Source organism: Sus scrofa, chromosome 13 (assembly GCF_054392235.1).
Source record: "Sus scrofa isolate SSC_HxYL_T2T_F1_AM1 chromosome 13, Sscrofa_HxYL_maternal_Yorkshire_Landrace_v2.0, whole genome shotgun sequence".
NCBI lineage: Eukaryota > Metazoa > Chordata > Mammalia > Artiodactyla > Suidae > Sus > Sus scrofa.
Genome location: NC_139395.1, coordinates 118,451,012 through 118,739,369, shown reverse-complemented (window position 1 = coordinate 118,739,369; position 288,358 = coordinate 118,451,012). Strand labels below are relative to the sequence as shown.

The 288,358-nt window shown below is 34.9% G+C and overlaps 1 non-coding gene and 1 pseudogene across 1 annotated transcript; one reads left to right on the top strand and one right to left on the bottom strand.

Annotated features, from left to right (window-relative positions):
- Positions 1-79,411: 79,411 nt before the first annotated feature.
- Positions 79,412-79,810, top strand: LOC100623702 (small ribosomal subunit protein eS12 pseudogene; annotated as a pseudogene).
- Positions 79,811-274,086: 194,276 nt separating this feature from the next.
- LOC146397572 (small nucleolar RNA SNORA76) lies at positions 274,087-274,231 on the bottom strand. The gene has a single exon (XR_014825403.1). It is a non-coding gene; the product is annotated as a small nucleolar RNA SNORA76 (small nucleolar RNA).
- Between the last annotated feature and the right edge of the window lie 14,127 nt (positions 274,232-288,358).

Sequence of the window (288,358 nt, the reverse complement as noted above, 5' to 3'; positions counted from 1 at the left end):
ATTGATATTCTTTGCTACCAGGAGATTATAACACCATCTTTTACTTCTTAGGTTTCTAAATATCGTAATATACATTTAGTTTTTCAAAACTGCTCCATGAGTGCATATTGCTTTTTCTTGATTACAACTGGGACAAATTACAACTAGTTGAGTAATGATTCTATATTCATGACTCTGAAATTAGGACAGCCTAACTTCCTTTGCAATGGCAAACTGAGAGGAAAAAAATAATTGCTCAGTCATTACACATTTTAAATAACATAAAACATCTATTTTTAAGAGCCAAGCAATAGTGAATGTCTGAAAGATATACACAAATATTATTTTTATAATTACAAAAATTTATTCATTCATCAGAGTTCTTTCCCCACTGTATTTTCATAGGACTTCAACCAATGCAAACACATATATATCACTAATCCATTTGCTTCTTTATGAACTCACTTATTTGTGTGTTTATCTCTTCTGATAACTTAGTAGCTTAAAGCCAGGTGCCATGTGTTATTTATCTTTGCAGTGTGCCTAAAATAGTTGAAGGTACATAATAAGAATTCAAGTATTATTTCTGAAACAAGTGGTAATTATCTAGGCAAACAAAATTGCAGCTAGGTAAAGTTTCAAACATAAAATCTGTTTCCATGATGCAGATAAGTTTCATACAAAGATGTAAAAGAACCTCTCGAACAGTTGAGTAGGTGGAGGAGAGCATGGTAATGTTTAGAACCAGAGAGAGTGAAATAGGAGAGTTACATTATGGCTTATCTTTCATAGTTTCCTTGAAATTTTTTCACTTCAATTACTACTGGTAAGCTTTTACACACATATAAGGATTAAAAAAAAAATAACTAGGCGTTCCCTTCAGTGGCTCAGCGGTAATGAACCTGACTAGTATTGATGAGGATGTGGGTTTGATCCCTGGCCTCACTCAGTGGGTTAAGGATCCAGCGTTGCCGTGATCTGTGGTGTGGGTCACTGACAAGGCTCAGATCCCGCATTGCTATGGCTGTGGCATAGGCCAGCAACTGCAGCTCCAATTTGACCCCTGGCCTGGGAACTTCCATATACCATGGGTGCAGCCCTAAAAAGACAAAATAATAATAACAGTGATAAAATTAAATTAAATTAAATGTGAAAAATTTTCAGCATTTTAGTTAAGCTAAAACTTAAATATTTCTAAAACTTCTATTTTGGGCTAAATCTATGATGATTGTCCAATTAAACAAAATGTTTATTATTACATTGAAACCACTCTTCATACTCAATTATTCAGAATTTTTTTTTTTTTGGTCATAAAAGTATCTGTTATGTTGATAAGTATTTAAACATTTAAAATATCTCCTAAGTTAAGCAGACAATGCCTACAAAGATGCTTTGGAAATTTGGGGGTAAGAGTTGATTTAAAAAAATTTTAACAGTTCTTGAGCAGTGGCAAAAAACTAATCATGATATTATCCTCATATGTTGGCATATTGATCACTCTAATCTAGAAGTAAAAATATTTCTTATAAAATTGATGTTAGAAAGTCCATATTTTCATTAGAAAATATTAGCACTTCAATTATAGAGCAATACACTGAAATAAGTGCATTAGATTATGTTTAAAGCACATTGAAGGCTTAATTTTTTGTTTACTGATTGAAAGTTTAAAGTCTGTGCATTTCTGTGTAGTAGTTAAAAGCAAAGGTTCTGGAGAGAACATGCCACTGCTTAAAAGTAGTTTTCACCATGTCTTAGCTCTATGAATTGAGTTCATTTAACCTCTGATCCATACATTTTTTTTGTCTTTAAAGGTGGGAAATATTAATCCCACATGATTGTTATAAGAATTAAGTGGAATATTTCTAAAAGGGGTTATATAGTCATACAGCATTTTCTTAAATATGGTTCCTGTTTTGTAACTCTTACATCTTATATTCTCTGGCTGTTCTGTTCTATGTAAAATGTCAATATTTCTAACTCCAGTTGCAAAAACACTAATAAATATTCGTTTGCTTAATTAAAAGTTAAAAATGATAAAAATAATTTCAGAATAAAAATATTTTAAAATAATAAAATCAGTAAGAATAGAGAGTAAGAACTAAAAAAAATCAAGTGAATTTAATATTTTCTTGTACTAGATATGTTACATACAAAGTAGACAATGCAATATATTGGTCACACGTTTTGAAAGCTGAGATTTTTTTTTTAAAGGGGTGACATAAATGTAACTGAGCAGGCAACTCTAAACACTATGGCTAGAGGGAGAAGAAAAGAGTTGATATGATCGGAATATAGTTGCTTGAATGAGGAAACACACATGTCCACAGGTGCTGGGAGTACTGCTCTGTGGATGCCTAAAGGGACATGGCACAGTGATCCTGGAAGTGGCCATGGAAGCTGAGAGTTCTCAGATGCTTAGGGATGTTTACCAGAGCTGGAAAACAGAAACAAGTATCTACTTGCCTCTTTTGTTTCAATCTTCCCCTAATGCTTCCCACTGGAAGAATCTAATTTAAGAAACTAAGTAGAAACAGACCTGGAAAATGTAGTTGTCACATTTTCATCCCTATCACAGAACAGATTGGAAAAGAGTGTTCTGGAGCAGAAATAGATTAATAACTAACACATAGTTTCCATTATTTGAGGGGAAGAAAAGGCAATAATTAGCCTCCAGCTTAACTAAGAGGAGAAAATGAGAAGAAATAAATTCTAAAAAGTTGTATGTAAACAATAACAAATACAATGGGAATAGAGAGTAAGAGCATGAGGAGTTCAAGTAAACATCACCTTCCTTAAGCAAACACTTTCACAGGAACAGGGGAAATTAGCTAATTATTCAGGAAATTTAAAAAGAAATCACAACGTCAAATTGGCTTAGTCCAGAACTAAGGAAACTTGAAAGACAAACAGGAAGGATCCTAAATCAGGAAATCAGGGCAAGTCACAAAGGGGGGAATATAAGGAAAAAGTACACATGCACAGGGAAGGCCACTGGAGAGCGGTGCATATAAAAACTATGGTGCAGCTTGGGAGGCTCATTAACAGCAATGAAAATCATCTTTCAATGGTGTGAAGTGCAGCGGTTGTCCAGGAAGAATGTTTCATCTCATGAAACAAATAGTAATACAGGCACATTAATTTAAGTATATGTGCCTGTATTACTCTTTGTCTTTTTAAATGAAATGATAGCCATACTTTTAGCCATTTGCAGATTTCAATGAGGAGCAGGCTTCCTTTTTTTAGGGCCTCACCCACTGCGTGTGGAGGATCACAGGGCTAGGGGTCGAAACAGAGCTGTAGCCACTGCCCTGGGCCACAGCCTCAGTAACGAGGGATACGAGCCATGTCTGCAACCTACACTACAGCTCACAGCAACACCGGATTCTTAACCCACTGAACAAGGCCAGGGATCAAACCCTCATCTTCATGGATACTAGTTGGATTCATTAACCACTGAGCAACAATGGGAACTTGAGGACTTCTATCTAGAAGAATGAAGATGTAGAGTCAAGAAAACATTAAAAAGTACAAAACCTTTGGAGTGTTCAAAGTTAGTACTTAATGTCATGCATCACAGAACTTATGTATAATCAACAGGTGTTATTGCAAAGTAATTAACTATTACGTAGTTCCTTGTAGAGCAGCAGAAGTTGCTTAAGATTATTCAAACTTGAAAACAGGGAAATCATGATTTTGGAAAATACAGAGCTTTCATTTTAATTTTTGGGAAGTATCTGGAAAAATGCAAGGAACCAAAAAGCAGAGCTATTATTCAGTTAAAAATGAATGAACATGTAAGAATATAATTTTAATTTGCTGTATTTTAAATAAAGTGGTGAACTTAACAAATAAAAAGTAGACATAGTAAGGTAGTTATAACTCACACATTTAACCCAAACTACTAGGATTCACATTTAGTACCTGCCCTAACTACTTGAATGAACTTGATTACCTAACATCTCTATCTCTCAGTTTATCAATCTTTTGTCTCCAAACCAGAGACCCTGGAAAACTGGTGGTTTAATTCTAGTCTGAATCCAAAAGTCTGAGAACCAGGAAAGCCAATAGTATAAGTTCATGTTCTAGTGCAGGAAACTACTGTCACGGCTCAATTAGTCAGGCAGAGAGAGTGAATTCTCCCTTCTTTTTGTTCTATTCAGGGCCTCAATGAATTGAATGAAGTCCACCCTCCAAGGTCAAGGAGGATTGTCTGCTTTATGCAGCCTACTGATTCAACTGCTAATCTTATACAGAAACACCCTCATACAGACATACACAAAAATAATGTTTTAGCAAGTATCTGGGCATCCCATGCCCCATCAAGTTGACACATAGAATTAACGATCACACAGGTGTTGTGCCAGGTAAAATATCATTGCTAAGTCAGATTAATAACAGCTATGTACATAATAAAGGACCATTGACCTAGAAAATACATTCATTTCTAGTCCCATCAAGCAAGACATTCAGAAAAGAGTTCACATCCACCTGGAATGAATAAAAGTGTTCTTTTACTGTTTTGCATAGGCATATGTTAACACTGCTACTCTTGGTCTTGATATAGTCTGAAGAGGTCTGGACCATCTGGAAAACCTGCAGATTACCATATTATTTCACTGTTATTGTCATTGCTTTAATTGGACAGTATGAACAAGAAGAGGATGGGAGATAAATTCCACAGAGGATTCAAGGACCTGCCACTAAAATTTGTAGAGGACCTGTGCTCAGGGACATGCCAGGGCATCCCCTCCAAAATAAGAGACAAAGTTTTTCATTTTGTATTCCATACTACAAAAGGGGAAACATGATGTTTTGCAGGACTTTTAAGTTTCTGGAGGCAACATGTTAATGCTCCAGTCAATATATCAGGCAAAGTCACCCCTTTCCTCAGTTCAGGTCTCAGTTCAATCTTCCTAAGACCTCCACTAGTCTCACTTTGTGTTGCTCTACTGGTCACAATGTCATCAATTCATCAGTATGAAATTCTATGAAATGTCAAATGAGTCTGGATCTCTGGACTATATTATGAGAGAAAGTGAAAGATACACTTTTCTGATACGGATATAAAAAGAACTCTTTTGCCAAATCCATAACTACATACAGTTGCACCTAACAGTATGAAAATCTGCGCTAGCAAAAACAACACATTTGGCACGGTGGCTATCCCTGTAGTTTAGTTGAATTTATGTAGTCTACTATCATCATTCAGCATCCTGGTTTTTGCAGGGACCAGAATCAAAAATTAAATTGAGATATGATGGAGATCATTACTCTGCATTCTAAATGTGGCAGTAATTTCTGCCATTTCCTCCATGATATGACATGTTTCTAATTTAGTATTTTGGAAAGGGTGGAATATAGAGAAATTTTGGAGGCTTTACTTGACCTTTTTTACTATAGCAGTTCTTACCCTGCTATATACAGGTTTAAAATGAGTTTAGTGCCCACTAGCACATAAGTCTATTCCAATTATAAATTCAGTGTCTGGGCTATGACCACTGTGTCTGTTCATAAATCCAGTGTACATGCTGTGAGCTAGATCCAGGCCAAGACTAGTCATTATTTGTCCCTAGTACATCCCCATATAACATAGGGTCATAGTGGCACTTCTTATATCCAGATTTGACAACTTTGATTCTGTGTCCAATAGTCCTTGGCATATTTGAGTATTCCCTTCTCCCCAGGGTGCTTAAGTAAATGGCTGTGTGTCCCCATGGCATGCATCATGAGTCTTATTACCAAGTAGATCTGCTTTGTTATTGCAATATCTTTCCTCCTGGGAACATATCTCTTGTTCAGTAGATGAGTTCTACATAAGAAAATAGGCTCATACTCAGAAAATGAGAAAGCACTAGGGCTATTTATTGGGTTAAGCCTTATGATCATCCTTCTTTGACTTTTGATGATACAAATTGATATATCCTTGTTATCACCCTATTTGTCCCTATATATGCTGTAGTTTATAACTATTTGTCAGATCACCTTGATTGTCTTTCCAAACTTGTCATGTATTTCAAAGACTTCACTCACATGGCTTTGAAAATTGTATTGCCATCAGTCATTTATTTTTTCAGATTCCTATTATTCCTAATGCTGTTAGTGAGCCCAGTCCAGTAACAGCATCTCCTACATAAACCCTGGCCTTCAGAGGGGCCCTGACTTACTTATTAGTGATGCCGGTGCCTCTTTCTTATTGCTTTGGTAATGATGTGTCCTCCAGGAACTCTGTGGGAATGTGCTCATCTGGGGGTTTATCTGGCCTCACATATTAGATCCAATCTAATATGACCACTTTTCAGTGCCTTGTAATCCATTCTGGCATAATTTTCCTTTGTAATTCTGACATTTTACCTCACTTACATTTGGCACTTGCTTTTTTGCCTGCTTCTAGGAACCTTCACAGAAGCATATTCAAATAATCTCTCAGACTTTTGGCCAGGGTCTTAAATCTTGTATCCTTATTTTTTTCATAATTTATGTTCTGGCTTCTATATTCTAGCACCCTCAGAACCAGGAATATGTGTACCTCCCATGGCCCAACAGTGCATGTTGAGGGCCTTATAGTCCCTTTTCTCTCGCCAAGTTCAGTTGCCTCTGCCTTGTTTTGTTTTGTCATAACCAGAGTTTTTGACATAATACTCATGAAGGAGGATGAAGGAAGATTATGAGGAGGAGCCCGATGCTTTCAGGGGAGAGTTCTCTTCATTGTCCATTGATAGAGAGTAGACTTAGACAGTTACGGGAATCCAAGTTATCACATTTTGGAAGTATGCATCCAGTTGTTCACCTGCTGTGATTCAGGATTCTGTTCTTCTCAACTAGGGCCCTGATTTTAGCAAGACAGCCCTGCTTTGATTATATACTCAACCATCTTTGAGCTCGACTACTCTTAAAATAGACTCTAAGTTCTGATCCTCTCTTTTCTTTGCTTGCTGGATGCAGACGATAAGAACCTCTTTATGTAAGACTAAGGGAGGACTCCTATATTTCACCATTCATTTTCAATGACCATTTTACTGTTCACTCTCATCTTTTTTTTTTTTTTTATTCCTTTCCATAAACTTCAACTGAGCTTATCAATAGTCACACAAATCTACTGTCCCTATTGTGTTATTTACATTTCCCCCCTGCCCTGTAATTCCCTAAATCCCAATATACTACATGACCTAAGTGCAATCCTTTCCTCCAGGCATGACACCTCAGCTTACCAACAGTGAAAAGTTTAACAACTGTCTTTTTAATGACAGGAGTTGTCTGTGCTCTAGCTACTACTAGTTATGTCATCCCCGTGACAGAGCTGTGCAGTGAACAGTGCCAAAATCCCATTTCAGCACTTGTTTCTCTGACCATTTCCGATACCAGGATGAGTTTTATGAGAAGCATACAGGACCTTTTGAACCTAGATAGGAAGAAGATGATCAGTCCTTATGATATGATTTTTCATTTGGTCATGGTCTAGGATTCCCTTGGGAGATCAAGTCAGTTTTTCTCTGTTGAGGTAATTCCAAAAGAAATCAGATCACTGAGGGCAATCTTTCAGCAACCCTACAAGCAGCTGAAAAGGAACATCAGGGCAGTGACTCACTGTGTCCACTGCAAATAGTAATTAAAAAGATCTTTGGATTTAACCTTACATAATCAATCAACTGAGACTGTATTAAGATTATAAAACACAATACAAATATTTTAAGCTTTGAAAAATGAAATGATAAAGATATCAAGAGAGGTTGGAAACCAGAAGAGGAGGCAAAGGGTGGCAAAACCTGTAAGATCTTGTACTCCTAACTTCCATGAGTTAGAGTAGATATGACTGCATAAAAATGTGGAAAATTAAATTTTGACAATGAACATAATAAAAAAATAACATAATTATACAAATGAAAAAGAAGAAGAAAGTTGAATGGAAGTTTTGTAAGTAAGTTAAATTGTCATTTTTTGGAACAGTTTATCTGTGCATATGTTGCCTTAGGTGATAAGGCAAAATAGAGTCATCAGCATATTATTTGGAGTTATGAAAACAACCAATATGTACACTTAAAATAGAAGCTTTTAAAAGAATTAGTTTTTGAAGAGTGATTGAAAGTGGAGCCTGGTAGGGCAGGAGATCTGTTCTTTTCATACTTTCCATTGCAACTATCTTGCCTGCATTTTTAAAATAGTGTACATCAGAGTTCCTGTCATGGCTCAGTGGAAATCAAATCCGACCAGTATCCATGAGGATGCAGGTTTGATCCCTGGCGTTGCTCAGTAGATTGGGGATCTGGCATTGGCGTGAGCTGTGGTGTAGTTTGCAGATGTGACTTGGGTCCCACATTGCTGTGGCTGTGGTGTAGGTCAGTAGCTGTAGCTCTAATTTGATCCCTAGCCTGGGAACTTCCATATGCAGTGGGTGTGGCCCTACAAAGACAAAAACAAACAAACAAAAAACCATGATTAACAAAAAAATAAAAATAAAATAGAAATTGTCCATCAAATGATGAATGGTTAAAGAATATGTGGTCTATATACACCACAGCTTCTTAATATTCGCACACACACAGGAATATTATTCAGCTATAAGAAAGAGGGAAATCCTGACTTTTGAAACTATAGGGATGCACCTTGAGGGTATTATGCTAAAGGAAATATGTCAGATGGACAAAGACATATACTGTATACTATCACTTATAATAATAATACTTATTACATATTATATTTATATTATATATAATCTAAATATAGCATATTTATATAATAATAATGTCATGCTAGGTATTTGGACACTGCTGATGTAGAAAATCTTAATAACTCTCATCATTAAAAGAAATGATCATTATGTGATGTGACTGGTGTTACCTAAGTCTGTACTAGTAGTCATTATGTGATATAAAGGTGCATTTAATCAACAAATTGTGCTTCTTAAACTTACACAAAGTTATATGTCAATTATAGCTCAAGCTCAAAAAGGAAAGCAATGTATTAATATATAAATTAAAAATGAAGCAAACTTATCAAAAGTGATGAAAGAAATTGAAGATGATACAAAGAGAGAGAAAGATATTCCATGTTCATGGATTGGAAGAATCAATATTGTTAAAATGTATGTACTAATCAAAGACATCTATAGATTTAATGCAATCCATATCAAAATACTCATGACATCTTTCACAGAACTAGAACAAATAATCCCAAAGCTTATATAGAACCACAAAAGAGCCCAAATAGACAAAGCAACCCTGATAAAAAAAGAACAAAGCTGGAAGTATACTCCCTGACCTCAGGCTATACTACAAAGGAACAGTGCTCAAAACAGTATGGTACTGGCACAAAAACAGACATATAGATCAACTAAACAGAAAAGAGAGCCCAGAAGTAAACCCATACACTTATGGTCAATTAAACCATGACAAAAGAGCCAAGGATATACAATGGAGAAAAATCTCTTCAGTAAATGGTTCTGGGAAAACCAGACAGCTACATGTAAAAGAATGAAATTAGAACTTTTTCTCACACCTTATACAAAATTAAATTTGAAATGGGTTAGAGACCTAAATGTAAGACCGGAAACCCTAAAATTCCTAGAAGAAAACATAAGCATAACACTCTTTGACATAAATTGTAGCTATATTTACATAGCACTGTATTCTAAGGCAAAAGAGGTAAGAGCAAAATTAAACAGATAAGACCTAATCAAACTCAAAAGCTTTTTCATGGAAAAGAAAATCATTGACAAGATAAATAGACAACCAAATAAGTGGGAGGAATTATTTGCAAATGATATGACTGATAAGAGGTTAACATCTAAAATATATAAAGAGCTCACAAAACTCAAACGACCCAACTGAAAAACTGGCAGAAGAATCAAATGGACATTTTTCTAAAGAAAAAATAAAAGTGGCCAAAAGGGACATAAAAAGATGTTCAATATCCTTAATCATCAGAGAAATGCAAATTGAAACCATGAGTTATCTCCTCACACTTGCTAGAATGTCTATCATCAAAAAGACTACAAATAACAAATTTTGGCAAGGTTGTGGAGAAAGGGAATCCTAATACACTATTAGTGGGAATGTAAATTTGTGCAGCCTCTATGGAAAGCAGTATGGAGTTTCCTCAAAAGACTAAAAATAGAACTACCATATGATTCATTAATTCCACCCCTGGGTATACATTCAAAGAAAATAAAATCACTACTTCAAAGATACATGCATCCCAATGTTCATAGAAAAATTATTTACCCTAGCCAAAATATGGAAGAAACTCAAGTGTTCATGAATAGATGAATGGATAAAGCTGTGATATATATATATATATATATACACAATAGAATATTGCCATATGAAAGAATGAAATTTTGACATTTGCAATAACATGAACGGTACTGTGCTTACTGAAGGCAGAGTAAGAAAAATACTCTATGTTATCATTTATATGTGGAATTAAAAAAAGGAAGAAAAATAACAAAACAAACAGATTCACTAGATGTAAAACCAGTAGTTAACCATGGAGAGAGGGAAGGCGAGAAGGGAGAATATAGAGGTAGGAGATAAAGACATACAAACTACTATATATAAAATTTAAAAAGCTGTAATGATATAGCACAGGGAAATACAGCCAAAATTATATGATAACTTTAAATAGAATATAGTCTCTAAAAATAGTGAATCATTATGTTATACCTGAAATTAATGTAATATTGAAAATCAACTATACTTAAATTATTTAATTAACAGATTCTTTTTTAAATAAAATATTTGCAGTGATATAAAATGACTTTTTAAGGATCTAGTGATGTTTAACATTGTTATATGCTATGAGGAATCAGGTTAACATACAAAGTTCATTTTTACTTAAATCCTCTGTTGAATAGGCAATCTCAAGGTTAAGAAGTGAATCAGGAAAAATATATACATGAAATCACAAAGTGTATGGTGGACATGCCATAGATTGCTTAATGATTTTTTTCAGCCCGCGCTTGAATTCTACACTCTTCCTCATGTACTTCACTATGCATCTCAGCTCTTATTTTCCTCACTCCTTTTCTTTAGAGAGGTTTAAAATTACATGTACTCTCCTGAGTTAAGTAAGCAGTTTCTGAGTGGAATGCCTCTTTTCATGTGAAAAGAATGTCACAGGTCAGAGAACTTGTCACCTGAATCCTCATCAATGAAAAATATACATAAATGTAAACATTTGGGGGGAAAAATTTAATATCCTCTGTGGTAGGAGTCTATCTTTGTAGAGTTAATAGCTTTATGATAGTTAAGTATCTGAGTTTTAACTTTTGCTTCCTGAATTGTTGATTTTTTTCAACTATTGAACTTGAATTTCTTTTATAGAAATTTCAACAAATGATAATGTCACAAAGGACTTTCTACTCCATCTGAACTGCTGCTATGCAAATTGAAGACAAAATGCCATAAAGTTAGAAAAAGCATGCAGAAATGCTTCACAAATGCTTTGTGAATAAAATCCTTAATCTTAGTTACTAGCTGTACCATCTGTTTTCTAGCCAGGCATTTTTTCCTAAAAAAAAAAAAAAAAAAAAAAAAAGTACGTGATATGTATCCTTCTTATTAGAGAAGAAATCTAAAAAAGCCACATGAAGTAAGCAACTTCTTTTTTATTCTTTTAAGATTTTTATTTCCTTCTGGGAAAAACAGGGTAGAATGGTTTGAGGACAGTATACAAGTTGATATTTAAAAGTAAAATAAAGTAAAATAAAAGTGAACTTTGTAAGGGGCCAGAGAAACTGACTACCAATACACTTGTACAAGTTAACCGATCTTTCAAAAATAAGGAAAAATCATCAAACAAATCTGAGTTAAATTGTGGTGACACACATTACTTTTCTTGAAAAAGTCAATTTGCCCTGGGTATCAATGTTTAATTTAGATACTTCTCTGTTACATAGTGACATTGAAATAAAAGTTGGGAGTTCCCATGGCTCAGCAGTAATGAACCTGATTAGTATCTACAAGGACATGGGTTCAATCCCTGGCCTCACTCTGTGGGTTAAAGGATCTAGAGTTGCTTGGAGCTGTGGTGTAGGTTACAGATGTAGCTCAGCATACGCCAGCAGCCACAGCTCCAATTCAACCCCTAACCTGGGAATTTCCATATGCCACTGGTGCAGTCATAAAAAAAGACAAAATAATAATAATGATAATAATAATAATAATAATGAAAAGTCTTTTTCTTGTGAAGTGGATCATTGAACAATAATTTGTGTAATGACCCTTCCCTTTGCACCTTTAAATAGACACCCACATCTTTTTAACCAACTTCTTGCAGAAAACTGAGAGAGGAGCACTGGACTGGGTAGCAGAATGCCTTGCCAAGAAGTTGAATTAGCATGAAATGCAGTGAGAGTTACTCTATGAATTTCCTCTAGCAGAAGTTGCTGAGGTCTATCAAATTCAAATACAGTCCACATATACACTATGTGAACAGAAGTTTGGCACTTGTCATCAGCCTCTTAGATGGAGTAAAAATGAGCCACTGCAGCTACAAACCCACAGCACCCCCTGAGTGGAGCTGAGGGTGGAGACCAGGAGTGAGGTACTCTACTCTAGGAAAACTGGAAGAACAGAGCTTCAGATAGATATTTTCAGGAGAAGATTCTATGTTCCCAATTTGTGCATCTGCTCATATCTAGAAAAACACTAAAATCCTTCACGGTGATGTCTGCTCCTTGTGACTGGCAATAAACTTCAGGAGACCAGAAACAAACTTTCGTAAAATGTTGTGTGTGCATTGTAAGATGTGTGTGTGCTGCATGCACCTCCCCTTCACCTTCATCATACCCTGATATTCCCCCTCTTTTTCTGCTTGGGTGGTATTTCAACTACTTCTGTAGTTAAAGATAAAGAATGTCACAGTCATCTGTAAATGCAGTCACCTCCAGGGATGAGAGAGAGTGAGTCCTGCAGGCAGGGAAAACTCCAGATACTGGCTCTTATACCTGATGTCATATCAAAGGAATGGTTTCAGTGAGCCCAGGCTTCTTTTGTTCCTGCTCCCTGCCCTTTGTTGCAAAAACTATATATCTTAGCTCCTCCCTCACCACCCTAACAACATATAGTTTTTTGTTGCAAAAACTATATATCTTAGCTCCTCCCTCACCACCCTAACAGGTTTCTTGGGGCTACCAGAGAAGCTGTTTCCCAGGTTTTAGTCCTAATTTCACCCCAAATAAAATTTAACTATCAATTTTCAGGTTGTGGATATTTTTAGCTGACAACTATAATCAAAACATGACAAATCCATATTCTACATTGATTTTCTAAAAGTAGGTTGAGAACAGAATAGTATAGAATAGGATAAAATAAGGAAATAGAAATTCCAAAATAGTAAGAGTTCTGCAGCATCCTTCAAGATGACTGAATAGCTCCAAGATAGCTTGCAGTACAGCAGGAAAAAGAACTGAATGCTTTCATCATAATAACCATAAGTTTACCAAACCAATCCTAGATTCTTGAGGAATGCTATAGCTAAAAAAGTACTATATATTTCATGTGTTGTTAATATATTTCTTAGAAGACCAAAATATCATTGTCATCTCCAACATTGTGCTTTGTATCATATAAGAGAGGCACAATTTCTGGAGAATTTGGAAATTGTTGCATTTTATTATTTTTTAATTAGAATTGACTTACAATGTTGTGCCACTTTCTGCTGTAGAACAAAGTGATTCAGTCATACATATATATACACTATTTATATAAAATATATACACATATATTAGATAAACACATACATGCATCATTTTCCCTCATGGTCTATCACAGGAGATTGGATATAGTTCCCTGTGTTATACAGTAGGACCTCATTGCTTAATTCTAAATGTGATAGTTTGCATCTCTTAACCCCAAACTGCCAGTCCATCTCCCTCCCTCCCACCTACCCCTTGGCAACCACAAGTCTTCATGTTTTTGCGTCTGTTTGTGTTTTGCAGATTGGTTTATTTGTGCCCTATTTTAAATCCCATATATAAGTGATATCATATGGTATTCGTCCTTCTCTTTCTGACTTACTTCACTTAGTATGAGAATCTCTAGTTGCATCCATATTGCTGTGAATGGCATTATTTCATTCTTTTTTATGGCTGAGTAGCATTCCATTGTATATAACTGCAAGATCATCTTAATCCATTTGTTTGTCAATGGACATTTAGGTTGTTTCCACATCTTAGCTATTGTGAGTAGTGCTGCTATGAACATATGGGTTCATATATATTTGAAATTTAGTTTTCTGGATATGTGCTCAGGAATGAGAATACTGGATCACATGTTAGTTCGAGATTTAGTTTTCTGAGGAATCTCCATACTGTTCTTCATAGTGGTTGTACCAATTTACATTCCCACCAACACTGTAGGAATGTTCCTTTTTCTCCACACCCTCTCCAGCATTTGTTATTTGTAGACTTTTTAATGAGGGCCATTCTGACAGGTGTGAGATGATACCTCATTCATCTGAGCCACAGTTGTGAAAATGTTGAGCCTTTAACCACTAGGCTACCAGAGAACTCTGACAATCATATTTTATTTTTTTAATTTATTTTAATTTTTTAATTTTATTTATTATAGTTGATTTACAATGTTCTGTCAATTTCTGTTCTAAGCAAACTGATCCTGTTATTCCTCTTTGAACATTTTCCTCCATCATGTTCCATCAAAACTGACATGTGCTATACAGCAGAATCTCATTGCTTATACACTCAAAATGCAATAGTTTGCATCTACTAACCCCAAACTCTCAATCCATCCCACTCCCTCCCCCTTGGCAACCACAAGTCTGTCCTCCATGTCCATGATCTTTTTCTGTTTTGTAGATAGATCATTTGTGCCATATTTTAGACTCCACATCTAAGTGCTATCATATGGTGTCTTTCTCTTTCTGACTTTACTTAGTATGAGAGTCTAGTTCCATCCATGTTGCTGCAAATGGCATTATTTTTCCTTTTTTATGGCCGAGTAGTATTCCACTGTATATATGTACCACTTTTTCTTAATCCATTCATCTATCAATGGACATTTAGGTGTTTCCATGTCTTGGCTGCCGGGGCCAGCTCAGCAGGATGGGGCTGAAGAACAGGTGCTGTGGAACTTAAGGAAAAATAGTTAACATAAAACAAGACACAGAGGACATTTATCTTAAGTAAGGTGGGAGCCAGGGGACTCAAAGTCTCAGGGACCAAGAGCACTCTGCCTCAAGAAACCACACTGCTTTTATTCTGAGATCAAGTGAGGAGTGGCTATGGGTGGAGGATACAGGTTTTGTTTACTATTATATAAGTTCTTTTACTATTTAAAAAGCCACTTATGTGGTAAAGGGTTAAGCTCTTACTCTGACCTCTAGGCACATAACAGTTCTTAAGCTTAAGTCACTTATGCCTTTAGGTCTTTGCTCTTAAGCTTGTCATTTACCAGCACTGTGACTGTTTCTCCAAGAAGGAAGATGGGATAAAATAAGACAAGAAGATGGGATAAAGTAAAGAAGGGCAAGATGGAGTTTTCAAGGAAACATGTCTTGCAACACTTGGCTATCGGGAATAGCGCTGCAATGAACATAGCAGTGTGTGTATCTTCTTCAATGAAAGTTTTGTATGGATATATACCCAGGAGCGAGATTGCTGGGTAATACAGTAGTTCTATATATAGTTTTCTGAGGTATTTCCATACTGTTTTCCAATTTACATTCCCACCAACAATTAAGGAAGGTTCTTTTTTCTCCACATCCTCTCCAGCATTTGTTGTTTGTTGACTTGTTAATGATGGACACTCTAACTGGTATGAGGGGGTATCTCATTGTAGTTTTGATTTTCATTTGTAATAATTAGTCATGTTGAGCATTTGTTAATGTGCCTGCTCATGCCTGTTCATATGTATGTCTTTTTTGGAGAAATGTCTATTTAGGTCTTCTCCCCTTTTTTCGTTTTTTTTTTTTTTGTCTTTTTTTTTGTCTTTTTAGGGCCACGCCCATGGCATATGGAAGTTCCCAGGTTAGCGGTCTAATCAGAGCTGTAGCTGCCAGCCTACGCCAGAGCCATAGCATTGCCAGATCCAAGCCACATCTGTGACACACACCACAGCTCATGGCAATGCTGGACCCTTAACCCACTGAGCGAGGCCAGGGATCGAACCTGCAACATTCCTAGTAGGATTCATTTCCACTATGCCAGGATGGGAACTCCAATTGGGTTGTTTGTTTTATTGTTGTTGAGTTGTATGTGTTGTTTGTATATCTTGGAGATTAAACCTTTGTCAGTTGAGTCATTTGCAAAGATTATCTCCCATTCTGTGTGTTGTCTTTTCATTTTTTAAATGATTTCCTTTACTGTGCAGATGCTTTTGAGTGTAATTAGGTCCCATTGGTTTATTTGTGTTTTTATTTTCTGTATTATAGGAGGTTGGTCAAACAGATGTTGCTGTGATTTCTGTCAAAGAGTGTTCTGCCTATGTTTTTATCTAGAATTTTATAGCATCTAGCCTTACATGTAGGTATTTAATCCATTTTGAGTTTAGTTTTGTATATAGTGTTAGAAAATGTTCTAATTTCATTCTCTTACATGTGGTTGTCCAGTTTTCCCAGCACAATTTATTGAAGAGGTGATCTTTCCATCACTGTAGATTCTTTCCTCCTTGTCATAGATTAGTTGACTATAGGTGCTTGGGTTTATTTCTGAGCTTGCTATCCTGATCCATTAATCTGTATTTCTGTTTTTATGCCAGTACCATACTGTGTTGTTGGTTGTAGCTTTGTACTGGTGTCTGAAGTCAGGGAACCTGATTCCTTTAGTTCTGTTTTTTCTTTTCAATATTTCTTTGACTATTTAATGTATTTTGTGTTTCCATACAAATTTTAAAATATTTTGTTCTAAGATATTCCATGTTCCTTGGTTAGAAGAATTAATATCATAAAAATGGTCATACTGTCTAAAGAAAACTACAGATTCAAAGCAATCCCTATCAAATTACCTATAACATTTTTCACAGAACTAGAACAAACAATCCAAACATTTATATGGAACCATAAAAGACCCAGAATTGCCAAAGCAATCCTGAAGAACAAAAACAAAGAAGGAGGCATAACTCTCCCAGACTTCAGGCAATATTACAAAGCCACAGTAATCAATACAGTGTGGTCCTGGTACCAAAACAGACATACAGACCAATGGAACAGAATAGAGAACCTGGAAATAAACCCAGACACCTATGGTCAATTAATCTTTGACAAAGGAGGTAAGAATATAAAATGGGAAAAAAACAGTCTCTTCAGCAAGTGGTGCTGGGAAAACTGGGCAGCCACATGTAAATCAATGAAACTGGAACACACCTGCATACTATGCACAAAAATAAACTCAAATTGTCTTAAAGACTTAGGCATAAGACAAGACATCATCAAACTCCTAGAAGAGAACACAGGCAAAATATTCTCTGACATCAACCATACACATGTTTCCTTATGTCAGTCTCCCAGGGCAACAGAAATAAAAGCAATAATAAATCAATGGGACCTAATCAAACTGATAGGCTTTTGCACAGCAAAGGAAAGCATAAAAAAAAAAAAAAAGACAACCCACTTAGGGATAGGGGTGTGGCATTAGGTAAGCTGCCTTTTACCTACTTAGGCACTAGGAAGAATGTGCATCTGGCTGGGGAGAACCCAGCCAGCTTATTCATGTTCTCACCGTCCTAAATGTGCTTACACTTCATATGAGTCAAAGAATCCCAGAGAGCTAAGATTTTTCTAGATCTTAAGATTCATTCAGAGTTTTAACTCATCCCATAATAAGTCATGGGATAGCCACAGAATTCTGGATGGTAGAGAAATTGTGAAGTAGAGTGAACAGAGAAATTCAAAGTCAGCTCTCAAACTTTCTGGAATTTTTCATGCCTGTATTTCCTTTCCATGATTATATTTCCAACTATTTAGATTGGATCATAGTTATTTGAATATATTGACATCTTTAAAATACTTCATTCAAATTTGCTTTCAGCCTATAAATGCAAAGTGAGAATAATCGACTTTAAAATAGACTACTGATGTAGTCAAAATTGGTAAATGCTATTTTGTCTCAATGAAATGCAAATGCATTCTTAATCCTCTTTTTCTCTGTGTATCCATGCTATTATATTCTGCCTTGTCAATCATAAAGACAAAATTTTAAAAGAAGAAATAAAGAAGTAAGATGAAAATAACCTTGTTACTCATATTTTTATATAACTTTCAGCAAGTGAAACCCAACAGCATTGAAGTTCTCCTTAAAATGTAACTTGTCTTCAGAATTCACACAATAGAGAAAATTCTGTATTATACAGTGTTTTACTCTGACAATAGATTGGTAAGCAGTGTAAGTGATCCACTTTCACCAAGTCTCAACAATTTTTTTTTTAAGGCCACACCCACAGCATATGGAAAATCCTAGGCTAGGGGTCCAATAGGAGCTACAGCTGCCAGCCATAGACATAGCCACAGGATGGTGGATCAGAGCCATGTCTGTGACCTATACCACAGATCATGGCAATGCCAGATCACTGACCCATTGAGAAAGGCCATGGATTGAACCTGCAGCCTCACTGATATTAGTCAGATTCGTTTCACAACGGGAACTCCAACAAATATTTATCTCTAAAATACATATTTTTCTTTTTTCAAGTTTCTCAAAGTCTCAATACAAATTTTTCAAAATTCAGAGCTGTCTAACAACTTATAAGCATCACCTGATTTTATTCTTTCAGAAAATGTTTCAAAGATTATGATGAAATGTTTACTTTCCCCTTTAAAAACTTTGGGGTAGAATTGATAATGCATAATTATAATCACCTTTCATCTATACCTACGTTTATATTAGCAGTTTTCAAAGTATTAATCTATGCTTTAATATTTCATATTAATGGTATGCTAGTAGGTTGATGGGCAGTGTCCTCATTGCAAATGACGCACTATATATTAGAGGGTTTCTTTTTATGTCTATAGGTTGGTTGTCTTATGCTTTGTATAAATCACATATTATGAGCTCATTATTCCAAGTACCAAAAGCTACTTATTTAAAAATTTAATGTAACTACATTAGCTTCAGGATAATTTCTACTATTGATAACCCCATAAGAAAAACATAGTGGCCACTTTAGAAAATTGGATGCCATGTTAAAAGTTATAATGAATTATGATATTGCACATCACAGCATGACACACTGCTCTTTCTGCCTAAAATAAATAAAAAAGATGACTAAAAAAAACCAGTTAAAGATGCAACAAGTAGGGAAATTAAATAATGGCAACAACATTCAATAATTCAATAATGTGATAATACCAACGAATAGTTCATCTATGCAGTATTCCTGACAAGTAGTAGATTTGTAATCTGAAGACTTGAGTTTAGCTTTGCCTCTAGTATATGAAAAATTGATTTAAAAACTTTTAGAAAATTATTTTACAGATCTTGGAATTTTATTCTTCTCATGTTACATGGGGGAAGTAGAACAGAACAGACTTATATAGTTACATGAAAAATAAATAATAGAAAATACTAAGTCATCACAGTAATAAGATTCCATTTTATCAAAATGGAACCTGAATCATCTATCAGTGTTTTGCCACCATGATGTGAAGAGAATAGGGTACTACTCATTCATTCCCTAGGAGGGTACTCTCTAGTTGTTTTGTGTATTATTGCTCTCTCAGTTACATACGATTTCCATTTTACATAAGAGGAAACTGATAAGACACATTAAAAATTACACATTCAGGAAGAGGTGAATTTGTATTTGAAATCCAGTAATACTAAATCCAAACACATTTTTATTTTGTTACGCCATCTCCTATCTGCTTATCCTTATATTTTCTTAATAAGTAGGTGAGAAATTAAGTTAGGATAATATGGATAATATTAGACACTTATGATTTAACAGGTATACAATTAACATCATTTAGGCAATGCTTATAAAACCAGCAAATTTAGAGAAAACAAAATCAGCAAGATCAGCAGCCCAATTTCAACATAACCCTTCAGAAAATTTTCTAACATTTGATCAAATGAAGCACAATTGCTCTTAATTTGGATGTGGATACCTTTTTATAAAAAATAAAGATTCCTTTACTGATTATTTAATTCACAAGAAAGTCTCAAAGTAAAATGTTCTGCCATAGAAATTTTTTTCTTTGGAAATTACAATCTCATTGAAGTTATTAGCTATAACAAGTAAATTAGAAGTTTTAAGTTAATTGATTGTGAAGCTGACAGATACATAGATCTCAATTTTTCAAACTCCTCCATTTCCAGTAAATTATCATCTGTATGTATGTATATGTGTGTGTATAAGATAATACTCTTATCTGAATTGATTTTATTTTAGTTTTCTCTTTAATCCATGTTCCCTAATTCACATTCTTCAGTCACATTTGATGCTCCATAATGTCAGCAATAGGCACTTATTCTAATTTGTTTGATGTATGTCCTTAGATAATGACATGCCTTGGTAAAATACATAATGTTTACTTGTTTGTCTCAAATTTAAATTTATAACAATAATAGGAGATCCCTAGAGGTCTAGCAGTTAAGGTTGTCACTGATGTGGCATGGGTTTAATCCCTGGCCCAGAAACTTTCTAATGCAGCAACACAGCCACAAAATAAATAAATTTATAACAATAATAGGGTGCTACATGGCTCATCCGTTCTGTTTCCTACTTGGATTTAGCAAAACTCTTTTAATATTTATCTGTTGTTTTAAGTATATCTTATTTGTGGTTTCTAAATACATGGCATTTAAGAGAATTCTATACACAATATTTATCTATTACCCTAGACGTAAAGGTATGGGCTACTTCCAACTCTCGACTACCACAAATAAGTTCCATAAATAAATGTCCCATGGTTCCTTGTGGATATATTAGACAAACCAGAGAAATTTTCTAGTATATATAAAAATGGCATAGGATTGCTAGATTAAAAGGAAAACACACATTTAACTTGCTAAATACTGTCAGATTGCTTTTTAGAATGGATAATATTTCACGTTCATCTCCAAGTATTGTTTTACTATATATAACATTTGTGGAGATCAGCAGTCTTAGTTACCTGACATTTTGGAGGTTGCCTGTACAGAAACTGGTTTGTTCTGGGCCTGCCTTCACCCCAGTGGCAGAGGCTGGATCCAATTACAATTTCCCTTTGGATTCATGGCTCCCTCTCCACAACAGGAAGATCTGCCACATCCCATATGCTCTCATGATCTCCAGACATTTTCCAGTGTTTGATTTAAATCACTGTCACCTAATGTCAAGCACTGATCCCATAAAAAGAGACAGCAGTAGGAGATGCTATCCAGAGCATGCTGATCAGCATTAGATCAGGTGATAAGGAAATCAGAGAAATAAGTTCCTGCTACTGTTATGCATCTGATATTTAGCAAAAACCAAGCATTGCAGCTGATATTTACCCTCAGCCCAGAACACACAAGTAGCTGTTTTTAATACCTATAAAGTATTACTCCATTACCTGCTTGCAAATTATTTTCCTTGGATATAATCTCATTATAATCTGATTCTTATACTTTTTATACAACAAGATTTCTCTCTTTTATGCAATATTCTTTGTTTTTCTAAAATTTCATGGCAACATATAGATATTTAGAGTAGTCTTTTCACTAATGGTTTTGTTAAATTTCACCATAAGATGTCAAGGTATGACTTTTTTTTTATCCATACTATGCTGTACTCTATAATATACTTACAACAGATTTTTTTTATCTTTATTTTAGAAAATTATTCATTATTGTATTTTTAAACATTTCTTCTTTTCCAATTGTTTTCCTTTTCTTTTCCTTCTGGTAATACTATAAAATGGATTTTATCAGATATTAATATAGCCACTCCCGCATTTCATTTATTGTTTGTACAAAGTATATTTTCCATCCTTTTACTTTCAATTTTCTTATGTCTTTATATTTGAAATGAGATTCTTAAAAGCAGAATGTAGTGGATCATTTTATTTTTAAACAAATCTGCGAATTTATGTCTTCTGATGGGTATTTTTAGGACCATTTCCTTGTAGGTAATTATTAATACATTAACATGTGATTCTGCCACTTTATTATCAGATTTCTATTAGTTTCCTCAAGTTCTCATTCCTATTTTACTTTTATTATGTTTTTAAGTTTCTGGAATATTTTTCAGGATTATCTCAATTTATTTTTAGAGTTTATCTTCTTGTACAGATTTTATTGTGGTTACTTTGGGTGTTACAATATGCATACATGACTTAAAACAGTTTACTGGTAGCTCACTTCCAATGAAGAGTGGAATTCTCCCTTGTATTTAGTTTTCCTTTTTTTTCACTTTAAAATACCATGGTGTCATGCATCAGGTGATGCTGAAATTTGTGTTTCTATCACCAAATATGATTTATAAAACTCATGAAGAACAAAAAATCTATTATACATACCCATATTTCTGTTTTTTCTGTTCTTCCTTATTCCTAGCTGATATTCAAGGATTCCTTCTTTTATCATTTCTCTTCTATTTGAAAATTTCCTATAGCCATCTATAGGAAAGAGCTGGTGCTTTTTCAAAAGTTTCTTTTAGTTTTCCTTCAACAGAGAATTTAATTCTCCCTTATTTTCTAAAGGATAGTTTCACCAGATATAGATTCACAGTAGAGAGATTTTTTTTCTTTCTTTCAGTCCTTGAACAAGATCATTCCATAGTTTCATATGAGATATCTCTTGTCATTTGAATTGGTATTCCCTATAGGCAATGCATCATTTCTCTCTGGCTTCTTTGAAGGTTTTCTTTTTCTTTTGTTTTTAGTCTTGGAAAGTTTAACTATGATGTGTTTCTCTGTAGAGTTCTTTAGGTGTATCCTTTTGGGGTTTATTTGCTTCTTGGACCTATAGACTTTCATCTTTCACCAAATTTGGGAAGTTTTCAGCCATTATTTCTTTAAGTATTCTTTCAGCCCCTTACTTTTTTTTTTTCTCTTTCTAGGGTTCTGATGATTCAAATATTGGGTTTTTTTTTTTTTTTTTTTTATGTTGTTGTCCCGAGGTAATGTGTTCTAAAATCTATTTTCTCTCTATTGTTTATATTAGGAGAGTATATTTTTCTTCCTTCTAGATTGATAATTATATTATTTGTCATCTCTATCCTATTATTGAATCCATCTGGTGATTTTAAAAAAATCTGTTATTGTATTTTTAATTCTATTATTTCATTTTGGTTACTGATTATGACTTCCACTTGCATGAAGGTTTTCTGTATTTTCATTTGCTTCATGATAATTTGTAATTGATTATTGAAGCATTTTTATGATGACTTGTGGTCCTAATCAGGTAACTCCAAAATTAGATTCAACTTGATATTGGCATTAATCTTTTCTCATTAAGTTGTGATTTTCTTGGGTCTTTGTATGACACATAGTTTTGTATTGTATCAAGATATGTTGTTGATTGTTATAAGAAAATCCAGATCCAAAATAAATATATTAGTAGGCAGTCACCTATTTAGGTTTAGCCTACGGGTTTTGGTATATGTAGTGGATTGTAGTCTAAAGGCAGTTTAATTTTTAGAGCCTTTTCAGTGCAGTGTGGATCTGTTGGGGTTTTTTTCTAAAGCTGTGAGGATCCCACTGTTCCCTGCCAATGTTTTCCAAGGGGAAAGAAGAGGTTCCCCTGGACCAAGCCTCCGGTGTCTCTTGAGGAAGGGGGTAGTGTAATCTATACCAGTGTTCTTCCCCTGCCCTAGTGTCTGTGAACAGATAAGAGTTGAGATCCTGTGAGGACAAGAGGATTTGCAGACCAGGCTTTTATTGTAGCTGGGATTCTTTTTCAGTTCCATCAGCTTTCCCAGGTGTCCCTGGGTTGAGGACAAGGGTCAGTCTCATTAGGAGAGATGAAAAAGGTTTAGCAGGTGTGATCTCCTAAAAACCTGGATTTCTTTTGTTGGTTCTACCTGTCAGCTGAATGATACTGCAAAGGAGAGGGCCTTTCCTGGCTGTTTATTCATGGAAGAGCTCCTAATCATTCCTCCTTCCCAGTGGGGTCAGGTTTGCTTGATGATGCCATAGGAACCCTTTGGTAGAGAGGAACCCACCTACCTAGGTTGCCTGTTGTTGTTAGGATGAGGGTCCATAAATGCTGGGTTTGGGTGGCCTTCTTCCCTAGGCAAGACATCTCCAGAAGCCCTGCTGCTGAAGAATTCCCTCCAGTTCTGAGTCTAAAACTAAATCTCGAAGTTCCTGTTGTGGCATAGTGGTAATGAACCCAACTAGAATCCATGAAGATGCAGGTTCAATCTCTGGTCTCACTCAGTGGGCTGGGTATCCGGCATTGCTGTGAGCTATAGTATAGATTGCAGAAATGGCTCAGATCCCAAGTTGCTGTGATTGTGGTATAGGATAGCAGTTTCAGCTCTAATTCGACCCCTAGCCTGGGATCTTCCATATGCCACAGGTGCAGCCCTAAAGAGACAGAATAAAATAAAATAAAATAAAATAAAATAAAATAAAATAAAATAAAATAAAACAAAACTAACTTTTCTTTGGGGGTTCAAAATAAGTTCTCCTTCTTACTACATTCAAAGTGCTGCTTTGGTGGTCTCTTGCACCATCTCCTGGGTTTACAGTTGTCATTAGTGAGGAGAATCAGGAATGAATGGGTCTATGTTATGTTGTCTGTCGCAAGACATGTTTCTTTGAAAACTCCATCTTGTCCTTCTTTACTTTATCCCATCTTCTTGCCTTACTTTATCCCATCTTCCTGCTTGAAAAACAGTAAATGACTTAAGCTTAAGAACTGTTATGTGCCTAGAGGTCAGAGTAAAAGCTTAATCTTTTACTCCCAAAGTGGCTTTTAAAATAGTAAAATAACTTATATAATAGTAAACAAACCCTGTATCATCCACCCATAGCCACTCCTCACTTGATCTCATCTAAAGAGCACAATAAAAGCAGTGTGGTTTCTTGAGGCTGGGCTCTTGGTCCCTGAGACCTTGAGTCCCCCCGGTTCCCACCTTTACTTAAGATAAATGTCTCTGTGTCTTGTTTTATGTTAACTTTTTTCCTTAAGTTCCACAGCACCCATTCTTCAGCCCCATCCTGCTGAGCTGGCCCCGGCAGTTGTCCAAATCATATATCTCAGAGTGCTCTGCTTTAAAATAAAGAATTTCAAACAATCATGAGCTAGGATAACTTTTGCTTCCAACATACTTTGATATAAAATGAAAAGGTACTGGTTTTGAATGTTGACAATTTAGTGTTATTTTTATATAAGTAAGATACAAGCTGTCAGTGTGACAAGAAATAAAGAATAGAGGTGATTCATTTAAACATGGTCTATCCAAACACAGACATTAATCTCTGCTCACATCCAATACCCCACCAAGATGACTACAAAATAATACAATAACTTAAATCCATGAAGACAAAATAAATGGAAATGAGACCACAGGAGAAGAAAGGCTAATAGTAAAATTTTGGATGCTTAAAAGTTAACAGAGAAGTGACAAGCAATTCTAAAATGGAAGAAACCAGCTACTGCTTAAAACAGAAATGTGAGATACTAAAAGCAGAAAACTTTTTAAAACATTTCCCTAAAGAAACATAAAATTTCAGATACTAGCCTACATTCTGCACATCTAAGCTACAGCCTGTCACTCACCCTAACAGCAAGATTTTTCTCTCTGAAGAGGCAGAACTAAGCAAACACTGAATTTATAGACTCTCAAACATCTCAAGGATGGATATGAGGTGTCTGACTAAAAAGAGAGATTGCATAACACTCTGCATATAGAAAAATAAGGCTTTCAATGTTTTTGTCCTTTTTACCTTTCATCATTCTATCTTGTAGGCTTATACACTCTGAAAAAAGATTGACTTATTTTTTTCTAGGGACATTTAGAAGCACCACAGGAAGAAGCCAGTACCCTGCCATATCTTTTAATGAGAATCTTACTTTTGATTTTGACAACCTGTGTCCACTCACCAATGAGCCTGGTCACCTAAGGTGAATAGATATTTAATGAATATTTGTATTATGAAAGGCAGTAAGGCAATAAACACAAAGATGTTGATGTGGGAGCATCTAATAATTAGAAATTGGAAGGAGTAAATAGAGGTAATGTAAGTAACAGGAGAAAATTTAGATATACAGATACAAATATATAGATGAAATATAGATATGCATATATAAATATAAATTCCTCGGATAAAATATTGCAGGCATGAACAAAGCAAGACAACAAAAGCTTTCAGAAATTAACAGCTTAATATCTAGGCTAGGGAAAAAATGTTGATGAAATTAACTATAAATTTGGAGTTCCAGTGCTCAGAGGGTTAAGGATCCAGTGTTGTCACTGCAGCTGCTTGAGTTGCTGCTTTGGCATGGGTTTGATACCTGGCCCAGGAACTTCCACATGCTGCAGGAGTGGCCCAAAAACAAACAAACAAACAAAAAAGAAATTGACTGTAAAGTAAAATTATAAAATTAGAATATAAATAGAATGAAGAAAAGAAACAAATAAGACTATTAAAAATTAATCCAATAAATCTATAATTTATCAAATAAAAGTTATGGCAGAAAGTTGAGAAGAAAATTATCCAAAGTATGAGAAATGAAAAATTTTCAGAATTGAAGGACATCTGTTTCCATATTGTATTGAAAGAACCTACTTAGTATTATGCATGATGAATTAAAAAAGAAAAAGGAAAGAAATATTAGTGTGTCAGAGAAATAGAATCATAAAAGTCACCTATGAGAAAAAAAATGAACAAAAACAGAAAACAAGATTGCATATAGAGAAACAAAAATAAGACATCAAAAATAATAATACTTGGGAGTTTCTGTGTGACTCAGTGGTAACCAACCTAACTAGTATCCATGAGAATGCAAGTTTGATCCCTGGCCTTGCTCAGTGGGTTAGGGATCCAGCTTTGCCATGAGCCATGGTGTAGGTCGCAGACACAGCTCAGATCCCACATTGCTATGGCTGTGGTATAGGCCAGCAGCTGCAGCTCCAGTTCAGCCCCTAGCATGGGAACCTCTATATGCCACAGGTGCAGCCCTAAAAAGCAAATAATAATAATAATACTTTCTTGTAGACGAAGGAGTAATATCTTTAAAATACTGAGAAAAAAATATTTTTAAACAACAATCCTATGTCTAGAATATTATCAACAAATGTGTAATTTGAGTAAAACAATTTTAAACATACAAAATTTGATTAAATATTATTTTAAAATGTCCTTAGGTAGCTACTCAATGACATGATCCATAAACCCAAGGGAATAAATGCAAAAAGACAAGGACATGAGAACCAGGAAGGGGAAAAAAAAAATACAAAAATTATTTTAAAATATCAGATAATTTATGAAATTTCTCTTATTTCTACTATTTATTTCTATTTCACATTTGAAAAAATAAAGAGGAGTTCCCATCGTGGCACAGTGGTTAACGAATCCGACTAGGAACCATGAGGTTGCGGGTTTGGTCCCTGCCCTTGCTCAGTGGGTTGACGATCCGGCGTTGCCGTGAGCTGTGGTGTAGGTTGCAGACGCGGCTCGGATCCCGCGTTGCTGTGGCTCTGGCGTAGGCCAGTGGCTATGGCTCCGATTCGACCCCTAGCCTGGGAACCTCCATATGCCACGGGAGCGGCCCAAGAAATAGCAAAAAAAAAGACAGAAAAAAAAAAAAAAAAAAAAAGAAAGAAAAAATAAAGAAATCCCCAAGATGGTGATATGGAAAGCACCAAGTTGCCCTGTGGTCAGTAGTGAGGCAGGGAAAGCTGTCCATACTAGACTCAGTGAGTCCCTCTCTCAGAGGAATGTCTTCAAGTAAACAAAAAAGAGGAACTTCCACATAACCTGACATGTCTGAGGAAATAATTCAAGACAGTTACCAATAAAACTAAGCAAAAGGAAAATAAAGACAAAATAATTATCCCAGGGATATCAAAGTCATAAGAGAGTAAATGTAATCATATTATGGTACATGGCTTAGCTGTTTAATACTATTAACATATCACAATATAGAAAATAAATAATGTATTAAGAGCAATTGTGGTTTGTCTCTGTTGGGATGAAAGAAACTATATGTATATGTAATAGTGAAGAAAGCAAAATTTTTCATGTTTGATAGCGGGCACTCCATAGAAATTGTCCGAGTTTTTAAAAATTAAATAACAGCGGTATGTAAATATTATTTAGAAGTAGGAAGGTAGGAGTTCCCATTGTGGCACAGTAGAAACGAATCCGACTAGGAACCATGAGGTTGCAGGTTCGATACCCGGCCTAGCTCAGTGGGTCAAGGATCCAGCGTTGCTGTGAGCTGTGGTGTAGGTTGCAGACGTGGCTCGGATCCTGCGTTGCTGTGGCTCTGGCTTAGGCCAGCAGCTGTGGCTCCGATTAGGCCCTTAGCCTGGGAACTGCATATGCTGCGGGTACAGCCCTGAAAAAAAAAAAAAAAAAAAAAAAAGAAAGAAATATGAAGTTAAATGATATAGAGATGAAAAAGCTAAAATCATAAATGTAGTTACCTTCCTGGATTTAAAACTTTGGCATATATTGGGGAAGCTGGCAATTTACTAGTATATCATGATGTCTACTGAAAGGGAAAAAAAAAAAAAAAACACACAACCTAAAAACTGCCAGTTATGTTTTATTTGGGGACTTTATTAAGGAGTATATACCAGGGAACTGCCTCTCAGATAGCTATGAGGAACTGTTCTGAAAAGGTAAGGAAATATATATAGGAACTATTGCTTGTGGAGGAGGGGACAAAAAACATGTTGTCAGACATCAAAGATTACTGTTAATAACAACAAAAAAGGCAAAGATTTTAGTGCTTTTCTATAAATGGGGAGATGCAAGAAATCTGGACTCACTGAAATTATTCCTTTGATATGCATCTTAACCATACCTGCTGAGGAACATAGAGCCTAAGGAAATACCAAATCTTTTAAAGAGGATATGAGCAAATCTGCCCCACCTTTGCCCCTCAGGTAAACATTATCTTTATTATACTGGTTTGCAAACAAATCTTGCCTCTGCCCTGGATGGAGATTCCACATTTTTCAAGGTTGTTTTCTATATAATCATCAGCGAAAGATAGCTCAGAAGAAAAGCTGTCAATGCCTCTCTTCACCAGACATGCAGAAATGTGAGAGATCCATTCTCACAATGATGTTTACACTGAAATTACACTAATTTTTCTATAAAATACCATGACAAGGAGTTTGCTGTTTTATATGCATTTGCTAAGTAAGAAAGTGAAACTATAATTTTAAAAATCATGATACTCATAGGTATGCAGAAAAATATCTAGTGATTGTCACTGCAAAATATATTTTATAAGTAAATATTTCATTCAACAACACTGAATTTAATCACAAAATCTAACTTTTGCTATTTTCGATGTAGTCACAAATAGAAAAATGAATTCGCAATTTGTAAATAAGTTAGCTTTTTAAATAGCTCTAAAGTAAGAATAAAAATAAGAAAAGTTTCCATTTTCACTAAAGCAAAAAAAATTAAATGAGTTAGAAATCTTAATAAAATTATCGATGAACTGTAACTAACAAAGCAGTACAATCACACAAACCAAATTATTAAAGAATGATAAGGTGATCAATTGAATGTAATATTTTCTATGTACATTTTGAACTAACTTTTATGCATTCTATGTATTTTACAATGATTTTTTAAAAACACAATTTTAGCAGCAGCATGTTCTCCTTTTACTTTAGCTTGATCAATGCTTATTTTTTCACTTATGAGAAAACTAAGTTCCATATAAACAAGAGAGATATATAAACATATTATCATATTCACATCATATATTTTCAAAAGAGAACATGTCACACTTCTCTTTCTAAAAGATAATTTAACATTGTTTAATATTAAATTAATTACATGGACCAAAATGATTACATTGGATATAGTATCATTTATCTATACAATATATTTGTAATATTATAAAATATTTACAGTGATACCACAGTAAAATAGCTGAACATAATTTCCAGATGAAAAATATAATTACTAAAATTACAGTGCTTAGAAATATTTCATTGTTTATAATTCCTCATGGAGGCTTTCTAGTATCTTTTCTATGTAAATATTGAAGAAACTTCTCAGTGCTGCCACAGAAATGAATGTCTCCTCCAGTTTCATACCCAGTCCTATATGTGGCTAGTTAGATAAAAGATCTAGCAAGTTAACTTGACCCCTTATATCTCCCCTTTTAACCACCACCAAGGACAAATATCATATTTACTTCAATAGGCGTCAAAATAACTCACTGGAAATAGTCTTAGAGTTTGAAAACATGTTGGCTGCATGATCATCCTTCAACTGAGTGTAACAAACTCTTCTGTCAATAAGTATACTTTCATCTCAATGTCACAATATATGCCTCTTTGTTGAGGTCAACCGTTCTCTAAAAGATGCATACATTTTATCTCTATAAAAAAGAATGCCCATGACTTGATTGTTAAAGAAATAAGTGAGAGAGTTCCCAAATATTAGATGTTAAGCACTTCCCTTATTTTGTTCCATAAGTATTTCAGTCAATGGGAATATTCCACTTAAATTTGAAGTCTGTGTCATATTTGCAACAACAGTACCAACTACAAAAACTTAGGTGGGAAACAAAACTATCCCCATGATTACAAAATGTTGAATCTAACTTGTCATAGCTTTCGCATTTTTCTTTCTTCTCAGTAATACATTTAATTGAAAAGTAGAAGGAGACAGTTGGATACTTCAACATAATCTAATACAGCAAATTTTTTTTTTTTTTTTGTCTTTTTGATTTTTCTAGGGCCGCTCCCGCGGCATCTGGAGGTTCCCTGGCTAGGGGTCCAATCGGAGCTATAGCCACTAGCCTATGCCAGAGCCATAGCAATGAGGGATCTGAGCCATGTCTTCCACCTACACCACAGCTCACAGCAACGCCAGATCTTTAACCCACTGAGCAAGGCCAGGGATCGAACCCGCAACCTCATGGTTCCTAGTCGGATTCGTTAACCACTGCGCCATGATGGGAACTCTGAGCCAAATTTCAAAGTAACAAGATTTGTCTTTATATTTTCAGAAGATTCTAGCTTATTCTGCTTCTACTTACAGATATTCAGTAAAAACATCTGCTTTTCTAGATACTCCAAAGTGGACCCAAGATCAACCACATTGGCATCAGCTACATGCTATTTAAAAGCAGAATCTTAGATTCCACTCCAGACTTACCTCATCAAAATCTATATTTTAATAAATTCCTGGATGATTTATATGCATGTTATCGTTCGAGAGGAACTGATCTAGGACCAGGGAGCTGTCCTCCCTTGTCAATACCAAACCATAACCAATACTTTAAAACTTCAGTCCTAAAATGTACTGTTCAATGTTTGATGACATCTAGCAAATATAATCAGCAAATCTATACGTAAGCAGTGTCTATGGCTGCTTATGATCTTTATATTGTCGCTCTACAGAAAATTGTTTTGTTCTCATTTTTAAGTGCAGAATTCAAGAAATACAATGGTTTGCTCTAAATATCTTACTGTAGGGGATTTAAGGAAGTGTCTCCAATCAATAGAAACTTTTGTCTCCCTTGCAGTTAGAGGACTTTACAAAGATAATCTCAGAGTAGTTCATAGCCTGATTATAGAATCTTTATATTTTACTTATTTTTCTGTGCCTGCTTCCTATGACTAGAGATAACTGTATTGCATTTGCAGTGTAAAATTGTCCCTATGCTTGTTCTTCCCAGCAACTGCAATTTCTTGCTTTTTCATAGTTCCCAAGTGTATATACAGTATCCTGTGATGCAGATTATTCTTATTAGAATAAATAACATATCCACTCACTTAGCCTCAGTATGCCAGATATAGTGATAAATCTTACCGTCAAGGACCCCTGTGTCCATGATGTGATCTCAGAGAGCACACTTTCCCTTCAGAATCAAAGTTTTTAAAAACTTGCTTTAGTCTCATTCTCTCGTAAGGACTGTTTCATCTGTTCCAGCTAACACCAATTTCCTCCTCCTCCTTCCTCTTTACATTCCTGAATTTCTGACCTGTATTGTTGCACATTTGAAATGTCCCTGATAACACACATAGCAAAAACCACAGTCTCCCAGTTCCCTGAATTTGGAGCCACTGTTGTGATTCTTCTACGAACAGACATCCTGGTTTCTGTCTGAGCTGGAGCACGGTGAACAATCCAGGCTTCTCCTATTGCCATTCCATAGACTCTCTCAAAACCCCTCTGAGGACAGGAGTTTCACAAAACAGTTTGTTTTCTTAATCCCTTTTAGTCACTATTCTTATAAGTCACTATAGCTGGGTCAGTTTTGCCAGTCTTCACCCAAGTTTTTTTAGATTCCTTCTAGTGAAGTTAGTTTGGAATGAAGGTCACTATATACTTGAATTCATAGCAAATGAAACAAGTGAATGAATGAATGAATGAATGTGATGAGAAAGTAAAATTATGATGGAGTTATCACAGTTCAGGCATATAAAAAAATGGAGTCACTTTTTTTTCACTGTCCCTTAAAGTTATATTAATTTTGCCATGTCTTCGAAATACAGACAGCCTACGTTTGCCTGAGACTGCAACCTTGGCTCAGTTAGCAGAACATTTTTAAAAAATGAAAGAAAGAAAGAAAGAAAGAAAGATAGAAAGAAAGAAAACAGAAAAGAAAGGGAAAGAGGCCTTTTTAAACAAACTGCTAAAAAGACTCTTGCCCAAATAGCCTACTTTGAATTGCTTGTTAAGAACAAAGATCTTAAAGCCTTCTCTGCATATGATAAAAGACTTTAGCCAACTGAGGGAGTAATATAATTTATTCCCACTGTTACTTATAAACTAGTTAGCTTTATATTGTAACTTATTCATGACTAAAATTTTAAAAGGTGACAACTATGAGATCTCTGGTTGTGTCTCTGTATGTATATACATATATGTAAGTTATCGCTGGATGATATCGCCAAAACTGATTTTTAAAGAGCTCTATTTAATTGGCTTAAACAAATAAGAGCTTATATAAACTCTTAGGAATATAATAGAAACTAACCCAAGTGAATTTCAGGTTAATCTGATCTGGGAAAATATTTGGTATTAAAGCTATTAATTAATATTCACATATCTTTAGAGTTATCAATGAATGTGGAAAGTTGAAAAATATTTGTAAAAATTAAAGAGTTGGGGGATCTTTAGAATGAAATTTTAGGGGTGGTAAGGGCCAGATTAAATTAAAATGCATTTAATTAAATACATGAATTTTAATATCAAAAAACATAATAAACTGGCAAAGTTGGAGTTTGGGTTTCTCTCTTCTTTATTTATTTATTTTGCTTTTTAAGGACACACCTATGGCATATGGAGGGTCCCAGGCTAGGGGTCAAATCGGAGCTGCAGCTCCCTGCCTATGCACGTCACAGCCACAGTGACTGAGCTATATTTGTGACCTACATCACAGCTAATGGCAACACCAGACACTTAACCCCCTGGGGAAGGCCAGGGATCAAACCCGCATCCTCATGGATCTAGTCAATTTTGTTACCACTGAGCCTCAACTGGAACTCCTTGGATTTCTCTCTTTTAAAACTATTGGTCTGTCCTAGATAGTGAAAGACTATAAAGGATTTTTCTTTGCCTTTGAATAGTCTTTCTAAAAAGAAAAAAAAAAAAAAAGATTTTGTGTCCTGTCAAAGTGGTGAATTGTATTTTTTGGATATTTGATTACTTAAGTAAACCTAGTTCTCTCAAAATTAAAAGAGCTCAGTTTTGCTCAGGACTGCATAACCATCTATATTTGAAAAACTTAACTGTTATTTTAGTTAAATAAATAAAAAGTTTTCACAGTGACCTATTTGACTATGTGTTTTAAAAACTTTTTGCTATTATTGATAAATTTCTCCAAAATCAAACTCTAGGTAAAGGATTTCTGAGTTGGATCTAAGTTTGAGATATGTTCTCATTTCTTATAAAAGAGGGAATGTTAGTTAAACATATCTGATATGTCAAATTACAAGGGAAACTTTATCAAATAAGAAGTAACATTAAGCCTTCTTTATATTGTCTCTGCATAGGTGTGTGTTATAAGCATTCCAGAAATTGTATGATCTTCCTGGAAATCTTATATGCTCTGACATAAAATGTTAACTTGTCATCAAAATTTGAAGCTCACACTAAAGGGATAAACCTGGGTATTGGACTTTTACACAATGGCAACAACAACAGAATCAGTAAAGATTAAGTTTGGGAATTCTGTTGTGGCGCAGGGCACATTGGGTTAAGGATCTGGTGTTGCTGCAGCTTGGGTCACTGCTGTGCCTCAGGTTCAGCTCCTGGCTTGGGGAAAATTCCACGAGCCATGAGCATGGCCAAAAAAAAAAAAAAAAAAAAAAAAGATTAAGTATGGAAAAATCTGTACTAATTCTACAAAAAAAGAAGAGAGAAACAATACCCCTCATTGTCAGAGCTGCCATCCTGATGTCTTTGTAACATGGCAACAGTCTGCTACTTAGGAAAAAAAATTAAAATGGGTAAAAAATAACTGTAAATTAAACATTTGGGGCTATGAGACACCCAACATAGCACTTGTTTCTTCCTTGGTCTCTGGCGAGCGCCACTTTTCATTTGATGGGTTAATACTTTCCCTTGCTGCAAGGTTTATGCCCTCACAATGGCAAAGAAACTGTTGAAAATATGTCTCCCACTTGAGGTATACCTTCCACAATCTCTAGTAATCAAGGTACTTCACTGGGCAAATCAAATAAGCCTTAACAAAAACTTTCCAAACTTCTTGAAATTATCACTGTCCCTATCACCCTCAAAGATGAAATAAGGTTGATAGAACTAAAGGAAAAACTGGACACAAGCAGAACAAGAATCCATCACATGGGAATAAATGAACTAATAAATATGACTATAATTTTTTATAAATTTGTCTCAAATAGCACTTTAACAAAACTTTTCTGTTCTCCAGATACAAGGAAACTTTTAAAGACTTGCATCAATTTGGCCAATTATACCTTTGTAAACAGAATTAAGACTTTTATCATTTTCTCCTAATCATATCCCTCCAAAATTCAGAAACTCTCAAATTAAAACTGCCCCTTTCCTGAAGCCCATCATGCAGAAATTAAACTTAGATATAAACTTCTGAGAAATTGCCCCAATAAACCTGGCGCCTGTTGCTGTATGAGCCATTCAGAACGTCTACCTGAACACCTAATGACATCATTAGAGGCATTTCAAACTACAAAAGATGCTTTGTCTCTGACATCTAAAAACCATTTTAGATGATAACCTCTGGGCTCAAAAGCTAGTTTATAATTTTTGCCAATCATTAACATTTGGGTTTTTTGTTTGTTTGTTTCCATAAAAAAGTCTCTTGTTAAATACCTGATTGTTTGCGCCTTAGGCTTAGCTTTGGGAGCCCACCTGCATTACTGCCTCCTAAAATGAGATAAACAGTTTAACTTAAATGACCTGTTCTCAGAACTAAAAACTGATTCAAAGAAATGGAAAACTGTCATAACCCATCCTCTATCTGCACAGTCATCAGCTCAGCTTTTAATTTGTACAATCTCCAGAAATGTTTCAGGGACAGAACTGTTGTGGCCAGGGTAAACTGCCCTCAAAATGTGCCTCAGTAGCATATTGATTAAATTTAAGTTACTTAAGTAACAGTCAATGCAGATGGGAAACCCTGACCCTCATTTCTCTCTCCCTAAAAGCAGGACATAAATCTTCCAAATAAAAGGTACACTCTCCGCATCTGAAAGAAGGTCACTCTTATCACCATTGACAGGAAATTCAGGCCAGAAAGCCTGTATAAACAAACCTTATTATTTCTTTAATTTACTACCCAAGTCAAAACTCTAGATTTTTCACTAATTGAGCACCCAAAATCTAATTTTTCTGTCCTGCCAATTCCTCGCAAATTAGTTGTTTCTATGTCTGCACTGCCTGACAAGGGGGAACTTGCCATCACCATGGAAAATAATGTTGTTTTTACATAAGTAAATCTGGAAAGTGGTCCATAAGTCAGAAATATTCAAGGCTAATATTGCTATGTTTAAAAATATGTCTGAGAAATTTCTTGAGGCTGGACTTACCTATTTCATTCGTTGTCTTCTATAGAAAACTCCCTTTTGAGAACAGAACTAAAATTGTCATTTTATTCCTCTCTATTTGTTCACTATTCAGACTAACTAATTGTGTTATTTCAAGAATATTTAATGTAGGCTCTAATAGAATGATGATGAATTGAAGATTAAGACTTTACCTCATCGCTTGCCTTTGCATTCCCAGACAACTCAACCAGCTTTGGGATCTTGCTTGAGACATGACCTGCCCATTTGTAGTCGGAGAGAACACAATTTAAGTGTTTCTTGAATCTATATCTCCTCAGCCTCTGTCCTATCCTAACAAACCCCAAATAAGCACCTTTTACTTTTAATCAAGTCTTCATTTCTGAAATTTTGGTAACAAATGAATCCTATGTATAGGGTTGATACTATAGGCCATTTTTCTTGAAACTTTTATTATTGGCCTAGGGCTTTTCTATACTTATCTTTGAAGACCATTTTCTGGAAGCAAGTGTATCAGACTTAGGTGCATGGCATGGAGTTTTTGTCTCAGACATAGACACAGCAGAGGAAACAGTACTATCTGAAGATTTAGAGAAGTATTTCTTAAGGAGATGATTTCTGAAGTGAGTCTTGAAGTGTGATAATAAGTTTCTCTGGAAGAAAAAGGTAGTAAGAAAATAAGGAAATATCACCAGGAAAAGTAATGGGGCTTGAAAAATCATCACAGTGTTTGAAAGAAATATGTTTAGAATAATTTTCACTGCATGTTAAGAAAGGTGGAGAAAGTATGGCCTGAAGAGGAAATGTTTTGCATTCTCTTTATGTGAGGGTTTTTTTTTTTTTTTTTTTTTCCTCCTCATTTGTGGCCTATAGGCAAGTTACAGGAGAATTCTCTGGGAGAGATTTACTGTACATGAAGATGCTGAGACACACCTTTAAAGCTTCTTACACAGTGGCTCCAACTTTGGAAACTGAAAACAAAACAAAACAAACAAATTAAAGCAAAAATCCCTAAAATGACTTTTTGTATAACTAGGCTTGAAAACCATCTCCATGTGAAGGAGACTTATTTGAGGGGGTTTAAGGACATGAGTGATTTAGTCAAGTTGCTCTTTTAGATTAGTCACTGATATAACTATGATTGCTTCAAAGTAAAGAAGGGACAGTTTTCCACTTTTGAATTTTTTGTATGCCCTATTTATTTTGCTTACTATATATGCTACATAAATTTAAGAACTCCTATATATTTTGTTAATTGATTCTTTTGTCCTTAGTGTTTAGAAAAATAATGACACATTAGAAGTGGAAGTAAATGTAGCTAGTTCATATTGAATCATAATTAGGAAGAGCTCAAATAACAAGTAAAACACTTAGAAGCAGTCTACACCACAAAATATTAAGAGCTGCAAAGTTGCAGTCATGGCTCAGATCTGGCATTGCTGTGGCTGTGGTGTAGGCCGGCAGCTGTAGCTCCAATTCAGCCTCTAGTCTGGGAAACTTCATATGCCATGGGTGTGGCCGTAAAAAGAAAAAAAAAAAACAACTGCATTTTAAATGTAGTGTATAAGGGATACCTAAGCTTAAATGAAGAGGATTATACTCTCTAAGAATAATTTATTTAGCAAATGCCACTTGAAATACTCTTATTATTAAAACTAAAAAGTTTCAATGGTGTTCACAAAAGCACCCAAGTTATTTTTAGGTTCAGGCAGCCTTCAACATTCTTTCTTGAATCCTAAAATCTTTTGATAAAATAGAGGCAAATTTTGGTACTTTTGGTACTTTTCTTGCGTCAAATATGGAATTTTATTAACTTTGGGAAAGGTATATTTAGATCCTTCTACTCAAGCTTTTAACAGAAACTTTTTCCTATGATTTTTTTTATAATTTTTAAGTTATATATATGATGATTTATATACATATCTTACTTCCTATACTAGAGCCTACATCTCTTGCAAGCTAAGACTCAAATATCTAGAAAAGTATCCCGCAGACAATTGGTGTTCACTAACAATTGGTAGAAAGAATGAAATGAATGTAATACAATGATTTCTCTTATTCCATTGATAAATATTTACGCCTAGAGTTTGAGACCTATATTATGCTTAATGAACCATGTTTTACTTTCTTTAAACTGATAAAATGTATTAACCTTTCCTCTCATTTCATAAACCGGTACTTAATAGCACATTTCTGGCTTTGTAAACAGTAGGATTAGATTGTTATTTGAATGAGCTACAAGTTTTCTTGCACTAAACAAGAAAGCTTTGACTACATTTGTACTTCTCTGATTCACTCACACTCTGTAAATGCAATCTGGCAAGTAGTATTTTCCAGAATGATAAACAAATTGAGAATTCAGAAATCTATAAGCACACATTGATGCAAATGACACTTTTTCTTTTATCATTCATGTTAGTTTTAATTGTCAGAAAAGATACTCTAGGAATCTAGTTTGGCACTACAATAAATTTCCTCCTAATATCATTAACAGGGGGAAATATTTTGTCAGTATTGCATAGAAAAATACATGAATGTTTAGTTGTGCCTAGGGATAAATATACTGTTGGAATCTATTAATATTTTGCCCTTATTATAATTTGACCTATTTAAATATGTGTAAATGAAAATTTCCATAAGTGGTTTTTTATCTAATAATTTTTAAATTCTATGTGAAAATATAGTCCCATGCAGAAATAAATACATTAGAAATATAGCAGAGATAAAATGATGAGAATGCCTGTGTATGAACATATAATCTTACACTTAAATTTAAGCTATATTTAAATACAGTAACAGAAGAGTTATAAACACTTCTAATTGTGAACTTTGGCCCACAAATTAATGACGTCTTTTCTGTCTACTGTCCAAAAAAAATCTGTTCAGGTATTAACCAAGCTTGCGATGATACTGCATGTTGAAAAACTTTGAAAAGAAAAAAACTTGTCAGAAACATTTTGAACTATTTATAAATAGGATTTTAATATCTATAACTGTTAAGTTTTAGAAAGCCAACTTGCCCATTTTCTACATGCTGATTCATTAGTTAACGCATATTTATTGACTCCCTGATTGAATTCTTGCCATTTGTGAATTATGTGGCAATGCTAACAACATCTTAAACAGAATAAAACAGAAGAGTAACAGAGCTGGAAAGAAAGTGCATAAAGATCGAAATAAACTTTAAGCTGGTTTATGTAACATAGTGACAGATGACATCCAGTAGGCAACATTCCACAGCTCTCAAAAGATGCACTTTTGAATCAAGTAGTCTAGGGTTGAATTTCTAATTTGCTGTCTACTAGCTGTGTTGCATGTGACTATTCATATATCTGAGCCCTTTTATGAAAAATAATAAGAATCATATCACATTTCATAGTTCTAAAGTATAAACATCATATATTTGAGGATTTATTATGCACCAGGGAATATTCTGCATTATTTTATTGATTATGGTGAGGCAAGTCTTAGAAATAAAAATGGCTATGATTTTGCTGCTGCTGCTGATTTTTCTATAGAGGACAACCAGATTCAGTTTTGTTGTTGTTGTTATTATTGTTTTTGGTGTGTGTGTGGGTGTTCCAGATTCCAAGACAGGACTAAAAATACAAGTATTTTATTAAGGGAACCATGTGGGAGAGTAAATGGTAAGAAAATTTAGAGATGCTAGAAAAGCTGTCAGATAGCATGCAAATATGACCCCAAGGCGAGGAGATAGGCTGCCTTAGTGTCTAAGGAATCTAGGTCCTCTCATGGGCTCAGCGTCAAAGTCAGAGTAGTTCTAGTATGTTTTTCAGGAACAGGTCTGACTTAAGTGTCCCTTCCTATGTCCAGTCATTGAGAAAGAACTTAGGCAAAACCCTGGCCATGATGGATTTCAGAGTGCAGCAGTTGGGCTCTTGGTTAATTATGCTCCCTGTAGTTGGAGGTCTGAAGACTTATTTCCTATGGTGGCCCCACACTTAGAAGAGATGTGTTGAATGGATTCAAGTGGGGACATATTAACTACTCAGAGACTATTTAGTAGAGGCAAAAGGTGTCTATTCATGGGTTCCCTTTTACAAAGATCCCAGAAGAGTAGTGTACTCATTCATTTTAGGCTCAGTATTTAACCCATTTCTGTTTGAAGCAAGGTCTATCCTATTTGTAGTGTATTCACATTCTTTCTAAAGAGTCCTTTGGAGTTGTATAATATGTTTCGGTTTAGAAAAGGGGTTATATTATTTATCTTTCCTATTTGAACTCCATAGAACCTGCGAAGTTGATGGTAGACAGGACATCATTTGAGGAAACCAAGACTCAGTGAACATGTGGATGGGTAATTGGGTGTTTATAAGTAGAAAATCTAGGCCACCAGAGATTGACTTAACTCCAAGCCTGGTGGTATTTCAAGTGGCCAACTCTTATCTAGTGGCAATACTCCCAAAATTCAAAAGTATGGCAAAGGTTAGGTTTTAAAGATATCCTCAACAAGTTATATTGTCAGTTGAGCTAGTGATGGCAAAAAGGAGAGGGAAGGGTCGAAGAAAGTTTTCACATCCGCGTGACAGACAGGATAAGACCACAAATAAGATAAAAGTAAATAGTTCAGGGAGTTCCCATCATGGCACAGTGGAAACAAATCTGACTAGAAGCTATGAGGTTGCAGGTAAGATCCCTGGCCTCTCCCAGTGGGTTAAGGATCCAGCGTTGCAGTGAGCTGTGGTGCAGGTCGCAGACGAGGCTCAGATCTGGCGCGTTGGTGTGGCTGTGGCATAGGCCAGCAGCTACAGCTCCAATTAGATCCCTAGCCTGGGAACCTCCATATGCCACAGGTGTGGCCCTAAAAAGACAAAGGACTGGAAAAAAAAAAAAAGTACATAGTTCATATTGATGCCCTTCAGTGTGGTCTATTTGTAGACTCACTATTTAGAGGGAGATTATCTTGACACCTGCAAGAAGAAGCACATTTGTTATGGGAGCAAAATAGAGCAGGTTTACAGGTGAAGTCTCTTTCTAGGATTTCAGAGCTTGTTATTTCATTTTTGAAAATGAGGGTAACCAAACATAATATGTTCCCCTTGTTATACAAATGTATCATTTCAGCACACATGATGTCTGCTTTGAAAATCATAATAGCAATGTAGTACTCACAGTGGTACCAGACTCTTTTAGAAAATCAATCCTATAGGATATATAACCTTAGCTACAAGTTGATACATATTTATTTGCACATAATAAAAAGTAACTGGGAGTATGAATATCATTTAAAGCTTTTCTTATCCACTTCTATTTACTGTATGGAAACATACATATTTAGAATACAAAGAAGGGATTAGACACTATTTAAATCTACCTGAGATATTCAAGTAGGTCATAGTGTAGAGACTTTCTCATGACTGCTTTCAAGCTAGTAAGCAAATACAAGATTTTCAAATAAATGTGAATTTGGTTTCATATTTTCCACTATGGAAGCAACACTAGGAAAGCTAATTTGGGAAATTTTAAACTTTCTCTGGAGGTTTTGTAAATATGTTGTCCTGCTTTATTCTGAATTAAGTAAACTAAATAATAAAACACATAAACTCACACGTTGCCTAAGTCCATGGATTCTCTTTTCAGCTGTTGTGATTTTATTAATACATTATCAGTGTGATAGTGTATTTGTGATGATAAATTGTACTGTTACATAATTAGAGCAATTGTGTCCTAATGATAGGTTAATTCAGTAACCCAGTAGCAGGCAGAAGAAAATTATTTTAGAAATTCTGATTCTACATGATTATTTTTAAGTACATTGCATATAACATTTAAATCTGCTATACTATAATAGCTCAACCAAAATATGCTTTTATCCAAGCTTCCATTTTATAGTTGAGAATCATTCAGGGGTTTGGGGGAAAGGTGTAATTTAGTCCTGGTTTAACTATATTTCTTATTTTCTAAACTTGAATAATTATTCCGAAATTCAGTTTTCCCACTTGAAAAATAGAGGTAATAATAGTTATCTCCAGGCGTTATTATAAAGAAAAAAGTGGGTTTAGATGTTTGGGAGGATATGTAAAGAAAGATGCAAAAGCAAGATAAATTGGTACTTCTGGGTTATGTCATAGCTTTATATCTGGCTCTAGAACTTACCAGGTGTGTTACCTTGGGGAAATTTATTAAATTCACTGTGCCTCAGTTTCTTCATCTTTAAAAGAGTTAGTACTTGGGATGTTTATGTTAATTGATAAAACATTTATAAATTTCTTCGAATAATGCCTCTACAATATAAATGTCTGTTAAAAAAAATATTCTAAGTTTGTGACTCAATGTATCTTGGTCACTGTGATGGTTAATTTTATGTCTCAACTTGACTGGGCCATATGGATGCCCAGGTATTTGTTCAAACATTAAACTGGATATTTCCGTGAAGGTACTTTTGAATGAGTTTAGCATTTAAATCAATGGACAGACTGAAGCTAAGTGGGGTTAGCCTTATCCAATCAGTTGAAAACCTGCATAGAACAAAAAGCTGAACTTTATCTGAATAAGAGGGAGTTTCTCCTGCCTGACTACCTTAGTGCTAGAATATGTTTGTTTGCTTTTTTCCTGTCTTTGAACTTGAACTGAAACAGTGGCTCTTCCGGGGTCTTGAGCCTGCCAGCCTTCAGCCTGGATCTAAATCATCAGTTTTCCTGGGTCTCCATCTTGCCATCTGAAATCTTAGGACACATCAGCCTTCATAATTGCATGAGCCAATCCTTATACTCCCTCCTTCTATCTATCTATCATCTATTTATCTGTCTGACTGTCTACAAAAGGCCCTCCATAACTAGGAATTCTAAATCCAGGTTCAATCAATCATAGATTAGCAGATACATTACATTTCTGGATATGAAACTCCTGGATCAGAGGACCTACTGTACTATGTCATGTATCCATAGATTTCAGTACCTGTGGGGGCTCGTGAAATCAATCTTGTATATCTTATTGATTTTGTCACTCTGGAGAGCCCAAGGATACTCACAGATATGTCTTCAACACTGCAATTATAAAGATTTTGCTTCACATAAAATGTAGTATGTCTGTAAAAGTGGAAAAATGAACACAAAGCTAAGCTGAATATAAATGGTAACAAAGTATGTGTTAAAGTTACATTATATAATTATTACAGATCTTAGAATTTAAATTATCATTCTAAAATAAATGAACTGTACCTCTGTTATAGGAGCAAATAAATTATTTATTTAGTTAGTTATTTTTAATAGTTATTTCCCCAATACAATTTTTTTTCTACTGTACAGCATGGTGACCCAGTTACACATACATGTACACATTCTATTTTCACACATTAGCATGCTCCATCATAAGTGACTAGACATAGTTCCAAGGGCTGCACAGCAGGATCTCATTGCTAATCCATTCCAAAGACAATAGTTTGTATCTATTAACCCCCAGCTCCCCAACTACCCCACTCCCTCCCCCTCCCCCTCGGCAACCACAAGTCTATTCTCCAAGTCCATGATTTCCTTTTCTGTGGAAAGATTCATTTTTGCCTTATATTAGATTCCAGATATAAGTGATATCATATGGTATTTGTCTTTTTCTTTCTGACTTACTTCACTCAGTAGGAGAGTCTCTAGTTCTATCCATGTTGCTGCAAATGGCATTATTTTGTTCTTTTTTATGGCTGAGTAGTATTCCGTTGTATAGATGTATGTGTATATATATATATATATACCACATCTTCCTAATCCAATCATCTGTCAATGGACTTTTGTGTTTTTTGTCCATCAACTCATAGGAGCAAATAATTTAATAGCTCAAATTTATGTTTGTCATGGAATATCTGCATAGAATAAAATTTATATAATCTTCCTGCCATGTCTGCTTGAATTTTTATATCATATCTAGAGGAGGTCACATATATAATTATTAGGTAAATATTTCATTTTTGTAAATTACTAGTGATAATACAGTTGGGTTTGAGTGAATATTTTACTATGATGCTTCACATTTTAATAAATAAATGGATATTTGAGAGTTTCATAATTTCACTGCCAAATGGGAGTAATTTGGTCAGAAACAGAAAAATCTCATTAATGATACAGTAAGTTTCAACAGCAGCATTTCAGCTTGAGATTGCAGAAACAATTCCTAATAAAGTTGATTCTTATTATTTGTGGTTGTTACGTTCTATAAATTCTTCATTAACAATAGATTAGTGAATACTGAACCATGGCTCCTAGAGGAAATATAAGTTTATGTTCCTGTGATCCTCTGATCACAACATTTTGTCAATCAATCAATGCATACTTTGTTTTGTAAAATTTAAGGATCATTTATTCTAATTCTGTAAAAAATGTCAAAAATCATTTGCTAGGGATCACATTAAATCTATAGATTGCTTTGGGTAGTATGGCCGTTTTAACAATATTCTTACAACTCAAGAGCATGAGATTTTCTATTTCTTTGAATTATCTTCAGCTTATTTTGTGTTTTTTAGTTCTCAGCATATGTGTTTCACCTCTTTGGTCAGGTTTATTCTTATGTATTTTATTTTTTGATGTGATTTTAAAATGGTTTTTATTTGTGAATTGGCTACCTTCACAAAGATATATATAATAAAAATTACACTTACGACCCTGGATTTTAGAGTTTAAATTCCTCTACCACTATAGGAGGAAAAAAAAAGAAAAACAACAAACAAACAAAATCCATTACTGAGACAATAAGGGCAGTTTGAACAAAGAAACTTTGGAAACTTTGGCCATAGGATATTAAACAAACTGCAGAATCTTTGGGAAGGATAAATGGGCTCTATGCTGAGCTCCCAAGAATTTTTCACAAATCCATAGTGAATGAATGGGCCAAGCCTCCAATGCAACCACTTACCGATCCCTCCCAAATTGGTAAACTGTCAGTATAGCTGTTGGACTCAGAACCTGTTCACCTTAAGTAAAGCCCACATGTCTTGCCCTTCTCCCTGCTTAGTTCTAAATTTAAGTTTCACATTAATACATCTGATTGGTGGACTCTACATCATATCTAGCTCACATTATTTAGTCAGGTTTAAGAAGTACTTTAGGAATGTGTATGTATTTATATATATATGTATAACTGAGTCACTTTGATGTACAACAGAAATTGACAGACATTGTAAATTAACTATGATAAAAAATTTTTAAAAATAGGGAGTTCCAGTCGTGGTGCAGAGGAAACAAATCTGACTAGGAGCCATGAGGTTTAGGGTCCCTGCTCAGTGGGTTAAGGATCCGGCGTTGCCATGAGCTGTGGTGTAGGTCACAGACATGGCTTGGATCTGGCGTTGCTGTGGCTGTGGTGTAGGCTGGCAGCTACAGCTTTGATTAGACCCCTAGCGTGGGAACCTCCATATGCTGCGGGTTCAAAAGACAAAAGACAAAATAAATAAATTAATTAATTAATAAAAGGGCTACCTTCCCTGATATAAAGTACATACAAATGAAGAGGAAAGAAATCAGCAACCCAATAGAAAAATGGAAAAAGGAAACTGTTCACAGAAAAGAACATGCAAGGGGTTCCTAAAAATATGAAAAGATGCTCAATTTCACTCATATTAAAAGAAATAAATATTCAAACAAACAAAAAAAAAACACTTTCTTAGTAGACCAAATTCACCTTGAATAAAACCTTGCCTCTGTATCAGGTAATCTGACATTGAGCAGGACCCCAGCTTAGTGGCAGATGGATGCAAAAAGTTGGATGACAGCAGAGGATGATGCATCGAGTGGCAAAAGTAGGGGAGGTTGCCTTGGGGACCAGATTCCAAGGCCAGAACCCCAGGTCAAAAATCAAGGTCAAATGAAAGAAACTGGTATTGTATAGCAAAAGTTCTTGGTGATGTTTATAGAAATATAAGTCAATTAAGTAGTTATGAAAAATAGGGCAAAAAAAAAAAATGAAAAACACAACTCCTAGAAGGCAGTTGGGAAGATTTGAGGTTGAGCCTTTTTTTTTTTTAATTAAGGTATGGTTGGTTTACAGTATTTTTTCAGTTACTGTTGTACGGCATAGTGACCCACTATGTGCTATACAGTAGGGCCCCATGTAAACTGTAAATGCAGCAGTTTACATCCAGAAATCCCCAAACTCCCCATCCTCCCTGTTCCCCCCTGGCAACCCTGGGAACCACTAGTCTGCTCTCCTTGGCTGTGATCTGTTTCTGTTTTATAGGTCAGATTATTTGTGCCATAGTTTAGATTCCACAAATAAGTGATATAATATGGTAATTGTCTTTTTCTTTCTGGCTAACTTCACTTAGTATGAGAATCTCTAATGCCACTCATGTTGCGCAAATGGCATTAGTTTGTCTTTTTATGGCTGAGTAGTGTTCCCTTGTATACATGCACCACATCTTCTTAATCCATTCATCTGTCGATGGACATTTAGGTTGTTTCCATGTTTTGGTTATTGTGAATAACACTGGCATGAACATAGGGGTGCATGTATTGTTTGAATGAATGTTTTGTCTGGATATATGCCCAGGAGTGGGATTGTTGGATCATGTAGCAGTTCTATATTTAGCTTTCTGAAGTACCTCTCTTTGAATGTCTCTGATCTATGATATTCCTTGCTAGTAACCAGATTAAGCCCTGAGCCTGCAGGAGAAGATTAAATAACATCAGTTTCGGATATTGGAAATCTTTTTTTTTTTTTTTTTTTGGTCTTTTTAGGCCCTCAGCTTCAGCACATGGAGATTCCCAGGTCCCCAGCTCAAAACAGAGCTATACCTGCTGGCCTACACCACAGCCACAGCAACGCCAGATCAAAGCTGCGTCTGCAGCCTACACCACAGCTCATGGCAAACACCAGATCAAAGCCACGTCTGCAGCCTACACCACAGCTCATGGCAACACCAGATCCTTTACCCTCTGAGCAAGGCCAGGGATCAAACCTGCATCCTCATGGATACTAGTCAAATTTGTTTCCACTGAGTCACAATAGGAACTCTGGGATACTGGAAATTTTCAAGTAAAAGTGAGTGGAGCAAGAAACCCTGAAATACTTTGCAGCTTTTGACTTTTATGCCTCATCTATTTTTCTGTTTCTAAACAGAACTCTGTTCACTTTTATTTTGAAAATACGATGCTTGTAATATTTTCATTTTTAATGAGCAGATTCCATTATTAATAGTTCAGGCAAAACTTCTAAATTAATTACAATTATTCCACTTATGAAGAAATCAAAAGCTATTAACATCAGAGCATGTTTTATTTTCTTAAATCTTCAAGTAGAAACATTAAGAACCATGATGCTTCAAGTCAATTTTGCATTGTTTTTAATTTTCTAAAGTAGCAATAACTATTTCCTCCCTTGAAACTTGCTTTAGTTTTATGTATTAGACAGTAGCTAAAATATGGGACAAAAAAATCTTAGAAAGGAGCACTTAACTACTCTTAATTAGTAGCTAGTTTTAACTAGTGTTTACATTTGAAAGATTTTCAAATGAATCACTTTTTGTCACACGATGAAGCAACAAACATCTTTTTTTAACTAAATTTGTAACTTGATATTTAATGCTTTTTATTTCAAAGACGTAATACTTCATAGATCAAGAGTTCCATGAGAGTTCCTGCTGTGGCACACAAATAAGGATTTGGAGGTGACTTTGCTGCAGCTTTGGTGTAGGTTGCAGCTATGTCTTGGATTCATTCCCAGGCCTGGGAACTTGCATATGTTGTGGGTGTGGCAAACAAAAAAAAAAGACTTCCATGGATTCCAGAAACCAAGCACATTTAGATAAAAGTTTTCTTTGACCACAGGTCAGTCAGATGTGCATTTATTCAAAGGACTTAAGTTCAAAATTCTAATTAGTACCTTTTTACCCGTAATCTTTGTTAGCTGAATATGTTTACTCAGAACTTCCTACTTATTGAATCTACTCCGCTTTTCCATGTTCACAGCATTTGCTTTACTTTCTTTTGTCCATACTTCCTTGATTTACAGCATTGTACAAGCAAATGACTAATTGCTAAAGCCACATGGGCTTGTGATTCATGCAGCCCCACTCTCATCTGTTTAGAGTAAATTCTATTCAACTCACCAAGGGAAAATACTTTTGTGTTACTTGACAATTGGTATGAGAGCCCTTGTCTGTTATAAACTCAGGAAATATCCCTCCAGGAGTACATGCCTATTTGAGGAAAGAACAAACATAAAATAGCCAGCTATTTAAAAAAAAAAAAAAAATTAGCTCAAAGAGTTACAACTGTAGCCTTTAACATAAATGCCTTGAGCCTTTTACACTTGCTGTTTCCTCTGTCTAGAATTATCTGTTAGCTTATTTTCATGGCCAGTGTCCTTCTTGTTATTCAGTTATCACTAAAAAATATGCTTTCAGTTAGGGCTCTGAACCTATAATTTATATTTTAATGTCTGTGGTATTTTCTGCAGACCACTGAAATTATCTAATTCTTGCATTTATTTCTTCACATTTGTTCTTATCTCCCCACAGCTCTGTTCCACCAGAAGAACATAGATTTAACTTGTTTTGTTCACCAGTTTGCTAACTATTAAGAACAACACCTGGCACATAAGAGATACTTTATTTTTATTTATTGAATTTATATGAATAAGAGTATATTACTTAAACTGTTCGTGTTTCAATTTAAGGGACATGAACTTGAAAACAGTGATAAAGATAATGTCTCTATCACATGATGGTTGTAACACTTTAATGAGACATTTAATCTAGGAAATACTATTATTAATGAGGCTTGTGGCAGAGAAAATTGTCAAGTGAATGTTCTTAGGGCCCGTCCTAGAGCAGTGGCTTTTCGATGTGGTCATCCATAAACAATGCTCACTAACAGTATTTTTCAACAGGAGGGTGTCTGTGGGTTACCTGTATCAGAGTCACATGGACTACGTTTCTTCATCTCTGATAATTATTGAATCTCTGAGAATGGGATAAAAAACTCAGGTTTTGTTTTTTTTGTTTGTTTTTGCTTTTTCAGGCCATACTCACGGCATATGGAAGTTCCCAGGCATTTGGAGGTTCCCAGGCCTACACCATAGCCACAGCAATGCTAGATCCTTAACCCATTGATTGAGGCCAGGGATTGAACCCACAACCTCATGGTTACTAGTAGGATTGGTTTCCACTGTGCCATGACAGGAACTCCAGAAACTCTGTATTTTTAATTGAGATTTTTGGGCTATTTTTCCATAACTTAGAGTTTAATTATTGTCTCATATATCTTGATACCTGGACTAATGACTCTGTTAGGAATAAAATTCTTTTATAAAGAATTCAACTCTGTTAAATGGAAAAAAAAATAACCTCATAGATCATGAGCTTTGAGACTTGTACTTATTCATGTAACTTGTATATGTTCCTTCTCAGGTGGATGTAAAACCAGTTCTTTAAAAATGTTGAAATCTGTGAAAATTATTTACTTTGAAACTACTTTTTCTGAAACCTTTTCATTGCTTGTTTTTGCCTCAGGCAGCAAGCTCTTTCTCTGTCCAGACCTAGGATGATGTTTACCTTCTTTAAGGACCTTCCCTATTAATATAGAAAAAATAAATAAATAAATAAAAATCCTCTTGTCAGTCTTTCACACTTGACATTTTGAAAATTATTCTTTAAGAGAAAAGAGCATTAGTGAGTTAACATACACATTTATACCTTTACCACAAAGAATAAAATAAGGAAAAGAACTGCAATCACTAACACATTGATAGACAGATAATTCATTTTGCATAGGGGGCAGAAGTGTGGAGTTCTTACAAAATCAAATCAATACTAATCCTCAGGCAAATGAAATTCAACTGTGTTTGAGAGAATCTGTAGGGGATTTGATTTTGTCACGGGCATGGAAACATAGGTAAGGATTAGAGGGCATGTGATATAAATGGTGATGTGCTAAAAAGGAATAGCTGCTAGTGCTGAAGGCATCTGCTTCTTTTTCATATAAATTTTGTCACACAGGTAAAGTTTGTGCTGCTTCCTCCTCCCTAAAGCAGTAAAATTGGGCAGAGTTTTGGGAATATGTTTACCTTTTTTTCCTAGTTTAACAATATTACAGTACTATAATTCACAAACTACTTAAATTTCACATTTAGAACAAATCTCTAAGCTTCTTTTCTTACCCATTCTTTGGGGTGGGAATATCACTGAAATACTGAAATAGCATGAGTTTTATTAATAAAACCAATTTGTGATGGAGTTGTTACAATGCATTATTTCTTTGCTACCAGGGAGCCAGCCCCCTCCAGCTGAGACCTATTTGTGTTTTATAGATTTCACTGCTAATACTATTTTTAAGAAAAAAGTCAGTCAATAGGATTGTTACTTTCATTAATATCAGTATATAAATATAAATTGAATATATAACTATACTCAAAATTTTTATTTAATAAGACCTAGGTATGCAAATATTATACTTTGCAACTTTGTGTCATGTGCATCTTCTTGTATAATTGACCTGTGATGTGTCTGTTGCATAAAAATAATGTATATTATAATGAAAAAATTAATAATATTTGATATATGTAAGTACGACTTCATACTTTTTATAGTGCTCTACCACATATTCTTTAACCTAATTATTACAACACCTATGGGAGTTTAGTAAGGAGATGAATGATTTGCTATCAGGCAGTAGAGCCTTGTAATTCCAAATTTGGGTATTGCCGCCACCCCAGTGCATATGGTTCCTAATTGCTGGTTTTGAAATTTCACTTCTTTGGTAACATGTGGGTCATTTTTGCCAATGTTTCATATTCATGAAGAGTATTTTATTTTAATGCACACTGTTGACTAGGTAAGTTAGATAAGAGCTATAATGCTCTGATTTCTTTTTTCTATATAATGAAGGAGTTTTAAAATTTTTTTCCCCTGTGGTTTGTATATGCATAGTTTTAGTTTTTAAATATTATTCATCTTTCTTATTCTCTAAATTGAATATCTTCATGGCTGTTTGAATATAAGCTGTGCATTAATTTCAGTGATGAAATGATGGGCTAATCTCCTCTGGAATAATTGCCACATTATTAACATGTTATTTAGAAGCAAATTCTGGAATTACATATATGCTTATGCAATGTTTTTCAAAGGATTTCAAATTGTGTGACATAATTGTCATACTATGTTAAAATTTCATTATGAATTACATAATCAAAAATTATACTTTTTACACAGAAATGTGAGATTAACATAAATAAAGATTAAATTTAAGCTAAATCAGCCATTCGGATTCCTAGAAAATAGACTCAATAAATGCATTTTAAAAAATTTGTCTGCATAAATTAACCATCAATTTGGGGGCAATATTAAAAGAAAACAGTTTTCAATGGCTAATATTTAATACCATTCATATGAAGGGACTAAGATTTCATCAGCAAGTTGCAGCAAGAACTTGCTTTGCATTATTATCACTATTTGTGTGTGTATATATGTATCTATCGTTACTCAATATATTTCCTCCCCTACTAGAATATAACATACAAGAAATAAGGGGAATATATCAGCTTTATTCAGTGGGATATCCACAGTTTTTGAACAATGCCTGGGTTATATAGAAGCGTATAAATAGCTTTAAATAACTTTTCCATGAAAGATAGGCAAATCAGGACATCAAATTACTTAATGGAACTTGAGAAATTGTAAACATTTTTTGGAAAGGTAAATGAGTAAAATATTAAAACAATTTAAGACAAAAAGAGGAAGTTTTGAACAAATAATTCACAAAAGAAGAAATAACCAAAGTCAATGAAAAGATGGTCAGCATCCTTAGCCATCAAGAAAAATAAGTTAAAGGAACAATGAGATGCCAATAAACATCCACTAGAATGTCTAGGATTAAAATATTGATAACATTAAATATTGGCAAGAATTTTAAGCAAAACTGTTATATATGACTACTGGGGAGGTAAATTTGTAAAATCACTTTGGAAAATTGTTTGATGGTTTCTTAAAAAGTGAAACATACACTCAGGTTTTCAATACCTAAGAATTTACCTAAGGGAAATGATAACACAAGTCTATAACTCTACACGAATATTTGTACACAAATATCCTATAACCTTTGTGTTCATAATGGCCAGAAACTAGAAACAGCCCAAATGCCTATTAATAAGTGAATGGATAGACATATTGTGGTACATCCATAAAATGTAAATATATTAGGCAAGAAAATAAAAGAGCCTAGGATACATGCAAAAATACAGATGGATCACAATAGCTTTTAGCTAAGCAAAAGAAGCCAGACACAAAAGAGAGCATGTATAGGAAAGTCCACATATATGACTTTCCACATATAGGAAGGTCTAGAACAGACAAAATCTAATCTACAACGACAGAAACAAATTAGGGTTATGTGGTATCAGAAGTGGGGGAGAGTGATTGCAAAGGAACATACCTGAACATTTAAGGGTTATGAAAATGTTCTGATCTTGATTGTGGTTGTAGTTATACACACACCTGCATTTGTTAAAACACCTCAATCTGTAAGCAAAAATTGGCATTTTATTGCATGAAAATTATACCTGAACAAAGTAACTGTAAAAGTGAAAATCTCAGAATTCCCATCATGGCTCAGTGGTTAACGACCCAACAAGTATCCATGAGGGTGGGTGTTCAATCCCTGACCTCGTTCAGTGGGTTAAAGATCTGGTGTTGTCATGAACTGTGGTATAGGTTGCAGATGTGGCTCAGATCCAGCATTGCTGTGGCTTTGGTGTAGGCCAGCAGCTACAGGTTCGATTTGACCCCTAGCCTGGGAACGTCCGTATGCCGTGAGTGCGTGCGGCCCTTAAGAGAAACAAAACAAAGCAAAAACATGGAATTCCCTTAGTGGCTCAGTGGTTAACGACTCTGACTAGGAACCATGAATTGTATGTAGGTTTGATCCCTGGCCTCCCTCAGTGGGTTAAAGATCTGGTGTTGCTGTGAACTGTGGTGTAGGTCACAGATTTGGCCAAAATTTTGATAAAATAAAATTGATACTTTAAATTGTTTCAGAGATGCATTCAATTACATTTTTGAATACAATTTCTCTTCATTTTTAACCAAATTCTTCAGTATGAAATTTGTGGCAGATAACATTCACCAGATTATAGAAATGTAACAAGTTTAGCAATGATAATTACAAAAGTCATTACAAACCTAAGAAAGAATGTCTTGTATTTGGTATTATATTTTGTCAACATCAGGTATGTTAAAGAATGTGAAACTTAAGGCTGTTTCTTGTGATCTGTCATTCAAATGATCCATTTACACTTACATAACCACAATTATATTTCCTGTTACTTTAAACACTCTTTACAAATATTCTTTATGCAGTTATGTTAATGACCAGAGAGAACTAGATTCAAAGACACAAACACAATTGACTGAATCATTCTGAATCATTTGGGATGATTTTTTTTCTCATTGTTAATCTTACAGGGACTAATTTAGAGAAGAATTAGCCTTATATATTTTTGTATTTCAACTGTCAGGAATCCTCCCCCCCTTTGTTTTTGGGGATTTTTGTTTGTTTTTGGGGTTTTTTTTTTTTTTAGGGCTGCACCCATGGCATATGGAGGTTCCCAGACTAGGGGTCTAATTGCAGCTACAGCTGCAGGCCTATGCCACAGCCACAGCAACGCCAGATCTGAGCCATGTCTGTGACCTACACACAGCTCACAGTAATGCTGGATCTTTAACCCCTGAGTGAGGCCAGGGATTGAACCCACAACCTCATGGTTCATAGCCAGATTCATTTCTGTTGCACCACGATGGGAACTGCAGGAATTCCCCCTTTCTAAGAGGAAAATATATATTCTGTGATCAACTGTTTGTGTTACCTTTGCTTGTCTGCTTTTCAGAGTATATATTTGCTCAGATTTTCATTTAATAAATATTATTGAGCAATTTTATAAGTAATGGACAGATTAAAACTGAACTACAAAATTTGTTATGGCCACAACATATTCAGAGTTGCTACACCACAGCTCACAGAAACACCAGATCCCTAACCCACTGAGCGAAGCCAGGGATTGAACCCATATCTTCATGGATACTAGTCAGATTCATCTCCATTGTGCCACGATAGGAACTCTTGTCATTTTACTTTTAATTTTAAGTCTTAATCAATAAAATAAGAAATAGAATATAAATAAGCATAATTCTTTGGTGATAATAGCATTTATACCTACCAGTCACAAGTAAATAATACAAAATTTATTATAATTAATAAATACTATAGGATTGACTAAAGGTAGCTGCTTTCCTACCAGTGGTAATTATTTAATACTGGAGAATACACTGAAAAAATTCTTATTCATAAGTGCAATGGAAAGATAACATCTTATTTTTAAAAATTGCGAGGAATGTGTGTAGCCTATGAATAAAAAAACTTCTAAATATGAAGTGAAAAGCAAAAAACTTTTCCATGAATGGAAGTGGATAATCATATAAGGAAAAATACTATTAGGAACCTTATTATTATTAGTTTGACAATATTTTAAAAAATGATATTTATATATTTATATAGAAAACCTAAAGAATCTACATAAAAGCTGCTAGAACTGATTAATTTAGCATGGTAGCAGGATACAAGATTAACATACAGAAATCAGTTGCATTTCTTTACCCTAACAATGAAAAATCAGAAACAGAATTAAAAAAAAAAAACAAATAAAAACCCTTTTAAAATCACATCAAAAAAAAAAAAATACATTGGAATAAACCTGACCAAAGAGGTGGCACACTTATATGCTGAGAACTATAAAACACAAAATAAATTGAAGATAATTCAAAGAAATAGAAAATCTCATGCTCTCAGATTGTAAGAATTAATATTGTTAAAATGGCCATATTACCCAAAGCAATCTATAGATTTAATGTGGTCCCTAGAAAATAACTTACGATATTTTTTACAGAATTAAAATAAAAGATCCTAAAATTTATTTAGAATCATGAAAGACCCAGAATTGCTGAACCAATCCTGAAGAAAAAGAACAGAACCCTCTAGGATTTCAAACAATACTCCAAAGCTACAGTAATCAAACAGCATGGGGAGTTCCTGTTGGTGCAGCAGAAACGAATCTGACTAGGAACCATGAGCTCACAGTTTCTATCCCTGGCCTCACTCAGTGGGTTAAGGATCTGGCATTGCATGAGCTATGGTGCAGGTTGTGGACATGGCTCGGATCTGGTGTTGCTGTGGCTGTGGTGTAGGCTGGCTGCTGTTGCTCTGATTTGACTCCTAGCGTGGGAAACTCCACATGCCATGAGTGCGGCCCTAAAAAGTAAAAAACAAAACAAAACAAGATAAAAAACTAGCTTAGTATTGGCACAAAAACAGACATACAGATCAATGGAACAAAGTAGAGAGACCAGAAATAAACCCAGACACCAATGGTCAATTAACCTTCAACACAGGAGACAAGAATATACAATGGTAAAAAGACAGTTTCTTTAGCAAGTGTTGTTGGGAAAGCCAGACAGCTTCATGTAAATCAATGAAGTTAGAACAAACCCTCACATCATACACAAAAATAAATATAAAATGTCTTAAAGACTTAAATATAAGACATGACACCATAAAACTCCTAGAAGAGAATATAGGAAACATGTTCTCCAGCTTAAATTGTGCTAATATTTTCTTAGGTCAATCTCCCAAAGCTATAGAAATAAAAACAAAACTAAACACATGGTACCTAATCAAACTTAGAAGCTTTCTCACAGCAAAGGAAACCAGAAACAAAATGAAAAGACAACCTATGGACTAGGGGGAACACATGGTACCTAATCAAACTTAGAAGCTTTCTCACAGCAAAGGAAACCAGAAACAAAATGAAAAGACAACCTATGGACTAGGGGGAAATGTTTGCAAATAATGTGATGGACAAGGGATTAATCTCCAAAATATAAAAACAGTTCATAGAACTCAATAACAGCAACAATAACAGCAGCAGCAATAAAAACAACAACAACAACAAAACAACTCACTTAAAAAATGGGTAGATGACCTAAACAGACATTTCTCCAAAGAAGACGTACAGATGCCCAAAAGTTAAATGAAAAGATGTTCAACATTGCTAATATAGAGAAATTCAAATTAAAACTGTAATGAGGTACCACTTCACACCAGTCAGCACACCCATCATTACAAAGTCTACAAATAAAAAATGCTGGAGAAGGTGTGGAGAAAAGGAAACCCTCCTTGGTGGGAATGTAAATTGATAGAGCCATTTTGGAAAAGAGTATGGAAGTTTCTCAAAAATTAAAAATAGAGCAACTACATGATTCAGCAATTCCACTCCTGGGCATATGTCTAAACAAACCTATAATTTGAAAATATCCTTGCATCCCTGTATTCATAGTAGCACTATTTACTATAGACGAGACACAGAAATAACGTAAATGCTCATTAACAGATAAATGGATAGTGCACTGGGAGGAGCCTCATCACCTAAGTTTGTTTTCTAAGCATATTCTTTCTGGATTAACCTCATTTCTTCCAGAGGCAAATTCTTCCCTTATAATTTGTCGACTGTGAACTTCCTCTTCACCAGGGCCTGATGAAAAGACAGGCTTTTTTTTTTTTTTTTTTTTTTTTCCGCTTTTGATTTTTTGGGCCACACATGAGGCATATGGAGGTTTCAAGGCTAGGGATTGAATCAAAGCTACAGCCACCAGCCTGCGCCACAGCCACAGCAATTCAGGATCCAAGCCGAATCTGTGTCCTGCACCACAGCTCATGGCAATACCAGATCCTTAAACTGAGTGAAGCCAGGGATCGAACCCAAATTCTCATGGATCCTAGCAAAGTTTGTTAATTGCTGAGCCATGAAGGGAACTCCAAGATAGGCTTTCTGACAAGGAGACTCTAAGATAGTCCCTAGTGATCTTCATTTCCCAGTACCCACAATCCTGTGTAATCCCATACCCTTGAGTGTGAGCTGGCTAGTGACTTATTTCTAATGAATAGAAAAAAAAAGCAAATGTGATGGGTTGTTACTTTCATGTTTAGACAAATAAGATAGTGCCTTTCATCTTACTAGCAGACTCTCTCCCTTGCTGGATTTGGTGAAGAAAACTTGCCACATTGGAAGGGTCTATGTTACAGGACCTGAGGGTGGCCTCCAGCCAACACTTGTAAAAGAGCTGAGTCCCACAACCTGCAAGGAACTGAATTCTGTCAAAAACTACTTGGGGAAGCAAGTTCTTCCCTAGTTTGGTCTCCATGTGCCCATGAGCCATGGCTGACACCTTGAATGAAACCTTGTGAGATAAGCTGAAAAAGAGGATCTAGCCCAGAAACCTGAATTACAGAAACTTAGAGCTACTCAATGTGTTTTTAAGCCTCTATATCTGTGATAATATTCTATAGGGCAACAGATAAGAAATACCCGCTCTTATGTCACGATAATAAGACTTCTGTATTGTGATTTAGTATCTCTTACAATATGAAAATTGAAAATTTCTTTTGCATTCATGGTATTTTTCATCTTCTAAAATTATAAATTATTATATTTAAAAAGTGAATAAATAAATAAACATATAATGAGAGGGATTGTCTCAAGAATCCTCTTGGGGGAGATTGTGTCCAAGGAGAGAAGCAAAGTGCATTTGAAGTGATTCCTGGATTCCAGAAAAAAAGGCTTACAAGAAAAAAAAAGAAAAAAAGAAAAAAAAAAGAAAAGGAGAAGACAAAAGAGACAGTTATGAATGAAATGGCATTTCCTTATTAGATGTATATATGTATGCTATGAAAAACATTGTTTATATCAATATTGAAAATTGTTTTATGTGCCAACTTTTCTTGGTTATTAACTTATTTAATCCAAGTTAAATTTATTATATGGTATGTGTAGGGGATAATATATTTCTAAACTGTTTCTATATTTTAGTGGTACTTGTAGCGGTAACAATTACCTCACAGAGATATGTTGACAGGAATGAAAGGAAAGATTTTAAGGCAATGTCAGCAACTTCTAGATATCCATGTTTAACATTTAATATCAAACGGTGCAAGTGATGCTTTGTTCTCAAGCTCTATTTTCAACATTTTAAAAGTGACAAATTCAGACAATTTACCCTCTTAATTTATATTTAAGTTCAAACTATCTTCTAATGAATGAAATGAATTCTAGATCCACAAATTACATTAGTAGGTGATCTACTGATAGAGAACCAAGTTCAGCATATTAATTTATAAGGTTATCAGCAAGAAATTCTACAAATGGTCAACATTAATACTCACCCAGCTTATAGTAGCTATTGATAAATTATGGAAATGGTCATAACAATATGTAGAAAATCTATTTTTCTAATATTATAAATTTTCTTTGGGACTTCCGCCCATGCTTTGAAATGCTCGGGTCAATAAAAACAGTATAGATATCTTTTTTTTTTTCTTTTTATGGCCACACTGGTAGCATATGGAAGTGAAAGGCTAGGGGTGGAATTGGAGATGAAGCTGAAGCCTACACTACAGCCACAGCAACATGGGATCTAAGGTGCATCTGCAGCCTATGCTGAAGCTTGCAGCAATGTTGGATCTTTAACCCATGGAGCGAGGCCAGGGATTGAACCTGCATCCTCACAGAGACAATGTTGAGTCTTTAACCTGCTGAGCCACAGTGGGAACTCCCAGTGTACATATTTTTTTTTTGTCTTTTTTTTTGGGGGGCCACACCCACGGCATATGGAAGTTCCTGGGCTAGGGGTCAAATCGGAGCTGCAGCTGCCAACCCATGCGACAGCCACAGCAATGCCAGCTCTGAACCACATCTAAGACCTATACTGCAGCTCATTGGCAATGACAGATCTTTACCCTACTGAGCAAGGCCAGGGATTGAATTCACATCCTCATGGATAATAGTCAGGTTCATTACTGCTGAGCCACAATGGGAACTCCCCAGTATATGTATCTTGATGCTTATTTCACATCTTTCAAAATTTGAGATCAGAATGATTAGAACTCTTAAAAAACACAAAGAGTTTATTTTGTGGATCAAATACTCTTGTGAGAAACATTTCCCACAATAGTCATCCTACTGCAACATACAGTAACACTTGCTGTTTGCAATCTTTAATTTCACACATTAACATATATCATAAAACAGTTCTTGGTTCAGCCAATATATATATATATTTTTTCATAGCAAGATAACTGCAATGGAGAGAAGCTACTGTGCTCACTTACAATCTGGCACCAGCTTCTGTATCCGGCTAGCTACTCCAGAATGTTTTTCAGTCATTACATCTGTGCCATCAGGACAAACTCCTAAAAACACTTAAAACTCCAAGCAATATTTGTTGTCTACGTAATCCCTTATAATTGCATATAGATCAAAGGTACTTCTATTTGTTTGCAATGAAACTGGAAAAAAGAATACTTCTCTCATATCACCATCACATTTAAACTACTTCTGCTAAAGGATTCGCCATGTTAGCAACATCTTTGCTTTGACAAGTTTTTCTTACCATTAGCCACTACCTGAATACAGTAGATTCACCAAACATTCCAAAACAAAATTATTGATGAAGTTTAAAGTTTTCACTAATGTCTTTGAAATTGTGTGTATATGTATATATATGTACATACATTATATATTTTGTATAATATACATGATACATTACACATTATTATGTATTATAATGTCTTAGCAAACTGATATATAAATTACTGGAAGCCAGCAAAACACTTAAATTTATGGTTGAAATACTGAACATTTGCTCATCTGTTTCCATGTTTTCTCAAGATTCAATGTTCTTTCAATGAATTACTTTGGTTTTAATTTCATTTATGCTTTTTATGTAAATGTCACTTGAATTTTGATGGATTTTTTTCTTCTTTAGCCAGATCACTAATAGCACACTATAGTTGTAACACATACTATCAATTATGTCTAGAAAATGGTACTCAATAATGTGAATTCTTATTCCTGAATAAAAGTAGTTAAATACTTGGCCTTTATTTTTTTTAGAAGCATTTCCATCCTTAACATTTGTTCTAATAACGTTACTACATTCAACCTAGATATGTTTTTTCCTTGACCCAAAAAAGTTAAGTGAAACTAATTTAATAATATGTAAATTACAGTTAAAAAGAGAATATAAAATTAACTTTCTCAATTTAGCTAATAATGTCAAATTATAAAAAAATAAAATTTAAAGTTATAATTTCTGTTGCAGAAAAGCTATTTTTCAGGAAATGAAAAAGCAACAATTAATATCTGACAAGAGACTTATACCCAACTCACTATTAAGAATACAAATGATCATAATTTAAAAACGGGTGAAGGATGTAGGGAGTAATTTTACAGAAGGTATATGAATGAGCATAATCACCTAAAAATATGCTCTGCATATTTAGTGTTCAAGGAAATTCAAATTATAATTATAATAAGATAGCTATATATATCTACATAAAGGTTAAAATTAAAATGATGGACAATATCAAGTGTTTAAGAGAATGTGGAATAACAGGATTTCTAAAACATTGCTGGTAGAAGTATAAATGATTCAGCCACCTTAGAAAATAGTTTTGCAGTTTCCTACACACATTATGATATAAACAAGAAATTCATCTCTAGGTAATTACCCAAGTGAAATGAAAACATATGTTCACACAAAGACCTATAGTAACCCCAAATGGAAATACCAAAAATGTTATCAAGGAAGTGAATAAAAATGTTATGGGATATTCATAAAATGGAATATTATTTAGCAATATAAAGGACTATTGATATACACAAAAATATGAGGGAAGGTTAAAAATATGTTGAGTGAAAAAAGATAATTACAAAAGAATATGTACTGCTTGATTTGATTTATAACACATTCTAGAATAGGCAGAAATAACGCTTGATGAAATAAATCAAAATAATGGTTGCCTGGGGTCAGAAATGGTGAAAATGACAGCAAAGGATAAAAGGGAATTTGGTGGGGTGATAGAAATTTCCCATTGCTTATTTGGATGTTTCCACAAAAGCAAAAATTTGCCAAATTTCATTATTTATATACTTAGATTTATTTTGTTGTAATTTTTACTTAAAATTGATTTTAAAACAATATTTGATTAATAAACATTAGATTACTAAAATTAATTTAATTAAATAAAATTAATTTGATTTAAATTATTTTAAAATGGAAACTCTTAAAGGCAAATGGTTATTTTTATGATTTTGACAGAATTTGAAATTATAATAAACAAATTTTATGATGTAAAATTTTTTGGTTTTTTGTTTTTTTGTCCTTTTAGAGTCGTATCTGCGGCATAAGGAGGTTCCCAGGCTAAGGGTCTAATCAGAGCTGTTACTGCAGGCCTACGCCAGAGCCACAGCAACACCAGATCCAAGCCGCCTCTGTGAACTACACCACAGCTCACCACAACGTCGTATCTTTAACCCATTGAGTGAGGCCAGGGATCGAATCTGCAACCTCATGGTTACTGGTCAGATTCATTTCCGCTGTGCCATGACAGGAACTCCATGAGGTAGCATGTCGTAATGTGCTCCTATTGCTTATCTTGCATCATGTCCAACCTAGCACATTAGTTCACTAGTGCCTCAACACCCTGTCTGGTCTTCAGCCTGTTCCACTGATCACAAGCATGGATGCAACAACAATGTCAGATTGTTACAGAGTTTCCTTTAGGTGTGTTGCAGACTGGTAATAGTATTCAGGACATACTTGAGTAGGCTAGCCAGGAAAACAATTATCCATATCTGTATAACTAATAACTATTGCTTTAGATTTACTAGCAAGGTCATAGAAACCTCCCAAGGGGAAATCAATAAATAAAATTAAGATTATTTTGTTATTCATTAGACCAATGCCATGTTAATGCCATATATGCTAGTGTCTTTAGGAGCTACAAAGTGTATAACAAATATATAGATGTTATTTTAAAGACTGTCACTTATGGTACAATTATGCAGTTATTTAATCTATACACTGAATATTAGGTATAGATACAGGTATTAGGAACACCTGTAATAGTGTCTTTAGAAATCGCAGTGTTATGGACCTATCCACAACAAGGGGTCTGAAACCCAGGTTCCGTTTCCTACCTTTGAACTCTGCCAGTTCTCCAGGTTTTTTTTTTTAATTATTTCTTTATTAGAGTATAGCTGATTTACCATTCTGTGTCAATTTCTGTCAAAGTCATTTTTTTCAAGCTTCATTTTCATTTATAAAGGAGGATGATGTCATTGGCTTCAAAAATTATTTTAGCTTTAAAATTGTATAATTTATTAATAAAAGTGTTTTGAAATGCTCTTGAAAATGTACAATAGTAAAATGATTAAGTTCTTAACCTGGAGTGGCACACAAAGCTCTTAGGGATGTATTTCAAATTTAGAATATAAAAGAAAAGAACATATTTCTGGACTTTGCTCTGATTCCTTTGACCCTGCATACCTTCTCCCCCAATCCCATCTCTTTTTTTTGTTTATCCTTGCCTTGAGAACAGATTACACAGAAATTTACAAAGAAATCCTTTAGCCTCAGCGATGCTTTCTGATAGACCCTTAGATCAAGATCTTTAGATTCCGGATCCAATGTCACAAACATGCTTGTCTGAATTCTCCTTGACTGCAGACACCTTGAGTAAACTCTGAGACCGTGTGTTACCCACATCCCTTGAACTTACTCAAATGTTAGGACTGGAATTTTGTTGTGTTTCTTTTCTCCAGTGAATCTAATAGCTATGTTAGCTATTAGACCCTTTAAAACTGAGACTCTGTATCTCAGCCTTTTCAGCTATAGAAGGAATATTCTGTGTAAACTTGCTAGTCACTCTCCTAAGACCTATGAAATACTACATAGATGTCTACTAAAAATGCTGAAGTCTTTCCATTTACAGACATATATCACTAACCATGATACAGAACTTTTCTATCTAACCAGTCTCAGGATTCCTTATATCCCTGCCCTTTCTACCTCATTGAATCATGGTTTTGGTACTTTCTTATCAAGTTCTGTGTGATTGTGAAACTGCAGAAATCACTATTTACTGAACACTGTTCTAGGAACTAGGTAAGTCACTTCTTCCCAGTCACCCAAATTCGGCTGACTTTACCACAGACTTCTCCTCCCACAGCCTGGGCTGGCAGTCTAAAGTCTAGAACATTCAGGGACCAAGGGTGAAGCAGCATATGTATACCATTGGGAGAATCAGACACCATGCTCCTATAAAAGCTTTGCACTTCGTAAGTTTTTGGAATGGGGTTGGCAGGAGTTCATTTTTCAAAATTTCTTTACTTATATGTCAAGATCATCCAGGATGTGACTATTGAATCAGTTTCAAGGCCCCCAACAAGACTGGAATATTCTATAATGTTTTGGTATCTTGTTTTATTTAATATTTTATGTCTGAAATACTGGCTGAAAAGTCCAAAGCAATTAAATATATCACCCTAATGTTTATTAATCTACTTGCATTTGCCAGTGAGGTATTAAAATCATTTATTAGTAATGTTACACAAAAGTTATGTATAATTTGTATATGATGCCCTTGCAATAAAAACCTTTCTATGTTTTTAATTTTGATTTTTTAATATTTATTTTTGGGTAGTTTTCAGGGGAAAAAAAATCCCTAGCTCCTTTATCTGAAGACAAAAATTTAAATGCAATAGAAAATACATTTTGGACACCTCATTTGAGCATTCTAAAATTTAAAGATATTTACTGAAATTTAACTTTTGCTGCCAAATGCTTTTTTTTTCTTTTTTTGATGTTTTTAGGACCTCACTTGTGGCATATGGAAGTTCCTAGGCTAGGGTTTGGATCAGAGCTGCAGCTGCCAGCTTATGCCACAGCCATAGTAATGCAGATCTGAGCCAAGTTTGCAATCTACACCACAGCTCATGGCAATGCTGGATCCTTAGCCCACTGAGCAGGGTCAGGGATTGAACCTGCAACCTCAGGGATACTAGTTGGGTCATTACCACTAAGCCACAATGGGAACTCCCCAAAATAATTAATGTTTTCAACCGATTATGGGTGGGATTGCCAAGTAATATAAATGGTGAACTGAATTTGCTTTTCCTATTTTCATGTAAATTCCAAATCAGTATGCCCATTTGAAATAATGAGTTCTGAAGTATTAGCAGGAATTTAATATACTCCTAGGAAAGGTACTGGAAGTCACTAAGCTATGTATGTCATATGAATAAGTTTTGACTTTGTTATGTCTTTCCAATTATTATGTCAAATCTCCACATCAAAATTAATAGGGAAAGTATTTTTCAAGAAACCTCTAGTGAAAATCAGTAAGAGTAAGTCAGCCACATTGCATTCATTTATCCTTCTTGCCTTACCTTAAGTCACCGAATCAAGATGAAACTATCAGATCTCACTTGATCTAATTATGCAATGGTCTCATCAAGCCATCTGTACAGGCAATGGAGAGAGAAGAGTGCTTAGCTGGAAAATGAAGAATTCAAATGTGGAATCACAACACTGTGTATTGGAATGAGTTGTTGATCCGAGAGGCAGTTGGAACTGAGGAATGGCACACAGAGTGAAGCAGCAAGTCAGTGTTTTCAGCAATACAGGGAGTCAGTTGGAAGGATAGCAGTCCAAACTGACAGACAAAATTTCAATCTCTGGGTAGGGTTTCTAGGTTAGACTCAGAACTCAGGATGTCCCAAGTTCACATAGACAGATATGGAAGTAAAGACAGAGACACATAGAGTGGAATCCATTTTTAGGAGTTTTACTAGAAAATGGAAAATAAGCACAGAGATTACAAATAGGAACCCCTAAAAGAATGTGATGAGCCAGGCAAACATATACTGAAAAAAGTTTATCATAATTATTACATAATTACATTTTCAAGAAATTGGTGTAACAGGGTAGTAGATGAAAGGGTATAATAATCTGAACTCTGGTCAAATAAACTAGTGAAAATGAAATAAAAATAAATTTACTAAAATATATTTAGTTATATATACACCAAATATTTACAAATATTTTTAAAAATTTATGATAGTTGATTTACAATATTCTATCAATTTCTGCTCTACAACAGTGACCCAGTTATACATGTAAATGCATTATTTTTCTCATATTATCTTCCATCATATTCCATCACAAGTGATGGATATATTTCCCTGTGCTATATTGCAGGATCTCATTGCTTATCCACTCCAAATGCAATAGTTTTCATCTACTAATCCCAAACTCCCAGTCCTTCCCACTCCCTCCCCCTCCCCCTTGGCAACCACAAGTCTGTTCTCCATGTCCACCAGTTTGTGTCTTTTCTGTAGATAGGTTCATTTGTGCCATATATTAGATTCCAGATATAAGTGGTATCATATGATATTTGTCTTTATCTTTCTGACTTACTTCACTTAGTGTGAGATACTCTATTTCCATCTATGTTCCAGCAATCCCACTCCTGGGCATATATCTTGACAAAACTTTCACACAAAAACATACATGTACCCATATGTTCATTGTAGCACTATTCACAATAGCCAAGACATGGAAAAAAACCTAAATGTCTTATCGACAGATGAATGGATTAAGAAGTAGTAGTACATATACACAATGGACACTACTCAGCCATAAAAAAGAACAAAATAATGCCATTTACAAAAACTTGTTAACCCACAGATACCATAAACAAGTATGAAAAATTGTAGAAGTATAATTTTGCTAAAAAATGCTGTTTTTATCTACTTAGTAGAGTTTCTTCTTTTTATCAAATATTCAAGCCTATATAACCTGTATTATTGAACAAATGGTCTTCTTTTCCTTTTTTCTTTTTTCTTTTTAAGGCCACAATTTCAGCCTATGGAAGCTCCCTGACTAGGGTCAAATTGAGCTGCAGCTTCTGGAAAATGCCACAGTCACAGCAACACTAGATTTGAGCCACATCTGTGACCTATGCTGCAGTTTGCAGCAATGCCAGATCCTTAACCCAATTAGTAAGGCCAGGGATGAAACCTGAATCCTGACAGAGATGGGGTCATGTCCTTAATCCGCTGAGCCACAACAAGAACTCCTCTGAATGGACACTATATGGATTTCTAGACAGTGTAGATTAGAGGCCAAAAATATTAATCTACTAGCACTGTTGATGTTTTCTCCATCAAATTGTATCTTGATATAGATGTTGATATAACTTTCAAAGCCAGGCTTATATGCACCACAATCAAGCTGCTCACTAAATAGTCCCTTCATCAATTTGTCTATCAGTGAGGATGCTTTCAGTTGTAAGTAACATAATATATAAATAACTATGATGAAAGTCCTGAAGGATTAAATTTCAGTATTATGAGATGCTTTAATGGCCTAACCACAAGTTCCTCTCTTTACTCTGCTTCTGCAGACAAAGCCCCCTGGTCAAACATCCATCCTTACCAAATGGACCAAATTCATGTCTTGCTTTTCCCTGAGTAGCAGTTTTCAGCACCCTGCTTGTACTCAGATTATTCAAGCTAGCCAATCGCATATTCCTCGGGCACCAGAGGCACCATACCCTCCTGATAATATATAGCCTGTCTGCCTCCCTTAACAATGTTCTTGTAGCCCTGCATAGCATGTAATATCCATTTACCTAGGCTGTGATTATGTGGCTAATAAACCATTGTTGATCACTTATGTCCAGAGTGGTCCTATGATTAACCATCCCCCAAAACTCTAGGGTTGTAATCCTTCACACAGAAAAGGGATGAAGAGAAGGTGATCCAAACAGGCATTAATAGTGGCTCAAACAACAAACATTTAGATTTAGCCATTTGACATAACAAGACAGAGGAAGTTTTTTCATGGTTGTTTCATGGTCTTAACACAATGATTAATGACCTAAGCTCTTTCAAGCATTTTCAAGCATTCACTTTACTATGGATGTGTGAAAACCCTCATTTTACTTTTTTCCTTCCAAATTACTGTCTTTAAAGTAAGAAATTTTGTATTCAGGCTTGTTGCATCATTGCTGCTCCTGACATCATCATATTCTTTCATAATTAACTACATTATGTAGTAAAATGCAAATGGGCCAGACAGGGAAGGAATGATGTTTTTCTTGCACTTTATGTAACTCAGAAAGGCAAATTGTCTTATAATCAATTACAATCGCCACCTTAAAGAATGAGGTAAATGGAATTTTAGGACTCTTAAGTAGGCAACGAATAGGACCAATCAAAATTTAATTGCTTTAAACCTTTTGTCTTTCTACTAATTGTATGAATTTGGCTAACAATACAGACAATGATCTGGCTTGTAAAATATACATACTGAAAATTGTGGAGAAAAAATAATTTTCGGCATCATCAGGAGTAAAAGCCCTCTTCAACTTCATTTGCTTCATGTGCAAACACAAGAAAAATTCTATTTACCAAAATAACAAATATTTTTCCTCCAACCACTTTCTTTCCACTCCTATACCTCCTTATTATTAATTCCTAGCTGACAATTGATTATTTTTTAAATTTTTATTGGAATACAGTTAACTTACAATTTGTATAAGTTTTAGTGTACAGAAAAGTGAGTCAATTATATATATTGATGTTATGTAGTAGCTTCTGGTTAGTTATCTACTTTGTCCAGTAGTGTGTACATGTTATTTCAATCCTTACATTTCCTCTCTCCCCTCCATGGTTTCCTATGTGACAGCACTAAGCTTGGTTGTGAAAACTGTGAGTTTGTTTCTCTTTTATAAATAAGTTCATTTATATCAATTCTATTAGATTCCACATATAAGTGATATATGATATTTATCTTTTACCTATTTCACTCAGTATGATAATCTTTATGTCCAACCATGTTGCTGCAAAAGGCATTATTTCATTCATTTTAATGGCTAATATTTCATTATATATATGTATCATATCTTCTTTATCCATTACTCTGTTTATGGACATTTAGGTTGCTCTGATGTCTTGGCTATTGTAAATAGTGTTGCAATGAACATTGGGGTACATGTATCTTTCTGAATTATGGTTTTCTCCATATACATGCCAAGAAGTGGAACTGCTGTTATCATATGATAGTTACACAGCTTTTTGAGGTACCTCCATACTGTCCTCCATAGTTGTTGCACCAATTTGCATTCCCACCAACAGTGTAGGAGAGTTCCCTACTCTTCACACCCTCTCTAGTGTTTATAGTTTGTAGACTTTTTGATGATGGACATTCTGAGTGGTGTGAGGTGATAACTCATTGAAGTTTTTATTTGCTTTTCTCTAATAATTGTTGATTTTGAACATCTTTTCATCTGTTTTTTGGACATCTGTATGTCTTTGGAGATATAACCATTTAGATCCTCTGCCTTTTTTTTATTGAGTTGTATTTCTTTGATATAAAGCTGCATGAGACATCTGTATATTTTGGAAATTAATCCCTTGTCAGTTGCTTCATTTGTAATTATTTTCTAAAATTGTGTGGGTTATCTTTTTTTAATGGTTTGCTTTGATGTGCAAAAGCTTTTTAAAAAATATTTTTAGTTTTTTCCATTATAGTTGATTTACAGCACTCTGTCAATTTCTACTGTATGGCAAAGTGACCCAGTCACACCCATATATACATTACTTTTCTCAGATTAACTTCCATCATGTTCCATCATAAATGAATAGAAACAGTTCCCTGTGCTGTACAGCAGGATTTCATTGCTTATCCACTCCAAAAGCAATAATTTGCATCTGTTAAATCCACACTCCTAGTCCATCCCATTCCCTCCTCCTTCTCTTGGGCAACCTCAAGTCGTTCTCCAAGTCCATGAATTTCTTTTCTGTGGAAAGAAGGTTCATTTGTGCCATATATTAGATTCCAGGTATAAGTGATATCATATGGTATGTGTCTTTCTCTTTCTGACTTACTTCACTTAGTACGAGAGTCTCTAGTTCCATCCATGTTGTTGCAAATGGCATTATTTTGTTCTTTTTATGGCTGAGTAGTATTCCATCGTGTATATATACCACATCTTCTTAATCCATTCATCTGTTGATGGACATTTAGGTTGTTTCCATGTCATGGGTATTGTGAATAGTGCTGCAATGAACACATGGGTACATGTATCTTTTTCAATGAAAGATTTCTTCAGATATATGCTCAAGAGTGGGATTGCTGGGTCATATGAAAATTCTATATTTAGACTTCTGAAGTACCTCCATACTGTTTTCCATAGTGGTTGTATCAATTTACATTCCCATCAACAATGTAGAAGGGTACACTTTTCTCCACATCTCCTCCAGCATTTGTTATTTGTTGACTTGCTAATGATGGCCATTCTGACAGGTGTGTGGTGGTATCTCATAGTAGTTTTGATTTGCATTTCTTTAATAATTAGTGATGTTGGACATTTTTTCATGTGCCTCTTGGCCATCTGTATATCTTCTTTGGAGAAATGTCTATTCAGGTCTTTTGCCCATTTTCAATTGTGTTGGTTTTTTTGTGGTTGAGTTGGATAAATTGTTTGTATATTTTAGAGATTAAGCTCTTGTCAATTGCATCATTTGAAACTATTTTATCTCATTCCATAGGTTGTCTTTTTTTTATGTTTTCCTTTGATGTGCAAAAGCTTGTCAGTTTGATTAGGTCCTATTAGTTTATTTTTGCTTTTATTTCTGTTGCCTTGGGAATCTGACCTAAGAAAACATTTGTATGGTTGACATCAGAGAATGTTTTGCCCAGGTTCTCTTCTAGGAGATTGGTGTCTTGTCTTATGTTTAAGTCTTTAAGTCATTTTGAGTTTATTTTTGTGCGTGGTGTGAGGGTGTGTTCTAGTTTCATTGATTTACATGCAGCTGTCCAGTTTTCCCACCACAACTTACTGAAAAGACTTTTTCCCATTTTGTGTTCTTGCCTCCTTTGTCAAAGATTAATTCACCACAGGTATCTGGGTTTATTTCTGGATTCTCTATTCTGTTCCATTGGTCTGTCTGTATGTTTTGGTACCAGAACCACACTGTCTTGATTACTGTAGCTTTGTAATATTGCATGAAGTCTGGAAGACTTATGCCTCCTGCTTGTTTTTGTTCCTCAGGATTGCTTCAGATCTTTTTATGGTTCCATATAAATTTTTGGATTGTTTGTTCTAGTTCTGTGAAAAATGTCATGGGTAATTTAATGGGGATTGCATTGAATCTGTAAATTGCTTTGTGTAGTATGGCCATTTTTACAGTATTAATTTTTCCAATCCAGGAGCATGGAATATCTTTCCATTTCTTTGAATCATCTTTAATTTCCTTGATTAATATTTTATAGACCTCAGCATATAATTATTTCACCTCCTCAGTCAGGTTTATTCCTAGGCATTTAATTTTTGAGGTTGCAATTTTAAAAAGTATTTTATTTTTATATTACTTTTCTAATATTTCATTTTTAGTATACGGAAATGCAACAGATTTCTCAATGTTAATCTTTTATCCTGCTACTTTGCTGAATTCATTGATCCTTTCGAGTAGTGTTGTGAGTAGGGTTTTCTATATATTGTATCATGTCATGTAAATATAGTGAAATTTTACCTCTTCTCTTCCAATTTGGTTACCTTTTACTTATTTTGTTTGTCTTATTGCTGTAGCTAGGACTTCTAATACTACATTGAGTAAAAGTGGACATCCTTGTTTTTTTCCAGAGCAAAATCTTTTAGGATTAATTAGGTTCCATTTCTTTATTTTTACTTTCATTACTCTAGGAGCTAGAGCAAACAAGCTATTGCTGGGAATTATGTCATAGAGTATTCTGTCTATGTTTTCCTCTAGGATTTTTATGATTCCTGGATACATTTGGCTCCTTAATCCATTTTAAGTTTACTTTTCTGTATGGTGTAAGAGAGTGTTCTAATTCCATTCTTTTACATGCAGCTGTCCAGTTTTCCCAGCACCACTCATCAAAGAGACTATCTGTCCTCCATTGTATGTTCTTGGCTCTTAGTTGAACCTAGGTGCTTGGGTGTATTAGCAATAATCTGTTCCAATAATCTAAATTTCTGTTCCAATAATCCATATTACTGTTTTTGTGCCAGAAACATAGTTTTTTATTATTGCAGCTTTGTAGTATAGTCTGAAGTCACCTACCTTACCTTTTAAAGGAGCCTCTTTCCCAAGCCTTATGGCCTTGCCCCAGAATTATGGGTAATTGGATTATGATAAATAAACTGATCAACCATACTAATTGGAGTTTGGAATTTGGAGGTGGAATTTAATGTTTCTAGTGAGTCTTTACCAAGACTTTGAACTATAAAGTCATGTAGAAGGAAGGATGGGCCAGGTCTAAAGGAAGATAGATGAAATAGAACAAAGCAGATAATGGAGAGAAACAGAACAAAGGAATAGAGATTGAAATTTTATAACTCTAGATGAAGAGGAATACTGAGAGGGAGACAGAGACAGTAGGAACGATGCAGACAAAATTAAGAGTGAGAAAAGAGAAACAATACCTTTGATTCCTCAGGACTTGCTAGCTCTTGGAGTCAGCTTTTCCAAAAGCCTCACTGTGACTTATACCATTGGATCTCATATCATGTCATCCCGAGAATCTCCTTTTTGACTTTAACCTAACTTGCTTTGTCCTCTTTCTTGGAGGGAGGAAACAGAAATACAAATGCAAAATGAATTCAGTTCTGAAAAAGTCAAAAGATAAATAAGTTTTATATTTTTGGAAATACTAATTTTATTTGTACTTACAAAAACATGTACTGCATTTTAGCACAGATTATACTGGATATATTCTGCTCAATATGCTTATTTTGTATTTCCCAATTGACATGAGAAAACATTTATGTAGATTCAACTTACTGACATGTAATCTGGTAATTATAACACCTTAACACAAAATATGCAATAAATTATCAAAAGCAATTTCCATGATAATTGGAAAAATGCTCATGCATATGTATTACTCTCAGTTTTTCAAAGATTATTCTTTTCACATTTCCTCTCTTCTTGGAAACTATGAAGTTTGAAGGATAAAAACAAAAACAGCAAGAATGACAATATGTTGTGGTGATATAAGCATTATTTTCTATTCTCTTAACATTTCATTTTCCATCATTTTTCCAGAGAAGCAATCAGGTGACACATATAATATCCCAATACATTTTACACACTGAAATGTTGGTAAATTTGGCACTCATTTGGTTCAGATTTTCACAAGCATCCAAATTTTTAAACCATCACTAATCAATGATTTTCAGGAAACAGTACAATCACATAAGTTGTGTTAGTTTAATAGTATAAAGGGTGAGTAGTCTTGAGTTTTAGAAACATTTAGAGGTTCATTTTAAGAAATCAGTTATTTAATTCTTTAATTCCTGACACGTACAGTGAAAAGTATTGAAGATGATATTTAAAAAAGGAAAACATCAATCAGGTTATCAATAAACTCCTTACTTTCTCTGCTGGAGACATTAGACCTCAAGAAACATAGTAAAAATCAGTTATGTTATCCATGCCTGGAAAACTTGTTTGGGATGGCAGTGAGAGAGAAGCTATTGTTCCTTTAAATGTTAAGCTTTCATGTCAGCAAAACTCACTCTTCCATTTTTTTTTTTTTTTTATACTCTCATATTGGCAGGAAAAGCAAAAAGGTAAGAGATTTTATGATCTTCTTAGTACTGGAAGAGAAGGAAAGGCTTCTAGAATTATGAAAAAACATCTCTGGGATCCTTCTAATAGAAGATATCAGCTCTGTCACCATTGGCTGAATGTACCATGCACCTATCACAATGGAGTAATTGCTTCTCACTCAGAGACTTGAACCTAAGTGCCTAATCAAAAACACCAAGGGTCCCAACTCTATAGCATTTTCCCAGTTGACAGCTACCACAATGTATATAAGAAACTAGATATATCTTGAGAATCCACTACCAAGTAATATAAGATGAATAAGAAAGAATGGAGTAAGCAAAAACTGTCCTTTTGGCCATTTGCCTGAAGAATGCACTGCTGGAACTACCAGTTTAGCCAAATTACAGGATCTGATGGTCCTTTTTAATCCTGAAGGATTGAAATGAGATGGTCTAATATAATATGGTTATTTTGACAGGTTTTGCTTCCAGAAATAGTGCATTGAGGGTTTAGGTTAGATATTTTAATATACTACTTGGGTCGATTTAAGACCCCGACTGTTTTGTGAAATATGTGACTAATGAAATATGACACATTCAACTTGCTAAATGGATTATGAAGTTTCAGTCCACAGAAAAAATTACTTGAGACAAGAACAAATAGATTGCCCTTTAAAAATAGTCTACCATTTAATACCCACCAAAATACTGGTGAAGTGTGTAATAATAGAATGCCCTTCAATTTTGGTTTATAAGACATTTTCTTATTAGACTGGGATTATAAACTTTTGGGATGAATACCTTTTTCATATATTAGGAAGTACATGATATGGCTATGACATTACTAGTGAGGAATATTTTGATCTTTTGGTTAGGGGCTATTAGGTGTCTCCAGGATAAAATTAAAATTTTTCCAATGCCGTTCATTAGAAGCAAATCACTAAGCCAATTTATGTTCAAGGGAAAGGTAGTTACCTTTTGGAAGGAATATCAACAAATTTGTAGATATGTATTAAAACTATTATAGTAATTAAGACATATTTGGAGGAAATACTTTTTGAAGCTCTGCAACTATTTTGTTTCTCCTAACACTTTTGCTCACTAATTTTAGCATTTACCAATGTATTTTACTGGCAGGAATTGTTACTGTGTTGAAAAACAATTGTTTTTCATTTACCTCATTCCTTCTATGTTTGTTACTTAAAATTATTCTGCAGGCAAGATTTGTTACTTCTACATTTGTTTATTTATTCAATTATATATTCTTTATTCTTTGGATTATAAACCAATGTTATCATGACTTATTTACTCAAATTATTCCTGCTTAAGTCAATGGCAGCTCTTTCATTTGTGCTTCTATATCCTTTTGACATGAAACTGGTTGTTTGCTTGTTCATTTATTTTGCCCTTATATATTCTGGAATTACAAATGCTCCAGTTCATTTTATTTTATTTATTTTTTATAGTAATTTTTATTTTTTCCATTATAGCTGGTTTACAGTGGTCTGTCAATTTTCTACTCTACAGCAAAGTGACCCAGTCACACATACATATATAGTTCCAGGTTCATGTTATATTTCCCTTACCCCTGCCCTAGCTTCAAGACTGGTTTCCTTTTTTGGAAAATAATATCAGAAACCGAGAACTGGGTACTACATGTGATTCTAACTACTGGATTGTCAAATTTCAGGACTTTTTCACCAGAGCTAGAAAATCTATGTTATATATATTTATTTGTTAATTTATATTTTACTGTATTCCTAGTTTTATCTATAATAAACATAAACACCTGCAATATATATTTATATATAACTCATGTACAAATATACATATCTATACTTATTAGTCTAATATCTCAGAATTTACTCCACAAACATAAGATTCATCTACTCCCTGCTTTGACTATTGTAACTTTTCTTTACAATGATAAATCTGACCACCATTCCCTATAATGTGTGTGTGTTTATATTAAACTCTAGTTTACATATGAAGTAGTTTCAATTGCTAACCTGTACCATTGTGATAAACATATCTTCCAACCATCGTACAGTATTTATGTAAATTTTTTTTTTTTTTTTTTTTTGCTTTACAGTATCTCGCTCAAATACTTTTCCTAAGTAACTTTTCTCAACTTCTTCAACCCACTCTCTTTGATGAGGTTATAGAAAACATTTTATCAAACACATTTGTAATATAGTTAGTTTCATTTGTTACAGTCTGTGTTCCACGTGGTTTCCTTCTACGTCCTGGTTAGTTTTCCAGTACTAGCCTACATTATAGTTTACTCTTTGTGCCATATATTTCTGCAGGTTTAGACAAACTTAGAGAGACATATGTCTACCACAAATACCTTACAGAACAGTTCCATTGAACTAAAAATTCCCTTATGCAGCTCCTTTATAGTTAAACCCTCCCCTTCCACCAACTCTTAACAACCACTGTTGTTATATTAATATATTTTCTATCCCAAGAGTTTTGGCTTTTCCAGAAAGTCATATAAATGGAATCACACAGCATTAGCCTTATGGTACTGGCTTCTTATACTTAGCAAAATTCATTTAACAATCATGCATATTGTTGCATGAATTAATAATTAGCTGCTATTTCTTGCTAAGTTATAGCCCATTAAAATTTGTTTTTTTCCCCTAGTTTATAGAGTGTGTTTATCAACACTGGATGTCAAATTCTTTTTCTGTATCTATTGAGACTTATAAATATGGTGAATTATGTTGATTGTTTTTTTGATTGTTAACCAGCTTTGAATTCTTAGGGTAAACTTCACTTGGTCATGATGTATAATTATATATATCACTAGGTAGTGTATATATATGTATAATTACCTGTACCTAAGCTTACTTAGGTTGTTGGTAGAATGTACTGCCTAGTGGTTGCAGTTCTGAGGACCCCAGTTTCTTGCTGGCAGTTAGTTGAGGCAGCACTGAACTTCCAGAGACCACCCCTACTTCCCAGAGTCTGTATGCAGTTTCCTTCCATGTAAGCTTCCTCAACAGGGCAGGTATTTTATCAAGTCAACAAGGATAGTTTCTGCTGGAAAGACAGAGGACTTATGTAATGTAATGTAATCATAGGACTGACATTCCATCACGTTTTCCATATTCTACTGTTAGAAACAAATTTTAGGCTCCACACATACTCAGAGGGAGAGAATGAAGGAGGTAATAATCATAGGGACCACTCAAGTCTTTCTAACACAGTCAGTATGACTGGAGGTTTATCAATTTATTGATCTTCTCAAGATACCATTTTTTGGTTTAATTGATTTTCTTCCTGTTATTGTTTTCAATTTCATGTATTTTCTATTCAAATCTTTATTATGGCCTTCCTTATATTTTCTTTGTATTTTATTTGCTCTTCTTTCTTCAGTTTCTTAAAGTGGAAGCTTAGGCTACTTATCTTAGTTTTTTCTTTTCTATTTAAGTATTTACTACTAAAATTTCTAAGTTCTACTTGGCTACATCCCATAATTTATTTTATTTTATTTTATTTTATTTATTTATTTATTTATTTATTTATTTATTTATTTATTTGTCTTTTAGGGCTACACGCTTGGCATATGGATATCCCCCCAGGCTAGGGGTCAAATTGGAGCTACAGCTGCTGACTTACACCACAGCCACAGCAACACCAGATCTGAGCTGCATCTGCAACCTATACTGCAGCTCACAGCAATGTTAGATTCTTAACCCACTGAGTGAGGCCAGGGATCAAATCTGCGTCCTCGTGGATACTGGTTGGGTTCTTAACCCACTGAGCCACAACAGGAACTCCAGATCCACAAATTTTATGTTGCATTTTCATTTGTTTTTTATTCAGTTCAATTTTTTACATTTATTTTCAAATGTATTCTTTGACTCACAGTTTATTTAGAAATGTGCATCTCAATATTCAGATATATTTTTGGTAATGACTTTTGTTTGACTCTGCTATTGCCTGAGAATGTATTTTTTATTATTTACGTTCTTTTATATTTGTGAAGGTTTGTATTACAGCCCAAAATATGATCTACATTGGTGAATATCGTATATGCTATTGAGAAGAACATATATTTTGCTGTTGTTGGTTGGAGTACCTTATAAATGTAAAATTGGTGAAGTTGGCAGTTCAGGAGGTCTATATACTAACTGATTTGTTTCCTCTACTTGTTCTGTTGATTACTGGGAAAAAATATCAAAGCCTGCAAATATAACTGTGAATTTGTCCATTTCCTCTATAAAATCTCTTAGTTACATCTTTATTTATGTTGAAGCTCTGGATATGTATGCCATTTTGAAGTCTAGCATAAAAAATTTATAAGTTTCCTGGATAGCAATAATTATTTGAAAATTTAATATCTCCCAGAAATGAAAACCAGTGTGAACTTTATCCTATTGCTAGTACAATTAAAATTTACTCCATTAAGCTCCAGTCCTTAACTTAAAACTATTAGAATACTAAAGCAAACTGAGTACAAGAAAAGCAGTGCTGACAGCCAAGGGCTTGTGTGGCAGGAACTGCTAGATCTTGGTATAATTCTGATGAACTTAATCATTCTCACAGATCACTAACCAGATAATGTCACTTTGTAATAGTGCTGAATGGAGTCCAGTGCTAGACCACTCATTAATTATGCCTGAGAACAGATTTAAAATAAAGTTTCTGGGGAGTTCCTGTCGTGGTGCAGTGGAAACAAATCTGACTAGGAACCATGACATTGTGGGTTCAATCCCTGGTCTTGCTCAGTGGGTTGTGGATCAGGTGTTGCTGTGAGCTGTGGTATAGGGCACAGACATGGCTTGGTTCTGGCATTGCTGTGGCTCTGGTGTAGGCCGGCAGCAACAATTCTGATTAGACCCCTAGCCTGGGAACATCCATGTGCCGTGAGTATGGCCCTAAAAGGACAATAAATAAAAAAAGTTACTGTGCAAACTATAAAAATTAAGAGACCTATCTTCCCCCAATACTTAAGTCACTTTCGCTTCTTAACCCAGGTGGAACTTTGGCCTCCTTCCATTATTCCAGCTGCCTCAACTATGTTTTTAAGATAACTAATCATAAAATTATCTCTGCTTATTGATAATTAGCAATCCAGAGTAATCCTCAATCATTTGATCCTGTCCTAAAGTCACAAAGCCTTTTTGAACACCTTCTTGCTGAGACACTTCATGGTTTCCAAAGAAAGCTCCTTGTTGTTGCAAGCATCAAGAAACTTAATTTTCTGTACAGCTCTCTTCCTGGTGTAATTTGATATTTGGGCATCAAGAGACGCAACATAGAAATATGGTAATTAAGATAATACAAAAAATATGGTAATTAATTAAGGTAATACTCCCTAAAAAGTACTGGTTTTATTACATGATACTCATACTTTAATATAAATGACTCCCAGCTGAAATAGTTTATTCAAAGGAAGCAGCTGCAATCTTTTCATCCTTATGTTTCTTTTGTAAAATAATTTATTTGAAAAATAATAGATGTTCAATGAATATTTGTTGAAAAATAAATCAAACATTAATATTTAAACATATATATTTAGAAATTATAAAAGAATATAATGAAGATCCCATACATTATATAAAAGAATGTAAATAAAGAGTAAGATGACAAAAAAGTAGAACTATGAAAAAAAATAAAATCATGGAATGAGCCAGAATTTAATCTTTAAAATTACTATGAAGAAAGAATATCTATATGCACTAAGTGACATCACGTCAATATCTAGTATCAGGAGTTCCCGTCGTGGCGCAGTGGTTAACGAATCCAACTAGGAACCATGAGGTTGCGGGTTCGGTCCCTGCCCTTGCTCAGTGGGTTAACGACCTGGCATTGCCGTGAGCAGTGGTGTAGGTTGCAGATGCGGCTCGGATCCCGCGTTGCTGTGGCTCTGGCGTAGGCCAGTGGCTACGGCTCCGATTTGACCCCTAGCCTGGGAACCTCCATATGCCGCAGGAGTGGCCCAAAGAAATAGCAAAAAGACAAAAAAAATCTACTATCACTAAACTTGTTTTCCATTTTCCATTTCTTTTTAGGTAATATATTGAAAGAATATTATCTCTAACATTAGACTCCCTGAAGAATTTTTTCCAACTCAAACCCTCCTTCACATTACATCCTTATTTAATATTAGGCTACTAGTCTTTTCTAAGATCCATGACCTATAAGCAGTGCTTTGTTTCCTTTGAGGTCATATGTGTTTTTATTCCCAAAGCAAGTTATAACACAAATTTTGGCTTACTCACTTGTGAATCTAGCATCATCTCCTCAAAATTCAAGACTCTCATTAAATTTGTTGGATTAAACAACAATGTTTAGCCTCTGGGATAGCATTTAGTACACCATAGAAGACTTTCTCTATTAAACTAATGATGCACGAAATGGCACTTTGGTGACCTGAAAGAATAAATGTGTCTCCTTGAGAACAGGACTACTAACCAGGGAAAAACTTGGACATTAGGAAAAAAAGATGGCTCATTAATGCTTAACCATCAGCTATGTAATCAATAATCTAAGAACCCAGAAGGTCTCCTTATATAGTAAGGTATTAATATATTATTAATATTCTTTTAAAACATTGATAAGGCACATTTTTTAGCTAATTAAAACACTGGTTTATACTAGATAAATACAAAAGAAGAGTAAATTTACAGTGTATTCCTGTCAACCGATTAAGCTCACAGACTGATTTACTAGTACTATATTTAATTAAAGCTTTAATTTGGCATTAGTGGAAAGAAGTTCTGTTTGTTAACATTAATTTATTCTTACAATCCTCCTTTTCACCTCAAAAATCTCTCTGTAAAAAAAGAAGGTCATGCTCTGCCTGCCACCGCTGAGTCGCATGGAGGCAGAGGCTCCCGTGCACTTAATACTTAGCTCCACCCATAACCCACTGCTATGGCCAATGATAGCATTGCTGCTGGAAGTGTAGTGAACATTAAAACTGCTCTGCAAGAGGAGCTGAAGACTGTCCTCATCCGCAATAGCCTAGCACGTGGAATTAGCAAAGCTGTCATAGCCTTAGACAATTGCCAAGTCCATCTTTGTGTGCTTGCATCCAACTGTGATGAACCAAGGTATGTCAGCTTGGTGGAGGCCCTTTGTGCTTAGCACCAGATCAACCTTATTAAAGTTGATGACAACAAGAAACTAGGTGGATGGAAAGGCCTCTGTAAAACTGACAGAGAGGGAAAACCCTGTAAAGTAGTTGGTTGCAGTTTTGTGGTAGTTAAGGACTATGGCAAAGAGTCTCAAGCCAAGGATGTCATTGAGAAGTACTTCAAATGCAAGAAATGATCAAATAAAAAATGGCTCTTAAAAAAATAAAAAATAAAAATAAAGTCTACACATATAGAATTATATTTAAAATTTGTAGTTAAATTGCATGCAACTGTAAATAAATATTCCTTTTTTCTTTTCATTTCTCAGTTAATAAGGTAGACAGATTAACAGAGTTATAATAATACCAACTACTGAGTACATATTATGGACTAAGTTATTTAACTTTTTATTGTTAAATCATTATAGAGTCACAGGAATTTGCAAAAATGGTACAAAGATATTTTTGTACATCTCACCTAGATTCCCTAGATTCCCTCAGTGGAGATAGATAACTGTAATACAATATCAAAACCAAGAAACTGACTTTGGTATATTTGTATACTGATAACGAGACTACAGACATAATTGTCTCATCATTTTTAAAGCTTGCATTTCTGTGTGTGTGTGTGTGTGTGTGTGTGTGTGTGTGTGTGTGTGTGTGTGTGCCTATAAGTATAAATAATTCTATTAATTTCTGTTTCACGTGAAGGTTTGTATAACAACCCCCACAATCAATCTCTTTTGAGAAACAAAGAGAGATTGAACTTGGTATTAAAACTAAGAACTGTCATGCAAAAACTGTATCTAAAAGAGATTAAGGAGTTGCCTTTGTGTCTCAGAGGTTAAAGATCCCAACTAGGATCCATGAGTATGTGGATTTGACCCCTGTCCTTGCTCAGTGGGTTAAGGATCCAGCGTTGCTGTGAGCTGTGGTATAGGTTGCAGATGTGGCTGGGATCCTGTGTTGCTGTGGCTGTGGCATAGGCTGGTAGCTGTAGATCCAATTTGACCCCTAGCCTGGGAACTTCCTATGCCTTGCTTGCGGCCCTGGGGGGGGAAAAAAAAAAAAAAAGTGAGAGTGAGAGATTAAGATAGGAAAAAATAAAGCAATGAACACTGTGGAAAATTAGTTAAAAAAAGTGATCTTGTTACATAGCATTTAGATAAGAACTATGTTATATGACAACTGTCTTTCAAACCAGAGAAAGAATATACTTGACAAAATGTGTTTGACCTCTCAAACATAATAAAACAAAATTAATGGCAAAGTAAGATTTACTATATGTATCAGAAATTTTTCTAATGATAGAATACGTATGTTTAAAGTACAACATTGTGAATGACAAATAATTTTATAATTTTTAATAGAATTTATTCTTTAGAGCTGTCTTAGGCTCAGAGCAAAACTGAGCAGAAGGGAAGAGTTTTCCCTATACTACCTGCTTTCACACATGCAAAGCCTCTTCATTATCAACATTCTCCACCAGAGAGATACTTATGTTACAATTGTGGTACCTATACCAACACATCATTAACACTGAGTTCACAGTTTAAATCAAATTTTACTCTTGGTATTGTATACTCTATTAGTTTGGAAAAATGTAAAACAACATGTATATACCATTATAACATTGTACAGAGTAGTTTTACTGCCTTAGAAATCTTTTATTCTCAGCCTAATTGTCTGTCCCTTTCCTCTAACCCCTAGCAACCACTGATATTATTGTTTTTATAGTTTTGCCTTTTCCAGAAAATCTATATAACCTAGTATTTGGCAATAATATTTATTTATTTATTTATTTATTTATTGCTTTTTAGGGCCACACCTGCTGCATGTGGAAGTTCCCAGGCTGGGGTGGAATTGGAGCTACAGCTGCTGGCCTGTGACACAGCCACAGCAATACAGGATCTGAGCCATGTATGTGAACAACACCACAGCTCACACCAACACTGGATCCCTTACCATAGAGTGAGGCCAGGGATTAAAGCCTCATCCTCAAAGAGATCAGTCAGATTCCTTTCCACTGCACCAAAACGGGAACTCCAGCAATGACTTTTTAGATGCAACACCAATTCATGATCCATAAAAGAAATAATTGATAAACTGGACTTCACTGAAATTAAAAATTTCTAATTTGCAAAAGACACTGTCAAGAGAATGAGAAGAGAGGCCACAGACTGGGAGAAAATATTTGCAAAAGACAAAAACTGTTATTCGAAATATACAAAAGACACTCAAACTCAACAATAAGAATTCAAACAACCCAATTAAAAATTAGGCTAATGACCTTAACAGATACCTCACCAAGGAAAGTATACAGATGGCAAATAAGCATATGAAAAGATCCTCCACACCATATGTCATCAGAGAAATGCAGATCAAAACAATATTTAGATACTGCGACATACTTACTATAGTGGCCAAAATTAGGAATACTGACAACACCAACTTCTGGAGAAAAGGTAGAGCCATAGGAGCTTTCATTCATTTCTGGTGGAGATACAAAATGGTACAGACACACTGGGAGATAGTTTGGTGGATTCTGAAAAAAACTGTATATACTCTTACCACAAAATATAGCAACTGCACTTCTTGGAATTTACCCAAAGGTGCTGAATTTACAGCCAAACAAAAACCTGTGCATGTATGTTTATAGAAGCTTCATTCATAATTAGCCACAAAGGTGGAAGAATCAAGAGTCCTTGGTAAACAGACAAACTGAGAATGGATAAATATTATTTAGCATTAAAAGGAAATGAACTATCAAGGTATGAAGAGAAATAAAGGAACATTTAATGCATACTACTAGGTGAGACAAGGCAATCTGAAAAGTCTACATAATATATGATTTCAACTACATTACAAAATGGAAAAAGCAAAATGATTTTATAATAAATAATGAATATTTAAATTGTACTTGGAAGAAACTAGTGTGTTTATTTTGCATGTAAATGACCAAAATGAATATTAAGTTTCTTAAAATACTACTTTTTGAGATAAATTTCACACAGTATCCCAAAAGCAAGGTGAAAAAAAACAACCAAAGTATTAATGAAAGATACAAATTTGGTTTATTGGCTCAGAGTAGATAGATCACTTGAATGTTGACAAAATAGATCAAAGAAAAGAAAGGAAAAGGAATTCGGAAACCCAGATGAAAAAACATTTTCCTGAAAGCAACTAAAAAAAGAGATTACTGGAAAGTAAAATGATTTGCAATAGCAGCTGCCTGAAGAATAATGGAAATGAGGACATGAGAAACATCTGTCACTTATATGTCTAAACTTTTACTTACCATTGAAGGTTTTTGGGGGAAGGTGTAATCAGGTTTGGGAATAAACAACTCATATAGGAGGCTACAAAGTAAATCAAATATTTCAGAATTTTTGTTAGAAGTTATGAATATAAGTGAATATTGACTTTAAAGTAATGGAAAGAAATTTTCCTTCTCCTCCCCCTACCCTAAGTTATTCATACTTTATGCCAACAAGATATTCTTGGCTGGAACTATTTAAAACTATATATGCTAGAAGACTAAAAACAAATTTAAAGTTACACAATTATAGAAGAGGAATATCTCCTTAGAAGGGTCATTAAAATGAGAATATCTCACAAAGGAAGTCCCAAAATCATGCATCATAACTCAGGTGAACAGGAGGTTAGACAAATCATTGGAATAAAAAGAAAGCAGGATTTCTAGAAGGACTTTATTTGAATTATCTTTTTATTTTTTTCCTAGCTTTCTTACCTCCACTGTTCATAAACTGGATTATTTCTGTTACAGCTGGATATCCTTTTATCTTTTATGAGGAATCAGAAATAAATTTGATATTTAGTTGGGGACTGAAGTATAGGAATGAAGAGTATTAAACAGTAAAAGTAAAGAATTTTCCCTAACTCTAGTAGAATTATGCTTATTCTCTTTAGAGGAAAAAAGTTTACTTGTGTTGTGACAGTATAGTTAATGAAATGTATATAAAACCACACCTACTTTGGCAGGATGGTTCAAGTTAGGCTATGTTAATTATAGCAAAAATGTGTTTTCCAGAAAAAAAAAAAATCTGTAATCTCTCTATACTTCCATGAAACATATAACTAACTTCTGATAGAAAGTGAAAAAAACTGGAGTTCATGCTGTGGCTCAGCAGAAACGAACCTGACTAGTATCCATGAGCTTGCGAGTTTGATCCCTGGCCTCTCTGGGTGGGTTAAGGATCTGGCATTGCTATGAGCTGTGGTATAGATCATAGACACGTTACTATGGCTATGCTGTAGGCTGGCAGCTGCAGCTCTGTTTTGAACCCTAGCCTGGTAACTTCTATATGCCACAGTGCAGCCCTAAAAACACAAACCAAAAAAAAAAGTGAAAAAAAACTGTATTCACTTTTTATAGACTGTAGAACCTTGGCTTAAAGCAATTTGTTACCTCACAATTTCTATAAATCAAAATCCAGGCTTGGATTAGCTGAATTATCTGTTTAGTGTCTTAAGGCCTGAAGTCAAGGGGTGGGGGTGAGGTGGGGCATAGGGGTGAGGCTTTGTTCTCATCTAAAAGTCAGGGCTCTCTTTGAAACTCACTAGGTATTGTTAGAATTCAAATTCATTTCCCTGAGGTTGTTTGACTGAAGTCCTCTTTTCTTGGTAGCTGCCGGCTGGGAATTACTCTCAACTCCTAGAGGCCAGCCTCAGTTCCTCAACATGTGTCCTCTCCTTTCCAAACATGACTATTTCGTCTTGCAGATGTGTGAGAACACATCTCATATTTTGCCCTCTTGTAAAGGGCTCTTATGATTAGGTCAAGCCTAGCCAGGGTAATCCTTTTGATTAACTCAAAGTCAATTAATTAATGATATTCCATCATATTCACTGGCTTTGCCAACACTTTAAGGGACATGATGAAACAAGACTGGTATAGCAGGGGCTAGGAATCTTTGGCGGCATCTTAGAATTCTTTCTACTATAACCACTGAGGAAAAGAATTTGGAGCAATGGAATAATAAGAAAATGAATAAAGGGATAACAGAAAATTGAATCAGAAGTTCTCCCTTTTCCCACACTATGCAAAGTAAGAAACTAAAATGAAATGATTATAAATGATGCAAATCCATTTACAGGGGCATATTATATAACTCTTAAAAACTTGCTTTCAGAAAATATTTAATGATGTGGAAAATGCATAGGATATGATACCAAGTAACATAGAAAATTTCTGTAATAGGAAACACTGTAAAAATTAGGAGTTATAGCCAGGAAGTTAAAAATGGTGACAATGCCACTTTTTCTTTGTGCTTTTTCTGTATGTGTTCCAAGTTTCCAAGGTAATAGGTTATCTCTATAACCAGAAAAATAATAAACAGTATAAAAGTAAAACGCAGGTACTTTAATGGCAATAGTGATATTTTAGGAGCTACATTACATATAACATTAGAAATTTGGGTAGTAAACTTTGTTAGTAAAATATACAAAAAAAAAATGTAAACATGAACTTTGGAATAAGCATAAAATGTTAGAATTCTTCAGAATTTAGAATATTTATTTTTGAAAACTGCCACAACAAATAACTATAGGCTTAGAAATAGAAATTAGAATTAAAACTCCACATTTAATAGAAAAGAAAACTCTGAAAAGAGTTTTGAGTGAATCAATAATTGAGTAGTCAGTTTTTAAATTAGTTTTTCTTATAATTGAAAATACATTAATAGCATATATAAACATGACTTTTGAATTAGATACAAATCACAAAGCCAATTTTGGTTTCTCATAAGACCTCTTCAACTTATAGGAGATGTTAGAGGAAACATTAAAATGTTGTATAAATTTAGGTTTAAAATTAAATTCAGGTTTACAACAAAGCTGATCTCTATAAAGAGTTAAATATTTTTAGAAAAAGCGTTCCTTGAAAATTATCAACTCTGTGTATTTAAAATTTCTGAATAAATTATCAGAAAATTCCCCCAATGTTGTTATAGCCTATAAAATACCTTAATAGACTAGGAAAAGCTATACCAGCAGAAAGATCCTTATCAAAATGAAAACGTATCAAAATAATTTTAAATAATTTGCTAAGAGTGAGTGATGTTGCTTTCAATAGTATAGATTGAAAATGAGGTTGCTAAAATTATAAATTTTGATTAATTAATAAATGAAATTGCAGATGAGTCAGAAAAATCATATTATTAATCAAGAAATAACTTTAGTAAGGCACAGTTGACCCTTGAACAATGTAAGAATTAGGAGCCCTAAACTTCCATGCAACCTAAATTTGCATATATAATTTATATTGTCTCTCCATATCCCTCATTCTGCATTTGTGGATTCAAACAATAGTATGGAGTGTGGTACTACACTACATACTAGTAAAAAATCCACAGAAAAGTGGACCTGCACATTTCAAACCTGTGTTGTTCAAGGGTCAACTGTATTATCGATAATTGTATTAAGTAAAATTATGACACCCAAATAATATTTTCTTGCAATTACTGAGTTTATGCAATATTATTACCACTATTTTTATAAGTAATACAAATGTTTTTGTGAGAACTTTCTATTCTAGTACCTTTAATGGCACTTTTTACTTGCATTGGGAATGAGGGGCTTTCCATTTTCACTTTATACTGGGCACTGCATTATATTAACTAGCCCTGTCAGTGATATAAAACCCATTACTACCACTGTTTATTCTGATGCTCAAATTGTCCAAAATGTAGTCAGTAGGACCCACTCCAAGTAGGGTTCTCAATGCTTTGACACATCCAGAGTAGGCAAATACAAAGAGATGAAAAAATAGTTTAGGGGTAACTTAAGACTGGTGGTCAAGAGGAAGCAAGAAATGGGAGTGAATGGTATCTGGTAGGGGGTTCGTTTGGGGGGTAATGAAAATATTCTACAATTAGGTAGTTGTGATAGTTGCACAACTCTGTGAACATACTAGAAACCCACTGAATTACACCCTTTAAAGTGGTTAAGTATATAGTTTATGAATTATATCTTAATAAAGCAATTAAAAATTAAGGTAAAATTGCTCCATATCATAATAAATTTCTGCTTATTTCCAATACCCCACTGGGCCTTTCCACACCCTTTATACATGCTCTCTTTACCTTGTAACTGTCATCCTGCTCTGGCTGACTATAAATCTTGTGTGTATGCTCTACATTCCCATATATCAACAGATACAGCTGCTAAGTCAGTTTTTCAGCCTGTTGTGTTGGTTCCTCCAGGTCATGTGATGCCAAACTAAATGTTAAGGATACTGGTATTTCTTTACTGTGAAAATATAAGTTGGTGCCAGTATCTGCAACATCACAACCCAATAGTCTTTCAAGCCTTCTCCATTTCCTTAATCTATAAACCCACTTGTGCCCTCTGCTCACTAGAGGTTGACTTCATACAAGAAATTACTGAAATATGTACATGTTTTGAGGAAACCGAGAGCCAAATTTGCTACTGCCAGAGAAGGAAGAGACGAAAGCAAAAACGGAGAAAATTAGAGTGAATACTGAAGTGTTACATTCCTTGACTTCAATACTCACATGAGGCCTCTGTCCACCCTGTGTATATGCTAGTCTCCTTCCGCTGAGACTGTTTGGGTATTACCATGCTTTCAGTCATGGTAAATATCCCACCATCCTTCATGGATACCCTCCTCACTCTGCTTAGGCTTCCACATCCTGCACTAAGTTTTTTCCTCATAGAATTCCCTCCTCATCCCATCAGGGCTGTGCTGGCTGGGAACACCTTTGCCTATACTCTCTGCGTTCTTCTCAGGCTCTGCCATCCCACACCAGGCACTGCATTTCCCCCGACTGCCATGTGGTCCAGGATGGTTTTAGAATCTTCTGATCCGTAGTCATACGCGTTATCCATTGCACAACTGGCTCGCCTCAGGGTGGTTTTAAAATGCCGTATTGATTGTGGAAGTCTTTGCATAAATGAGCTGAGAGAACCTGACATTGTAATTGGAGAGGAAGGATTTAATTCATGACTTTGGAAGATAACAAATTCCTTCTGGTAATGATAAAATCCAGAATATGAACAGGAGTGTTTTCACCGTAACAAAGAGCAGATCTTATTGTCGATAAAACTTGTTAGCACAACAGGTATATAAATTGCCAAAGGCAATGTCAGAGGAAAGTATCAAAAGTTGTCAAGAATATCAATTGTCTGTAAAGATTTATTTGTACTGCCTTTGACTTCTGAATTCAAGTTACTAAATCCAGAGAAATATATTAATCAATCATTTGAGGTAAAATACTTGATTTTGTCTCAATTTCTGAAATATTTCTTTATACTAAAAAAATTGCAAAACATTCCTTGTATGTTAATTTATCATATAGTCACAAAACACAGTTAGATCAAGGACTTAAAATAGTCTACCATAATCAACATGCAGTTTATAATAGTCGGTTGAGTATTCTTTTTAATGTAATTTAAATATAATAAAAATGAGAAACATAAAAATTATTTCCATTAGAATGGGGAGTTTGGAATTGTAGTTTTTAATGGTTGAGTCCACACTGATAATAAATAGTATCATGCTGTTTAATTACTTAGAGAAACTATGACTATTTAAAAATAAAGATATTTCATGACAATAATAATTACAGTAGAATAAATATATTTTCAGATTCTTTAGTCATATATTTAGCAAATGAAAATAGATTACATTTATATATGGTAGATTGAGATAGAGAGGGATGTAGAGGTAGAGACAGATATTTTAGGTACAGTGGACTTTAGAAGTAGATTTATTCTAGACTTGCTTAGCAAAGATCTAAAGCATTCTTTGACAAGATTTATTTTATTTCACGATATTTTCATATTGTGAAAATAAGTTGACAAAGTTCCAAAACATTGGCATTTTAACGTAAGAGGAAAACATACACCAAGATTAATTTTGCCTGTTTTTAAAAACGCATAAAGGCATAATTCAATATAAAGGCGTTGCAAATACTTTCTTACCTTTAATCCTAAGTAATATTTTGATGCTATTGTAAACAGTCTTTTTTGCTTTTTTCTTTTTAAAAATTTATTTTCCATTTGCTTACTGATAATGCTAGAAATACAATATATTTTTGTATATTGATTTTTAACTATGATTTTGAAAAGTTCACATATAGATTCATTTTTTGTAAATTACTTAAGATATTCTAATATACAAAAATGTTTTCTATTAATAAATACACTTTTACTTTTTTCTTTTCAACCATTTCATCTTTTATTTCTTTTTATTTTCTTATTTTACTGCCTGGGAAGTCAGTAAACAGAATGATGAAAGCAGAAATCTTTGTTCTATTCCAGATTCTGAAGAAAAAAATTCATATTTTCACTACTGTGTATGATAACTCAGTTTTTTCCGTAGGAGTCCTTTATTAAATTGCAGATTTTTTTTTTTCCTTTCTGTGAAAGTTTTATTACAATGCAATGTTGAATTTTCCCAAATGCCTTTTTTTGTAACTATTGATGTAATTACAGGATTGCTGTCTATTTTAGGAGTGTACCTACTTTTTCTACATTTTTCTATTATTATTTTTTAAAATTATTGCTGGATTTGTTTTGTAAACTCATCTTACTGAACCTATGTCTTAGTCACTTTGGGCTGCTATAATAAAATACCTAGACTGTCTAGCTAATTAACAACAGAAATTTATTTCTCACAGTTCTGGAGGTTAGAAGACTGAGATCAGCATGCCAACTGGTTAGGTACAGTCAATTTTCTAGTTGTACGCTCACACAGTTTAAGGGGCTAGAGTGCTTTCTCAGGCCACTTTTACAAGGGCAATAGTCTTATTCATGAAGGCTAAACCCTCATGACTTAATTACCCTTCAAAAGCCCTACCTCCAACACCATCACCATGGGGTTACATTACAGCATATAAATTTTACATTCAGACCATGACACATCAAAGTACTTTTCAAAAACAAAGAAAACATTAAAAAGAGAAGAATGCATATCTTGTACAAGGAATGTCCTAAATACAAAAGAGGGTGATCAATTTATCCTGAGACTCAAGTAAAATATTATAAAGCAAGTAGTACATAAAGAGGTTATGAAATAATTTTAGAATGGTATACATGGAGAAGCTGGGGAATAGAACAGCATGAACAGGTTCATGACAAAAAAAAAAAAAAAAAGTAATGAGAATATAAAGGCTTACCTAAAGCAGAAAATTTCTATACTGGAATAATGGATTTGATGGAAATGTTAAGTAATGGCTGGTTTTAAAGATCATTGAATCACTTACTACAAAGATTGAGTCCATCCACTAGATAGTTGGCAAACATTTTTAAGCATTATACTTAAATGATCAGGTAAATGTTTTAAGAATATTAATTGACAGTGATAATAGGAAACATTAGAAGAAAATAAGCCTACAGAGGGAAGCTATAGCTTAAAAATTATTATAGCAATCCCCAGATAATCATGGAAAGAAAGCAATATATGCAAAACATATTGCAGAAGATTCAATAAAATGTGGTCACTAAATGTGGAAGAAGGAGAGTCAGGTAGTCATATTTCTTCAAAATTTTGAATCTGGTTGATAAGGGAAATTGTGAAACCTATTTTAAACAAAAAGTAAGGAGAGAAATGGTTTGTTATTTAGGGGAAATAAAGTGTTTAATTAAAGAATTAGGTGGAACTTAAGGTGACAATGAGCTATCAGAAACAATTACCCACCAACCAATGGAAAAGGATTTTGAGGAAGGCATCATGCCTAGAGATGAATGACCCTCAAAGAAGTGAAGCTGAAGAATTTCCAGATAGATTGGATATGGGAACTATGCTCAAATTGCAAATTTTACAATCAAGTTGATTACCTGTAAATTAACTTTGTAAAATTCACTTAGAAAAATATTATTTATGAGGAAAGATTCTGAGGCTGTTTTAAATTTTGTTTATGAGGTCTTTTAGTGATATGTGAAAACTTAGAAACAATTTTAAAATGTATTAATAGAAGCTGAAAATCTGTATTCCTACCAGCACGTCATCTGCCATCCCATCCAAATCAGCACTAGAACCAGAAATTTTATAAATACAGAATTTAAACCATGAATTGTTCCTATTTATTTCTCCTTTATACCATTTAGCACTGTGTATTGCACAGTGTATGCACTCTTTTTTTTTTTTTTTTTTTTTTTTTTCTTTTTAGGGCTGCACCCACAGCATATGGAAGTTCCCAGGCTAGGGGCTGAATTAGAGCTATAACTCTGGGCAACAGCAACACCAGATCTGAGCTGCTTCTGCAACCTTCACCATAGCTCATGGCAAAGCAGCATACTTTAACTCATTGAGCAAGGCCAGGGAGCAAACCCGCCCCCATGGATACTAGTCAGGTTCCTTACTGCTGAGCCATGATAGAAAATCCAGTACTCAGATATTCTTATACTGTACTTTTTTATGAGGAATAAAACAGAGAAAGAGAAAAGGTATATTTTAGCATAATAGATAGGATATGATGGAAGTAGGCCAATTACATTCACATAGGGAGGAAAATTCCTAGCTCATACTTTACATGCTAAAACACTTAAACAATATTAAACATCCAAGATGTAAAATTATTCTACAATTAAGAGAATTACAATGATACTGGGATAAAAAAAGATTTTTAAGTGTGACACAAAACAAAAACAACCAGAAATTACTTATCAATTTTTTACATTGAAATATAAAAACTTCCTTAGTGTAAAAGATATGTTAAGTAATTTTAAAACATGCTACAAACTGAGAAGAGGTAGTTTCATTTCAAAAACCAAAGAAATATTGTTATCCATAATATGTAAGAATGCTATTTTTATTCTTAAAATAACAACCAACAAAGCAAAATCAGATAATTCAAAAGATAAAAATGGGAAAGCCTATCAACATTGAAACTGACAGAAAATTTAAAACAAAGGGCCGATAAATCTGTGAAAAGTTGCACCATTACAGTAGTAATCAGAGAACTGCAAACCAAACATTGTTTTTCATTTTGGCATTTCTAAACTATTACATTGGCTGACATTAGCATCTGACAGCATGAAGTTTTTCTAAGGGTGTGGGGCAAACAGGACAGCTTTTCTATTCTTGTTAGAAGTATAAATTGTTACAACCAAGTTAGGAATCACTTTCCCACTTAAGATTTTATCCTGGAATACTTCAGCACATGAGTAAAATGTTACAGGGCCAATGACAGCCACTGTTTAATATTTATAATGGTGAAAAAGTAGAAACAAATTTATTAAGGTAATTGATGTATTTTACTCAAATAATGGAATTTTTATAGGTAACTAACTACATATATTCATAGAATAAAGGTAAAAATACATAATATAGGAAGAAAATCAATTTGTAAAAGTTTGTATATGGTATGCAACTATTCAAATATAATGCAAAACAATACAATACATTGTTATACAAATGCATAATTATGAACTAAAAAAAATTTTTTTTTTGGTTGTGCCTGTGCCATGTAGAAAGTCCAGGTCCAGGAATCAAACCCTTGCCACAGCAGTGATCTGAGTCACTGCAACAACAACACCAGATCCTTAACCCACTACACCACAAGGGAACTCCACTAAACATTTTTTAATACATGAGAATAATGCACACAAACATCAAACCTCAAGAAAGAGATTATCTCTGGGAGAGAGGAAAAAGATATAGGAATATAACTTTGATAATAACTCCAATTATTTTTTTCTGAAGAAGAAAAACATAATGAATAAGAAAAAGAGCTAAGTCTATTTCATTTGCTTATTCTCAAATAGTGAATACATAAGTATCTATTTTGTTCTTATAAACATGATATTTTAAAGTTAAAATTCATTTCAAAATGAATAGTAAAGATGACTAGTATCTTGTTCCTAGCATTTAGGTGAACTTGCTTTAAACATCTGTTCCCTGAAAGGGTTGTTCTCTCCCTGGAGAAGCTTCAGAAAACCCAAATTCTTTGCATATCCAAAGCATGACTAGAGTTTTCATTATGCAAAATAAGAGAAACATCCCTGATTAAAACTAATAAAGTCTTCTAAGAGCAACTACATGTAAAATTTCTTTTTGATTTCTCTTTGGCCCAATTAGAATGGGCTGTATTAAAATTTAAGTAAGGCTTCTAAGCCATACACATACCATTAAATTTGCAGGAATAATGAAGCCAACCAGTTTTATTCCTCTTTAATAATGCATTCCTGTATTTGCTCTTAAGGTAAGGTTAGCATTTATTTATTGATCATGATGCATTATCTACACCATGGAAACTACTAAGCAGTTTTCATCTCCTGTGATATTTCTAAATAATTCAGAAACTAATTTCTGTTTTCTTTTTCTCATTAAAGTTTCTCTTTTAAATGTAGAAAATTTAAGTGACCTATGGCTTATTTTGTTTCTATATTGCCCAGATGGCACAAGCCCATAAAGTAGCCAGAGAGAATTTGCAGACATACTTATCCCCTATAGCTTCATCTTCTCTTGCGCTAGTGCCTTTCCTCTCCAAGCATTTAGTAAGGAAACAACTCAGAATAATAAAAGAATATACTCTTTCAACCCCGCCTCTCCATCTAAATGCTAGAGTCTCCTTCATGCTATTCATAGCCAAATATTTTTAAACGTCTACATTTTCTCAATTCCCATCAACTCCTTAATATTAGAAACTTTCACTCCAAATCCATTCAAACTTATCTTGCTAAAACAACAGCTGTCTTTCAATATTTATCTTATTTGACTTCTACTTGAAGGGTGATAACATGGACTATTCTTATTTCTCCATGGAAATAATACTTGAGAATGTGTTGCGATTTCAAAAGATAGAAGTAAAATACACTTTCAGATGGAAAAATAACATAGATAACAACTGAAAGAAATTGAATTTTCTTTTTTGTATATATAATGATTTTTATTTTTTCCATTATACTGGTTTACAGTGTTCTGTCAATTTTCTACTGTACAGCAAGGTGACCCAGTCACACATATACATACACATTCTTTTTTCTCACATTATCCTCCATCATGCTCCATCTTAAGTGAATAGATATAGTTCCCAGTGCTATATAGCAGGATCTCATTGCTCATCCATTCCAAAGACAATAGTTTGCATCTGTTAACCCCAAATTCCCATTCTATCCCACTCCCTCCTCCTCCTCCTTGCAACCACAAGTCTGTTCTCCATGTCCATGGTTTTCTTTTCTGTGGAAAGGTTCCTTTGTGCCATATATTAGATTCCAGATATAAGTGATACTATATGGTATTTTTCTTTTTCCTTCTCACTTACTTCACTTAGTATGAGAGTTTTTAGTTACATCCATGTTGCTGTGTTAATTCCATACTTCTCAGCTTATATCTATTCATCACATTTGCTATTGAGTTTTGATTTCCTTGAAGTCATTTCTTAAATACAGTTAACCTTTGATTAACACTGTTTGAACTGGGCGAGTCTACTTATACATGGATTTTTTTCCACTAAATACTTATTACCATACTACATGAATGCCGGGGCCAGCTCAGCAGGATGGGGCTGAAGAACGGGTGCTGTGGAACTTAAGGAAAAATAGTTAACATAAAACAAGACACAGAGACATTTATCTTAAGTAAAGGTGGGAGCCGGGGGACTCAAGGTCTCAGGGACCAAGAGCGCGGGACTCAAGGTCTCAGGGACCAAGAGCGCCGGGGAACTCCAGATCTCAAGGACCAAGAGCACTGCCTCAAGAAACCACACTGCTTTTATTGTGAGATCAAGTGAGGAGTGGCTATGGGTGGATGATACAGGGTTTGTTTAGAAAGCCACTTAGGTGGTAAAGGGTTAAGCTCTTACTCTGACCTCTAGGCACATAACAGTACTTAAGCTTAAGTCATTTATGCCTTTAGGTCTTTGCTCTTAAGCTTAAGTCATTTACCAGCACTGTGACTGTTTTTCCAAAGAAGGAAGATGGGATAAAGTAAGACAAAAAGATGGGATAAAGTAAAGAAGGACAAGATGGAGTTTTCAAGGAAACATGTCTTGCAACACATGAACAGCATTTAGTTGAAAATGCAGGTGCAGAATCTAGAAATGGAGGGATGACTACAAAGTTATGAAGCAGAGTTTTGACTGCAGGGTCAGCATCCCTAACCCCCTCATTGTTTCAGAGTTAACTGTATACTTTCTTTCCATTTCAACCCACAGCTCAACTTGTTTTCTTATTTTATTTATTTATCAGAGCTTGTATAATTGGATTTGTCATTGACTAAGTAATGTGAATTTTTTAAAGTAACAACATCTCAATGTTTTACTTTTCTCAACTAAAATATGAGGTTACTAAAGGTACATATATATTGTGTTATCGCAAGGATTAAGTTACTTAATATCGGCAAAGGAGTCAAAACAATGCATAGACAAACCGATTAATGGAATTAATAGAGTCCAGCAACAAATTCACACATAATTATCAACTGACTTATTGCAACTACAAGAGTGAATTCGTAAGTAGAACTCTTGATTTTTTCAGCAAATAAGTGGGCTAGTTGGATTACCATTTAGGTAGAATATAGCTTGATCCATACACCTCTAACACTATAAACAAAAAACAATTTCAAATATATTGGAATAAATGTTAAAGGTAAAGCAATAAATCTTTTAAAAGAACACAAAGGAGAATATCTTTATGACTTTGGAGTAGACAAAGATTTCTTAAACACACACAATGCAACAAAAACAACAAAAATTAAATCAGGTATACTAAGATTCAGAAATTAGGTTCACTAAAGACAGGCAGTAAGAGAATAAAAGGCCCACAGAGTGGGCAAAAATTCCCACAATACATATATTAAATTAAAAAAGCTCATATCCAGGATATATATATGATTCATACACATCCATAAAACAGAGAGCCCAATAGGAAAGCTGGCAAAAAAATGGACATACATTTTATAAATATGATAACCAAGCAAAAAGAAGTAAAGCTAGTTTACACCACTGGAGAATAATGGTTTATCCTTGTGTGAATGGAGTTAGAAGGCAACAGAAAGTGAGGACAAGGGACACTTGTCCAGTGTGTCTGAACCTTGACTGCAGGAGTATTTTCAGTTTAAAAAAAATAAAGCTTTAGACTGATAGTTTCATTTTTTATATGTATACATAAAATACTTCATATGAAGTATATATAAATTTATATTATATATAAGATATATATAATATTTCATATACAGTACCTGGCCTGGCACAAAGTAACCACGATGCAAATTTTAGCATTTCTATTGTTACTATGATTATTTAAGCAGTGGTCACATTTTCTTATAACTTACTATGACCATGACAGACCTCTTTTCTGTTTGCTCTGGAAAGTAGTTTTGAGAAGTAAGCTTTTCTTCCAATTCTTTTTCAGGGTAATACTCTCCTGTTTTTTATGGTTCAGAATTGTTATAGACTTAATGTTGATTTTTTTCATGTGTGTTCATCCTTGAACAAAGGAACATCTGCTATGCTGGGCTCTAGCCAATAGCAGGGTATATCAGCTGCACTTGACTCCCACTTACCATTCACATGAATGCGTGTAGCCTCTCCCACATGGATGTAAAACAGAGCAGGTTGATAAAGCTTCTAGTTTAATTTTTGGAATCTAACGGAGATTTGTATAGTACCTTTCTATCAAATTGAAGAGCATCCTGTCCTGCTCTGTACCCTATTTTATGAAACATAAGAAAAAGAATCTATGTCCCATATCAAAAGCTTTCTAAAGTGTCTGAGGCAGGATGAAGTAGCAATTCAAAAGAAGCCCTTAAATTTTTTTATTTTATAGATGGCAAATTTTTTATGTGATTTGATTTGAAATAGAACTAAAGAATACAGTAATTTCTAAAAATGGCTTCAAAAGGAATACTTTATAGCTAATATAAATTCTCTTTGATCAGTTCCAGTGCAAGAAATCCTGCAACACCTCCTCACCCCTCCTCCAAACACAACCATGCATGCCCTGTTCAAAGCGCATTAAATTCCAATCATTTAGAAACTACCATTTTGGCAAATAAGCATGTTTCCAACTTTATACCTCTTTATCTCTAAAAACCCAGTGATATGTGGCCTTTAAACAGTTGCATCAGTGGATGTAATGATGCAGTTGACAGGGAAGCCATTGCCTGGTCATCTCAGGATAATCTCCTGACTTTAGGCTGATAGCCACCCTGCTTTCTGGTTGGTGTAGACCCCAGGTTTCTCAACCACAGAGAAAAGGTTGAAAGAAGATGAAGGAGGAGGAGGAGGTGAAAAAGAGGACAGAGGGAAGAGGAATTATAACTGTATTCATGATTTAATTATTCAGTGTAACTAATATGTATTAATTGATTGTTAAGTGTCTAGCAGTAGGTTGAATATCTTATATACACTATCTCAGTTATTTTTACACACTTCTATGAGGTAGGCATACTGATACCATTTTACATAAAAGGGAACAGAGTATTATAATTAATCAGTAATTTGCTTAAGACCGCACACCAAGAAAGTATAAAATCCAGACAGTCTTCATTCAAATGCTTATTTTTTTGTGTATAGTGGTGATCATTTTAACAGAAAGTTTTAAACATAATAATAGATGTGCTGGCCTTATGGTATTCTGATCAAACAAAACAATATAGAAGTAATACTTCCATAATTTAGAGATAGTCACTAAATAGTAAGTCAATGTTATGATGAATTAATTTAATATGTGCATGACATAAATGACATATAGTTAAAAGTAATAATATTCTATTTATATTAGTCTCATTTGGAGGAACAGAAAACAAATATTCAAAATCAAACACTCAACCTCTATTGACATCACAAATATCATACATAGCCAAATAATTTTTTAAATGTAGGAAAAATGAACATGACTCACTAAAAAAAAATTAGCACCCAGCACAAGATTTGCCCTAAAATATTACTTAATACATATTTGTTGGACAAATGTACTATTTTTGTAATTTAGGGTTTGTGAAGTACTCCTACATATTCTATCAAATGATCCTCACACAAACCCTATCAGGCATGCTAAAGAAATGTCTCCCCAGCTGTGAGTTCCTTTTGCTTGAAATTCCTCTATACACAAATTTACTTTTCTCAATATATTGTTCAAGCATTTGAATACTGCTTTCCACAGAACAAGTCATTCCTTTAATAGGTAATTAAAAATATGAGCAAATTGCCATATATTTTGTAAAGCATTTTTAGATAATTCCACCACAAAGGACTTAACCAAGTGCAAATGTAATATGTAAATATAATGCGATCCTAAACTATGGTTATCACTTTCCTTCTCAAATCTGTTCTTCCTTCTGTGTTATCTAAATGTGCAGTAGGAATGGTATTCTCTGGAATACTGCAAAGTGAAAGCCTTGCTTTATTCATACCTAGACATGTATCCTGAAGTCATCTTGATAGACTACTTTTTCCACTAATGATTCAATTACCTGGTCATGTCAGTTTTACATCTGCAACAGCTCTGCTGTCTATCAATATCACTCCATTGTCAGGATCATTTCATTTAGATCAGGCTTTTGTTAGCACATGACTGCATTACAGCTTCCTAGCTCACCCTAGAAAATTTCTCCCTTTTTTCATCTTGATTCCCATACAGAAAGAGAATAATTGGATCGCTTATAAATTTTCAATGCCATAATGGCTAGAGAAGAAAATTTATACTTCTTTCCTTAACTCTGAAGTTCTTTCAGAGTCTAATCCAGTCAGTTTAAATCTCATTTCTGCTTACCAGCTTACCATGCAATTTCTCCTCTGGTCAAATCCAACTAATTTCATTCACCACATGCCATAGTATTTCCCAGATGTGATATTTTGGATATACCTCACCTCTATGCCTAAAGAATCCTTCTCCAAGATACTCACAATTTCATAAACTCATTATATTTTAGAGAATAATTCAATTGCCATGTATTCCAATATGAAGTTTCCTTCCCCTGAATGTACAGAGCTTTTTATCAGACTTATTTCTTTTTTCTTTAGATGTCACTTAAAACATAGGATAATAGTTTTAGGTACCCAGTGTTTTATTATGAGCTCGAATAAAGTCTGACATGCACCTACAACCCTAAATTTAAATTGTCAATATAGATTATAGAACACTTGAATATAACAGATCAAAATTCTTTCCCTTCCTTTTTCACATTTTTCTTTAATTCACATGCTTATGGTTTAGTAATTTATCTTTAATTTTTTTCTCATATGCTAGCATTTGCCTCTATCAGTTCCAGAAGAAGAGTATTTAGTCTCTGAAATTTTACTCTTTGGCCAATCTGACCAAAAAGCAAGGATAATTCTAGAAAATCTGGGTCTATAATATTTTTTTTCAATTTTTTTTTTCATTCTGTAAATGAGTAAGTGCAGCTTTAAAAAAGAAAAATCTCAAAAATGTCTAAGAAAACAAGAGCATGAAGATAGCCTGCTTTATGGTCCTCATGTGCATCTTTACACTTTTGCATATGGCTCTAGAATGGTTATGACAATGACTTCTCTACTAAGAAAATTGTGTTCCATGGAGTTCCCGTCGTTGCTCAGTGGTTAGCGAATCCAACTAGGAAATATGAGGTTGCGGGTTCGATCCCTGGCCTCGCTCAGTGGGTTGAGGATCCGGCATTGCCGTGAGCTGTGGTGTAGGTCACAGACGCAGCTCTGATCCTGCTTTGCTGTGGCTCTGGCGTAGGCTGGCGGCTACAGCTCCGGTTAGACTCCTAGCCTGGGAACCTCCATATGCCACGGGAACAGCCCTAGAAAAGGCAAAAAGACAAAAAAAAAGAAAGAAAGAAAGAAAGAAAATTGTGTTCCAAAGGGATTATGCTCATTAAATACCCAAATTCCCTAAAAAGAGAATTATAAAACACCACATAACTTCGTTAAACTATTAGAATTACAAATCCGTCTTGAGAGTGAATCAGTCTGTGATGCGGGGTTTGTGAATTCACAATTCTGGGCACTAAAAGAAACTGATGATGTTAAGACTCTGTTCCTTCTCATCAGTCCTTCATGTTTCCCTCTCTAGCCTGCGCAGGTTGAAAACTGACAAGCCCACAATTCTCAAGAATGAACACTGGCTGCATTTATCTCAATTTTGGATTGGCAACCATCACTTTTAAGTATTTTCTATAGTTCCAGGACCAGCAGTTCTGGACCCTCTGTGGAGTGGGGATTGTTGATTGTTCTTTCACATTTTAGTGGTCTTTGTACCTACATATTATCTGAAGAAGCATTTTACAACCAAGCATTATGTCCAAGATATATTCATAGGCACTACAAACCTTCAAAACATGGATTTGTTAATTCTTCACAGGCATCTAGAGCTAGCAAATGAGCCCCCTTTTTAAGTTTGCAAACAGAGGTTAGAACAAAGACCCCCAACAGTTTTAAAAGAAAAATGGCAATTTGATAGAAAACTGTTTAGAATGGGGGCAAAATCCGGCTTAAAAATATAAAAGTCTTTCTGCTAGGTTTGCCCTGATGACATACTTCTTTCTCCATAGATGTGCACTTTTCCAATATGATGTTTTTACTGTTTATTTTTCAATACTATAAGTTAAACCTATAAGTAGTCCTAATGTTAATTAGTTTAAAATTATTTCTGGAAGATAAAACTTTATCATTCTCTGCACTCTGTTGGCCAGCAAGTGTGGTTCTGGTTCTTTTCCTTTGTTGCCTGCCTTTCTGTAGCTACCCTGTAACTGGTCTCCCTAGTCTCTAGTCTTACATCCTCTGCCTTCTTCCACACTGACATTTCTAAAAGGCAAAACTGATGAGGAATTCCTTACTTTAAATAATTTAATGGCTATTTACTCTTTTTAGGACAAAACCAAGATTTTCACCAGGTTGTGCTAGACCCTTCATGACTTGGCACCTATTATATTTCCTTTCAATTTCAACATCCTTTCCAAATGCAGACCTATTTTAACAAAGCATTCTCAGTCTACAGGAGGATCCATCCTCTTTCTTGCCATGGGTTTGTGATAGGTTTTTCACTCAGCTTACCATATCTTTGCCCAATTTTCTTTTATACCTCACTACCCTCTTACTTAATTGTCATGGTTCTTCTCAGGTGTTAACTTCAAGAAGCATTCTCTGACCCAGGCAGACATTCTATATGCAGGTGGTTCAGATTTGTTCTTTTATTTACCTGGTGCAGTGTCACTTAAGGATTTCAGCTGTTTTTAGTCATTTCAGTCCAATTCCCTTTTTTTCTACATCTTCAAATCCATTGAAATCACTAGGAGGAAAGTTTCATTTTGTTCTCTTTAAAGATTTGTCTGAATATAGATTAGATTCTGGGAGATAGGCATTCCAAAGACTAGCTGGAATTACTGTAAATAAATTTTGGCAAAGATTCTAACAGGAGCAATTTATTTATTGATTGATTGATTGATTGCTTCTTAGTGCTACACTTGCAGGATATGGAAATTCCTAGGCTAGAGGTTGTATCTGAGCTACAGCTGCTGGCCTACACCCCAGCTCATGGCAATGCTGGATCCTTAACCCACTGAGGAGACCAGGGATCAAACCCTAGTCCTCATGGATACTAGTCAGGTTCATTGCCACTGAGGCACAATGGGAACTCCTAGAGTCAGTTTTTTTGATGCTATCTTCAAGTCTGGAAGTTTTTTTTACTTAAACCTTACTCTGCTTAGCTTTTTACAATCATAAACGCTTATCCATACAAGATCTTAAAAATTCCCTGAAGAACTGCTGCTTCTATCTAAACAGAATTCAGAAGGAATTAGCATCATCGTTTTCACTATCATCATCACCATCATTATCAAATATCTGCATGTAGTCATAAAGAGATCACCTGGACTCAGATTGGCCCTTGCTTCTTGGTGAATTAATGGAGGAGCTACTAATTGGGTTAGATAGAGTTTAATATACCCTGGGCACTGTTCTAATCAGTGTATATGAATTAATTCTCACATTAATGCTATTAGGTTGGTAACATTTTCTCCACTTTATAGATGAAATGTAGAAAGGTTAAGTAACTTGCCAAATGTCATAAAATCAGTAAATGTGAGCCAAGACATAGAAACAGGCAGTGTCTTTAACATTATACCATCCTGACTCTTGAAATTATTTCTTTGCGTAAGGAGAACATGTTGAGAATGTATCCTGAAATTGTAAAACACACACAAAAGAAATAATACTAATAAATATATTATTAAAAGGAATGAAACTATATCAGTTTCCAAAATTTCCTAAAAGTGGTCAAGATAACCTGACGAGTTGTTTGTTAATTCTTACAAGATAAAAGCGAAAATAATGATCACTACTAACTAGCCTTAGGTACACCTAAAGTATTTAGAAACTTCTTATTGATTATATACCATAATTTCGACATGAGAATTTTTTTAATAAGATATTTTTGTTTTCTTCTGTCAAAATAGAATTTTGGCCACCTAGATAGTTCAAGGGAGATACCCAAACAAAATTATTATTCAATGATATTTTATAGGGGTTCATGTCTTGAGGGCAGAATTGGACTAAATGATTCTAAACTCTCTTCTGAGTATAATATGCTATGATTCTACCATGCTTCACTGCTTGCCTAAAGTATCTTCCTAAAAGAACATACTCTGGGTCTCAATGAGCATGTGCTGTCAATAAAAACTGTCCATGATAGCACCCCAAAGCAAGCTCCCAATACCCACCTCTACATTAACATAGACTCAGTTTCTTAAGACTGTCAACATCAAATTCTAAAATCCACCAACAAGAAATTTATACTGATGAAAAATTTATTCACTGAAAAGCTGTTTGAGACTAGTGGATCTATTAGCAAATCATCTGATGTTATATAAGGCAAAGCTTGCCAGGAAAGCTTTGAGAGGACATAAAATTAATAAGAGATTACACCTATATATGGAGCACCGTTTTCTTCCTAGCACTAATTATACACATAAAAGAAAAGAATGGAGAGAGAGAAAAGGAGGGAGGGAGAGCTTCTCTTTAAAGTTTGATTAACTTTAAAACCTTAGTGTAGCAAACTGACCAACCTGGAAATTTTGCATTCTCTTTGTAATCCAATCACTTTAAAAGTGCTGAGAGCTAGACTTCCTAGAACTATTTTAGACATATCCATCTGACTCTAAAACTTAGTGGGTATTTGAGATACATCGATCGTGTACAATAAAACTTCCTTTTACTTTTTAATTTCTGGAAGGCTTTCATATTCAGTGTCAGGTCAGCAAAGCTGTTCTCTCAGGTGCCTAGACAAGCTGGTTACTCAGAAATGCAGATGTAGTAATTGGGCATACCCTAGGGTAACCTTAATAGTTTCCCTAGTCCCAACTATCCTGTGCAGGAGAATGTCACAAAAGGCTCCTGATGCTCAACAATAACACAAAGGCAGTGTGATGACAGGGGTCAGGTGCACCTGTAGCCTAGAGAGGTAGAACACCAATACCCAAAGAATGTATTTTCCCATTTCACTAAAATATTTATATTGTTATGCTTGCTACTTGGATTCAAAGTTTGGGTCTATAGGCTTCTTTTCATTGTCATGGCTACCTCACAGTCTCAAAAAACTTTTTAATATTTAGTTTGTTAATTATCATCTCATTTTGTCACTAATGGATATGTTTGTCACCTGTATACACCTGCATATACCTGTATATACCTGCAATTTGTGCTTACATAATTCTCTTCCTTTTCACTCCCTCAATATTTCCAGCCTCAAGAAACAAAGAGAGCAAAGAAAAGATATTCTATCAACACTTGAATTCCAGCTCATCACCACTGTGGACAACTCTCTTTGATTAATTTTTAAAAGGAGAGCAACTTATATTTTCATAGTAATCAATGGCAATATTCATTGCATCAATTACTTGCCATTTTTCTCTTTGGACAATGCCTCTATGTCAAAAAAAAAATTGCAAAGAGATACTGTTTGCAAAGAGAGAAAAAAAGTATAATTTTAAAAGTGTTGAAAAATTAGCAATGTTTACATACGAATACTGTTATTTTACTTTCAGATTCTAGAGTTAAAAGATGAAACATTAAATAAAAGTTCACTTTTTTTTTTGTCTTTTGTCTTTTTGTTGTTGTTGTTGCTGCTATTTCTTGGGCTGCTCCCACGGCATATGGAGGTTCCCAGGCTAGGGGTTGAATCGGAGCTATAGCCACCGGCCTACGCCAGAGCCACAGCAACGCGGGATCCGAGCCGCGTCTGCAACCTACACCACAGCTCACGGCAACGCCGGATCCTTAACCCACTTAGCAAGGGCAGGGACCGAACCCGCAACCTCATGGTTCCTAGTCGGATTCGTTAACCACTGCGCCACGACAGGAACTCCAAAAGTTCACATTTTAAGATGCTTTCTCATTTGTACTATTGTGCCTTGTGTGTCTGTTTATTGAAAATACAGCATATTTTAAATAAAAGCATAAAAGGGCAATGTGGTGCTAGTGAAATTTAGCCACCTCAGGGGCTACACTAGTTGGTCTAATTATTCGATCATGTAAAAAAGTCACTTAGGAAAAGCTCTCCTCTAGCCTCTATTGTCTGGATTAATTAACTTCTTCCAGTATTTTCTGATACTGGAACATATCAAGTTCCTGATTAATACCAGGTCCCCTATGATCAGCATTACCCACCAAATAGGCATCCATTGAGCACTTTATTGAACCAGCAATTTCAGTCTGGACTTTTTGCTGCTCCTGGAAGAAATTTTGTACTGCCTGGAGTCCTGATGCCTAAAATTCCCAGTTTAGCTCCATAATTTGAAACTCAACCTTGCTAAACCTGTTTTAGAATGCCTCTGCCCCACACCAATGAATCTGCCCCTCCTCTCAACATCAGCATCTGATGAGTGCCATTTCTCTACCAGCTCTCTGCTTTCCCAGCCCAGTTCCTAAGACCAAAGTTGGGCACCTAATTCCGGGGCAATCCATCTACAAGAAGCCAAAATGTTATGTTATGTAGGACCCTGAGATAATCAACATCCTCTCTGGAAATGTAGAATTAAAAAAATGAGGGACTATTGCTGGAAGAGCTGTGAGCAGCTGAGCTGAAACATTATGTAGAGTCTGGCGCTAAGAAAACTACCTCAAGCTGTCTGCAGAGAAAGATGCCTGCAGGATGGAAAGTGAGACAGATTTAGCACATTTGTGGCTATGTCTCACATTCACTAAATATACGTAGATTATTATTCATTAATAAGAGATAAGTAGTCAAATGCCAAAGCAGAAGATTGGGTATTTAAGACAGATAAATATGAAATAATTTTCTTGCATCACTCTTTCTATAGCAGAAAGACCAACAAGCCTATGGCTCAGTGCCTGAGGAATCATCGAACCCTAGCCTGGGGGAGAAGGTGTAGGCACAGGAAAGGCTTATATATGTTTTCTGCTCTCATCATCATATCCACATAAATATGCTCCTTTTTTAAGATGACATTTGACCAACATTGAATATTAAGAGCTTTTCCTCAAGTGCAAATAATTCAACATAAATAAATTATCTGGAGGACTGGGAAGCACCGGAGAACTTGAGGTTGGGAGTTCAGGCATTAGCAAGGGTGTTGATTTTCAGCATCCGCTCCTCATAGAGGACTGTGGGTCAGTGTTAGCCTAACTCTCCCAGGACATTTTAGACTCTGACTAGCTTCAAAAAAGGGCTCTGGCTATTGTGAATAGTGCTGCAATGAATACTACTCATTGCATGTATCTGACTATTGCCTTTGGAATGGATTAGCAATGAGATCCTGCTGTGGAGCACTGGGAACTATATGCCTAGTCACTTATGATGGTGCATGATAATGTGAGAAAAAAAGAATATATAACTGTATGCATATCTGGGTCACCATGATGTACAGCACAAAGTTGACAGAACACTGTAAAACAGCAATAATGGAAAAAATAAAAATCATTTTATATATATATATATACATATATATATATACATATATATATATATATAAAGATAATGGATATCAATCATGTTTGCTTGAATTCACTCCATAAAACTTAGTAAGAAATCTAGAAACCCTAATATATATGGACCTTCTAGCCTATGTCATCAAAGTCACAGGGGAAAAAATGATAAAGGAATATTTCCATATAGCAGCTCACTTGTTATATCACTCCTCCTCTGTGGAGTTATGCTGGACATAAAAAATTAAATGCTATATTTTAGTAATGAATTCAGCTAAGAGTAGGCCAATGGGATGTACAATTAATCTTAAGTCAGAAGTCTAGATTCCCCTTCCAGGTTGCCATTGAGAAAGTTGAGAATGTCTTTATTTAGCAAATTTGATTATCCTCAGAATCTCAGTTTTGTCTTTCTTAAGGAGAGGATATATATTTTTGGCTGGGTTGTTATAAGAATTAAGACAGAAAATATTTCTGGTTTATGGTAAGTATCCAAAAAGGATAGTTATTAATATTACCATCACTTCTAATATCTATCCCTCTGCCTGACTCCAAGGTCCCTGAAGATAGGGCACATGCCTTCTTTCTCTTTGCATTTGCAGAATTCCACATAAGACCCAGAACCAAGTAGATACTGCTTAATTATTTGCTACTTTTAATAGAACTGCCCCCAGACAAAACTAGGATTTAATGTCAGTGAAGTGAGATAAAAAGACCAGATGGAGGAAGTCTGTGGGATTAGATGTGCTAGGGGAATACCAGTCACACAAAGCGGCAGATAACTACAGGAAATTCATATACACACTTAGCACATGCTATCTAGAGGGAGCCATTCACAGAAAATGGGAGTAATAAACATATGTGAATTAGTGAGGACCAGAAAGGGGGACACTAGGCAAATGCATTACAACAGTCTAGAAAACCTTGAGCTCTAACAGCTATCAACCTGGGATACAGAGTAGTGTATACAGGTATAAGTAGTGACAGCAGCAGGGAAATATTTGAAAAGTTATGGTAAATTTCAAGATAAAAATGCAGGACACCCAGTTAAATTTGAATGTTATATAAATGATAAATAATTATTTTAGTACAAGAAATGTTCCATGTAATGTATTATCTCTGTATTCTTGCAATAACCTTGCCAAATGTGTTAACTAGGATCTTTTTAAGGAGAGGCAATTGAGATTCTGAGGATATTTCTATATGCAATATTTGGGACATACTTAAACTAGAAAAAAAAAAATGTTGCTTGTGTGAAATTCAAGTTTAACTAGTGTCCTGTAGTTTATTTGCTCATCTGGTAACCTCAAATTAGTGTGTGAAGGTTATAGCAGAAAACTGGGTTGCTAGACAATAAAATGCAAGACAAGCAAATGATCAGGATGGAGGCTAAGATGTTGGAATGCAAGACAAGTCCAAAAAAGAAAAAAGAAAAAAAAAATGGCTGACTCTCCAGGAAATAATGGTAAAAATCTCAGAGTTTTCAGTGACTTAATAAGGCTGACTCCCATGGCTGAGCACATCTTTCCTTCAAAAATCCAGGATTTCCTTCTTTCCTTCTGAGTAGGAAATGGATTGGCACTAATGCCTGGGTTAGGAACAAACCTGAAACTTCAGAAATGAGAGGGAACAGGGCCAGGAATCCAAGCAGGTTTTCACTTTTTGTATTTTCATGTTTTGTATTGTATTTAATTCTGTAAGCTGCCTCAAATCCCTTTAGGATATAAACTCAGGTAAATCCTAAAAAAAAAATGACTAAATAAATAAGCAAAACCCTGCCTAGCCTAAGGCAATTATAGGAAAAACAAGATAAGGAGCCCAGCCACAATCTAAGAAGCAACTTGCTTTTCTTCCTACTTCAGAGAGCAGCCTGTTGTCCCTCTGCCCCTCTATATTAACTCCTTGCTTGCCGAATTAAATCTACAGTTCCTTTTTGGAGCTTATGATTAGATTCTGGGAGATAGGCATTCCAAAGACTAGCTGGAATTACTATAAATAAATTTTGGCAAAGATTCTAACAGGAGCAATTTATTTATTGATTGATTGATTGCTTCTTAGTGCTACACTTGCAGGATATGGAAATTCCTAGGCTAGAGGTTGTATCTGAGCTACAGCTGCTGGCCTACACCCCAGCTCATGGCAATGCTGGATCCTTAACCCACTGAGGAGACCAGGGATCAAACCCTAGTCCTCATGGATACTAGTCAGGTTCATTGCCACTGAGGCACAATGGGAACTCCTAGAGTCAGTTTTTTTGATGCTATCTTCAAGTCTGGCAGTTTTTTTACTTAAACCTTACTCTGCTTAGCTTTTTACAATCATAAACGCTTATCCATACAAGATCATTTGATTGAACTCTTCAACATCTCCTAGGGGTTGTGTGGGAAAATCACTTTCATGGAATATTTCAAATAATATCATTATTTTGTAAGGTCCAGGACCTTTTATAAGGTGATAGAAGAAAATGCTATTATCCACTCCCTAGGCTTAGTGCTATACAGTGTAACTTTGTAACACATACTACTACACTTACTTAAGTGACATTCAGTAAAAAGCTTGACTGAGTTCAGTCTGTGATTACTCCCACCAGCTACCCTTTTAAGATCTGTTGCCCCAAAGCAAAATCTTTTACCTATGATACTTTTTTAATTACCTCCATTTATGCAATAAAACATCTCTACATTTTTTATTATTCAATAGGTTGCTATATGTGTTACGTGACCCCTATTCTAGAGGTCCATATGCAGACTATCCTTGTGAAATCTGAGGAGTGTCTCTTTGAGACAAATAGAAAAGGAGTGTTAAAAGCAAGAATGTGTTAGCATAGCATTCTCTTTGGGTCCTTACAAGGAATGACAGTAGCCCTAAAGGCAGAAATATATATATGGCCTTGAAAACTCAGGGTCATTTTACTATCCAAAGATATAAGTATTAAGCTGATTTACAACTAAAAGAATGAAAGAAATGGCTGATATCTTATCACTCCCTGCTCAGTCTTTATTTTGTTGGATTCCTTCATCCATTTGATTTTCTATTTGAAATGCACTGGAATTTTAGATAAAGCTTGAATAATGCTATCCTTTTCAATAAGACAAAGTCACCCAAATTGTTTGCCTTTCTTGAAAAATTATGGACTAGGAATCCCTGATTCTCCTTTACTGTCAGAAAATAACAAATTCGAGTTCCCTTTGTGGCTCAGCGGAAATGAACCCAACTAGTATCTCTGAAGATGTGGGTTCCATCCCTGGCCTCTCTCAGTAAGGATCTGGCATTGCAGTAAGCTGTGGTGTAGATCACAGACACGGCTCGGATCCCATGTTGCTTTGGCTGTGGTATAGGCCAGCAGCTGCAGCTCCAATTCAGCCCCTAGCCTGGGAATCTCCATATGCCACAGGTGTGGCAGAAAGAAAGAAAGGAAGGAAGGAAACTACAGATTCATTCGTAATGTGGCTTAAGTAAAGAAGGATGGAAGAGATTATCTGTTTTCCCATGAATATCTTCTCATGTTATTATTAATCAATTGCTCAATAAGTGATTATCTGCATATCTAGAAGGACTTGAATACAATGGAGGTAGAGACAATCCTTAACTACCCAAGACTAAAAATGGCTAAATGCCAAATCAGACACCTATCTCCTTCATCTTTTCTTCTAGAATCCCCCCACTGGGATTCACTATAAAAGGGTTTTTATTTACATCAGACTCAAAAAATTCCTGCTCTTAAAAATAGAAAAATATGGGAGTTCACATTGTGGCTCAGTGGAAATGAACATGACTAGTATCCATAAGGACACAAGTTGTATCTCTGGTCTCACTCAGTGTGTTAAGGATCCAGCATTACCATGAGCTGTGGCCAGCAGCTGTAGCTTCTTTTTTTTTTTTTTTTTTTTTTTTTTGCCATTTTTTGGGCCGTTCCCAAGGCATATGGAGGTTCCCAGGCTAAGGGTCTAATCGGAGCTGTAGCCGCTGGCCTGTGCCACAGCCACAGCAACGTGGGATCCGAGCCCGAGTCTGCAAACCACACCACAGCTCACAGCAACGCTGGATCCTTAACCGGTAGAGCAAGGCCAGGGATCTAACCTGCAATCTCATGGTTCCCAGTCGGATTCGTTAACCACTGAGCCACGACGGGAACTCCTGGCAGCTGTAGCTTCTATTTGACCCCTAGCCTGGGAACTTCCATATGCTGAAGATGTGGCTCTAATAAGCACCAAAAAAAAAAAGGAAAAGAGAAAAGAAAGAAAAAATAGTAAAGTATAAAATACATAAAATAAAAAAGGGTTTTCCTATTTGATGTCTTCATTGAATTCATCAGAGTTCAACTGCAAAAAATGGAATTCACTCCTTCTAGTTTAAGCACAAGGGATCTGTTACAGATACTCAATTGCTTATAGAGCGAATGTGGAGTTTGAAGAAAGACTGCAAACTGAACGTCTAGTAACAATTTCAAAAGCACACTATAGAACTTCATTACCAAGGGAACTACAAGTTTCTTCCACAATCATGAAGCAGTCAGATCAGCAAATATATGAAGTCAAAAAGTTTACCTCAGAAATTCTAAGACTGAATTTACTGACAGAAGCTACAGAAGTATCAGAAAACATGATTTTCACATACAATGTCTCACACAACTACATCTAGTTAATGTAAACAAAGGACATCCATCCAGGTGTAGGAAAAGCTGGGAAATACCATTTTTGTAGCTTTGTATATTTTGGAGTGTATGCAATTCACTAGAAGGGATCCATGCAGGGTGCTATACACCATCCTTCCCAACTGGCCACTGAATATTCCCACATGCCTACTATCCAGTTTAAACTTCCAGATGACTACACTAGAGCAGGAATACATTACCATTCAATAGAATGCAGCTATGCCCCATAAAAATGAAGAACACTCTACTCCAAAAGAGGTGACCCAACATTCCAACAGACACTGAATGCATTTCTGGATGATGTTCATTCTTTTATAATTAAGTTAATATTCCCACCTTTACGTCCTGTAACCTACAGATTGAATTGAAGCATTATTCAAATTGTCAGGCATAGTCTTTAATGATGGAATCATCTTTGTGTCTTTTAGTAAATACATTCTCCCTTTGTGCACGAAGACCTCTAAACTAGTTGAGGTTAAAAGCTGGACGACAGGAAGCAAACATTTCCTTAATAATTCATTTAATATAATTGTGAGAGTTGCCATTTTTGGTTTCATTCTTTGCTTTTAGGCTCTGTGTTTTCTACAAGAGAAATGACAAAATTGTAATCCCCTCCTACATTCCCCCTCCACAGAAACTTTTCCCTCCCACAGATACCCACAGATCTGATGCCTATCATCCTTCCAATCTTACCATTGAATGTAGTTTCCTTCAGGCTATCTTCACTGACCTGCTACCTCTGGGATAGGTAATGCCCCATTAAATCCCATAGCATCCTGTCCTTCCACATCATTCTCCACATTGTAACAACCGCTTCACTCAAAATTTATGTCTCATTATACTTTTTGCCATAAGGTTAATGGGACAGGCATTAGTCATGTTCATAATTAGAAATTTGAACTTAATACAACTTTACTAATTTTTTAATCAAAGTAATTTAAAGTTAGTATCAAATATGCAATATGAATACATGACCATGATGTATGACAGTGCTTGTCTTGAGGTGAAAAATCTTAAAAGTAATATTTAATTAAAATAACACTTTCAATATGCTGTGATTTTAATGGAGCACCAGGTAAACTTTGATTGACAACTCTGGCAATCAGTGGCTGGAATGGTTATCTGCTCAAATAATAGTGCTCTAAGGCAGAATAGAATCACCCACATTGGAGCAGAGTACTCAGTATGAAAATAGATGTCTCTTCCCTTTTCTGACATAGTAACTTACAAAAATATCAAAATAAAATGAAATCTAAAATCCCCAGTCTTATCAAGATTCACATCAAAACTCTGACTCACTGAGGAAACTTTTAATTTATTGTCTTCCTTATATCAAGTGGGATAATGAAAAAAAATTGGGGACTAAACAATGCTAAACATGTAGAAAGCTTATGTTGTTCAAGTTACACTGATACTAAAGGGTGAATGGGAATAATTCTCATTAGGTCTTGCTCTGATAACTTTCATAAGAGTTTTAGACAACTTGAATGTTGTTTGAGGAAAAACAACAGACTGAAAATACTAGAGGGATTTGATACAAATTTTTATCCATTTCATAGAATTAAAACTGTGCTTAAATTCTATTTCCTTGATCTGTCAACCCAGAACAAGTAAATTTTATCTATTAAGTGCCTGCATTAAAAGAATTTAAGTATACTAATGAACACTGAAACAAAAATCATTCTGCTGTCTTTTTTGGGAGCTGAGTATGGGGTTGTGATTGCAGCCTGGCTAATGGAATGAAGGTGGGATTTATATATTTCAAAAAGCCTGGGAAATGTAAACCTCATGTAAAGTCTTATTGCTTCATTGGGTGAATGATAGTAATGGGGCGACCTTGGGAACCAAGTTTTGGTGTTTAAGAACTTCTGTCATCTTGGGTCCCTGAATTTATTTTGTCAGGCTAATCAATAAGAATCTGTTTTGTCAAACCCCTAATATTTCAGGATTTATCAGCTATAGCAGCCAGCATAATTTTAGTGTACTCTCTGATATTGGCTGCACTAATCATTAGATGTTAGTGAACAGGTCAAAGGTACCACTCTCTTTTAAAAGATTACTTTGTTAGTAGTATATAGAAAGGGTTAAAAGGAAGAAAGCCTTTATAGGAAGCTTCTAAAATAGAATACAATTGATTAGGGAAACTCAAACTAGGAAAAATACAGTGAGAATGAAAAAAAAAAAAAAAAAAAAGATCAGTGACTCCCTATATTAATAATCCACTACCACCAGGGTAGTTATAATGTTTTTAGTATTATATTGAAACACAGTTGAGGCCGCTTCAATGTTAAATGGGTAAAATAGTTTCATGTATTTAAATTTGGAAGAATTTAAGTTTAGCCAATAAGAAACGCCTTATCTAAAACCTATGAAATACCTTATATATTTATTTTAAAATGGTTTTCAAATAAGCAAAATTTGGAAGGTAAGTTAATGGAAAGTGTAGAGAGTTAAGACAGAAGTAAAGAAAAGAAATAAAGAGGGAAGGAAGGAAGGGAAGAAGGAGAGAGGGAGGGAGGAAGGGAGAGAGAGGTAACATAGCTTTAAGATTCTTAATTGAAGACCACCTTCAAATAGCACTTCATAAGCTATATATGATTATACCTTATTATTAGCAACTGCCCAATATTTATTATTGATAATATGGGATAAACATTATAAAGTCAACCAACTCTCTCTTTTCCCTTCACTATCATCCACAATTTATCAAAAGTTGCATTGAATTTTCTGAAATGCTCAGATATCATAATAACCAAATGGCGTAACGTGGTAGAGAGGCCAGAACAAGAAAGCCAAATGGAGTCTGCAACTTAGATAAAAGGTCGGTTAAGAAGAGGAAAGAACAAATATTTCAAAAGTTTAGGTTGAAATAGCTTTTCTATAACAAACTGATTCATATAGCTGCTTTGGGGGCAGATCTGGGATGCAGCGCTCAAGCTTCCATCCTGCTTGTCACACAAAAGGAAGCAAAGATGACCTTTCACATGTCAATGCCTAAACCTGATTAACTCACTATCCTGTTTTCTCACCCTCAAATCCCACTATTGTATTTTTTTAAAGTAAATTTGTTAAATTGAAGTATCAATGCACATACAGAGGAGCATACAAATCCTAAGTATACAGCTCAAAAAAATTTTTATGAAGTAAACATAAAAAGATGGAATATTTCACAAATCTGTATCAGCCTGGAAGAGAAGCATGCTAATATTCTTGGTATCATATATACATATATAACCAGCATGACTCCCCTGGTATTGTTTTGCTAAAAAAGAAAAATAAAATGAGAGTTCAAGAAATGTGTGCGATAGTACATAGTAGAAGAGGGAAATTTTTAACAATGAAAATAATTGTAAGTAAAGCAGCTCACCACAGACATAACTATTATGACTATTTTATCTTTCCTTTTTTTTTTTTTACAGCGAGTAAAATATGTGTCCTTTTTCAAGTAAGGTAGAAAAAAAAAAGAAATAAAAGTGTACCCCAGTGAGAAAATATAAATCTTTAAAATTGACACTGCTAACATCTGGAGAGTTAAGAATTTGGGGAATGTGAGTGATATTTTGCAATATTTAAGTCCCTGAAGGTGTAAATGATACCCATACCAACACTTTAAGATAAAAAAGCCAAATATTTGCATTCAGTCATTAGATAATAGTGTTGACAAATCTTCAAAAGCAAATACTTTGTTAAAAATTAATACTTGCTGTTAATTACTAATTAACCAGTATGTGCCTATAACTTTAGGCAATCATGGTTAAAATTAGTTTCCTAAATTATTTAATTGCCTAGTTAATATATTTCATTAACTGGAGTACTACGTCCTCTAATGACATAATCAAATTCTCTATTTATATAGTACATTATTTTAATTTTGATCTTGAGAAATGTGCCACTGTTAAGCATTTTTTGGCAGTTAATACATAACTCAATTAAGAACTCTTACTTTGAATATCTGCAGATATTTACTACTGAGAATTGTCCTTGGCTTGTCCCCATCTCAACTATAATTATTTAAATATCATCTAATTGTGAGGATTTTTTAAAAAGTATAAACTCATTATAAAACTATAAGCAACTATCTCTTTCTATAATCATTAAAGCTTTCACACACATATTTCAACATGATGCATATTATGTAAATATATAAAGAATAAATTAATTGATTATCTGACATACTGTGCAAAATCATTCATCTAATCTCTGATATCATCTTGGAGGGTTTTTTTCCCCCTCAATCGCTTTAGAGCCTAATTAAATTTTAAATCACATATTTATTTGAATTTTTAAGAAACTTTATATTTATTAGAGTTCTCATACAAAATTTAATTGAAAAGCTAATAGTATTTTGATCTTATTAATATGTTAAAACACATAATAATAAGACATTTGGTCTTTGTTAAACTATTTTATTAAATATTGACTGTGCTTTATTTTCTTTGTAATTGTATTATTAAATCTTGATATATGGACCAAATTCTACAAGTTGTTTATCACACACACAAGTACACACACACACACACACAATTATGCACTATGTACATGCAGCAGGGAAGAAAGTGAAACGTGGGATTATAGATCACTACAAGACAAAGCAGAGAGTAACGGCAAGACAGAACATACACTGCAATATAGTAATTCAGATGAAGAGAAAAAAATTTCTTTTTGGAAGAAATGAGGCATCCAGATATTCCTGCAGCTCTCAAGAAGCAATTACACAATTTTGAGAAGGTAGAAAAATATATGCCTCTAAGGTTGCAATTCTTCAAATGTTCTCTGAACTTTATTGAAGCTTCAGGTTTACACGTGCCTCAAGAGCAAATGATAACTATTAGAGGCAAGAGAATTACCACATCCCTCTAGAACTATCTCCCTATATTTGCTAAAGAAAAATACTTTTAGTATCTCAAGTCTTAAGCAAGAGTAACACAACAACAACTCATGTTTTTTAACTGTGGGGAGGGAAAATAGGGAAAGCATTTCAAAACTTGACAGACTTTCTTTTGATTTTTTTATTTATTTTATTTAATTTATTTATTTTTTTTGCTACACTCACTGCATATGGAAGTTCCTGGGCCAGGGATCAAATTCAAGCCGCAGCTGGGACCTTGGCCACAGCTGTGGTAATGGAAAATTCTTTTTTTTTTTTTTTTTTTTTGTCTTTTTGCCTTTTCTAGGGCTGCTCCCACAGCATATGGAGGTTCCCAGGCTAGAGGTCGAATTGGAGCTGTAGCCTCCGGCCTACACCATAACCACAGCATTGTCAGGTCAGAGCAGCGTCTGCAACCTCCACCTTAGCTCACGGCAATGCCAGATCCTTAACCCACTGAGCAAGGCCAGTTAACCACTGTGCGCCACCACGGGAACTCCGGTAATGGAAAATTCTTAACTGGCTGCAGGTCACTGATTGACCTCATGCCTTGCAGTGACCCAAGCCATAGCAGTTGATTCTTAACTCACAATGCAACACTGGGAATTCCAGCTCTCTTTTGGTTTTACTGAAGCCTTGAAATAGTTTTTCCGTCTTGATTTTGATAAAATAACCATAATTCTAATTAATTTCTAAAAGCATATCCATATGATTTTTCTCTAAAAGTAATGCAATTAAGGCAAGAAGTAAACAATAGAGTATTTTTATAAAACTTTTCTTAATAATTCTTTCTACAAAGAAAGTTAAATTTGTCCAGTGACAGTTTTCAATTTTATTTTATTATTTTATTTTTTATTTTTATTTTTTTGTCTTTTTGCCATTTTAGGGCTGCACCCGTGGTAAGTGGAGGTTCCCAGGCTAGGGGTCTAATCAGATCCGCTGGCCTATACCATAGCCACAGCAACGTCAGGGCTGAGCCACGCCTGTGACCTACACCACAGATCACGGCAATGCCGGATCCTTAACCCACTGAGCAAGGCTAGGGATCGAACCCACATTCTCATGGATGCTCGTTGAGTTTGTTAATCACTGAGCCATGATGGGAACTCCATTTTTCAGTTTTAGAACTATATTATTATGAGGATAAACTTCTGTCAGCTAATCTGTACTTGCAATAAAGTTCAAAAACACTTGTTAGGAACCTTCTAATCTACTTTATGAAAACACAAGTGGGAAATTTTTTTGGCTCTGGAATATCAATGGCCCACCTGAGTCATTTCTTCACCCATTACCATATCATTCAGGAGAATAGAGATATTTTAATTTTTGTTTATTTTTCCCATTAAAATAACACAAAATTTGGATATGTCTTCTAATTTATCTAAGACAATGTTACAGTATTCTTGAAAATTTAGAGATACATAAATGTTTTAAAAAAATTTATTAAGAAAACTAAACACTTTCAATATTTTAGGAAATTAATTTTACAAAGTTTATATTTAATTCAGAGACATCAGTAGATAGTGCTTTCTTTTATTTTTAAATGGAACATTTATTGAGCATAAAAAAACGTGCCCATCTAAAATACAGTATTCAGCAGTTCCTAACGTGGCTCAGCAGTAACCTGACCAGCATCCATGATGACACAGGTTTGATCCCTGGCCTTGCTCATTGGGTTAAGGATCCCATGTTGCCTGAGCTATGGTGTAGGTTGCAGATGCAGTTAAGATCTTATGTTTCTGTGGCTGTGGCATAGACCAGCAGGTACAGTTCTGATTTGATCCTTAGCCCAGGAACTTCCATATGCTGTGGGTGCAGCCCCAAAAATACAAAAAAAAAAAAAAAAAAAAAAAAAAAAGTATAGTATTCAGTGACTTTTAATGTATTTATAGAATTGTGCAACATCATCACACTCTCATTTTTAATCATTTTCATCAATTTTAAAAAGAAGAAGCCTCAGAGTTCCCGGGTGGCTCAAGCAGGTCAAGGATCTGGCTTGTCACTCCTGTGTTATGGTTTGATTCCTGACCTGGAAATTTCTGCATGCCTTGGGTGCAGCCCAAAAAAGCCTCAAAAAAAAAAAAAAAAAAAAAAAAAAAAACCAAAAATTTAAAAAGAAGCCTCATACCAATTAGCTGTTGTCTACTCTCTGTCTATAGATTTGCTTACACAGGATATTTCCTATAAGTGGAGTCATATAAAATGAGATCTTTTGGGGCTTGCTTTTTTTTCGCTTAATATAGTAGTTTTTTTGTGTGTTTTTTGTTTGTTCTTGGTAACAGCATCCTTGATATTTAAGTTATATTGCATACAATTTATTCTTTTAAACTGTACAACTCAGAGATGTTTAGTATATTCACAGAATGTGCAACCATTACCACTAATTAATTTGTTTCTTTTTAGCAATTTCTTTATTTTTTAAAGATTCTTATTCTTTCCATTATAGGTGGTTTACAGTGTTCTGTCAATTTCTGTTGTACAGCAAAGTGACCTAGTCACACACATATATATATGCATTATTTTTCTCACATTACCTTCCACCATGTTCCATCATAAGTGACTAGATATATGTGCTATACAGCAGAATCTCATTGCTTATCCACTCCAAATGCAATACTTTACATTTATTAACCCCAGACTCCCAGTCCATCCCACTCCCTCCTCCTCCCATTTGGCAACCACAAGTCTGTTCTCCAAGTCCATGAGTTTCTTTTTGTGGAAAGAAGTTTCATTTGTGCCATATATTAGATTCCAGGTATAAGTGATATCATATGGTATGTCTTTCTCTTTCTGACTTACTTCATTTATTATGAGAGTCTCTAATTCCATCCATGTTGCCAAAATGGCATTATTTTTTTTCTTTTTACAGCTGAGTAGTATATCACTGTGTATATGTATCACATCTTCGTAATCCATTCATCGGTTGATGGACATTTAGGTTGTTTCCATGTCTTGGCTATTGTGAACAGTGCCACACTGAACCTATGGGAACATGTATCTTTTTCAAGGAAAGATTTGTCTGGATATATGCCCAGGAGTGGGACTGCTGGATCATATGGTAGTTCTATATTTAGTTTTCTGAGTACCTTCCTACTGTTTTCCATAGTAGTTGTACCAATTTACATTCCACCACCAGTGTAGGAGGGTACTCTTCTCTACAACCCCTCCAGCATTTGCTATTTTTTGAATTGTTAATGATGGCCATTCTGACTGGTGTGAGGTGGTAACCTCATAATAGTTTTGATTTGCATTTTCCTAATAATTAGTGATGTTGAGCATTTTGTCATGTGCCTGTTGGCCATCTGTATATCTTCTTTGGAGAAATGTCTATTCAGGTCTTTTGCCCATTTTTCATTTGGGTTGTTAGGGTTTTTTTGTGGTTGAGTTGTATAAATCATTTGTATATTTTAGAGATTAAGCCGTTTTCAGTTGCATCTTTTGAAACTATTTTCTCCCATTCCATAGGTTGTCTTTTTGTTTTTTTTTATAGTTTCCTTCACTGTGCAAAAGCTTGACAGTTTGATTAGGTCCCATAGGTTTATTTTTGCTTTTATTTCTATTATCTTGGGAGTCTGACCTAAAAAACATTTGTATGGTTGACGTCAGGGAATGTTTTGCCTATGTTCTCTTCTAGGAGTTTGATGGTGTCTTGTCTTATATTTAAGTCTTTAAGCCATTTTGAGTTTATTTTGGTGCGCGGTATGAGGGTGTCTTCCAGTTTCACTGATTTACATGCAGCTGTCTAGTTTTCCCAACACCACTTGCTGAAAAGACTCTTTTTCCCATTTTATACTCTTGCCTCCTTTGTCAAAGATTAATTTACCGTAGGTGTCTGGGTTAATTTCTGGGTTCTCTATTCTGTTCCATTGGTCTATATTTAGTACTATTTTAGTACTAGTACCACACTGTCTTGATTACTGCAGCTTTGTAATATTGCATGAAGTCTGGAAGAATTATGCCTCTTGCTTTCTTTTTGTTCCTCAGGATTGCTTTGGGTCTTTTATAGTTCCATATACATTTTTGGACAGTTTGTTCTAATTCTTTGAAAAATGTCATGGGTAATTTGATAGGGATTGCATTGAATCTGTAGATTGCTTTGGGTAGTATGCCCATTTTTACAATATTAATTTTTTCAACCCAGGAGCATAGAATATCTTTCCATTTCTTTGAATCCTCTTTAATTTCCTTGATTAATGTTTTATAGTTCTCAGCATATAGGTCTTTCACCTCCTTGGTCATGTTTATTTCCAGGTATTTAATTTTTTGGGGTGCGATTTTAAAACATTATTGTGTTTTTGTATTCCTTTTCTAATATTTCATTTTTAGTATACAGAAACGCAACTGATTTCTGAATGTTAATCTTATATCCTGCTACTTTGCTGAATTCATTGATCAGTTTGAGTAGTTTTTGGGTTGAGTCCTTAGGGTTTTCTATATGTCGCATCATGTCATCTGCATACAATAACCATTTTACTATTTTAGAATATTTTCATTATCTTAAGAAGAAATTCTAAACCCATTAGCAGTCATTCTCCATTCATCACTTTCCCAGGCCCTGATAACCACTAATCCACTTTTTGTCCCTAGAGATTTTTCTGTTCTGGACATTTCATATTAGTTGAAATGATATGTAGTCTTTGTGACTGACTTCTTGAATATTTTCAAGATTCATCCATGTTGTAGCATGTGCCAGCACATCATTATTTTTATTTGCATAATATAGTTCAATTGTATGACTATATCATGATTTATCTACCAATTCATCAGTTACCAGGCATTTGGGTTATTTGCAATTTTGGTCTATTATGATATCGTTGCTATGAACATTCATCTCTATTTGTTGTGTGGACATATGTTTTCATGTCTCTTTGGTTTATACCTAAAAGTGGAATTTCTGAGTCATGTGCTTAAGACTAACAGTTCAAGGAAAAAGGATCTTCAGTCACCAAAAGCTGTAAGTTGGCTCTCTGGTTAGTCTTGAAAGAGTACATGTGTAAGGCATAGACACAGTTTTCTAGAACCCTGGGGATGACTATAATTTTAACAGGGTTTTGATGGTCTATTTCCTTGATCTCTCAGCTAAACTTCTTGCTGTGGCTGTGGTGTAGGCCAGCAGCTCTAACTCTGATTTGACCCCTAGCCTGAGAACTTCCATATGCCATGTGTGTGGCCCTAAAAAAAAAAAAAAAATTTGCATCTTTGTGTATTAAATATCTGAATGCCTTGAATTTGTTGATAATTATCAATATTTGTATAACTGAACAAAAATTAAAATGTAGTCAGTATAATCATGGTAATTGCTCAATTATCAATTAATGATAAGAAATATATTTAATATTTTACTATCTTAAGGGTATATATTTTAAAGTTTTCAAGCATAATTCATATTTGCCTAAGGCAATGACCCATACAGTATTTAAAACTAGAAAGATCAAATTTTAGTGAGGCCTGAAGTGTTTCCAACATCCAATTACAAGGGATTGTTAGAAATGGGCTATCTCAGAAAATTCCCATTAATTACCTCAGAAGTAATTTATTAAAGCTTATCAATTACATGAGAAAAATGGTCAATTTTAGAGTGGCATGTTTACATAATCACAGAATTGTTATAAACAAAACTAAATTAAACAGGTTTTGAAGACTCGATACTTCAGTTGTAGAGTGGAATGCAAAGTTAAGTACTTCATTTTTATTTATTTATTTATTTAATTATTTATCTGTTTTAGGGCCACACCTACGGCATATGGAAGTTTCCAGGCTAGCGATCTAATTGGTGCTTCAGCTGCTGGCCTATGTCATAGCCACAGCAACACCAGATCTGAGCTGCATCTGCAACCTACACCACAGCTCACAGCAACACCAGATCCTTAACCCACTGAGGGAGGCCAGGGATCGAAACTGCGACCTCATGGTTGCTAGTTGGATTTGTTTCCACTGGGCCATGATGGGAACTCCCAGTACTTCGTTTTTAAAATCCCAGAGACTAAAGTGCTCAAAGAAGTGGACATATTAAAAAAAAAAAAAAAAAAAAAAGTCATCATCTTGAACAATGTGCCTAAACCTGTGTCTAAAAAGAGTGATTTGAAACTGAGAAAAACTGTAACAATGGAATATTAACTAGCAAATTTAGAGGGACACTACTGGTGAAAAGTGACATTTCTGGCTCTTGCTTCTTCCAGTGGGAACAATGGATTCCTACCTTTCCTAACTAATTTCATCATGGTCATAAAATCATTATGCCACACCGACTGAAACACCATTGCCTCAGAGTAAATGTTCACTAGAGTTGCAGTTGCATATCACTGTTCTTGAAAGTACCTTCAGTTGTGCATTGGTTGGTTGGTTGACTGGTTGTTTTTTAATTCACAAAGGTAGTTTAATAGTTGCTATTGTTGAAGAAATTTAATTAAAAATGAAACCTCCTCCCAACACAGAAAATCTTCTCCACAAAAGTAGTAGAGAAAGAAAACAGTTTCATTATTGAACAAGCTTTAAACCAGAATGTGCTGTGCATCACAGGTAATCTGCTAAGAAATTGCAAGGATAAAAGAAATATTACCCTTTATAGAGCCAAACAGAACCTACTCATGATATGCTTGTTCTCAGGATAAACAATAGTCCTCAAGTAAGACAACCTGAAAGCACCACTGGTTCTACACAGTTCATTCTAACTTCATCTGATAATCGAATTGACCCTCTATGTTAGCTAGTTGGCTTTATCCCTTGGGAAAACAAACTTCTCATATCTTTATGAAAGAAGTAGTTTGGCATCCTGGGACAAAACGCCCATTCCTACCCTCCTAGAAACTGGGAGGTAGGGGTGCAATTTCCCTTGATGTTTCTAGATCCTTGAGAAAGGCATTCTTTAGTCATAAAGCTGATAAAAAGGTCTAACTAATTTTCAAACATGTTTACTTTTATTTCAAAAAGAGGAAATACAAATACTTACAAATTTAAGTTTTCTAAAGTAAATGCTCTGATAAAAAGGAGTACAGTAAGGGATCGCTTCCCGTATTTTCAAGAGGAAGAATTTATTTAAATATTTATCTATCCTTACACTATTTAATAAAAATTACTTTATAGACATTTTCTGTGGGCTTAAAATGTGCACATAAAAAATCATATATCCTATTATCTTTGCACAATGAAATTAAGGTTATTCCTCTTAAAAACACAATCATAAATATTTTCAATAAAATGTTTTTCTTTTCTCCAAAAACTAATCAACCTTCACTGATTTACCAATATTCTTTAAATTCTTTATGCAATGTGTGTTAATTTTAAAACTACGTTTTTGGAGTTCCTTGGTGGCCTAGTGGTTAAGGATTCAGTGTTGTCACTACTGTGGCTTGTGTTACTGCTGTGGCTCAGGTTTGATCTCTGGCCTAGTAATTTCCACATGTCATGGGTGCAATCATAAGTAAATAAATATCTTTTTATAAAATCACTTACTAATCTGATAATCCTAAGAAGAGGAAAGCCCTAGAGATCTAAAAAGGTTTTAAAAATGTGGCATATATAAACAAACTAATTGACACAGAAATTGAAATAATATAGTTTTTTTTTCTTTTTAAATCATAGTGGCCCAATTAATGGTAGAAGTATAAGGATAGATGAGTTGTATTATGAGTTAAATAAGTTTTCTCTTGAGAGAGCCATTGTAACATAGTTTCCAAGAAGAAATATTATTCTGTGTACATGGCAGGAATAGTACAAATGTGGAAACAGATTGGCATCTCCTTGTTTCAGATGCCAGCTCCTCTTCAGTAACTGATCTATGGGCATGTAAGAAAGGAATGGGGTAGTACTATAAACAGCCCTTTTCCTTTTATTACAACACTTTCATGGCTCCAGAAAAATCTGTAATTCTAGCACTTGCTAAAAAACAAATTACCCTTCCTATTATTAATTTAACCTATTCCTTTTTTTCCAGAGATATTCATTGCTAAAAAAAAAAAAAAAATCTGTGCTTTAAGACTTAGTCTTCTTCTTCTTCTTTTTTTTTTTTAGAGACAACAAAAATTGTATTATCTTAGGGCCCAATCTTTTCAGATTGTCTAGAAAAGACTCTGCATAGTGACAGATCTATTTGCTTGTTTGTTTGCTATTCCTATTCCACAGTGGTATTATCATGTAAAATATTAAATTTAATGTGTTCATGTGAGCTTAACTAAATATTCAAGGTAGGTCGAATATTTGTTTTAACTTAATATGACTTACTTAACAATTTTTATTTTGTGAAAATGAAATAATTGTCAATTTTAGGGAGCATCTACAGCTGTTATAGTATTTTAGTTTTCCAAAAGAAAAAAATGCTTCATCCAGCCTCCCCTGTCTTTTCATCCCATTCCTTCCCTGATCAGCAACTGTCTGTACCTGTCCCTTAGAATTCAGGGAAGGCCATGGAGGCTGAATGAGGCCCATATCCTAAGAATAAGAAATTGGGGACACAGAAAGGCTTTTGTGCCCAGGAGCCCCACAGGACCCGCCTAAGTTACAGTTTCTAAACAAAAGAAACAGAATACCATGTTTGTCATTGGTGGATTAGCCACTCCATTCACATTTACTGCATTAGGTATATTCTACTAGGGAAAATATCTAAAAAGAACAGAAACATAAAACTCCATTAAAAAATAAATATGTAGTAGACTCAGCAGGTGAAGACCTGAACTAGCATCCATAAGGATGCGGGTTCAATTCCTGGCCTCATTCAGTGGGTTAAGGATCCTGCACTGATGCAAGTTGCAGTCTAGGTTGCAGAGGTGGCTCAGATCTGGCATTGTTGTGGCTGTGGCATAGGCCAATAGCTGCAGCTCTGATTCAACCCCTAGCCGGGGAACTTCTATATGCCACAGGTATGGCTCTAAAAAGAAAAAAAAAGACTAAATAAATAAAATATGTAGTTGAATAAACAGACAATAATTCCAAAAAACAAATTTGTAACCTATTTTTCCTTCATTATGAGATTTTTATTGTGATATTTAACAACACATTCCATAAATGATGCTTTTGGTTCAATAACAAGCATAATTTCCATAAAATACATTGACTACCTTCTATGAAAGAATTCAAAATGTAGTGGATTAAGGTTAATTCCTTATTGAGCAAAATTTGAAGATTCTAATTAATGTTCAGGGAAAGCACCCAAAATTCTGGCATATGATCTACAGATATACATGTACATTATTGTTAAATAAGGGAGTATTAACTTTTTGCATTATAATGAGGATGAGATACAATTAAAATTAAAGCTAGTCATATGGAGGGGATAATATTATCAAATATTTCTTAAGTACTTCTATTTTATTAATGTCAACATTTTCTGATTCCAGTAGTGCTGAGCCCAGCTCAGCAGGTTGGGGCTGAAAAACGGGTGCTGTGAAACTTAAGGAAAAAAGTTAACATAAAACAAGACACAGAGACATTTATCTTAAGTAAAGATGGGAACTGGGGGACTCAAGTTCTCAGGGACCAAGAGGGCAGCCTCAAGAAACCACACTGCTTTTATTGTGTTCTTGAGGATTATGTCAAGTGAGGAGGGGGTTGTAGGTGCAGGGTATAGGTTTTTTTAAGTTATTTTAAAAGTCACATGGCCGGTTGCTGATTAAGTTTTTATTCTGACCTTTAGGCATTTAACAATCATTAGCATTTGAGGAAGCTTGGTGTCAGCTGTCTATGTATAGCATTTAGAGAATCACCATTGTGCTTCTGCAGACAGCATGCCTATCTGCAGCAACCCAGCGTGCCTAGGTTTGCATTTCAGTTCTCCTTGCTAATGCATAGCCTGCTAAGGACCCCTCATAAACTCCTTGGGGCCATGAGGCTCCTCTTTCTTTTATTCTTAAGAGGACATATCATGCTGTCCAAACAGCATGCCAATCTGCACAGGTACTGCATGTCTAGACCAACACATTATGTCCTCATTCAGCTGATGCTATGAATAACTTATGCCTTTAGGTCTTTGTTCTTAAGCTTAAGTCATTCACCAGCACTGCGACTGTTTTTTCAAGCAGGACAAGATGGAGTTTTCAGCATAGAAGATAGAAGCAAAGAGGCTAAGAAAAGATTGTAGAAACATGTCTCGCGACACAGTAGAAAATTAAGTTCTTATTTATCTGCATTAATAAGAGCAACAGCCTAATTTGAGATCTAATGGCTAAGATGCTTAACCTTGGGCTTTATATGATAGACTTTTTGTTTAAATCTATATGTGAAAACATGAATGTGCTTATGAATATCAGGTTTATGAATCAGTAGAATTCAAATACTGTGCTAATTTGACATCAATATCTTGTTCGAATATGTTTTATTTTCCTATAATAATAGAACTGAAGAGAAAATCCACCATTTTAAAAAAGCCAAAAACTTCAAACACAGGTAAATAATCTATTTTTACCAAATTTTAAGATATAAAAACACATCTCAAAATAGGCTTGGATACTTCTGTTGTGGTTAATAGACAACTCATGATTTCAGAAGCTTGTGAGCCCATGAATTGTTAATTTCAAATTTATGGCATCGTTTCATTTATTTTTACGTAAGGAAGACTAAATTAATTATAAAATATACAAGTTAGATATTTCAGATTCTAGAAATAATAGCAAAAGGAAACTAATCATATTATTTTAATAAAGAATGATGAAGAAAACCAAAGTAGTAATTCTGTAAACACCCCCCCTCCCCAGTGTATCTTTTTCTGGCTTCTAAAATGGTTCCTTTTCATTGAATTCCTAAGACCCTATTCTCCCATCTCCCTACACTCACTCTTTCTGAGGTCACACATTTATAGTTTTCACTATCACACCCATTGTGAATGATCTCCAAGAAGCCCAAATATTCTAAGTTCCCACTGTTCTTGTTCAGAGGAATTTCTAAAAGACTGGAAAAATCATCATGAAGATTTTCTTCTACTTACTTCAAAGTCAATGTGAAAAAAACTTTGGGAATGCTCCTCAGGACAATTTCTATGGTTCTGTAGATGGCATCACCATTTTTCATGTCTGCTCTTCCTTTGACAGCATTTACTTTTAACATGTCACCAAATCTTGCTAAGTCTTTCTAATCAATTCATCCTTCCATTTCTCTTTTTACTGCTGACACCAACACTCTAGGTCCACTGCACCCTATACTTTTCAAATTGTTTTTCACAATATTAACTTCTTCCCTCTCTTAACTATTCTGCATGCATTAAAAAAAAAAAAACTATAAAAGACTCTTTTATTGGCTTGTTCATCTATTCAAAAAATAATATTAGGAGTTCCCATCATGGTTCAGTGAAAACAAATCTGACCAGCATCCATGAGGACGCAGGTTCCATCCCTGGCCTCACTCCATGGGTTAAGGATCCTGCATTTCTGCGAGCTATGGTGCAGTCACAGATGCAGCTAAGACCTGGTGTTGCTATGGCTGCGGCATAGGCCAGCAGCTAGGGCTCTGATTCGACTCCTAGCCTGGGAACCTCCATATGCCATGGGTGCGGCCCTAAAAAGACAAAATAATAATGACAATAATAATAATACTATAATAAAATAATATCAATCACATATAACAATAAAGCATGGGATTTACTGAATCTTTATATTTCAGACACTGTGCTGGAATTTAAAGTACATGATTACAGTTAATGGAATAATTGAAAGACAAAAGACCCTGAATAGTCAAAACACTCTTGAGAAAGAAAAACAGAACTGGAAGAATCAGGCTTCTTGACTTCAGACTATACTACAAAGTTACAATAATCAAAACATTATGATACTGCCACAAAAAGAGACATATAGATCAATGGAAGAGAATAGAGATCCCAGAAATAAACTCATTTATTTATGGTCAATTGATCCATGGCAAATAAGGCAAAAATATACACTGCAGATAAAGTAGTATCTTCAATAAGTGGTGGGGGGAAGACTGGACAGCTATAGGTAAAGGAATGAAATTAGAACATTCTCTAATACCATATACAAAAATATACTTGAATGGATTAAAGGCCTAAATGTAAGACTGGAAACCATAAAACTAGAATAAAACATAAGTGAAATACTTTTTGACATAAATCATAGCAATATTTTTTCAGATCTATCTCCTAAAGCAAAAGAAATAAAAGTCAAAATAAACAAATGGAACCTAATTTAACTTGAAAGCTTTTGCACAACAAAGAAAATGACCACAAATTTAAAACAAATAAACAAAAACAAAAAACCTACTGAATGGGAGAAAATGCTGCAGAGTGGGTAACATCAAAAAGAAAATAAATAACAAACGTTGTCAAAGATGTGGAGGAAAGGGAACACTCATAAAATATTGGTGGGAATATAATTTGGTGTAGCTACTATAGAAAACAGTATAGCGTTTTCTCAAAAATAAAAACAAAAAAAGAACTACCATATGACCCAGCGATTCAATGTATATCTGAAAAAAACAAAAAAAGTAAACACTGCTTTTAAAGATACATGTACCCCAATGTTCACAGTAATATTATTTATAATTATCAAGATATAGAAGCAACCTAGGTCTTCTGTTAAATTCTCTTCCATATTGTACAGGAACAAAGGGCTTTTTATTCCCAACTTCAAATTTCACCTTCCTCTTTTTTGTAAAGTGTTATTATCAAAGATAAATTTGTGACTTTTAAGCAAATGTAGCAAATTTTGTTCAGCTCATTAATTAATGAGGAAGACAGATGTCATGATTGGTTCAAAGAGCACCTGAGAAGCTAGGGTATACAGACAACAAAGAAATGTTAGAATATAATTTCTAAGTTAAATATGAAACAATTTAGCATCCATAAAGCCATATCTTATCTCTTTAAGGCTATCTGTTCCACTGAACTGAAATTATTTGCATCTCTCTTAGACAAATATCTAGAAGTTAGCAAGTAACTTCAAAAAGCCTAAGATCTTTAATCAATAATAATTAACAACACTAACAAAGAACATTCCCCTAGACCAGCACAGTGCAATAGATATATTATTCAAATTTTCAAGTTACAAACATAGTTTTATTTTTATAGACTTATTAAAAGTACATTTTTTTTTTTTTGGCTTTTTGTGGCCTCACCTGCAGCATATGGAAGTTCTCAGGCTAGGAGTTGAATCAGAGCTGCAGCTGCTAGCCTATGACACAGCTACAGCAATGTGCTACAGCAGTGGGGATCCTAGTTGTGTCTGTAGGATCAGACACAGATCACAGCAACACCAGATCTTTCACCCACTGAGCGAGGCCAGGGATCAAACCAACATCCTCATGGATACTAGTTGGGTTTGTTACCACTGAGCCATGATGAACTCCAATAAAATTAATTTTAGTAGCATATTTTATTTAACCCAATATATACAAAATATTGTCATTTCCAACATCTAATCCATGCAAAAATAAGATATTTTGAATTTTTTATATTGCCTTGGATCCAGGTTTGTTTTCTAATAGCACGTATTAATTCAAATAAGTCATTATTAAGTGCACAATAGCCACATGTGGTTCCTGCTATCTTATTGGACAATGTAGCCTTATATAATCTTTGTGTGATTTCTCCCCCATATGATATGTCACCCATATTTTATGGCCTTATTAAAATTTTCAGCCACTTTTTCTAGAAGATAAATTTCAACACAATCCATGAGATAGAAAATCCTATCTCTCCAGGAATTATTTACTACCCTTAAAACTCAGGTCTAGTCAACTCTGATTCATCACATAAGGCTGGCCTTTTTTCACTGACTCTTCATCACTTACATGGCTATTCCATTACAAAAGGTTAATTTTTGTTGAGTGCTAATTGACCTACATGCATCATCTCATTTAATCCTTTCAATCATCTCATGGGCAAGGTACAGTATTATTCCTATTTGATAAATGAGAAGTCCAAGCCATGGTAGGTTGAAAAATTTGGCCAAGTTCACAAAAGTAGCATATAGCAGAGCTGGGATGTCAATCCAGGCATTATGTCTGCAAGGGTTTTCTCTGAATGCTTCGATTCTGCTATAATTCTTTAGTAGCAGTCTAGACAATATTAATGGATAGCTTCCTGGGCCTACATGTGTGTTTATAATGACTGCCACATAATTTAGCATTTACTTTTAGATAATTGTTATATCTGAACCATCTGTTTTCCCTGTTTCATTACAAACCCTACAAGGACTAGAGCGATGATGTGTTTTCACCAAAAACATGCTTTGCATAGAGAATCTGCCAGACATATAGCTGATGCCTATTTTGATTATAGCCCCGTATTGTCTCCTTTAGAACTGATACTTATCTTCCCTGCATTAAAATGCCAAATGGTATAATTTCACATCACACTAAACTATGATCAAGGAAAATATACCTTTCAATCAAAATATGATTCAATAAGTCAATTAGTGGTCATGAAGTTGTTCCAAAAGGTTTCTAATAAAAAAGAATCAAGAATATAGAGAAAACCAGAACTTGGTGGGGACATTTTTCTGGTCTTGGACCTATCCTTGAATTCTGATTGGCTACTGATGGAAAATTGTCAAGTGTGGCATACTAGAAAGGGTGGTAAAGGAAATCAATGTCTATGTAGGTAAAGTGATTAAACCTAAATACATTTTACCATATAGCCGTTAACTTTAAGAATCTGCACTGCTTCCCTCAGGTTCCACAATTCACTTAGTGCCTATTGCCTAGTGCCTACTTAGTGATTTTATTTTTATGACACTAATGGATTTACCAGCAAAAGCAACTCTTTACCTTCCAACATCTCCTATTGACCTCAAGTAAATTGGTAATAAAATGAAAATGTAATATACAAATTTTGGCAAATATATTTTAGCCAGTTACTCTACATAAACATAGAGATACTTTGTTTAGTAATACTTCTAGAAAAAAAATGAGCAATTGACTAGATGATTTAAATTTCCTTTTATTAGGTGGCCCACTACTCAAGTTCAGGGTTTCCAAAAATCTTTATTCTTTAAGAAACTCAGTAAGTCTGTTCTCAGAAATTTTAAATTTAAGTATTTTTTGTTCATGGGTTTATATAAGTGTACTTGCCCAGATTAGCCAACAGTTTACTGGATCATAGATGTTTTAAAAATAAATTATTGAAGTAAGCATATTTGCTTGAATGTTTTTACTGAAAAGTAAATTTGTTAGGGTTCTATAAAGTAACATCTTGTGAAAATGAGACTAAATTTCTTTAAAATAAGCTTTCAATGGCAATAATACTCTTCAGTATGCCAGCACAAAAGTAGCTTATTTTTTAGACTATTTTGTTTCTTAATTGGTGACTCTTTTGCTGCCTTCCAAGGCTAGTATATTAACTTTATATTTCTAAATTTTTAGTTTCCTATACAACATGATTTATATTAAATTACTGAAATATTTGCTAAAAAACTGACTATACTACATAATGTTTAACCTTGGTTTAAAAATGGTAGTTTTCATTAGAACCATCTCCTAAACTGAAAGTTTTCTTTATCTTCTTCAGCTAATAACTTTTGTTTTGAATACTGTATCTGAGATGATGATGCCAACTGTATTAATAGCTGATCTTCCTATTATCTTACAAATCTTGGATCACAAATATTCTTACTTTTCCAGTTCTAAATACCCATTTTATCATGGCTTATACAGTATCATTTGAAATGTTTGAGACCCAGATAAAGCAAAGGAATACAGGAGACCAAAAATGAGTTATACATAGAAACTTGCTTATTGACTTGAGATTTTTTGAAAGTTTCCAATGTGACCTTCTCTGTAAATGTAAAAAAAGTAACACTCACAAGTTTGAAATAGTTTTTACATCAAGGGAGACAGGTGTCAAAGAATACCATGTGCAAAATTTAATGTGATTTTTGAAAATTTTACAAAGTTTCAAAGTAAAACTCAAGGAATAATCTCTGGTCTGCTTATCTTCAATTTGATATATTCTATTTTTCAATATTGTGCATATATGTCACATATCAGATTGTAACTTTCGATTAATGGAAAATTCTTGAATATTTTAATTGTGAAAGATTTACAGAAAAATAGCTGGTTCTTGTTATACTTGCTTCTTTTTTTAAAGTAAAAATTATTTTTTTATGATTTTTAAAATCCATATTTTATCCCCTATCCCTTTTCCCCAAGAAGTTGAGAATATAAAAATATCTTCAAGGAATATCCAGAGAAACTAAATGTTGAACTACAATGCTACATTTTTTAAAAATTACTGTAATTTAAATCTGGAGTTCCCGTCATGGCTCAGTGGTTAACGAATCCCACTAGGAACCACGAGGTTGCAGTTTTGATCCCTGACCTTGCTCAGTGGGTTAAGGATCTGGGGTTGCCGCGAGCTGTGGTGTAGATTGCAGATGTGGCTCTGATCCCGCATTGCTGTGGCTCTGGTATAGGCCAGTGGCTGCAGCTCTGATTCCACCCCTAGCCTAGGAAACTCCATATGCCACAGGAGCGGCCCAAGAAATGGCAAAAAGACAAAAAATAAATAAATAAATAAAAATAAAAATAAAAAATGAAAATAAAATTACTGTAATTTAAATCTATTATATTTTATAATAAAGCTATATCTTTGAAAACAATGTTTTTAACATTATAGAAATAGTCAGTTTCATGTTTTGTTTTGTTTTGTTTTGCTTTTTAGGGCCTACAGCATAAGGAAGTTCCCTGGGTAGGGGTACAATCGGAGCTACAACCACTGGCCTACACCACAGCCCCAGGCAATGCTGGATCCACAACCCAATGAGTGAGGGCAGGGATTGAACCTGCATACTCATGGATTCTAGTGTGGTTCCTTAACGGTGGAGCCACGAAGGGAACACCCCCATGTATTTTTTTTTTTTTTTAAAGTGGAATACTTTGTCTGGCAATTGCTTATGGTTTTAAATTTTTTGATATTACAAACACATTCATGGGAGTTATGAATATTAAAATGAATTATATTTTTATTGGATGGTTGATACCACACCTAATCCTTATTTATAGTAACCTCTCCCACTATAATTTCACTCTTCAACTGTTGAGCATGTGATCATTCAATTTCTTATTTTGTTTATAAGATAAAGTGCTGGGCATTGAAGTGAGATGGATTGAATTTTTAAAATGTAAAACTCCTTTAAATTAAACAAATGTATTTAGAGTGATTCATGCCTTCTCACAGACTAAGTTTATGTGTTAGAGAAGAATATGGATAATATTCCTGTGAAAAACTAAAGACATTTTTAAATCAGAAAAATGTGTGGAAAGTATGTTTATACTCACTTAGGTATGATATATACATGATATATATACATATGTGTGTGTGTGTGTGTGTGTGTGTGTGTGTGTGTATGTGTATATATATATAGTATTTAGGAATAAATATATGTGTTCAACAGTTAGTTTCACTTACATCACTTAAAAACGAAAAACAAACAGAAAACCACAAGAGCAGAACAGAGAGCAGAACTGATCTCAGTGGTGAAAACCTGAGTATAACTTAGTTTAAAATCCAAATTATAACACTGAAAATACATAGAGAAAAAACATAAATTAAATTGTGACTTGAGCAAATATTCTAATATCATCACCCTTAATACAGTGTGCTAATTATTATCTGAATAAGTTATATTAGGCTATTGCAAAATTTTTAAAGGTTGAATAAACATGTTGTTTTGGATTAAAAAATAAAAGAAGAAAATGGCTTAAACATTTACATTTGACTCTTGAACAACATGTGTTTGAACTGGTTGGGTCCACTTGTATGCAGATTTTTTTCAATAAATACTACACTAGTACTACACAATCAATAATTGGTATGGAGGGCTGACTATAAAGTTATAGGGGGATTTTCCACTTTGCATGCAGTCAGTACCCCTAACCTTGTAGCTGGCAAGGGTCAGCTCTAATTGTTTGTGACGTGGTCAAGTCACAAAATATTTCCAGTATCACTTTTCTCACAAGAAAAATGACAGCAGTTCCACTCGCTTGTGATGCATGTATATGTACCTATCAAGCCAGGAGAGGCATGAAGTCCCTGTGGATGTCCACTGCTTCCAATAATTCTAAGCATCAGTATGGAATACCTTTCTGTACACTAGGTATTGCATATGCTAACTCTAATTTTATGAATTAGATTTTATTAGCATCATTATACTGTTGTACTACAAGTAAACCAGGATTTCTCAATAGTGGTATGACTGATGTTTTGGACAGAATAGCCTTTGTTGTGCAGGGCCATTCTCTGCACTGCAGGGTATCTAGTAGCAACCTTGGCCTCTGCCCACTAGCTACCAATAATATGTATCCCTCTGCCCCCACTGTCCTAGTTATGACAAACAAAACTGTCTGTAGATACTGTCAAATGCCCCCTGGTAGGCAAAATTACCTCCAGTGGAGGACACTGGAATATACTGCAATTCTAGGGGGTCTGTTTAGAGGAGGTTGTGGGATCAAGAAATCTTTAGGCAGCCTGTCTGCTAATGGGAAGAACTGCTTTCCTGCCCAGTCAGTAGTTTGGCCTTAGGCATCCCTTTGTCTGCACTACAAGGCTATAGGGGCCAGGAACACTTACCCCAGTGTTTACACAGCTGAAAATTCCCAAGTATATTTGCCACCAGTGTCTATGTCCCAGGATAAGCAGCAGCCTCTTTCCCTCACCCCTCCCCTCTCCAGAAAACTCTCCAAGACCAGCAAGTAGGTCTGGCCAAGGCTTTCATCAAATTACTGCTATTGCACTGGGTACCGGTGTGTGAGGTTTTGTGTGTTGCCTCACACAAAATAGAGAGTGAAAGTCTCTGGGGAGCTGAGAAGATGCAGGGACTCAAAAAAAAAAAAAGGACCTTGCCTGATGGCAAAAAAAAAAAACACCTGAAGGGAGGTTCCTAACCAAGGAAGGGAGGTCACCTGAACAGTACAAGCTGAAGGTGGGCCTCTGGACAGGATAAAAGCCTGCCAGCAGGGTACAAGCCAAGGGCAGGCCTCAGGTTACACAGCTCTCATTTTGATGTTGATGGGAAGAATTGGGGCTTTCCTGGGAAAACAATTTCCATGTTTGCACTGGAGAACATGGATTGTTTCTCCGGTGACCTAGTCTTTCCTGCTATTTTATTTGTTATTCAGTTTTCCTCAGTCTTTCCTGATTATTTACTTATTATTCTTATTCCGCATTCTATTTTCCTGTGGTGATTTGTGACTTAACAAAATTACAACAATAATATAAGAATTTCATCCTGAAGGACTTTTCCCCTATTTTAATCCAACTTAGTTAAAACATAGTGTTTATCTACTAACTAGTTATATAGTAAACTTTAGAGTTAAGATTTTAATGAGGTTCATAGAAGTTAGATATATATTATTCTTGACCAAAAGACACCTAGCTATGAGTTATAGAAGCTTTTAAGTGATAGCTAGTTTAGTTAAGTGGGTTTATATTTTCTTACACTGTCTCCCTGCCATAACACTTTAAAGATAAGCACCCGTCTAAAAACAAGATTTGTGTATGCCACATTCTTGTGTCTGTGACCTCTTCAAATTGTAAAGACTGGCTGGCCATGGGATGATTTGTACTGTCTCCTCCTTTCCATGATGTATTGTACCTAATTGCCCTTAAATTGTACTCACTAAGTTTAGTTAAGATAGAGATCTTAAAACATGATTTATTGTACCTAATTGCCCCTAAATGGTACTCACTAAGTTTAGTTAAGATAAAGATCTTAAAACATGATGTATAGCTGCTATACCATGTAATAGTTAACCAACGTACTTTTAACACTGTGATGTAATCTGTAGTGAAAAACTGTCTATATAATCAACTACTTATGCCAATAAAGTTTGAGCAGTCCAGCGCCCTGAAAGAAGGGACAAAGAGGCTGTCTCCGTATTGTACATTCGTCGATGCCACGTCCCTCTCCCATCGGGAAAAACTACACACTCCCTGGCCGCCGGAGCTGGCCTCTGGCAAAAGTTCTTGTGGATGACCACTGCTTCCAATAATTCTAAGCATCAGTATAGAATGCCTCAGTCCTGAGGTGCTCTTTTCCTCAGTCCTGTGGAGCTCTTGCAGTTAAGCTACACTGACCTTCAAAGTCAAATACTCTTCCAGGTGTTGGACCCCCAGAGTTGGAGAGCCTGATATGGGGCTCAGAACTCTCACTACTGTGGGGAATCTCTGCAATATAATTATTCTCCAGTTTGTGGGTTTGTTAGGTAGGATAGGATAGGGACTCACATCTGGGTGATTCAAAACAGGCCTTTTATCAACTACCAAAAATAGGAGGCCTGCAATTAAACAATGAAGACACAGGCAGATATCTTTGGAGCAACTCCCTATAATTTTTTTCCCATGCAAATAAGAGGTCCTCTCTTGGACCAATCAGAGGATCCAAACACCTCCCCCCCTCGCTACAGAGATCAAAACAACGCTCTGCCCTAATGTATACTCACGGTGGCAGGGGTATTGGAACAGGAAATTAGTGGGCCTGGGGCAAGAGAATAGGGGTCCCCAAACAGGTCCTCAGTGTAGAGATGTAAGGAAAGACCCAGTTGCAGCTGGGTCAGTCCCTACCCAAGGTGGCCCGCTATGTCTGAAGGCATAAATAAAACTCACTCTACACTGCTACCTGAATCTTGATTGCAACCTCTAAGACAATCAGCAGGAGCATTTTTTTGCTCAGGTCGATGGACCAGAATGGCTCGTCAGAAGAGCCCAGATCAGAGCTATTACACAGCGGTGTCAATTCAGACCCCGAACCGCTCCCACCCTGAGCTGATTGCTCCTGACTGGAGAGACCTCCGGCCTCCTTTCCTAAACAGCAAGACCACTGGGTCTATCCAGGTGCTGCTGAAGCACCTCCAAGCTGGAACAACCTTCCGCCTGACTACCTGCCACGATCTTTGTGCAATGAAGCCTGCTAGCGCTATCCCTGAGCTGCTACAGTGCTTCTCCGCCTGCACCTCCAAATCCGTGTTGTATGTTGGCAAGGGCTGAGGGAGGGACAGCACAGAGCAGAGGAACCAATGTAATAAATATAATTGATTTTATTGTGATTCTGCCCCTCTTTCCTGTCTCCTTGTGGTTCCTTCAAGTCCTTCAATTGTAGATTTTTTTTTTTTTTCTGGCTGTTTCCAGTCTTTTTCATGGATGATTACATTACCAGAAGGAAAGACCACTTCCAGGGCCCAAGAGCAGGCTCTTGTCTATGGGAAATGAATTGTCCAAGGAGACACATGTACTGACAAAGGAAAAGACTTTACAGGGAAGGCGCACCGTAGGAGAGCAGGAGGGTAGGGGAACCGAGGAGAACTGCTCTGATATGCTGCTCGAGGTCTCAGGTTTTATGGGAATGCGATTAGCTTTCCTGTTTGTCTCTGGCCAGTCATCCCACTGGTGCCCATATTTGATTTGACTCAGTGCTCTTCCTGGTGGCACGCAATTCTCTAGGCCAAGATGGATTCCAGCAAGACGGTTTCTGGGAATTTGTCAGGGGATATTATGGGCTGGCATCTCCTCCCTCCTTTTGGCATCTACTGAAGTCTCACAGTTAGTTTTCGGCAGTGGCAGCACTATGTTCTTCATTGGGACCTCCTGCTGGGAGACAACTCATGCAAGCAGTTATTATCTTGCCTGGCCAAGGTAGGTGGTTTTGGTCAATAGTTCTCTGAGTCATTTTGTGGATAGTTGTGATTTTGGTGTGCTTGTGAGAGGAGGTGAGTTGAGGGACTTTCTGCTCTGCCATCTTGGCCTCTCTCTATCTTGCAATTCTAGAGAACTGCTAGATTTCAGTGGTGTAATATCGAAAAAAAAAATCACTAAGATACAACAACAACAGGCTTAACAATGACTTTTTAAAAATTAAGATAAAAATTAAGTTGAATAAGAATTCATTGTCAGGAAACAAAATTGACATAAATTTTGAAAGAGGGAAGAGGGTGACAGAATTTTTAAAAGTAAACCAGATGGAGCTCCTGCTGTGGTGCAGTGGGTCAACTGGTCCAGCTTGTCTCTGTGGTGTGGCTGGTTCAATCCCTGGCAATGAGGGCAGAGGCAGCTCCAGCACAACTCGGATTTGATTCCTAGCCTGAGAACTTTCATGTGTCACGAGTGAGGCCAAAAAAGGAAAATAAAATGTAAAAATGAACCAGACTAAATTTACAGTTGTTCAAATGATCATGCAAGTTATCCCCATCAACATTTAACTCAAAAATGCTAAACTAGCCCTAAGGCAACATTTAATGAGATATACCTGAAGCTCAGGGCAAAAATAAGAAGTCACTTTAGAGCCGTAAGAATCACCTACAAAACATTTTATGTACATAAATTCCCAGGTGCTAATGCCAGAGAATCAGATTCAATAGATCTGAGGTGAGACTCAGAAATTTGCATTTTACTGATACCCTAGAACATTTTGATGCAACTGATTTACCACACTTTGAGAAAGTCTGGAATTTCATCTGAAAAAAGTCCTGAGCCTAGAATTTCTTGGTGACATTCCATTAATACCACTGTAATGCTGAAACTGAACATCTATTCCACAAAATTAAAATGGAGCATAGTCGGAGTTCCCATTGTGGCTCAGTGGTAATGAATCTGACTAGTTTCCCTGCGGATGCAAATTCTATCCCTGGCCTCACTCAGTGGGTTAAGAATCTGGTGATGCTGTGATCTGTTGTATAGGGACTTGTTTAGCTGCAAAAGTTGGTTCACAAGGAAGCATAGAACTATCTAGATGTAAGAATCATATTTTTGATTGTGTTTATTAAATCATAATATTTAATTTTCAATCTAATCTGTAAATTATTTAACAATTTTATTGAATTTCAGCTAGTAAATTTTAGTGTCCATGGTTTTGAATCAGTTGGTCTCACAAACTAAATAGATGATTAGCATTTCTATAATTTTCAGAAAATCAAAATCAGAGAAAATATTTCCTTTTGAACATAATCCTTAAAGCTCTTAAAATATCTGTACTCAATTACCTGTAACAACTGAAAAAAAAATGGACTTAGCCTGTTTAAAAATATGTTTATTAAAATATATTTGATTTACAATGTGTATCAACTTTTGCTGCACAGATAAGTTACTCAATTATATATATATATTCAATTTTATATATTTTATATATATATATGCTTTTTTAACATTCTCTTCTATCATGGTCTATTCCAGGAGATTGGATATAGTTCTCTGTGCTATACAATAGGACCTTGTTTAAAATGGACTTAGTCTTATCTAAAATTACTGCTCAGATTGGGTAGAAATTTTTTTGCAAAAAAGTTTATAAAACAGTAAAGCTAAAACTTCATTTCAGGATAGTTTTGGTAATACTCCGTTAATGTATTTAAACAAATATTTAACAATTTTGTGTGCATAAAACTAATGATTAATAGAAGATCAAATATAATTTTCAAGAAACAAGTTATAGAAGTCTTTATCATCATTATTACTTTTATTATTGTTATTAATCAATATTTATCAGTTCCAAGTACTATGCTAAGTCCTTATTATTAAAGGACAACATGAAGAAATTGCCTATTTTTATACTCCCATGAAAGGAAAAGCTTCGGTGTGTATAAATAAGCAGCCAATTAAATTGTATGTTCACTAATTTTGACTTAAATATATTTAAATAATAAATATAATTTGTCAGAGAAAAAAGAGCAAAGGGATTGGAAGTCTGATAGCCTAGATTTGTGGTGAGCTTAGGTCACATATTCGTGCCATCATAGGCAAGACATTTAACAGTCTTTCACAGATAACAATAATTGTAGATAATAATAAAGTTCCTGCCTACTGACAAGTTTGCATAAGGCTTAGTCATTAAACTAAAAAACTAAAGTGTTTTACAAATAGAATAAAAAACTATTTTATTTTATTTTGCTAGTTTATTCTAAGATTCTGCTAATTAAAAAAGAAAGAAATGCCTTATAGTTAAAGGCCTTTTGAAATATCAACTAAGCCCAAAGTTTTTGATTTTTGATTTTGAGTTTTTGTTTTTGATTTTATTGTCCCTAAATGTTAGTAACCAGAATTAGGTCTCATTAGATTTGACCATAAGGTCTCATTAGATTTGACCAGTTACCAACTTCACATTATTATCATTATCCCAATGAAATATATTAAAAATAATGTAATATTTTAAAATAATACTTTGTTCTGAGGAAATTTTTTTTTTTTTTTTTTTTTTTTTCTTTTTAGTGCTGCACCCGTGACATATGGAAGTTCCCAGGCTCGGGGTCAAATTGGAGCTACAGTTGCCAGCCTACACCACAGCCACAGCAATGCCAGATCCCAGCCACGTCTGAGACCTACACCACAGCTCACAGAAATTCATAGAATTATAATGTAATGATGGAAGGAATTATGTATTAAATGTTTATACCATACTACCTACACTCAAGTGTATATCTCTATATTTTATCTACATCCATATCTATATCTCTCTAATAAGCTATTAATTTTCATTTAATCCCTATGAGGCAGATGTTGTTATAGATAAGGATACTACTGCTTAGTAGGCTTTGAACATTTTCCAAAGTCATGCAGTATATGAAAGACAGAAACATAATTTAAATCCTAGATCTGTGTACTTTGGATATCCTTCATTCATTCAACATATTTATTGCATGTCCTCAGTGTCCTTAGTTCTTTTAATTATAGAGGTAAACTGGAGAAGAGGAGAAATTTGTCCCACCCGGGCTTCATGTGCTTTCTCTACCTAGTGTTCTGAAGACTGGTTAAAAAGTGCTTCCAATCTACTTCCTCATTTGTTCCAGTGAAGGTACTCCCAGCTCTTGTGATAAAGATCTCTAGCTACTGCAGCTTGTGGCTAAGGCTATTCCTCTTGATTCCCAGTTTAGAAATCTTTTTACCACACCAAAAACTGATAATTCAGGCCTTAGTATACTTCTAATATTCTGTTCATTCACTCAGGATATATTTTAGGCTTCTAAACAGGTACATTTACTTTTCCAAGCCTCTAGGCACCCCTATGATGTCTCTGTAATGTGGGGAGAAATGAAGTTTCAATCTCATCACAGCTGTCTTCACAAAGGATACAAATCACTGCTGTCAAATTGTCCTTGTGGCAGCACTCATCAATTTTTAAGACAGTCAAAATAAAGAGATTACCCACGCTGTGCTCAGTTAATTTTGCATGTATGGACAAGATGCCTTATAGAAGCCAGTGATTAGTTTACAGCCAATTTAATTAAAGGACAGCCTGTGTAGGAGCAGATTTCCTATTCGATTCACATTAAAAAAAAAAAAAAAAAGCATACAGCTAGTTAAAACATCACAATATTGCCTAAAATCTCAGTGTTATCTCTTGCAAATGAGAATCAGTGAGGAAAAACAACAAGTGAACCTTTGTATATAAAGGATTTACTGGCATTGGAAAAGTTAGCAGTAAGAAATATTTCATTTACGCTTATCTGATTCTAACAACCAGCCTGAAATTCTTTGATATCATAAAGAACATTTATTATTAGAATATTTTAAGGAAAAAGGGAATTTTGAAAACACTCCTGAAAAGTGATTCCATTTGTTTTTATTTTTATGTTGATCTTCCACTCTCACCCTTACAGCTTTGCAACTGTAACATTCACAGAGAACAAAATAGACCATGAAGTTAAAATGAGATAATGCATATAAAAGGCTCATGGCTCTTGTGGAACAGGTGCAAATTTTATGTTAGAACTTTTACATTTTCTGCTATTAATAGTTGGTGGTTTTGATACTAAACAAGAACAAATTTGATTCGCCATGCTATAAAATTTCAAAGCAAATGAAGTAGAGCCACTTTAGTAAAGATAAACACTAATCTTCATGGTTTGGGTCAAATTCTAACCTAAAGAAGAATATTTGTATGTTATAATCCATGCAAAAAACATGATTGCTTCTCAGTAAGAAATCAGGGATGCAAGCATAGCAATTTAAATGTTTGTTTTGTTAGCAATATTAAAAAGTAAAAAAAAAAATAAATAAAATGTGATAGTTTATATTATAACAAATGCACATAAAAAATTAAAATAAAATATCCACATGTAATGTAACAAAAATGTAATGACTTTCTCCATAATAGTATCCCAGTTTTATGACACTCCAGTACTTCAATTAAAATGGGTAAAGAATAAAGGAACCCATTAAAAATATACTGATACTGAGACTAGATAATATTGATTCTCATCATGAATCCTGAGCTGCAAATAGTCATTTATATGACTATAATATTTGCACCTATTTTTCTGCATTGTTTTAGAGAGAACTTTCCTTTTACTTCCTAACACGAGCAATATTTTATAATTATTCTTTTAGAGTTTTGTGGGGTTTTGGTAGGTATTTTAGACTACTAAGATTATAACAAATACCATAGATTGGGTGGTTAAACAACAGGCATTTATGTAAGTTCTGGGGGCTAGAAGTTTAAAGTCAAGTACTAGCAGGGTTAATTTTTTCCTAAGGCCTCTCTTTGTCTTAAAGATGACCACCTTCTTGCTGTATCCTCACATGGCCTTTTCTCTATGTTCACTCTTTCTCTTTTAATAAGGATACCAGTCATGTGAGATAGGACCCCTCCCTTCCAACCTCATTTAACCTTAATTACAGCTTTAAAGGCCCTATTTCCAAATACAGTCACATTTGGCATTAGGGCTTCAACATACTAATTTTGAAGGGGACACAATTCAGTCCCTAGAACTCCCTTTCACTGGGAAAGGGAGAAGTAATTTTTTTTTATGTTAATGGATATGCATTAGTGGATGCGGTAAAATATTATCCTTGCTCAGAGAAGAGTTTGACCCTTGTCCAGGTCCTGGGTTCAACTTCTTCTTTTTTTTTTTTTTTTCTCTATTTCTTTGGGCCGCTCCGGCGGCATATGGAGGTTCCCAGGCTTGGGGTCGAATCGGAGCCATAGCCACTGGCCTATGCCAGAGCCACAGCAACGTGGGATCCAAGCCATGTCCGCAACCTACACCACACCTCCCGGCAACGCCGGATCGTTAACCCACTGAGCAAGGGCAGGGACTGAACCCGCAACCTCATGGTTCCTAGTCGGATTCGTTAACCACTGGGTTCAACTTCTAAGCCCTTTTAATATCCTGCTTAACAAGAGTGTCTGTTTATCTGGGAATCTTGTGATGTTCCAGGTAGTCCAAGCTGGCAGTGTGATTTATGGTGGTGGCCTTGGGCCGTATGGTATCAACTTGACCTCTGAAGGAGCTGGAGAATTATAATACTGAGGGGGTTAGCCAAAAATTAAAGGTATAGTTTTGCAGACTGCCAAGTCCACCCATTTGTTCTCTTACCCAGCTTGTAAGTTTGGGCTTTCTCAAAACCACATTCAGGTTCAATAGTTTACTACATTCATAGAACTCACTGAAAGCTATTTTACTCATCACATTTTTTTACAGAGAAAAGATACAGTAGAAGCAATAAGAGGAAAGCTCCAAGTGGAAAAGTCTCAGAGGGTTACAAATACAATTTCCACCTTCCTATGGGTATGTGTCACAATCCGCATAGATTATTAACAACTCAAAATCTTACCCAAGTTTCAATATCAAGAGATTTTTTTAATTGAGATTTTATTACTTAGATATAATTGTTTGATTTTCCCCAGTGACTGAACTTAATCTAAAGCCAACTCCAACACCTCCCCCAGGTCATATAGACATCACATGGCCCAAAGCCCCAGCCTTCTAATCATATGATTGGTATTTCTGGAGTGGGCAGTCCCCACTCTGACTCATCTTATTCCCATAATCTGTCATATATAACCCAAGGGGCCCACCATGAATAGCAGTGTAACTGTTAGCACTCAAGAAATTCCAAGAATTTTAGAGGCTACCTCCCAGAAGCCCAAAGAAAGGCAAAACCTTTCTTAGAGGACAATTCTTTGCTATCCATAGACTGACCACATCAGTAGTCAGCCATGTTTAAGTGACTAACTCCTACTAAAAATCCTGGACCCCAAGGCTCATGTGCATTTCTCTGGTGAGTAATACTCATTGCATGTTGCCAAAATGAGGCCCAGAGGAGTAAACCCTATCTGCATACCACTGGGAAGGACAATAGGTAACTTCATTCCTGGTCTTCCCAGACCCTGCCTTATGTATTGCTTCCCTTTGATGATTTTAATCTGTTTTCTTTCTGTTTAGTAAATTGAATGTAATGGATTTTCTAAATCCTATGAGTTCCTTTAATGAGTTACTGAACCTGTGGGTGGTCTTGAAAACCTCCCAAACAGAGCAGTGAACATGTCTTCTGAGGTATATCTTTTCCAGGGCACTATTTTGAGGATGGGAATGAAATTGAAAACTATCACTGTAAATGATTCTTTTGGTTTACCTAGGAGTTATAGAAACTATAATTCCACTAATTATTTTATTTCATCATGGTGATACAGAAGATAATGCAATAGATCCTGAATCGCAATGCTCTCATATTTCCCTTTTAGAAGCAATATATGAGAAGCAAATCAATATGATAAACCTCCAAAGGTTTAGTCTTGGCAACTACAGATAATAATTGATTTGTTCATTGTCCAGTGAAATTTAATGACAACACAGATTTTCTACCAGATTTTCTTAACAAGAGCATCTGAGTCAGAGATATTTGGATTTTTCTTCATAGATATATCAAAGAATGTTTCCTAAGCCATAAATGCTAAAGGAGAGAGTAAATTTAAGCCTAATTTTAAAAATATAGTAGATATGAAAATATAGAAAATATTAACTTCAACATGTTCTAAGTCCATATATCTATGTTGTCTATAAATATACAGGTACAAATACAATAGAGTTTATATATAAAAATATATATGTAAATGCTTATACCTATATACACATCTTTTAAGCACTTTACATTTACTTACTCATTTAATTCCTACAGTAATCCTATGCCTTAAGCTCTATCATTATACCTGTTCTATAGATAACTTAGGCATAGAAGTAATTCATCCCATTATTTTATGATTGATAGATTGTGATTCTTTTCAAATCTTGCCAGATTGGCCCCAGAGTATATAATCACCATGCTATTACGAAATAAAAATCCTGTATATTTACATATACAGAAAATTTAGTCCAGAATTACTATACATAAGTTCATTGTTTAAAAGCAGTTGCATGATAATTAGAAACTGGGCTCCCACATTCTGTTCCTATGTGTTCTGAGACAAGATAATAACCTCACTGTGTCTCAGTTTCCTCATTAATAAACTGGTGCAGTCATTGTAATCACTAGAGGGTTTAACATAGTGATTAAATAACAAATATATGTCAAGCACTTAGATCATGGTAAACATTTAATAGATATTATAGTTACAATTTTATAGCTCAGATTTAAAATTGTTGATAATTCTTTTTTTTTTTTTTTGGTCTTTTTGCCATTTCTTGGGCCGCTCCCATGGCATATGGAGGTTCCCAGGCTAGGGGTGGAATCAGAGCTGTAGCCGCCGGCCTACACCAGAGCCACAGCAACGCAGGATCCAAGCTGCGTCTGCGACCTACACCACAGCTCACGGCAATGCTGGGTCCTTAACCCACCGAACAAGGCCAGGGATTGAACCCACAACCTCATGGTTCCTAGTCGGATTCGTTAATCACTGCGCCACAACGAGAACTCCAAAAATTGTTGATAATTCTTAAGACAAGAATCCAGTACTGAAATTGCCTCATATAAACTTTTCATGCTTTATACAATAGAAACAATTTAGAGTATTTGTGAGGGCCTGAGAACAGTTTATCTAAATTAAGTTGTAAATAAGGGTGGGCATATTATGAAAGGATCCCAACACATATTATTTCCAAGGGCACAAATTCTAAGAATATTTCATAATCACTTAGCTTCAACTACAAATAAGTATTTCTCTGAGTCCAGATATAGTTAGCATGTGGTTCAGCTTTTTATAATAAATATGCAAGCTCTTACAAAATTTGGCATTCATACATTTGCACAACTCGCTAAAAAAATATGTAAGCAAAAAATCTTATTTACACAAACAAAAGTGGCCTCTGAAAGTACACGACTTTTGCTTAAAGCTATCCTCTTTTCTCTGCTGGGAGTTGAGTTTTGTTGACTAGATAGCAGATTTGACTGAGCAGGTGGGAACGTACATGATGCTGATATGTCCCCTGAGCAGGTGGGAACGTACATGATGCTGATATGTCCCCTGGGATGGAACCTTATGTAAAGATACAAACAAGCCAGAATTAGACTTTTGTCCAGCAAAAAGTCTTTGATTGTTGAATGAAAACATTGCTAAATTCATTGTTTACACAGTGCCCATTTCTTAAAAAGCTAAAGAAGTGATTTGCACTTAGAATTTGAGATGTGTAGACATTAAAAATTATGCTTGGAATAGTAAAAGGGTAAACTAGGATAAATAAGAACCTGTCAGATCAAGACTTACAGGTAGAGTACATTTTCAGTGTAGGTTTATTTTAAAATATGCTCCACTGCCCAAGAAAGTCAGTGATTTTACAAGTTAGAAGAGCACAGTTTGGAGGGGCACAATACTTCAGAGAGAAAAACAGAAACATAATATAGTGACAATAGGCAACAGCCTCAACTTTTTTTTAAAGGATAATGGATCACAAAAACCATCAAGGAGAACAAAATATAAAGTATCTGTTTACAAAACATGAGATATGAAGATCTAAAGCATGAGAGTAGAGGTTTTTTACTAGAAATTAAAAATGCTGATTCATGGAGGAAAGCATTCCAAGAGAAGCCAGTGTGTGGTCACAAATATTTGGGAAAAACAGATAGGCAGGTTAAAAATCTTTCCTGTGACCACTCATGATTGAGGATATCTCAAATTGTCTATGGGCAAAATTCTGGAAGTTACAAGTAGGCCTATATAAAACATTAATTTTAGTCAACATGGATAAATTTATAATCACTCTGTAATAAGGTGTATATTCCCCATGTGTAGTGATATGATTTTAATATCCATGGTCATATTGAGGCTATGAGTCATGTTAAAGTGGCTAAAAATTTCAAGATTGACTCATTCTACTTTTCTAAAAAGACTTGGTTTTTCCTGAATTAATAGTTATAATCAAAGTTAGTCTTTTATACAACACAGAGAAATGAATGAAAGTTTTTCCAAAAAGTTCCACTTTATAAATTTCCAGACTTCAAGAATTTTACTGCCATAATTTTCTAATGTGAAATAGTTTTGCTCCATTTCTCCTATTCGTTCTTCACTGTGTCCTTATAGTTTTGATTCTGTCTTCTCCGCTTTTGCACACCCAACAAGAGATTGCTGATGAATGCTCCTGTCTCCTGTCATTGAGTTGAATTCAACCACAAGTAGACAATTGCTAGAAGTGCTTTTCCACTGCCAAGAACTTTGCTATGCTCTCAGGGGTGGCACAGTGTAGTGGAAGTTATGCGGGACTTCAAGCAGGATCTCCATCCAGTGGATTTATTAATTTCATCATTTTAACTTCTGTGAGCCTTCCTTCTTGCAATTTCAGAGCATAAATTTCAAATGTGCCTTGATTGACTGTACATGGAATCTTCAGTAAAGACAAGTTTTCTGCATGTCCACAAAGAATTTTCTGAAGATGACTACATTATTATATATATCTCTGTTTTACTTGAAGCAGCTTCATTTTGATGTCAAGGTTTATCTATAAAGTATGTGCATTATATTGAAACCCATTGATTGATAGGCTTCTATAAAGATATATGCCTAGTAATTGCTACATATTAATGGCAATACTATAATAATCTTGTCAGGTAAGGACATGAATGATGAACTGCTATTGACTTTAATGATATGCCTGGCAGAAACTGTCAACACTTTATTCAGTTCTATGAGCAAGTTGCGTGGGCATACTTAATAGTTAACCATTTATGAAGTGATAAGCCTTTTCTAGACTGCACTAAATCAAAGTTTACACCACAGGTAACTACAAAGTATTAAATAAATGAGCATGTCGAATCTCCAAAATGCTCTAATTTTCATGTCTATGTTTTATCATGCAGCCGAGTTTTACACCCATGAGAGAAAGAGAACTCAATAGTGTTCACAAGGGTGTTTTTACTCTCTACTGAGACAGTGCAAAAAGCTCTTTTAGGTATTTTACTGATACTTTCACTGGCAGGTCAAAAGGGTGAATTGGAAAATTATTCCAAAACAAAAATACATATGGAGGAAATACTTCATGTTGCCAATCTCTAGCTGAGGATTGGGAAGGTCATTTTTCCCTGATTTAAGGTCAGACATAGCTTATAGTCAACTGTCCATTTGCATGGGATCCACTTATATCCCAATCCTTTTACAATTTCACTTTTCTTTTCTTTGGTTACTTCTTTGGTTATTTGGTATAATACTCTAAATTTCTATTTTTCATTGTTTATTATTCTGTTTCTTTTAGGGTAAAAAATGTACCCTTATGTCAAGAAACATTTAATCTTCAATTACTACCCCATGAGTACCTCAACAGAGATAAAATAGCATATAGATTGAGACATATATCAATAGTTTATAGACTAGGCATACATTATTCCTAAAAGTGCATATTTTTCAACCGACCTTTAATATAAATATACAGAGTAGCTGCAAGAACTCTGAGGTAATGACTCTGGAGTCCACATACTAAAGAAATAAATACATATAAAAACTAAAAATGTTACTAGATTAAAAAATAATCCATCTGAAGAAGGATTTTTTTCAGCTCAAGAGGAAGGGTTAATGAAATATTTCTTTTCAGTTCAGTTTCTTCTTAGAAAAATAAAGAGCAGTTTCTATATAATAGCATTCTTTGGGAAGCTCATACAATTTGAAAAAAAAAGTTGTATTTTTTATAGCTTTGCATCTGTTCTCAAAATAATCTGCCTTTATATAGAAAGGCAAATATATATCTTGTTACTACTTTTGCATTGGTTTCACCGCATACATCTCATAATAAGTTAAGCATTTTTCCATGTTCCATGGTGATGTTCTTCTCAGACTATCATCCATAAATAGAAATACCACTAGGAATAATATGTCTTAAGAATTTCTGAGGAAGCAGCAAATAGGATTTCCAGTGCATGGAAACTGGAAGATACATATTGAAAAATGAGAAAAAATATAATTTAAATAAAATAAAGGTTTCCCATCTTTCTATCCGATATTTTCTTTTTTGGAGAGACTTTTTTGCTAGGAGCAGCATAGACACTCATTTTTGAAAATAAACTTATAGTGAGGGCTAGTATGTTACCATTTACTTAGATAGTAGATTTTGATTTCTACTGGAAATGGATAATCCAGAAGAAAATGGGATATATAGGATCGAGCTGTTTATCTATAGAGTTAGATATTTCTTAATTCAAAAATATTGTTTGGTAGCTATTGGAGATTGTGTGTGTGTGTGTGTGTGGTGTGCACATGCAATAAAGATAGAAGGGAAAGAATAATTTTTTTAAAATGAGAGAAAAGATATTTATAAGACTAATACCGGAGTTCCCGTCATGGCGCAGAGGAGAGGAATCCAAGTAGGAACCATGAGGTTTCGGGTTCGATCCCTCCCTGGGTTAAGGATACAGCGTTGCCCTGAGCTGTGGTGTAGGTCGCAGACATGGGTTGGATCTGGTGTTGCTGTGGCTGTGGCGTAGGCTGGCAGCAACAGCTCAGATTAGACCCCTAGCCTGGGAGCCTCCATATGCTGCGGGTGCAGCCCTAGAAAGACAAAAAAGACAAAAAAAAAAAAAAAAAAAAAAAAAAGAAAAAGAAAAAAAGAAAAAGACTAATACCAGTGATCTGTTATTATTTACAACAGGATGTACTGGCATTGCATTACTTCCAGTAATTGATTAACTTGCTATGTACACTTGGTTTTTTGTGGGTTTTTTTTGTCTTTTTTGTCTTTTTAGGACTGCGCCCATGGCATGTGAATGTTCCTAGGCTAGGAGTCTAATTGGAGCTGTAGCTGCTAGCCTATGCCAGAGCCACAGCAACATCAGATCTGAGCCACGTCTGCAACCTATACCACAGCTCACAGCAACGCCAGATCCTTAACCCACTGAGGGAGGCCAAGGATCGAACCTGCAACCTCATTGTTCCTAGTCAGATTAGTTTCTGCTGCACCATGATGGGAACTGCACACTTGGTATTTTATAGAATCAGTTAAATGGTTCTGCCTAACCAGCTCAAAAGTAAAACTTCAAATATTTTGCCCTTAGCTCTATTAAACTTCTATCATTTCTAACTATCTTGGATGGAATCCATCCTATTTGATACAATCCATGTCCTAATCAGCAAGTAACATGACCCAAGAGCTCACATTTTCTGTGACAATTAAAAATAGGCTTATGAGGAGTTCCCGATGTGGCGCAGTGGTTAACGAATGCAACTAGGAACCATGAGGTTGCGGGTTCGGTCCCTGCCCTTGCTCAGTGAGTTAACGATCTGGCGTTGCCGTGAGCTGTGGTGTAGGTCACAGACGAGGCTCGGATCCCGCGTTGCTGTGGCTCTGGTGTAGGCCGGCGGCTACAGCTCCAATTGGACCCCTAGCCTGGGAACCTCCATATGCCATGGGAGTGGCCCAAGAAATGGCAAAAAGACAAAAGAAAAAAAAAAAAAGGCTTATGAGCTTGCAAGTACGTATAAGATGGTTTACCAAAGTATGAATGTTATATTAAAGCAATACAATGCTATTAGCATGTCATACCTTCACCTTGAGATGAGATCAAACATGACTTCAAGAACTAGAACAGAAATCATTTTAATTGAACATATAAAAACTTTCTTCACAGAAAAGACTTAAATGAAACAAGTAGAGAATTATCTAGTTTTTTTTTTCTTTTTTAGGACTCATCTGAGACATATGGCAGACTAGGGGTCAAATCTGAACTGAAGCTGCCCGCCCACGCCACAGCCACATCCACAACAAAGGCAGATCCAAGACATATCTGCAACCTACACCACAGCTCATGGCAATGCCAGATCCCTTAAACCACTGAGCAAGACCAGGGATGGAACCTGCATCCTCTTGGATCCTAGTCAGGTTTGTTATCACTAAACCACAGGGGGAACGCCCGATTGTTTTTATTTTTACACTTAGTTCCCCACTGCTTTTCTCTCTATAGTGGCAGCAAGTTTACATATATTGAAAGTACAGGGATTACTACCGGATTATATTAAAAACAATTGCTTTGATACACTAAATAAATTTAATCAGCAACAAATTATTATGGAAAACAGAGGAGGGAGAGATTGTATTCTTGAAATAAAATAAAATAAAACAAAACCCATTCAATAATGTTTTATCAGCAATATTCTACTCATACTGGCAAATGTTTCCATATTTTACATAATAAATGGTTTGTTACCTTTCTGCTTATCAACTGATAAGTAGGCTTATTCCTTTTAATAGACAAGCTAAAGCAAGGAATTCTTTACAGACCTTCTAGTAAATTAGGTCATTAGATTACGTATCTTTATCAACTTAAACACATAGCAATAAATCATTAAAGATTCCTTCCAGTTCTTTACTCAACACAGTGAAAAAAAGTGACTTTTCTTCCTACCAGGTCAGAAACTAAAAGCACAATCCATGAATAAACATTTACCAAAATAAATATGTTGCTAATAGGTGAAGTTACCAGGTAGACAGTAGCTGAATTTGTCCTCAGATCTGTTCAATTCATTTTACACACAAATGCACACACACATAAACTAAGTATGTACTATTTGGGTGTTACAAAAAATTACAGGACACACTTACTACTCTTAAATTGGTCTATAATGTCAATAGTGAAATCATCATAAAAGGAATATATAATTAAACTACCAAAGATAGAGACACATTGACTATGTACTAATTATAATGTATCTGTTTGGAAAAGAGATTTTAAAAGATTATCTAGATACTTGAATACTATTAAGTATTCTAAGAAGTTACATCTCTTAGAAAATTTGAAAACACCAAAGATTTCCCAGCAGAAAATCCCTATATATGTACGACCTTACTATATAGCATTTTAGTGTTATATATCAGATATTAAGTTTGCTCAAATCTAGAAGTAGAATTTAATTTATTATTGTCTCAGTGTTGCCTAGTAAAAAGATGGTAGATAGTAGACATTGATCCAAACCGATATTGATATTTCCTCTGTAGGACACCACCCTGTGATTCACAGGGGTGGCTCCTCATTGGCCATGTTGATACTATATAACCCGTTCCTCATCTCTAAACCTGAGCATGGCCAATGGATTTGGAATTATAGTCCCTGCTTAAGTTAGGCCAGTCAGAATTATTCTCTAAGAATCATTTATTTAGAATTTTTAGTTTGAGGTTGTGGCTAGTGGAGGTATTGGAATATAAATTTTTAAAAACAGAGGAGCTCTGGGACAGTCATATTTCTCTGTTACTTCAGAAAGTGGAGAAAGAAAGTCTGTAGACAAAGACAGAGAAAGCTGATGATTTGAGAGAAGTTTCCAGTTCATGATTCAATCTCTTCCCTCGAATCTGGCTGCACTGGAGATCTTGAGGTCTTGAGAAAAACACATGAATTTTATATTCAGTTCTACCTTTGGTTCAACTACTTAAATAGTCTATAATTGTTTGCAAATAATAATAAAATTACTCAACTGAGTAATGACAATTATAACTTTGATGAAAACTTTAGTGGTATAATGTAGTAGTAGTATGGAGGGAAGAAAATTGAATTTAATTTAATAAAAATCAGAAAAGGAAATAATAAGTCTCTATTATGAAATTCCTAGTCTCTTTCTTTGTAGGTTCCCACCCCCAGAAGGAGTATATGGTTAGACTCAATTTGAGTATGGCAGATATTTATATTTTCTTAAACTACTTTTAATAGTAAATAATAATGAAGTGTTTTTATAACAAATGGAGCATAAGACTAGGTTCAATTCCTTTATCTTTTTGTTACTTGGAAGTTATGCAACCTTAGGAAACTATTTAAATAATCTGGATATCCTATCTCCTAACTCTGAAATGAAATGCATTTAAAATTATTTGAGTGACTTACAAGATGAGGGATTTAATATTTGCCAGTTAGAATAAAGTCAAAGCTAATCACTAGTGTGGTTATTTTAGAAAATCATTTTTTAACATTTTTTTAAATTAAGTAAAATTTTCGAGGAATTTTTGTCATACAGAAAAATGGAGCAAAGGGTACAGAGAGATCCCATATACCCAGTCTCCTCCTGGTACATAGTTTCCTATTTGCATATTTCATTAGTGTGCTATGTGTATTACAATTGATGAACAAATAATGATACATTATTATTAATTAAAATTTAATAATATCATTCTTAGTTTTGTACAGTTCTAGAGTTTTTAATGTTTTTAAATGACAGCTTTGGTTCAAGGTAATTTCTCAATATTTTGGTCTTTTTTTTTTTTTGTCTTTTTGCCATTTCTAGGGTCGCTCCCATGGCATGTGGAGGTTCCCAGGCTAGGGGTGTAATTGGAGCTGTAGCCACCGGCCTATGCCAGAGCCAAAGCAACGTGGGATCCGAGCTGCGTCTGTGACCTACACCACAGCTCACAGCAATGCCAGATCCTTCACCCACTTAGTGAGGCCAGGGGTCGAACCCACAACCTCATGGTTCCTAGTCGGATTCGTTAACCACTGAGCCACAAGGGGAACTCCTGTTTCAGTCTTATTTTTAAAAAAATAACATCCACTGAATATTTCAGTTCTCTTATCTTTTACTATAAGCTGAATTGTTCATAATGGAAAATTTCACAATGGGTACTGAAAGCCTCTTGAGACATGTTTCTTTCTGTGTGTGTGTGTGTGTGTGCGCGCATGTGTGCGTGCGTGCGTACGTGTGTGTGTGTGTCTGTAATTCATTATGGGAGAAAAAGTTTCCATATCTACATTTATCTTTGTCTCACATCATTTCTATAATTTCTTCCCTATGTTTATTATTGAACAACAGATATATTTTTAAAAGTGATATTTTTTAAGTTCCAATGAATAAGAAAATAATATATTGAGCTCTTGAAAATGAAAAATGATAATGGATAGCAAAATATTGTTGGATTCTTCCACTGCCCCATTTATTTCAGCCTGGATAATGTATCTGTTGAGAACAAAAACAAAAAATAACAAGAAAATCTTTGGTGTTTTTGAATTTAGCTATTCTCTATCACCCTGGGACTTTCTAATGACCCTTAACATTATAGCTTGAAATTCTAAATATCATTATTATTGAATCTTTTGTGAACTATTTAATCTGTTTGAAAGTTGAGACAAATGAGGCCATCAATACTTAAATGATTTCTATTCCACATGATGATTTTAAAATGAATCTGAGCTTATGATTGAGGATCTGAATAAAGAAACATTTGCCATCAAAGTCTCAGCATATCAACAGGGGAGAATGTATTACTGTATTTGAGATGTATTTGAAATGAGGAACATATGATAGTGACTCTGGCAAAGAAAAGAGAAACATTTTAAAGGGTAGTAAATGTTTGGGGTAATTTCGGTAAACACAGAAGTAGTACTTTGGAGATTTAGTTTGTGGCAATTAAGAGGCAATATTTTCAAGATGTTCTTGGATTTTCAGTGCTAAGCTACATCTAAAGACTTTTTGCCCTGGAAGATGGGGATATATATATATATACTTCTCTGAATGTCTTTCAATACTTGACATTGAAAATAGTTTTTGTTTTTCAATTAGAAATAATTAACAATACATTTATATTTAATGGTCTTTCAAGAAACTCTGATGTTGGATGATGATAGAATCCCCATACTTCCAGCTTTTCCTACTCATACCTTTGCTTAATAGCTGTGGTCCACCTTCTTTAAACTACATTATTACTTTTATTATTGCCAAGCTATTAATACTTAGGTTTTCTTCTACTATCAAGTCTTCTGCATTTCCCCCCAGATTGATTCTAAATGATGAGAGAAATAAATGGCATTTATCTTATGTATTTATGTAATTATTTTTCATTATTGGATCAGAGAGAGTTCTCAGATTTTATTTCTTTCTCTAAGGAAGATATATCTAGATTTCTGGGGGCACTCGGAGAATTTTTCTAGAATCAAGACCAAACTATTATTTAAAAATTTTTCTCTTTTTAATATTTCTCACTTTAACAGTTTTATAGTCAGACCACATTATAATTAGCTTAATGTCTGAAATACAAATTTATTTTAAAATATTTCTCTTGAATTTGCATTTTTGTTAAATATCATATTTGTATTATTTAAAAAAAATATGCCCAGGAGTTCCTGGCATGGATCAGCAGAAACAAATTCAACTAGTATCCATGATGCAGGTACTCTCCCTGCCCTCGCTCAGTGCTTGGTGGATCTGGCATCGCTGTGAGCTATGGTGTAGGTTGCAGACTGGCTAGGATCCCGTGTTGCTCTGGTGTCATATAGGCCGGTGACTACAGCTCCGATTTGACCCCCTAGCCTAGGAACTTCCATATGTCATGGGCCAGGGCTGTGGCCCTAAAAAAAAAAAAATCCATTTTTTAAATCAGGACTGTCTTGGGAATTCCATCCTCCCATTCCAGAAAGCTTATGTTCTTCTGGTTGCTGTTTTCTGGATCTCATATGTTCCAATTTTTTTGTTTACTCCCTCATTTTGCTAGAGATAACCTTTAGTAACTGCCACAGAAAGGATATAAAGGGAGAAAATATTTTGAGGACTTTTTGTTTGATAAAGTTTTTTTATAGTTTTATAAAATATTTATATGAAATATTTTATATTTTCTCAACACTTTACTTGGATATACACTTCTAAGTTGTAAATACTTCCCCAAAGTTTTAAAGACATTGCTTCCTTGCCTAATTTTTGGTTTCCAAGAGCCCTATAGGGTTTTCTGCTTATTCATAGCACAAAATTATTATTTAAAAATATCATATCTTCTCATTATTTTGAGTATATTATTTATTAAGTATATTATTTATTAAAGTTTTTTAAAGTTCTTTGCTAAATTTTCAATCTTTTTCTTACATTGTATTTTTTTGATTATTTGCCTTTGCCTTTTTCTTACATATTGATATGTAATGATCATTGCTTATGATATTTTTATGACCATTGTTTTTTCTTTCATAGCTAAGAAATAACTAAAAGGCTAGCAACTATCCTGTGGCATATTTAAGTAATATTTTATGTAGATATTGTTGGGGCAGGAAAATCTTCCCTTCCTCCCTCCTAGGTTCTTTGGTCTAATAACTAAATTGGCATGAGATAGGTGCACAGAGCCTATAAAAATACAAGACTGAGAGGAATCGGGCAACTTATCTTTTATCCTGAACAGAGGAAAAGTGATGCAATCTGGGACTTCAAGTGAGAGAATGACAATTCATAGGAACTGTAGATGTTTAGTAATCAGATAAAAAGTTACCTCAGATAATAACTCTCTTTCTGGGCCAACCTCCCTATCTAAATTATTTTAGGCAGTTAAGGGAGAGGAAAGCTTTTCCTGAGTTGGAAAGTCTTGACTGCCTTCAGTTCAAAGTAATCCACTTGCCAATGTGGCACAATTGGGGAAGGATATTGCTCTCCTTCAATATCTTGGAGTGGCAATTAGTACTGTGAGAAGTGTGTATTTTGTTAGGACAAATTTTACAATAAGAAGAGCTGGCAGGCTTTGGATTGTCTGGATAAGATCCCTTCAACACATGAAAAGAGGTTTTTATTTGGTGGAACTAATTGCTACACTAAAAAATTTACCTTTATGGAAATTTATTCTTTCATTCATTTTCTTCTTCCTTTTTTTTCTTCTTCCCTTTCTTCCTTTCTTTCTTTCTTTCTGGCAAAGATGGAGTACCCTGTATTTTGTTTAGGAATTATAAATACATTGCTTATATTTTCACTTGAATCCCTCTATGTTAAGTACACATTCACTAAACCTGTATGAAATGTTATACTATGCAATCATCAGTAAACAACCTTCTTCCACTTTTTTTGTTTGTTTGTTTGTTTGTTTTGTCTTTTTGCCTTTTCTAGGGCTGCTCCCGTGGCATATGGAGGTTCCCAGGCTAGGGGTCAAATCGGAGCTGTAGCCGCTGGCCTACGCCTGAGCCACAGCAACGCAGGATCCGAGCTGCGTCTGCAACCTTCACCACAGATCACGGCAACGCCGGATCCTTAACCCACTGAGCAAGGGCAGGGATCAAACCCGCAACCTCATGGGACCTAGTCTGATTCGTTAACCACTGAGCCACGACGGGAACTCCCCTCTTTGTTTTTGAAAGCTTAGTTGCAACATCTTAACTGATACAGATACCTTCATTCTCTTGATTATAATTGCATTTACAAGATTTGGCATTTTTTTTTTTTTTTTGTCTTTTTGCCTTTTCTAGGGCTGCACCCAGGGCATATGGAGGTTCCCAGGCCAGGGGTCTAATCGGATCTGTAGCCACCGGCCTACTCCAGAACCACAGCAACGCGGGATCTGATTGTTCTTTTATTTTTACATTTTGAAAAGGTTTTCTGAGAGGCATGGAGTAGAACTGGGTGTGTACTGCTTTGGAATCACTTACTTTAAGATCAAGAAATAATACTAATTAGTGAAAAAATTTATTATGAGATTTGCTATATTTTGGATCATTCAACATACCACATAAAAGTTTAATTCTATAAAATCGTGTTACTCTATGTTCTTATTTTCTGTGTTAATTATATTTGAGTTTCCTTTCAAAAATTCATGTTTTAATGTGTCCATACATAAAATTTTCCTACTAATTGTGAGATCCTTAAGCATAACAGTCAAGTTTTACATTTTTTTTTCCAAATTATATACAATACCTCAGGATTGTGTTAAACACTGTCTTAATGAAAGAATTGAATTATAGTAGCAGGCGTTTATTGCTCACTTTAAAGCTTTTTATTAGGTAGTTCAATAATAAATATTTCATATTTTGCCCTAAGTGTAGGGGAGGAAAAATAATTTTCTTCCTCCCTCTAGGTTCTTGGCTGAGAACCCCTGTGATAAAAGATATATTAACAGAAGAAAATAAACAATTTTAATTATGTACATACAAGATCCTCCAAAAGATATGAGACTCAAAATGCAGCCAAGAGTTCCCGTCCTGGCGCAGTGGTTAACCAATCAGACTAGGAACCATGAGGTTGCGGGTTCGGTCCCTGGCCTTGCTCAGTGGGTTGACAATCCGGCGTTGCCATGAGCTGTGGTGTAGGTTGCAGATGAGGCTTGGATCCCTCCTTGCTGTGGCTCTGACGTAGGCCAGTGGCTACAGCTCCGATTTGACCCCTAGCCTGGGAACCTCCATATGCTGCGGGAGCAGCCCAAAGAAATAGCAAAAAGACAACAACAACAACAACAACAAAAAAGAATTCCTGGAGTTCCCATCGTGATTCAGTGGTTCACAAATCTGACTAGGAACCATGACGTTGAGGGTTCAATCCCTGGCCTTGATCAGTGGGTTATGGATCCGGCATTGCCATGAGCTGTGGTGTAGGTCGAAGAAGTGGCTCGGTCCCGAGTTGTTGTGGCTGTGGTGTAGGCCGGCGGCTACAGCTCTGATTCCACCCCTAGCCTGGGAACCTCCATATGCCGTGGGAGCAGCCCTAAAAAAGGCAAAAAGACAAAAAAAAAAAAAAATGCAGCAGAGGACTGAGGCTTGTATACCATCTAAGGTAAGGAAAGGGCTCAATAAGGGACTAAGGATTCAGAGGAGGAAAGGCAAGTCACAAAAGATGAGAAGAGGAAATATTTGTAAACATGCATATAAACATGAAAAAGTTATCTAAAATTAAAAATAGAACTACCATACAACTCAGCAAATCCACTTCAGGTATATATATCTGAAAAAAATAAAAACACAAATTTGAAAAGATACATGTACCTCAAAGTTCATTACATCATTATTTACAAAAGCTAAGACATGGAAACAAACTAAGTGTATACCATGAAATGCATAGATAAAGAAGGTGTAGCACATATACAATGGAATATTACTCAGCCATAAAAAAGAATGCTATTTTGCCATTTACAATAACATGGATGGACAAGTCGGATAGAGAAAGACAAATATTGTATGATGTCACTTATGAGTGGAATTTAAAAATTTAACATGCAACAGAACAAAGGGTGGGGAAAAATGTATACATGTAAGGATAACTTGATCCCCTTGCTGTACAGTGGGAAAATAAAAAAAATAAAATTTTAACAAACTAGTGTTGACAGAAAGTTAATCAGTTGAAAGAAATGGAAAATTTAATTCATGCCAAATTTAGCAATTATAACTGAGGAAGTGTATCTAAGAAAGCTTTAAGAACTGTTATACCCATTTGAAGTCAAGACACAGTTATCAAAGTTTTTTGAGACAGAAGGCTGTACATTAAATGATACATTATTGACAGTCTACATAATCCAGATCTAAGCACCATGTGACCCCTTATAAGATCAAGAAGGAATGTTATCTTTAAGGGGCTGTCTTATTGATGCTAGAAGAATATTGCTTTTTAAGGTTGAGCAGGTATTTCTGCCAATGGGGGCGTTTCGGTTGATGCATAATGCAGATACATGATGCATGGTGAGAGGAGACAGGAGGTCAAAGTCAAAGTGCAGATGAATTTTTTTAATTCTTTCTTGTCTTGCCATAAAATATAAATTTTATTTCACACTAGTGAATATAACAAAAAGGAAGCAGACTCACAGAAATAGAGAACAAACTAGTAGTTACCAGTCGGAGTGGGAAAATTTAAGGGTGAGTGAGTGTTATTAACTATTGGACATAAGATAGGCTCAAGAATGTATTGTACAATAAAGGGACTATGGCCAATACTTTGTTAGTAATTATAAATGGAAAGTAACCTTTCCAAATTTTGTTGAAAAATTAAAACGTTGTTTAAAAAGACTTAAAAAAATAAGCTATCCCTGGTAATAGCTATTTTCCTGGCACCAAAGTGTACCTTTTACTCTGTTTTTAAGCTTCTTGTGTGTCTTCATTTCTTAAAATAATCACCTCAAAATAATGCTTATGCCAAAGAGACATGTTTTGGGGTGGCATATTCTTCTAACCTTTGTAAGAATGCAAATATGTAATAATTAAATATTAAGTTAAATATAATTAATTATTCATAAATATATGAACATATATGATAGATTATAGCTATAAATTATCTAATTATCTTGAATTATACATTGTGTGGGGAAGAAACAAACATTTTCTCTACCATTTCTTAGATTTGGTCTAAGAATTAAGTTGACATTAGGGTAAGAGAAGATAAAACAAATTTAATTATGTAAATACAAAGGCTCCATAAGAAAATGATTGCCCAAGGACAGTTTAGGCAATCGAGGCTTGCATGGCATCTGAGAAAAGAAGATGAGATTCGGTAGGAGTCTGGACTTCAAAGGAGAGGAAGGTAATTCACATGAAGATGGAAAAACAAATATTTGGTAAAAATGTTTGCCATGTTATGTAAAGGACACAGAGTAGATCAACACAGGCCTTACCAAGTTCCCCCTGGTTTACCACACCTAGTTCATATTACAGTTTAGTTTATCTGTAGTGATACTGCTTCTTCCTGGAATAGTCCTTTTGTATAAATTCTTTTAGGTGTTTAAGGCAAGGGGGTAAAACCTCTTCCTCATTTTATTTCTTTACAACAATCAGCCCCAAACAATCCCCAAGCCAAAGAGATGTTTTGGTATGCCAGATTTTGTTCCCCATATAGTGGTTGTATCTTTATCTACTCCCATTTGTACTTTTTCTTTTTTTCAGTTATTACTTCTACTTTTGATTCTGTTTCTTTCTTGTATGCAAGAGAGGATATGGAGTTATGCTGACCCAGAAGTCAGGAGACCCATGTACTATTTTTATTTCAACAGCTATCACCTCTTATGATTTATAACCCCCTAGTCCTTTTCTATCTACAATATATGGGTAAGAGATAAGATTTTATTCCAAACATTTATTGAGACTATAGGTTTTAACTAACTTTTATAAAAGTATAAGAAGTAAAATCACTTTGGGCCTGATAAAAATATAATTTAACATCATGTTTGTTGATTTCTGGACACTCAAGTATTGTAAATACTAGCTTCCTGCTTTAGGTTCACTATTAAAACATACACTGTATATTTTAAAAATATGATATCTTTTATAAATCTTCATAATTGTACCCTTACTCATTACAATGTTATCTGAATATACATATAGCCTGATATTAAAATATTGTCTACAAATCAACAGTGTTTAGTTTTGCTATACAAATATGCATTAGACAGTTTTTTATTATCACACAAACTTTGTTAAAAACTGTTGTTAGAGCCAATGTTCAAAGCAATCCCATAGGTCTTTAGATTTTTAGAAGAGGTTTATAAAAAATTAATAACAGATTGGATGAGAAATGATATTCTTGGAATGACCTTTGTATTGTATTTTAGGCTTTCTGCATTGCATCCCATCTATAACCTAAAATCATAAAAATTTCAGAAAGAATTTAAAATAACTTTTCTCTGTAAGATAAAATGTTGACTGAAAATTTTAAGGAAATGAAAATGGATGGGCTAGGATTTAAGCTTGAAAATAATGCATTGCAGTCTAATTATACTTATTTCATTACATAACTGAAATTAGGCTTAAGGTAAATGTAATTATAAGGAATTACAAATTCTTTATAAAGATTTTAATGAGCATAATCTTTAATAAACAGCAAAAATACTCTGCAGTACTTATGTTTTGATGTATTTTTACAAGATCATGCAGTAGTCATTATATACTGCCAAGTCATTATTTAAACCTAAGATGAAACATACATATTATTTTTAGTATTAAGAAAAACCATTTGTGGTGAGATATTGAGATTATATTTCTTAAATTCTTAATTGTAATGTCATGTGTTTTTGTGCTTTGAAGAGCTAACATCCGAAGTACAAAGGAGGACAAAACAACCAGTTTTGAGCCCATTAGGGATGTGGATTCAAGGTCAAACAAGGCTTTGGATACTTAAGAACAAACCAAAATTGGAGGCTCAGGCTTTTAAGATTCATTAAGTATTTAACAGTTATTAGCCAAAAGCCTCTGTCAATTTTATTTTCTACAAGGAACTTTGCTTTGGTGACTCCATATAAAAACATCTTAGGATTTCTGATTGATTTCTTTAAGGTGACTTTGGCTTATATAGGAAAAATGGTAATATAATATCTGTGTCTAGGTTATTGTTTGAATTTATCTGAGATACAATGATATTATGATTTAAGCAGTCAAAAATGTACAAATAAACATAGTTAAAGGATATAATCTAGGGTAGAAATTAGCTCTATTATACAGGCATATCTCAAAGATACTGCAGGTTCAGTTCTGGGCCACAGCAATAAAGCAAATATCACAATAAAATTAGTTACATGGATTTTTTTTCTCAGTGGATATAAAAGTTTATATCTACACTATGCTATAATCTATTAATTATGCAATATCATTATGTCTAAAAAAGAGTGTGTTGGACTTCAAGCCCCCTTCAAGGAGATTGAACTCAAAGCCTCTGGCCAAGACAAGAATTACCAGACCCTTATCATCACCCTACCTGTCTCATTGATCTTTCCCCAGTGATCCTTCCCTACCTTGAGCAAATTGGCCTATTCCTTCCTACCCCCTACTAGGAAAGGTACATGGCTCACTCCTCACCCCACCCCTATGGGGTCTTCATATACCCCCAACCAACCAGAAGTTGTATCATAAAACCCCTCTTTACCCAACTAGTCAGCAGGTCAGCATGTATATTGAGAGACCCCATCTCTCCCTAAGGTTAAGCACAGACACGACCATGTGTCTGAGATTGGCTCTCCCTAATCATCAGGAAGTTTGTCAGCTGTGTTAACAGCATTTCCTGCCTCAATACACTTGTCTTTTCTTCACTTTTCTTCAGATCCAGAAATTCTTTTCTGACTTGCACATATAGACCAAGATAGAATGTACATACCTTAAACAAAAATACTTTATTGATGGAGTTCCCATCATGGCTTAGCAGAAATGAATCTGACTAGCATCCATGAGGATGCAGGTTCGATCCCTGGCTTCACACAGTGGGGTAGGATCCAGCATTTCCGTGAGCTGTTGTGTAGGTTGCAGACATGGCTTGGATCCTTTGTTGCTATGGCTGTGGCGTAGGCCAGTGGCTACAGCTCCGATTCGACCTCTAGCCTGTGAACCTCCATATGCCCCAGGTGCAGCCCTAAAAAGACAAAAAAAAAAAGAGATACTTTACTGCTAAAATATGCTAAACCTTTAGTAAGTCATAACCTCTTTGTTGATGGAGAGTCTTGCCTCAATAATCATGACTGCTGACTGATTGGTGTGCTGGTTGCTGAAAGTTTGGGTGTCTGTGGCAATTTCTTAAAATAAGATAGAAGTTTGTTTGCCATATCAATTGACCCTTTCACAACAAATTATTTGTAGCATATAATGTTATTAGATGGTATTTTACCCCCAGTAGAACTTCTTTCAAAATTAGAGTCCATTCTCTCAAACCCTGACACTGCCTTATCAACTAAATTTATGTAATAGTCTAAATTTTTTATTATCTTTTCAACAATCCTCACCAGTCTTCACTAGGAGATTCCATCTCAAGAAAGCGCTTTCTTTGTTCACCCATAAGAAGCAATTACTCACTGTTAGCGTTCTAACACAAGATTGTAGTAATTCAGTCGCATCCTCAGACTCCACTTGTAATTCTAGTTTTCTTGCTTTTTCTACCACATCTGCAGTCACTTCCCTCACTGAGGTCTTGAATCCTTCCAAGTCATCCATGAGGTTTAGAATCAACTTCTTCCAAACTTCTGCTAGATGGTGATATTTTGACCTCTTCCCATGAGCCGTGAATGGTTCTTAAGGACATCTAGAATGGTGAATTCTTTCCAGAAAGTTTTCAGTTTATTTTTCCCAGATCCATCTGAGAAGTTACTATCTTTGGCAGCTATAAGCTAACAAAATATATTTCTTAAATAATAAGACTTTAAATTTTAAATTACTCCTTGATTCATGGGCTGCAGAATGGATGTTGTGTCAGAAGGCATGAAAACATTAATCTCATTTACATCTTCATCAGAGCTTGTGGGTGATCTGGGGTATTGCCAATGAGCAGTCATATTTTGAAAGGAGTCTATTTTTCTGAGCAGTAAGACCCAACAGTGGGCTTAAAATATTCAGTAAGCCTTGTTGTAAACAGATGTACTATCATCCAGACTTTGTTCTTCCATTTATAGAGCACAGTCAGGGTAGATTGAGCATAATTCTTAAAGGCCCTAGAATTTTCACAATAGTAAATGATCATTTGCTTCAATTTTAAGTCACCAGCTCCACTAGCCCCTAACAAGAGTGTTATACTGCCCTTTGATGCTTGGAAACCAAACACTGACTTCCCTCTAGCTCAGAAAGTCCTGGATGGCATCTCCTTCCAATAAAAGTTGTTTCATCTGTGTTGGAAATCTGCTGTTTAGTGTAGTCATCTTCATTAATAATCTTAGCTAGATCTTCTGGAAAATTTTCTGCAGCTTTTACCTCAGCTTTTGCTGCTTCACCTTGAGTTTTTAGGTTATAGATGTGACTTCTTTCCTCCAACTTCATGAACCAACCTCTGCAAATTTAAACTTTCTTCCTTCTGCAGCTTCCTCACCTCCCTCAGCTTTCAAAGAATTGAGGAAATTTATGGCCTTTCTCTGATTATGTTTTGGCTTAAGGGAATGTTGTGGCTGGTTTGACCTTCTAACTAGACAATTGGAAATTTCTTCATATCAGCAATAAGACTGTTTTGCTTTCAACCCTACTCTGTTCCATGGAGTATCACTTTTAGTTTCCTTCAAGAACTTTTCCTTTGTATTCACAGCTTGGCTAACTGTTTAGCTTGATAGGCTCTGCTTTCATCCTATTTCAACCTTCAATATGCCTTCCTCCCTAAGGTGTAATTTCTAACTTTTGATTTAAAGTGAAAGATGTGTGACTCTTCCTTTCCCTTGAACAACTAGAGGACAATATAGTATTATTAATTAGCCTAATTACAATATTAGTAGTTTCAGGGCACATGGATGCTGTAGGAATGATAGAGAGACAGGGGAACAACCTGTAGGTGGAGCAGTCAGAACATACATAATATTTATCGATTAAGTGCTCTGTTTTATATGGGCATGTTTGGTTGCACCATAAGCAATTATAATAGTAACGTCACATATCACCATATGAAATGTAATAATAATGAAAAATATTCAAATATTGCAAGACTTAACAAAGTGTGACAGAAACACAAAGTGAGCAAATTCTGTTGGAAAAAATGGTGCTCATGGACTTGCTCAACCATGGATTGCTACAAACCATGAATCTGAAAAAAAAAATTTCTAAGCACAATAAAACAAAGCACCATAAATGATGTATTCCTTTAGCATTTTACCATATGTCTACTTTATAAATTTGATGTTAAAATGAATTAAAATTACATACTTAAAATCTGTCTTTGAAGCAAACTTAGTGAGGTGTTGCATCAAGTAAGAACAAGGATCAGGATAATTATACCCTTGATAATCATATTCCTGGTATGAATATCCACCACCATGATAAAGTGACATTAGTGAAATGAATTCTGACAAGGGCCCTACCTACTTAGAAATCTCTTCCATAACAAAAGATGTCGACAAAAATAGAGCAATTTACATTTTTTTTCAAAACTGATATGGAAGTTCCCATCTTGGCACAGTAGAAATGAATCAGACTAGGAACCATGAGGTTGTGAGTTCATTCCCTGGCCTCGCTCAGTGGGTTGACAATCCAGCGTTGCTGTAAGCTGTGGTGTGGGTTGCAGACATGGCTCAGATCTAGTGTTGCTGTGGCTCTAGTGTAGGCCGGCAGCTACAGGTCTGATTAGACACCTATCCTGGGATAGGTGCAGTGGGTGCAGCCCCAAAAAGACAAAAAAAAAATTGGTTTATTCTGGGGAAAGTTTACTAATCAATATGTAGGAGAGAACTAGAGATTTTGTGAATTCTTCAGAATAGCAGTTGAATTATCCTTTGTGGATGATGACCTAAATGTGGGCATAAATAATACGCATGTACAATAAAAATCCAGGTGTGTCTCAGATTACACACTTAAATCACTATATTAAAATCATATCTATCAATTGACTTTATTTTTAATATTTTTTTTTGTCTTTTTGCCTTTTCTAGGACTGTTCCCATGGCATATGGAGATTACCATGCTAGGGGTCTAATCAGAGCCATAGCCACCAGCCTATGCCAGAGCCATAGCAACATGGGATCCAAGCTGCATCTGAAACCTACACCACAATTCATGGCAACACTGGATCCTTAACCCACTGAGCAGGGCTAGGGATCAAACCCGCAACCTCATAGTTAAGAGTCGAATGCATTAACAACTGTGCCATGAAGGGATCTCCTATCAATTGACTTTAGATGAAAGTTTGATTCTTACAAAATCACCCACATAGTTAACATTCTTCGGCATTTGAAATTTCCACTGATTAAGCAGATGTATTCTAATTATGCATCATATAATACATAATATAAATATATAATAAGAAAATGATATAGTGTGTGAGATATGTTAATATATGATATGTGAAATGTATTACTTGTTTATAAATTATACATTTAAATAAAATATATCTTTGTATATCTTAAAATTTTATTCTTATTAAAATAAAATAAACCATTATGTATAATCAATTATAAAGATAATAAATATCTATCAATTTTTGTTCTTATTGAAACTCAGAATTTAAAAAATATCTCTAAAAACTTTAATTTTGGTTTAAATTGAAATATTTTAATAATAAAATATGCTATTTCTTCAACAAAAAGTATTACTACAAAATAGCATACACTAAGTGAAAACTATATATTTGCCAATAGATTGAGTTTTAAGAATATATATTTCTGGTGAATCAAAATATTTTTTAAGATTAGATTATATCATTCCTTAGAGAAAAGGACTGTTGCCATAAACTTTCTTTTATTGCTTTAACATCATCTTTGAGAATATGAGCCTATAACAGTAAGTCAGGTCTGAATTGCAGTCAAGAGCCAAAGCTGTGATGGGATTAGGATGGCAGAATATAAGGACTGGAGGTCAAATTCTCTCCTAAAAACAGCAAAATTTACAATGAAATACTGAGCATTCTTCAATCAAATGGACTAGAAACTTTCAAAAAGATACCCTACTCCAGAAGACAAAGAGGAGGCCACATCAAGAGGTAGGAGGGGTGATTATGTGAAATAAGCAACCCCATACCTCCTGGGTGGGAAGCCCCACAGACTGGAAAGTAACTTTTTCACAGAGACTCACCTACAGGAGTGAGAGTTCTGAGCCCCATATCAAACTCCCATGTGTAGGAATCCGGCACTGGGAGAAGGAGACCCTGGAGCATCTGACATTGAAGGCCAGTGGGGCTTGTGTGCAGGATCTCCACAGGACTGGGGAAAAGGAGACCCCATTCTTAAAAGGCACACACAGACTTTCATGTACTCTGGGACCCAGGGCAAAGCAAAGTCTCCATAGCAATCTGGGTCAGACTTGACTGCGCTACTTGGAGGACCTCCTGGGAAAACAGGGATGAATGTGGCTTGTTGTGGGGGAAGAACATTGGAAGCAAAGCTCTCAGGAATATTCAGCAGGGTGCCTTTCTCTGGAGGTGGCCATTTTGGGAAAATCTGGCCCCACCATTAGTGCTGAGAAGCCCCAGGCCAAACAACAATCCAGGTGGGATCACAGCACCACCCCTCAGTAAACAGGCTACCTAAAGACCCCTCAGGCACACAACTGCCTCTAATCCCATCCAGAGACAAAGAACCAACCAACAGAGCGATTAGAATCAGCTCCACCTACCCGTGGGCAGACATCAGTCCCTCCCATCAGGAAGTCTACAGCCACCCCCCCATACTGACTTCCACCACAAGGGGGACAGACATCAGAAGAAAGGGAGGCTACAACCCCATTATCTGTAAAAAGGTCACCACACCAAAAACCTATAAAAATGAAAAGACAGAGAACTATACCTCAGATGAGGGAGAAAGAAAAAAGCCCAGAAAAACAGCTAAGTGATCAGGAGATTCTCAGCCTCCAGGAAAAAGACTTTAGATTGTTGATGCTGAAAATGATGCAAGACATTGGAAATAAATTGGAGGCAAAGATGGATAGCTGATGGGAAACACTGAGCAAAGAGATACGAGATATAAAACTTAAACAAGAAGAGATGCAAAATACAATAACTGAAATAAAAAATTCACTAGAAGCAGCCAACAGCAGAATACAGGGGGCAGAAGAACGAGTAAGCGAGGTGGACAGATTAGTGGAAATTATGGATGTGGAACAGAAAAGAAAAAGAAATTGAAAACAAATGAAGAGAGTCTCAGAGAACTCTGGGACAAGGTTAAATGCACCAACATCCATATTATAGGGGTGCCAGAAAGAGAAGAGAGAGAGAAGGGAACAGAAAAAATATTCCAAGAAATGAGAGCCAAAAACTTCCCTAACATGGGGAAGGAATCACTCACTCAAATCCAGGAAGCACAATGAGTACCATATGTAATAAACCCAAGGAAGAACACCCTGAGACACATATTAATCAAACTGACCAAAATTAAATACAAAAAGAAAATCTTGAAAGCAGCTAGGGAAAAGAAACAAATATCATACAAGGGAACCCCACTAAGGTTATTGGCAGATTTTTCAGCAGAAACTCTGCAGGCCAGAAGGGAGTTGCATGATATACTTAATGTGATGAAGGGAAAAAACCTCCAAGCAAGACAGCATTATCCAGCAAGCCTCTCATTCACATTTGAAGGAGAAAGCAAAACCTTCACAGATAAGCAAAAGCTAAGAGAATTCAGCAACACTAAACAAGCTTTACAACAAATACTAAAGGAACTTCTCTAGGCAGAAAAGAAAAGGCCACAACTAGAAACAAAAATACCACAAATGACAAGCCTCACCAGTAAAGGTATATATACAGTAAAGATATGAAATCATCCATGCACAATTATCCCACCAAAACTAGAATTCATGAAAAGAGGTGGGTAGAAATGCAGGACACTGGAGATGAACTTGCAATTAAGAGACCAACATCTTAAAACAATCTCATATATATAGCCTCTTATATCAAAACTTCAGAATAACTGCAAACCAAAAATCTATAATTGATACACACACAAATAAGAAACATCAACTCAAATACAACACTAAAGATAGTCATCAAACCAGAAGAGGAGAGAACAAGAGAAGAAGGGAAGAAAATAGAGCAACAAAACAAATCCAAAGCAATTAATAAAATGGCAATAATTACCTTAAATGGTAATGGACTAAATGACTCAACCAAAAGACATGGACTGGCTGAATGGATACAAAAACAAGATCCATACATATGCTGTCTTCAAGAGACCCTCTTCACTTCTAAGGACACATACAAATTGAAAGTGAGAGGATGGAAGAAAACATTCCATGCAAACGGGAATCAAAAGAAAGCTGGAGGAGCAGTACTCATATCAGACAAAATAGACTTTCAAATGAAGACTATTTAAAGGGACAAGGAAGGTCACTACATCATGATCAAAGGATGAATCCAAGAAGAAGATACAACCATTTTAAATATCTACGCACCCAACATAGGATCACCACAATACATAAGGCAACTGCTAACAACCTTAAAAGGACAAATCGACAATAACGCAATCATAGTGGGGAACTTGAACACCCCACTTACAGCAATGGACAGATCATCCAGACAGAAAATTAATCAGGAAATGCAGGCCCTGAATGAAGCATTAGACCAGATGGACTTAAAAGATATTTATAGGACATTCCATCCAAAAGCAACAGAATACACATTCTTCTCAAATGCACATGGAACATTCTCTGAGATTGATCACATCCTGGGCTACAAATCCAACCTCAGTAACTTTAAGAAAATTGAAGTCATATTAAGCATCTTTTCCAACCATAATGCTCTACAACTGGAAGTCAACGACAAGAAAAAAAAAAAAAAACTGCAAAAAACACAAACACGTGGAGAGTAAACAACATGCTGCTAAACAACCAATGACTCACTGAATAAATCAAAGAGGAAATTAAAAAATACCTAGAAGCCAATGACAACAAAGATAATGACACTCCAAAACCTATGGGATGCAGCAAAAGCCGTTCTAAGAGGAAAGTTTATAGCAATACAAGCCCACCTCAGGAAACAAGAAAAAGCTCAAACAAACAAGCTAACTTTACATCTAAATCAGCTCAAGAGAGAGAACAGACAGAACCTAAAGTTAGTAGAAGGAAGGAAATCATTAAGATCAGAACAGAAATCAATGAAATAGAAACCAAGAAAACCATAGAAAAGATCAATGAAATGAAAATCTGGTTCTTTGAAAAGATCAGCAAAATTAATAAACACTTAGCCAGACTCATCAAGAAAAAAAGAGAGAAGACTCAAATCAATAAAATTAGAAATGAAAAAGGAGAAGTAACAACAGCCATCACAGAAATACAAAGGATCATAAGAGAATACTATATGCAACTATATGCCAATAAAACGGAACAACTAGAAGAAATGGACAAATTCTTAGAAAAGTACAATCTTCCAAGTCTAAGCCAAGATGATATAGAAAATGTGAACAGACCAATCACAAGAACTGAAATTGAAACTGTGATTAAAAAACTTCCAGCAAACAAAAGTCCAGGACCAGAGGGCTTCACAGGTGAATTCTATTAAACATTTAGAGAAGAGCTAACACCTATCCTTTTGAAATTATTCCAAAAAATTGCAAAGGAAGGGATACCTCTGAGCTCATTCTATGAGGCCACCATCACCCTGATACCAAAACAGACAAAGATACCACAAAAAAAGAAAAATTACAGGCCAATTTCACTGATGAACATAGACGCAAAAATCTTCAACAAAAACAACATCCAAAAATACATCAAAAGGGTTGTACATAGAGATCAAGTGGGATTTATCCCAGGAAAGCAAGAGTTCTTCAATATCTACAAGTCAATCAGTGTGATACACCACATTAGCCAACCGAAGAAGGAAAACCACGTGATCCTCTCAATAGATGCAGAAAAAGCCTTTGACAAAATCCAACACCTATTTCTGATAAAAAGCCTTCACAAAGTGGGCACAGTGGGAACCTACCTCAATGTCGCAGGACATGTTTCTTTGAAAACTCCATCTTGTCCTTCTTTACTTTATCCCATCTTCCTGCTTGGAAAAACAGTCACAGTACTGGTAAATGACTTAAGCTTAAGAACAAAGACCTAAAGGCATAAGTGACTTAAGCTTAAGAACTGTTATGTGCCTAGAGGTCAGAGTAAGAGCTTAACCCTTTACCACCTAAGTGGCTTTTTAAATAGTAAAAGAACTTATATAATAGTAAACCAACCCTGTATCATCCACCGATAGCCACTCCTCACTTGATCTCATCTAAAGAGCACAATAAAAGCAGTGTGGTTTCCTGAGACAGGGCTCTTGGTCCCTGAGACCTTGAGTCCCCGAGTCCCCTGCTCCCACCTTTACTTAAGATAAATGTCTCTGTGTCCTGTTTTATGTTAACTATTTTTCCTTAAGTTCCACAGCACCCATTCTTCAGCCCCATACTGCTGAGCTGGCCCCGGCACCTCAACATAATAAAGGCCGTATATGACAAACCCACAGCTAACTTTCTCAATGGTGAAAAGCTGAAAGAATTCCTGCTGAGATCAGAAACAAGACAAGGATGTCCTCTCTTGCCTCTACTACTCAACATAGTTTTGGAAGTCCTAGCCATGGCAATCAGAGAAGTAAAAGAGATAAAAAGAATCCAAATTGGAAAGGAGGAAGTAAAACAATCACTATTTGCAGATGACATGATACTATAGCTAAAGAATCCCAAAGACTCTACCAGAAAACTCTTGGAGCTCATCCATGAATTTAGCAAAGTCCCAGGATACAAAATTAATACACAGAAATCAACAGCATTTCTATACACTAACAATGAAATATAGGGAAGCAATTCCATTTACCATCACATCCAAAAGAATAAAATCCCTAGGAGTAAACCTACCTAAAGACACAAAAGACCTATACTCTGAAAACTATAAGACACTGAAGAAAGAAATAAAGGTGTCACAAATAGATGCAAAGACATACCATGCTCTTGTATTGGAAGAGTTAATATTATCCAAATGAGTATACTAACCAAGGCAATCTATAGATTCAATGCAATCCTTATCAAATTACCAAGGACATTTTTTACAGAACTCAAAGAAAATATTTTAAAGTTTGTTTGGAAGCACAAAAGACCCAGAAGAGCCAAAGACATCCTGAAAAAGAAAAATAGAGCACTTTTTGAAGGGATCAGGCTCCCGGACTCCAGAATATACTACAAAGAAACAGCCATCAAAACCATATGATACTGGCACAAAGACAGAAATACAGATCAGTGGAACAGGACAGAAAGCCCAGAATTAAACCCATACTCCTACAGTCAACTAAACTATGACAAAGGAGGAAAGGATATAGAATGGAGAAAAGACAGCTTGTTCAATAAGTGGTGCTGGGAAAACTGGGCAGCCCCATGTAAAAGAATGAAATAGAACACTCCCTAACACCATGCACAAAAGTAAACTCCAAATGGATTAAAGACCTAGATATAAGACCAGACACTATAAAACTCTTAGAGGAAAACATAGGCCAAACACTCTCTGACATAAACAACAGTAACATCTTCTCAGATCCACCTCTTAACAGTATTGACAATAAAACCGAAAATAAACAAATGGGACCTAATTAAACTTAAAATTTTCTGCACAGCAAAGAAAACCCTAAACAAAATGGAAATACAACCATTTTGCAAATATTTTCACCCATTCACAGAATGGGTGAAAATATTTGCAATTGAATCAACTGACAAGGGATTAACCTCCAAAATTTATAAACACCTTCTGCAGCTCCATACCAAAAAAACAAACAACCCCATCACAAAATGGGCAGAAGATCTAAACAGACAGTTCTCCAAAGAAGACATATGGATGTCCAAAAAATACATGAAATGATGTTCAACATCACTCATTATTATGAAATGCAAATGAAAACCACTCTGAGGTACTGCCTTACACCAGCCAGAACGGCCATCGTCAAAAAGTCTACAAACAGGAGCTCCCGTCATGGCGCAGTGGTTAAAGAATCCGACCAGGAACAATGAGGTTGCAGGTTCGGTCCCTTGCCTTGCTCAGTGGGTTAAGGGTCTGGTGTTGCCGTGAGCTGTGGTGTGGGTTGCAGACGCAGCTCCAATCCGTCGTTGCTGTGGCTTTGTCGTAGGTGGGTGGCTACAGCTCCGATTCGACTCCTAGTCTGGGAACCTCCATATGCCACAGGAGCAGCTCAAGAAAAGGCAAAAAAACAAAAAAACAAAACAAAAAAAAGTCTACAAACAATAAGTGCTGGAGAGGGTGTGGAGAAAAAGGAATCCTATTACACTGTAGGTGGAATTGTAAATTGGTGAAACCATTGTGGAAAACAGTATGGAGATGCCTCAGAAAACTAAAAATAGAACTACCATTTGACCCAGCAATCCCACTCCTGGGCATCTGTCCAGAGAAAACCATGACTCAAAACGACACATGTACTCCAGTTTTCATTCAAGCACTATTTGCAATAGCCAAGATATGGAAACAACCTATATGTCCATCAAACAAGGAGTGGATCAAGAAGAGGTGGTACATATTCACAATGGAATATTACTCAGCCATTAAAAGAAATGAAATGCCAGCATTTTTAGCAACATGGATGGACCTAGAAATTATCATGCTAAGTGAAGTCAGTCAGACAATGAGACACCAACATCAAATGCTTTCACTGACATGTGGAATCTGAAAAAAGGACACAATGAGCTTCTTTGCTGAGGAGATACTGACTCACAGACTTTGAAAAACTTATGGTCTCTGGAGGAGACAGTTTGGGGGATGAGGGTTGTGCTTGTGTTGTGGGATGGAAATCCTATAAAACTGGATTGTGATGATCATTGTACAACTAAAAAAAAAAAAGAAATGAATTGCAGTCAAAATAGCACTTTATTTATGAAAGTTTATTATGTATCCTACATCACATTCATCTTAAAGGAAAATAGATATTGAGGCATTAGCCAAAATAGGAGCTTTTTTATCCTTACTGATATTATTTTGCTCAGACTTTTAATGTGTATATCCCTTGTGATCTTTAGTGTTTCTCCTTTTAACATTAAAAAGAGTTGCATAAGAAATTACTTTGCCCATTGGACAGCAGTGAGGTCCTTTTTTTTTCTTCTTCAGAAGATGAATATCTAAATGCTTGATATATGGCATGATTTTAACAAATAATTTAAGAAATGTAGGGTGAATATATATACTTAGGTATCTGAGACAATGTACCTCAGATTGAACTAATGATACATCTCCTAAATCCTAGTGTGTTTTGAATCTTAGCTCAAATGCTCTGGAATCTATAGTTAATAGGATTTTCTGATTTCTTCCAATATATATAACCTTTCTGTAGATCTGTCAAAAAAAATCAGAGCTGGACAGCAGTTAAAGTGGTAAAAACAGATTTTACTCAGTAACTTTTGAAATAGGGAAGAAACGACTTCGGTATAGAATTAGGCTTAATTCTGAATACGACAAAACAAAGTAGGGATTTGTAGCCAAAGAACTGTTTGGGTTGTTAGTGGAAAGAAAATTTCTGCCCAAACTAATATAATAGGATTCTAGATTAGATATACTTGAGAGAAGGTAGAAGATGAGAAATTTGATTACATATTGATCAGATATCCAGATAAGGGATTTTGACTAAATAGATCTAGCAGAATTTTTGCTAATATCAGATAATGTAAAGACAAACAGAGAAATTCGAAGGTTGAGGTGTAGGTGGTAAGAGGATTCAGAGGAGCCTCACTAAGGCTTGGTCAAGGATAGAAACTTTGTCATAGCAATGACGCCAGTAATACCACTCCTTCGGTTTTGATCTCAATGATTTTATTATACACTATGTTCGTCAACATGGTGAGAGGTTATTGTAGGTCAGTAGTTCTTAATAAGTGACAGTTTTATGCCCCAGTGGATACTGGCAATATTTAGATTATTTTTGGTCGTCAAGACTAGAAGAGTGTTACTGACACCTAGACACCTAGAGCGTACTTAGCGGTGCCTAGTGAATGCTATTAAACATCCTACAATGCACAGGACAACCCCTCACAACAAAGAATTCTCTGTTTCAAAATGTCAATAGTGCTGAAGTTGAAAATTTTTACAGTAGATCAAGATTTGGGTCCCATTGTCATGTTCTTGAAACTTCTCTTCATATATTTCATATAAACACTTTCTAAATTTTAAACATCAGTGCTTCAGGAAACTATAAGCTCGTCTACTACAGTTAACACATGGCTTCTATATACCATGATGCATTTTATATAGTAAGGCTAGTTATTTACTCACTTGACTTACTTGATATTTTTATTATAAAATTTTGAGAGTATTGGCTTCTAGTCTTTTTTCTCCTATTTAACAAAATATATTAGTTTATATCCAGATATTATTTATTAGTTTATCATGGGAAATTCTTCATGTGAATGTTTTCCCCCTAAAATTAAAGGCTTTAATGACTACAAAGTGTTTTATTATAAAATTATGGTATTATTGGGAGTTCCCATTGTGGCTCAGAGGAAATGAATCCGACTAGTATCCATGAGGATGTGGGTTAGATCCCTGGCCTCACTCAGTGGGTCAACAATCTTGCGTTGCCATGAGCTGTGGTGTAGGTAGAAGATAAGGCATGCACTCTGTGTTGCTGTAGTTGTGGTGTAGGCTGGCAGCTGTAGCTTCAATCTGGCCCCTGGTAATTTCCACATGCCATGAGTGCAGCCCTGAAAAAAGAAGGCAAAATAAAATAAAAAAAGTTATGGTATTATTTTCTCAATCATTAGTTTTTTCTAGATATATCAGTAGTTTCTTATGATTCACTGCTACATGAATCACTAATGAATTACACAAATGAACCTCAGCCTCTGTGATAATTTCCTGCATGTCAATTATTAGAAGTGGAATTGTGGATCACCTATCATGAATTAAAAGTTAAGGCACACTGCCAAATTGCCTTTCAGAATGGTTATACCAATTTACAATCCACCAACAATGCAGATGTCTATACACTTGATCAAATCTTTGCCAATAATTTTATTATTGCTAAAATAAAATAATTGTCAATTAGATAAGAGGAAAAATGTATTACTTTTTTCTTTTAAATTATCCCTTAAGTATTATAGTTAACGTTTTCATGTATTTGTCAGCCTTAACTGCTTGGCTTTTAAATAATTATTCTTGTATTTCCAGGTAATATTTTTTTCTCACTATGTGAGTAAAAATATTACCTTTGCTTAAAAATACTACAGTTTTTTAAGTCAATCAGCAGACCTCAAGACTAAGACTATGTCTCTAAACAAATTGCCACTCCTATTCATGTTTTAAATCTTTCCTTTTCCCTCTAATTCCCAAACATTTCCAGTGAGTGATGGTATATAAGTTGACAGTGGTTCTTCCAGTTTTATTACTCTCTCATTAAGGTTTCTCTCAGCAGCCTACTTTCCCACAAAGAATTAACTAAACTGACCTAAAATAGGGGAAGTCTATGGAGAAGCCAGTAGTTAAGAGACAAAGAAACTAAATTACTTTAATGCAAGAATGGATGATGATTGAGTGATGAAACAAAAATTGTGGAACCAAATCAGAGTACAGTTAAAACAGCATGAGTTTGGACACAAATCACTAGAAACTTTCATAGGATATGATCAGTTTGCTTTCAAGAGATATTAGATAAATTAGGTGGAAGGGTTTTGAATCCAGCAAGCTGGCTTCAAAATTTTCAAAATAGAAACTGCTGTCCTTAAGTCATAAGTATCAGAAAATCAATGTATTTACTTTTAATCAGAATTATTTACATTTGTTGTTTGTGTCAAATTGTTTCTCATTGCTAATATACAAGATAAACAGATTTAATATTTTGGCGTATAATAATACATCTCGTATGCATACTACATGTGACAATAGAGTTGCGTGCTCATAATAACAAAAGTCTACAGCTGACTATGAATGTTATATACCACTCCATATTTATTTCATTTATGCTCATGTATCATTTTGGCTTTGTAAGAAGTAATGTTTGGTGAAATCCATGGTACTCTTCTGATAAAATGACATACATAGAAACTTTAATTCATACAAATTCTGATTCAGTGTAAGCACATTCAGAATTTATATAGTAATTTTGGTACATTACTTACCAAAAGTGGAGAAACTAATATTTGAAAGCAGGTTAGCATCTCTTGCAGTAAAATAAATCATTTTTATTTAGCACATTATGTATTAATAGCACTCATTAAAATACATACATACATTCTTGAGAGAGAAACTGACTTCCCAGTATCCATTTATTTGTGTTGGTACTTCTGTAAAAAATCAACTTATTATGTCTGTGTTGATTGTTTTCTAAATTCTTTTTATCTTTATTTATCTATCCTTTGCTAATGTCTCAATTCATGTAGCATGCCAGTAAGTTCTGAAGTTATATTATGTACATATTCCTATTTTGTTCTTTTTCAAAGTTTTGGAAAATATTCTAGGTCCTTTTACATTCCCATGTACATTTTTAGATTGGCTTGTCAAATTCTGCCAAAAAAAAATCTTGACAATTTTGACCAGGATTGAGTTACATCTATAGATTACTTTGAAGTCAACAGACATCTTAAGATGCTGGCTCTGCTACATTTTATAGGAGACATAACACAGCTTTTAGTAAATGCATTTCTATGTGTTTTACAGGTTTTGGTATCACCACAGTTATTAAATTTCACTTTTTTTTGCTTTTATTTAGACACATAGTTGATTTAAATTTTTTTGTGGTTTTTTTTTTTTTTTTTTGGTCTTTTGAGGGCTGCACCTGTGGCATATGGAGGCTCCCAGGCTACTGGTCACATTGGAGCTACAGCTGCCAGCTTACATCACAGCAACAGCAATGCCAGATCCGAGCCGCATCTGTGACCTACTCACAGCAACACTGGATCAGTAACCCACTAAGCGAGGCCAGAAATCAAAACTCATGGTTCCTAGTTGGATTCGTTTCCACTGCACCATGACAGGAACTTCCGGATTTAAATTTTAAATTTTTGTATAATTTCAAATTTACAGAAAAGGTGCAAGGATCATACGGTGAATTCTTTATCCAGATTCACCAATTCTTTACATTTCCCCCATATGTTTTATGATTTTTTCCCCAATCATTTTAAAGTAAATTAGAGGTAACTTTGCCACTTTCTCCTGAAATAATTCAGTATATACTTCCTTAGAACGATGACAGTCATTTACATGACCACAGAGTGGTTATCATAATTAGAAATTATATCATAGAAACAATACTATTATCTAAATTCAGTTCATTCTCATATTTTGTAGATTTTACCATTTATGTACTTAAGGGCTATTTATTTCCCTAGTCTAGGATCATGCATTACATTTAATTGACATTTATTTTTGGTCTCATTTAACCTGGAATATTATCTCTCTCTCTTGACCTTGACATTTTAACAGTACAGACTACTTTTTGTTTGTTTTTAAGAATGTCCTTCAGTTTGGTTTTCTCTGAAAATTGCTTATGATTGAATTCAAGTTATAGCTTTTTGGCAGAAATACACATAAATGATTTTGCTCTTCTAAGTGTATGATATCAAGAAACATAATGTTGACTTGTCCCTATGTTGGTATATGTAAAATTAGATCATGTGTTTAAGATGGTGTCTGCCAAGTCTCTTCACTGTTAATATTATTTTTCCTGGTAATTGATATATTTTTGAGACATATTTCAAGACTACATAAGTATGAGATAATTCGAGAGTATGTAAATACTGTGTACTTCATCAAATACTAGTTTTAGGATCCACTAATAACTGTCTAATACCATTACTTTTTCCACCATTACCAGTTGACATTCTACTTTAAGAAATATTTGTGGGGAAGTTTCTTTTGTGGCTCAGTGGTTAACAAACCCAACTAAGATCCATGAGGATGCAGGTTGCTCAGTGGGTTAAGGTTTTGCCATTGCCATGAGCTGTGGTGTAGGTCTCAGACAAGGCTTGGTTCCTGCATTGCTGCGGCTGTGGCTGTGGCTGGCAGATGCAGCTCTGATTTGACCCCTAACCTGGGAATTTCCATATGCAACAGGAAGCAGCCCTAAAAAATAAACAAAAAAAAAAGAAAGATTTTTTTTCCTTTCTCTCTGCATTTGTTTATTTATATCCAAACGGACTCATGGAGTCTCTTTTTAATCTAATGGGTGATAATTCAGTATGATCACTATTTATTTTTATGTCCAAATGCCCCAGATATGACCAGCAAGAATCCTCCAAGCTGGTTCTCTTATAGTTTTGATATGACTGTTCAGTCTTTGAGAACTCCTTTACTTTTTTGTTATAAGGAGACTCACCAAGCTCATCTCATATATTGCTGACCCAGCTCTGGAATCAACATTTTTTCAAAAGAGTCCTGGTTTATTTTGTAAAAATAAAAATCTAGGTTCTCTGAGTACTCGTGTCAATGGTATAGTCTTCCTTCTAGTTCTATGCTGTCAAACATAATAGCTATTAGCAACACGTAACTACTTTAATTAAATAAATATTCATTACAATTAAATACAATTAAAAGTAAGTTTCTCAATCATACTGGACACATTTAAAGTAAAAATCTGGCATTGTCATTACTGTGGCTTGGGTTCAGTCTCTGGCCTGGGAACTTCCACATGCTAGAGATAAGCCCAATAAAAAATAAAATTAAAATAAAGTAATAACCAAATGCAGCTAGTGACATAATGGATAGTACAGATATATAACAGATATCATCACTGGAAATTCTATTATGTAATGTTGTTCTAAACCCACTCAGTGGAAAAACCTTGAAGATAAATACACACACATATGTGTAACCATCTGTGTAATATAGGTGTAACTGTGATTTCAGAATTCCTACTAAAACTTCAATTACTACATATATTCTTATTTGCCACTTTCAAATCTTTAAATTCTCATCTCTATTAGTTAAAATTCTATCTTCTTGTGATACATGATTCCTTACATTGGTATCTGCATATTTGGTAATGGGGCTCCTTTTCCTCACTTTATAGGTTTGCTTTGCCAGAGACTTCTCCACAAGTCAGCTCAGTTTTGGTTTCTGGGTGTGTCAGCTGAAAATGTGCTTTGGAAGGTAGGCCTGACATTATGGTCTATTTTGGGGCAAGGCAACTGTTCGGACTCTGAAGGATGAAGAGGAGGTGGGTGCTACAAGCTAAAAAAAGTTAGACAGGACTTCTTTGCCCCCCTACCCAAATGAGGCTGTAGGATGAGCTCCTTGATTGCCTGAATTATCTGGTCAAGTTTACTGACGTTTGAGTTTAGATACTATACTTGTTTATTTTTGATTTTTTTAAGGGCCGCACTTGCAGCATATGGAGGTCCCCAGGCTAGAGGTCAAATCAGAGCTGTAGCTGCCAGCCTATGCTACAGCCACAGCAACACCAGATCCAAGCCACATCTGTGATCTACACCACAGCTCTTGGCAATGCCAGATCCTTAACCCAGTGAGCAAGGCCAGGGATTGAATCTGCATCCTCAAGGATACTAGTGAGGCAGAATATTAACTCAGGTAGTCAGTGTAGGAGCATGGGCTTCATTTGGCCATTGATTAACATTTGTGGCTTAGGGGCTCCAGGGAGTAACATCCCCACAGGCCTTGTTTACTATAGGGAGTGTACCTACACTCAGATGGACATTAATCCCTAATCCCCTATGACTCAGTTTACTGGAGGAAAAAGTCAAAGAAACTATGAGACTTATAGGACATTTCCACCCCAGGACTTTATTGGACAAGGACTGATATGGGTAACTGAATAAGGCCAATAGGAGAAGACGACATCTCTCTGGACCCTATGTTGGTACCCCCTCCAGCTTTAAAGAATAAAAACCCCATAGGACAATAGAGAAAGGGGGCTCTTCTCCCCTCCTCTCAGTAACCCTGGGAGGTATCTGCTTTCATTTAATAAAAACTTTGCTTGCTTGCTGCCTGTGTGTTCATGGAGTTCATGCTTTGACCACTGTGAACAAGAACCCAGATTCCAGCATCATCTTTCCAGAATCACTAGTGGGATTCGTTAACTGCTGTGCCATGACAGGAACTCCCACTTATGACTTTTTTTTGTATTCCAGACATAGTGCAGGGAAAAAAAAAAAAAAAAAAAAAAAAAAAAAAAAAAAAAAAAAAAAAAAAAACCACACACACAAATGCGGATTTGAGGTAAAATTCTATTTTTTCTTCATAGTATAAATTCTTTCATTTTTGAGGTAGTTGGCAGGGGGAAGAATCCAGTTAAGTTGGAGACCAGCCTGCATCTTTGGTTATAGTGAATTCACCTTTGGTTAAACTAACTCTCAGCTATTTTCTTTGATCTTGACAGTGCTAAAGTACAGAAGGTAATTGGGCAATAGTTCTCCATGCTTTTGCTTTACATGTAGGTTTGTTGGAGAAAAATTTTTTTCCTCCTAACCTTCTAGGTTCTTTGGCTGGTTACAATTAGATTGACATAAAGCAGATTAACAGGAGAAAAACAAATTTAATTTTCTTTGTATGAGAGCCCTTAAAATATGAAACCCAAGGGCAAGCCAAGCAGTTGAAGTTTATATGCCACCCTGAGCTAAGAAAAGGGATAAGGCCTGAGGCTCAAAAGGGGTGGAAGGTAATTCACAGGACAGTAAGAGCAGATGTTTGGTAATTAGATGTTTGTCCTGAAAATTAGGTAGGTCATTCAGATGAAAGTTATCTTTGGTAATATCTTTCTCTCTCTGAGGCAGAACTGCTATCTAAATTCTTAAGGGAGAAGTAAGCTTTTTTTTCTTGAATGTACTGGATGATTGCCTTCAGCTTAAAATAACCCACCTGCTGAAGTGCACTTTGGCAGAAAGTAATTTGATCCCCTTCAAAGGCAATCTCTAGAAGTATCCAGGAATCCAAGCACCACAGTCATGTGATAGTATGAAGATTGAATACATTCTTCTATTTTAGCTCTTTGAATTCCAATTATTTTGTAAATTCCTGTGTTGGAAAGAATAAAAAAATTGGAAGTTTAATGTCATTTTCTTCTGTTCAAAGTAATATTATTTTTCAGTTTTCCCTAATCATCCACAGTTATTAAAATCTCTTGATTTCTCTTTACCCAAAGAGTTCCCTTACCTATTGCAGACACACTCCTTAACCTATCTACATCCTAAATATGTTTTTCTTCAGCTTTTGATACCATGATCCTCTAACTAGGAATGTCTAAGCACTTTTCTGTAATTCAGTTCACTAAGTCTTTCTTACATCCACCAATCTTCAGTCTACTGTAGAAAATATGGTTGGATGGTTGGTCCGTTGTTTGTTTATTCCACAGAGGTAAAGCTCTGTCACATTCTTTCTTTTGCAAACTAAACATCATTTGAAGTTTAAGACAATTACCTTTACAATTAAAATTGACAGCTCAGAGTTCCCATTGTGGCTCAGCTGTAAGGTATCCAACTGGTATCCATGAGTATGTGAGTTTGATGCCTGGCCTTGCTCAGTGGGTTAGGGATCTGGCTCTGCCATGAGCTGTAGTGTAGGTCACAGACACATCTCAGATCTGGCATTGCTGTGACTGTGGTGTAGACTAGCAGCAACAGCTCTTATTTGTCCCCTAGCCTGGGAACTTCCATATGCCCAGGATGCAACCCTAAAAAAAATAAATAAATAAAATAATAAAATAAAATAAAACTGACAGCTCATTATTAAACATTACACTGATACTCAACATTGAAAATCTTATTTTTCTATTTTCTATCAACACATCCTATGGCCTCTAAGTAAAAATATTTTTATGTGCACATATTGAACACTTCAGCTATTTGAAATAAAGGTAACTTAGCTTAACACAAAAACTTTTTTTATTTTCATAGCAGAATTGAATTAAAATTATTTTTTTAAAAGTTAGATTTATTTCATGAACATCTAAAAAGGTGTAAGTATTCTCAATAGTAACTATATTTTCCTAGAATATAACTTAAGCTTATCAATATTGTTTAGTCTTAGTTCAAAAGCACTTCAACAAAATAGCTTTAAAAGATCTGCTTTTTAGAAAATGTTTGTTTTCAATGGACACACATGAAAAATATATTAAAAGTAAACAATCATATTTTAGACATCTCATTCAGGAGCACTGCCATAAATTCAATGGAATTAAGAGGTCATTTTGTGTAATGGAACTTATATCTGATGTTGGGAAGATTCAAATATTGAAGTCAACTTGATCTAAAAGCCTTAGAGATGCTTGAGTAATTTACATGCTAAATTATCCATTAGTTCAATTTTAAACACAATTTTTTACTCAAAGCATAGTTTTAAATAGAGAACTGGAAACAACATCCATGTCTTATTCTTTAGTTTTTCAGTTTAAAAAGTTAGTATTTGTCATGGTACTTTCATAAACAACAAAATATTTACAGTAAAAGTTATAAAACATAACTGGCTGGTGATGTATTGAATTGAGTGTCATTAAGCTTCTGGAACATTTCCTAAACTCAATTAAATTGGATTTAGTGAATGAACACTTGCCACTCTCTCATATAGTTTTATTCATAAGTTCTCAATATTTTTATTTAATATGATAGTTAATATAATCCTTAAGACCTTATGAGTTATTTATATAACAATACTCTAAATATTCACATTTTTAGCAATACAAATACATAAAATAAGAAAGCTTGTCATTTCTATACTCTCCCATCTTCTCCCTCCCATACAACCTTCTAGCAGATATAACATTTTAACAATCTAGTATATATAATTTTGTGTAGCTGCATAGCCTCATCTAATTTATCCTAGCTCAAATATAGGCATTTAAGTTCTTTGTATGTGTTGGTTACATGATTTATTATTGCTTAAACATAATCTCACACATCTTAAATGTGTTATTTTTATTTGCAAAACATACATTGAATATTTCTATTTACAAAACATACATTGAATATTTCTAAGTAATGTATATATGGATCTACTCTCTTTATATGTCTCTCTGTGCGTATATGTTCAAATGATATCTTTTAACATAGTCACTTAATCATAAAAACAAGAACAAACACTCTGTACAAATACATGTTAATGCACACAAATATATAAAATTTGGCTTGGTGCTCAAAAATTCTCTTGTTCTTTCCTTTATGTATTTTAATATATAATGGACTTAAGAAGGCAGTGGAAGCTCCAGGCATACCACTGGAATTCTAATAAAGAATGGGAAAGCAAGATACCAGCATCTTTTCCTTTAATAAGAATAGGGGGAAATAAAGGATAAATGCTGCATATTTCCAATTTCCTATATTCAGAACTGTATCACATGGCGGTCTACACATGTAGAAGAGGCAGAGAAAGTGAATTTTTCCATCCTCCAGTCTCTATTACAACAATAAGAAGGAGAAGGATGGTGAGCATATATGTCTGCTCAGCCAAAGAAAATCATATTTCTCATTATTTTCCTATTTTGGAAATTTTGAATAGCTCTTGCTTATTGGCATTTTCTTGTGCCTGTCTCAATTTTCCATAATTCTTCATCATTTAGGATGATGTGAAAATAGTGATGATGATTATGCTCAGTGTTTATTTTAGGCCACCATGTGCTAAGAACAGTTTATATGTCACCTAAGCCACACTTGTTCTTATTAATAGATATTGGCATCCCAGTTTTGGAGATGAGATATATGAGACCCAGACACATTAAATTCCTCACCTAATACACAGAATTAATAAATGAAAATAACTGTGGCTTAATTACCAGTTCATGCTTAAGTTTTCAAATACTACAGTATTGCATTTGTGGTAATAATTCAATAGTGTTTTAAAAAATATACAGTATTTGAAGCCCAGGCATGTTAAATAACTAACCCAATTCAAAGAATTAGTAATTGAGAATCAATTGTGATTCACTTACCAGTTGATCTGGCTCTGAAGACTAGGTATACGGAATGCATGGAGTTGAAAATTTTATGTTTCTCATCATATGAACATCATTTTATGTTCACTTATGTTCACTATATGATATAAATTTGATTGTTATACCATATTTATCAATAGCATTGTCAGATATTGATATGTATTGGTTGTAATAATTTTAATTGAATATGTGAATACTGATGAAAAATGTTGCTGAGCCATTGATCATCAATGTTAAAAGAAAAGCTACTCCAAAGACTGATTTTGATTTCAAAATACAAATTTATTTTATAGAGATATCAGAAACTACCATCAATGGCAACAAATTGCATCCCAGACACAACATCAAAAACAGGATATCAATTAGAATTTGGTTAGGGAGTTCCCCTTGTGAATCATTGATATCTAATCCAACTATTATCCATGAGGATGTGTGTTTGACCCCTGGCTCTGTTCAGTGGGTCAAGGATCTGGTGTTGCTGTGTGTGTGCTGTGGTATAGGTTGTAAGTGCAACTCGGATCGGGTGTGGCTGTGGCATAGGTCCTCAGCTATAGTTCCAAATTGATCCCTAGCCTGGGCACTTCCATATGCTGTGGGTGTGGCCCTAAAAATCAAAACAAAACAAAAAAAGAACTTGGTTAAACAAAGGTCTTCAAACACTTCCACCTCTTCCATTTCTAATATTAATCACAGTGATGATACTACTACTAATACTATTGAGTGTTTTGCTTTGATACTAATTTCAAATACATTCAAGAGGCAGTTCTAACGTTAACTTTTAGCACTTTCAAAAGTGATTATCTCTTCTCCATCACTAGAAGGATTCTGAATTTGGGACACATCTTTATACATATTTGCATTGATTATCCTCTCTGGAGGTTCTCTAAAGTACAGCCTAAGTGAATTTATCTTATACGCACTGTGTAAACAGAACCCTATGGTGATATGGGGTTCTGTTGTTACGTTGTAGTATACATGAACATTTCCCAAGGAAAATATTTACGCTGTCTCATGTTTTTCTTTGAGATGATTCTAAAGTCAGTAAAATATTTTGGTTCGGGTTACTACATTTTCATAAAAGGTATTTTGTTTGCTGCACTACAGGAACAATAAATGGGGGAAAAGGGTTAAATTAATTTTACCTTTCAAAACTAATTCTCCAAGATTAAAAAATTATTTTAAGAAAGCACTGATTATGTGCTTCCACATTGACAGCTTGACAATGATTCTTAATGGGTAAGGAAACAGAAAATGAACAGCTTAAGGGTTTACACTTTCCAAGTAGCCATCTAGAGCAGAAGTGATGGACTTTCTTTGTAAGTGGCCAGATAATAAACATCTTCATCCAAGTTGGCCCTCGGTCTCTGTCTTAATTAGTCAACTCTGTCTTTGTGGTGCAAAAGCAGCCATTAACAGTGGATGTAATTGTGTTCTAGTAAAACTTTATTTAAAAAACAGGCAGTCAACTGGCTTTGGCCCCTGGGCTATAGTTTGCCAACCCATGATGTAGGAGATCTACATCACTTTCCATTCATAAGAAGCTACTGATGTTGGTTACATAGCAACTTAGACCAGAACACTGAGTCACTGTGTACCCTGGAGTGAATCATGTTTATTGATTCATTTAAAGCATGTAGGCTCTCTCTCAAATGCCTGAACTCATCTGTATGGTGGTTATTCTTTACTGCTGTTCTTAAAATTACCTTTTAGGAGGGAATTTTTCTTTGAACGAGAAGAAGGAGGTACAAGGGACACTGAAAATAATTTCTTCCTCTAGGTTATTACATATAATATCAGTCTGGGCTCAGATGCAAGCATAGCCCTTTCTTGTTCCACACTGTTTTGAACAAATCTAAAAGGGCCTTCACATTGTCCAATTCTCAGTTTTCCTTGAGTGAAATAGTGAGATTGAGATGTACATTGAAGTATTTTTATGAGGATTAAATGAAATAACATCTAAAAGCTCTAATCACAATGTTCAGCACAATCTACTCTTTCTTATAGTAAAATAAATTTCGATTTTTTATCTCGTTCCCACTTTTTCCATCTTAAGAATTTTTCTCTCTCCACAACTTAAAAGCTCTTTTACATTTGGTCTACTTAAATGTGTTCACTGTTTCTCTTTTTTAAAATTTTATTTTATTTGTTTTCTTTTTATGGCTACAGCTGCATCATATGAAAGTTTTTGAGCTAGGGGTTGAATTGGAGCTGCAGCTGCTAGCCTGTGCCACAGCCACAGCAACACCAGATCTGAGCCACATCTGTGACCCATGCTTGTGGTGACACCAGATCCTTAACCCACTAAGCAAAGTTAAGGATCACTTAACCCAATGATTGAACCTGCATCGTTACAGACACTGTGTTAGGTTCTTAACCTGCTGAGTCACAACTGAAACTCTAAATTTTATTCTTAATTATGTATTCATCTATCAAAGATATTGTTTGCTTTGCTCAAATATATAATGATATTTTACACTCATCTCCAATTATGTGTCACATATGATTTTTCACATTACTGTGCTATTTAGGTATTTACATAAAATTAACACCACTTTTTTCAACTAATTCCATTATTTGACATGGTTTTGAAAAATATTCTCTATTGGATTTTTAGTTATCAGTTGTATTAAGAAATAATGTATATTAATATCTATAATATAAAATTAAAGAATGCAAAAAGTAGAGAAATCTTGCAATTGATCTTTTCCATATTCTTAATTTTTTTGAAGAAAGAACAAGACTCAATGAATTATTTCCATCAAGGCAGCAGATTGAGTTAAAAATTACAACACAACATTACCTGTAAGACGGAAATTTTTCCAAATTTGCCAATTTAGTGATTATTTTTGCTATTTTTAAAATTATGATTCCTCTCACATAAACATCTAAAACAGCATGCATTAATGCAGAAAAGAAAATGTATGTTAAATGCATGTAATTTTCTATTTACATTAGTAAAGGATATTATCTCTCTTATCCAATATTCATGTAATTTGCTAAATTTTATCTGCTTGTTCTCAAGACTAATATGGTTTGTGAGTTGCTGGTGATAATAGAGGTTAACTATGTATGACCTCTTGTTTCTAAGCCTTAATTTCTCATTTAAAATCACTTCCTCAGAGGTTTCCATTTTAAAAGAGTGAAGAAATTTATTATCACAGGACAGATATTTTCAATGTCCTTAATCCTCAATATGACACACAATTTTTGATCCTGTAGGTTTTTTTTTCCCCCTGATGAATATTTTTTTTAAATGAGGAGTCAGACACAGTTAAGATTATAGTGTATCATAAGTTTTCCTTGAGGTTTGAAGGATGCATGCAATTATGCTAATGGAATATCAAGTCCCTGTTCCTAAGAAAAAGCTTGAGAACTATCTCAAGTCAGAATAATTTAATCTTTCCACAATGAAAACTGAGGACTTTTTTCCTCATATTTCCCAAAGTAATTAGCAAAGTTGGCAAATTTCATGAATTTCATTTAAGCCAAATGATACTGTGAATTCTACTCCAATAAATCTTCGTATATTCTTTAACAGAATGGAATATATTGCTTATATGCTCTAGTGTGTAATATAAAGGAGAGCAGCATATGATACCTAGGTAAAAATATTCCCTAGTGAGCTCCAATAATGGTCAACACAATGGGCAGAGGTTATTTATTGCAAGAGCAAACATTTAGGGACTTTCTTCCCTAGCTGGAGGGGAGCATATAGAGGATTTGAAATCTGTCTACTGCCTCATTTTATTATATTCTTTACAAAACATTGTCAGTTTATTATGCTAATGGTGGTCAGGTTTTTTGTTTGTTCGTTTCTCTTTTTTTGCTTTGTTCCAAATAAGAACAATTAAGAAAAAAGTCATTCTGTAAATCATTGGTCAATGGTGGAAAATGTGCAAAATTAAAGCTTACTTCTTCATTCTCACTTCACCTGAATATCCCTATAAGTATACAAATAGGTAATCAGAGAATGGAATTGGAGTGGATTGAGAAAGATTATTTTTGATTTAATTCAAGTCAATAATTCAAATACACTATTATCTATGATTCAATTTCAAATTAATTTTATCAATAGATAATCTCTTTATATGTTATTTTCATCAGCTACATTGTCCACATTCTATATGCAAGAGAAAGTGGAAGTTACCAGAGTGGGCAATGAGTGTGGTGAGAAACAGACCCTTCACTAAAAGCTTAGAGTCTAGTCTTGGAAAAAATAAATCCGTAAGTCACACTGGTGCATCTAAATTGTTATAGAAGCTCAGAGGTAAGGAAAAGTATACCTATTATAAGGCAAGGGTTCAGAGGTCTTTGAGCTTGGCTTATAAATAAGTTCTAAAAAGAGTCACAGACCAAGACCAAGTTTATTGTAGGATAGGAACCTGTTGTAAAGGGATAGTATCACGCATAACCTTCTCTTTCTTCCACATCATCTTTAACATATATAATATCTCTCATTGGTGGTACAATGGGAAAATTATGTCAAATCTTAGACATACTATAATTACATTAACATCAAGGAGGTTATATCTAAGTAAATTTGTCATTGCAAGGTAAGCATAACAATGAATAATTAGACCTGATGGTGTTTTGGAGATAAAGACTCATGCAATGCATTAACAATGCCATCATAGTTCCAATAAAGGCCTCATTGAAGTTCAGTTTCAAAGCACTTTTCTTATCAAATCCTGAAAGCCTCTCAGATTTCTATGCTTACTCTCCACTTTCTTATTTCTTATTGACCAAAAAGTGAACGTCTGGCATACTCAACATCTATTTGATCTGGGATTAGTATCTATTTCATTGGTGTTGACAGAGTCAGTCTGGCCTTACTAAGTTGATAATTTGCCAAATCAATCTATGTTCCACAGACTGCTTAATATATTTTGGATATACGCGAGGTATACTTCTAAATACATTAGTGCTTGAGGAGCTTTGTCTTTAATATCCACATACCTACATATACATAAATATTTCAATGCAAATTCAGTTTTCAGACTCTCCCCCTTGTAATTGTTCCCTTACCTTCTTTATAGTCTTCCCCAATTAACCAGTATAAATAAATTCAATTTATCTAGTAATATACAACTTTATAAATACACGTTAAAGAACTCTGATAGTTTGATTTGCTAATGTTACATTATTACAGCTGTTGCACGTAACATTAACTTAATATTAAACACATTGTCAGCCACTGTTTTAACAACTGGTCCAAGGTAGAATGTAGAAGAAAGAGAAGGAGGAAATAAATAGGAACAACACAGATGTGAAGAGATAGAAGATACTTTCTTTATACCTAAAAATGAGAACCTGCTTTGAATTGCTATTATTTTGATCTGTAAGGAAAGTAAAGGATAATATATGAGAGAAACTGGGAAGTTTTTTGCTTTTGAACCAGTAATATTACTAATTTATATAAAGTGGTTTTAAGATCATGAAATGAGGAAGAAGTCTGTACTGTGTACCTGAATGCTAGCACCTTCTCTAATCAGCTGAACTTTATTCTTCCAAAAATAGCCGTGAGCTGTTTAAAGAGACAACAAACAAGAAGACACTAACAAAAGCAAGAATCCACATTTTAGGAGCTGAAAATATTCCTGAAATTTAATTGTCCTCAGCGATTTCTTGATAATCTATTTCTTTAACATTTTTGTTATAAAAATCATTATAGTAACAACCTCTATATCTTAGTTTTCTTGCCTGTAAAATGAGAATAATAAAACCATGTCACAAAGTTTTTAAAATCAATTAGTAAATAAATAAATAGTACATTAGCACATGTTAAGCACTCAACAAGTATTAGCTACTATTATTTGAGTTACACAGATCAAAGCACTGATAGGGTTCCAATTAGTTTACAAGATTATAAGCATTATGAAAAATTAACAAGGAGAAATTTTCCAGAAGTTGTCCTAGGAAAAGTAGAGTAATAAATGTGACCATGGCTATTTTAATGGGTGGATATTGTAGAAGAGTATTTTTAAAGCACCTCACAATATGCAAATTAAATGGAATTTCACAAAATCTCATTTTAAATTTATGTCATTCACCTGTATAATAAAAAATTGATAGCTATGGAACTTAATACTCAAATATTATAGCTATGCATAATTAAACATATACTCTTTAAACTATCTGTAGTAAATGAAGAACAATAATGTGTCAGCTACTTTAAGTTGGGGCACAGTTCTCCTTTACTCTTCAGGGGTCTGTTTTGAGAGCAATCCATTTCTCCCATGATGTGGCTGCTGCAATTACCAGAAAAGAGGAAGAAGTAAAGGAAGTAATGGCAGGCCTAATGCTATGCAGCCAAATGTTTTTTCTTGCTATTTCTCTCAACTAATTCTGAAACTTGGGGAGAGGCGGCTTGAGAAGAGGTACCATTTCTAACCCCAGAACTGTTTGGGGGCCACCTGTCACTTCTCTAATAGCAGCAATAAATAATAATGATAATAATTTCAATAGAACAATTACAGTTTACCACTGTTTGCAGAGCTAATCTCTTCTTTTCATTTAAATAATTAATTAATCTCTTCTTTTAATTTATCACCTTTCATTTAATTCCCACAGTATGTTGGATTAGATATGATCATCGCTATTTTACTAATGAGGCCCCTAAGGCTCATAAAAATTAAGCATCTCACCTAAGATCCCATCTCAAGTAATTGGTAGAGTTAGAATTAAAATTCAAGTTTGTCTCTCAATAAAGCCTGTATTCTTTCCACTGTGTTATGCTATAGTGGCTGCAAAATCTGTTGAGTCATGGGGCATATTAGGCGATGCCACTTCCTTTCATCTCTAATAATGAGAAGAAACCAAAGATATTAAAATAAGAACAGGCTGAGTATAGGAGTTCCTTGTTACTCTCTTCTATTTCATTTCACTGGGAAATTTAGAATTTTGTTAAGAAGTAAAATGTTCAATATTTTTCATCATTATAGCTTGTATTCATGTGATCAAAATATAAACAATGTATTATGTTAAAATGTAAACAATTTATTAGATTATAAAAAATAAGCATCAAACTTGTAACAGATTATAACAAGACAAAATTAATGGAGAGAACATATTCCAAATCTATAAAATGTAAAAGTACTTATTAAAACAAACAAGCAAATAAAAATTAAATCTAACTATAGATCCACATTATGATTTGCTCATCAAAAAGTAATTAAGATTACTTAAAAAATCTTTTACAAACTAGTTGCTTTTTATACTCTTAAAAATGAAGCAATAAGGACTGAAATTATAGAGTTTATTAAATTTTATAACATCATAATGTGATGTTATAATCAATTTTATCTGCTATAATTTACTCATAAAATATTGTAATATCTACCTACATAATATATTTTAAATGAAAAATAGCACATTTACAAACATGAAAAATAATCAACACATTTTATAAACTTTTGTTGGTGCTTATAGTAATACGTGGCAAAATATTTTTCTTTATTTCTAATCATATATTCAAAATATTTTTTATTTTTACATTTCAGATATCTTTAAAATCAATCTTGGCCTATCTAGAACAGAGAACTATAAAGGCTTAAACATCCCTCCCCCATCACCCAGTGGAGGGGCAGTTGTGAGAAAATAATCTTAGTCCATTTAGTTATTTTAAAATCCTTTTTTCCACTAAAAACTAACATGTGGCTGAAAGATTGCTCTCAATAACTTCAAGATCAAGCACATGTCATCAGCTTATTTTAAGTAAATACAATAATTAAGTTCTGTAATTTATAGTCACTTTTTCTTAGTCTCCTCTGTATTTTTAAAGAATTTATTGTAAAACAAGACAAAAATTGTCCTTTTTATATATTGTAACCCAGTTAACTTTCATTTTGCTTTATATCTGAATATATCCATTGGACTAATTAACCTCAATAGAAAGTTGCATTAAAATGTTAGATTTTTATTATGCATATTACAGATTGTGTGTATGTGTGCATTAGAATTTTCATGTAATTTCATGCAAAAAGGAAAAATTAGGATAATATAAATTATGAAATATTTTATACTTGGGGTTGAACATTCCATGTTAGACATCATAGAGATAAGTTTTACTGTGATCAGGATCCTAATTTTAATCTAATTTATGACTCCTCTCAGAATTTTTATATGCCTGGTGAGACAGGATGCAGGGTATTCATATGAAGTATCAGTAGCTTTTTAAAATGTATTATTTAAAAATAATTATTATTAAAATTGGGGAAAGAGGGTAATTATTTAATAATTTTCCCAATATTCATTTCTATATGTATGTTTATATGGCTAAAAACATACCATTTAACTTGTGTATTAAATTTTTAATTCATGAACATTTAGGAAAATTACTAGTAATTATATGCTCTGGAAGATGACTGATTTAGATGACATATAATACCTCTCATTTCCAATGATTTGAGTGAAATTCTGAGCACAGAATGATGTTTTGCCATTTGGATATGAGTTATAATTCCTCTGGAGAGGTAGTAGAAATAATAAGGAAAGTGTTAATAAAAATAAATGCAACCTAATTGCTGAAGGTGAATGCCTATGGGAAAAGACATGTGATATTGTAATTTATAATAGGAAATTATATATATTTGGTCTTCACTGCCACTTCTGGCACAGTTCCTAAAACTCTGAATTCCCTAAGTGATGACAGAAATAACAGTGTCTTTTGTCATGTTAATGAGATTTTGGACCCAACTAAAGTTTGGGGGTTGCTGCCAGGAAAGCCAGCTGTGTGATTAGAAATTTTTAGTGCCATCCTCCCTACCTCAGGAGACAGGAGAAGAGGTGGAGGGTGAATTAATAGACAATAGCCAATGATTTAATCAATCATGACTATATAATGAAGTTTCCATAAAGCCCCCAAAAGGACCGGGTTCAGAGGAAAAGCTTCTAAGATGGTGATCACCATGAGATTTAGGGAGACAGTATGCTCTGAGAGAACATAGAATTTCCATGCCCTTTCTCCATATCCTGCCCTACTCAACTCTTCCATCTGGATGTTCATTTATATTCTTTATCATATCCCTTTATAATAAACCATGATCTAATAAGTAAGCAATTCCCTGAGTTCTATAGCTACTCTACTGACTAAATTTAAACGATGACAGGGTGTTAGGAACTTGATTTACACGACAGTTCAGAATACTGGTAACAATCTCTAGGCTTGTAACTGGAGTCTGAAGTGGGGCATGGTGGGGTAGTCTTATAGAACAAACTCATGGAATCTGATGCTATCTCCAAATAGACAGTGCCAGAATTGCACTGAATTGTAGAACACACATCTGATGTCTGAGAATTGCTTTTTGGTGGTATAGGAGAGGGCCCCTACAGTGAAATTTGTACTGGAATTTACATATGTCTACAATTGTGCAAAGCAATTGATAAAGCTTTAGTATACTGGGATATTCACAGATCATTTAGGCTATGAAATGGAAGTTGTGTTATAGAAGTTACAGTTGAGAGTCTGGTGATGGATGACTTAATGAAACTTATTGCAAATGATGATGCTGCCAATTAGATACTACTTGCCCAGTGGAAGTAGAAGTAGTGTGCTATTTGCACTTATTCAGAAATGAGAAAATCTTGTTGAAATAATGTTATTTCCTAATGGAATATATCAAGAAATGGTAGGAATCTGTGGTGGCTGAAAGGATGCAATGCTGCCTGCTAGAAGAGGAAATATTTCCCAAGATATAACAGTGCCAAATGAGAGCAGAAACATCCAGTGGAAATAGCAACAGTGCTTGCGGGCATTAGCAATATTCACCTTTTACTGAGTTATGCTGCGGTACGGTGTTACTCCAAAAATTCCAGAGGGTTTACAACAGTAAACATTTATTTCTTGTTCACATGTAGGTTACAGGTTTACTGTGCCTCTGCTCCAGACTGTATCTTCTCATTTTGAGACCCAGACTGAAAAAGCACTGCCTCTGAGATATGTTATTCCAGTGACAGGTGGCAGAACATAAGACACTGAGCTGACTCACACAATCATAAAGCTTCTTCTCAGATCTGGCAAAAGTTACATCTAAGAAAATTTAAGTGAAATGTGTGGGAAAATAGAGAAAGATATATGGCAAGAAAAGGCAAGTATAAGCCTCTTCCAGATAAGGAGAGAAATAATCATGAACAAGAATACAATTTACCACAGGAGTCTTCTTTTTCCCCCCTCTTTTCTCACTTTCATTCTAAAAGAATTAAAATATATATATATATATCCCAGATTTTATCTTCAAATTTATAATTTGACATCTAAAATTTTTATTGTAAAAGCGTAGTTACTCAAATAAATTATAAAATTTAACTCAGAATGAGTCAGCATTTGAACTAAGCTGCCTCTACCATCTTCGTACACAATTAGGACTATAGATACTAACACAGACAGAGGTCAAAATCTAGTTTTGGACTCTGGATTTCAGAGATAGTAAAAACCTTTCATTAGCAGTGAAATGCAATTATATAGGTAATCAAAACATCAATGATGGTGTGTCTCTGAAAGAAATACATAAGAGTAAACCCTCAAAAATAAAAAGCTTGCGAATATTTTTCAATCATATTCTCAAATGTCATTGAATCATAAAGTGCAGTGGAACTGAAAATGCTAACACAGCCTATGCTGCTACGTCTAAGTTCCTTAATGTAAAAGGGGAAGCAAATTAGAGAGAGTGCTTTTTCACTCTATAGCGAAAATGTGTACAAGAAATAATATTCACATACCTGGGACAACATGAAATGTCTATAACTTTATCAAACTTTGAAATAAGTATTTTAAAGATATTTCAACATAGATATCATTTTTACTTTATGAAAGAAATAGTTTTTACCTGAAAGAATATATCTAAACATATGTCTATTTAATGTCAAAATATAACAAAATATATATAATGTACTAAGATACCTTATGCATAAAGAAAATCTAATATTTATCACTACATTATATGAAAACTTCATACATAATCTGTAAAAATTTTAATTTGTTTATTTATTTTGTTTAAGCCTACATAATAGTGCATTTATTTCCTAAAGTTTTTCTATAGGCTGAAATAACAAGGCCATTTAATTACATCTGGGTTCACTGACTAGTCTTTCTGGTGTTAAACCACCTTATTTTCAATAACTACAATAATGAGTTTCTCAAAATAATTTAGAAATTGATAAACTTGAAGAATAATATGAGTGATGAAGCTTTCCAAGGCTGAATGATTTTTTCTAATCTGTTTTCCAAATATATTACACAAAATGTCAAAATTAGAAAATTATAAACAATAATGTGCATCCCTATAAATGTACCATATTCTGTAGATTTAAAAATTGTAATATTCTGCCACATTTATTCTAGGTTATTCAACCTGCTTGTAATCATATCTTTAGCTATTACTAGTACTATTCCAATGAATAAACTTAAGTTTTGGTTTGCAAAATAAAAATGTGATTATATATTTAATGAAAACTTGGAGTATCAGTTTTTCTAAGTCTGTAAATAATAACCTATAGGGAAACTTATTAAAGAAATATTTACCAAAAATATGTCAATGAGAACACAGTTATAATTGGTGTGGTAGGCTTCTTCATTTACATTAATTATGGAATAAAAGAACTCATTTTTATGGTATATAGAAGTCTGCTGTGTTTATCAACAATTAGAATTCAATATATTTGCCAAATATTTTCCATATTTATAAGTTTATAGTATTATGAATAAATACTATTTACTGCAATCACTAAAAGTCAAAGAAAATAGTACTTAAAATAAAACTCTCATAGAAAATTATCTTTTATAGTGGTCAACGTCTGTGTCCATTAACCTGTGGTTTACAAATTAATTCCAAATTGGTGCAGCCTGACAAGTAGCAGATAAAGTAATAACAGATAGAGTTCAAATATATATTAAATCAAACCTTTAAAATTCTACAAAATACCTTCTGGGTTTCACATTAATTTTTGGACATTTGTCAAACATTTATGTTTCACTTGTTCAATAAAGAGAAACTGATAAAATATCATCCTTTTACCTAATTATAATTTATGAATTTATTTTGTGCAGTACATTTGTGTCATTTAAAAAAACCTATATACAATTATGGGCATTGTAGTAATATTAACAATGAAATATATTAACAGCATGCTTTTCTAAAATATATATTTTACTTCCTTATATTTTATTTATTTCTCTTCTGTGTATATTTGTCTATTTAAACTTTTACTTTGCTTACTGTATAGATAAATATGCCCAAACCAAAAAGTAACATTTTTGCATATAAGCACACATTTCTAGAGATATTATTTGGTTAAAGTTCTATCTTATAATAAAGAGCACCTCTAGGGAGTTCCCGTTATGACATAATGGAAACAAATCTGACTAGGATCCATGAAGATGCAGGTTCAATCCCTGGCTTCGCTCAGTGGGTTAAGGATTGGGCATTGCCATGAGCTGTGGTGTAGGTCGCAGACATGGCTCAGATCTGGCATTGCTGTGCCTGTGCTGTAGGCCAGCAGCTATAGCTCTGCTTCGACCCCTAGCCTAGGAAGCTCCATACGCCACAGGTGCGGCCCTAAAAAGCAAAAAATAAAAAAAATAAAAATAAAGTACACTCTATGTTAAAACACATGTAAGAATAATACATATTTAACTATTATCATAAACCACCTAGATTATAACTGACACACATTTAAATTCTATTTTATTATGATTCGCAATAATATTTTTGTCATTTTGGATGGTCATATTTGTTAAGTAGGTTTGTAACATTATTTTTTCCTGGGAATTCTATTTAAGATAATTTTATGGAATCTCTAAGGGGTATCAAGTTTTTGATATTTGCATTTTTTACATAGAATTTGTTGGCAATTATGTTGGCTATAAAAATTCATACTAAAGTTCATAATCCAGTTAATTTGCAAAATCTGAGGCTTCGTGTGTTCAATGAGATCGTGTTTTTATCTAAAATAAAACAAAACTGTTACTTTAATCATGAGTCATGTATATATCTAGGATATGAGTCAATGGTAAAACACCTATTATTTTTCCAGAAGAACCTTATATATTTATTATGTTATAATTGTCTTGCTTGTACTTACTCTCACATAGTAGATTTGTTTTGGTGTGGTACTGTTTTTGAAGTGCAAAAAGTCATTAAGTAAATGTGAAACTATCTTTAAGCAATAATTTCTAGGAATAAACCATTGACAATATAAGATTTATATTTCATGTAGAAATTCTTAAAGTTGAGAATCATTGTATTTTTCCCCATGAAAAATGTCAATTAATAGTGGAGGCAGTTTTGGAAATTTAACAACTCAGCCACTTAATACAATCATTTCTGTAACAAAACAATATACATTCTATTTAATATTTGATAAAATTTATATATATCCAAAAAGTAATGTGACATATAAATAATAAAGAGCATTTCTATAGTATCATAGATTTTAAATATTTGAAACATTTTCCCAAAAGCAGTAATGGAAACTACTCATGAGAATTGTTATCAGCACTTATAATCAAGAATAACCTTCAAGAGGATAGTAGAGCATCATAAATTCAAAGCAAAAATTGAAAAAATTGAAATGTTCTTATCACGGTGGGAGAAAAGAGTGCAATCCTAGTGCCAGGAAGGACAGAATTGCACATCAAAATTTAGTCTTTATTTATTTATTTTTTCTTTTTGTCCTTTTAGGGCTGCACCCATGGCATATGGAGGTTCCCAGGCTAGGGATCTAATCAGAGCTGTAGCCACCAGCTTACGCCACAGCCACAGCAACGCCAGATCCAAGCTGCATCTGTGACATACACCACAGCTCACAGCAATGCCGGATCCTGAACCCACTAAGCGAGGCCAGAGATCAAACCCGCAACCTTATGGTTCTGCTGTGCCACGACAGGAACTCCAAAATTTAGTCTTTATATTTTCCCCTCTGAAGAGGCAACCATGTCTTTGATGGTGTTTTTTCTGTGAATAAAGCTTAAAGTTTCTAAAAAAGTCTTTCTATAAGACTAAGAGAAGATTATCTACACTTATCATATCTGCAATTTATATAAAGAAACTCCCTGCGTGTGGTGGATCTATTATTTTTTAATTTTTTTAGGCTGTTCTTGGCTTTCATATTATTTTGATGACATTCCAACACAAAACATATTTCAGACAGTTCCTATCGTGGCGCAACAAAAATGAACCCAACTAGTATCCATGAGGATGCAGGTTTGATCCCTGGCTTCACTCAGTGGGTTGGGGATCAGGCATTGCTGTGGCTGTGGGGTAGACTGGCAGCTGTAGCTCTGATTCAACCCATAGCCTGGGAACTTCCACATGCTGCAGGTGCAGCCCTAAAAACCAAAAAAAAAAAAAAAAATTATATGCCAAAGAAAATGATAGCTATTCAATGTTTTATAAATTTCAAGATGGAGACAGTATATTAAAACAGTAAAGTAGAACCTTGTACATAATGATTATTTACTTATATTTGATCAATGTTTTGAACATTAACACCAATGGAAAGGTTCTATAACATATATCTAAGTACTATAATTGCATTTATTATTCATTATCAGACTAAATTGTTTAATATATAAAGGAAATAGGTCAAATACATGATCAATAGAGAATATTTTTCAGCAGATTTAATTGTCACTTAGTTCTTCAAAAATTCACTATGCCTTTGAATGCTATTCATCTGAAAACAGATCCACAAATTTTTTTTTTTTGTCTTTTTGCCTTTTCTAGAGCCACTCCCATGGCATATGGAGTTTCCCAGGTTAGGGGTTGAATAGGAGCTACAGTTGCTGGCCTACGGCACAGCTGCAGCAACTCGGGATCAGAGCCGCCTCTGAAACCTATACCACAGCTCAAGGCAACGCCATATCCTTAACCCATTGATCGAGGCCAGGGCTAGAACCTGCAACCTCACGGTTCCTAGTTGGATTCGTTAACCATTGAGCTATGACAGGAACTCTGAACCACAAATTTTTTAAAAAATAATTAGAAGAAGAAGATTGGGGGATAACACTTCCAAAGAGGATTTTTGTAAAAACGAAATGTGGAAGCTTAACAATAATACATGCCAGACTCCTTTCAGTAAGATTTACACATATTTCTGTTTTATAATCTACAAAATGTTTCACTAAATCCCCTGGAGAAAAAAAAAAAAAAACTTATGAGATAGTAATGTTATCCCAATTTTTAAGATGAACAAAACTAAAAAGATAATGTATCTTGCCTAAGATCACATAGCAGCAACCATGGAAAGCAGAAGCCTTCCAAGTCTGTCTGACTGCGGAACCTATGTGTTTATTCAACATTTATGCATTACTGAATGGTTAACTATTTATTAGGCAGAATCCTTGAAAGAAATAAATCTAATAGAAGATATAAATATATAGATGGGAGAGAGAGATATTTATTATAAAGAATTGACTCACTTTGATTACAGAGGCTGAGAATTCCTCTATCTGCCATCTGCAGCTGGAGACACAAGAGCCAGCAGTAGAGTTTCAGTCCTACTCCAAGGGACTGAGAACCAGGAGAGCAGATGGTTTAAGTCTGTTTGAGGGCAGGAGAGGATTGATGTTGCTGGTCCACCTTTTTTTTTTTTTTTTTTTTTAGGGCTACACCCACCGCATAACAGGTCTAATCAGAGCTGTAGCCAATGGCCTATAGCACAGCCACAGTAATGCCACATCTGAGCCTTGTCTGTGACCTACACCACAGCTCATGGCAGTGCCAGATCCTTTACTCACTGAACGAGGCCAGGAGTCAAATCTGCGTCCTCATGCTTACTAATCAGATTTGTTTCCACTGAGCCAGGACAGGATCTCCTTGATGGTCCATCTTATTAGACAGACAGAGACTAATTCCCTCTTCCTCAGCATTCTCCTTCTGCTCAAGCCCTGGGCAGATTGGATTATATTTACTCATATTGGAGAGGGCAATCGATTTTACTCAGTCTACTGATTCAAGTGCTGATCTCATCCTCTCACATTAAACCAAGAAATAATGTCTAACTGAGGGAGTTCCTATCATGACTCGGTGGTTAACGAACCCAACTAGGACTAGCATCCATGAGGATGTGGGTTCCATCCCTGGCCTCGTTCAGTGGTATTGCCATGAGCTGTGGTGTAGGTCACAGATGCAGCTCAGATCTGTAGCTTTGGTGTAGGCCAGCAGCTACAGTTCTGATTCGACCCCTAGCCTCCATATGCCACTGGTCCGGCCCTAAAAAAGACAAAAGACAAAAAAATAATAACAATAATGTCTAATTGAGTACCTGGATACCCTGTGGCTCAGTCAAGTTGACACGTAAAATTAACCATCACAAGGCCGAACTGTTAAACTATGCAAAAATAAATTTGTTTTTCATTTCTTAAGGAGTAAAGTTGTGTATCAGAAAAAATATGTATGGGAGTTACCGTCATGGCACAGTGGAAACGAATCTGACTAGGAACCATGAGGTTGTGGGTTCCATCCCTGGCTTTGCTCAGTGGGTTAAGGATCTTGTGTTTCCATGAGCTGTGGTGTAGTTTGCAGATGCAGCTTGGATCCTGCGTTGCTATGGCTCTGGTGAAGCCAGTGGCTGTAGCTCTGATTCAGTCTCTAGCCTGGGAACCTCCATATGCCACAGGTGTGGCCCTAAGAAAAAAAAAAAAATATATGTATGAAGAAAAATACCGTTGACCAGAAAAATACTACATCAGTATGCTCCGAAATATAAATTCTGATACACTCTGCAACTATAAACACTTAAGATTGGTAACAAAGAAATCTAGAAAAAAAACTCTTTATGTATTTATCTTCTCATTGTAAAAGACAACTAAAAAAAAAAAACCCAGCACATTTGTGAAGTTTGTGTATTATATTCCTATAAACTTTTAAAACCTAACCTCTATTCATGTGAGTAAACTTAATGTACAGGGGTATCCAATTAATTTTTTAAGATGTGCAGATTTTTCAGCTAAAAGATTATAAATATATGAATACCTTTAAGACTTTATGATTATATGTAGAGATGATATGTATAACTAATAAAAATCCATATTATAAATAGAAAATTTATAAATAAGAATTGACAGATTCCTCTATCTGAATCTCAGACTTTTTAAAGGTATAAGTTTTGGAACAATGGTGACAGAGAACTGTGCCAGTTTTATAGTCTAATCACAATATGTGAACACTCTTGAATAACTTCATAGTTGATAACAAATCATAACTTGCCAGAGATTGTCATTAAAAAAATATTTAGTGGAGGACGTTAAATCTATTCTGCATAGGAGTTTCTGTTGTGGCACAGTGGAAATGAATCCAACTAGTATCCATGAGATTGTGGGTTCAATTCCTGGCCTCGATCAGTGGGTTGGGAATCTGGCATTGCCACGACCTGTGGTGTAGATCACAAATGTGGCTTGGATCCCACGTTGCTTTGGCTGTGGCTGTTGCAGGCAGCTGTAGCTCTGTTTCAACCCCTAGCCTGGGAAATTTCTAGGTTCTAAAAAGTTCTAAAAAAAAAAAAGCAAAAAAATAAATAAATTCTAAAAAATCTGTTCAGCATGCATTTTAATTTTTTTGGTGTTTTTTATTTTTAGAGTAAAATTTATTTTATAATCTATGAACACTATTTTAATATCTTATTTTCCTTATTAGAGTGGTCAATTATAAATTCTATAAAGAGCATTATTACAAAGTCTTGAGTCAGAAAAACTTTTAGAACCTTTAATTAACAAGTGAAAATACCTCAAATATTTATATCTGGAAAACTGTCCATTTCTACTACTGAAGTAGAAACATTTCTTGAATTGTCTCAACATTAAGAGCAAAGTTTTTAGTGAACTTAGCATTTTTTGGATGACCAACCTCCTCTGCCTAGGAAACAAATTTTTACATTGTGTGATTTTATTTTATTTTATTTTATTTTATTTATTATATCAATTTCCACACCTGCAGCATATGAATGTTACTAGGGCAGGGACTGAATCCCAGCCACAGCTGCAACCTAAGCCACAGCTATGGCAATGCTGGATCCTTAACCCACTGAGCCAGGTGTGGGACTGAACTTGTATCTCCACAGTAACCCCATCCACTGCAGTCAGAGTCTTAACTTAGTGTGCCACAGGAGAAACTCCCACATTGAGTGTTTTTTTGTTTTGTTTTGTTTTTTTGTTATTTCTTGGGCCACCCCCTGCGGCATATGGAGTTTCCCAGGCTAGGGGTTGAATCAGAGCTGTAGCCACTGGCTTACGCCAGAGCCACAGCAACGAGGGATCCAAGCCTCATCTGCAACCTACACCACAGCTCACGGCAATGCCGGATCCTTAACCCACTGAGCAAGGCCAGGGATTGAACCTGCAACCTCATGGTTCCTAGTCGGATTCAATAACCACTGAGCCAAAACAAGAACTCCCTGAGTGTTTTTTAAAAAGTGTCAATTTATTTATGAGTGTCTGCCATTTACCTTTTCAGTGACTACAAGCTAATGTTATAATCATAATCACAATCAATATCATTTAAATTGACATTTCCTGAGATGAACAGAATGGTGATTAAAATTAAAAAGAAATTTTAAATGTGTCACATATTATTAATGCCCAGATTAAAATGTATTATATGTGTCATGACATAAATTTGAACCCTAGGTTCTTTACTATAGATAGTACTCTATATACCAATATTTGGAGTCTAAAAGAAGTACCATAATACTGCAAGTTGGAGACCCAGGAAAACCTACAGTATTAATCCAGTCTAAGTCCAAATACTTGAGAACCAAGGGAGCTGATGGTATAAATCTTTATAAGGTCAGGAGAAGACTTAGGTTCTAGTTCAAATAGGTAGGAATTATTTTAAAAGGAAACAAATGCTCTCTTCCTCTGCTTTTTATTCTTTTTATGCTCTCAACAGATTGGATGATGTCCACCCACATTGGTGAGGGCAATCTACTATTCTGATTGCCCTCAATTAAATACTAATCTCATCTGAAAAGACCCTCACAAATACACCAGAAATGATGTTTAATCTGGGCACTTTGTGGCCCAGTCAAATTGACATGTAAAATTAATCATCACGATTTCATCTCTGGCCAAAAGATATTTTAAGAGATTTGCTACTCAATGTCAAAGAAAGGTCTAATGAAAGGTTATCTTCATAAGAAAGGTCTTATGAAAGTATATCAAGCACTGTTTCTAAACTGTAAATATTAAAATGAAAATGAAAATCTTGTCCCATTAGGCATAAGTTATTTTAGGGCCACACCCATGGCATATGGAAGGTTCCCAGGCTAGGGATCCAAACGGACCTGTAGCTGCCAGCCTACAACAGAGCCACAGCAACTCGGGATCTGAGCCGTGTCTGTGACCTACACCACAGCTCACAGCAACTCCAGAACTTCAACCCACTGATTGATGCCGAGGATCGAACCTGCAACTTCACGGTTCCTAGTCAGATTGGTTAACCACTGAGCCACGATGGGAACTCCCATAATTATTTTTTGAAACCTTTTCACAAACTATTTGATTTTGGGCTTTTTCACATCTAAAATTTCAAATTTAATAAGGATTCTTGAGCACTAAATACCCATATTTGAGGTACAAAATATATAACAGAGAGTAAAAACATTTCTCTTCTATTCATTTTGTTGATTCAGATAGTTTCTAACTCAAATTAGGGTACCACATGGTCAGAGTAATTTTAATAGCTTTTCTATGTATCTTCATGTGATGGTAATAGCTTTTTTTCTGACTTCCTTTGACACTATCCTTTTTTATCAGCTCATCAAAATGTGCTTTTCTCTTTTATAAAAGAGAACAATACAAAAAAAAAGATATAACAAAATAAATGCACAATGTATATATTGGCTAAGTGCATTGAAAATAGTATGGGTTTCCTTTAATTTAAATCTTTTAAATATGAAGAAATCTGCCTTCATGTCAGCATGTCTGATATAAAGTCTAATTTCAGGCATCCTGCCTTGGTCCTTTTGTCACATGGTATGAGCTGGGGGATAAGGATCTCAGAGGAATTTTGTTATGATAACTGAATTAGAAAATATATGATTGGTTAACACCTATCCTTCTGAAACTCTTCCAAAAAATTGCAGATTGTAGAACACTGCCAGACTTATTCCTTGAGGCCTCCATCACCCAGATATCAAAACATGTCAAAGATAGCACACACAAAAAATAAATTTACAAGCCAGTATCATTGATTAACATAGATTCAAAAATCCTCAACAAAATATTAGCAAACTGATCCCAATAATACATGAAAAGGATCATACACAATGATCAAGTGGGATTTACCCCAGGGCCTCAAGGATTTTACAATATACTCAAATCACTAAGTGTGATACACCTCATTAACAAACTGAAGAATAAAAATTATATTGTCATCTCAATATATGCTGAAAAAGCTTTTGCCAAAATTGAACACCCCCTTATAATAAACATTCTATAGAAAGTAGATGTAGAAGGAAACTACCTCAGCATTATAAAGTCCATTTATTATAAACCCACAGCTAACATCATTCTCAATGGTAAAAAGCTGAAAGAATTCCACTTAGATCAGGAAAAAGACAAGGATGCCCACTCTCATTGCTTTTATTCAATGTAGTTTTGGAAGTCCTAGCCATGGCAGTCATGAGAGAAAAAGAAATAAACAGAATCCAAATTGGAAAAGAAGAAGTAAAACTATCATTGTTTGCAGATAAAATGATACTATATGTAGAAAATCCTTGCTACCAGAAAACTACTAGAGCTCATCAATGAATTTGGCAAAGTTGCAGGATAAAAAATTAATTCTTACATTCCTATACACTAACAGTGAAAGACCAGGGAGAGAGAGATTAAGGAAAAAAATCCTATTTACCGTCACACCAAAGAGAATAAAATATCTAGGAATAAACCTACCTAAAGTGGCAAAAGACTTGTACTCTGAAAACTGTAATACACTGGTGAAGGAAATCAAAAAATGAGAAAAACAAGATGAAAGATATACTATGCTCTTGGATTGGAAGAATTAATATTGTCACAATGATTATACTACCCAAGACAATCTATAGATTCAGTGCACTCCCTACCAAATTATTGATGGTATTTTTCACAGTACTAGAACAAGAAAAAATTAAAATTTGTGTGAAAACACAAGAGATCCTGAATAGCCAATGCAATCTTGAAAAAGAAAAATGGAGGAGTTCCTGTCATGGCTCAGTGGTAACAAACCTGAACAGTATCCATGAGGATATGGGTTCCATCCCTGGCCTCGCTCAGTGGGCTAAGGATCTGGCATTTTGGTGAGCTGTAGTGTAGGTCACAGATGCAGCTCATATTTGGTGTTACTGTGGCTCTGGCATAGGGCAATAGATTACAGCTCTGATTTGCCCCCTAGCCTGGGAACTTCCATATGCCATGGGTGTGGCCCTAAAAAGACAAGAAAAAAAAAAAAAGAGAGAGAAACAAAAAGAAAAGAAAAATGGAACTGGAGGATCAGGCTCCCTGGTTTTGGACTATATTACAAAGCTATAGTAATAAAAACAGCAAAGTACTGGTACAAAAGCAGAAGATAAATCAGTGGAATAGGATAGAAAGTCCAGAAATAAACTCACACACCTATGGCCAATTAATCTACAACAAAGGAGGCAAGAGTATACAATGAAGAAAAGACAGTTCCTTCAATAAGCAGTGCTGGGAAAACTGGACAGCTACATGTATAAGAATGAAATTAGAACATTCTCTTACCGTATAGAAAAATAAACTCTAAATGCATTAAAGACCAAGGTAACACCAAATACTATAAAACTCTTAGAAGAAAACATAGGCTGAACATTTTTGGGCATAAGCCACAGCAATATCTTTTTGGATCCACCTCCTAGATTAATGAAAATAAAAACAAAAATAAACTAATGAGACCTAATTAAACTTAAAAACTTTTGCAGAGCAAAGGAAACCATAAACAAAATGAAAAGAAAACCAATACAATGGGAGATGATCTTTGCAAAAGAAGTGACCAAAAAGGGATTAATCTCTAATCTATGCAAACATCTCATGCAGCTCAATATATATTTTAAAAAATTCAACCCCCCCAAAAATATTAATAATAAATTACGATAGCACTTCCTACAAAAAACTTGATTGGAAATAAAAAAATAAATAATATATTTTTTTAAATGGGCAGAAAAATCTCAATAGACATTTTGCCTAAGAATATAGACATATAGTCAAAAAGCATATGAAAGTATGCTCAACATCACTAGTTATTAGAGAAATTCAAGTCAAAACTGTAATGAGATATCACCTTATCATCAGGATAAACCCAGTAACAAAAGAAGCAGAAACATTTATGAAATTCACTATTCCAGAGACGTCTATTTCTTAACGCTCTAAGATTTACAATAGCAATTCATTTAACATTATCCTTTGAAGATTCTAAGTTCAGAACTGTTAATTATTTATAACACCATACTCTTAGGAGGAGATCTTTTAGGAAAAGGTAATGGTTTAAACAGTTTAATGTAAATGACAGAAACAGAAATAATGTCAATATGTCAGTAGAATATGTGTGTATACTTCCAAAAGAATTGAAGTTTCTTTTTTTTTTTTTTTTTTTTTTTTTTTTGGTCTTTTTGCCTTTTCTAGGGCCGCTCCTGTGGCATATGGAGGTTCTCAGGCTAGGGGTTGAATAGGAGCTATAGCCACTGGCCTACACTGGAGCCACAGCAATGTGGGATCTGAGCCGTGTCTTTGACCTACACCTCAGCTCATGGAAACGCCAGATCCTTAACCCACTGAGCGGGGCTAGGGATCGAACCTGCAACCTCATGGTTCCTAGTCAGATTTGTTAACCACTGAGCCACAATGGGAACTGCTGAAAAGAATTGAAGTTTCAAATGACCACCATGTCTGATTTTTGTTTTGGAGTTTGTGAGAGGCAAAAACCTTAATTTTTCCAAATAACATAGTCAATCTATTGCAAGAATCCAGAGTACCTGTCATGAGAATCTATATTCTGCAAAAGTTAAAACATTATTTTTTCCAACCTTAACACATAAAGTCAGACCTATGGCTGATAATAGAGAGGGATAAATAACAGGAACTAGAGTGTATTGGCTGGTAAGCATTAGCCAAGATTATCTGGTAAATAATGTAAACCTTAATCATTCATTTAATACTAAAAAAGTGATATTTAATTATTTGTAGATAACTACAGTTAATAGATGCTAGGAAGAAAATCTAAACTGTGTAAGGGAATGAGTGTGGCAGGAGGTGGCAGTAAGGTAGGATATTCTCAGAAGCCTTCTTGGATGATCTGATTTTTGAGTAGAGACCTTAATGATATGTGGAAAGCTATGTGGAAATCTTAAGAGCATTCCTGGCAGAGGTAACAGCCAAGAAAAGAGGCCTAAAGCAGTGTCAGACTTGATGTGCTTAGAGAATCTCAAGGAAGCCAGAGTGGTGGAAGGGAGTAAGCAAGCAGAGCAAAGGGGATGATTCAGTTAAGGTAACAAAAAGCTATATTAATGGAGACTCTCATTTTTCCCTTAGTGACAGGAAAAACAATTATACTCTTATTTTGAGCAGTAGAATTTTTTATCCTTTTCCAAACAATGTGAGCAGCATGACCTATCCAAACATCTAGAAGGATTTATCAGGAAACATGGCCACTTACTAACTGCATCATACTTTACCAGCCACACGAGAATACTAAAAGAAAGAAGCTATGTATATATACACACACACATATCCATTCTTATTCAGATTCTTTTCTCATATAGATTATCACAGAATATTGCTTAGAGTTCTCTATGTTATATACCAGTTCCTCATGGGACAAACATTCCATATACCACAGTGTGCATATATCAATCTCAAACTCCCAATCCATTCCTTCCCCTTCCTGTCCCATTTGGTTACCATAAATTTGTTTTCAAAGTCCGTGAGTCTGTTTCTATTTTGCAGATAAATTCATTTGTATCCCTTTTTTAAGATTCCACATATAAATGACATCATATGATTGTCTCCCTGTTTGACTTACTCCACTTAGTATGATAATCTCTAGGTCCATTTATGTCATTGCAAATGGCAATATTTCATTCTTTGTTGTGCCTGACTAATATTCCATTGTATATATGTACTATGTGTTCTTTATCCAGTCCTCTGTTGATAGACATTTAGGTTGCTTACATATCTTGGTTATTGTAAATAGTGCTTCAGTGAACACTGGGGTGCATGAGTCTTTTGAATTGTGGTTTTCTCTGGATAGATGCCCAGGAGTGGGATTATGGGATCATATGGTAGCATAAATTAACACAACACTATAAATCAACTATACTTCAGAAAAACTTTAAAAAAAAATTTTAAAGAAAGCAACAAGGAAATACTGTAAAGACAAGGAAATATAGCCATTATTTTGTGATAACTTTGAATGGAGTATAATCTATAAAAACATTGTATACTTGAAACTAATGTAATATTGTAAATCACCTGTACAATTTTAGAAATAATAAATAAGTGGTTAAAATATTATTTCTAACAAAATATTTAAATCATTCTGTATCTCATTTTCATAAAACTATGTTTAAAGTTAAAAATAAAATATTTAAAAAATAAATTAGGTCAATCGTATCTATGTTAATTGTAATTTTTTGTCATTTTACAGGGTGATTGATTTCTTAATGTTTCCCTTTGTCATTTATAGATAGGTAATAATCTCTTTTGTTTTAATTTTAGAAAAGTGTTTATATAACTATGAAGGACAAATCTGCTCAAAATGATGAAAAAAAATAAGCAATCTCATTAAAATAAAATGAGATGCAAAGAGAGAACAAAAAATAACTTTAAAATGTGAATGATTTATAACAAGCCAAAATCAAGGGTCTAATAGAAAATCCAGAAAGAATGACATATGGATATAAGAAAAATGTTAGGGTCAATTTCCTTACTTACAAAAGCTCTATTCTAACACAGGCAGAAGAGGCTTCTTGGCCTTGATTACATGGTGAATGATCTGAGAATAATATGAGTTATATGTGTAATGGTGAGCTGGTTACTCTGTGGTGAAGAGATTCTAGTGGGGCTACCAGGTGGAAGCAAAGAGAATTGCTAGGAGGTGAGAAATGATGGTGATTTGGGTAAGATAAATGTGATATGGATGTTCAAATTCTGATGCACTTGAAATTTGAGCTCACAGCATTGGTCGAAAGATGTGAAAGAGGAATTGTGTAACTTTTGACACATAGCGTGCTTTGGGCTACTCAACAAATTATAGATCTGAAAAACTGGTGATGCTTGGCTCTAATAATTTGCCCTCCTCATCAGATTTATCTCAGGAACAGCTTGCACCTGAAACTGTAGTTGGCTTGCTGAGATTGGATTGCTGAGACTGGGGTGAAAAAGTGGGATTAACAACACAGAATGGTCGCACTCTATTTTTTCTTAGTACAGAGGCCAACTTTGGATACTTACTTCCTTTTTTATTTAAAGACAATTAATACCTTTTAAAAACATTATTTTGTTTGATCAACTTAAAGAATTATATCTTTTAGAGATACTTTTTAAATTTATGTGTTCATAGATGCTCAACTACAGCATCTTACAAAAATACATAATTTCATTTCAAATTATTAGATGATTAAAGTGAAGTCCACTGAAATGAAACTTTTTAGACTTGAACAAATTGCAAAAAATAAAAAATAATAATTCATTGATTAAAAAAATCCACTCCTTAGAAAATGTTTTATATTCCACATAGGAATGTTAAATCTTCTCATATAGGTTTTCTCTCAGTGAAATAAGTTAAAATATACATTTTGCAATTTTATGGCCTCTTGCATCCAGCAAAATATGATCTACAGGATTGCACCAGGCTATATTATACAAAAGTGTAATTCTGTTCATTCATTAATTTCTAAAGTATTGTGTAAGAGAAATATTTTATTTGAACTCAACTGTGGGAACTTAATCCACAGTATTAAACTATTCAAAAATGAAACAGAAATAAAATTCTCCAAATTTTATTTTGAAAATGGTTTTTCATATGATAAGAACATCTAATTTTATGAGTCAGCCTAAAACTCTTTTTCTTTGTTATCCATAGTATCCACATCATCCATATAAGTTAAAAATAAATGCTGCAACATTTTTATGAACGCAATTTCCTACATCCTTAAAAATATATACCTTCAGAACAATGCATGTACATTAAAATCTTGGTGTGTTAAAACTAACAACTTCTACAACATTCCAAGAACAAAGTTAAAGCTTATTTGAAACTAAATATTGTTTAGGAGTTCCCATTGTGGCTCAGGGAAGTGAATCTGACTAGCATCCATGAGGAAGCAGGTTTGATCCCTGGTCTTGCCCAGTAGGTTAAAGATCTGGTGTTGCAGTGAGCTGTGGTGTAGGTTGTAGATGTGGCTTGGATCTGGCATTGCTGTGGCTGTGGCAGAGGCCACTGGCTACAGCTCTGATTCAACCCCTAGCCTGGGAACCCCCATACATATATTTAACACATATGTATGTTAAATATGGTGTTTCAACACAAATAATTTTAGACCATTAAAATGTTAATTTCTTCGTAGAATCAGGTTTTATACAGGGAAGTTAAGAGTTTAATTTTCTTATATTTATCAGTTAGTTTTCAATATCTTGTCTCAGAAAATAAATAGTATTAAAATCTTTTTTAAAAATAAACTTTATGGGACTTCCCGTCATGGCTCAGTATTTAACAAATCTGACTAGGAGCCATAAGATTGTGAATTCGATCCCTGGCCTCGCTCAGTAGGTTAAGGATCTGGTGTTGCTGAGAGCTGTGGTGTAGGTTGCAGACACGGCTTGGATCCTGAGTTGCTGTGGCTGTGGTGTAGGCTGGCAGCTACAGCTCCAGTTAGACCCCTAATAGACCCCTAGCTTGGGAACCTCCATATGTCATAGAGCGGCCCTAGAAAAGGCAAAAACACAAAATAAATAAATAAATAAATATAAACTTTATGATCAATTTGTGTCACTTCAATTCATTATAAATATTCATACATATTGATATCAACTAAGTGTACCTTGACAATGATAACTCTTTCACTAATCATTCTCATTTAGATCTATTTTAGAGTTAGTGTGGAATTTTTCAAGGGACATCTATCTGCAGTGTCTTAGTAGACAAAATAATGTTGGTTAGTCGATTTTAGACTTCTCTTTCAAAATACTTGAGGGTAGTTTTTCAATTTAAATTGTTTGTAAACCAGATTTCTACTCTGATTCACTATTAAACTATCAGCAGCACTAATTTGATCTTTAGAATAAAGAAGAAAAACATTATGAGTCAAAAGTTTGGGAAATCTCTTTAAATCAACCTTAATCTTAGATTCTGTAAGGCCTGATGATACATTTAATTACACTGCAAGTTTATATGGCTCTTAATTTCATGAACTCATGAAAGAACATCTGGCTTGTTATACTAAAATCATATTTTTATTTCTCCTTTCTTCTGTAATGGAGTTGATTTAATGGTGGCAGTTTCTACTTTTATACTGATGGACTCTTTTACTTTGTCATTCAGTATACCATATGGTGCCTAGGTGACAATGATGCAATATTTAAAAAATGAATTGTGACAACCAGATTGATTTAATATCAGGCATCTTAAATTAGGTTAGTCAGCACTGAAGCTTTTTTAGAGCTCACTTTTTGTAAACTTGATTCCTTATTGACATCATTACTTATTCTTTTCCTTCAGTTATCTAATCATCTCTTCATCCACAAATGTGGCAAAGGACCCAGTGATTTAGTGATAACTTTAACTTGACTTTCTTTATATATGTTAATATCTTGGCATTACATATGTTTTTTTGAAAGTTTTAAAAAAGAACAAAAAAATGAAAAGGAAAAACTTCATAAAGTTAAAATTTCTTCATAGCAATTTTCCGTAATTTTTGTTACTTGGTATTTTATAAACTCATGAATTTAATAATCTATTTCATATAAAGTATTTGGTCCAACATAATATATTCATTATTATGACAAAAGATGAAATATTTTGATTTCCATATGCATTTAAAACACATAAACTCATAATCTGAAGTGTGAAATAGTTTTAGTCATTGTTGCAATAATACAGTTTGTGCATTATGCTAGTTTCACTTTTTAAAAAATTAGTAATAATGTATCAATTTCTATTCCCAGCAACTGTGTACAATGGTATTCCTCTTTGCCACATCCTTATCAGTTTTTGTCTTTTGTCTTCCTTATAAAAGTCATTCTAAAAGGTGTAGGTGACATATCATTGTGGTTTGATTTGCATTTTTCCTGATGATTGGTGAATTTGACTGCTTTTTCATATGGCTGTTTGCCATTTGTATGTCTTTTTTAGGAAATGCCTTTTCAGGTTCTTTGCTAATTTTTAAATCAGGCTATTTGGTATAGACATATGTAAAACACAATGAAGGCTCTTCACAAAATTAAAAATAAAACTACTTTATGATTGAGCAATCCGTCTTCCATGTGTATATTCAAAGGAAATGAAATATCTTGAAGTGAGATCCGCACTCTTATAGTTATTTTCGGCATTACTTACAACAGCCAATATACGGAAACAAACTAAATAAGTGCTCAACAATGGATGAATGTGCAAAGAGAATGTGGTATATATATATATATATAGTGGAATATTATTCAGCCTGAAAAATGAAGGAAATACTGCCATTTCTGAGCACTTGAATAAACACAGAGAACATTATACTAAGTGAAATAGAGACAAATACTGCATGATCTTGGCACATGTGGAATCTGAGAGTCAAGGCATAGAAGCAGAAAATAGAATGGTGGTTACAGGGAATTGGGAGAGGAGAAAATGGGGAGATACTGATTAAGGGGTATTAATTTTTTTTTGTCTTTTTTTTTTTTTTTTTTTTAGGGCCACATCAATCACATATGGAAATTCCCAGGCTAGGGGTTGAATCGGAGCTGTAGTTGTCAGTCTATGTCAAAGCCACACCAATGCCAGATCCGAGCCCATTTGCAAAACTACACCACAGCCCATGGCAAAGCAGGATCTTTTTTTTTTTTTTTTTTTTTTTCCAGATTTGTACACACGGATTTATGCTTGAGCAATGCTTGTGGAGTTGAATTTAAAAGTAACATGTCTGGCAAGGGATCAAGAGAAAAGACTTGAGTTTGACAAGAAATAAGAGAATACTGACTTTCAAGGGAAAAGTTTTAGGGCAATGATAGAGGTGATTATGAAATTCTGGTTTTGCTCTGGTTCAAGAGTTTTAGAAACCACATAGAGGTGATTACTGCTTTGAATTATCTTACTGTAATCTTGCTACTTAAACAAAAAAATACTCACCTCTATTTGGAAGGTGCAGCAATTAAAAATATTAATGGATTTCAGATTTTTCTTAAGAAAGCTTAGAAACAGAGTACATAAAAATTTTTTGACATGTTATGGGCAGTTAAGTAAAAATAATTACAAATGAATACTAAAGCATGATTGTGGTAGGAGAGAACATGTTCTTCTGGTTAAGGTATTTTACAAAGATCAGAATGGTACTCTAAGGTAGGTTAAATTCAAAAGAGTTTTCTCTACTTTGTGGTGGTTTGGCCTGAGATAGTGCTGTGGTCAGAGTAAAGGGAGGCCAACATTTTTTTTTTTTTTTTTTTAATGCTGAGACAAATAGGAAATTTATTCTAAACTTTATCCCATTTTGTATGGCTTTCATCTTTAATGTTTAGTATTACCTATTACATTCCAATTTTTCTTTAAAAATTAGCATTATATTAAAATTGTGTATATTATGCAACTAAAATTTATAAAGAAGAAAGCCTTATATACCATTAAATATTTTATATAGCATAATAAAAAGAATAACTTAACTGGTAAGAATAGCAAAAATATACACCCTCTGAAAATAAGTAAAATATAAAATGCATAAATTGGTTAAAAAAACAGTGTAACTATATAAATATGTCCTCACAAGTTGTTACATCTTATTGATTCTTCAATATAGGCATTACACCATTCTAGGTGAGGTGATAAACAAGACATTATACACCTTACATTGTACCATGGAGAGAAATGGTTATTAACAATGCAATTGTAGAACTGTATTACTTCATTGTACAGTTGCATTATTTAATTATAATTATCATAAATTCTTTGATGGAGAGGAAATCAGAATCAGATGTAAGAAGACTTCAGCATTCCAAGAATGATGTCAAATGACCCCTTCATGGTGGATTATGCACTTATTTACTATGAGATATATTTCTGCTCCAGAGATTCCTTGTTTGTGTATCCATTGTAGATTTTTGGTTTGCAGTTATTCTGAAGTTTTGATATAAGAGGCTATATGTATATGAGATTGTTTTAAGTTGTTGGTCTCTTAATTGCAAGTTCATCTCCAGCATCCTGCATTTGTACCCTCCTCTTCTCATGATTCCTGATTTTGGTGGTATAATTGTGCATGGAAGATTTCGTATCTTTACTGTATATATACCTTTACTGATGAGCCATGTCATTTGCTGAATTTCTGTTTCCTGTTGCTGCCTTTTCTTTTCTGCCTAGAGAAGTTCCTTTAGTATTTGTTGTAAGGCTGGTTTAGTGTTGCTGAATTCTCTCAGTTTTTGCTTATCTGTGAAGGTTTTGCTTTCTCCTTCAAATCTGAATGAGAGCCTTGCTGGGTAGAGTAATCTTGGTTGGAGGTTTTTTTCCTTTCATCACGTTAAGTATATCATGCCACTCCCTTCTGGCCTGCAGAGTTTCAGCTGAAAAATCTGCCCATAACCTTATTGGGGTTCCTTTGTATGTTATTTGTTTCTTTTCCCTAGCTGCTTTCAAGATTTTCTCTTTGTCTTTAATTTTGGTCAGTTTGATTAATATGTGTTTCATGATGTTCTTTCTTGGGTTTTATATGGTACTCATTGTGCTTCCTGGATTTGAGTGAATGGTTCCTTTCCCATGTTAGGGAAGTTTTTGGCTATTATCTCTTGGAATATTTTTTCTGTCCCCTTCTCTCTCTTTTCTCCTTCTGGTACTCCTGTAATACAGATGTTGTTGCATTTCATGTTGTCCCAGAGTTCTCTGAGACTCTCTTCATTTGTTTTCAATCTTTTTTTTCTCTTTTCTGTTCTGCATCCATAATTTCCACTAATCTGTCCTCCACCTCGCTTATTCATTCTTCTGTCTCCTGTATTCTGCTGTTAGCTGCTTCTAGTGAATTTTTTATTTCAGTTATTGTATTTTGCATCTCTTCTTCTTTAAGTTTTATATCTCATATCTCTTTGCTCAGTGTTTCTTAAGTTATCCCTCTTTGCCTCCAATTTATTTCCAATGTCTTGCATCATCTTCAGCATCAACAATCTAAAGTCTTTTTCCTGGAGGCTGAGAATTTCCTGGAGGCTGAGAATCTCCTGATCACTTAGCTGTTTTTCTGGGGTTTTTCCTTTCTCCCTCATCTGAGTTATAGTTCTCTGTCTTTTCATTATTGTAGGTTTTTGGTTTTGGTGACTTTTTTACAGATAATGGAGTTGTAGCTTCTCTTACTTCTGGTGTCTGCCCTCCATGTTATTGAAGTTGGTATAGGGGCTTGCTCTAGGCTTCCTGATGGGAGGGGCTGATGCCTGCCCACTGGTAGGTGGAGCTAATTCTAATCCCTCTGGTGGGTGGGGCTTAGTCTCTGGATGGGATTAGAGGCAGTTGTGTGCCTGAGGGGTCTTTAGGTAGCCTGTTTACTGAGGGGCAGGGCTGGGATCCCACCTGGTTGTTTTTTGGCCTGGGGCTTCTCAGCACTGACTGATGGGTGGGGCCAGATTTTCCCAAAATGGCCACCTTCAGAGAAAGGCATGCTTCTGATTATACCCAAGAGCTTTGCTTCCAATGTCCTTCCCTCACAACAAGCCACGTTAACCCCTGTTTTCCCAGGATGTCCTTCAAGAACTGCAGTCAGTTTTGACCCAAATTCCTATGGAGACTTTGCTTTGCCCTGGGACCCAGCGCATGTGAAAGTCTGTGTGTGCCTTTTTAGAATGGGCTGTCTGTTTCCCCCAGTTCCATGGAGCTCCTGCGCACAAGCCCCACTGTCCTTCAATGCCAGATGCTCCAGGGGCTCTTTCTCCCAGTGTCAGATCCCTGCACATGAGGGTTCGATGTGGGGCTCAGAACTCTCACTACTGTAGGAGCGTCTCTTTGAACCAGTTATTTTCCAGTCTGTGGGGCTTCCTACTCAGGAGGTATGGGGTTGTTTATATCATGAAATTGCCCCTCCTACCTCTTATAGAGTAGGATATCTTTTTAAAGGTTTCCAGTCCATTGGGGTGGAGATTGCTCAGTCTTTAGTTGTGAATTTTGTTGTTTTTAGGAGAGAAGTTGAGCTCCAGTCCTTCTATTCCACCATCTTAATCCTCCTCTAGCCAAAGCAGGATCTTTAACCCACTGATCAAGGCCAGGGATTGAAAATACATCCTCATGGATACTAATCAGATCCATTTCCTTTGAGCCATAATGGGAACTCCTAAACATATATATATTTTCTCTTTTAGTCTTTTCTAGGGCCACACCCGCAGCAAATGGAGGTTCCCAGGCTAGGGTACTAATTGGAGCTGTAGCTGCAGGCCTACACCAGAGCCACAGCAACATGGGATCCAAGCTAGATCTGCCACCTACACCACAGCTCATAGCAACCCCAGATCCTTAACCCACTGAGCAGGGTCAGCAATCAGTTCTGCAACCTCATGGTTCCTAGTGGGATTCATTAACCACTGAGCCAGGTGGGAACTCCTAAATACTTTTTAATTGATACAAATCGTGATGATTAATTTTGTGTGTCAACTTGACTCTGCCATGGTTTCTAGATATTTAGTCAAATGTTATTCTAGATGTTTCTTTGGAGAGTTTTTTTGTTTGTTTGTTTGTTTGTTTTTGGATGAGATTAACATTTAACTCAGTAGATTTTGAGTGAAGCAGATTACCCCCCTTAATAGTTAGGTCTCATCCTATCAATTGAAGACCTAATAGATAACAAACAAAACTGATCTTTGGAGGAAAAGGAAATTCTGCCAGCTGACATTCAAGCAACAATATCAACTCTTCTTTGGAGCTCTAGTCTCCTGGTCTACCCTGCAGATTTTATTTTTGCTAGGCTCAGCAATCTCATGAGCCAATTCTTTAAAATAAATACCTCCACCCTAACCCATATACATACATATATTTCCATGGGTTCTGACACTGCTTGAGGTTATAAGTTCTTTCTTGGTCACTATTTAAGTATAGATAATGCATAGAAACTGCATTATATATTTTTAAAAGAAAATTTGCAGTATCCATTGTATTTCTTTCTTTGCTTTTTTTTTTTTAAATTTGAAGGATTGTTCTTAAATTTTCACATGAAAGAAATTTTTTGTTATCAAATATATATTGAGGTAACATGTACAAGTAAATTATTTGTATCGTATATTCAGTGCCTAAGCAGAAGGCAGAGAACACTGCACTGCCACTGAAAATAGTACCACCATTTTAAGAAGCTACATAAAAATACCATGCACCATTTATTGCAAAATTAAAGTGACAGAGGCAGATCACATGTGAGCAGGACTAGTGGTGAGAGAATGAGAATGACTGCAAAATAGCATGACAGAACTCTTTGGAGTGATGAAAATCTTCCGTATCATGATCATGACAGTTGTTATACTATATTTGTTATAATTAACTTAATTATGCACTCAAAATTTGTGAATTTTTAAGATTTTCTCCATCTTGACTTAAAAAAAAGAGAGCCGCACTTTCTAGAAAAAGAGAAAAATTGCTTGAAGTTTACTTTAATATTTTAGCAGGTGCCCTCTTCTCATTTTCTTTCATTCAAGAAACTTAGTGTTAAGCATATGAATGATTTTTGCTAGGCCCCAGGATATATAATTGGAAAAAAAAAAAAGTATATCCTAACAAGGACTTTAAAATCCTCCTCTTTATTATCAACTTTCAATGGCTATAGGAAAAGCAGCTCTGGTTCCAGAAACAAATTTCTTTACCCAAAAGTATCTTATTTTATTATTATTATTATTGTTTTTTAGGGCTGCACCCGTGGCATATGGAGGTTCCCAGGCTAAGGGTCCAATCGGAGCTGTGGCTGCTGGCCACAGTAACAGCAATGCCAGATCCGAGCCTCATCTGTGACCTACACCACAGGTCAAGGCACTGCCAGATCCTTAACCCACTGAGCAAGGCCAAGGATCGAACCCACAACCTCATGGTTCCTAGTCAGATTTGTTTCCGCTGTGCCATGATGGGAACTCCCAAAGTATTTTACTTTCATGTCTGTGCATGACAAGTCAATCAAAGAAGAATAATGTTGTGGAGGAAAGGAATTTGTAAATAAAAACAGAAAAGAAAACATAGAAACAAAGAAAAAAGAAAAAATATTTGTGTTTTCCTGTATATGTTTGTGACAGATTGACAAAGAGAGATGTATGCGTGTGTGTGGGGGGGCATTGAAGACTTAAGGGAGAAATTTGAGATGATGGAACAAAAAGGAAAAAATTTATTTTTAATGGAGTTCTAGCTTTATATTGAGGTTAGAGTGTAGTGTGATATATGTTTCTGGTGATTTAAAAAGCAGGTTAACTTATTAGTTGGATTTTTAATATAGAAGAGTATATATTCCTTCAGAATCTTCCTCATTTTAACTACGCTTTTTTTTTCAAGTGGTCAGTAATTTGAGATCACATTTCTAAGTTTTCAAAACAAAATGTAAAACTAAAAAGATAATTTTCAACTAATTCTCACTATAAATATTGCATATGCAACATATAATAGGAAGATTTGGAATTGTGGTCCAAAACAGGAACATAAGAAGAGACTGAAATAGTTATTTCATAAAATAAAAGTCTTATACTCTAGACATGTAGGAGATAGTGTGTTCAGGTACATTTGAGGTTTCTTATAGGAAGTATCATCTAAAGAAAATCTTTGATATGAATTTGAAGGATGTATATTTATATGCATGTAAGACAAAGCCAATTTAAGATTTTCAGAAGAAAATATAATAAATAAATAACCTTCCATGGAAAAAATATGAATTACTAAAATGTATAAAAAGAGCATGTTATATAACTGAGCCACATTTAGCCTATTATGAAAAGTACCAGAAACTTTGGTAAGAAAAGACAAAAAGGTTGCCAGACTGAACAGGTATGTCCATTTTCTCTTGTTATTGCAAGAGCATCTACCATTTGGTTTCTTTTTCTTTTTATCTTGACCTGCAGGTATCCTTTCATCAAGACCCACAGTGGCAACACTGCAGTATTTTCCTCACTAGGGTCCAGCAGTGTTGGTCGTTAAGTCCAAATGTGGTCACTTTACAGGAAGTTTCTCCTGAGACCCATTGCTGGGAAGATACATCTCCTCACTTTCTACGTAGAGGTAATGAAATTCTCTTTTTTATAGTACTACATTATTGAAATGGATATGTATTGTTAAAAATCCAACTAAGGCAGAGTCTGATGACTTTACCTTCTGTACAAATGATCTGGATTTCCTGTTCTAGATAACTCTCTGAGAGGGAAGATATTCCCTAGACTCCAACAGAGGAATGCAGAATTAACATGCAAGTGTCAACAGAGGTACCCAGAGTGAACATGGAAAATAAGTCAACCCAGGAGTCTTAGATGAACCTGAGATTGTGTTGAAATTTTCTATTTCTTTCCTGCTCTCTTCACTGCTTCTCTACCCTCAAGAGCAGAATCTGCGGGGAGGGGGACTTTCTTTAGTTCTCAAGGTCTTCCCTGAGGCACGAAACAACACTGAATAACTTCCTTCAATAGCATCAGCTTTAATACTGATGCACAATAAGAGTATTTGGGATTCACAGCAAGTTCACTGACTATTAAAAGCCTTTGTTGGTAAGACTAGGTTGTCTGTGTTTATAAAAACTTAGGTCATTGAGAATTTATGCCCTTGGCGAAGAATCGTCAGTTTAGAATTATTTTCCTGCTTACTTCTAACTTGAAATGTACTCATTTACTGTCTTGTTACTGCTGGATCCTGCCATTTGCCAAAGCCCAGATGCAATAAAGATAAATCTGTGCCAATGTGCTTCCTCTCTCAGGTAATGCATTAAAAGTCCATTTTCTTGGCAACACCCTTAAGGAGAGACATTAATTGACAGAAATTTAGTCACTGTGGAAATATAGTGCAGCAGATTATTTAGGCCGGATGATTCTTTTAAGGTTCCTGAAAATATAGCACATGGACAGCTATCATTCTGCCTTATATACACTCTAAATATCATCCATGTGGAACGAATTTAATAGTTTCTTCTGTCAGTGGCATTCAGAAGAAATTCTTGCGTTAAAAAAATAGTTATATAAATAACTTCTACTATTACCTTTCAGTTTCAAATGCCTGTCAGAGTGAAGGTAAATGGATGAGTGTTCATCTTTTCAAGCAAAATCATGTTACAAAGTGATTTTCCTGCATGATACTCACTTATAAAAGTACTGATGAGATGAATACATACATAATAGAAAGTTTCTGATAGAAGGAGCATGGCTTACACAGCTTATTAAATTAAAAAATATGTATTTATTAGATAAAATTAAATAAACTGAGAGGGTTTTAAAATGAGAAACTCTCAGAGTTAAATAAAAACCTAAAATTGTATTGAAATTAATATGTATGTATGTATGTATGTATTTATTTTTATTTATTTATTTATTTTTTTCTTTTTTGGGCTGCACCCACAGCATATGGAGGTTCCCAGGCTAGGGGTTTAGTTGGAGCTGTAGCTGCCGGCCTGCACCACAGCCACAGCCAAGCCAAATCCAAGCCTTGTCTGTGACCTATGCCACAGCTCGTGGCAACAATGGATCCTTAACCCACTGAGCAAGGCCAGAGATTGAACCCACCTCCTCAAGGATACTAGTCAGATTTTTAATCACTGAGCCACCACAGAGACTCCCAATCATGGAACATTTAAAAATTTACTCTCTCTGGATCATGCAAGCTCACCATGTAGTAGTTAAATCATGTATTTGGGAAATAATTTGGGTTCCTTAAGGCAGACTCTAATTTCTGCTGCTTTCTATAACATGTGTAAGGTAATCACGTATCTTGGTTTACCTGAGATTATTCTGATGTACATCCACAAATCAGATACTTAATAGCTTTTCTTCTCTTTCCCTCTCAAACACGTACTGGTTTGTATGATTATACCCACTACAGGGTTTGCTTATTTCTTAAAGTTTCAGTTTTCTTAGCTTAAATACAGTTGTCTTTAAAACTACAACATGATATTGTTGAGAGCAGTTAAATGTTATAGTGAGTGCAAGGCGCTTAATACAGTAACTTGCACAGAGTAAATAATTGATAACTGCTAGTTACAATTTAATAATTACTAAAGTTTCAAATATTCAGTTGATTAAAAATCATTAATTGGATAATTTGTAAACTTTTGATTTATGAGACTATTGACCATTATATGTAAACCAGTAGTTATAAAATTTTCTTTTTTTTCTTCTCTCTCATTCACATACACATACACACACACACACACACACACACACACAATCTATGAGAAATTATCTTCTAGCGACATTATGCATTGATTATTATTCTAATAAATAGAAATGCTTATTCTTACTTCCCAATTGATTACTTAAAATATATGTAGCTCCATGAAAGAATATAATTCAAGATTATAAACAGGTGATCAAAATGACCGTGATGCATCATTTCTAACCTATTTTCTCAGATACAAATTAAACTACTTGATAAAAGCAATGTTAGCCTGAAGTGATTTTTAAAGGTATTTAATGAATTTTTCAGTCTCAACTAATATCATGCAAAGATTTTCTAATCCAAACTTATAAAAATTTTGAAATTCTTGGGGGAAACTAACCTGACTATCTTCCTTGGCAGGTCTTTGATCCAAGTATAGTTCCTGGGTCAGGATAGTTCCCAGCTACAGCAACACCTGATCCTTAATCCACTGTACCAGGCCTGGGATTGAACATGTGTCACAGAGACAAGGCTGGATCCTTAACCTGGGGTGCCACAGCAAGGACTACCAATCCAAAATACTTCTTATAGAAACATATCCATAGCCTGGTAAGATTTGGAATATAATAACCATTGTTCATTTTATATATTGCTGTGATATATCTGAGCACACACAGATAGACATTTCCAAATTAGAGATGGGAATATTTAATGGAGAAACAAAAGTCAATAATAGTCACACACCAAGAGCAGGCATGAGTCAGTGAATTATGGGAAGATCTGGTAAGAAAAATATTGCTGGGATGTCTAGTCCAGCAGGTAATGTCAGGAGACCCAAATGAAGGAAATCGGTTGTCTCTACAAAAATTGTAGCATGAAATTCAGAAATCAAGACTCAAAACATTAAGAGATTCAAACAGAACAGAAAGACAGCTATATCAGAGATATTTATGTGGTCTTAGCAGTGTCTATGGAACACAGTATAGCCATGATTAAGGAAATTATTTAGAAGAAGTTGGGAATTCCAAAGGAACTGGGTTGCTGTCAGTCAACCAAAATAGGGACTGTAGCAGAGGAACTTTGATTTTCTAAAAGTGAGAGTAAAATTGGGAAAATGGAAAACATAAAAACACAAATATTAAAAGTGAGACTCTAGATCAAAACAATTCTAGCAGCATGCACTGACCACTGCATTCTGAGTGCAAGGTTTAATTAACTTCCTCCTTCTTAAGTGAACTACATTTGAGAGACAGAAGTTAAACTGTACCTGATCCCTGGAGCCCGACTGAGAATGTTTAAAAGAGGATATCTTCTGAGAATAAAAGGCAGTGACTAGTATCTTAAAAAGCAATTTCACGTTGAGGATATATCCCTTATATTTTTATTTTTTTTTACTAATTATAACTTTCAGAGTAGTAACTGAGCCTTTTTCATCTTAATTTTCTCTTACAGTGCCCAGGACAATACTTATTCAACTGAAATGGATTTTGTAATCTTTCTTTGAGGTTTTTCATGTTGGATATTTCCCCTTCCAATCACTTTTTGTTTGATTGTTTTCCATATTAGGTGGTTTATAAATATACACTGGCTTCACTTTTAACCATGAGTTTCTGAAGATATTAGTGATCTCTAAATATAAGAATTCCAGGTCAGAAAGGAGAGGCTATGGCAAACTTGTAAAGACATTATTTGAGGATAAAAAGAACTTTCATTTGCTTATTCATGATTTTTAGGTCACCCTCTATTTCAGCTATTCCTGATGTTTATTCTCTGTTAAATAAATTCTTCAAATTTATTGAAGAATTAAAAACAGTATATTTACTGTCTGCTATTTTCTAGTCCTCTGTTAGCTGCTTTAACTCAGGAACAGTTTATTTTTATTGTTTCTCCTTACATAACTTGTATATTTGCTTGTCAATTCAACTCTTTTCTTTCTTAGAAGAAATAAAATTTTAATTGCTCTACTGGACTTTTTCTGTCACAGTACAGTTTGATACATACTAAGTATTTAGGTTTTACTGAGATGTTTGACAAAATATTGTATAAGTTTTAGGTGTACAACGTAATTTGATATATGCATATATTGTGAAATGATTACCGCAATAAATTTAGTTAATAACCATCACCACCCATAACTTTTTTCTTTTGATGAAAACTTTTAAGATATACTGTCTTAGTATATGAAATATTTTAACCTATATCAATGTAAGTTCAATTATTTAATTATTTCTCCTTTACACTGGTCTCTATAATGTCCTGAGCCTTTTATCCATTCTGGTTCCAAGAGAGATAGATTGTAGATAGGTAGGTAGATAGATAGCTAAATAGATAGATATAGATTCATTTTTTATATAAATGTACCAAAAATTACCAAAATGTAAAACCATAATTGGGCATATGGATGACCAACCCCTGTTCTTCAGGAATTTATCATCTAAACAATATTGGAAAACATATAGATATAGAATCATTTTTTAAAAAGAAAGTACATGATGAACAAGATACATTTTGAAATATAAAAGCTTCTCTTTTTTGTTTACTACATATTTCCTTTTGCTTTAAGTAATATTTGTCCTCATCATCTCCTAATGTATCATTATTATTTCTTTTTAATGTAACATAATGACATCAGCTACTGAATGGCAGAGATAAATTTCATACTGTCCTCTAACTACAATGTGAATTCTCTTTCATAAATATCACTCAATTAATAGTGTAGAAGGAAAAATAGTATAGGAGGCTCAGAATAAAGTAAGCTTATTTATTTACTGATGTGACAGAAAAGACTTCAACAAAGACATACAACTTCACTTAGGCTTTAAAAAGTGGTTATAATCTAGATACTGGGAATTGGAAATTAGGCATTCTAAGTACAAAACAGAACAAACAAAGGCATGGAGATAAAAGTTAGATCAGTATGTTACTGAAATAGTAAAAAGCAAGTGCAAAATTCTGATTGAATCATTCCACCCCACATTTGTTCATCTCAAATTCAGTGCTAAACCTTTATCCAATCGTCCTATCAGGTCCGGAATTACTTTCAGAAAAGACAAATTACTTTTACCCAGAATATAGTTTCAGAACTTAATGCCAGAGTGGTTGTTTTCCCTCATTTGTAAACAATACTGTGTCCTGAGGAAGGAATATTGGATCCAAACTTTATATAGGAATATATTAGATTTTTAAATTACATGGTGTTGTATATGTCACACTCCAGCAGGCTCATTCCTGAAAGGATAAAGTTAGCCATGGAGAGAACACTTGCAGTAGAAACACAAATGCCTGATGAATATACAAGGGTAAATAAGTGAAATATATTTTGCTAAAATGAAGACTGAATTCAAATTAGCCTACCAAGGAGACAGAAGAGGCTTCTCAAATTTTCATTATTTCATATGGAACTGCACAAATGGTCATCTTTTAGTGTTTATTTAGCTTTTCCTTTCTTTTGCCACAAGGGTAGCCATCAGGCCAAAATGTCTGTTTTGACATATACCACCCAAGTGTGAAAGTAACCTTTTGCTTTAATCTTTACTCAAGAACTAGCCTGGTGTTTTTAATTGGCTAATGCTGTCTTAAAATCTGCAGGCTGCAAAAGAATATATACTTCTAAAAAATAGCTCTGTTTTTATTTCTTCCATTTTAATGTAGCTTCATATGAAATCTGTTTTGCATCTCAATTATAATTAGAGAGTATAATCAGTGTAAAAATTTGAATGGTAGTTGCAGCTGCATTATGCTAGGTCTATGAGCATTTCCAATATTATAAAAATATTATTCCCAAATCAAAAAGGAGAAATGTGAATGTCAAATGGTGTTAATATGCAACTATATACCAATAAAATGGAAAACCTAGAAGAAATGGACAAATTCTTAGAAAGGTACAATCTTCCAAGACTAAACCAAGATGAAATAGAAAAGATGAATGGACCAATCACAAGAACTGAAATTGAAACTGTGATTAAAAAACTGCCAACAAACAAAAGTCCAGGACCAGGTGGCTTCACAGGCAAATTCTATCAAACATTTAGAGAAGAGCTAAAACCTATTCTTCTGAAACTATTTCAAAAAATTGCAGAGGAAGGGATACTCCCAAACTCATTCTATGAGGCCACCATCACGCTGATACCAAAACCAGACAAAGATAGCACCAAAAAAGAAAACTACAGGCCAATTTCTCTTATGAACATTGATGCAAAAATCCTCAACAAAATACTAGCAAACCACATCCAACAATGCACTAAAAGGATTTTACATCATGATCAAGTGGGATTTATCCCAGAGATGCAAGGGTTCTTCAATATCTGCAAATCCATCAGTATGATACACCACATTAACCAACTGAAGAATAAAAACCATATGATCCTCTCAATAGATGCAGAAAAAGCCTTTGACAAAATCCAACACCCATTTCTGATAAAAACCCTTCAGAAAGTGGACATAACGGGAACCTACCTCAACATGATAAAGGCCATATATGACAAACCCACAGCAAACATCATTCTCAATGGTGAAAAGCTGAAAGAATTCCCCCTGAGATCAGGAACAAGATAAGTTGTCTGCTCTCACCACTACACTTCAACATAGTTCTGGAGTCCTAGCCACAGCAATCAGAGAAGTAAGAGAGATAAAAGGAATCCAAATTGGAAAAGACGTAAAACTATCACTATTTGCAGATGACATGATACTATACCTAGAGAATCCTAAAGACTCTACCAGAAAACTGTTCGAGCTCATCCGTGAATTTGGCAAAGTCACAGGATACAAAATTAATACACAGAAATCGATGGCATTTCTATACACTAACAAAGAAAGAGCAGAGAAAGAAATTAGGAAAGCAATCCCATTTACCATCGCATCCAAAAGAATAAAATACCTAGGAGTAAACCTACCTAAAGAGACAAAAGACCTGTACTCTGAAAACTGCAAGACACTGATGAAAGAAATCAAAGATGACACAAATCAGTGGAAAGATATGCCATGCTCTTTGATTGGAAGAGTCAATATTATCCAAATGAGTATACAACCTAAGGCAATCTACAGATTCAATGCAATCCCTATCATATTACCAAGGACAATTTTCACAGAACTTGAACAAAATATTTTAAGGTTTGTTTGGAAGCACAAAAGATCTAGAATAGCCAAAGACATCCTGAAAAAGAAAAATGGAGTTGGAGGAATCAGGCTTGCTGACTTCAGACTATACTACAAAGCAACAATCATCAAAACCGCATGGTACTGGCACAAAGACAGAAATATAGATCAGTGGAACAGGATTGAAAGCACAAAATTAAACCTGCACTCCCACAGCCAACTAATCTATGACAAAGGAGGCAAGAATATACAATGGATAAAGGACAGCCTTTTCCATAAGTGGTGCTGGGAAAACTGGACAGCCACATGTAAAAGAATGAAATTAGAACACTTCCTAACACCATACACAAAAATAAACTCCAAATGGATTAAAGACCTAGATATAAGGCCAGACACTATAAAACTCTTAGAGGAAAACATAGGCCAAACACTCTCTGACATAAACAACAACATCTTCTCAGATCCACCTCTTAAAAGTATTAACAATAAAAACAAAAATAAACAAATGAGCCCTAATTAAACTTAAAAGTTTATGCACAGCAAAGGAAACCCTAAACAACACGAAAAGACAACCCAGAGAATGGGAGAAAATCTTTGCAAGTGAATCGACTGACAAGGGATTAACCTCCAAAATTTATAAACACCTTCTGCAGCTCCATACCAAAAAAACAAACAACCCCATCACAAAATGGGCAGAAGATCTAAACAGACAGTTCTCCAAAGAAGACATACAGATGGTCAAAAAACACATGAAAAGATGTTCAACCTCACTCATTATTAGAGAAATGCAAATCAAAACTACTATGAGGTACCACCTTACACCAGCCAGAATGGCCATCATCCAAAAGTCTACAAACAATAAGTGCTAGAGAGGGTGTGGAGAAAAAGGAACACTATTACACGGTTGGTGGGATTGTAAATTGGTGCAACCACTGTGGAAAACAGCATGGAGATGCCTCAGAAAACTAAAACTAGAACTACCATTTGATCCAGCAGTCCCACTCCTGGGCATCTATCCAGCGAAAACCACAACTCGCAAAGACAAATGTACTCCAATGTTCATTGCAGCACTATTTACAATAGCCAAAACATGGAAACAACCTAAATGTCCATCAATAGAGTCCTGGATCAAGAAGATGTGGTCCGTATACACAATGGAATATTACTCAGCCATTAAAAAGAATGAAATACTGACATTTTTAGCAACATGGATGGACCTAGAAACTATCATGCTAAGTGAAGTCAGCCATTCAATGAGACACCAACATCAAATGCTTTCACTGACATGTGGAATCTGAAAACAGTACAGAATGAACTTCTTTGCAGAACAGAAGCTGACTCACAGACATTGAAAAACTTATGGTTTCAGGAGGAAACAGTTTGGGGGGTGGGGAAATGTGCTTGGGCTGTGGGATGGAAATTCTGTGAAATCAGATTGTCATGATCATTATACAACTACAGATGTGATAAATTCATTTGAGTAATAAAAAAATGGAGTTAATATGTAGAAGCTGGTTTTTAGAAATATTTCTGGTGACTACAGTTGTTCTAATGTTTATTTAGCTAATTTTTATTTTCCTCTATTTTCTAATTCCTTCATCAATTTCTAACAATATAATCAGGTACAGGCAACATTTTTTTTTTCTCTTCAGCACTTTAAATAAAAACAGTCATCATTCTGATAAGAGAATATGTAATTTAGACATTTGGACAGTTTTAAGTCTTTAAAATTAGAAATATGGACTATAAATTATTTTAAAAGTGCAATTAACTTTAAAGATGCATTTCAATTGAACATTGGGAAATATGAAGAGAATTGTTACAGGAGCTGTCCTCAGTAATTGATTGTGTGAGCTAAATTTCAGTTTCTGAGTAACTATATTTGTCATAACCAGCTTTATGGATTTATGAGAAGATTTTGCATTGTTTTTTCATACTTTGAAATGTTAATGCTATCTTATATTTTAGAATCATTTTTTCTACATGAGTTGTCCATATTTTTAAAATAACAATTTAAAAATGATTGGAGAAATAAATGTGAATTCTATATGAAAGTGTGAACATTGTATAGATACTGAATGCACTTGTTTATAAAAATTGGACATGGCACACTGTAAAGTATTAAGAATCTTCAAGTCCCCCAGCCATTCAAAACTTTTAATTATCTTCGTTTTGTGAAAGAGTATACTAGCCTCATCCTGTGGCTAAATATATTACCAAGATTGCACCTATCATTTTTTCTTAAGTTCAAATCTTGTATTTTGCTGTAGGTTGACAATTGTGAAAATGCTTAACATAGGGTGTCACCTCCCACAAAACTACATTCCCATCTTTACCTTGGGCTGCTACCAAAAGCGTCTCAAGAAAAACAAACTAATCATCCCCAGTAAAAGATTCATGTATATTTCTTAGATATTTAGACATTTCCTCTCATATTACCCTTTGAACTCATGTACATGGCAAAAAGGAACAAATTCTAAATCAGGAACATATACAACATGGTTTGAATCTTCTGTAACAGGTGTATTTATGTAAATATATTGAGATTTGAAGTGAGTTTGGAAAAACTGTTAATTCTGTTGCCTTTATTTTTAAGTTATTAGGAATCAAATAATGAAGTCTCAAATTTTCTTTTCTCTCTACATCAAGTATTAGTTTATGAGATTTATTCAATTTGAATTTGTAGAATGATTGTTAAAACATGTTTTGTAATACAAAGGCACCTCTTTCACACTGAAAAACATCATTATGTAAATATTGAAAAAGTTCATATTCATAAAAAACAATTAATGTCTTGAAAAATTTTACTTATGTGTAACAAAACTATTTTTGGATTTTTTTTTTTTGCTTTGTTGTTATTTTGCATATTATTAATGGACTAAAAACATGAATCTTCCCAAAATTCATTTTTTAAAATTCTAATCCCCAGTATGATGATATGAAGAGGTAGAGCCTTTGAGAGATAAATAGGTCATGAGGTGGAGATCTTATGAATGAGATTAGTGCCCTTATAATGAAGAGCACAGGAAGATCCATTTCCACTCTACTATGTGAAGATAAACTGAGAAGGCAGCCAACCTTATGCAAACCAAAAAGATGACCTTAATCAGACACTGTTTGCTGGTACTTTGTTCTTGGACTTCTTAGCTTCCAGATCTGGTGATTAATAAATGTTGTTTAAACTACCCAGCCAATGGTAATTTGCTACAGCCGTCTTAATTAAATAGGATACATCATCTTCAGAAATGTTCATGAAGTTTAATGTAAAGATGCACTACTAACATTTTATGTGGGTTATAAACAAAAGATTTGGGGAGTTCCCATTGTGACTCAGTGGGTTATGAACCTGACTGGTATTCATAAAGATGTGGGTTTGATCCCTGGTCTCACTCAGGAGGTTAAGGATCCAGCATTGCCATGAGCTGTGATATAGGTCACAGATGTGCAATATATGAAAACCACATCAAATTAGTATAGACATTGTGGCATTTGTTGAGTATGGTTAATAATTTTTAATTTTTTTTTTCTTTTTGCCTTTTCTAGGGCCACTCCCATGGCATATGGATGTTCCCAGGCTAGGGGTCTGATCGGAGCTATTAAATTTGGTATATGAATGCAAATAATATAATTTAATGAACATCAAATAATATGCTTTTGTAATCTGACTTATTTTTTGGTTCAACTCTATATCTATCATCATGATGTTTACTTCCTAAAGGCATATCTTAACAATCATATATTTTTAATTTACTAAAATACAAGATTTTACATATATACATTATTGAAAATTTACTATTTTTTAATTTTTTATCATGAATAATTTTGAGACTACCATTTACACATATAAACCTTCCCTATAATTATAATTATTTCACTGCAATAAATTTAAGATAATGGGTCAAAATATATTAAGGCTCTAGACATATGATACTAATTTGTCTTTCATATGAACTTTACCAAATTATATCTTTACCAGTGTACTCTTACACTAAACAAACATTGGTATGTTTCAAATTCACTTTTCCAGTGTTTCTGGGGATGAATGGCTTCTTGTTTTGTTAATTTGATTTTTTATTCAGAGATATGTTGAAAACTGTTTACAAACTAATCTACTTCCATATTCAGATATGTCTGGTCAAATCTTTATAGGTCTATAGTATTTTCATATCATGATTCATAAATTTTATATTAAAAAATCAACCTCTTCATTATCACATTCTTTGCTATTTCTCTCCAAAATTATTTGGCATTTTTTTATTATTTATAATATACACATTTTTATTTTTATTTAGCAAAATTTTACATGTTTTACTATATTTGAATTGCCTCAATATTTTTAAGTTTCATCTTTGTCTCTTATCCTAAAGCATTTTTTTTTATTAAGTTGTGGTATGATTCATATAGCATGAAGTAAGGATATTGTTTTTTTTCTTTTTCTTTTTTTTTTTTTGTTTTGTTTTTAGGGCTGCACCCTTGGCTTATGGAGTTTCCCAGGCTAGGGGTCTAATCAGAGGTACAGCTGCTGGCCTATACCACAGCCACAGCAACACAGGATCTAAGCCTCAGCTATGACCTATACCACATTTCATGGCAAAACCAGATCCTTAACCCACCGAGGGAGGCCAGGGATGGAACCCACAACCTCATGGTTCCTAGTCAGATTTGTTTCCGCCAAACCATAATGGGAACTCCAAGATATTGATGTTTTTTAAATTAAAAATCAGTATCCTAAAATCAATTTTTAAAATCACTTTATGAGTTTACAAAAGAAATTATACCATGTAATTTCTTATACAAATAATACATATACTATATATTATGCAATATAAGACTATATATTGTATATTATATAATAGCTATGGTGATTTTTCTATTTCATCTATTTTTGTTATTATTATGTCAACATTTTCTTTATTCTTATTTATAATAGCACATTCTAATACCTATACAAATAACACCTAATTTTTCTTCTATTTATGTTTTTAGAATTGTTCAAAATTTTTCTTCTATATAAAGTTTCTGTTTGTCAAGTTAAAGGAAAATCCCCAAAACTATTTTTTATTAAAATTGGAACCAAAATTAACTTTGAAGATACTGATTTCTTTATGGTGTTTTTTGTATGCCTATGTCTCCCATATATTTGTAATTTTTGTTATTTTCTGTGTTTAAACTTATATATGATAGCTATAAAGGGCCAGAAACTTTGCCAGGTGTTCTATATATAGATATAGATATACTCACAAATATTTTACACTCTACATTGTCAGGGACTATTCATTCCCAAATGGATGATGGAGAAATGATATACGTGCAAACAAATAAATGTAATATTATGTGGTATATAAAGTGGTAATTACAAATGTATATGTAAAGTGCATAAATGTATTTCAGATCAAGGGAGATCTTTTAACCCCCGTTTTTTCAACTCAATATTAGCATAGTACTATAACGTGTAGAGTGCTAAGGGGTGTTATGATTGCAAGCTTGAATGTTACTAATGATGGTGATGGTGATGATGAAGGTATCTTAAAAATAAGCTGGAATTTCACATAGATAGCAGTAAAGAATAGGAATTGGTTTTGAAAAATAAGAATATTCTAGGAGTTCCTTGTCGTGGCACAGTGGTTAACGAACCAAATAGGAACCATGAGGTTGCGGGTTCGGTCCCTGGCCTTGCTCAATGGGTTAAGGATCCCGCATTGCAGTGAGTTGTCGTGTAGGTTGCAGACAGCGGCTGGGACCCCAAGCTGCTGTGGCTCTGGCATAGGCCGGTGGCTAAAGCTCCGATTAGACCCCTAGCCTGGGAACCTCCACTAGCCTGGGAACCTCCACATGCCCGCGGGTGCAGTCTTAGAAAAAGCAAAAAGACAAAAAAAAAAAAAAAAATTTTTTTTTTTTTTATAAAGCTGAAGGAAAGCCGCACTTTGCAGACAGAATAAACTCAAGTTAAGGGCTATATGTTTGTGTTGACTCCATGAGGAGATGTTGGGTGGATGTGAGATGACAATTTGTATAGTAATCAAATGAGGGAGTACAAGCAAAGGACATGGAGATTTCATATTTTTGTTTTGGAAAGATAGCCATCATGACTGTGTGGTATATGGATTTAAGAGAAGAAAATTTTAGATAAAGAGTTCTGTTAGGAGACTAAAATACTGAAATAACCCACACAAGAGATGAAATTAGAGCCTAAATTACTTGTCAATTACACCACAGTTGACAGGCATCCTGAACCGGAGTGTTGGCAATTAAAATAGAGGTGCGGAAAAAAGACCTCAGAAACCAAAGTTTTCTAAACTCGCACCTCCTGTTGCTAATTGGAAAGAGTGCCCAGCAGGGCGCTTGCGCAGTTTCATCCCTCCCACCTTTGTTGACACTTCCGCTTTGGCAGCAGGATTTCTGCTCCAGGCTCTTTCGCCTTCTCCAGTTCTGCGCCAGCCAGTTTGTCTTCTTCTAGTTGCCTTTGCATCGCTCAGAGTTGAGAGAGAAGGCACGTGAGTCTCCCAGATGGCTTTGGGTGGGGGCAGGATAGCTTCTTATCTCCTGTGCTCTTGTGGTCTCCATAGGAAACAGCTCTGAAGTGAGCCCTATGGTGTGAGGCCAGCCACCCCTCTATAGGCGCCGGGCATAGGCTTCTCTTTCCTCAAGTTCTCCCAGGCCTTGGCAAATGGGTGCGCCAGAAATTGCTGGGCCCGGGCAGGAAAGTAGAAGAGGTGGAAGGAGGCTTGCCCAGTGTTTGGGGACTGCAACACCAGCAGTAGTCGGACCCTGCCTGGAGTACTATGCTTTTCCGTGACTTCACTGTAGTCAGCAAGGTCTGGGTGACTGCAAGGCGATGGTGTAGGCTGGATCCCTTACATGTGTGGGATGCCTTAAAGGGATGGGTCTCCTGGTCGTGGTGGCCACTTTCTCTAGCCTTATAATTCTCCTACAACTGGAAGGGCCCCATTCTGGCCCCCAGGGGTTGCCAAAGCCTACTGTAAAAGGAGTATTCAGTGGTCCTGCAGTGAGGTCTGGAAGGGCTTCTTAGAGGTGACACAGGCTGCCCTATTCCATCACTACCACTAGGTACACCATCAGGCTCGGCTGTGCCAGTGGACCAGGCTGGAGACATATTGTTACTAAGACCATAGAGAGTAATTGTAGGCAGAGGTCAGAGTAACCACTGCTCCCATAGTTGATGAAAACCCTTTGCAGGTGAAGTAGAAGCATTCCAGGTGTGGCAGGATTTAATCCAAAGTCTTAACTAGCTTTGGACACAGTGAGTAGAGCAGGGCATTCTTGTTGCTAAGGAACCACAAGTGTAGCCTTTGGAAAGGAAATCACACAGCTGTGATTTCCCACAGCTCCCACCCACACTCATTGCTGTTGCTGCCTCCTTTACTTGTAATTGTATATGAGAGTAAGGAAGAAGGCTGCTGGGATGGTTGGCTCCACTGGATTGAAGGAGAGAGGGAACTGGAGCATCTAGGGGCCCCAGAAGATGAGGTGGAAGGGAGGCAAGTCAGATTTAATACCAGCTGTGTAGATTTTGAGAAATGGACCCACGAGGGCATTGGGTCATGTCATGAGGACATTAGGTCACACAATGACATTTTCATCCCTCCTCACCTCACGAGATGAATTCTGAACTAGGAACATCCATTCTAAAAGAATTAGGGAGGATTAGCTCCATATCCATGTCCCCACCCCAGCTTAGGCCCCTTTAGGAGCCCAGACATCTGGGAAAGTTACTCACACACTGGGGAGTTTCTCTTTTGGCTCAGTGGGTTAAGAACCCAACATAGTGCCTGTGAGGATGTGGGTTCAATCCCTGGCCTCAGTCAGTGGGTTAAGGATCCAATGCTGTTGTGGCTGTGGTATAGGTCTGTAGCTGTGGCTCTGATTCAACCTCCAGCCTGGGAACTTCCTTATGCCACAGGGGCGGCTATAAAAAGAAAAACAAAACAAAAACCACTTGGGGGAAGGACATGTACTCCACAGCCATATAGTTCAGGTAGACAGTGCTGTGCGGTGTCTCCTGGGAGGTGACCAGAAAGGCTCAGGGCAGAAATGGAGAGTGTCATCCAGGTACACAGAGTAATGAGTGTGGCAAGGGATAGGGCACTGGGAGGGTGAGAATGAGGGAATCTAAAGCTGAGCTGCCTGTAGGGGAATAAGAAGAGCAAGTGGTGATGGGTTCACTCAGAACCCCCTGGGCCTTGGTTTTGTCACGGTTCAGTACAGAGATGCACTGTGCCATCAAGGTTCCCTATTCCCTTCGTCCTCACTCTGTGTTGATACCCTCCTTTACCCTTCCTTCACTTTTGAACTATAGCAGAAGGCCTAGTCCCCTTTCCCCTTATGACCTCAACTGTCTTTTAGCTTTACCTCTCCTATACTCTGGATTGGGTACAGAACTTGAATCTGAACCTGGGCTTGGAGCTGAGTATAGGGCTGGGAACTGTTAGTCCAGTTGTAGTCTCCTATTGCCTCCTTAGAGCCTGGACTAGGACTTGGGGAGGGTAGAGGTGGTCCTGGGTGGGGGAAATGGTGGAGAACCCTGGGCTGTTGCTTGTTGAATGAACCATGGTATTTCTATGATGGGTGTGGTAGCAGGATTATGAGTGGCTGTCATGGACTTGTTGCTCCTGGGGCTTATGGGTGTAGTTCTGTGAGTCATGGTTCTGTGGCTCTTGGTAGGTCTGTGGCTACCAAGGATGGTAGCAGAGTAGATGATGATTTTATGAGGTCAGTCATTCCTTATCCCCTGAGCTTTTTAGCAGAGAACTGGTTAGGAACCTAGGGGCAGGTCAGGGTTGCTCCCCTTTAACCCCCTTTCTCCTTAACAGCTAGTAGCCCCAGCAAGGCCTCAGAGAAAAGCACAGCCAGATTCATACCAGGACAGCCTCTACCCAGAGTCAGCTAGGTTCTGTGTCAGTACCAGCTACCTGCTCAATCAACCCTGCTCCCTGTGCCTTTCTTTGGAAAAAGAGGAAATTAGTCTTTGACTTTCTGTAGTTGAGATCTCCTCACCTCCAACCTGACTCAGGCACCTCAGCTCCAGGCACCAATGTCTTAGTCTTTAACTTTTTGTCATTAAATTAGGAGATGATTTGCCCTGGTATCACAGAACTGTGAGCTGTCATTGTGTGGGTAGAGTGAGATGTAATACTGGGGCATTTGATCCTTGGAGACTCATTTGTCCACCTGAGCAAAACATACTCAGTACTTGTACAAGTGATTGCAGATCCAGCAGCCCTTCCCTCAGAGAAGGAGGAGCTCAATAGGATGTAAAATTAGAATTTTCATTTCCAGTCTCTTTCCCCTCCATTTACAGCTTCCTCTTTGCTGAGATGTGTGAGGTCCCCATGATGGTCTTTGCCCAACCTGTAGTTAACATGGCTATTTCCCAGTCAAGAACACCAAACACAGTGAAAGGGTAAATATAAGCTAGACCATGGGAGGAGCAGAGCTGTACCCATTAGGTGGGAGGGGAGAGGAGGTAAAAAATGAGAAGCCAAATAGGCAATTTTGAAGTCATTTTATTCAGAATTTTTTATTTCCTGAATCAATAAATACTGCACAAAATAATGCAAAACAAATACAGGGGAGAAATGGAATTAGATCAATTAAGATGATGAATTCTAAAAATTAAAAGATCAGACTGAGTGGATTTGTGGCTTATTTCTAACATTATTATGGTAAATAGGTAGAAGTTGGATATGCAAACAAGAAACAACCAACCAAAAACAAAGCACTAGCTTAAGTAGAAATGATTTCAGTTTTAGATATGTTGAGCTTGAAGTGTTTTGAGATGTTGGAATTATCTAATAACCAATTGGATCTCAGGAAAAAAAGTCACTAAGATGATAATATAAACATGAGAATTATTAATACATTAAGTGACAGCTAAACTTGAATAGAAAAGTAATTAAAGCTGTTTAGGAGTATACCCCCCTCCACTTTACTGACAAATTAGGAAATAAAAAAGCATCTAAATTAGAAAAAAAAGTAAAATGGTCTGACTGAAGAGACATGTCTGTATATAACACATGATCTTACATATAGAAAACCCTAAAGACTCCTCCAAAAAATTGTTAGAACTAGTAAGTGAATTCGGTGAAGTTGTGGGATACAAAATCAATATACAAATACCAGTTGTGTTTCTATATAACTGAACTACCAGAAAGAGAATTAAGAAAACAATCCCATTTACAGTAGCATCAGAAAGAAATAAATACTTAGCAATAAATATAACTAAGGAGGTGAAAGATTTGTATCCTGAAAACTATAAAACATTGATAAAACAAATTGAAGAAAATGTTAAAAAGAGATATTCCATATTCATGGATAAGAATTATATTGTGAAAAGACCCTTGCTGCCTGAAGCAATATACAGATTCAGTGCAGTATCTATAAAAATTCGAATGGCATTTTTCACAGAAATAAAATAATGCTAAAGTTCAAATAGAACCACAAATGACCCCTAATAGCTAAAGCAATCTTGAGGAAAAAGAACAAAGTTGATTTAAAAATGTAGTTTGAAATTACATGTATTGATTTCAAACTATATTACAAAGCTAGAGTCATCAAAATATATGATACTGACATAAAAACAGACATGTATGTCAGTAGAACAGGCTAGAGAGCCTAGAAATAAACCAACAGATATATGGGCAATTATTTTTTCATAAAGGCCCCAAGAATAATAATAAGTATAGTATTTTAAATAAATTGTGCTTAGAAAACTGCATGTCCATATGCAAAAGATGAAATGGACCCCATCTTATACCATACCCAAAAATCAACTCAGGTTGAATTAAAGACTTACATGTAAGATCTGAAACTGTAAAAGTCCTGGTAGAAAACATAAGAAATAAACTCCTTTTCAGTGGTCTCAGCAATGATATTTTGGATTTGACAACAACAACAAAAAAAAAGGCAAAAATAAATAAGTGGGACTACATCAAACTGAAAAGTTTCTGCATAGTAAAGGAAATGAAAAAGCAAACTATGGAATATGAGAAAATATTTGCAATCTGTATATCCAATAAGCAGTTAACATCCAAAATATATAGGGAACTCATAAAACTTAATATTGAATAAACTATTAAACCAGTTAAAAATGAGAAACTATTTAGAGGAAGAGAAAAATATACAATGTAAGGGAGAACAAATTTTCTAAAAATAGCTGTAAAAAGTAGCTTTAAAAAAGAATTTTGTATTTTATAACTAGTAATTATTAGCAAGAGCAGTTTTAGTGGAGTTGTGAGAAGGGCAGATGCTAACCTAATATGGTTGAGTAATGAATGTGGGGTAATGATGAGGAAAGAAAATGTAGACAATCTTTATTGAGGGGAGAATCTTGAATGTTGAAAAGAAAAAAGAAAATTGATGGGATTGTTTATATTAATAAACTTAAGCACCTTTATAGAAGCCTGAGAGGTGAGAGGGGAAGAAAGGAGAGAGATTCAGATTCTGTCTTAAAAGTTTAGTTATGTATTTCACTTAGATGCATTTCTCTTTCACAAAATGTGAGAAACCTATGGCATTAGGTTTCTAGGATTTAGACTAAGACCCAATGCCCTTTTTAAAAATCTCAAAATTTCTGTAATCCCTCATATATAATAAAAGATAAAATTTGGGGAGTTCCCTTTGTGACTTAACAGTAAGGAACCCGACTAGTATCCATGAGGATGCAGGTTTGATCCCTGGCCTCGCTCAGTGGGTTAAGAATCCTGCATTGCTGTGAGCTGTGGTATAGGCGAGCAGCTACAGCTTTGATTCAGATCCTAGCCTGGGAACTTCCATGTGCTGAGGTTGTGGTCCTAAAAAGCCAAAAATAAATAAAGATAAAATTTGGAAATAAAAAGAAAATACTATCCTTGGAAAAGATTAATAACTTGTTAAAATGCCAGTTTCCAATTAACAGAGATTTCCTGTTGCAACTTCTGATTGTTCTTGAGGAATCTGCAATTAAATACTACAACAGATACAGTTTTCAAAACTGAACATAATTATGATATTCAAATACATTTTTATTAATGATAGGAAGTTGATCTGTCAACTTTCAAAAGTCATAAATACATCTTCAGATATATTAAGAATCTGTATATATAAGAATATATCAGAGTATATATCAAATACACATATATTGACATATAAATATATCCATTATATATAAATATATATATACACCAGAATATTCTGATATATGTGTGTATATTATGTGTATTCAGTGTGCTATCATCTTTGTGGAGAAAGATGTGGCAAATGTGTAGGGGCAACACAGAGAACACCTTATTTCCTGTTTTTTCTCTTGTGCTTTTTTCCCCCAATTTATAAGCTGATACATGGGTTTCATTTGCTACTTAAAAAAAAAACTCTACCCATATTTTATATGCTTTTGTATCTACTTATAATAGAAAATTAAAGGGAAAATCATATTGAATATACAATGTGAATCTTCACAAGATATAGTCAAGATATAAACATTACTATCACCACAGAGCAAGAACAAAAACTAGCCCTTTATCAGAGTTTTTTTTGTTTGAAATCCACAGAATCCTATTCTGGCTGAGTAGAATAGAACAACAGTTTATTAAAGAATCTCAAGTAATTAAAGGATAATTTCATAATAGCTGGATGAGCTACATTGTCAAGTTGTGGATCCAAGAACAACCTCCCACATCACACTTGCAGAGCACTTTTGGTGATGGAAACCCTGCAGCTGCCAGGCACCAAAGAGTAGCTTAAACTGCCAGTACAGCCGGTCCTTATCACTGTTGCTCCATCACTCTAGAAAGCTGGCTTTCCTATAGCTTTTGTCAGAGGTAGATTTTGGTCAGCCCCATATGCTTATATCACCAAGTCCTAATTCAAGATCTAGGTGGATTATTTTACTGTTGTTGTTGATCCAAGCCACAGGATTATGTGAGTTGCAAGAAAAATGTAATAGCTAAAATTTTTGAGCTCCTACAATTGGTAGCTTTCTTAGCTTTTCATTGAGAATCATAGTGTGGGGATTTTACTAATCTCAAACACTGGGCAGCCAAAATTAAAAAAAAGAGAGAGGAGTTCCCACTGTGGCTCAGTGGTTAATGAACCCAGCTAGTATCCATGAGGACGTGAGTTCAGTTCCTGGCCTTGCTCATTGGGTTAAGGATCTGGCATTGCCCTGAGCTCTGGTGTAGGTTGCAGACACGGCTTCAAACCCCCGTTGCTGTGGCTGTGGTGTAGGCCGCAGCTACAGCTCTGATTCGACCCATAGCCTGGGAACTTCTGTATTCTGGGGGTGCGGCCCTAAAAAAAGAAAGAGATTTACTCTAAGCTTTTTTCATGGTGTGAATGTATCTAGATTTTCAAGAGGAAATTAACTGCCGTAGATTATATTGTTTTTCACTTTCATTTCTATAAAGCAAAGTTTCCTGATCTCAAGACTACTGCTGGCATTTTTCGGCCAGATAATTCTTTATTTTGGGATCTATCTTGTACATTGTAGAATTTTGAGCAGCATGTCTGTGGTCTATCCATTTGGAGCCAGTAGCTGATCCCTATCCCTCCCAATTGTGACAAACAAAAGTGTCCCCATTCATTGAAATTCTAGTCCATAGCACCTAGTTTGGTAAATACATTTTAATCCTCAAGTCAGTTATTTAGGATTTTAACTAAATATATTATCTTCAAATAGAATTTAAATTTCATAAGTTAATAATATCCATCTTTTAATGGTATGGCTGTGAAGTAAGTGCAAGCAACCTATCAGTAAGTGTAACATCCTACTTAAGAGTTTAGAGTTAGATTTCATGTGTTCAAATACTGATTCTAATTTATTATCTGTGTGATGGGGCAGAGACTACTGTACCTCAGTTTTGTCTATAAAATGGAAGTCTAAAAAGTAAACATACTAAAAACTTATTGTGAGAAATAAGTAATTGCACATATGAATTATTTTGAATATCCAATAGATATGAGTTATTACTGGATGAAAGTTTAAATTTTAGGAGACTTCATGTTTTGGAACTGATTTTATAGTCCTGTTTATCTCTCTTAGCATAACCTACTCCTTTTTCCTTAGTCTTGCTTAATGTGTTTCAGCAAACAAGCCTTCTTTCTGTTTTTGAATCACCCTTGCTGCACTTTACAACTCCAGGGGGCATAAGTAATTCTACATAGAATATGCCTTCAGGCCTTTTTTTCCAGCTGCTCTTCCTCTTCCTGAAAGAGCTTTTGTTGACTAGCCTCTAACTGTCAATCAGATCTTATCTTAAATGTTACCTCTCAGAGAATTTCCATGATCTTCCAAATATAAATAGCTACTCAGTGACTATCACATAATTATATTTTAATTTTATGCATACTATATCTTTTTTTTTTTTTCTTGTCCTTTTAGGGCTGCACTAGCAGCATATGGAAGTTCCTAGGCTAGTGGTTGAATTGGAGCTGTAGTTATCAGTGTACACCACAACCAGAGAAATGCCAGATCTGAGCTGCATCTGGGACCAACACAACAGCTCACAGCAATGCCAGATCCTTAACCCACTGAGCAAGTCTAGGGTTTGAACCTCCATCCTCATGGATCCTAGTCAGCTTCGTTACTGCTGAGCCACGACAGGAACTTCCTGTATACTGTATGTTTTTATATGTGAGTTATGATGCATGTATAAGTTAGTCAGTCAATTTATTTGTTTATTATCTTTGTCTTTGAAGTAGGATTTAAGCTCCATTAGAGAAGGAAACTTGTCTGGCATTTTCACATATATCCTAGATGCCTAAGATACTATCAGGCATGTAGTAAGGTTTAAAAATGTCTTTTGAAAGAATGAATAAAAGAAGGAGGATTAAAAGATACCATGAAGAAGAGTTCTTTTATGGTGAACAGGTTAAGGATCCAAAGTTGTCATTGCAGTGGTTTGGGTTGCTGCTGTGGTTCGGGTTTGATCCCTGGCCCGAAAACCTCCTCATGGTGTGGGTGCAGCCAAAAAAAGAATCTTAAAAGCTTAAACCAATGTAAGGAACCTAAATATTTTTGAAAAAAACTAGTGGATAGGGAGAGGTGTGGTGGGCTGGGGAAAAAAAAATCCCCTGAAGATTTTTCAGTTATGAAATTCTTTGCTATCTGTTTTCAAAAAATTTCTAAATTTTATCCAGAGAGTAATGTGAACTGAAGTTTGTCACTTGTCATCAGCCTCTACATAGAGTAAAACATGAGCCACTGCAGCTACAAATCTGTAATACCTTGAGTGGAGCTCAGGGTAGAGACCAGGAGTGAGGTACTCTGTGCTCTGGGAAAACTGGAAGAACAGGCCTTTAGATAGTCAGATACTTTTAGGAGAAGATTTTGTGTGCCCAATTCTTGCATCTCCTCATATCTAGAAAAACACTAAAATCCTTCATCATGATGTCTGCTCCTTGTGACTGGTGGTAACCTTCAAGAGATCAGCAACAAACTTTGTAAAATGTGTGTATGATGAGTGCACCTCCTCCTCACCTTTATCATAGCCTGATATTCCCCCTTTTCCTCTTAGGGTGGTATTTCAGCCAGGGTCTGTAGTTAGGGATAAAGAATGTCACAGTCATCTGTAAATGCAGTCACCTCCAAGGGTGAGAGCCAGTGAGACCTATAGGTTGTGAAAACTCAGGATACTGGCCCCATAGTGGAGGTGCATATCAAAGGAATGGTTTCAGTGAGGCAAGGCCTCTTTTGTTCCTGCTACCTGCCCTTTGTTGCAAAAACTCCTAAATATTCTAGCTCCTCCCTCCCTGCTTTGAAGCTGTTTCTCAGGGCTACCTGAGATGCTGTCTCCAAGGCTTAAGTCCTAATTTTGGCCCAAATAAAACTTAACTCTTAACTTTCAGGTCATGTATTTTTTAGCCAGTAGTAACTAAGTGGCAATAGATCCCTTTGATTTTTACAAATGGGGGAGGAGAGCCGGTGAGGTGGGGAAAATCAATTACTGTAATATCATTTCTCATATTTAATTGAGAGGATGAAGACATGGAAACAAGCGTAACAATCCAAATTATCATTTATTATCACCAAATAATCTCTAAACACAGGACAGTCTTATTTTTATATGGCAATGTTTATTAAAATTGATTACATTAATGCTCATTATCTGCAATTTTTTCTGTTGCAAACCAGTGAGAGCTTATTTGCAGACCAGTAGAGGAAGTTGTGGAACATTGGTTGAAAGGAGAGAACAGAATTCTTTTTTTTTTTTAATAACTTTTTATTGGAGGAAATTGACTTACAATATTGTGTTAGTTTCAGGTGTACAACAAAGGAAATTAGTTTTATATATATCTCTATTCTTTTTTAGATTCTTTTCCCAGATAGGCTGTCACAGAATATTGCATAGATTTCCCTGTGTTATACAGTAGGTCCTTGATACTCTTGGATTTTGTATATAGCAGTGTGTATATGCCAATTCTAACCTTGCAATTTATCCCTCCTCCTAAAGTTTCCTCTTTGGTAACCATAAGTTTGATTTCAAAATCTTTGAGTCTATTTCTGTTTTGTGAGTAAGTTATTTTGTATCATTTTTTATTGGATTCCACATATTACGTGATCTCATGTGATTTGTTTTTTTTCAATATGACTCACTCCACTTAGTATGATAATATCTAGGTCTATTCATGTTGCTGCCAATGGCATTATTTCTTCCTTTTTATGGCTGAGTAATATTCCAGTGTATATATATATACCCCATCTTCTTTGTCCAATCCTCTGTGAATGGACATTTAGTTTGCTTTCATGTCTTGGCTATTGTAAATAGTCCTGCAGTGAACATTGAGATGCACACATCTTTTAAAATGGTGTTTTTTTCTGGATATATGCCCAGGAGTGAGATTGCTGGATTGTATGGTAGTTCTTTTTTTTTTTAATATTTTTTATAAATTTTATTGGAGTATAAAAAGTTGTATTAGTTTCATGTGTACAACAAAGTGATTCAGTTATACATGTACATATATCCATTCCTTTTCAGATATTTTTCCCCATATAGGTTATTACACAATATTGAGTAGATTACCCTGTGCAAGCTCTTATGTTAATATTTTGAACACATTGCAACAAGGTGATGGCCATTTAATTTTCACATGATTTGTGTCCTTTCCTACTTTCAATAAGGTCCTGTCACTACTTGATTTGGGGCGAAAAATATGCAGTCATAATATAGAAAAAGACTCCTATTGGTGCTTGATTTTTTTCTTTTTTCCTTTTTTTTTTAAATCAAAAAGATCATTTAATGAAAAATTTAAGAAAAGTATAAGACACATTTAATTTTTTCTTTTGGCTGCACCCCAGGCATATGGAAGTCCCCAGGTCAGGAATTGAACCTGAGCAGCAGCTGTGACCTACACCACAGCTGTGGCAACATCAGATCCTCAACCCACTGTCCCAGGCATATGGTAGTTCTAATTTAGTTTTTTAAGGAATATCCATACCGTTCTTCATAGTGGTTGTACCAGTTGGCATTCCAACCAACAGTGAAGGAGGATTCCTTTTTCTCTGTACCCTATCCAGTATTTATTGTTTGTAAACTTTTTGATAATTGCCATTCTGACTGATATAAGGTGATATCCATTGTAGTTTTAATTTGCCTCTCTGTAATTACTGATGTTGAGCATCTTTTCATGTGCTTTCGGCCATTTGTCTTTAGAAAAATGTCTATGTAGACCTTCTGACCATTTTTTGATATAAAGCTGTGAGAGATGTTTGTATATTTTGGAGATTAATCCCCTGTTGGTTATTTTATTTGCAAAGATTTTCTCCCATTATGTGGTTTGTCTTTTCATTTTCTTAGGGTTTCCTTTGCTATGCAAAAACTTTTAACTAGGTCCCATTGTTTATTTTTGTTTTTATTTTCATTATTCTAGGAGGTGGATCAGACAAGATATGGCTGTGATTTTTGTCAAAGAGTGTTATGCCTATATTTTTCTGCCTAAGAATTTTGTAGTATCCAGTCATATACTTGGGTCTTTAATCCATTTTTAATTTATGTTTCTGTATGGTGTAAGAGAATGTTCTAATTTCATTCTTTTACATGTAGCTGTCTAATTTTCCTAGCACACTTATTGAAGAGCCTGTGCTTTCTCCGTTGTATATTCTTGCTACCTTTGTCATAGATTAATTGACCATAGGTATGTGGGTTTATTTCTGAGCTTTCTATTCTGTTCCATTGATCAATATTTTTGTTTTGTGTCAGTAACATGCAGTTTTGATGACTGCAGCTTTGTAGTTTAGGTCAGAAGTCAAGGAACCTGATTCCTTGAGCTCTCTTTTTTTCTTAGAGGATAGCATTCTTTAGTTTAAACTGAGGGTTTGTCAATTTCATATACCTTTCACAGAGCTGGCCACAATGGTAAAGTGTTTCCCTATGTCTGATTCAGGGGATCAGAGTCTGTGTAGTCATTTTTGGATTTTCTGCCTTTGAACTTTGCTTTTCTTATTTTACATACCTCAGGTTTAGAACTGTTCCTTGTTTGGCCTGATCTGAATTATACTCTATACATCTGTCTTTCCCATCCTGTGTTTTGTATAACTTCAACAACTACTAATACTATTTGCTATTATCTGTTTGACTGTAGTCTAGATCTAGAACATGAAAGCAGAGATACTTTTTGAAAAAGATGACCATGAACCTATCTCCTAAAGGTAATGGGGAAATAATCAGATTTGGAGAAAGAAGTAGATTCATATTCAGTAGAAAGACAGAAAGTAATGACACGTGCAAGACAGAGGTGGAAATTAATGAGTCATATATAGGAAATGACAGAGAGATTTACTTGCTAGGAGGAAAGAAGACTTTAGGTTACATTTCTGTTTTTTTTTTTTTTTTTTTTTCTGATTTATATTCTCTGTCCAGGTGTGTGTATATGTGTGTGTAGCCCCTTTGTTCTGATTTATGACATAATATTCCAGAATTATTTTCTACATGTAGAAGCTTCCTTTGTGTTCTCACAAAAGAAACCACATTACACAATCTACATTTTATACATCACTTGAGGGTGAGATGGCCTTTTTTTTCCCCTGAGCCTGCTACAGCAGGTTTCTCTATTCTTATTACAGTGAAGATGTGAGTGATTCACCTCTCATCATTTAGATAGCATATGCACACATGAGCTGCAACTGAGCTCCCACTTTCTAGACTGAAGATGAAATAGATATATTTGATTTCTGATAGATATCACTTACAAATGTTTTGTTAGCTGTTGCTGCTGTAGATGTCACTGTTTCTCCTTAACCTCTTATATACTCAGATATTTTTATCCTGAGTTGAGTATATGCTTTCATAAGAGCAGTAAGCAAAAAAAAAAAAATAGCAAATCACTACATTTTTTATTTTTGGAAATGCTGTTTTAGGAAATCATTTTTTTTCTACAAACGTACAAAAAATTGATTTTTCAGCAAAGATAACTGTACAATATACATTATGATATGCATTATAGGTCAGGACTGATCTAAATATTGTCAGGATTGCCCTATACTTCTTTGCTTTTCTGTGTCATTTTCAAAGTCCAAGTTTCTTGAATATAGCAGCATTTAACTAAAATTGACAACTCTTCTGATCTTTTTAGTAAAAATATAAGCACAAGGAGGAGCATTCTTGTCAGTGCCAGTATCCAACAATTTACTTCCCCTTAGTAAAATGAAAGAGTCTTAATTCTTTTCTTCATGGTTGTACTGAACTCTTTTACAAAAGCAATTCGCTGTATTTATATAAGTTAAAACTTACTCTTTAGGTTAATATCATATTTCTATGACAGCTAACCCTATTTTCCAAATGAATTACTATCTTGTGCTCTTGTTAATTTACTTTTATGTTTGGGACATTTTCTTCCTTTATGTTAATATCAAAGCAGTAGTGTCAGCATTTACATGTTTTTGCAATTAAAATAAAACAAATAAGTATAAATGGAATTCACAGTGGTAAAAGTGATATCCGATGTCACCTTCTGACCAAAGGATAATTCGTGTACCCTCCCATCTTTAACCTCTCATTTGTATTAAAAGTTTTATAATCTCTAAATCCTCTCAATGTCATTCTACCTAGACATGTTCCAATTACTATCCACTTGAGTGACGTCAGTATCCACTTTGCTTAGTCTTATTTATCCCAACCTCTTAGCTGTTTTACCTTTATTTCAGCATAATTAAAATTAAATGCCCACATAGTTTATATTTTAAATTTCACCCTCATTAAAAATTGACTTCATCAATATCAAATTCCAGCCTATCTTCAGATGACAAGCTTGCTGCTTTTCTACCTTTACTTCCTATATTATCTTCCTTCTCTCCTAAATCTAAATGAAATCAAATAAAAAGCCCTGAGTCATCAGTCTTCTAAATGAAATCAAATAAAAAGCCCTGAGTCATCAGTCTTCTAAAATTCCTCGAAATAACCACTATTCACAGTGCTCTCTGGAATTTTGATTACTCATTTCCATCCTGGAATAGTCACCTCTTCTTGATTATAGGCTTGTTCTCTAGAAATCTTTCACCACATTGAGTACAAAATAAACTCTAAAATGCTTAACAGGTCATGTAAGCTCTCTGATGAACATCCTTGAATAGATATTATCTAACTTATTTTCAAACATCTTAAAGGCCTGTCCTGTTCTTTTTGTAATTCCCTGTATAAAATATAAGATTTCCCTATCTTTTCATGGCTGACATCAACTTACCTTTCTTATGTAAGCTTAGATGGAAAATTCAGTGGAAAAATACTCTGGCCCACCAAAGCCAGATTAAATGACTCTTAAGGTATTCACATACTTTATATGTCCTATTTTATTATAGTATTAATTATTGTTTCACTAAGCCTCATTTTTGGTATATATATTTCCATTTATCTACATTTATATGATGTTGCACTTACATACATGTTATATCCTAGCTTTGATGGGGATGGAGTAGGCACAGGTAGTTGTAGAAGTTCCAATAAAGGATCATAGATAGAGAGGGAAATCAGGGGGCTTTGCGGGATCACTGTAAGTTAGTAAATTGCTCAAAAAAGCCATCAGAATGAGGCAGGCTTGCTTGCCCAGTGGAGGTGGGAGACATTGGGTAGGGGTTGGGATGAGGCCTGCATTCAGATTCAGTCCAAGGGCAGGAGTTTGAGGACCGTCCTTCTGCTGGTTTGAATACACACCTTACTAGATACTAATGAGGAGCTACTGCTTGAAGAAAGAGGAAGAAGTGGCCTTTTCCTACCCTGACAACCCTCAGATAATAAAACTGTAGCCCACTGGATCTTGGGGCAGAGCGTCCGTGCCTGCCTGCTTGTACCTTTCACAAACATCCTATCTTAATAAATCTATTTCTTGCCTATCACTTTGTCTCTCTCTGAATTCCTTCTTCACAGAGACATGAAGAACCTGAACCTCAGTGGGTCCAGACACAGGGTGAGTGACTCTAATTTAAAACAGTGAGTTTAAGTCCCAGCATGTGGGTTCAAGTCCCAGTCCATGTTTTGGCTGGGTTCAGGCTGTTAGTACTGTCAGTTTCAGCTTTAGCTTATTTAATGCATTATTCGGCTCTGAAGTTAAAAGCCACTTCCTAATAAAAGCCTTACCTAAGCTCCTCAGATTAAATCAGGTCTATTTTGTAAATATTTTCATAGCGCAACAGAATTTCTTCTTTAAAAACATTTTTAGACTATTTATTTGTGTGAATTTGTGGACAAAGATGTCTCCATGATTATAGTTTTCATCTCATCTAGGTAGGGCCTCAGTCTGTTTTGCCAGTTACTGCATATTCAACATGTAATACTAAGTCTGAGAATAATGAAAGTCATGAGTTAGCTCTTTGTTGTATAAATAACTTAATCATTTTGTTGTATTTAAAACATAAATGTTTTGCAACCTGCAAATTTGATAAATAGATATTGTAAAAAATCTTTGTATATCAAAATTCTGCTTATAAATAAAACATGATAGGTCACAGCTGGCTAAGTCCCCTTGGGCAATTTGTTTCTGACCTAAAAATAATGAAAAATTTCATATGGCTCAACCCCCCCAAAATACATAATTACAAGATAATGTTATAATGGTATCAGAGAATTTTGGTACCATGAGGATTAGATAAGCAGATATTCCAGATGGAAGTGAACTTTTCCAACAGAAGCTGATTCTCTTCTTTGGGAGTTCACCAATTCTTGGAATGGCTAAATTTGGGGATTTCTCTAGACCAAAAAAAAAAAAAAATCTGTTGATGAGATCCTGCTATATAGCACAGGGAACAATATTCAGTATCCTGAGATTAAACCATAATGAAAAGAATATAAAAAAAAATGTAGTGTGTGTATAACCAAATCACTTTGCTGACAACAAAAATTGACACAGCATTGTAAATCAACTATACTTCAATTTAAGAAATTACCCCCCAAAAAAAATCTATTAAGAGAAGGAGAAATTAACCTAAGTGGTCATGTGAGGCCAATGGGAACAATTGGAAATGAGAGAGGAAAAGAACTCAATACTTTTTCCATTGGACATTTGTTCAGTTCTGATGCTGTGTAGGAGACTGGGGGACTAGGTTGAAAGTTTTATAGAAGGCAGAGTTGATCTCCACATCTTACAGTTTTAGAAAAAAAAAAAAAAATCCTGTTGGGAAGGGTATTGACCTCAAACACAACAGTTTTATTCCCCTTAAGATATTGCCCAACTTTGAATTTCTTAGAACTGAAAAAAGAGCTTGATTTGTAGTATCTGAAGGACAGAGCTTATCTTCCACAATACATCAAAGTGAAGGACAGAGACCCCTTATCCTGGGAAGGTCATGCCTTAAAAACAAAGGTGAAATTAATATGGACTAATTTTTATTAAAACTGCAGTCTAGCCTGATGCAGCTCAATTCCTGATTATATTCCTTTAATAAGCTAAAGAGAGACCGTGATTGGTAAAAGATGAGACCATCTGGATTTTTTTTTTTTTTTTTTTGGTACACAATTTTCAACATACGATAAATATTGAAAATGATGATGTGAAGGGATGAAAGCAGTGATTGATAAAGGAAAAATCAGATAATACATATGGGATATACAAATGGTTCAGTTACTGGTATTAGCAGACATGATCTTTGAAATAACTATGATAAATTTATTGAACAAAATTTTTTAAATGAGAAAAAAGCACAAAAGAATTTTCAAAAAATAATTGAAATTATTTAAAAAGAAATGAACATTCTAGAGTTGAAAAAATAAAATTAACTTACTGAATGGCTCAGTGGCCTTAAAGGCAGGTCAATAAAAATAATAAAATACAAAAAAAAAATTATAAATGAAAAGAGACATGGGGCTTAAACCAAAAAGGTCTAACTTACGTACTAGTGTATTCTCAGAAGGAAAAAAGATATGGTAGAAATAATATTTGAAGTGATAATGACTGAAAATTTTTGGGAGTGATAAGATAATCAACCCTGAGATTCAGAAAGTTAGCAAACCTCAAAACCAAAGAAATCCACTCTCATGCATATAAAGTAAACCTGTTGTTAATTTTAGAAAAAGGCTTAAAAGCATTCAGAACAAAGAGGCACATTACTTTCAGAGGACCAGCAATATGATGGATAACTACTCAATAGAAGCATTGAAAGCCAGAAAGCAATGAAAGACATCTTTAGGGTAATGAAATAAGTGCATCTGGAAATATTTGCCCTATGAAAACATCCTTCAAAAAAGAAAATGAAGACTTCCCTAAGCAAATGATGACCAAGGAAGTTTGTTACCAGCAGGTCGGCACTTAAAGAAAAAATTAAGCTCAGTTCTTCAGGGAGATAAGAAAGTTTCCAGACAGACACATGACTCTCCTGGGTAAATGAAGAGCATCACAGAAGGTGAATATGTAGGTCAATAAAATAAATACCAACTGAAGAACACAATAATTACAATATCTTAAGGCATTCAAATTATGTTAGGAAAAGCAGTGCATGCCAAAAACAGAAAAACATGATGAGGGGAAATGAATTATAAAGGATCTGAAGTTCTACAACTGTCTCAGAATTGGTAAAATTAAGAATTTTTATTGGATGGTAATGTTAAAGATACATACAGTAAACACTAAAAGAATAGTAAAATATTAACTAGCACAGTAATAGAAGAAAAATAGAAAAATATGAATTATAGATATAAAAGAGATAGGATATAAAAAGGCATCTTTTAAAATATAAAAATATTTTTGGATGAAATAACACAATTCTTGGAATTGCTTCAGAATAGTCTGGAGGTGAGAGCTTGTAGACAAGAGTATAAATGAAGCAAAATTGGTCATGGGTGGAAGATAAAGAAATGGGTGATGGATAGATACATGTTTATTACACTATTTTCTCTACTTGACTTTATTATAATTAAAAGACTATAAATATATGTATATCAGAATATTATATATAGTATTTTTTCTTATAACAAAATTATATATACATATATGTGAGACTATTATATACATATATGTATCGCAGGATATTATGGGACTTCAAAAATTGTCATAGCTAAATTGCCTATAAGTTTACTTTCCAGTATTACTCCATATGTTTAAAACCAGATGTGTAGGATGGTAGGGAATCTAGATTATGATGCCTAATAGAGGAAAGGGAGGATAAAAAAGTATGAGATGTTTTAAAGACATGATAATTTATGATGTTAAATTATGATGTTATGTCTTAGTATAACATCTGTTTTGGGCACTTTTGTTGAAATTAAGCTTTACAAAGCTTATACTTTTATGATTGTGGAAGCAGTTCATTGTAATTTCAAAAATGATCTTTTTGAAGAAAGGTGTCATCCATAAAAGTTGATCTGGACCTATGATTCAAAATTTATTTTAGAATTACCTATTACTTTGCAAATCTCATATACCAACAAAATACACAGAACAAATCACAGCATGTTTTCTTAGTCCCTGCAATTCATCTTAGATCAAAGATCCCTGTGAATTAAACAAACTATACCCTATTTAATAATCATTTGAATTTGGACTTAAAATTTGCTTGATGATTTTCATTCCTTTACTCACACCTTCTCAGATTTAATATTCCCTGATGTATTAAATTATTATCTAACACAGATCATTCTTTGAGTCATCTTTTGCTGTGCTGATTGTTTTAGTGTTATCCATGCTTTCTGCTTCTCAGTCATCACCTCCTTTCAAAATTATCTATTCCCTTTGGCCCCCAAATTTTATAAGGCTCTTATTCCAGTACAATTGGAACATTGGCTGACCTAAGGGTTCATTGATGATAACAGCAATCTGTATCAGAAAACATTATACATATTCAAATTTTGTTAGCAATGAATTATTTTTGCATTAAGACAATTTTTAGGAAATGTTAATTTTTTTTTTGCTTTAAAGCAAGTTTATATTACTCCAGTACTAGAGTACATATTTATGTTTAACTGTTATTTTTCCTTCAATTTTATATGAAATGTATTTGTCACATAATTATGGGACAAGTGCTATAAGCCGATCGTGTGCTATGAGGTACATAATAAGTAACAGGCAGGATAAAGCATTTCTACTCATAAATCAAATATAGACTTTGCTTTCTTAACCTAGTTACTAAGATTCTTATTCATTACTTCATGTATGTTTAGATTTCTCTATTTCAGATAAATTGGTCTACCTTATTTCAAAATAAATTAATCCCCTTTAAAGCCTTTAATTTCATGGCATAGGTTTTTTTTTTTTTTCCCCTTTGTTAGAATTTTGTACATTGATCTTTGTTTGCTGATATAACTAATAATTTGATTTTCAGTTAGGGAGTTCCTGATGTGGTGCACCAGGTTGAGGATCCAGTATTGCCCCTTTGGTGGCTGGGGAAGCTGCTGAGGCATGGGTTGATCTCCAGCCTGGTGCAGTGGGTTATGAGTGGGTTAAGGACTGGGTGTTGCTGCAGCTGCTCTATAGGTCACAGCTACAGTTTAGATTCAATCACTGGCCTGGGAACTTCCATGTTTTGTGAGTGTGGCCAAAAAATTATTGACTTCCAGTTATAGTGACCTTTCAGTGTTTTAGGATTGAAAAGGGTGATATTTTGTAGTGTGAAGAATAGTTTTGTAAATTAAAACATTTATTGGGATAGAGTCCCAGATTGGAGTATCTGTGTATAGGATAGTTGAGAAGTCATATAGGTAATATGTTAATTTCCTAATGCTGCTGTAACAAACCACCACAAATTTAGTGACTCAAAACAGCATAAATTTATATTTTACTATTCCGGGTGTCTAGAGTCCCAAAATAAGTGTCATTAAGCCTGCATTCCTTCTGGATGTTCCAAAGGGCAGTCTGTTTTCTTATCTTTTCCAGCTTCTAGAGGACATCTGATTCCTTAGCTTGTTGTCCCTTCCTCTGTTTTTAAGAACCATTAGAAACATCTTCATCTCTCTCTCACACTTCTGTTTCTATCCTCCAGGCTCCTTATCTCGCTTTTCTTCCCAGGTCACTTTGCCTTTTCTAATTCTCACTCTCTGGTCTCCCTCTTACTAAAATCCTTCTGATTGCATTACCCCTTTCCCTAGTAATCCAGAACAATCTCACCATTTCCAGATCCTTAATTTAATTGAATCTGCAATTACCCTCTCTGCTGTCACGTAAGATAACATATTTACAGGTTCTAGGAATTAGAACATGGACACCTAAGGAGAGATTTTTTCAAATTACTACAAGTATACTCTGTGCCAGCTTCCTCATGTATAATAGGAAGGGGTTTTAACATGTATTTCTCTAACACTTTTAAATCTAGGCTGACTTCCTTCCAAAAAAGTAAGTTGAAGGTACTATTCCTATTTGTTTACTATTATGTAAGATCCTAAGTTTATTTATGTCTGTAATTTCTGTGTGATAGCAAGGCTATTTCATTGATGTACTTCTGTGCATTTCTTCCAAAGTCTGTATTCACTGATGTCACTTTGGTTGTATCTTAAAATCAGCCAGCATGGGAATATTTACACAACAGAGATCAGCAAATGCTACACGTCAGGGATTATTTTTCCTCCCCTCAAGTGTTGGTTATTAAACATTCACCAACATATCACAGGAGTGAAAAAAATATTATCCCTATCTTTCAGTGGGTCAGAGGTTCAGAGGGGCTGTAGCTGAGTGGTGCTGGCTGAAAGCATCTCATGAGATTGCAGTCAAGGTATAGACAAAAGCTAATATCATCTGAAAGCTTGAGTGGGACCTGAGGATTTTCTACCAGGATGGCTCACTCACATGGCTGATAAGTTGGTGCTGGTTGTTGGTGGTAGGCTTCATATCCTTGCAACATTGGTCTCTCCATAGACTGCTTGATATCCTCATGACATGGCAACCATCCATGGAAGAACTAGAGCCAAGCGAAAACTATACAGATTAGAAACTAATCTTAAAAGTCACATGTTTTTACTTATGACATTTTCTTTTCACTAGCAGATAATCACTAAATCTGACCCACATTCAAAAGGAGAGGAATTAAGCTTCACCTTTTGAAGGGAAGAATGTCAAAGAATTTCTTAATATGCTATAAAGCCATCACATTTTGTAAGGTAGTGTAGGTCCTGTCATATAAGGCCTTTGTCTACACCTCATATTTTAGTATTATAAAGTGTTATGATTTAAGGAAATGTATCTTAGAAATTATTTTTAATATCCCAGTTAAGTGGTTTCCATATTCTTATTTTATGTTTTATAGTCTTGAACCATATTGAGTTTTTCCTTTTATGTTCAATCAAGTCTTTGAACTTGTAAGCTAATGAGAATAAATTGGCCTGTATAAACTCATTTTGATTTAAAAAAAAAAATTGCTGAAAAATTTTCTATATGTTATTAGTTAATTTTCTGACCATGATATGAAATGTAATTTTGCCTTTTTTAAAATAAAGTTAATGAATTGCCTCAAGAAAACTACCTTGAATATTAATCATGATTATATACCTGTGGTATAAAACATTGAAGTGACCATAACTACCAAAACCATATTTTGAAAGTAATTTTTTTCATTATATCATTTTAACATAACTTTTAATCCTTAAAGTATAGGATAAAATTTAATTTAGGCTTTCCTGGTAATATTAATTATAGTTATTTTTCTACACCCTTTGTGGGTTCCTACCCCCATTAATTTTTGAATTTTCTAATCTAAATTATAAAGTGATTAAATGTTAGAATAATTTCTTCTATGTCTATGTTATTTATTCTTTCATTCCAATAAAGGATTCATGGGTATTTACTATACATTTTGTTGATATTAATATACCTCATTCAGAAAATACATATGTTTACCATTGTTTAAATTTTTATAAATTTTTTGCTCTGGGATGATTAATGAGACATTTGAATGGTTTCCCTCCTTATAACAAAAAATATGAACATTTATAGATTTAACTCCAGTTGTACTTCCCCTCAGGATTTTTGTATTTTTGAAAAATTACTTTCAGTGCACTTAAGTTTCCATTAACTCTCTAAAGGGCTCACTTGCCTGCTTGGTTACATTGTGCATATTTTGCAGACAATTTATTTTTATATTCTATTTGAATACACATGTAAAATTATATTTTCCTTATATTTCTTTTGGTATTGGGTTATTGACATTCACTTCACACAGAAATGATGGCCCTAATCATATATGGCTATGACTACATCCTTATTTATTTATTTGGGCTGTTTATGGCTGTACCTGCGGCATCTGGAAGTTTCCAGGCTGGGGGTCTACCCACAGCCACAGAAATGCGGGATTGGAGCCTAGTCTGCAATCTACACCACAGCTCACAGCAGTGCTGGATCCATTGAGTGAGGCCAGGAAATGAACTTCATGGATACTAGTTGAGTTCATTACCTCTGAGCCTCAATAGGAACTCCCAGTGTTATTTTTAAAGAACATGAAGGATAGCTAGAACTACATTCCTAAAACTACTTTTTCCTGCTGTATAGCACTGGGAACTATATCTAGTCACTTATAATGGAGCATGATAATGTGACTGGGTCACCTTGCTGTACAGGAGAAAATTGGTAGAACACTGTAAACCAGCTATAATGGAAAAAATAAAAAAAAATAAAACTACTTTCATTTTTATTGTTTTTTTTTTCAAATTTATAATGCGAAAGCATTATTGGCTTAGCGTTGTTCTTAGTATAAATATGACTTGATCCTAAAGAATTTAATTTAGGGTGGTATTCAATTTAAGATTTATTTGCCACTGTATACACAAGTCCTGTTCAAAAAAAAAAAAAAGAAAGAAAGAAAAAAAAAGTTCCCCTAGTGATGATGAAGCTAGGGAAATTGCAGAGGAAAACAATGTGGGATCACAAGTCAGAAGGGGAAGTAAAATCAATATTCAGAAGATCAGAAGAGCTGGTAACCTAGACCTTCTAATTAAAATAAAACAAAATACTAAGCTAAAAAACAACAGGCTTGGAATTCCCTTTATGGCTCAGTGGAAATGAACCCGACTAGTATCCACAAGGATGCATGTTTGATCTCTGGCCTCGCTCAATGGTTTAGGGATCCAGCAGTTCCCATGAGCTATGGTGGAGGTCGCAGATGCGTCCTGGATCCCATGCTGCTGTGGCTGTGGTGTAGGTCGGCAACTGTAGCTCCAATTCAACCCCAAGCCTTGGAACTTTCATATACCGCAGGTGTGGCCCTAAAAAACAAAACAAAAAACAGGCTTTCTGTTTAATCCATATATTATACTGTCTTTGCAAATGAATGACATTTTAGAATTATAAATAAGTTATGTAATTAAACTTTATCATCTCTTAGGATAATTATATTATTTATCCTAAGAGATAAATAATATAATTTATCATCTCTTAGGATAATTATATTAGCCACAGGAAAGTGCATAATATTTTGAGTTACTGAGCTATTACAATGGATTAGATTGCTAAATCAGACTCATATGCATTAGAGATTTTAAAGATCTATGAAAGCAAGAGGCTCAGAAAAAGATCTGCCATATTACACACGTACACACTCACACAAACACATACACATACACACACTGCAGCCATTTTCTCCTGTCAGACAAATGATGCCTGTTCCAAAGTAGACAACCCCATTTTATGCCCAAAGAATTTAAGGAGCCATGCCTCACAAATCCACAGATTCTGGATTTCCTTATCATAAGCAGTTCTTTACCAGGCACATCTGTTGAGAATATTCCGTAACAACAGATTCTCCCTCTATAGAATGTTACATATTTATTTTCCCAGAACACCACCTTGATAAAGACATTAGCCTGGGACACCTGCTGTTTTCCTTTGGGAATGTCACCTCAGTAATCCAGAGAGAAAGGAATTACTGGAAAACCCCTTTTAGTTTTTTCTTCCCAATTATTAAGGTTGGAATTTAGGGGAGGTAATACTAAATAGGGCTTGTGCAGAAAGGAAAAGAAGAGGTAAATTGAAAATTTAAACCACCAAGGGCAAATTTAATGTATGCAGTTTTCCCTAGGGTCTACCTGCAAAAGATATTTTGAAATAATTTGGCCATGTTCTTAGAAAGCAGAGTATATGTTTTTTAATGCTCTGAAATTCTCATTCGTTTTACATGTTTTCATCATTGTATCCTAAAGTGCAATTGAAAAAAACTTTATTTCACACTTGAAAGAATATGAAATTTTCTATAAAAATGAGACAACTTATGGGTTTAATGGGAAAATTCAATTTAGTTCATGTCAGTTCAGTTTTTCAGCGATTTACATTTCCATAAACACTGGTAATTTCATTGCACCATTGTTCAAAGAATCCGTGAATTTCTCAAGTTGATTTCAAAGCTTATTGGGGAAAAAAATAAATGCAGATAGTCACTTAAGATTTTTTCATACTATCTCACTGTGTAAAATAAAGGTATTTTGCAACTAGAGGAAGACAACTCTTATCTTTATCCCTGAGGACTTGTGAATATCTGACTTTGATTGTTGGCCAAGATAAGGGAGGAAGGAAGACTTTCTAACTAGCTAACTGAAAAAGTCCCCCTCTGTAGATTCAGGGCCACTTTGATTGTTGATGGCTTTCACCTGGGATTTTTTTTCTTTTAAATTGTAGGATTATTTATAATTGTGACATGCTATACAGTAATTGTTTAAAATTATGATAAAATTACCAAGAAACAAAAAAAATAAATCATCTACATTTTTAACAATGTTTTAAATGAAAGTACATCCATATGATGAAATATTATATCATTTAAAAAAATCATGCTGTTGAAATATCTATAATGATTTGGGGAAATTTTATGGTGCAAAGTTAAAATTAGGCAGCCTCCTTGCTTGGCTGCATGACTGAATGGGAATAGAAGACACCACTGAATACTTTTGCTTATGCTCCCAGGGGAAAGTCCAAAGACTAAGAGTAACCTTAAGTGAATGGAAGGATGATGCAGAGCATAATCTTGGTTGTCTTTCAGACATCACCCTTGCAACCTCAGTGCTTACCTGATGCTCTTTCTCCTGCTGTTTCCATAAAAGCCTAATGTGAGTGTGGCATGAGAACATTTAAAATTTTTTGAACTTGTGCAATCTTTGCATTCAGTTACTGGATAGAATTTTTCTTTTCTTTTTTAATTGGCATGCAAATATTTTAATTTTTTTAAAGTATAATTGATTTACAGTATTGTGCCAGTTTCTGCTGTATGGCAAAATGACCCACTCACACACACACACATACATATAAAGTCCCTATCATGTTATCTTCCATAATGGTCTATTTCCAAGAGACTGGATATAGTTCCCAGTGCTGTACAGTAGGATTTCATTACTTATCCATTCTAAATGTAACAGTTTGCATCTACTAACCCCAAACTCTCGGTCCATCGCACTCCCTCCCCCTACTCACTTGGCAACCACAAGTATGTTCTCTGTGTTGGTTGAGTCTTTTTCTGTTTTGTAGATAGGTTGACTTGTACCATGTCTTAGATTCCACATATATGTGATGTCATATGGTATTTGTCTTGCTTTTCCTGACTGACTTTCCTTAGTGTGAGAATCTCTGGTTGCATCCATGTTCCTGCAGATGCTATTATTTTGTTCTTTTTTATGTCTGAGTAGTAAGTATTCCATTGTGTATATGTACCACATCATCTTAATCCATTTATCTGTCAGTGGACATTTAGGTTGTTTCCATGTCTTGGCTATTGTAAATAGTGCTGCTGCGAATATATGGGTGCAAATATCTTTTTTCAATGTAAGTTTTGTCTGGATATATGCCCAGAAGTGGGATTGCTGGATCATATGGTAGTTCTATACGTAATTTCCTGAGGAACCTCCATACTGTTTTCCATAGTGGTTGTACCAATTTATATTCCCACCAACAGTGTAGGAGGGTTCCCTTTTCTCCACACCCTCTCCAGCATGTGTTATTTGTAGACTTATTAATTATGATCATTCTGATTGGTGAGAGGTGGTACCTCACTGTAGTTTTATTTTGCATTTCTCTAATAATTAGTGATGTTGAACATTTTTTCATGTACCTACTGGTCATCTCTATGTCTTCTTTAAGAGAATTGTCTGTTTTATGTCTTTTGCCCATTTTTTGATTGGATTTTTTTTCATTGTTTCTGAGTGGTATGAGTTGCTTGTATATTTTGGGGATTAAGTTGAAAATCCTTTGCAACTATTTGCTCCCATTCCATAGGCTGTCCTTTTTTTTTTTTTTTTATGGTTTCCTTTGCTGTGAAAAAGCTGGTATGTTTGATTAGATCCCATTTGTTTATTTTTGTTTTTAATTCCTACTGCCTTGGAAGACTAACCTAAGAAAACATCGATAAGGTTTATGTCAGAGAATGTTTTGCCTGTGTTCTTTTCTAGGAGTTTTATGGTGCCATGTCTTATGATTAAGTCGTTAAAGCATTTTGAGGGTTTTTGTGTGTGTGTGCATGGTGTGAGGGTGTATTCTAGTTCATCGATTTACATGCAGCTGTCCAGTTTTCCCAGCATCACTTGCTGAAGAGACAATCTTTTCCCATCTTATATTCTTGCTTCCTTTGTTGAAAATTAATTGACTGTGGGTGGTCTGGGATTATTTCTGGGTTCTCTATTTTGTTCCATTGATTCCTATATCAATTTTTTTGTACCAGTACCATACTGTCTTGATTACTGTAGTTTTATAAACCCGTCTGAAGTCTGGGAGAGTTATGCCTCCTGCTTGTTTTTGGGTTTTTTGTTTTGTTTTGTTTTTCTCCAGGATTACTTTGGCAATTTTGGTTTTTTTACGATTCCATATAAATTTTTATATTATCTGTTCTATGAAAAGTGTCGTGGGTAATTTGATAGGGATTGCATTGAATCTGTAGATTGCTTTGGGTAGTATGGCCTTTTTAGTAATATTAGTTATTTCAGTCTAGAAGCATGGAATACCTTTCCATTTCTTTGAATCCTCTTTAATTTCCTTGATTAATGTTTTATAGTTCTTAGCATACAAGTCTTTCACCTCCTTGGTCAGGTTTATTCCTAGTCGTGTGTGCATGTGTGTCATTTTAAAATGACACATTGTTTTGGAGCTCCTGCTGTGGTACAAATGGTTTGGCAGCGTCTTGGGGGGGCTGGGAGTTGGTTCAATCCCCAGCCCAGAAGAGTGGGTTAAAGATCCTGTGTTGCCACCACTACAGCTTAGTTCATGGCTTTGGCTTGGATCTGATCCAGGATTTGGGAGCTCCATATATGTGAGGTGGCCAAAAAAAAAAAAAAAAAGGTGTTTTTTTTTTTAATATTCCTCATCTAATATTTTATTGTTAGTATACAGAAATGCAACTGATTTCTGAATGTTAACCTTGTATCCTGCTACTTTGCTCAATTTGTTGACTTTGAATAGTTTATGTGTAGACTTAAGGGTTTTCTAAATATAGTATCATGTCATATGCATCTGCATCTAGTAACAATTTTACCTCTTCCCCTCCAATTTGGACACTTTGTGTGTGTGTGTGTGAGAGAGAGTGAGTGAGAGAGAGAGAGAGAGAGAGAGAGAGAGAGAGAGAGAGAGAGAGAGAGATTGCTGTGGCAGGGACTTCCAATACTATGTTGAAGAAAAGTGGAGAGAGTGGGCATCCTTGTCTTGTTCCAAATTTTAGCAGGAAGGCTTTCAGCTTTTCTCCATTGAATGTTATATTGGCTATGGGTTTGTCATAAATAGCTTTAATTATGTTGAGATATGTTCCCTTTATATCTACTTTTGTAAAAGTTTTTATCATGATCGGAGGTAGAATTTTGTCAAATGCTCTTTCTGCATCTACTGAGATGGTCATGTAGTTTTTGACCTTTCCTTTGTTAATGTGGTGTATTACATTGATTTGTGTATGTCGAACCATCCTTGAGAAGTTAAATTGAATCCCATTTGGTCTTGTTGCATGATCTTTTATATGTGTTATTGGATTCAGTTTGCTAAATTTTGTTGAGAGTTTTTAAATCTATGTTTATCAAAGATATTGGCCTATCATTTTCTTTTTGGTAATATCTTTGTCTGGTTTTGATATTAGGGTGACGATTTCATAGAATGTCTTTGAGAGTGTTGCTTCTTCTTCAGTCTTTGGAAGAGTATGAGTTCTTCTTTGTTTAGTAGAATTTGCCTGTGAAGCCTTCTGGTCCTGGAAGTTTGTGTGTAGGGAGTTTTTTTTGTTTGCTTTTTATACGTATGCAATTTCATTTCTGGTGATCAGTCTGTTCAAGTGATTTGTTTCTTCTTGATTCAGTTTTGCTGGGCTGTATGTTTCTAGAAAATTACCCATTTTTTCTAGGTTGTCAGATTTGTTGTCATATGTTTATAAAGTATTTTTTTAGTTTTGTCAATTTTCTTTATCCTTTCAAAGAACCATCTCTTGGTTTTATTGATTTTTTTGGATCTCTATTTTATTGATTTCCTTTCTGATTTCCTTCCTTCTGCTGATTTTATATTTTGTTTGTTCTTTCTAAATCTTTTAGATGGTAGTTTAGTTTGCTGATTTGAGAACTTTCAGGTTGTTTTTTTTTTTTGTCTTTCTGCTATTTCTTGGGCCGCTCCCGCGGCATATGGAGGTTCCCATGCTAGGGGTCGAATAGGAGCTGTATATGCTGGCCTACGCCAGAGCCACAGCAACGCGGGATCCGAGCCGAGTCTGCGACCTACACCACAGCTCATGGCAACGCCGGATCGTTAACCCACTGAGCAAGGGCAGGGACCGAACCCACAACCTCATGGTTCCTAGTCGGATTCGTTAACCACTGCGCCACGACGGGAACTCCCTGGTTTTTTTTTTTTGTTTGTTTGTTTTTTTGAAAAAGGCCTGTATCATTGTGAAATTTCCTCTAATAACTGCTTTGAAGTCTATTTTGTCTGATCCAAGTTTATGACTTCTGTTTTCCTGTCATTTCCATTCATGTGCAATATTTTTTTCCATTCCTTCACTTTTAATTTGTATGTGTCCTTTGCCCTAAGGTAGTTCTCTTGTAGGCAGCATATTGTATACTCTTGTTTTGTTTTTTTTTTTTAATCCAGTTTGCTACTATGTCTTTTGATTGGAGCATTCAGTCCATTGACATTTAAAGTTAATTATTGATAAATATGTATTGTCATTTTAAACATTGTTTTCTAGTTGATTCTAAATTTTTCTTTGTTCCTTTCTTTTTCTTTCTTTGGTTGGATTATTTCCTTTTATTTTATGATTGTGTCCTCTTCTTTTTGGTTTTTGTGAATCAGTTGTTTGCTTTTGATTTGTGGTTGCCATATTTTTCAAATATGTTAACTCCTTTCTATAAATGCTTGCTTTAGCTTGGTAGTCATATGGGCTCAAACATATTCTTAAAAAAAAGAAAAAAGGAATCTAGATTTTCTTACTCTCCTTCCCCATATTTTATGATTTTGATGTCCTTTTTTACATCTTCATGTTCATCCTTTTGCTGTTCCTTATATTTATCATCACTTTCACAATTAATTTTTTTTCTTTCTGATCTGTATACTTGCTTATTTAAGTGATAACTTTCCAATTGTGATTTCCTCTATCCTATTTCTTTTTACTTCTTTTCTATTTATAGGAGAACTTTCAATATTTCTTTTAGAATAAGTTTAGTATTGCTGCATTCTTTAGTTTGTATTTGAGAAATTCTTTATTTCTGCTTCTATTTTAAATGATAATCTTGCAGGGTAGAGTATTTTCCCTTTTATATCTTTCAGTATATCTTGCTACTCTCTTATGGCCTGTCATGTTACTGTAGAGAATTCAGCTGATAGCCTTATGAAGATTCCTTTATAATTAACTTTTTGTTTTTCTCTTGCTGCCTTTAGAATCCCCTTATCTTTAACTTTTGCCGTTTTTATTATAATATGTCTTGGTATAGGTCCATTTGGGTTCAACTTGTTTGGGGCCTTCTCTGCTTCCTGTTGTATCTTGATATCTGTTTCCTTCTTTAGATTTGAGAAGTTTCAGCCATAATTTCTTCAAGCATATTTTTAATCACCTTTCTTATTCTTCTCCTTCTGGAATCCCTATTATATATATATTGTCACACTTTATATTATCTCATAGATCTCTTATATTGCTTTCATTTTTTTTTTTTTTCATTTGGTTTACTATCTGCTGTCCTGAGTGGTTTCTGTTATTCTGTCTTCCAAGTCACTTTTTTTGTTCCTCCACATTATTCATTCTGCTCTTCAATCCCTTTAACTCAGCTTTCGTCTCTGCAAATGAATTTTCTAATTTTTCTTGGCTCCTCTGTATAGTTTCTAGTTCCTTTTTAAAGTAATCTGTGTTACTGTTGATATCTGCTCTTAATTCCTTCAGCATTTTCATTACTTCCTTTTTGAACTTGGTGTCTTTTAGACTACAGAAGTCTGTTTCATTGTTTACTCCTTCAGGGGAATTCTCCTGTTCCTTTAACTGGGAATAGTTCCTGCGCTTCTTCGTTTTGCTCATTTCTTATTCTGTGAGGTTAGGGAAAACAATTTTCTACTGTAGTCTTGGAAGGCTATTTATATGTGGGAGTGTCCCTGGGTAGCTTGTGAAGGTTTACTGTTGTTTTGGTGTGAGGGCTGCTTTTGGTTTGGATGCTTGCTGTTTCTTTCCTCAGTGTGTTCAGACTTTTCTCCTCTTGATAGGGAGTGTAGAGATGTATGGCCTACGAGTGCTTCCTGGGAGGTGAGGGAGAAATGGGGGTGGGGTACGTTCAGGTGGCACTTGGTCAGTGGGCCCTTGGCAATGGTGTGGACCCAGAAGGAGGTGGGGGTGACAGACTGCTCCTTTTGCAGGCCTCTCCACAGTGACAGTATCCCTCAGGGTGATGGGAACAGCACCTATGGTCCTTGGCAGCAGCAATTACAGGGCATCTGCATTTCAGGGGAGGTGAGGGAATTGGGCAGCACTCGGTTATAGGACCCTCTGAGGTGGCAACCCCTGAGGTTACTGAGGCCATAGGCAATGCCTTGTCATGGGACCCTTAGTGGTGGTTGCCGTGAAAACCTCAGGAGTCCGAGATGGCTGCAGTGGTTTGCACCTATCCCTGTGGCCCACACAAGAGGGACCCCACTGCCTGAGAGGCCACAGTGTGCAGAGAAAGAAAGTTCTATTGGTGGTCCTGACTCCCCTTCTCTTATACTGCCCAGCAACAGTGCCCTGCCTCTCTAGCAGACCCAGGTTTCCTCCCACGCTCCCTCAGCTGTGGCACACTGCTCCCTAGCTCCCTCAGGCTACTTCCATGCAGCCAAACCTAGACCTTTCCTTGGAACTGACCTCTGTAGCCAGAGTTTCATTGCCTAGTCACCCCCTGCTGAACCCATGTCTCAGGCTGTGGTTCATGAGGTGTTGGTGCCAATTGTCTGAGCAGTTCTTTCTCTGTTGTGCCCTACTCAGACCAGCTGCTGTGCTTTTCTCCAAGGCTTTGAGGTTCCTGGCCAGTCTCTCTGTCACTTGGCCCCCCAGTGTGCAGATTCCTTTCCTTTTTCACAGCTCCCTCTCAGAAGTGCTGGTTCTGTCATGGTTCCTTTCCTCACACACGGTCCCCCTGTCTTTTTTTTTTTTTTTTTTTCTTCTCTCTTTTATTCTACCTAGGTATATGTTTAGGGATTCTTGCCCATTTTGGAAGTCTGAGATCTTCTGCCACTGTTCAGTAGATGTTCTGCATGAGTCATTCTACATGTAGTTTTTTTTTTTTTTTTTAAATATGTTTGTGGCAGAAAGTGAGTGCCATGTCCACTCTATCATCTTGATCTTGCCCCCCAATTTTTCTTATTTCCTTAAAAACTTTCCCATATCAAACTTTTTGCACAGTCCCACCAAGAATAAGGCACAGGATAATACAGTGTTGCACTAGCAAATTCTTAAAGACTTCATTCCAAGTGACCACCTTTCTTCTTTTTCATCTAATACAGTGGAATTTAAACAGAACCAAAGACAGTTTATCCTTCATCATACAACATACATCATACATAAGTATTTTGGCTTTGTACACATCTGATTTGGTATGTTGTCTAATGTTTTTATTGTGTGTAGGTACTCAGAGGAGATATATTTGACAATTATATGATACACAGTAGATTATTATTTTCTTTTAGACCCTGGAAATTGAATTCCTGATTTTTTTTATATGATGGGCATTAGTAAATTGCTTTAACTGGAGAATAAGAATACACATGAATTCGAGAAAAAAAGTACTTTTGAATTTTTCAAGATTTAATGCTTCACTTTTCCCTCAATATTTAATTTTCTTTTATATTTTCTTATTTCAATTTGTCTTAGAATAAGTACCCCAATTCATGTACAATAAGTCTACAAATTGATTCCATTCTGTAATTCAGCTTGCCTTCTAAACTCTTCCATTTTATTGTAATAGTGCAATTTATCCTTCCAGTTTCTCAGCCAAGGTAACTTGTATTCATTCAAAAGTCATTTAAGCATCATAGACTCCTGGCAATTTAGAATTTTCTTTCAATTGTTACCTTTTTTCTTTATGTTACCACTACTACTAATATTGTCTGTATAGTTAAGGCTTAACTTTTTCTCTACTGACCCTAGCTTTTCAGCTGGGGCTCTTTAAAAAAAATAGATTAAGAAGAGAAAAACAAACTTTTTATTAACATATATGGCATATATGACGTGGGATAAACCTAAAAAAAAAAGGTGGTTTAGGACTGCAACTTATATAGTATCTCCAACACAAATTGAATAATGTACAGAGAAATAAGATAGAGGAAAGCAGTTTTAGATTCCCAAGGACAGCAAACTGTGGGAAGGAAAGTACATGGAAAGATACATGCAGATTCCCTGTTTCAGTCTTTAGGCTAAAAGTCTCTCCAGTGTAGGGAGAATTTATATACTACCATTAAGCATTTAAAAAAAAAAAAAAAAAAGAGGAGCTTTTTCTGGGTTTGCTGCTTACTAATTGCTTTCACCTAAGGACAACTTTCATGTCAAAAACAGGCATATTTTGGGGTGAAATTATGGCTTTCTTCATCTAGAATCACAGAACATATCCTAGTAACTCTCTCTAGTTCTAGCATCTTCACACTGAAACTGTGCATCTCTGCCAGAGAAAGCCATGCTCAAATCCATATTCATTATGGTCCTCTAATAATTATTGAAATGGATATTGCATCAAGTATACACAAAGCCCTCTGTCTGGTTTTCTGGACTATTACCATTTAGTGCCAGCTTACTCTCTCTGATATCTTGCCATTAATTATCATTTTTCTGTTTTAAATCTTCTCACTATGGCATTTACCCACAGTGTTCATTACTGCATTGTTGACTTGGCACATATTTCTACTCTATTCGAGTTGTCTTTTCTTTAGTTGTCTAATCTTTTTCTGGTATCTTTATGTTTCAAGGATTAGAATACATTCTACAACAAATCAATTAGAAAATATTAGGGTGTTCTTGGTGGTCTAGTAATTAGGATTCAGTGATTTCACTGCTGCAGCCCAGGTTCAATCACTGGTCTGGGAACTGAGAAAATGTAAAGGAAAATATTAAAATAACAATTCACAATGATAGAAAATATATCAACAGAAACACTCAAGTAATTGCCAATTAAGTAATTTCTAAAAACGTCAGGAGAGAGAGATAGCTTGAAAAAAAATGTGGTATTTTTTATATTTACAACTGTTAAAGTTATTCAGTTTGGTAGTCCTCTGCCCATTTGGCATTTCTATGGCCAATTAATCATGAGAGGAAATGAATCATGTGTCACCAAGTGAAGGCTTTAAGTGTTTGCTCTGCTTATGTATTGCTGTGTGATAAACCACCCCAAAATGTAGCACCTTCACTCATTTTATTATAACTCCCAATTTTCTAGGTTAGGACTTTAAAAAGGGAGTAGCTGGTAGATTCTTCCATTCCATGTGGAGTTGATTGAGATCAGTTGGTAGTTTTCAGTTGGCAGCTAAGTCTGGTCTGAAGAATGTAAAATAGTTTCATTTACATGTCTGGCTCCGTGGTAGGGATGACTGAAAGGGTGGTATCTTAGAGCTCTCTAAAATATTAAGCTTCATGGCATCTTGTAACCTAGACTTGAAACTCACATGTTGTCATTTTTGCCACATTCTAAGTATCAAACAAGTCACTAAAGCAAGGCCAGATTCACAGAATAGTGATTAAACTCCGTGACTGAATAAAAAGAGTAGGAATAAAAATCTCAATTATTTTTAATCTACCACAGTTATTGAATGATTTATCACATTCTGTTTATCTCAACCCTATGATAATGGAATTGCATGAATAGATAAAGTGTCCGTTAGACTTGATTTCTGAGTGTCTCCAATGAATGAATCTAGAAATTGACGTTGGAAATGAACCACAGGTGAGCGACTTTTGTATTTTTAAATCAAGCAGTTGGGAGGGAGGGCTAGTTAGTTGGTACCTGCAACATGATTAGGTCAACCAAACTTATAGATAGTAGTTTTGCTGGATCTGGAAGGTCAGATAGTAAAACAGTGTTGAAGAGTCAGTCCTTGACATCAGACAGAACTGGACTCAGTTACTTCCTTGCTGATGAGAAAGCATGGGAAGAAAAAAAATAGAAGTTGCCTTTAGGAGGACTTTGCTAGTATAGGGGAGTATCTCAGGGATATTAATTTAATCATTTGATAGGAATAGAAACTTCCAAAAGTAGAGAATAGTGATAAAAACCTGGAAAGTATGTTGAGTTGAAATTTCATTCAACTTGAAAAGTGATTGAACTTTAACCCCTGACAATAAAAAATCTTGGGTCTGTTTATTATAAAGTTGTAGCACAATGTCAAACACAGGCAACTTAGGAAAAATAATTTTAATAGGATAAGTGATATAAATCTGTATCTATTGTTATCAGGTTCTTTTAGCTAGAATTATTTCTCTGAGAAACTGTATTTAGAATAAAAAATTCATGAGATATTAAAACATGAGCTATTAGGCTAAGGTAGATATAAATAATTTGGACTTTTTAAAAAGAAAATACAGCATTTTGTTTTCATCCAAATGGACTTTCAGATTATGCAGACATATACCAAAAAACCTTCAGAATTAAGGCAATTTTGTGGTTTGAGGCTTGAATTATCTGGATAATTGCTTCAATTTTCCACCTCACTGCACATGGGAAAACACACTGAACATACACATTCTTACATATTGGGAAAAGTCAGTTTTTCTTTTTTATTCATGGGGAAGATATAACCCAAGAGGTTAAATCTTAATATTTTCAATATTATGAACAAACTTTGCCTTCCTGTTTCACTGATTGGTTTTAGGATGATGTTTTAAATCTATTCAAATTCACAATTATAAATGCACGGCAGTATTTGCCTTAAAAAAGCAAATGGGTTTTAAACCATGCAGTCTTCATTTCTGAGTTGAAATGGAAATGGAGCGCTGCAATCTGCAGGGAGGTGAAGGAATGCTCATAGTTCATTAAATAATGTGAGTAGTAATGAGGTTTACACAAATCAAACAGTGTTAGGTAATTGTAATGTTGCTTTGTGGTGAACCACCTGTCAGGAAGCACTTCTAGTCGAAGGCTCAATCTGCTCTCATGCCTCCAGATGATTTCTAATTAGTATAAACTTCATCTGTGGCAGGCTAGCAGAAAATAAAGAAAAAGTTATTTGTAGGCTTCTTTCTTTTCTTTATGATAAAGGAAAGGAACTACTTTAGTTCAAATACTTAATTTTTCAAGAAGGTGTTTGATATGCAGGCTTCAGAAAAGAAAATATATGTATATACTCACATTAGAGGTACACAGACATACACTTAGGAAAAGAATGCTTCAGAATAGATCACCACTGAATCATTCCCTCGCCTTGATCCAGAAAGGAAAAGACGATAGGAGAGAGAGAAGGAAAAAGAATGAGAGGGAAGAGAGGGTAAGGAAGGGAAAAAGGAAGGCAGGAAAAAAGGATGTAAAGAAGAGGGATTAGAATGAATTAATAAGAGTGGACAAGATAACAATCTACATACTTATTTCTAATGTTTTGAAAATCATTGACATCAAATATATATGATTATATTTTATATTTGCCAAATAGAAGATAAAATGTTAAGCTTCTCTGAATGACATAGACATATCTGTAGAAAGAAGTGTAAAGGTAGGAGTATATTCACAAAAAGAAAACAACAAGCAAGGAAACCTGCAGGAACAACTTGAAAATTTTATATCACCATAAAATGGTCAACAAATTTTATATCATATTTCTAAACTAGATATTCTTAATTCTCTGCAGCAGATGGTGAAGAGAAAATTGGATCTCTATGTTAAGAAGAACGAAATAGCTTTTATACCATACACAAAAATAAACTCAAAATGAATTAGACTTAAACATAAGACTTCAAACTGCAAAAATCCTGAAGGAAAACATAAGGAAAAACTTTGATGACGTTGGTCTTGGCAATTATTTCATAAATATAACACAGAAAGCATAGGAAACAGAGTAAAAAATAAGTGGGACTATGTCAAACTAAGAAAAGCTACACAACAAAGAAATACAGCAGTGAAAAGGTAACCTAGAAAATGGAAAAAAATATTTGCAAGCCATATATCAGATAAGGAGTCACTTTCCAAAATAGAAATTCCTGTAATTCAGTAGCAAGAATATAACAATCCAATTAAAAATGAGCTAAAGACGTGAATAGAAATTTCTCTGAAGAAAGCATAGAAATACCCAGTAAGTACATGGAAAGATGCTTAACATCACTCACATGAGAGAAATGCAAATCAAAATCACAATGAGAGATCACTTCACACAATATGATCGCTATTAACAAAAAACAGAAGACGAGATGTTGGTGAGGATATGGTGAAACTGGAACTTTGTACAGTGTTGGTGGGAATGCAAGATGGTGTAGCCACTATGGAAAATATTATAGAAGTTCCTCAAAGTGCTAAAAATAGAACTACCATGTGATATAGCCATCCCACTTCTGAATATTTATTCAAAATAATTGAAATAAGGATCTTAGATACTAGAACATCCATGCTTATCTCAGAACTATTTGCAATAGCTGAGATGTGGAAATAACCTAAGTGTCCATCAGCAAATGAATGGGTAAAGAAAATATGGTACTTAAATAAAATGGAATAAAATTCATTATTAATATTCATTATTATGAATATTCATTAAATTAATATTCCATTTTATGTAAGACCCATATTTTTTTTAAATGAAATGAGGAAATCCTGCAACACGCAACAGCACTGATGAAACTTGTGAATATTTTTCTAAGTGAAATAAGCTAGTCACTGAAGGACAAATACTGCATGATTAAGTGAGTTATTTATTTAAAATAGTAAACTCAGAAGGAAACAGAGAGCAGAACGGTGGTTGCTAAGAACAAAGAGAATGGATAAATGGGAAATTAGTAATGAATAGGTATAAAGTTTCACTCAGGCAAGGTGAGTAAGTTCTAGAGATGGGCTGTGTAAAAATCTGCCTGTAGTTAACAGTACTGTGTTGTACACTTAAAATCTGTCAAGAGGATCTCATGTTAAGCGTTCTTACTATATAAAAAAAATTATACATAGATGAATAAAAAGCTTGGCCTTTGCTGTTAAAAAGCCTTGATTTATAATCTGGGCTCTAATATTTATAAGCAATGATTCTTAGGCAAAGTTACAGAACTTTCTAAAAATCAGGTATCTAATGAATGATGATGATGATAATCTCTAATATATAGGCTGTTCATATGGGTAAATGAGGTTGGATGAGGCAATGTCCTCATTTTCTGCTCCCCAAATGATTTTTCACATTATTTTACCCAAGTTTTCTATCTCCTTTTCTTCAGGCTTATGTGTTTTGTTTGGCCCCATACATATTTAAATATTAGAATTTAGGGAGTTAATTTTCCAACTGATTCAGCTTGCTTCTCTAACTCTGCCTACAGATGTGAAACCCCAGTTGTTGGCTCTTTGAATGTGCTTTCTGGACACTTCCTAAAACTGAAAGTAGCATCTACTTCCTCTGGACACCTTCTTTTATATTTTCTTTCTCCTTTGTTAATATTGATGGCCCAATGCACAAGACTTGCCTCCTTCTTAGTTCTCTCCTCAGCACAAGAGGGATTGTCATTTGCACCTTAGTAAAACTGGAAAGGAAGGCTTTAGGAGGTCTACTCTAAGGATGAAGCGTCCAAATAATAATTTGATCGTTTTGCACTGATGTCAGCCTTCTAATAAAATTTCTTCTGTAACTTATGCAAGTTTCATTGGGTTGTGTTGGCAAGCATTTCCTTATTATGGGTAGGTACCTGGATCCAGAAGTGAACATATGTAAATCAAATAACTAAGTGCATAGCTCATATGTATTTGAAATAGTGAAGTCAGAGGAGGAGGAAAACATGGTTTCTCTGCAAGACACTGAAGACGCTTTGTTCTTCTCAGATATAAGAAGGGGGGAAATTCAGTAATGAGGCCACAGTTTTGAAGAATTCCATTTTTTTTCTTTATTGTTGAAGATAATGACCACATGACTTGCCTTCTAAAAGTGGAAAATGTGCAGGAAATTGATACTTCTTGAAATTTCATTCTGTGCCAGACATTTTCAGATGTCGTTACATTTATTTCTTCAACTGTCATGTAAAATTGATATTCATATCCCCTTAAGGAAAGAGCAAATAAGAGGTAACTTGTAACATTGCTGATAACTGTTATAGCTGAAAAAACTTAAAACACAGGTCTAATTGTCTTTAACATCTATTTTTCACATAAACTCTATTTGTACATTTCAGTTTTCCCCACATTGCTTTCTGGTAAGAAGGGAAGGTAGACACTCTTCTAAGGTAAATGTTTTATGGGAAAAGTAAGGGCATACGCATGAATGAGCATATGAAGAGCATCATCCAATTTTGAACTCACAAAAAAACCTTGATTATCAAAAAATGAGTTAGAAATGTAGAAACTCATATGATAAATGAGGACAACTGAGCATTAACCTTCACTTGAAATGAGTGTAATTTCCCTTCTCTTCAAAATAACATAGAGATTATTTTCCTGTGGCAATTGGCTGTGGAGAAAAATCACCTTTCCTTGAATTTCAAAATAAGTTAATCAAATTCTAGATTTCCAGTGCTGAGTGTGACTGTGGCATGTGAAAGGTAAACGTTTTCCAGCTAATCATCTGCAGGGAGTTTGGATAATGTTCATTTAGGGGGAAAATAGAAGCTCTTGTTTGTCAACTAGGTCTAGATGGATGTCAGTCATATAACTGAAAGGTAAGAGGTTGCTGCCTTTAATTGTGTTATTCCTAGGCAAGTCTGTATATTCTTGAGTCTTCTCCTGAGAATACATAGCAGCTAAATTTTGAATTTAGATTACATATTTGACACTGTCCACAGGTTGACAATGCAGCAGCATCTTACATGCTTTGAAAGTTGAAGTTGAAAGAAAAAGAGAAGGAAGGAAAAAGAAGATATAAGAAAAGAATAAGACAAAAAAAAACCCATTGTATCAAAAATACCGCTTCATTCTGAGTACTGCAATTATGGAGGCATGCAGATACCATTCTGCATAAAAATGGGGAGATGCTACAGTGACATTTAGTTTATTATTACAATTTTATTGTATTTGCTATTCTCCGTGAAGGTTCTAGAAAACTAAACTGAGGTGGACTTGTGCAAAATAGTTAATGAATATAATAAAACAATGCAGTTAATAGACATCAGATTTTTTTTGTTTTTATGTAGAGAAGTTTGCTATGAAACAAATCAGAATGCCAATTTTTCAGAAATATACTCATTGTTGTCCTAGGTCATTACCAAGAATGAACACAGAGAATAGCAAGAAATAAAACAACTTTGGAAACATCAGACAATCATAATCTTTCTCTGTATCTCTTAATATCTAAATCTTGGTAAGATACCTAAAATCATACCTACTATGTCTAAGATAATAGCCCACAAAATAAGAACAGTAATTGGGTTGGTTTTGAAAGTTGGGCACAGTAATTAGCCCTTTTAAAAATATAATTTATTGTTTGATTAGGTATCAAATTGTGCTTCATTACCTTTTACCATTATTTAGAAAAAACTATATGTTTGAGTAAATCTTGTTTAGAAGTTTATGAGATGTAATGTAAAATATTAAGTTTAGAAAGATCTCACATGAATGGTTATAATGAAAAGGGTAATTTTGCTTGATAAATTTTTGCTTAATTTATCAACTATTATATTCTCAAATTTAAACAGAGTAGAATGATTTAAAATTATTTTCCCATATACAGCATTATATATGTTTACTTTCGCCAAGCAGATAAAAACTTCAAATGCCATAGAAAACTTCTATTATATTGTTCAGCAGCAAACTTAGCAGTAATTTCTCATCTCTTTGAAAAGATATCAGTTACTAGAAAAAAACTTTAGATTTCACTATTGAATTTATTAAGATAACATTAGTTCATAGCATTATGTTTCATTTGTACATTATTTTTTATTATTCAATAAATTTTATTATATTTATAGTTGTACAAAGATAATCACAACCAAATTTTATAGCATTTCCATCCTAAATCCTCAGGGCAACCCCCCACCCCACAGACTATTTCATTAGGAAACTATAAGTTTTTCAAAGTCTGTGAGTCAGTATCTGTTCTGCAGAGAAGTTCATTGTGTCCTTTATTGGATTCCACATGTAAGTGATAGCATTTGATGTTGGTGTCTCACCGTCTAACTTCTCTTAGCATGATAATTTCTAGGTCCATCCATGTTGCTAAAAATGGTGGTATTTCATTCCTTTTAATGGCTGAGTAATATTCCATTGTGTATATGTACCACCTCTTCTTGATACACTCCTCTGTTGATGGACATTTAGGTTGTTTCCATGTCTTGGCTATTGCAAATAGTACTGCAATGAACATCGGAGTACATGCGTCTTTTCAAATCATGGTTTTCTTTGGGTAGATGTTCAGGAGTGGGATTGCTGGGTCAAATGGTAGTGCTATTTTTAGTTTTCTGAGGCATCTCCATACTGTTTTCCACAGTGGTTTCACCAATTTACAATCCCACCAACAGTGTACTAGGATTCCTTTTTCTCCACACCCTCTCTAGCACTTACTGTTTGTAGACTTTTTGATGATGGCCATTCTGGCCAGAGTAAGGTCGTACCTCAGAGTGGTTTTGATTTGCATTTCTCTAATAGTGAGTGATGTTGAACATCTTTTCATGTGTATTTTGGCTATCTTATGTCTTCTTTGGAGACTGCTTTGTTTAGATCTTCCGCCTATTTTTTCTTTTTTCGCACCACTGTCTGTCTTGCTAGCAGTTAAAAGGGCCACCCGTGGCAGGGACAGATGACCTCAGTTATGCGCAAGTGCATATTCTGGCACTTCAGCCTGCCCCCTCTCCCCGGCGCCGCGCCATGCGCAGGAGCAACAGGGGCTCAAAGACAGAGCACTTCCGCCCATTTTTTTGATGGGGTTGTTTGTTTTTTCGGTATTGAGCTGCAGAAGGTGTTTATAAATTTTGGAGGTTAATCCCTTGTCAGTTGATTAATTTGCAAAGATTTTTCTCCCATTCTGTGGGTTGTCTTTTCATTTTGTTTAGGGTTTCCTTTGCTGTGCAGAAACTTTTAAGTTTAATAAAGTCCCATTTGCTTATTTTTGTTTTTAGTGTCAGTACTCTAAGAGGTGGATCAGAGAAGATGTTGCTATCGTTTATGTCAGAGAGAGTTTGGCCTATGATTTCCTCTAAGGGTTTTATAGTATCTGGTCTTATATCTAGGTCTTTAATCCATTTTGAGTTTATTTCTGTGTATGGTGTTAGGGAGTGTCCTAGTTTCATTCTTTTACATGTGGCTGTCCAGTTTTCCCAGTACCACTTCTTAAACAGGCTGTCTTTTCTCTTTTTGTCATAGATTAGTTGGCTGTAGGAGTGTGGGTTTAATTCTGGGCTTTCTATCCTGTTCCACTGATCTATATTTGTGTATTTGTGCCAGTACTGTATGGTTTTGATGAATGTTGCCTTGTAGTATAGTATGAAGTCAGGGAGCCTGATTCCTCCAGCTCCATTTTTCTTTCTGAGGATGTCTTTGGCTCTTCTGGGTATTTTGTGCTTCCAAACAAACTTTAAAATACTTTGTTCAAGTTCTGTGAAAAATGTCCTTGGTAATTTGATAGGGATTGCATTGATTCTGTAGATTGCCTTAGGTAGTATAGTCAGTTGGATAATATTGATTCTTCCAATCCATGAGCATGGTATATCTTTCCATCTATTTGTGTTATCCTTGATTTCTTTCATCAGTGTCTTATAGTTTTCAGAGTACAGGTGTTTTGTCTCTTTAAGTAGGTTTATTCCTAAGTATTCTTTTTCTAATTTCTAAATTCTAATTTCTCTTTCTGCTCTTGCATTGTTAGTATATAGAAATGCAGTTGATTTCTGTGTATTAATTTTGTATCCTGCGACTATGCTAAATTCATGGATGAGTTCTAACAGTTTTCTGGTGTTGTCATTAGGATTTTCTAGGTGTAGTATCTTGTCCTCTGCAAATAGTGATTGTTTTACTTCTTCCTTTCCAGTTTGGATTCCTTTTATTTCTTTTACTTCTCTGATTGCTGTGGCTAGGACTTCCAAAACTATGTTAAATAGTAATGGTGAGAGCAGACAACTTGTCTTGTTCCTGATCTCAGGGGGAATTCTTTAAGCTTTTCACCATTGAGAATAATGTCAGCTCTGGGTTTGTCATAGATGGCCTATGTTATGTTCAGGTAAGTTCCCCCTATGCCCACTTTCTGAAGGGTTTTTATCAGAAATGGGTGTTGGATTTTGTCAAAGGCTTTTTCTGTGTCTGTTGAGAGGATCATATGGTTTTTATTCTTCAGTTGGTTAATGCGGTGTATCACCCTGATGGATTTGTGGCTATTGAAGAACCCTTGCATCCCTGAGATAAATCCCACTTGAATATGTTTCACAATCCTTTTAATGCATTGTTGGATGCAGTTAGCTAGTATTTTGTTGAGGATTTTTGCATCTATGTTCATCAGTGAAATTAGCCTGTAATTTCCTTTTTTTGTGGTATCTTTGTCTGTTTTTGGTGTCAGGGTGATGGCAGTGGCCTCAGAATTGGTTTGGGAGTATCCCTTCTTTTGCAATTTTTTGGAATAGTTTCAGAAGTATAGGTGTTAGCTCTTCTCTAAATGACTGATAGAATTTACATGTGAAGCCAAATGGTCCTGGACTTCTGTTTGTTGGAAGTTTTTTAATCACAGTTCAGTTTCAGTACCTGTGATTGGTCCATTCATCTTTTCTATTTTGACTTGGTTTAGTCTTGGAAGATTGTACTTTTCTAAGAATTTGTCCATTTCTTCTAGGTTTTCCATTTTATTGGCATATAGTTGCATGTAGTAGTCTCTTATGACCGTTTGTATGAGTGTTGTTACTTCTCCTTTTTCATTTCTAATTTTATTGATTTGAGTCCTCTCTCTTTTTTTCTTGATAAGTCTGGCTAAGGGTTATTTAATTTTGTTGATCTTTTCAAAGAACCAGCTTTTCATTTCATTTATCTTTTTTTTTGATTTTTCTGTTTCATTGATCTTTTTTATGATTTTCTTCATTTCTATTTCATTGATTTCTGCTCTGATCTTTATGATTTCTTTCCTTCTTCTAACTTTAGGTCTTATCTGTTCTTCTCTCTCTAGCTGCTTTAGGTGTAAATATAGGTTGTTTTATGTGAGCTTTTTCGTATTTCTTGAGGTAGGCTTGTATTACTATAATCTTCACTCTTAGAGCTGCTTTTGCTGATTCCCATAGGTTTTGGAGTGTTGTATTTTTGTTGTCATTTGCTACTAGGTATTTTTTAATTTCCTATTTGATTTCTTCAGTGACTCATTGGTTGTGTAGTAGCATGTTGCTTAGTCTCCACATGTTTGTGTGTTTTGCAGTTTTTTTTCTTGTTGCTGATTTCCAGTTGTATAGTGTTGTGGTCAGAAAAGATGCTTGATATGATTTCACTTTTTTTAAAGTTACTGAGGCTTGATTTGTGGGCCAGAATATCATCAATCTTAGAAAATGTTCCACATGCACTTGAGAAGAATGTGTATTCTGCTGTTCTTGGATGGAATGTCCTAAAAATACCTGTTAAGTCCATCTGGTCTAATGCTTCATTCAGGTCCTTTGTTTGCTTATTGATTTTCTGTCTGGATGATCTGTCCATTGCTGTAAGTGGGGTGTTAAAATCTCCTGGTATTATTGTGTTCTTGTCAGTTTCTTCCTTGAAGATTGTTAGCAGTTGTCTTATATATTGAGGTGATCCTATGTTGGGTGCATATATATTTACAATTACTATATCTTCTTCTTGGATTGATCCTTTGATCATTATGGAATGTCCTTCTTTGTCTCTTATAATATTCTTAATTTTAAGGTCTTTTTTGTCTGATATGAGTATTGCTACTCCAGCTTTCTTTTGATTTTCATTTCTGTGGAATGTTTTCTTCCATCCTCTCACTTTCAATTTGTATATGTCCCTAGAAGTGAAGTGGGTCTCTTGAAGATAGCATATGTATCTTGTTATTGTATCCACTCAGCCAGTCTAAGTCTTTTGGTTGAGGCATTTAGTCCATTTATATTTAAGGTAATTATTGATATGTGTGTTCTTATTGCCATTTTATTAACTGGTTGGGATTTGTTTTTGATGTTCTTTTTTCTTCGCTTCTTTTCTTGTTCTCTCCTCTTGTGGTTTGATGACTGTCTTTAGTGTTGTATTTGAGTTAATTTTTCTTATTTGTGTGTGTATTAGTTGTAGATTTTTAGTTTGCAGTTATTCTGAAGTTTTGATGTAAGAGTCTATATATATATGAGGTTGTTTTCAGTTGTTGGTCTCTTAGTTGTAAGTACAACTCCAGTGTCCTGCATTTGTACCCACCTCTTCTCACGATTTCTGATTTTGTTAGCATAATTATGCATGGATAATTTCCTATCTTTACTGTATATATGCCTTTACTGGTGAGCCTTGACATTTGTGGTATTTTTGTTTCCTGTTGAGGCCTCTTCTTTTCGGCCTAGAGAGGTTCCTTTAGTATTTGTTGTAAAGTTGGTTTAGTGTTGCTGAATTCTCTTAGCTTTTGCTTATCTGAAAAGCTTTTGATATCTCCTTCAAATCTGGGTAATGCAGTCTTGGTTGGAGACTTTTTCCTTTCATCATGTTAAGTATATCATGCCACTCCCTTCTGGTCTGCAGAGTTTCTGCTGAAAAATCTGCCGATAAACTTATCAGGATTCTCTTGTATGTTATTGGTTTCTTTTCCCTAGCTGCTTTCAATATTTTCTCTGTCTTTAATTTCAGTCAGTTTGATTAATATGTGTCTCAGGGTATTCTTCCTTGGGTTTATTTTATATGATACATGTTGTGCTTCCTGGATTTGAGTGAGTGGTGCCTTTCCCATGTTAGGGAAGTTTTTGGCTATCATCTCTTTGAATATTTTTTCCGTCCTTTTCTCTCTCTCTTCTCCTTCCTGTATCCCTATAATACAGATGTTTGTGCGTTTAACATTGTCTCAGAGTTCTCTGAGACTGTATTTCTTTTCAATCTTTTTTCTATTTTCTCTTCCACATCAGTGATTTCCACTAGTTTGTCCTCCACCTAGCTTATTTTTTCTTCTGCTTCCTGTATTCTACTGTTAGTTGTTTGTAATGAATTTTTTATTTCGTTTATTGTATTTTGCATCTCTGCTTGCTTAAATTTTGAATCTTGTATTTCTTTGTTCAGTGTTTTCTGTAAATTTTCAATTTTTGCCTCCAGTTTATTTCCAATGTCTTGTATCATCTTCAGCATCATCAGTCTAAAGTCCTTTTCCTGGAGATTGATAATCTCTAGATCACTTAGCTGTTTTTCTGAGATTTTTTCTTTCTCCCTTATCTGAGTTATATTTCTCTGCTTTTTCATTTTTATACATTTTTGGTGTGGTCTCCTTTTTTCAGACATTGGATTTGTAGCCTCTCTTACTTCTGAATTTTTGCCCCCCTTGTGGCTGAAGTTGGTATGGGGGCTTGCTCTAGGCTTCCTGATGGGAGGGACTGGTGCCTGCCCACTGGTTCTAGGGCTGATTCCTATCCCTCTAATGGGTGGAGCTTTGTCTCTGGGTGGGATTAGAGGTGGCTGTGTGCCTGGGGGGTCCTTAGGCAGCCTGTTTACAGATGGGTGGGGCTGTGATCTCACCTGGACTATTATTTGGCCTGGGGCTTCTCAGTGCTGATGGGTAGGGTCAGATTTTCCCAAAATGGCCACCTCCAGAGAAACACATGCTGATGAATATTCCTAAGGGCTTTGCCTCCAATGTCCTTCCCCCACAATGAGCCACAATCACCCCCTGTGTTCCCAGAAGATCCTCCAAGAACTGCAGTCAGGTCTGACCCAGATTCCTATGGAGCCTCTCCTTTGCCTTGGGAACCAGTGCAAATGAAAGCCTGCATGCAACTTTTAAGAATGGGGTCTCTGTTTCCACGAGTCCTCTGGAGTTCCTGCACACAAGCCCCACTGGCATTCAATGCTAGATTCTACCTCGGCTCTTTCTCCCAATGCCAGAGCTCTAGGCATGGGTACTTGATGTGGGGCTCAGAACTCTTACTCCTATAAGTGAGTCTCTGCAATGCAGTTACTTTCCAGTCTGTGGACTTCCCTCCCACTCAGCAGGTATGGGGTTGCTTATATCATGTAATTTCCCCTCCTACCTCTTGATGTGGCCTTCTCTTTGTCTTCTGGAGTAGGATATCTTGAAAGTTTCCATTCCATTTGATTGAAGGTTGTTCAGCATTTGGTTGTAATTTAGTTGTTTTTATAGGAGAAGTTGAGCTCCAGTCCTTCTATTCTACCATCTTAATCCCTTGTCTCAATCTGGGATCACAATATTATATTTTGACTTCTTTTTATTTTGCAGCTTTCTCACCACCAACAGTTTATTTTCCACCTGTCATTATACAACTTATCCCTTTTACCCAGTTCAACCTTCCCTAAGTAGCCTTCCCCCATAGTAACTACTACTCTGTTTTCTCCATGTATGTGTTTTGGTTTGGTTTGGTTATATATTTAAATTTTTTAAAATTTCCATATTCTGCATATGATTGAAATCCTGTGGTATCTGTCTTACTCCTTCTGACTTATTTCACTTAACATAATACCCTTATGGTCCATTTGTATTTTTGCAGATGATGACATTTCATCTTTTGATTTTTCTTGAGAGGTATCTGTGTGTGTATATCTTCTTTATCCATTGATATAGGCACTTAGGTTGTTTACATATATTGAATATTGTAAATAGTACTTCAAAGAGAATAGAGGTGCATACATCTTTTATAATTAGTTTCCTATTCTTTGGATCAGTACCTAGTAGTGGACTAGCTGGATCATGTAATAGTTCTATTCTTAATTTATTGAGGAATCTTCATACCATTTTCCAGAGTGTCTACACCAATTTGGATTCCCACCAACAATATAAGAGGGTTGCCTTTCTCCCCATCCTCTCCAAATCCTCTCAAAATTTCTTGCCTCATTTGATAATATCTATTCTAACAGGTGTGAAGTGTGAGCTTATTGTGATTTTGATTTGTATTTCCCTAATAGTTAGTGATGTTGAACAAATTTTCATGTGCCTTTTGGCCATCTGTGTGTCATCTTTGGAAAAAAATGTCTATTCAGATCCTCTGCTCAATTTTTAGCTGACTTGTTTGGATTTTGTTGCTGAGTTGTATGAGTTTTTAAAATATATTTTGGATATTAACCTCTTATCAGATAAATGGTCTGAAAATATTTTCCCCCATTTTTTATGTTGTCTTTTTGTTTTCTTGATGTTTTCCTTTGCCATGCAGAAGCTTTTAAGTTTGGCGCAGTCCCATTTGCTTATTTTAGCTTTGTTTCTCTTGTCTGAGGAGACATATCCAGAAAGATATTGCTAAGACTGATAGCAAAAGTGTACTGCCTATGTTTTATTCTATGGGTTTTATGGTTTCAGGTATTTCATTTAATTCCTTAGTCTGTTTTGAGCTGATTTTTGTGTATGATGTGAGATAGTGGTTCTAATTTCATTCTTTTGGCTGTGGTTGCTCAGTTTTCCCAGCACCATTTATTGAAGAGACTATGCTTTCTCCATTGTATATTCTTTTTTCTTGTGCTATAAATTAATTGTTCATATATATGTTAATTGCTGGCCTCTAAATTCTGTTCCATTGATCTCTGTTTTACTTTCTGCCAACACCCTTTTGTTTTTATTATTAAAGCTTTGTAATATAATTTGTAACCCGAGAGTGTGATACTTCCAGATTTGTTCTTTTTTTTTTCCCCCTCAGGATTTCTTTGGCTATTCAGGGACTTTTGTGGTTCTGAATAAATTTTAGATTTTTTTAAACTCTATTTCTGTGAAAAAATGTCACTGGAGTTGTGATAGAGCTTGCATTAACTCTCTAGAATGATTTAAATAACACGAACAATGTTAATTCTTCCAATCCATAAGCATGCAGGTGTATAAGAGATTATTATACATTTAAAGTATACATTGTAATAATTTACCATGTATATATTGTCACTGATGATGTGTTATTTTGTGTAGATCACATTTGAATTGGCAGAGAAATGCCACATGGAGAGAGAGCTTTATATCAGAATAGGGAAGGGGCAGGGGTTTTTACAAAGAAGAATCCACAAGACAGTCATTCTAATTTATTCTCTCTTGCCACTCTCAAACCAGTGAGAGCCATTATTAAGCACTTATTGCTTTGACCCTCAAAAAGACATGTATCTTCTTTCCCTTACTCATTTGCATAAGGAAATAGTGTCTTAACTCCTTTTCCCGTACTACCAAAAACACATGCACAATAATTTAATACTGTTTTGATATATAAGATGAAATATAAAAACAAGATTTTAACTGTATTTTATTTATAACATAGTACACTCAGATGAACAGTTAAGTAAAGTATGTTATTTTATTAAATCACTTCTCCCTCTTCTTTTTAGAAAATACAAGTTTTAAATGTGAATTTATATAACAAATGAACTGGGAGTATATTGAAATGTGCAATAGAATAGTATTGTCTTGTTTTTTTTTTTAATGAGTGAAGAATTCAAAGGATGGGACACTTCACTAGAAGTTATTGGAAAAAGACAGATAATAGAATAAATGAATATGAATGAATATCTAATTTAAAAAATGTAGAGTGATATGGATTGCATTTGTTATCCATTTCACAAATGTGAAACTGACAAGTTGAATCCAAGGAATATTTCTGCACGATATCATCTATTTAAGTTAAACTACTTGTAGAGGAGAGACCAATGTCAAATCTAAGTAGATAATTTAATACGAGTTGATGAGCCCATTCAAAGATATGTTTAAATATAGTTAGTGATTTAGAAAGAGCATTATTTTACTGGGATCATTTTTTATACAAAGTAATTGAATTGCTTTTGATTTAGAAGAGAAACATAGAGGTAGCCATCAACTTTACTGCTATATCCCAAAGAGATTTTTCTGTAGTACTCCTAAAGTTTCATATACTCAGATTATATTACTGGCATAAGTTGTCAGTAAAATATTTTCTTATCATGGCACTCAGTGAATAACTATGAAGATCATAAAATGTCAGTGAAAGTATTTTTCATGTATGTATAAAAATAAATGTACTTTTTATCAGAAACATTAATATAATATTTTAAAATTGAAATTGTAATTAGTATAAAAAGAGCACTTTTTCTTTCCCCTGTCAATGGCAACTACTTTTCTGACCAGTTCCAGGTTGAACAAATTTCCTATTTCTCATGTTCTTTGGATATAGTGCCTTCCCATAGACACACCTCTGGTTCAAATTTGTTTTAACTCTCATCTGGACCATTATAATAACCCTTTACTGTGCCTTTTGTATTACTTTACACAGTCTACCTTTTGTATTCCCAATGGACTTTCAACGTTAGCAGATTAATTTTATAGAAACAGCTCTGATTATGTAAATCCCATGATCAACTAACAAATTCTCATTCAGTTTTAAGTGTTTTCTGCAGCATAGAAAAATTTTCAACTTCAACTTTATAGACACTGTATTACACTTAATATAGACTACACACTATTTTCAAAATATTCTAAGCACTTATTTTTCATTTTGTACAGTAAAAATAAACTTCATTTTCCTATTTCCAACTTTAAAATTATCTGAATATTCTAGATCTTTGATAAAATATTTTCCAGTTTCTCCTTTCTTTAAAGCCACGTAACGCAAAGTTATATAATGTTAAATATTTATGGATTATTTCACCAGTTTGTAATATGTCTTAATATATTTACTATCATATAAAATGCTTTATGGATCTGTATTCCTCCATAGAGTCCTATCTTTATCATAGTTGGTGTCGAAAAAACATAAACTAGATTAAATAAATTATATATAAATATATATATGATAAGATGATAACAGAAACTTTTTACTATTTTTTAGTTTCTATAAAATACTTTTCCAAAGTTCTTTAAACTGGTATTATTTATTCTCACAACATTCTTGATTTTTAAATAAATTAATAAAAACACTTTCTGAAAGTTATTTTATGTAGGATTTTAAACTTTATGGATACTTTTAATTTGTATTTTTTTATTTTTTAAAGTTTTATTGAAGTATACTTGATTTACAATGTTGCAATTATTTCTGCTGTAAAACTAAGTGATTCAGTTATGCATATACTCAGATCCATTCTTTTTCAGATTCTTTTCCCATATAGACCATCACAGACTATTGGTAGAGTTCACTGTGCTATATAGCAGGTTGCCTCTGGGCAATCATTCCATATCCCACAGTGCGCATATGCCAATCCCAAACCACCAGTCCATCCCTCCCCTGCCAAAGTGTCCCTTTTGCTAACTGTAAGTTAGTTTTCAAAGTCTATGAGTCTGTTTCTGTTCTGCAAATAAGTTCATTTGTTTCCTTTTAATGATCCACATATAAGTGATATCATATGATGTTTGTCTTTAATAAAACTAACATTACTTAGTATGATAATCTTTAGGTCCATCCATGCTGCTGAAATTGGCATTATTTTATTCTTTTTTGTGGCTGAGTAATAATTCCATTGTATATATGTACCACATATTTATCCATTCCTCTGTTGATGGACATTTAATTTGCTTCCATGTCTTGGCTATTGTAAATAGTGCTGTAATGAATGACAGGGTGCATATATCTTTTCAAATCATGGTTTCCTCTGGATGGATGCTGAGGATAGTGATTGCTGGATCATATGGTATTTCTATTTTTAGTTATTTGAAGAACCCCCATACTATTTTCCATAGTGGTTGCACCAATGTACATTCCCACAAGCAGTATAAGAGGGTTTGCTTTTCTCTTCACTCTCTCTAGCATTTAATATTTGTAGACTTTTTTTTTTTTTTTTTTTTTTTGTCTTTTTTGGCCATTTCTTGGGCTGCTCCCATGGCATATGGAGATTCTCAGGCTAGGGGTCTAATTGGAGCTGTAGCCACCAGCCTATGTCAGAGACACAGCAATGCGGGATCTGAGCCGCGTCTGCAACCTACACCACAGCTCACGGCAACACTGGATCCTTAACCCACTGAGCAAGGGCAGGGACCGAACCCGCAACCTCATGTTTCCTAGTAGGATTCATTAAACACTGTGCCATGACGGGAACTCCAATATTTGTAGACTTTTTGATGATGGCCATTCTGAATGGAATAAGATAGTACCTTATAATAGTTTTGATATGCATTTCACTAATAATTAGCAATGTTGAGCATCTTTTCATCTTTTTTGGTCATCTTATATTTTCTTTAGAGAAAGTCTATTTAGATTCTCTGCCCATTTTTTTATTGGGTTGTTGGTTTTTTTATTATTGAGCTGTATGAGTTGTTTTGATATTGAGCTGCATGACCTTGAGTCCTCTGCTCTACCTTCTTTTCTCTTTTTCCATTATTTTTAATTGATTCCTTTATGGTTATTTTACATAAACAGGGTGAGTATGCATATAATTTAAAATTTATAAATCATAGAAATGATTTTTTTTCAATTTTTTTAAATTGAAGTATCATTGTTTTATAATATGTTAGTTTCAGGTATACGGCAAAGTGATTCAGTTATATATATGTGTGTGTATGTTTATATGTGCACATACACACACATATATATTCTTTTTTAGTTTCTTTTCCATCATAGGTTATTACAAGATATTGAATATAGTTCCCTGTGCCATACAGTAGGTCCTTATTGATTATCTACTTCATATACAGAGTAGTATATATTTGTTAATCCAAACTCCTAATTTACCTTTCACTCCTTTGGTAACCATAAGATTATTTTCTATTTCTGTGACATGAATGTTTCTTTGATTTCTTCCTGAAATTCTGTTATTTACAAAACTGCTTTGAATTTTAAATATCTGTGCCTGAGGAGTCATAGCCAGTTTCAAGGCCAGACCAGACTCATGAGAGTGACAAATAAACACCATCTCTAAAAGGAGGAAGTGATAAAGAAAATGTGGCCATTTTTCACTCATACTCCAACCACTGGTCACAGATTATTTTACATTCTTTTCATATACAAATTACACTCACCCGGAGTTCCCTTCGTGGCTCAGTGGTTAACGAATCCGACTAGGAACCATGAGGTTGCGGGTTCGGTCCCTGCCCTTGCTCAGTGGGTTAACGATCCGGCGTTGCCATGAGCTGCTTGCAGTGTAGGTTGCAGACGTGGCTCGGATCCCGCGTTGCTGTGGCTCTGGCGTAGGCCGGTGGCTACAGCTCCGATTCGACCCCTAGCTTGGGAACCTCCATATGCCACGGAAGCGGCCCAAGAAATGACAAAAAAAAAAAAAAAAAAAGACAAAAACAACAACAACAACAACAACAACAACAACAAAAAACAAATTACACTCACCCTTCCCAAGATCCCCAAAGCACTCAGGATATCCTGACATCAGACTCAGGCTTAAATTCTGGGTCTTATTATCTAAATTATTACCAGCTGCAGATTAAGTTCCTCAGTTTCAACTCCATTTGATTTGAAGATCTTTTAATTAAAGACAAATTTTCTGGTCCATATTCTCCCACACCCAACATACAATTTTTAGGCAAGGGCTTGAAACGATGTCCCTTCAAAAAGGGTAAAAGTAGATGGACATATTGGTCACTGGTCCATTGAAGTTCTTTTGTTTTTGTTTTGTTTTTTGCTTTTTAGGGCTGCACATGTGGAGTATGGAGGTTCCTAGGCTAGGGGTCAAATCAGAGCTACAACTGCCAGCCTATGCCATAGCCACAGCAACACGGGATCTGAGCCTCATCTGTGACCTACACCATGGCTCATGGCTACAGTGGATCCTTAACCCTGAGCAAGGCCAGAGATCGGACCTGTGTCCTCATGGATTCTAGTAGATTTCATTAACTGCTGAGACATCATGAGAACTCGCATTGAAGTTCTTGACTACAGCTTGACAAACATCTTCATTTTCTGAATTAATACTTTACCTGCTCCCTGGGAGTGAGTTTGTGTGGCTTTTGTGTTCATTCTTCTGGTATTGTGGTTCCAGGCCCTGAGAATCATTTCTTTTTCAGTAGAAAAGGTCTTTGTTTATATCTGATAGTCTTGCACACTTAAACTAGGCTCTGACTTCATTTTCCATTTTACAGTATGATTATTTCTCAATTATATTGTCATTTTTTAATTTTTGTGATTGCACAGTTTTAATAACATAATGAGCTTTTGGTCTTTATTCACCAACTTTAGAAATTTTATCCTTTTTCATCTACCATGAAATATTAAAACATTAATGCTAGTGATCCCATCGTGGCTCAGTGGTTAATGAACCTGACTGGTATCTATGAGGACGCAGGCTCGATCCCTGGCTCACTCGGTGGGTGTTGCTGTGATGTAGGTTGCAAGCATAGCTCGGATCTCACGTTGCTGTGGCTGCAGTGTAGGCTGGCAGCTACATCTCCGATTCCACCCCTAACCTGGTAACCCCCATATGCCACTAGTGTGGCCTTAAAAAGACAAACAATACAAAATGTTAGGGTAAAGGCCATTCACACTACAAAGTGGCAATGAAAATTATACTGTATAAGTCCTCTAAGATTTGTCTCTATGAATATTTTTAAAGAACGGGGTTTTCTATTTATGACTAGGTAAATATTAAATACTCTGGTACATTATCATGTTATTAGAATCATATTTTAAAAATTAACCCTTAGACAATTCAAGCTTGCCATTAAAGTATGATTCCCGGAGTATTCAATCTAATAGACTCTCTTTTCATTTCTTTCTGATTTCATTTTCCTTATGTGAATTGTACTCCATGCCTTCTAAATTATTTCTTTGTTTCTTTTTTTTTTTTAATTTAATGACATTTAGTCTCAAGTGGCTTTAGTAGTACCAGAGACATTGGTGTTGTATTTGAATATTGTTTCAGGTAAGGTGAAAATGGATTAAAGCAATATTTCTAGTTAATATATTTTTATGTGATTTTTAAATGCGTGAATTATTTATTATTGAACTTAGTTACAAAGCAGAAGCAGACTCACAGTTATAAAAAAACAAATATCTGGTTACCAGAGGGAGAGTGGAGGGAAAAATTAGGAGTTTGGGATCAGCAGACACAAACTACTATATATAAAATAGATAAATAAGGTCCTACTGTATAGCACAGGGAACTATACTCAATATCTTGCAATAAACTGTAATGGAAAAGAAAAAAATGTAATATTAAAAATAAATTTTTTACTGCTTTATTTTGAAAGGTTTATCTATTCAGAATTATAGGGTTTTTTTTTTTTTTGAGGAGAACCACTTTATTTTGAATGATAAACAAAAATCCATTTATAGCATAATAAACTTTCCATAAACTTCTTCACAGGCCAAAAAAATAAAGACTTTGACTTTATTAGAATTTACATTTAACCTTAAATATTCTAAAATACATCCATGTCAACTTTGGAATTTTAATATTGCCTGATACTATGAAATAGGGCAAGCTTTGTTGATGTCAAATTCCTAAATTTTCCTGTTGAGCCATTTTTATTGATCTTGCTCCCTGGTTCCATAAATTCCAGAGTGTTGAATGGATTTGTAATAAATTTTCTTAATCTGTTTCTTTGATTCTGTAAATTCCAAAGTGTTCAGTGGATTTGTAATAAACTTCCAAGATGAAGGGAAATTTTTTGCTCATTGTTTGCCTGCAATCTTGGCTTGTGTTCATCTTTTTAAGCAAAATATATGCTCCAAAAAGGCCAAAAAGTGGAGGTACTAAAGATTTTGTACTTTAAGTACAAAAACAAAAGATTTTGCCAGTGATTCCATAGTGTGGGCCATCTTGAGGTGTGCATGGGTTCGATGGGTTGGGGGTGGGGATGCACATGCCTCCAGTTTCTTTCATTCAGTCTTTATCCTCTATCTTGGATTAACTTTTCCCAGCCCTGTCTCAGGAATAATACCTGTGTGAGTAAACTTCTTAAGCTTTAGCATGCATCAAGATCTTTCTCTTTGCACTTACCTTTGAAATTTTTTGGGATAGAATTATAGGGTGAGTATGACTTATTTTTCCTATAAAA